This window comes from Budorcas taxicolor, chromosome 8 (assembly GCF_023091745.1).
Source record: "Budorcas taxicolor isolate Tak-1 chromosome 8, Takin1.1, whole genome shotgun sequence".
Lineage (NCBI taxonomy): Eukaryota > Metazoa > Chordata > Mammalia > Artiodactyla > Bovidae > Budorcas > Budorcas taxicolor.
In genome coordinates this window covers 65,417,822-65,657,821 of record NC_068917.1, presented here as the reverse complement: position 1 = coordinate 65,657,821, position 240,000 = coordinate 65,417,822, and the positions used below count along the sequence as shown (strand labels likewise).

The 240,000-nt window shown below is 42.7% G+C and overlaps 4 protein-coding genes across 9 annotated transcripts; 1 reads left to right on the top strand and 3 right to left on the bottom strand.

Annotated features, from left to right (window-relative positions):
* Window positions 1–2,835: 2,835 nt before the first annotated feature.
* Window positions 2,836–39,077, bottom strand: NCBP1 (nuclear cap binding protein subunit 1). Its single transcript, XM_052644772.1, has 23 exons — window positions 38,928–39,077; window positions 30,935–31,023; window positions 30,285–30,385; window positions 28,357–28,513; window positions 26,220–26,327; window positions 25,747–25,868; window positions 24,802–24,871; window positions 24,117–24,332; window positions 21,271–21,368; window positions 20,466–20,529; window positions 18,784–18,894; window positions 18,003–18,067; window positions 16,431–16,493; window positions 16,129–16,203; window positions 14,140–14,243; window positions 11,875–11,997; window positions 10,845–10,947; window positions 9,944–10,037; window positions 9,029–9,132; window positions 7,278–7,392; window positions 5,904–6,032; window positions 5,024–5,137; window positions 2,836–3,330 (listed from the first exon to the last, which is right to left on the bottom strand). Exons 1-23 carry the CDS (start codon window positions 38,959–38,961, stop codon window positions 3,217–3,219), a joined length of 2,373 nt encoding a protein of 790 aa, XP_052500732.1. The 5' UTR covers window positions 38,962–39,077; the 3' UTR covers window positions 2,836–3,216.
* A 238-nt stretch (window positions 39,078–39,315) lies between these two features.
* Window positions 39,316–67,444, top strand: TSTD2 (thiosulfate sulfurtransferase like domain containing 2). Of its 3 annotated transcripts, none has more exons than XM_052645158.1 (10): window positions 39,316–39,450; window positions 44,711–44,922; window positions 49,082–49,395; window positions 51,448–51,568; window positions 56,954–57,079; window positions 57,911–58,016; window positions 61,541–61,659; window positions 62,142–62,300; window positions 62,841–62,979; window positions 64,750–67,444. In XM_052645158.1, the coding sequence occupies exons 2-10, from the start codon at window positions 44,755–44,757 to the stop codon at window positions 65,037–65,039; spliced, it is 1,542 nt and encodes a 513-aa protein (XP_052501118.1). In that variant the 5' UTR covers window positions 39,316–39,450; window positions 44,711–44,754; the 3' UTR covers window positions 65,040–67,444. The 3 variants fall into 3 exon arrangements, with proteins under 3 accessions (XP_052501118.1, XP_052501117.1, XP_052501119.1); XM_052645157.1 differs by having other exon boundaries at window positions 39,344–39,575; XM_052645159.1 differs by lacking the exons at window positions 39,316–39,450; window positions 44,711–44,922 and adding an exon at window positions 44,930–45,052.
* On the bottom strand, window positions 66,282–155,317 carry TMOD1 (tropomodulin 1). 4 transcript variants are annotated; one of them, XM_052645162.1, is made up of 10 exons: window positions 155,246–155,317; window positions 133,983–134,129; window positions 114,525–114,681; window positions 105,996–106,115; window positions 97,480–97,569; window positions 96,421–96,551; window positions 94,670–94,777; window positions 88,633–88,776; window positions 74,704–74,848; window positions 66,282–67,893 (listed from the first exon to the last, which is right to left on the bottom strand). In XM_052645162.1, exons 2-10 carry the CDS (start codon window positions 134,100–134,102, stop codon window positions 67,829–67,831), a joined length of 1,080 nt encoding a protein of 359 aa, XP_052501122.1. In that variant the 5' UTR covers window positions 134,103–134,129; window positions 155,246–155,317; the 3' UTR covers window positions 66,282–67,828. The 4 variants fall into 4 exon arrangements, with proteins under 4 accessions (XP_052501122.1, XP_052501121.1, XP_052501120.1 ...); XM_052645161.1 differs by having other exon boundaries at window positions 133,983–134,126; window positions 155,246–155,315; XM_052645160.1 differs by lacking the exon at window positions 155,246–155,317 and adding an exon at window positions 134,541–134,556 and having other exon boundaries at window positions 133,983–134,126.
* An 8,016-nt stretch (window positions 155,318–163,333) lies between these two features.
* TDRD7 (tudor domain containing 7) lies at window positions 163,334–239,560 on the bottom strand. The gene is made up of 16 exons (XM_052645053.1): window positions 239,354–239,560; window positions 236,443–236,584; window positions 235,310–235,523; window positions 219,109–219,182; window positions 216,661–216,878; window positions 202,287–202,873; window positions 195,502–195,688; window positions 191,424–191,535; window positions 190,020–190,222; window positions 187,742–187,876; window positions 185,767–185,853; window positions 175,609–175,743; window positions 173,122–173,232; window positions 170,195–170,697; window positions 165,784–165,944; window positions 163,334–163,743 (listed from the first exon to the last, which is right to left on the bottom strand). Exons 1-16 carry the CDS (start codon window positions 239,558–239,560, stop codon window positions 163,523–163,525), a joined length of 3,297 nt encoding a protein of 1,098 aa, XP_052501013.1. The 3' UTR covers window positions 163,334–163,522.
* Window positions 239,561–240,000: the final 440 nt, after the last annotated feature.

The window sequence follows — 240,000 nt, the reverse complement described above, 5'->3', positions numbered from 1 at the left end:
AACTGAGAAATAAGCGACCAAGCCAAACCCTCGATTGAGGTAGAAGGAAGAGCTTTTAGCAGTAAAGGCAAAAGCTGGCCGAGCTGGATTCATATCCCAGGAACCAACAGGGATGGTGGTAGACTGCTGCACCCCAGACCCTAGGCCAGGTCTTCTAGACCATGTCTGTCTCTAAGGGTATGAGGGAGCTTTGCTGGGACAAGTTTTCTGTATCCTTAGGGTTTATGATAGATCTTAGGATCAATGTCTGGATATGCCTTTTCAAATCGGGGTAAAATAGAAAAACAGCTCAACTGTTTGTTGATCAAAGGTAATAACTTGTTAACATTCACTGTGCATTTTCTGTATGTCATGCAAACACTATGCAAAGTGCCTTACAGGTATTCTCATGTAATCCTGGGAGGGAAAACAGCCTGCTTCTGTGTTTATGTAGCACTTCTAAAGGAATGGTAACCTACAACCTGACATCACCCCAGACATTTGGATCAAGTTTAAATAGTCAAATATTACCCTATCTTGTCAAAAGGATTACAGGGTACTTACCTGGTAAGAGCAATTGATCCCAAGTGCTTGATTAACAGGGTGCATGCATTCTTTTTTTTTTTTTTTTTTGATAAAAACAAATTCAGGATAACTTCAAGTTGTTCTTTGACAGGACTTTTTATCTTACTGCAACAAATAGGAAGTTTTTATACATTTTCATGTTTTTCTTCAGATCAGCTCTTGGAGATTATGCTTGAAGAAGGGCAAAAGTCAAAACAAGTCAAAGCCAAAGACTTGAAACTGTCATTACTAACTGTTCTCTATATAAGTATTCAATACTGAAATGGTTAATACGTTTTTCGAATATTGATTTTTTTCATGTGCTATGCTGAATATTACAGCTCAGTAAAAATAGATTCTGAATGGGCAGCAAGACCTTCTTTGGACAAAATAAAAAGCTTCCGGCAAGTAACTAGGGGTTCAGGCTGCTGACAACTGCATTGGGAGATAAGGAACCCTTGAACCACCACATGGACATAGTTTTAGATTCCATTTACTAGCTGTGGACCTTGGGTAAGTTACTCAGTGGGCTTGTTTTTATCTATCACATAGACATAATAAATAATCTAATGACTGTCATGATTAAATATGGCAAATCTATAGCAAATGACACGTAAGTTATTAATGAGCATGTATTATCGAGACCAGTATAGCTAAGACTTGTCTAGTTGAGGTGGGCTTCCAGTCAATCACTCTTTACCTTCATCAATCTAAGACAGTTCTGGTGTCCAGATATCACTGACAGCCATATATGCTCTACTCAGGTCGCCAAGTTCTGTCCTCATCTTTCATTTTCAGATATAACTGTGAATTGTTAATAAGTCATAGAAATCACTGCTAAGTACTTTCCAGGAAAAGGAAGCAAACTTTATCTTCATTTGAACTGCTTTCTGAGTAACTCCTGTGAGCTTTAGAGTCAAGGAAAACAAAAATTATGTTTACTTGGACAAAAGCATGTTAAATGGCATCAGTGCAGTTTAAGAGCATATTGATTTATTGCAAGGTACGATGTACAGTGTGACGTGCTGTTCTTGTCTCTGTGAGCTTCATCTGTGGGGAGAGCGATTGTTGAATGTTTGTTTCTTCAGAATTCAATCTCTGGTTTGGTTTTTCCAATATACCTAGTTTGCCAGACTGGATAAGAGCAGGGTCACATTAGTGAGCAGTTGTTAGAAGCAACCATTACACGTGAAGAGAGGGTCTAAGAGGAAGGAGGTGGATCAAGTAAAAGTATAAGCAGCCACACTTTGCAATACATTATGGAGGGTTACAAAGCAGCCTAGGGTCAGAATTACCAGAGCCTTAAATGGTTACCCTTTAGCTTCTTGAGGACAGGAGCCATTTCTAACTAATTACATAGTTTGTGGGAAGGAGAACAGTATAAACAAAAGAACACTTAGCTAAGCGCTTGGCTTTTAGTTCCCTGCCAGTAACTTGCCATGCAGCTTTAATCTTGTGATTCTTTGTCTTAAATGGTATGGTGTTTTAAAATCCTAGGAATTTCCATCTACTGAGTAGACTATATTCTGTAGCCACTAAGTATATGGTAAACCAAAGAGACCCCCATATATTATGCACCATAAACTTATGATGTACTAAGTTTAAAAAAAACACCTATATTATATAAATGAACAAAGCTACTTCAGTTGTGGGATTATTGCTAAATTTTTTCAAAGGTTCAATGAAATAAAAACTAAAAATGCTAGAAATCTGGAATGTCAGATAACCCCTTGTTATTTTACAGTGTACTTTTCTTATCTTAGTTAAGCCTCAACACCATATAGGAAACAGGTTTAGGAATTAGTAGTTACTTGGACCTGATTCCACAGAAATAAAATCCAAACCTACATCTAACACTAGGTATTAGTCAGTCTAGCTACTTTTAAGTCACACTTTAACACGAAATTCACTATATGAGCTTGGACAGATCTGTCTCAGGTTTGAGATCAGATATTCTAAGATGATAATTCCAAAACTTGTCTGCATATTGCAATTACCTGGGAGCCTTAAGAACTACCAGATATGTCTGTGTTTGAAAGACTGTGGTTTAATATTAATTTAAAAATAACTTTAGAGAGTCCCAGGTGATTTATGTTCAGATTTAGGAATTGCTACTCTAGTAACTTTTTAAATAGTATCTTACAGTAATTAAAAGTATTTTGAAGAGAAAATTTCAGATGGAGGTATTTTACAAAGAAATCACTTAAGTAGACTGAGATGATAAATCATGAAATACCAAAGTTTAAAAAACATTTTTAGTTTTATTTCAGCCATGTTAGGTTACCCATGAGCTGCAAAAAGCTATGCTACTTGATAATAAATTCATCAGTTCTATATACTACTTGGTAAATAAGCTTGACCCTCTAGTGTTTCACATACCTCAAATTAGTTATCTTTTGTGCCTTAAGGAGAAAAAAATATCAGAGAAAAGTTGTATTTGTCACATATATGATACATCCTATGCATTATCACATTACTGTCATTAGGGAATATCTGCTTTTTAGGGGAAACTAAGGGTAATCAATACCATATTTCTTCACTGTCCTCTCTCTGTTTCTTTTAGAAAGTGACAGGATGCTACAAGAAAGCAAGCATTCAAACAATCAAAAATAAGACAGATTATTTTGAGATCTTTAAAAAAAAATCTTGACAGGAAAGGGAAAAAAATGACCCTTAGGCCTGCAGGGCACAGAACTGCTGGAACACAGCCAGGATGTGGGGGTCTAACTCAGCAGTGAAGAGCAGGTTCTCCAGGGTCACCATGTACTGGTGGATTGTCTGGTGATGCTGTAGACACAGAAAAGGGGGAAATGTTTAGGTTAGGAAAGGGAGTACACAAGCAATCTCCCAAACATTCCCCTAAAGCCTACCCACGTTGTGGAGTGATGCGAAAGAGCAGAGAAAAAAGCGGTTTAGCTGCTAGGAATAATAACCCTGGAAAGCCCGAATATGGAGAAAATGTAGGGGGAAACGAAAAAGAAAAAAATGATGGTCAATGATTTAAAAATTCAGTTCTGGTCTGTTTCTATGCAATTTATAATTCATGGCAGTGGCAGCACCACCTGCTACTATTCTGGATGAGTTCAGCTGGTTCTTTCCCCTAATTGAAACTGAAGTCGCTCAGTCGTGTCCGATTCTTTGTGACCTCATGGACTATAGCCTACCAGGCTCCTCAGTCCATGGAATTTTCCAGGCAGGAGTACTGGAGTGGGTTGCCATTTCCTTCTCCAGGGGACCTTCCCAACCCAGGAATTGAACCCGGGTCTCCTGCACTGCAGGCAGACGCTTTAACCTCTGAGCCACCAGGGAAGCCCTTCCCCTAATTAGGACAAAGTATATAGTATGACTTTTTAAAAGTTGCCCAGACAAGGGATGAACTATGAAGAAATTTTGGAAATCATTTCATTTTTTGGTTAGGGCATTAAGCAAAGAGATGTGTTAAGAAAAAAATATTTAACCTATTTATATTTCAGAATTACCCAGTGATCTGTTAAGTATTCCACAAAACAGGAAACCCAAACCTCACTGTTTTTTATCTTTTAAAATAGAGGTTATCTGTCTTACTGAAAATCAGTGACTTACTGAGCCTAACTGGAAAAAATTGTCAGAAAATCAAAGTTTCTTCTATATGTACATATATAAACTTTAATATACTCAGATTCCTATAGGATCAGGGTGTTGACAATAAATAAGCCTCCAACAAAAAATTTACTCTAGATTTTTCAACGAACTTTTTTCTCCCTTTAAGCCTTCTGCTTTAATTACTCTTGTCTAGAACAAACCGATAAGGATTTGCTTGGGGTGTTGGTATCTGAAGATACCACTCTACTTCAAATCTAACTTAAATCTAACAGAGTATGTGTTGCGGTCTGCTTTCTGTAAGAACCTCAGGGAACTTACTAATAGTGCCTCCAGAAGCACTGTTATCATTTGAACTTTGGATTTAAAGAGGTTCTTAAAATCTTATTACTCTTCCCTTAGCATTTTTCTATTTTGTGTCACAGCTAGGCTCTCCAACAAAGAGAATGGCAATTAGGAGTCTGAGTGATATAGAGCCAATTTTAAGCCTAAATATTCTGATGAGCAATGGTAGGAACAAATGGACACTAACTAAAGGGCTTACAGGTACCATATAACCTAACAACTTTGATGCTTTTTTAAAATGGAGAATCCCTGTGGCTGAGGATGTGCTGTGTTTAGTGGCTTGGTCGTGTCCGACTCTTTGCGACCCCACCAGGCTCCTCTGTCCATGGGATTTCTCAGGCAAGAATACTGGAGTGGGTTGCTATTTCCTTCTCCAGGGATCAAACCTGGGTCTCCTGCAATGCAGGCAGACTCTTTACTGACTGAGCCACCACTGCTTAAGTCATGTCATTTTGCAGCTCTATTACTTACAGACTGCATTCTAACTGAGCTAGGAGAGAATTCCCATGGCTGAGAACAGTGATGTTTATTATCCTAATCAAAGTTTTCCACAAACCTGTAGGAAGATCTGCTGGAGCCTCTCTATACAGTTCTTATACCATGGTGTTAACACACTGGTCCCGTCAGTCTCACAGCGTACCAAGTGCTCGGTCAGGATCATGATAAAACGCTGGAAATAGGGTACAAAGTTCCAGAGGTGTTAGTAAAAATTCTTATACTTCAGAAACAATCACACTTTTGACCAAGAGACCTCAAAGGTATTGCTTGTTTCACCCTATCTTTGTGGTGTGAAACCCTGACTGTCATGATTCAATAAACACTGAAGTGTGAAAGGCAGACCAGTGATAACATGCGTTGTTTAGTCTTTGGTCCCTAAGTTGTTTTTGACTTTTTGCAACCCCATGGACTGTAGCCCACCAGGCTCCTCTGTCAACGGGATTTCCTGGGCAAGAATACCGGAGTGGGTTGCCCTTTTCTTCTCCAGGGGATCTTCCCTTTCCAAGGGGTCAAACCCACATCTCCTGCATTGGCAGGAAGACTTCTTTACCACTGAGACACCTGGGAAGCCTGATGAGGTGAGTAGCACATCATTTTTGACAATACAAAAATAATCTAACCTTTAATATTTAGATTACTTATGCTAGTAATTTTTCTGAGACTCTGTTTTAAGGACATAATCAGAAATGTTAACACAGAAATCTTCAGGAAGGAAAGCAATCATCTAAACAGATCTACAAGTACTTAACAGCATCCCCCATTTTTTTTAAGAAGAAATATACATGGTAACAACAGAATTACCTCCAATTAGTGAACTTTTATTTCCTATGTAAATTTTTATACATTTAAGACCTTACTCATAATGATTAAAAACATTTTTTAAAACTAAAGAAATAAACTGTTTTTTTTGAACCTATCAATGTCCCAAGTCTCGATACCTGAAATATGACAAGGAAGAGATTCTTTTGTTCACTCTGAGCAGACTCCACTTTTTCCTGCAGTCTTTCTATTTGTTCTTCAAGAGCCCCATCTTTCCTGTCACTGCTTCTGTCATCATCATCACTTCGCTACAGAATGCCAAGGAACAAAAGGAAACAACCATTTAGAATTCCAGTGTAGTAAACCCCAACAAGCAGACCTGAGGATTTTACTGTGTCTGGTCAAATACTATCTGAAGACTTCTATTCCACAAGAAAAGAACCAAACATACAGGCAAACAAACATCCGAAGTCCTGTAAGTGCTTATCTAGGCCAGGGAAATTCAGTGGCATTTGTCCTGGGTAATGGCATTGGGCTTCCTATATAGCAGAATGACTTATGCCTTTTACAGGACAGTCCACTCAAGGAGGAAATGTATGTCACAGTCTTCATTCAAAATGAAAACAGCTTTGTAAAATGTACAGTTGATTATTGTTATTTACAATGGTGGTTTTATGAAATTGCTGTGAACTCTGAACACTGAACTGTTGCTCCTAGGAGAAATATAGGGCTAGGGTCTTGGGAACCTCTCATCACAAAACTTTAACATAAATTTGCACTACCCTCACAATAGCCACACATGACTACTGAGCACTTAAATGTGGTTAGTGTGACTAAGGAACTGAATTTTACATTGTATTCAAATTTTATTAAAGTTACATGTGGCTAGTGGTTATCATATGGACACCACATATCCAGAGAACAGAGTGGTGTGAAGTCAAGTCTCTGGAGTAGGTTCACGTATAAAATCGGGATGATGCCATTTACCTTAACAGTGTCTTAGGTTTGTGTAAGTCATCAAACCTACTTTTACCTTTTTCTGGTAAATGTGTGTAACACTGGAAAACTGTCATGAAGAACAACAGTACTATCTGCTGAATCTCAGGAATACATCCAGCTCACTGCTGCCCCAGATGGCTATAATACTAAACATATTAATAATACGAGGAGTATTTTATGGGCCCGGAAAAGACTGTCTCCTCTTGCCCTGCTCCCTCCCCACTCCCGTACCAGGGAAGGGGTGAACACCATGAGTCTTCTCTTTCCCTCTTGCATCAGAAACTTTTATAGAAACACCAGTGTCCTCCTTCCTTCTCCTTTGGGAAGGCAACAGGATGGTAAACTATGGAAAAAGTAAGCTTTGTGGCTTGCTTAACAGGTTCACCACGCAGGAAAACGGCAGAGAGCAGCAGGCACCAGTCCTTCCCCTTCCTCCATTTCTACAAACAGCTCTGCATGATTTGGTCTCAAAAAGCTCCCATCAAGGCAATGAATGTTCTCAATGATTTCTTATATTATTTTCTTTGACCATTTATAGTCGACACAAGGCTTACCCGTTTGTGTTGCCTTGCGAGTTTTTCTTTAGCCTCTTCTAGCTCTTTCTGGATCTTGAGAACGTGTTTGTTCATCTTACGAATTGTGGAGTGCAAGATTTCCCAAACAAACAATCTTAAAGTAATAAGGCATTTGGTTACTGTATGTTAAACTATACTTAAAGAAAATAAGACCTCTTAACTTTTGTAATCTACACATACTTAAGGTCTGATATAGCCTTCTATTCTTTAGGCAGAATAAGGTATATTTCTCCAGCAACATAATTTTTCTTGCACAATCAATCATGCACACGATCTAGCTCTACCCCTTAGATCCAGATGAGCTTCCTGAAGGCAATACTGGGTCCTTGTCATTTTTCTTATTTCCATCCCCTACTAGACACACATAGAATGTATGTATACATAGTCAGTGAAATGGCAAACCAGAAAAAACATCCTAGAAACAAAAATACATTTTTCTCTCTTTTGAATGTAAACACTATTTATTGTAGTTTTTTGAAATGGAAACCTAATCCGAGGCTCATTCACATGCTTTATCCTAGCACAAACTCAGCCAATTCTCTTGGAACATGAAAGAACCTCATTAGTTGATAATAGCTATCAACTGCTGGGCCTTTAGGAATGAGATACTTATGTCAACTACTTTTTTAAACTACTCAAGTACCAGGATCACCTGTAGGTGCTTTAAATGTTTACTGCATAAATATCAGTGTGTTTAAGTAGCTTCTTAACTTTTTATGTCTATAACATTATGTCTCCTAACCCCAGGATATACAGCACAGAAGAGTACTTCCTTCTACAAGTTTTAATCTGGATGATGACAGTTTAAGTGGAATATTATAAAACAAGGTCTAGAATGTTAGCAAACAGGTTAAAGGAGCAGAGTACTTTAACTCTGCATCAGTCAGCTGGTCAGAAAGGTTTTGCAGAGTTAGAGTTGCAGACGTAAACCACTAAGGATGATGGCTAACACATACTTGAGTGGTTTTCTGAGATGTTGCACATCTGAGAATATCCTTCTGTTGCTCTCATTTCTGAGTGCCAACTTGGCTGGTATGATAATCTTAGACCACACTCCTTCACCCTAAAGATTCAGCTTAGAGCCCTAAGCCAATAACAAATACAGTGAAGAGGATAAAGGTTGTGATGGATATTTATGTCTTTGCAAGTAATGGGTTTCCTATTTTGTGTCAACTCCTGTTGTCCTAGCCCTGATCAGGTATAAAGCCTGTGGACTCTGCTTCATGTATAAGAACCAAACTTAACGAAAAGTCTTTTTCCTTTAGGGGGAATGAGTCGAGAGAGAATTTTCTGTGTATTATATCTAGGATTTTTATGACTAAGGTGAGACCTCCTTCCCCCAGTGGCATTCAGGTGCCCACCACGCTTTCCTCAATCCCTCCATAATGTGTACTTCATCTACAATGGACTGCTTTCTGCCAGTTCTTAGTGTGAACTCCTGCCCTGTCTCATTGTCTAGTTGAGATCCTGACATACAGCCTGATCTCTTCGCCCAACAGTTTGGATCCTTTGTAAGCATTTCTACTTTTAAGTCCTAATTCAACTTATATGTGTGTCCCTAAGAGACACTGCAACCAGACTGGTTGTGTGTACTTCCGTTGTGCAAGAAACCCTGCCGAGTCCAGAGTGGACCACTATGATACTAGTATTAACCTGGTCTGAACCAGAATTTGGAGCTCATGTATAAGAATTCTTAGAGAATAGGAACTTTGTAAAATAACCCATTTTACCTAGTAAAGTCACGAGATAATTCTGAAGAGAAGATCCAGTTTGCTACTGCAGCACAGTCAACAATCTGCGTACGAATCATCTTATCTACTAGTACAGCAATCATCTATAGTCAGAGGAAAGAAGTTATTCAGGTAAGTCACAGTTATATGTAGGCCACAATAATCCCACTGCTACAAAAGTTAAAATAGGATGGCTGTGAACATTCAGTAGCTATGGAACTGAACAATTTGACCATTAGGTCTCAAGATTTGTTTTCCCTTCTGCTTGGCTCTGGTACTTTTTGTAAGAATATAACAACAACACAAAAACTGAGCCAAAAGAAACTCTGGATGTTAATACTTAAGACATACTGACCAGAGATTTAGTAATACATCTTTTGTTACCTGGATGTTATTGACTAGATATTTCAGTATTCATTTATATAATAAACTGCTGGCCACAAGCGTTAGTTAGTGCAAAAATATCCTGGTTAATAATGTGTCAAAGTTAATCCTAAAGTTTTATCATGAAAAATGTCTTAAATATACTCCAAAATTTATTTTAATGCCTCTTTATAACACATGGTATTAAAACAGTACAATAGTATATTGAGATTTGAGAAATCTGGGGCCTGTTTAAAAATAGAAACTGGATAGATTAAAGAACTATCTCCTACCCAATTGGAGAACCTTCCAAGAAATAAGCATTCTTACTTAAAATGTGTTGAGATATTATAATATCAAACCAAATCATAACACTTGCTCTTTAGAGAATGACTCAAGCATCATTACTTTCACAGCACTAAAATTATAGATTTAAAAACTGTTTGAAGGGCACAGCCAAATTTCAAGTTCTACAAACTAAAACAACGATATCAAGTGCCTTCTTTTTATACCTATACAATCAGCATCTCAACATATCTAATTAGTTTTTACCTGTGGATGGTTCCGCCAGACCTCAAACATGACTCTTAGAACATGTAATTTTCCTTCATCACTTTCAGCTAGGGTTTTGAAGACTTCATGAAACCTTTTCATGGTTGGCGGGGGTGGGGGCAGAAATAGCACATATAAACTTATTGAGGATCTTAATATTTTCAAAGCTTTACAACGTTACTCAATTTCCAGTGTAGTATATACATACAGAATAACCAAACATCATTAACCATTAAGGAATATAAAAGGTATGATTAGGAATTCAGTTTGTATGGCATTTGTCTCAAAAGCTTAGAATTACAAAATACTATCAAACCAAGGACTCTAGTTTACTGTGTATTTAAGGATACATGTGGGCTAAGGAATAGTCTCCTAACACAAGTATAGTATTCTGCCTGCATCTTCTGTGGGAGCCCTGCAAGTCTCATAGACTTGGAAGTTGAGATGGGGTGAGGAGTCTAGTTTCTCTGCCTGACTGGGAAGAATACCTGGATGTTCTTTCTTCATTTAGACTGTATGATGAGTTAAAAAGTTCTGTCTTTAGATGTCAACCTTTGGGTGGCTCCCAAAAATGCAGCTGGCTCTCAATTCTGCTCACCTTCTTTTTAGGAAGATCCTTGGACAAGGTGGTAACTTTTTGACTGTCCTATGGACCCAGGTTTTTGTTTCTCTACAGGTTTATGTGAAAAAATATACACTTTATATATAGGTGCAAACCACAGACAGGAGCCACAGGATGGGGATTTTAGCTACCACAAACCAAAACCCATTGTATCAAATTATATGATACTATTAAGATCTTTATATTCAATAATCTTAAGGTAGAAACTGCTACACCCTGGTATTCACCCAGCAAAGTTTTAAACCCTCAAGAGAGCATGTGTGTTCTGGTTGTACTTACTTTGCAAGAGCACTGAAGGAGTGGCTGAACGACTTGGCTGCTAAGTGTAGCAAAGTCTGTACAAAGACCTCAATTTTCAGTGGGTTAAAGCTGAATCCTTCATCTGAGCAACAGTCCACAGTAAAGAGAGTTAGGAAGATTAAGTATAGCAATTCTTTGGTCCCTAACCTGTATTGCTAAACACATGGCACACTCATATCCAAATACTAAGTCCCACATTCAAGCAATGTCTCAAGAGTACTAACAGACAATAAAAGACCCTCACTGATTAACTGCATATACTCAAAATATAAAACTAAGCATGACCTTAATTCTGAAGTTTTTTGGGATTGTTTCCCGAATTCTTCTATATGATCCATTTCTTTTTACAAATACCACATAGATTTCTTTGTTCTTATCTCTCTACATGGTGGCAAGATAAATAGTAAAAGAGAAAAATACAGTAAGCCCTTTACACTTTAGGTCCATGTCCTAAGATGTCTGACAATGTCTAAATTTAACATTCTGAATTATACTTTCTAAATATATTCTAACATAATACAAATTTCTTAGAAAAATCTAAACAAAATCTGAGTAATAATTAAACATTATTAATATTTCAAGTCATTTTTCTCTGCACATCATTATGTACAGATCTAACAAAATTTTCCTCCTAAATGGTTACCCCGTTGTCCCAGTAGACTTTATCTGTTTCACTAATTTGTCTTTTTTTGTTTGAGTTATTGTAGTTTCCAAGATGTTTTAACAGATGACAAAGCAAGTCCCTCTCATGCCTTTTCGTCTTATCTTTTGTTGATGATAAACTTACAATTCAATTTGGAGAGAACATCCAACTTTATAATACACCAAGTCTTCCTGTGCATGAACCTCTCTAAAGTGAAAGCAGGCAATGCTTAAGGGAACAGATACCTGTGTTCTGGGGAATAACTGACAGGCTGTCAGGCTAAACAAATATACTGTATGAGAGTTATGTTTCTACTTAAACCTGGCCCATACATAGTTCCATTCAACAAATATTTAATTCCCTTACCATCATCATCATCCTGATTAGGATTAGGGACGTCTTTGAGAATGCTGAAGATTTCATCATTGGTTGCTTTACTTTTAAAGGCAACAGCTAAACAGAGGGCAACCGAATGTCCAGGAAGAGAGTCTAAGCACAGAATGCAAAGAGTTAAATAACTGAAAAACTTTTTAAAAATTACTTTCTTTAACAACAGAGTACTCTCTATCCTAAGGTCAATATTTATTCTGTATAAAGATAATCACATATGAAAGTTTCATTCAATATGTCAATGGCTTTTCACCTAAAATAAGGCATAATAGGTTTCCTGTCTCAACACTTCCTTAAGAACATGGAGATAATTGAAATTCAGAGTGTGAGGCAGGTATGGATCTTCCTCAGGAAACACAGCTGCAACTCTCCTTTGATGGTCTCAAATCCCTAGGCCTCTAAGCTGAAAGGCTGAGAATCAATGTATTTCTCTTTCATTTTGGTCAATGATCCTCCTTTTCCCTAATACAGTGGAAACTAAGTTTGGGTTTGAACAAGGTGCAGGCTGCCAACTTAAGACAGACTCTTTGCTTTTCTCTTCTGCTGAATCCACATTCGTGAATCTACATAAGCCAGATGCTTGTGTGCTGTGACTCCACATGGTTACTGTTGGTTAGTATCTGTCAGGTCCTTACTGTATACAATCTGTGCTAATACATGTTGTACGGCATCACCAGAGCAACTGGAAATCTACTTTTAATGTAAGGTAGACAAAGGTAGCAAAAAAGGCAATTCTGACACAGAATATGAGTTACTAAGCACTTGTAATGAATAAAGTCAGTTCCAACAATTCACACGTGCTCTGTACTTTTCTTGAAAGTGGGAGAGAAAGGGAAGAAAAATCCTCCACCATCGACAAGTCTACATTTTAGATAAGGAACCAAGATACTCACATAAAAAGTAGCCAGAGAGTAGCACGAAACTGGCTTGCTAAAGGTTAAGAAAATATTTACCAGAGTGGAGCTTGGGCTAGATCCTGAAGAGAGCACAGGAATCAGAGAACAGAAAGGGATAATGGTACAAACAAAGGTAAAACCAAGAATAAGAAGCATGGAAAAAACAAAGTGGGCTTCGCTGGAGTGGAAATGACAAATCGTCAAGTAGAAACAACAGTTTAGGTGAGCCTTAAACGCTAGGCTGGAGGCTGAGTTATTTCTGTGGGGAAAAAAGAAAGCTCAGTGTTCAACAGAAGTCTGAACTCTTTGATATCAAAGACTGTATCTTATGGTTCTCTGAGCCAGTACAAAGCAGAAATCAAAATGTGGCACTTCTAAGTACCACATCAAGCTCTGCTTTTTGCAGAAAACACAGTGATCAAGAACAAGGCTGCTCAGTATTTAAGTCTGGGCTTTACCTCTTTGAAGCCATTCCTTCACTGTAAAACTGGTGTTAAAAACATACCTATTTCTCAAGAGTTGTTTTAAGGAATAAGTGACACAGTAACATAGGAAATGGAATACGCAGCACTGGAACCGAGTTTTGTTTCAAGGAAAACAGGTGTAGTCTGAAGTGCAGGTGGAGAAGCAGGGGTGCAATATGAGAAAGCAAGGGAGAGGAGTGAGTTTTAAGATACAAAGAACTGCTACACAACATGAAGTGGAAGGCTCACAGAGGAGCTGAGTACAGTGCCATGGAAAAAGACTAACTTGGGAACTCCACACCTACCTCTACCACTGCTTACCGGTGCACAACCTTCCCCTCCAGTAAGTGTAAAGCACAATATGGCATATCAAATTAAACAGTCCCTTTGATTTACAGTGCAAATCTCAGAAGTGGCGTGACCAAAAAGTAAGAAAAGTATGTTTAAGAATTTACTTCTAGACTAGAGGCACACTGCAGGTAAAACATAGCCTCTATGTGCACCTACATTCCCATGCCTGTACTGTGAGCAGATAATAAATCGATTCATGTAATCAGAATTGCCATGACAAACATATACTTTCATTTTAGAAAGTTCTGGCTATAAATTCATCTTGCTATACTTAACAACACTTAAAATGTCATGAATAAAACATTATAAACAATATTAAAAACAGTTACAAGACAGTAATAACTAAGGAAATCACAGTAAATGTTTAAAATTATGACAGGGCAAATAAAACAACAGAGGCTGGTGAGAAATCACCTTTCAAACAGAGAAAATATAAACCCAAGAAGAGAAATAATTCACTTTCTCCACCTTAGATAATTGACTTAATATTTGCATTAGTACCTTTGAAAAACAGAGGATTCATTACTTACTGCTACTTTCATCTCCATACTTGTAAATGCAGGTTGGGTTTGCAGGACATAGAGCTGAGAAGGTAGGAGGGACAAAATCTAATATACGCTGATGGTAAGACAACCTACAATATAAATAAAAGCCTCAGAAAATACCATTCATCAGTTTCATTCTTTGGTAATATCCCACTTTACTCAGAAGATCAACACCCTGCACTCAGCTGACAACCAAGAAGTAAAGGGGCAACAAGTCGTTTTAACTCCTGTCTGGGCCAGCACACCAGAACTCACGTCTTCTTCAGAACTTTCTGGTTTGTACTGAGATGTGGGCCAGTGGGTCCACAAGCCTGATGGCCAAGGATGTGAGGTGGTGATGGCAGGGTGGGATGAGGTGAAGGAAACAGTTTGTATGGTTGGGAGATTGGTTATATTGTAATAGATAAATACTTATCAAGACAGTGGGAGACAAGTTTCTTAATGTCTGCCAAGGTATTCAGAAATCATGGCAAAGGGGAAGGCTAGGAAGAAAAATGATATGTTGGGTTGGAACTGGAAAGATACACACATCTAGGTGGATATAAAAACAGATTTATGTATGTATGGGTATATGTGTGCATGAAGATATTCACTATGCTTGTCCATCTAGAGGGCGGAAAACCAGTAACACCCTATAGCAATAAACACATCAAGTGTCCAGACCTTGCTACTTAAATACCATGCTCCACTAAAAGAAACTCCGCCTCTTTGAATGAATAGATGATTCCAGGAAGGGGGCAAGGAAACATAAGAAGAGCCCAGAACATTTGTGCCAGAAATAAGAAAATGCTCAATGAATGGAGGGAGAACATTAAAGAAAGGAAAAAAAGACACAGCAGGCACAAAGGACTCCCAGTGGACAAATCAGGGGCAATTTAAGCATCAAATTAGTAATGACAGTAATGAATTATAATCCACTGAATGAAATAGTCTCTACTGATATACAAACATAGGAATTAATAAACAGGTAAAAAAGGAAAGCTCTTTCTTACAGTAGAAAGCAAACTAATAAATGTAGAAAGAATAACAGAAAAAGGGAATCATCACCTGAGGATCATCATAGTGGTGGCAAATAAAAGTACGAGTTGCAGTGGAGATCTGATGTAAGACGGGAGTGTTACCTCAGGATATTTCCCACAAAATATTAATCAACTACAAAGGGAAAAATGGGGAGTTTCAGGTTGAGAAGCCTGACGTGGCCATATAATTAAGATTAACATCTTTAGTGGTGGACAATGCGAGACTTGAGTCATGAGGATGCACCAAGGCGACACAACAAAGTAAGGCCCGCATTCTTTAAAACTGACAATGATGTGAACGAGAAAGAATAGCAGTTCAAGGTGAAGGAATCAGAAGAAAATGACAATTAAATGCTATACATGCTCCTGGATAGAATTCCGGACCAGAAAGGAAAAAAATACTGTTGGGATGGTTGGCAAAATTTCAGCAGCATCTGTGGATTGTATAGTGGTATTACTGTATCAGCTCAGATCCTGATCTGGAGGGCTGTGTGCTGGTCATGGAGAAGTTTTTTTTTGTTTGGGGGAAACATACCACCGACTATTAAAGGATGATCAGACATCATATCTGCAACTTGTTTTCAAAAAGTTCAGAAAAAGATCAATATAAAGGGTAGATATTATACAGAGAGGGAAAAAGGACTAGACATTAGAACAAATGCAGTAAAATGTTAACTAGGGGATCTAGATGAACATGATACAGAGTACTATTGTAGCAACTTTCCTAAAATTTGAAATTATTTCAAAGTATATTTGACAAAAATGAACTTTTTGACTTAATTCACATAGAATCCAGACGGCATGGCTGCCCTAATTTCTCAGCCTAAATCTGAAAGGGAAGAAAGATAGGTACTTGGACTTTAAAAATGATATTCTGGACATACATTCAGAGAAGGGAAACCTCCCCCACAGAAATGAGACCACCTAAGCTAAGGAGAAGACACAAAGAACTTACCTCATACATTTTTCTAGAACTTCTCTTACAAACTTTGGTTTGGGACTTTCTGGATCTTGAGTAAGACAATCTGACCTAATGACAAAATACAGTTTTACAAGTTCTTACACATAATCTGCACCTATATCTACCTTGTATTAAGCTGCAAATAGTTCCCTTCTACCTAGATTATTTCATTTATATATATATATATAAAACTAAATCTTTCAGATCACAAAAAAGATGGCTTTTATATTATAGTTTTAAATATTACTTTTTAAAATGGTAAATTGTAGAGAAAAGACAGAGATAACACTACTTACCAATCCTCCCAGCTCCAACGGAATTGGAAGTTACTTAGATGATGGGAAAACCAATTAATAAACCTACACGAAGGGTGGGGGATGGAAAAGGATGAATGGTTGCAGTTTATAATAGGAATTCACATAATTCTTCAGACAAAGACGACCCTATTTTCACCCTACCTACAGCTGTTACTTTCTCCTGCCACCTACCCTCTGTGCAAATCCTGAAACTCATCTATCTCAAAAAAATAACAGTCCCCATCTCACTCCTCCTAACAGTGCTATCCTTTTCAAGAGAGTAACAGATACGACTCAAGTGCCTGTTTTATATCAAGAACCTTATATATGTTTATATTATATAATTTCTCACAGTAACTGCTGTGGGATGTATTATTCCATTTAACTGACAGTGAAACAGAGCTGTGAGGTGCAAAAAAAGGTCAAAAACATTTCATAAATGCAAGAGCCAAAGCGCAGGCTTTCATTATCATACCAGGCCCTTTTTACCACAAACAACAAAACGTACCATCAAAGCCCCTTTTTCTCTTAAAGACACCCCTGATCTAACTAGACAAGGATCACTTTAGTATACTATATAATACTGTAAAATTTGTAAGAGCCCAGTAAATACTTGCTGAATGAATGGCATAGTTGGAATGCCCAGAGCAACCGGCAGTTTATTAATTAGACTGGGAAAAACCTCAGCAGACACCTTAAAGCATATCCCTTATGTCCCTATAATTTCAATCATTAAAACTACTCAAGATAATAGGTCAACAAACAGGGTAGCCTTTTCTGATAGTTTTCAAATATTGCATTTCAACAATGGACATGACAGATTATGGAAAATATGCACTATCTGTTCTGAGCTAATCTGGGAAAGTGACAGAGTAAGAGAGCATGTTAGCTAACAGAGGCAGGAAGATTTCACCCAAAAGACAATAGTGGGCATGCCAATCAACACAGCTGTAAAAATCCAATATGGTCTTTTGTATAAACCAAGTCTTGAAGTTGTAGTTATAGAGAAGTTAATTATTTTAGAAACAGACACTATCTATAAACAAATACATAATATATAAACATAATAAATATACGCGATTAGACTCTGCTTCTACATATGAATTAGCATAAAGTCTATTTTAAAAGCTTACCTACCTAATTACAAAGGGAAAGTGTAACCATACCAAAGCACCAAACAAATAAGCAATGAAATTAAAGAAAACTTCAGCATGGGTATCATTTCACATTGAAAATTAAGACTAGAAAGTGAAATGCTATATTACAACAAGTATGAGCTTTATTATATATAGGATTATTTGGAGGAGGCAAGAAAGAAAAACCAACTTGGAAATTCTTAAAAGGGCAAAAATTTTTCTGATCAAATACTTTTATAAAGTACAGGGAGTAGAAGCTGCTAACACTATAGAAATAAGGCAGGGACTTCCCTGGTAGTACAGTGGCTAAGACTCCACGCTCCCAATTAGGGGACGTGGGTTCGATTCTTGGTCAGGGAGCTGCATCTCACATGCAGCAGCTAAAACCCACTGCAGCCAAATATTAAAAAAAAAAAAGGAGGGGGCAATACTATACCTGTCTACACATGTAGTATTCATCGTGTCCAAACGCATATATAACATTTCAGTTGCCTGTGCAAGCTGTGAATTTCAGGATAAGGAAACTATACTCTCTTTGAAAATAAAGCTGTAATAGAAAAAACGAATAACATTTCCTAGAAGTCCATGAAATGGCTAGTAATTCTTTTCAAGTAACTGCTCTTTGAGGTATCAATGATATACAATAACACCTGACCTGTATACACCTGTGAAATCAAGATAATAAACATTTACATCACCTCCAAAATTGCTACATTCTCCTTATAATCCATCCTCCCTTCTTCCCATTTATGCCCCCAAGCAAATCTGGGTCTGTTGTCACTACATTATTTGCATTTTCTAGGATTCTGTGTACATGGGATCATATACTATGAATTCATATTTGTTTGGCATCTTTTATTCAACATATATTTTGCAATTCACTCATGTTGATGCCTGCATTGAAAATCTGTTCTTTTTTTTTTCAACCTGAGTAGTATTCCATTGTATAATTGTAACAAAATTTGCTTATCCACTCATGTATTGATGGATATTTGGACAGTTTCCAGTTTGGGGTTGTTACACATAAAGTTATTAACGTTAATACTCTTAGTCAACAAAGAGCAGAGTGGCTGACTGTATGGTATATGTGATTTTTAACTTTTAAAGAAATGCCAAACTGTTTTCATGAAGTGATTTAAACCCACCCAGCAGAAATATTTAATAATCTTGTAAAGCCAGGCCAAACAGAGGACGTTTAAAAACAAAGGAAAGGATACAACTTGGGGTAGAGAGCCAGGCTGAAGTTTGCACAGTTCAATGAGAAGTGTTGTGTACATCACATCGATATGAGGCGGTGCTGGAAGCTGAAACAGCTCTGCAAAGATCACCTACAAGGGAATCACAAGTCAGCACTCAATTCAACAGCGATCCATGCACTTCTATTTAGAAAGACCTCAGTGTTCTAAATTTTGTGATATTCGTAATTTTGAAAAGTAACTTTTTAACCTTAAAAACTATGCTCTCTAAAACACAAAGACCTATGATTGAATACCATAATGAAGATTTCTTATCTCTGTAACTCAATCAATAAGAATATGCAAAAATTAATGCTTAGCTGATATTTCCAGAGAATTAAATTTCAACTTTGAAAGTATCAGAGTTAGTTCAGGGAGGTAGTTTACTAGGGACTCATAGAGCCATCAGAATTTCAGCTCTATAAGAAATAAAAGCCCTTTGTAGGCTCTGAGGATGGGATCAGAAGATAGTTAAGTCATTCTACACAGTTACTACCTTTTTGGTAGTCCCAGACATTTTGGCCATGCTCTCGTTCAGAGACTTGTTTTCATCCTCCATATATAATTTGTGGGCCACATACCTAGACTTCTAAAGCCTAGTTTGCATTCCTCCTCCTCACTCCCATCTCCCACACTTTTGTATGAATTTCTAAACATTTTGCAGATTTTAAAATGTGACTTACGTTTTGCACTTCAATTGACATGTCAATGAGTGAAATCCAGTAGCCTAAGCATGCTCTCAAGTTTTGTAAAGACAGAACAGATGCACTGTCTATCTATAGCGCACAGATGCACTACACCACTGTTCACACTGGTAGAGTATGAATAAAAAGTGAATTAAAGAAGACACTGTAATTATGTTCACACTGAGGGTTTTAACATAAAGGAATAATATAATTGACAGTTTGACTCATGTATCAAGTAAAAATACTGTTTTTGGGGAAATAAATTTCTATAAGGTGTTCAACTGTATGAGTTAATATGGAATCAAAAGCATTATCTATTCTTTTCACTTCCAAAACAATTGGCTCTTTTGATTTCTAAGAATAAATAAGGATTCGTATTTCCCTACCCTTGTGATACAGGAAATAATATACTAGTCCAGAGTATGCTAGTAGTAAGAAACCAGATAAACACAGTTAAAAAATGGGTTATCTGCCTAAAGATTATTATAATGTATTTAAGCCGCTTATACATATGTTCCCTGGAGAAGGAAATAGCAACCCACTCCAGTATTCTTGCTTGGAAAATTCCATGCACAGAGGAGGCCGGGAAGGCTATTGTCCATGGGGTCACTAAGAGTTGGACACAACTGAGCACAGACATGCACACGCACACACACATCTGTTAAGTGGCCAATGTACTGCTAGAGTTAGAGGTAACTTACAGTATCCATGATAACTATCCATGAATGAAGACATACTAAATAAATAAATTATAGGCAACTCAAAATTTTGTTTCATTACTGGGCTTAACCTTCTCTTTTCTCTTGACTAACATGGTTAACAGAGCTCCAAAACTGAAAGCAATTTCCTCTTTTCTCTGTTAATTTTCATTATCTGACAAGCAGCAAGAACAATAACAAAAGGCCAAAAGCAGATTGCACTTTACAGTCAACAGAAAGATTCTGAGACTTTGAAACAAGCTCCATCTGGAATGCATACCTCAACTATGTGGTAGTTCAAGGGGATCTTGTTCTTCCCAGGATAACTCACTAGCTGTGCAGCACTATAAAAAGTGTAATTTAAGTTCAGTGAGTATACACAGATATATGAAAAACCAAATAAGCAGTTTCAAAAACAGTGTGTGTAGACATAAAGGAAATATTTTCTGAAATGTTCTAGATTTCAGTTACTTCATCTAACTACAGCACAAATTATTTTTTCTACCCTAAGGGAAACTCTTTAATGTATATCCAAAACTCCTTGAAAGATCAGAAAGAATGTAAATAATAGTAAGGAAGTACATTCAGATCTACTAACTTAAATAGTTTTATATGGTAGACTATCCCCAAAATGCTATATTCCTTTCCATCTTAAAATCCAAACTAAAACTTTCCAAGGTTTTAGAAAACATTAAAAATAAACTTTTCCAAAGCTTGATGTCTAACTGCTAGGAAACAGAGCAAAACCATTAGTATTCATTTATTCCTGCAACATTCATCCCCAAAATAGCTTGTCACTCAAATTAATTTATCCAGAACATATGGAAAATATCCACATAAAAGAGCAGGCATCATATGCATAACATTATAAAGCACTACAGTACTATACAGCATCCAGAAAAGTACTATTTGAAGCTGAAGTGCTGCCAGAAAGCAAGTCAAGTGTTTTCGAAATTGGTCGTAGTGAGCCGGAAACCAGGAATAGGAAGACTTTCTTACTCTTAACATATATTTTGCTCTTTCTAAATCATCAAGATTACTACTTTTTTGCCACACTAGTAAAAGTACCATGAAAAGCATCTTACCAAGTCTTCCTTTCCTTCCAATGGGACTTAATGATGCAGTGAAGATTCTCTTCTATTACAAATCTTTCCACTGAATGACTCCCTGGCATTACAGGACCCTGGAATCAAAACGACAGCTATATACTACAGGGCCAGACAAAATAGTTTTCATTTCTTTAACAAAATATATGAGAGCTTATTATGTTCCAATACTTTTTATATTGGATGCTGAGAATAAAAGTTCACAAGCGTGAAAGCTCTGTATTTCAACAAATTTTACTTCTGTGTTCACCTACCTACAAGAGAACTAGAACATCAGTTATAGTTTTCTTCTTCTACCTGACACCACTGTCTCTGCCCACCTCAAGCCTTAAATGATTAACTAAATCACTAACTTAAATGCAAACTAAATAATTTTTTGTATATTGTTAGTCCTTGATTTATTTTTTTACACAATGAGACTGGATTACTTCCATAAAAAACATGGAGAGGGGGCTTCCATGGTGGCTTGATGGTAAAGAATCCACCTGCCAATGCATGGGACATGCGTTCGAGCCCCGATTCAGGAAGATCACACGTGCCGCAGAGCAACTAAGACCACAACTACTGTTGTGCACCACAACTACTGAGCCCAGGCACTAGAGCCCAGGGGCGGCGACTACTGAGTCTATGTGCTGCAGCCACTGAACCCTGCACGCCCTGGAATCTGTGTTCCGCAGCAAGAGAAGCCACTGCAATGCGAAGCCCAAGCACTGCAGCAGAGGGGCCCCCACTTACCGCAACTAGAGAAAAGCTTGCACAGCAACAAGATTAAGCACAGGCAAAAATAAAATAAATTAAAAATAGAACTGGAAAAAAAACAAACACATGGAGGGGGGAAATTTTATTTAAAACACTATGTAGACATAAAAAAATCACATATATGTTGAAAGATATCCACACTGTGTTGTTTTTTTTTTTTAAAAAAAAAACACACACATGGAGGGGGGGAAATTTTATTTAAAACACTATGTAGATATAAAAAAATCATATATATGTTGAAAGATATCCACACTGTGTTGTTTTTAAAAAGGTTAAAGAACACTATCTACGTATTGTTTAATTTTTAAAAATATGCATAGCAAACAGGTTCAATGCGTTTATTTTTATTTCCTTTTTTAGTGACCACTGTAGACTTTTAATGGTGACTTTTACTTTACAATTTCTAATCAAAAAAGAAAAACAAAATTTTTTTTGAAAGACCAGAACTAAACAACCAAATCCTCTTAAGATATCTTGTATATTTATGCTCTTCTGGCAAAGGATGATGGGCACATCACAGAGGCAATACCAATTACAAACAGTACAGGAGAGGCAGATTTTGACGTCCTAATGTTCCCTTTGCACAAATAAATACCTAATCACAAAGATTCTAATAGTCTTATTGTAAAGTAGACTTCCAATTACATACACCTAATTAGACCATTACATAAAGTTGACTAAAAGCATTTTATTATATATGGAATACTGCAAGTGGGTAGCAAGTTGATAACTCTGTATTTATAACCGATTACCCTGGGTTGGGAAGATCCCCTGGAAATGGCAATCCACTCCAGTATTCTTGCCTGAAGAATTCCATGGACAGATGAGCCTGGCAGGGCTACAGTCCATGGGGTTGCAAAGAGTCAGACATGACTTGAGCAACTAACTAACCCATTACCCAACAACTATTAACTCTAAGATAGAATATACATACACTAAAATTTCACTGATCAAAAGCAACTTTCCATAGAGTAGAAGAGAGAAGGCGGGTGAAGAAAACTCAAATTTGACCTTAGGTGGTAATACGGGTTCTTACGCCAGCGGTTCTCAACCAGGGGCAATTTTGCCCCTAAGGGAACATCTGGCAATCTCTGGAGACATTTTTGGTTGTCACAACTGACACGCTACTGGCACCTAGAAGGCAGAGGCCAGGGAGAATTCTAGGCATCATACAATTCATAAGACCTAAGGATTCCACAGCCCCAAAGATCAATTGTGCTGAGGTTGAGGAACTCTGCTCTATGCTGACTGGAACGTACAAGCAACAGGTGTGACAGAGAGCCTTGTGGGCTACAGTCCACGAGGTTACGAAGAGTCAGGCACGACTACACCACCACTACCACATGGCACTTTAGTTAGGCGAGTTTCTATTCAGCACCAATCCAGTGATCACTATGCTTGCTGCTGCTTGGGTGTTAAAGTTAACACAGTCATTTAAACACAAAGGCATAAAGTAAAGCATAGTTAAAATGTAAATTTTTATACTAAATGTTATTATCAAAAGTATACATTTTTTAATCTGCTAAAGGATAAAGGCTATCAACAACTTGACCTCATAATAAAAAATACATATATTTAAGAACTATAAAGTCAGCTTATACTTATCTTTGGGATTTTTAAACACTACTGAGCACTTACCATGTGTCATATATCATTCTGTATACCTTATGTGTGTATATTAACAATTTAATCCTCATTACAACTTTGTGAGCTATACACTAATTATTATTCTATTTAGGAAACTAAGGTAAATAACTCACTCAAGATCGCACAGCTGGGATATGCCTAAATCGGGATTAAAACCCAAACCAACCTGGCTCTTGAACCTATACTTTTTGATTGTACACCACACTGTCTCTTCACTTATACAAGCTAAATATGATTTCTTACATAATGAGGTGATTCCATTCACTGAATTAGACATTAACCTCACTGCCACTGACCCTCTCAGACAACAAATGACTCAAAATTGAAATGTCCTGCAGGCATAATTCTAACAAGATGAAACCGTAAGTACAACATAACACAGGCCCTTTGAAAGAAACCTTTGCTGACCATGCACATACCTCAGGATCATCTGTGTAATCAAACATTCTGAAGATGACCCTTGGCATTGGGTACACCGAGTCTTCTGTGTGAGGAGGTGGTGTGAATGGAGGCAGGTTGTGCTGCAGTGCTTCACACAGGATGCTGTCAAAGGCAAGATAAGGTCTTAGGATGTGCCGCTCCTGCCAGCGATCCTTTTTCAATTTCTGAATCTGGGCCCAGAGGCAATCTAAATACTAAAGACAGATTAATTTTTAACAATTAATAGATATTTGGAGGCTAGGTGAAATAACATTTTGACTAGACAAAACCAAAAATCTACTACTTTCTAAAATATAGGGTACAAAAGCAAGCTAACTTACTAAACACATTACAAAAGAATAGTGCTATGTTTCTGTACACGTTTTAATTACTTTACAAAGTCTGTCTGGGGCTGTTGTATCTTTTTTTTTCAAATTGGGCATTTAAGTAAAAAATTCATCAACTCTATGATATCTGGAATCCCACAGAATAGGGAATGTTCTAAGGACATTCTAATATTTATTAAAAATACACTATATGCCTAGGGCTATGAGGAGCTGAACCCCTGATATGAAGTGTGAAAACATAGCTATGGTATACAAATGGGATGATTGAGTATGTCAGAGATTAAGAATCTACTCTGACTGTGCTTGTATCTATCACAAGAGACTAAAGTCAATTTACCTCTTCTTGCGGATGTGGTTTCTCTGCGGTCCATACTTGTAACATGGGTACATGAGTCTTTTGGCGTCTTCTAAAAGTTAAAACGAAAACCTACATTTAGGTTTTTAAAAACATGAAAAGATGTTCAGTTGCTTTCATAATTAAGAAAATGCAAATTACAGGAGTGAAACATTTTAACCTGTCAAATTGTCAGATGGCAGAATCGTTGATAATGTATTGTACTGCCAAAATGTAGGCAAATACAGTTTTGAAAACACTGCTTGCAGAAGGCTAACTGATAAATAATCAATCACTTTAGAAGAGATCAAGACACTTCAACCTAGTAATGCCATTTCTAAAAATTCACATAACCCACAAACACATTTGCACATGTACACAAAGACATACGTACAAAGATATTCACTGAAACGCAATTTAAAATAGCCAAAGACTTGCAATAGGCTCAATGTCTACCAACAGGAAACAAATTAAAGAAATTATGGTACATTAAATGAGTCAAATACTATACAGCTGTTAAAAGAATGAGGTAGAGCTAAATATTTTACACAACAAATCCAAACTGTATTAAGGGGGGAAAAGGAAGTGTGCATAGAAGAACAATCTGTATACTGGAGCATCACTTGTATAAAAGGAGAGAAGGATATATTCAAATGTTAGAACATTCACACTCTTATTTTCATTCTTCTTTTGCAAACATGTATATATTATTAAATATAAAACTACAACTTTTGAAAAATATAAAACATTTAAAAAATACTGAAGGTAGCTTAGTGTAATAAGAAAGCAAATTTTTATCTTTAGACTTCTTCAGCTTTATTTGTAACTATGTAGATATTAACAATATCCAAAGAGGTACCTATTAATAGAAAACCAAACTTAAAACAGAATTCCCTGGGCAAAACCTTAAGGGGACACAAAACCATTACCATGCTGCTGTGCCCTTACTTAAGATAGCTTTCAGTGCTGGCAAAGATTCGGTCCATCTCTGCATCTTTCTTTTCATACAACTCCTTTCCAACCCAGGGCAAGGACGACAGAAACGCATACACGTACCAATCCCGTCGCACCTGAAGAAGTTTTTAAAAGGTGCCTTTAAGATAGGTGCTAGTGAAGTTTCATTCACATCATATTTATTCCTGAATGAAATCCTATGGACACTATTTATAGGGCTAATGAAGACGTCGGCTCATTCAGAGCATTTTCAGATATATTAATCTTATTAGGCAGAATCATTTAACTAATATACATATGTCATGAGGATCGACCATTATGCCAGTTGGCTTAACTTTCAGATATTGGGAATTTAAAATGTAATATCTATTAATCTGTTTTTTTTTTTTTTTTTTTTCGCTAAAGGGCTATTAGTGAAAAACTCCTCATACCATATGAATGAAATCCAGCACAAGGGGTTTTCTTACCTGAGGCACATCTTCTTCCTGAGTTACACTTACAAAATTTTCAAACATAGCAACCATTGATGGGGCAGCAATGACATGACAGTTCACAAGATCAGACAGAAAACGGACCTATTGGGGAAAGCAATTTCTATTTAGTCTAAATGTCCTTTATAATATTTATAAAACAAGCATTTTTCCCAAGGACCAAATCTAAGCCACTACCTGTTTTTTAAGAAACTTGTAAATTAAGAATGGTGTTTTAGACATTTAAAGGCTTGGAAAAAAACAAAATAATACTTTGATTCATACAAATTATATGAAATTAAATTTCAGTGTCCACAAATCAATTATTACACAGCCATGCTCATCTGTTTACATGTAGTCTTTGGCTGCTTTTGTGCTCCAACAGCAGAGCTGAGGAGTTGTTAAAGAGACTATATGAAGGACAGGAATCTGCATGTACAGCTTTACATTTATACTAGCCTAGGAAGTCAAAGTGAAAGTCGCTCAGTTGTGTCTGACTCTTAGCAACCCCATGGACTATACAGTCTATGGAATTCTTTAGGCCAGAATACTAGAGTGGGTAACCTTTCCCTTCTCCAGGGCATCTTCCCAACCCAGGGATAGAACCCAGGTCTCCCATATTGCAGGCAGATTCTTTACCAGCTGAGCTACAAGGGAAGTCTACTACACTAGAACCTAAACTGTAATATTTTAGCTACTGCAACCAATAATTTTTGTTTGGTTGAGAAAAATTTTCACTGGACCACAGAAATGGAAACAAACAGAAATTTATTGGGTGTCCTTTGTGTGCCACTGCTAAGCACTATTAAAGTCTCTGTCAAACAGGAGCTCATAGACTAGTGGGACGTGCACAATCTTGACCCAAAAGGATGACTCCTATACTAGAAGATAAAGAAAAAGTGCTCTAGAAACAGGGATAAAGGGAGTAAGGGAAAACATCATAAAGTAGGTAACAATCAAACTAGGTCATGAAGAATCAGTAAAGTATCCTCAACTGGAGAGGCTTCTAAACAGAGAGGTTCAAACACAAGGTGTGTTCAGGGACCCACAAGTAATTCTGACAGAGCTGGGAATATATGGAAGGCAAAGAGAAACAGACAGGGGCAACCATGATGGGTCAAGCTAATGAAGTCTGAACTTAATCTTATAGCCTAATCAGTGTCCAACTCTTTTGACTGTATACTCAGGAGAAAAGAATTTGATCACGTACCTTCAACACGCGTATATGTTTATTCCTAATATAGAGACCCACTGTCTACACATATTAATAAGGCTGTCAGTCTAAACGTTACATGTTAATAAGGCTTAAATCCATTTCCATTTAGGAAGGCATGAACTATACTAGAGGCCCTGGAGACAGAGAAGGGACAAATTGGAGAGAAATTTATGAGGTAGAACTGACAGGGCTTGGGGACTGCTTAGAGTATGGCAAAGGGAAGACAAAAATCAATGTTCAGGTTTTTGGGTAGCTATCCAGTAAATACCAGCCACTTGTGTGGGTTGGGGTGAGAACTGAGAAAAGGAGGTATGAATAATGTATTAATTTAGGGATAAACGTTCAGGCAAGTTTCCTTACGGCTATCTAGGAAGCATCTGGAACACAGGTCTGGAGCTCAGGAGAAACGCTGAAGCAGGAGTTAAAACTATAGTGGGGAGGGGGAGGGTCATCAAAATAAAGGTAGTTTACAAAGCTATGAGAATGCAAATGCTTTAAATGAGAATATTTGAAAAAAAGTGAAGTGAGGACAGAATTCTGAGAAACACAGAAATTTAAAAGGGGCAGAGGAAGCTGACCCAGAAAAAGGAGCCTGAGAAATAAAACACAGGTGGCAGCAGGAGGTTGTGAAGAAAGTGGTACAGCAGAAACCAAGAGCTAAGAAGTGTAAAGCATCATTTATTATAAGGAGGTCAATCTGGATTTAAAGTTAAAAGAAGCCGTATCATTGGATTTGGTAATGAGCTCTGTATCTTTAAGAAGAATGGTTTCAAGAGGGCAGCTGTTATGGTGAGTGGAGAACTGTATTTCAAGAGAAAAGATAAATTATTTGGTTGCAGCTCACCTCTCTCCTCCATTCCGACACTAAGTTTATAATATACCAGAAACCTCCCAAAAGTCAAAAGGCCAAAAACTTACCAAATATACAGCTTCATTAAAATTGTTTGATTTCAATGATTCTTTCAGTTGGCGAATCATGGCTTCTACAAATTCTCCACCGAAGTTGTAATTCCTGGCATTCAGTAGTCCAACTAATGTTGTATAAATGGTCAACTTCTCAGGTAAAAGACGTGCACTAATTTCAGAAGCCAGTACAACAAGAAGATCCAAACACAACAGCATTAAGTTGCTGAATTTTATACTATATAATTTTTTAATCATTTTATTAACTTTAGAAAAGCATTACATTTAACTATTATTTTTAAAACTACTTCAAAAAAGGCATAAATATTGAGGAGAGTTGTAGACAGAGCTACCTCAATTTTTTCACTTTGATTCTATCAGTTAATCCTAGAGTTAAAAGAAAATAAAACGCTCTAACTGTGAAGTCATCAAATTAAAATAGATAAAACTCTAGACTAGCTTTTCTTCCAATATGCTTAGTGGAACTGAATAGCAGATTTACAGAAAATGGTTTCTGTGGTAAAATACCTAAGAATTGTTGAATGAAACAAATTTTTTTTAATACAGAATCATTAAGGGGGAGACAGAGCAATCAACATTCTAAACTCAGCTGACCAAATGTCATGGGATCAGAATTCCACTTTGAGAAACACTATTCTAGTTCCTTAGAAAAACTTCAGAACTAATGCCAGTTCCTATTAAACTGTTGAATTTTTAACACAATACTCTAATAGAGTAAGATTTCTTCACATCTCAATTTGCTTACTCAAGTGTGTTAATTTTCATTAAAATTATTTGAAAAGTAGAGGATCACAGTAATAAATTTTTGAAAAAAAGCAAATGCTGATCCCTAATTTAGGCAGCCTTTAGCAATTAGCTCAAAAAGAAAAGCGAATGGGAACTCATGATCATTCAGATTCTCTTAAATTTTTTGCATTTTCCCAAGGTTCCTAGCAGTGTTAGGGACAATTCAGGCCATCTCAAAGTCATGGCTTCCAGAGTTTAAACATGAATCTACTCCATTCCCATAAATGTTTTCAGAACAGAAAGAATCTATGGATAACTATAGCCAAGTTATTTTTCTTAGTAGTTTCCTAGTGTGAGGACATGTCTTCCTGAATATTAATCGGATTCCTTCAAAAAACTGTATCTGAATTTATTTATACTTTATGAGAAGTTAAAAATCGACCTATAGTTTCAATCTGTGGGTATACTTGTAAATTTAAAAACTGAGTTGTAGGCAATTTAAGACAAAAACATTGTTTTAAAATAACTGAAATAACAACGAAGTCACTTTCACAATGAAGACTCTTTTATCCAGAAATCATAGCCACTTCTCTGCAAAGCATACAGTTTAGAGTAATCAATGTCTACTTGAGTGGTAAGAAGTCTGGATTGCTAATTCCACTGTTGGGAGAGACCATTTCATGATCTCACATGAGACTTTCCCACACTAATGTCCTTACAAATTAAGTGCTGATACTCATTCTAGCTAACCTAACTCAGAGAAAGATTATGCCTATTATGTCACAGCTCCAAAAGCATCTTCCAAAAGCCTTCTAGAAGGGCTAGTACTTGAGTGACTGACTAGTTCTCAAATTTGTTTGATATTACTGATTACAAATATAAATTAAACTCTATTATATACATTTAATTGTATGTGCTTAAAAGAAGATTGCTAAATGTGAAGTTGTCTGCTTTCTCAATTAAAAAGCAGTCAACTCAAATGAGTCTAAGGATTCAAGAAACAAAAAAAATGCTCAATTTTCATGCTATTTATCTCTAAGAGTTCACCAAACGGCCAAAGATCATTTCATCTGACAAATTCCCCATGGAATGAAACCAGATGATATGGAACATAAACACATCTTCCGAACATTCCCAAGCATTTAAGAGTAGATAATACATTATCACCTGGATTCATAAATCTTTTGTATACATACACTGTACAAAGAAGCCTTAAGATCTTGCTCTTGTAATTAGGAAGATCAGCTTCCAAAACACCAGCCAAGCCTTCTAGGTTGCTCTCCAAAGAGCAGGCACTCTGTAGAGGATAGGACAGCATATTAAATATCTGTCAGGTACCCAGCAATTAGTGCATTAAAATTTTCCAGGTGATGATAAAAAAATTACACATAAGGCACTCTGACAGTTTAGTATAAAAAATTCAGGTTGTTATTATTCTTTAGAAAACCCTGTAAAGAAAACAAATGAAATTTAAAAAGCAGCCTAACAAGTATTAGAAGTGGGAGGACATCCCAGGCTCTGCCTACTGATATTTTGTAACGAATTCACTCATTATATGACTGGGCAAACTACCTCAAGTATCCAAATGGTCTTCATTTGCAAATTGAGCAGACTGCTTTCTAAGGTCTCCTCTAAGACTTAAATTCTATGAAAATTACTAAAAACATTTAACTCTTAACTATCTGCGTTCCAAAGCTTTTAATATGCACCTACTTTGGGATGTAGATGCATGGCCATACAAAATTTGACCACAAGTTAGACCATCAGGTTTTCAGATGCAGAATTAATCAAGCACAGTCAATTAACACTCCAAGCCCATCACAACCTGTACCTATTTTGATCATACCTTTTCTCCTACTTTGCATATTAAAGATTCCAAGTGATCTTCAGTTTCATTTGCATCAGAGGTCTTTCTCCTTTTGTGAGGCTGTCCCCCTGTTTCAAGAATGTAAAAAAGTGAACATTACAGGATAAATCTGTTACCAAAAACTTTAACTTTTTAATGCTATAATCTCTTTCCTACCTGAAGCCCTGCTGTTTACACACAGCAGAAGTGCTTAGTAACTCAGACAAGGCCAGATACAATCAATAAACAAGGCTAGACACAACCAACAGTCTCTACACCCTGGGGCATCATAACTCCAAGAGGCATTATTTAAGTTCTGTGAGACTACTGTCCCCACAGAACTATGCAATGCAGCAGCCCTGTCCACTTCTTGGATAGAGGTGCCCGTATCATGCTAGTCACTAGCAGTGAGAAAACTCCCTATAACATTCATGTATGGCTGTTCCCATTCTTAAAGGGCTTGAGTTGTTTAATCATCCTCAGTCATTCGTTCCTAAAACCTGTCAGTGTCAGTAGTACTCATTATTCTAATAATGAAAATTATGTAAACTGATGAAATATGGGTATAAAAACCAAGCTGAACATTTGCAAAGACTTGATGAGGGGGTAAGCTTTTGTTTAAAACCATAAGAAGAAGAAACTTCAAATGATGGGAAAGGAAGCATAAAATATTAGGACTAGTTTTACAAAAGTTTCTGAACTCTTAAGTCTTCAGTGAACAGTTTTGGTTCTATAGACCATAGAGGCACTAGGGTCTGGTTTATCCCAAACAAAGAGAATTACAATCGGCAGACACACTCAAAGAAATGTCCTGAGCATGATATCGAATAATTGGTGAGGAAGAAGGTACATGATTGTCATCCTTAAGTACTGGACGATCAATCATTTAGTCTTGGTGTTAGTGATCTCTTACCATTTTGTCTAAAACCTCAAACTCTTACCTCACATCCTTTTGTAGAATAACATAAGGCTGAAAAAATTTCAAAGACTAGTGTTAAACATGAAAGATGATGCTGTTGCTACACACAGTGCTGGCCACTCTCCCAATATAATTCAATTTTCACTTCCACCAATTAAATTATTAGGACAACAAGCAAGCAATAATCTGTAACTCTACCAGGGATCAGTATTAATAATGAAAATCTGCAGATATAGGGTCACCCAGGACCAAGTTATATTTTTAATCTCCAGACTTGTACAGCCAGAGGAACTGAACCATTTTTAGAGTTTACAACTACTTACTTGCCACTGGAACATCTGACAGTGAAAAAAAACCCCAATGATTTCCATAAAACACAGCACCTGGCTATTATAACATGGAGTGTTAAAAGCTTTTCCAATGTCTGACATGATCTTCAGGTACCTACCACCTGAACACAAGCTGATTAAAAGAAGCAAAAGGCAAAGGAGAAAAGGAAAGATATATCTGTCTGAATGCAGTGTTCAAAAGAATAGCAAGTAGAGAGAAGAAAGCCTTCCAAAGTGATCAATGCAAAGAAACAGAGGAAAACAATAGAATGGCAAAGACTAGAGATCTCTTCAAGAAAATTAGAGATGCCAAGGGAACATTTCATGCAAAAATGGGCACAAAAAAGGACAGAAACGGTATGGATGTAACAGAAGTAGAAGATATTAAGAAGAGGTGGCAAGAATACACAGAACTATACAAAAAAGATCTTAATGGCCCAGATAACCACCATGGTGTGATCACTCACCTGAAGCCAGACATCCTGGAATGCAAAGTCAAGTGGGCCTTAGGAAGCATCACTACAAACAAAGCTAGTGGAAGTGATGAAATTCCAGCTGAGTTATTTCAAATCCTAAAAGATGATGGTGTGAAAGTGCTGCACTCAATATGCCAGCAAATTTGGAAAACTCAGCAGTGGCCACAGGACTGGAAAAGGTCAGTTTTCATTCCAATTCCAAAGAAAGGCAATGCCAAAGAATGTTTAAACTACTGCACAATTGCACTCATCTCACATGCTAGCAAAATAATGCTCCAAGCTAGTCTTCAACAGTACGTGAACCAAGAACTTCCAGAAGTTCAAGCTAGATTTAGAAAAGGCAGAGGAACCAGAGATCAAATTGCCAACATTCGTTGAGTCATAGAAAAAGCAAGCGAATTCTAGAAAAACATCTACTTCTGCTTTATTGACTTTGGGTGGATCACAACAAACTGTGGAAAATTCTTAAAGAGATGGGAATACCAGATCACCTTACCTGCCTCCTGAGAAATCTGTATGCAGGTCAGGAAGCAACAGTTAGAACTGGACTGGAACAACAGACTGGTTCCAAATTGCAAAAAGAGTATGTCAAGGCTGTATACTGTCACCCTGCTCACTTAACTTATATGCAGAGTACATCATGCAAAATGCCAGGCTGAATGAAGCACAAGCTGGAATCAATATTGCCAGGATTAATATCAATAATTTCAGATACACAGATGACACCACCCTTATGCCAGAAAGCAAAAAAGAACTAAAGAGCCTCTTGATGAAAGTGAAAGAGGAGACTGAAAAAGTTGGCTTAAAGCTCAACATTCAGAAAACTAAGATCACGGCATCTGATCCCATCATCTCATGGCAAATACATGGGGAAACAACGGAAACAGTGAGAGACTTTATTTTCTTGGGCTCCAAAATCACTGCAGATGGTGACTGCAGCCATGAAATCAAAAGACACTTGCTCCTTGGAAGAAAAGCTATGACAAACCTAGACAGCATATTAAAAAGCAGGGACATTACTTTGACAACAAAGGTCCATCTAGTCAAAGTTATGGTTTTTCCAGTAGTCACGTCTGGATGTGAGAGTCGGACTATAAAGCTGAGCGCTGAAGAATTGATGCTTTTGAACTGTGGTGTTGGAGAAGACTCTTGAGAGTCCCTTGGACTGCAAGGAGATTCAACCAGTCCATCCTAAAGGAAATCAGTCCTGAATATTCGTTGGAAGATTGATGTTGAAGCTGAAACCCCAGTACTTTGGCCACTTGATGTGAAGAACTGACTCATCAGAAAAGACACTGATGCTGGGAAAGATTGAAGGCAGGAGGAAAAGGGAAAGACAGAGGATGAGATGGCTGGATGGCATCACTGACTCAATGGATATGAGTTTGAGCAAGCTCCAAGAGTTGGTGATGGACAGAGAAGCCTGGCATGCTGCGTTCCATGGGGTCGCAGAGAGTCGGACAGGACTGAGTGACTGAACTGAACTGATTACCATCTAAATGGAATCAGTGTTATAAAAGGCGACAGGGCGAAACACTGTGTGCTTTGACTCCCCAACCCCTCACTGATCATTAGGATCTAGTTTAAGTAATCACCGAGTATAGTTTAGAAGGGATAAAGAGAAAAAAAAAAAAAAAAAGCATGCAACATAACTGTTGCAACATATTCCTGAAGATAACTGTGTAAAGATGTGGACATGTGCAGTATCACGGTATCAGTGACCCTGAGTCTCTAGTATACATCAAGCTGAAGGCACAGAATCTGCATAAAGGTTCCACCACCCAAAGAGCCAAACCCGACACAAAAGGACTTCTATTTTCAGAATTCATTCACTGAAAAAAATTGCATATTTGAAGGAACATTTACATAAGCTATCAGCCAGGACATTAAAATAGCCGTATCCAAGAGCAATGGTTCTCAACTAGGTTGGATTTTGTCCCCCAGGAGCCACCTGGCAATCTCTGGAGACATTTTTAGCTGTCACATGGGGGGAGTGCTACTGGCCTCCAGTGGGCAGAGGCCAGGGATTCTACTAAACATACCACAGTTCAGAGAACTCCCACCAACAAAGAATAATCCAGCGCAAAATGGCAGCAGTGCTGATGTCGAGTAACTGTGTTCTAGGAAGCAGAATATACTAAATGTTCTTCAGAATCAGATTCCAGTAAGGTTAGGAGAAGGCAGATGCTAAAAAATGACTGAATCAGAACAGGTTTTTTTTTCCCCCCCTTTTAAACCTTAACCATTGTTCATTTCTTTCTGGCCCATCTACTTTGCTAACTCACATCCCACCTCCACACCATCTCTAAATTAACCATCCAGCTGGCCTGTTTTCAAATCAGTTTAGAATCATACCCCAGGCTTTAAAGCAGCCTCCTAGGCACTCTTGTAAGACTGAACAGAAGAAGATACTGCCGTGGGGAGAGAAGGCAGGATTAATGAAGAAAAACTAGAAAATACAAGTATTCAGTCCTATCTCTGAACTGCAACTCATCTTTCCTCTCTTCTTCCCACTTTTAGTATGTTTGGAGAATAAGAGGCAGAAAGTGTTAAGAAGTAGAAGATGCCTGACTCTCAACTGATACTGGAGAGACTATAAGGGGGAGGGGGACTTAACAGACACCATGTGAACTCACACACAGTAATAGGATACTGAACTCAAGAGAACGTGGGCAAGATCACAGGCAAGGAGAATAAAAACTTAATGAATAAAATTTGTGGAATCAGCTGAATATTTTCACCTATCCTCAAGAAAATATACCTAAGGTAGTTCACAAAAGAAGAACAGATTTTATATTAACAAGTACCTAAGTAGAAGTTTTACAATGGAAATTAAAATTACACATTAGCACTTCATTCTGACACCCTTGGTTAGTATAGGAGAAGGAATTCTCTATTAAAACCCATCAGAAAAAATCTTAATAAGCCAAATAATTTTCCCCCCTGTAAGGTGATCCCAATTCTATATGGATACATTATACTACATTATTTTATATCCTTATTTAGAATTTACATGCATTACAAAAAATTTTAGACCCACAAAGTGGAAACAAAAACCAACTAATGTGAAAGAGAAAGTAAAAAAAAACCAACAAGAGAAAAGGGAAAAGTAAAGGTATAAAAGTCACTTCTGAAACAAACTATACTCTTCCTCAGAGTAACAAACCCCTGCACTTCTATTTATTTTTTCTATGGTTAAGTATCAATTAAAAAAAAGAGTTACATTCTAAAAGGTAAGGATCTAATACTAAGTAGCTTAAAAGGGACTAACATGGGGTTTTGGGCCAAGGTTATGGACAATATAAATACTGAGTTACAAGAATAAAACAATACATTGAACAGCTACTGTATGCATATCCAGAATAATTGAAAAGCTTCAGATATTCTTAAAAAGAGTCTAAGGAAGGAGTCAGTTTTAGCACTGGACCAGTATCCACACACATTTATTTCCATTTTCATTGTCTATAAATCTATCCCCAGGTGAGCTTCATGGGTATAGCCTTGGATCCTGGACTCTGAAGTCTCAACAGATACAGTTTTAAGTTGTATCTGTGAGCTGATCCTCCCTTACCTCTCTGACCTCATCTCCTACAACTCTCCCCCTTTCTCACTCTACTACAGCAACACTGGCCTTCTTGCTGTTTGAAGATGACAGGACTATTCTAGCCTTAAGGCCTTGGCATTCAAGGTTCCCTTTGCTTAGACTACTGCTTTCCCCACTTTTTAATTAATCAAATGTAAATACACCCTCACCTCCTGCAGGTTTTTGATCAGATGCCATTCTCAGTGAGGCCTTCACTGACAAACCAATACAAAACAGCAACTCCTCCCTGACAAGAGCCCTACCCTCTTTAACTGGTTTTATTTTTCTCCACCATACTTAACACCATATGATACACTATATTTACTTGATTGTTCTCTGCCTGTATAAGTGAGACTGCACCTTCTATCAGCAACTGCTGTACTGCCAGGAGTTAGAACTGTGCCTGGCACTGTTAAATATTTGTTGAATAAATTATTGTGTCTAGTCAAGCACACACAGAGTCATGGAAGTCAGGGACTGGTAAGAGCTGACAAAAATCCAGAAATGCTTAGATGCATCTATTTAACACAACAGTAATTTGGCCTACTTTAAAATAGCCTTCTGTAATACTTAAGTTTTCAAAATTTCTGGTTTAAAAAAAATTTAGTAGGCATTTAACCAAAAGAAAGTTATCTAAAATATGTGACTCAGATCACCATTTAGAATAAACCCTAGCTGATGATTACCCAAATTGTGGCAATTTACGAAAGCTCCAGACTTGGGGTAGTATCTAAGAGGGGTTATAAACTGCCCTTCAACTACTAAATTATTTATAGTAAATGCTGCTTAATTAACTCCTTATTTTGTTTTGTCTTTATTTATTCTGAGATTTCTGCACCAAATGGACAGTGATTTAGCTGCCAGAAGCTAACTCCTAAGAACGTTATACCAGCATCCCAATAACCAAAGCAAAAGTTGTTTTTCTACAAATTTACATCCAATCCTCCAGGATGCCCCTTGGAAAGATTTTCTCTCCCTTTAGGGATACCCTAGAAAGGAGATGATGAAAGAGTAGAGAAAACATGAGAAGAACAAAGACAATGGGAAGAACTTTAAAAGACCCAAGTTCTCCAAATCCCAAGCGATGACTTCCAGGAGATTAAGTTAACAAATCAGATACAAAGAACACGAAAACTATTTTCTGTGCCCTGTATGTACATTATGTTGTGTTTAATAAAAATCAAAGATACAGCATAGGAATACCTGTGTAATGTAACTCTCGACTTGCTTTCACTGGTATCTGGGCACTGCTAATGCTGTCTCCATGTTAATTACACTAAAACTGTAGACCTCAGGTGTGAGGTGAGCAGGCTGGGGTAGAATATCCTCCCAAGCCAAGCTCTAGGAGAAATCTGATACACTATTAAAACTAAGTGGGGGACATCCCTGGTGGTCCAGTGATTAAGACTGAGTGCTTCCTCTGCAGGGGGCATAGGTTCAACCCCTAACCCTAAGATCCTTATACCACGGCCAAAAAAAGAGAAAGCAACAAAACCCAAACCAACAAACCAAACAAAAAACCTTAAATTAGTGGGATTCTGCTCCTACCCCTAAGTTACCCCAACATTCAAGGAGAGAAAAATGTCAGTGGAGAAAATTAATTCAATTTTTTTTGTTCTGTACTTTTTCTTAAGAGTCACCATCTGCCAATGATTATCAGCTCTTAAGCATTATCAGGTGATAAAATACACATCTTCATGAGCAATTAGTTACATGTGTTACCTCTCACAAAACCAAAAGGTCTGTATCATTATTTCCAAGTTACAGAGTAAGGTTTAAAGAGGTAATATAACCCAGGCAAGATCACAAAGTAAACAGCAGGGTCTGGCTTTGAAAAGTCCTCTGATTCCAAAGTCTGGCCTCTTAACCACCAAACTACACTCTTCTCGAAGAACAATACCCTAAACTATTAGTAACAATAACTGTTAGGTTTTCTGTTTGTTGGATGTGTGTTCTTGACTGATTTTTCAAGATAAATATCTTTTCTATTTTTAGCTAGCAAAATTATTCTTGGTTTTTATTACGATGGCAACTCCATGATCCCCATGAGCGCAACCATCCAAATGGTTGATCGAAATCTCTAGGAGCTCTCCAGTTAGTCTTCCGACACTCTTTATTACACGAGGGAAATATGCTTACAGTCAGCTCAAAATGTAACACAACAATCTACGTACATCTCTTTCTTAAGAGACCTCTTGGGTGTGGATAAGACACCGATTTCTTTCCCTATCGCTTGGAAGAAGGCAAGACGACGGATGACGGGTACAGGAGAAAACTCAGATCGGGATTCAGCAGATCTCTCATCTTTTGAGAGTCCTTTTTAAGTGCAATTTGAGGGTCAAAACGAGACACTGGGTTGAATGGGTCCCTAAGAAGCGGAGGCACAGACACAGGTGTAATTCCCTGCTCGGCGATGCTAAGAGCCAAATTTTGAAGAGTTCCTAGGGACCGGGGTCCACCAGGCCTCCCCGTGGCCAACGACTGAGGAACTGGGACCGGGGGAAGCAGGGGCTTTCCCAAAGTTGCCCGGCCGCACTCCCGCCGTGCCACCCCCCTTCTCTACGCGGCTCCCTGAACGCTCCCAGAAGAAGGGCTTCCCGTCCCTTCTCTCGAGACCCGAACACCAGGGAAGCCAAACCTCCGCCCACCCGAGCGCGGCCTCGGCGGCCGGGCTCAGGGCACTCACCATCGTTCTCGTCGCTGTGCCGCCGCCGCGACATGCCGCACGCTGGGGCTCCGCGGAGCTGAGACACCGGTCACGAAGCGCGGCAGGAACCGTCAGGCCGCCGGCCGGCGGGAGGACAGCGGCGATGCGCGCGGAGTGGCCGGCGCGCAGGCGCTGTCGGTCGCGGCGGCTCCCGGAAGCACAAGGCAGGATGGCTGGATGGCTCCGCGAGCTCGGATCCAGCAGAGCCGGCTCTGGAAGCTCACCAGGCCGGTGGCTTCTGTCCAGCACGCAGCGACCCTCTCGGGTTACCTCCGCCTCTTGGCTGCTTCCTTCGCCCGCCTTCGCTGAAAGCCCTTCCGGGGCCACGCGGAGAGCACCGCCTCTTCCGCCAGGCCGAACCCCGCAGGCCGCGAGCCACGCCCGGAGGCGGGTCGTCTAGGAGGGACCCTCTAGTCCTCACCTCCACTTCAGCCCCTCTCTCGGGGCCTCCGCGGGGTTTTCCCGGCGGCCCTTTCGCCAACGGCCTAACTTCCGGAGCGAGGTGCGGTACGGCGTTCCTTCCTAAATACAGAAGGGGGCTGGGAGTGCGAGGGCTGCGAGCGGTGGCAATTGCTAGGCGGAGACTGCTCGGTGAAGAGAGATCTGAGAAAGGATCAGGACGGGCGGGTACGTGCTCATCTTTCTCCCACTTCCCGGCCTTTGCCGGCTGGGGAAAGCTGGGTGGAGAGATTAGGCCAAGCCCGGTGCGCGGGGTGAGGCCGGGGTGCGAGGCGGCTCCAGCGTCCCGGGGACAGAAGGACCCTCCGAAGCGTGAGCCAGCTACTCCAGGGTTACTCTCTGGCCGTCATCTGATCTCTCGATCCTCTGACTTGTGGTTTAGGAAAGAACGAGTGATTGCTTTAGTAACGTTTTCAATACTTATCGTGTACCTCCATACGTGTATTTGAATATCCCTCGCTCTGACATCTCTGGTGAGCGCTACAGCTGCGTATCTAACTGCCTGGTCCTTAGCCATATGAAATTTTCACATCTCTGAAATGGAACTTTTGCTTCACTCTCCTGGCCTAATCTGTTCTTCCTTCAGTTCAGTCGCTCAGTCGTGTCTGACTCTGCGATCCCATGAATCGCAGCACGTCAGGCCTCCCTGTCCATTACCAACTCCCGGAGTTTACTTAAACTCATGTCCATCGAGTCTGTGATGCCATCCAGCCATCTCATCCTCTGTCGTCCCCTTCTCCTCCTGCCCCCAATCTCTCCCAGCATCAGGGTCTTTCCAACGAGTCAACTCTTCGCATGAGGTGGCCAAAGTATTGGAGTTTCAGCTTTAGCATCAGTCCTTCCAATGAACACCCAGGACTGATCTCCTTTAGGATGGACTGGTTGGATCTTCTTGCAGTCCAAGGGACTCTCAAGAGTCTTCTCCAACACCACAGTTCAAAAGCATCAATTCTTCAGCGCTCAGCTTTCTTCACAGTCCAACTCTCACATCCATACATGACTACTGGAAAACCATAGCCTTGACTAGATGGACCTTTGTTGGCAAAGTAATGTCTCTGCTTTTGAATATGTTATCTAGGTTGGTCATAAGTTTCCTTCCAAGGAGTATGCTGTTGTTCCGTGTCCAGTTCTGTTTAAATTTCATGGCTGCAATCACCATCTGCAGTGATTCTGGAGCCCCCCAAAGTAAAGTCTGTCACTGTTTCCACTGTTTCCCCATCTATTTCCCATGAAGTGATGGGACCAGATGCCATGATCTTCGTTTTCTGAATGTTGAGCTTTAAGCCAACTTTTTCACTCTCCTCTTTCACTTTCATCAAGAGGTTCTTTAGTTCATCTTCACTTTCTGCCATAATGGTGGTGTCATCTGCATATCTGAGGTTATTGATATTTCTCCCGGCAATCTTGATTCCAGCTTGTGTTTCTTCCAGCCCAGCGTTTCTCATGATGTACTCTGCATATAAGTTAAATAAGCAGGGTGACAATATACAGCCTTGACATACTCCTTTTCCTATTTGGAAGCAGTCTGTTGTTCCATATCCAGTTCAAACTGTTGCTTCCTGACCTGCATATAGGTTTCTCAAGAGGCAGGTCAGGTGGGCTGGTATTCCCATCTCTTTCAGAATTTTCCACAGTTTATTGTGATCCACACAGTCAAAGGCTTTGGCATAGTTAATAAAGCAGAAGTAGATGTTTTTCTGGAACTCTTGCTTTTTCGATGATCCAGCAGATGTTGGCAATTTGATCTCTGGTTCCTCTGCCTTTTCTAAAACCAGCTTGAACATCTGGAAGTTCACGGTTCATGCACTGCTGAAGCCTGGCTTGGAGAATTTTGAGCATTACTAGTGTGTGAGATGAGTGCAATTGTGTGGTAGTTTGAGCATTCTTTGGCATTGCTTTTCTTTGGGATTGGAATGAAAACTGACCTTTTCCAGTCCTGTGGCCACTGCTGAGTTTTCCAAACTTGCTGGCATATTGAGTGCAGCACTTTCACACCATCATCTTTTAGGATTTGAAACAGCTCAACTGGAATTCCATCACCTCCACTCGCTTTGTTCGTAGTGATGCTTTCTAAGGCCCACTTGACTTCACATTCCAGGATGTCTGGCTCTAGGTGAGTGATCACACCATTGTGATTATCTGGGTTGTGAAGCTCTTTTTTGTACAGTTCTTCTGTGTATTCTTGCCACCTCTTCTTAATATCTTCTGCTTCTGTTACCATATCGTTTCTGTCCTTTATCGAGCCCATCTTTGCATGAAATGTTCCCTTGGTATCTCTAATTTTCTTGAAGAGATCTCTAGTCTTTCCCATTCTGTTGTTTTCCTCTATTTCTTTGCATTGATCGCTGAGGAAGGCTTTCTTATCTGTCCTTGCTATTCTTTGGAACTCTGCATTCAGATGCTTTTATCTTTCCTTTTCTCCTTTGCTTTTCGCTTCTCTTCTTTTCATAGCTATTTGTAAGGCCTCCTCACACAGCCATTTTGCTTTTTTGCATTTCTTTTCCATGGGGATGGTCTTGATCCCTGTCTCCTGTACAATGTCACAAACCTCTGTCCATAGTTCATCAGGCACTCTGTCTATCAGATCTAGTCCCTTAAATCTATTTCTCACTTCCACTGTATAATCATAAAGGATTTAAGTCATACCTGAATGTTCTTCCTTCAGTCTTACCTATTTCAGTAAATAGCACCATCCATTCTACTGCTTAATGCAAAAACATGGATAGGAGTCATTCTTAGGTCCTTTTCCTAAAGAACAATCTACCGGGAAACCCTGCTGGCTCTACCTTCAGAACAGATCAGAATCAGATCACGTTACTCCTTTGTTTACAGCTGTCCAATGACTTTCTATTGTAAACTCCATAACTTCTTCTACAGTGTTTTACTCTCATCACTGTTTTCCAACCACTCTGACTTCCTGCACCTGCAGTAAGTCAAGCCGGTTACCACCTGAGGAATTTATACTATTTCCTTTGCCTGAAGAATCTGCTCCTAAATCTGCATGGATGGCTCCTTGTCTCAGTTCAAACATCGGGCCCTTAGTGAAGTCTTCCCTGGCCACCCAATCACTCTTACTTCGTTCGACAAATATATTATATATGTCATGTGCCAGGCAGTTTTCTGGATGCAGAGGTGAACAAAAGAAAACTCCTGCTTTCGTAGTGATGATGACTCATTCAGGAACCAGCAAACAGTGCAATCAGGTAGTGAGTAAAAGCTGGAGAAGATGAGATTAGGGAGGTGGTAGATGGGGCTTTGTAAGGACCTTGGACTTTATCCTGGTACATTTAGAAGCTTTTGGAGGGCGATCTGACTTATTTTTTAATCGTTTCCTCTGAGACTTCCTTGTTGATCCAGTGGTTAAGAATCCACCTGCCATTGAGGGGACACAGGTTCCATCACTGATCCGGGAAGATACCATATGCCACGTGGGGCAACTAAATCCTGTGTAAGTTTACTGAGCTCTGAGATCTAGAGCCCGGCCAGCCACAACTACTGAAGCCTGGGGGCTTAGAGCCTATGCTCCACAATAAGAGAAGCCACCACAAGGAGAAGCCCCTGCACCACAGCTAGAGAAAGTCTGCGTCCAGCAACAAAGACCTAGCACAGCTAAAAGTAAAATAAATAAAAATTTTTAAAAGTTACCTCTGTGGCTTCTACAGGAACAGGGAAGTCGGGCAACTGTAGTAATTCAGTCAAATGATGGCTTGAAGGAGGCTGGTAGTGAAGGTGCATTGTGGTCTGATGTGATTGTATTTCAAAAGCAGAGTTGATAAGCTTTTCAGTCATCTGAAAAAATAAGGAAATGAGAATCCCAAAGTTTTTGTCTGAGTAACAGGAAGAATAGAATTGTTGTTTACTGAGGTAAGGAAGACTGAGGAGGAGCAAGAATTTGGCTTTTAACAGTTGCATTTGAACAGCTTCCTAGCCCTCACCACAGTCCTGCAGGGTAGATACTGTCATCCCCATTTTACGCTTTTGGGAACTAGAACTCAGAGAAGGTAAATATCCTGCCCAGGTTCACTTACTTGCACCCAGCTGCACCACAGTCCAAAGCCCATACTTTCCCTAGTCTGTCTTGTTATTCTTAACACTTATCACTTGTAACATTTGCTTTACAAAAGAATGCATCGTGTTGGTGTACCGTTTTCCTTTTGACAAGATTTGGCCATGGTAGCAGTTTGTATATTTCTTTTGGCTCATTTCTTTGAGCTTCCCTGGTAGCCCAGCTGGTAAAGAATCCGCCTGCAATGCGGGAGACCTGGGTTCCATCCCTGGGTTGGGAAGATCCCCTGAAGAAGGGAATGGCTACCCATTCCAGTATTCTGGCCTGGAGAATTCCATGGACTGTATGGTCCATGGGGTCGCAGAGTCAGACATGTCTGAGTGATACAAAGTGTAAGTTTGGCTCATTAAAATGAGGCTCTCTAGATAGTTATCTCTTCTAAGGAAGGGAATTTGACCAGCTCAAAAATTAGGGGACAAAAAAGAAAAGTATTTATAATTAAAGGTACTGCTGCTGCTAAGTCACTTCAGTCATGTCCGACCTTGTGCGACCCCATAGATGGCAGCCCACCAGGCTCTGCCGTCCCTAGGATTCTCCAGCCAAGAACACTGGAGTGGGTTGCCATTTCCTTCTCCAGTGCATGAAAGTGAAAAGTGAAAGTGAAGTCGCTCAGTCGTGTCTGACTCTTCACCACCCCATGGACTGTAGCCTACCAGGCTCCTCTGTCCATGGGATTTTCCAGGCAAGAGTACTGGAGTGGGTTGCCATTGCCTTCTCTGAATTAAAGGTACTAACACACAGCTTGGTTGATTTTGGTTGCACCTGATACTTTTTTTTTTTGGTGTGTTTTCCCCTAAATGTTGGCATGGCTTACCCTCTAATTCAGGTTTCTGCTGAAATGCTTCTGCCTCAGAAAGACCTGGACTACCCTCTGAGTTCTAAAGAGTCCTTCCATCACTCTTGTCTCCTTACCTTGCTTATTTGTCTTCAGAGCCCTTTCTACCATCTGACTTTTTTTAAAAAAAGCAGTTTGATTCATTTGTTTCCCTCCTCTCTCTCCCCACTGGAAAGTAAGCTCTAAGAAAGAAGAGACCTTCTCTGTTTCTTTCACTACTTCATCTTCAGGGCTTAGAACAGTGCAGGGCATAGAGCTGGTGCTAAATAAATATTTCTTAGATGGACAAGTAAATGAATGGATAGCTTGGGCTACTGGGCCATGCTCATTTGGATGACTGATTTACTTCAAGTAGTAATCAAAGATTTGGATGTTGTTGTTTTTCCCTTGCTTACTTCCTAGGTGATAGCAGAAAGGAACCTACCCCACGGCTGGAGCCAAACCAGATGCCTTCTTCCACTTCACCAGACCAAGGAGATGATGACCTGGGGGCCTGTGTTTTAAGGTTTTCAGACCTGGATTTGAAAGACACAAGTCTTATCAATCCCAGTAGCAGTCTCAAAGCAGAGTTAGATGTCAGTACCAAGAAGAAATACTCATTTGCAAAGAAAAAGGTAAAATTGCTGTTGATGTTTCAGGATCATGTAGGTACAGTTAATGCAGATATGTCCAGAAGTAACTCATCGAGGTTGTCCTCCAGGGAGTGGAGCGCTGGTGGGACACCAGGCTGCTGCCACACTCACGGTAAGTTCTAGTCAGGTCTGGCCACATTTGGCACTTGTGACATTTGCTTTACAAGAGAAAGACTGCATCATGGTGGGTACTGTGTCCAGTGATTAACCAGTTCTTAGTTAATCTTAGTTTAGTGCCAAGCGAAGGAGGATCATAGGAAGGTATGGCTCAGAAACACCTAATTTATGGTGGAGTACTTGACAGATTCTAGATAGATGGGTTCGATTCCTTTTCCCACCTGGGGTTATGGGAAGAGTCCCAGGAGCCTCAGTCATAGGAGAACAGACAGGTGTCAGGGCAGCTGCTGTCTCAGACCCCGGGTCCGGCCCAGCTGGCGGGGCTCGGTTGGCGGGGAGAAGGAACAGAGTGGCTTGGAATGCTGCAGGCCACCAAGAATTGGCTTACAGTGTGGTAGATGGATGCTGCTCCTCTGGGCCTTGACTAAACCCTTCTCCTCGTGCTGAAGCTCAAAGGAAAATGACTTGACTGAAGAAATATAGTTGAGACTTAGTTTTCTTACCTCCTTCCTTGAAAATGAAACCCAAAGGATACAGACGTTTTGCTGCTGTTGTTATTTTGCAATAATTTCAAACCTAGAGAAAAGCTGCCAGAATTCTACAGACAGTCCCTTTGGCCCAGCAGCCCCATTCGTGTCTCATCAGTGGCCTCAAATGGCTTTTATAGATCCACTCTGAGGTCACGTGTTTAGCTGTTATGTCTCAAAAGTCTTCAATCTGGACCACTGTTTCATTTTTTTTCCCTGAAATCATGACCGTGACTTTTTAGACGGTGATAGTAACGTGTAGGACATCTCTCATGATTTTTCACTCGTTTCTTTGTGATTAGATTCAAGTTATGGTTTTTGTTAACAAGACTGCCTCACAGGAGACACTGTGTTCATCTGGCTGCATTCTGTCAGGCAGTCACAGTGCCAATTTGTCCTGTTACTGGCGATGTTAACCTTGGGTACCCAATTAAGGAAGTGCCTTGTCAGATTTCTTTGCTTTAAAATTATTCTTTTTTCCCTTTTAGTTATTCAGTATTTGAGGGAAAATAGTATGAGACTATGTAAATAGCCTATTTCACAATGAACTTTCATCTACTAGTTTTAGATCCATTGGTGTTTCTTTGCTTCAGTTGACTATTACTGTGATGATTTCCAAATGGTGACTTTCTGATTGCTTCATTCCTTCTATATTTCTTACTTGGCAGTCTTCTGTAAGGAAGAGCTTTCTTTGCTCCCAATTTATTTGTATCAGTATGTACTCAAGAATTCCATTTTATTCAGTGGGCAATAATCCATTATCATCATTTTTTATTTTGATTCTCAGATCATCTCAGATTTGGCTGGGATTCTGGCTAGTATCTGTGTCTTTTTGACTTGCCCCCATCATTCTTTGAGCATTTCCTTACTTTCTGATTTAACAAGATGTTTCAGGGTCATATTGTTCTTTCTCTGTCTCATCCCTGGAGTCAGACATTTCTTCAAGGAACACTAGTGGAAAACCAAAACCAAGGGGCTAGATAAACTCCCTTCTACTAAGGTTCTGCTTCTCTCAGGACGTCTGGTGGACAGAGCTAAGAATAGATGGTGGATAGAGCTAAGAATCTATCTAGATGAAAAACACATACATTTCTAAATATCATACTTTTATATTTACTTTCATATCAGTATAAACCAGATGAGTTCATACTCACAGAACCTTCAGTTCTGTTCCCATATCACCAGGTTTATTCTCTCCCCTTATGTTTATAACTTCCCTATATGATGAAGTTTGATGGCAAACCTAGCTCTCTTTAGTCCCAGTATGTATACTTAATTGCTTATTCCCCTGTACGCAGTAAGTCTCCCCACTCTGCCAAGCTGCCTCCTCCATCAGGGCCTGCCTTCCCCACACAGGCCTCACCCGCTCTTAGCTACCTTCCTAGCTCTGGCCTACCTCTCTCTCCTGAGCAGACCCCGCATGGGCCCTGACTGCTGCTGAATCCTCAATGCCTTGTTCAGAAGGCCCTAAAAGACCAGTGGCAGGCCACATTCACACTGGGCCTCCCACCTCACTCAGGCCTGCCTGAAGACTTTTGATGAGGGAAGAAGGGAGGAAAGAGGAAAAAAAAATTCAGATTATATACTGCATTTTTTAAGGATCATGACTTCTTGAGGCCTCAATGATGCTAATGAGGCTTTGGATGCAATACCTTACATTTGTATATAAACTAATAGTCATAGTAATTATTGATGTACAGTAATTGCCAGCTGAAATAATTGTGTAGTACTCAGGCTGTTCCTTGTAAAAAGTATTCTTCTTTCCTTCTAAGTGTTTCCTTCATAGTACCCTCAGTTAGAGAACAAGATTTGAAGTTCTAAGTATAATACAAAGAAGCAGTCAAGTTGACATACTGCTCTTTTTTTTTTTTGGCTTAGACAGAACGATCAACTGCACGAGAGGCTAAAAAGTGCCCTCCAGTGTAATTTCAGACTACCCCATCCTGCTTCAGTCTGGGACAATCCAGATATGGTTGTGTACAGATTGAGGAAGATCTAAAATGATGCTCCATATCTATAATTATTATTCTTCAGAGTGCCCAATTTTGGATGCTTTACAGTAGTCTTCAGATGCATTGAGAAAATTGTTTAAATATTACATTAATATAAATTCTTATTTATATATTTTAAACAATTTTAAACTATATATATAAGCACTATGTGTGTATGTGTGTATGTATATGTATATATGTAAAAATATTAATACCTTTCTAGAAACCAAGAGGGAAAATATCTTGAAAGACTGATAATCATAGATGCCATAAACCATACCATAATGTATAAACTTCAATTTTGACATCAAAAAACACCATAAACAAAGTTGAAAAACAAATGACAAGCAGAGAAACAAATTTGAATAACTATGATCAATAAAAGGTCAGTAAAACTACTTACAAATCAGTAAGATAAATGCCACGGTAGAAAAATAGGCAACAGGTGTGAATAGGCAAACTAGAACATAGAATCATTATGAAAAATATTCAACCTTGCTGCTAATCAAAGATTGGAAAATAAAAACAGGGTATTTGGTTTTTATTTGGGTCAAAATTGAAAATACTGACTACAAAAAATTTAATACTGATAAAACGCTGTGAATAAAATGGAATCCTCATGCACTGCTGCTGAATGTATAAATTGGTAATGATTTTTCAGGTAGTCATTACTTAATCACAGTTTAAAATGTATGCTTCTTCACCTCCAAAATTTTCTTCTAAATATTTATTCTAAGTAGATGGTTAAAGAAGTATACAAAGATTTATGCTGACATGCTCCTTCACTATTGCTTACAATTGCAAATATTGGAAACCAAAAAAGCTCATTCATTTAGAATTAGTTAAAAGAATTATGGTACATTTATAATTTTCTCTTCTGTTTAATTTTTTTTAACAATTTGCCTAAATCCTCTTTATAATAACAATAAAGTTATCTTCCAAAAACCAGATCAAAATATTTGGTACATTTCTTTCCATGCTTTTCAATATATTTAAAAAAATTTTATTTATTTGGCTGCACTGGGTCTTAGTTGGGACATGCGGGATTTTCACTGTGGCTTGTGGCTCTAGAGCACACAGGCTCAGTGGGCTCAGTTGTCCCATGGCCCATGGGACCTTAGTACCTGGACCAAGGATCAGACCAGGGTTCCCTACACTGGAAGGTGGCTTCTCAGCCACTGGATCACCAGGAAGTCCCTCAATGTACTTTTTTATGTAATTGAGATTACATGATATAAGGAAATTTTATTCAATTTTTTCCATTTAACATTATACCATAAATATTTTCCCATGTAGTTTGAAACTAGCTGCTTAATATTCCATAGTAAGTATATTCCATAATTTCTTTGACCATTTCCTTTTTGGAAGAAGTTCAATCTCAGGAAGTTCTGCAGAATTGTAGGACCTAAAGCTAGAAACCCCTATGGAAAAAATTTCACTGAGACTTTCATTCTAACCTAAAACCTAAGGTTATTTACTAGTGACATATTTGAAATGTAATTGCAGGCATTTGCCCTTTTCGTTAAAACTAAAGAAGTTCCAGCACCTCCTTGTGAATGTAAAGAAAAATGGTGGAAATGCTGTCAGCAACTATTTACAGACCCAACCAGCATCCACAGACACGTGGCAACACAACATGCTGATGAGATTTGCCATGAGACTGCTTCTGTTTTAAGGCAGCTGGCTGTGACATCAAGCACCTCCAAGAGTCTTGAGTCTGCAGACAAAAGGAACCCTTTCAAAGAGGACCTTACCCGTAACCAAGAAGTGTCTACTTGGCTCCCTGATATAAGCTGCTTTAACCCTGATGAGCTGATAAGGTAAGAATTTCATTCTGTACCTTTTGTTTCATTGAAAAATGTTTTTCTAGTTGGAATGAGATACCACCTGTCCACTAAAATGGCAGATCCTTAAGGCACAGAATTTCTCTACTGCCTAAGCTAGGCCGATAAACATGTTCTGTGTGTCATAGAAGACCACAGCCTATGCAGTAGCGTATACCCACGCAGCTGGCAGTGCACTCTAGGTATCTGGGAAGCCATCCTATGTCTTTACTTCTCTCGGGAGAGGTAAAGAACAGAAAATGGTATTTCCAAAGAGAAGTCGGAAGGCCCAGAGATGTTCATGATTAGAAAGTGTCAGCTTAGAAAGGGGTTTTTATTACCAGATGTGGTTTTCTGAGCTGAATATGTTTTAGAAAGTAAATTAACTTTTAGAACTAAGGCATAGGGTTAGAAGTTTAGATCTGCCTTTGAAAACCTCACCGCATCATAATATTATGTTAATTGTAGAGGACAGATTTCTGACTTTAAGGAATTCCTAAACTATTCAGGGAATAGAAAATGCCCACATTTGATACACTTTTGTCACTGGTCTTAATACCAGTTCCTTTTGCTTATCAGAAAGAAGGGAAAGAAAGAGAACTGAACTTGGAGTTAGACTTGAGCTAGTCACTAAATTCTTCATACCTTTACATCTGTACCTCTGAAACTGGAAATAATGCCTGCTCTGCCTGCCTCACAGAAGTGCTCTAAGAATTATATAAAATGATGATGGTAAGAGCTCACATGAACTGTAAAGTGCTATACAAATGTGGTCTCTTCATTTCTATATGGACCTGCTTTTTAGAAAAACAAAGAAAAAGGATACACAAAACATTTAGCAGATGGTATAAGACAAGCTATGCAGTTATCACTTAAAATTGTGTGGCTCAGACGATATAGGAATTTAGAGAGAGGAAAACAGATACACTAATAGACAAGCAGGTGTTAGAGGAGACTGGGCCCTGAAACAAGAGGGCATTGATGAGAGAGTCACAGAGTTCAGAGCTGGGTGGGGCCTGAATTACCATCTATGACCGCATTCTCTAAAATTTCTCTACAGCACTAGCTCTGGAGGGTGCTCTCAGGTATTGAAAAGAGGTGCTAAAGACAATTAAATTGGGGAGACATTAGGTTAAACTGTTTGTTTTTTACAGAGCTTCCCAGAGCCTTCAATATATGAGGGGCTTTCACTGTGACTTTCAAAGAGGGAGATACTGTCTGCAGGATTTCTCAGACAGGTGATTTCATGGAACAGCTTCAGAGCATACTTTGAGAAAGCAGTTTATGTCACTCCTCTGGTTTTACAGTTGAAGAAATCAAGGCTCAGGGATAAGACACCCACGCAGGGCCCATGAGTGAGTGAGTGAGCAAAGTCGCTCAGTCGTGTCCGACTCTTTGCGACCCCATGGACTGTAGCCCACCAGGCTCCTCCGTCCATGGAATTCTCCAGGCAAGAATACTGGAGTGGGTTGCCATTTCCTTCTCCATGGCTAGTTAGTTAAAGGCAGCACCGTGCAGTGGGAAGAGTGTGGATTCTAGTGTCAGAAGACTAGTGTTCCGTCCTGACTGTCACTTTGCATCTATTTCATGCCGGATGAACTGGGCTCAGTTCACTGAGCTATAAAATGGTGATGATAATAACCTGTCTCATGGGTAAGAGGATTACATGAAAAAATTAAAGTGAAACCATTTTGTACAGAGAGATTCAAAACAGATACTGCCTTTTCTTAGAGGATAAACCAGAATGGACTCAAATTTAAAAAGGAGTTATTAATACCTGTTTCATGGATATGATGATTAAACAAGGAAATCAAAGTAAGCTCACTTTTTAGAAAGGAAGGAGTTTGGTGCAGGTATTGTCTTCTTTAGAGCAAATACTGACCAGAGTTGCTTCTCAACCCAGCAGAAAAATGATAGTTAGGAGCCAGGGCTGGCACGAGTCGCTCCAGTAGGCCTTCCCTCTTGACTGTGCCTGAATCTGCTTTATGAATTGCAGCCTCTTCATGCTAGTGACTCATTTGCTCTTTCCGTATGGTTTTCTTTTTATAGTGGCCAGGGCAACGATGAAGGAGAGGTGCTACTTTATTACTGCTACTGTGACCTGAAGGATCCCGACTGGGTCTGTGCCTGGCAAACAGCTCTGTGTCAGCACCTGCACCTCACGGGCAAGGTAACACTTTCTCCCTTATCACTTATCCTTCACAGGGCTTATCGCCTCCACCTTGGTTTGCTTGTTACAAAAAGGATTCACCAGTTGGGTTCTTAGAAATTAGCAAAATCCTGCTAAGCATTTAAAAAGAATACTAAATAGCTATTAACATGATGTTTTCTGTTGGTGGGAATATAAGTTGGTACAGCCACTGTGGAAAACAGTGTAGAGAGTCTTCATAAAACTAGAAATAGAATTACCATACGATCTAGCAGTCCCGTTCCTTACAATAATATATATCCAGACAAAACTAATCCAAAAGATACATGCAGCCTTGCATTCATAGCAGCACTATTCACAATAGCCATCAACAGATGAATGGATAAAGATGTGGCACACACACATATACATATACTGAGATACTACTCAGACATTAGAAAAGAATGAAATGACGCTATTTGCACCAACATGGATACAACTAGAAATTATTACAGTCAGTGAAGTCAGACAAATACTGTGTGATATCACTTATATGTGGAATATAAAATATGATATAAATGAACCTATCTATGAAACAGACTCATGGACATAGAGAACACTTGTGGTTGCCAAGGGGGAAGAGGTTGGGGGAGGGATGGAGTGAGAGGTTGGGGTTAGCAGATGTAAGGTATTATGCATGGAATGGATAAATAACCAAGTCCTACAGTATAGCACAGAGAACTACAGTCAGTATCCTATGATAAACCATAATGGAAAAGAATATTAAATATATATATATATAACTGAATCACTCTGCTGTACAGTAGAAACTGGTACAACATTGTAAATCAACTACACTTCAGTTAAAAAGAAAATGGTGTTTTATAAGACTATATAAAGGCATAGACCAAGGATTAGCAAACTTCAGAGCCACATACACATAGTAAATACTTCAGACTTTGCACAGAACTACTCAACCTTGGCACTTTAATATGAAAACAACCATAGACAATATGTAAAAGAATGGGTATGGTCAGGGGTTTCCCTGCTGGCTCAGTAAAGAATCTGCCTACAGTGTGGGAGACCGGGGTTCGCTCTCTGGATTGGGAAGATAACTGGAGAAGGAAATGGCAGCCCACTCCAGCGTTCTTGCCTAGAGAATCCCATGGACAGAAGAGCCTGGTGGGCTACAGTCCACGGGGCCACAAAGAGTCGGACGTGACTGAGTGACTGAGCACAGCACATGTTCCAGTGAAACTATGTAAAAGTGGGCATTATATTCTGATTCTTTGCCTGATAGCTCAGTTCATAAAGAATCTGCCTGAAGGATTGACCCTGGTTTGATTCCTGGGTTGGGAAGATTCCCCTGGAGAAGGGAAAGGCTACCCACTCCAGTATTCTGGCCTGAAGAATTCCATGGACATACAGGTGTGATACCAAGTTGCTTCTTAATTTTCCTAGAACATGTCAGTCCTTTACCATTTTATGGTTTTGTTTCCTTTCTCTCTTGAATTCAAGAGGACAGGAGCTTTGTCCTAACCAACTGATGTACTGTCAGTGCTAGAAGGGCTTCGAATATAGCAGACAGTAAATATTTGGAGAAGGTTGAATGAAAAATGAATGTTTGGAACGAAACCACAAGCATGTGTATAAAAAGATGACAGGTAGTAAATATCAAAATGTTGGTCATGATTATCTCTACATGATAGGATTATGGATTAAAAAAAACTTTGATAATTACATATATATATTTTCCCTCTGGTTATGACACTAACCTTTCCTACACTTGTCCCAGGGTTTTATTCCCTGAGGCAATCACTGGATCGGTGACATTTTTCACACCCATGTTTTCTTGCAGATAGTGACTGAAAGTTGCATTTACTTCATCAGTTCATCACCAAGTCCTGACATTTCTGCCTCTAACATATCCTTTGATCCTCCGTTTCCACCTCCTTAGACCTAGCCCCACCCTCTCTTACCTCATTCATTTCAGTAGCTTCCGGACTACTCTCCATTCTTCCATCTTTGCCCCCATTTAATCATTTTCTACACAGCAGCCAGAATGATCTTAAAAAGTAAATGAAATCCTCTCCCTCCCTCCTCACAATCTTTCAGTGTCTGTGCAGTGTATTTAGAGTAAAACCCAGATCCTTAACGTGCTCTTAAGTTTCCTGCATACTTTGGCCCCCTTCCACCTTTTCTACTTATCTGATGCCATTCTTTACTCATTGCTGCTGCTGCTGCTAAGTCGCTTCAGTCATATCTGACTCTCTGCAACCCCACAGACGGCAGCCCACCAGGCTCCTCCGTCCCTGGGATTCTTCAGGCAAGCAGACAGGAGTGGGTTGCCATTTCCTTCTCCCTTTACTCATTACACTCCAGCAAAATAGCCTTTCAGTTTCTTGGAGCCCACACATTTTTTTTGGTGCCTTTGGTCCTTTTTACAAGAAAACTTTCTTCAAGGAACTTTCCCACACCCACTCATTTCTCCTAATTTTTACTCAGTCTCCACTTCTCAGTTTTAATGACACTTCGTCAAAGACATCTTTCCAGACCTTTAATCTAATTCACTTTTCCAGATATACTATTTCACTGCATCTTGTAGTTATTTTTCATAGCACTTGTCAGTTTGTGACTTTTATCTTAATATCTGTGACCTTCCTTAGTTTGTAAGTTCCCAAAGGGCAAAAACTATGTATTTTTTACTCACTATGTCTGCAATTCCTGGCAAAATTGCTGGTGCATTGTGAAAAAAAAAAAAAAGAACATTTGTGGCTTATATACATATATCATCATCTATCTTTAGAGAACACCTTGAAAGATGGAACGGAAACCTGAGTGCACAAACAGGCAATCAATCTCTGTAGTTTGGGGCAAGGTGAACTGGCAGTGAGGGTCTCTGTCCACAAGGTGGCAGCACCTGCCTGGCTCTTAGGTTTAAATTCTAAGGCTTCAGAGACACATGCCAAGTTCTCAAGTTTCGTGTTGGTAGGAGATTTGGAAGAATGTTGGCATTTGTAGGGAAAGGGGAGAACTTGAAAATTCTAGAATTATGGAAAGAAGCTTCTGACCCTTTGCTATATACTTCTTACTGCCTCAAGAAATTTGAGCAGATGCGTTAGCGGCTTTAGAAAGGAAAATTAGAAGAGATGGACCCCAAAAGATCTGGTATTGAATCCCACATCTACCACCTCCCAACTCTGCCCCTGGGTAAATTACTTGATTTCTCTTAAATTACTTGATTTCTCTAAGCTTCTGTTTCCTTTCCTGTCAAGTGGGAATTATATCTACCTTTCAGGATTATAATATAAAGACAGGAACTTTATAATATAAAGGTGCTCATTAAATGCTAACTGTTGCTCTTCATCTCTGAGATATAAGGCTTTCCTCACCTCGCAGCTACTTTGAAGGTTTCATTTGAGGAATCCTTCAACAGGAGTTGAAAGTCTAATGCATGGGTTTTAGAGGTTGACCATCCTCAGTATTCAGGGAGTGCACATACTTATATTTTATTTGGGTTCTGGGATTAAAATAACATAGGAAAGAGTCTTCTGGCTTACCCAAAAGACAGTTACACAGAAGCCCGTACCTCTTCATCATATTTGCCCCTGTCAAAGACAGTTTTGGGGTAGATTTCTGGTTAATGCTGGCTGAGCCCTATTTTTCTATGTTGTCCCTTAAAAAAATGAATTGGTAATAGGCGCAGTAGCCTGTACAGCAGAGATGGCACATGCTTCCTGCTTCCCTGTCAGCCCAGGTCAGGCTCACGAGACTGCCTCGCTCTCAAGGAGCCTGGATGTGACTCAGAATCATGCAGCTTTGGAGAGCTACTGCTAGTGAGGCCCTGGCTTGTGAAATGAATCCCATTTCTATCCATGCTCTAAAGAATTGAGCCAAGTGAGACAACAAACAAGTACCTTCTCTAGGCCCTAATGAAAGGGGAGCCTTTAAAAGTTTTCAAATTCTAATGCACGGGTAGGTATCATTGTTATAATTATTATATAAGTAACAATGTAATAACATAGAACTTTGCTCTAAGTTACTTCTCTTTCCAGAGAATACCATGATAGACAGTGTTACATTTTAGAAGGCTGTGCTATGCTAGGTCACTTCAGCCATGTCCAACTCTGTGACCCCGTAGATGGCAGCCCACGAGGCTCCCCTGTCCCTGGAATTCTCCAGGCAAGAACACTGGAGTGGGTTGCCATTTCCTTCTCCAATACATGAAAGTGAAAGGGAAGTCGCTCAGTCGTGTCCAACCCTCAGCGACCCCATGGACTGCAGCCTACCAGGCTCCTCCGTCCATGGGATTTTCCAGGCAAGAGTACTGGAGTGGGGTGCCATTGCTAGCTCTTCTAAAGATGATCCATCTTTAAACTTATCAGAAGGGTTTTGTGGTACCAGACAAGGAACTTTGCAGGCCCCCCAGAGCATTGCCTCTTACGGTATGGGCCTTAATCCAGGCTTTAATGTCCCCCAACCAGTGAAGCATTTCAGAGAACAGAGGGTTTGAGAAGCCAGAAAGCCTCAGGTTTGGATTCTCATTTGCTCAGCAAATACATATCAAATGTCTATTGTGGGCAGGTACTACTCTAGACACTGAGATGCAACAAAGAACAAAACAGACACAAGCTCCTCCCAGTAGGTGGGTTTGCAGTGGTGGGCTTACCTGCCCCCCCGCCCCCCACCCCACCAACCATGCAGAGGGTGCTCGTGTGCATTCCCGGCCCTCAGATGTGCTCTGTGCTTTAGGACTTGAGGAATATCTCCTCAGCAGTTTTTCATTATTGGTTCTTCTTCATCTCTCTTATCAAGATGAAGAAATTGAGGTTCAGAAAAGAGAATTTTCTCAGGGCCACTCGGCAAGTTTAGTGGCAAAGCTGCATCCTGATTCTAGATCTGCTGCCCTGAATTTAGGTTAAGCCTTGGCCACTGGAACATCATAGCAAATGGGGCTTTCCAGTTGTTTTATCCATTTTATTCTCTGGTTCAGCATATGTTAACTGAGCACCTCAGCTGAGCTACGGGCAGTGCCATCTCAGAAAACTGCAGGCATCTTTCTGTGGCAACACTCTGGTGTCCGTAGCAGTGTTTCTGCTTTTCCTGTTAAGTTCACCAATACACATGAACCTGTTCTGCCCAGCAGAAATCCGAACTGAGCTACAAATAAGCGCTTCCCCGGTGGCTCAGTGGTAAATAGTCTGCCTACCAACGCAGTCGGACACGACTGAGCGACTGAACTGAACTGAACCAACGCAGGAGATGCAAGTTCGATCCCAGGGTTGGGACGATCCCCTGGAGGAGGGCTTGGCAACCCACTCCAGTATTCTTGCCTGGGAAATCCCATGGAGTCAGACACAACTTGCCAACCAAAACAAAGAGAAACACGGACGGCTGCATTCCCCTTTTCACTGTATTGTGTCTCAGGTTCGAATTGCTACGGAAGGAATCAATGGGACTGTTGGTGGAAGCAGACTGGCCACCAGACTGTATGTCAGTGCCATGCTTTCCTGCCCTCTGTTTAAGGATTACCTGTGTAAGGATGATTTTAAGGTAAGAGAGATTGAAAATAAAATGGACTGAGAGCCATTTGCTTCTGCTTTAGTGCCTCTTCCCACTCCAGGCTATGAAGAAGACCGCCATAAAGAAGTAAGCCGTGCTGGACAGAATACCACTTCCCCTCTAGGTCTTGAGGCAGCTCAGTAGAAAGAGTATGCTCCTTCCATCTTCCAAGTTGCCACCACGTGATCATGGGCCTTTTTATATAGAGTAAGGACGTTACAGCTTACACACACTGAACTCAAACTTAGCCGTATTTGCTCACTTGAGAGACCACCTGTTTCAGGGGATCACTGCGTGTTTAGTAAACCTGGTGGGATCAGATCAGCACTCGCACCACAGCGGGAATGAAGCTGTTGCTCTCTGAAGGAGAGGCTTTATGTCAGAGTGACTTTATGCTTTAGTGTCATGGGTTACAGAGGTGGTGGGAAATACCTTGCTAGTAAGTGTTAGTGTTGGTGATGATGATATGAAAAGAAAAGGTTGTGACTCCTGAACAAAAGCTTGGATGCAATCTTACATATACAAACTGCTCGGTGGTGTTTCAGTTTTATAGTCAAATACTTACTGCTATAGAAACACCGTTTCAATTTGACATTTCTACACATGGTAGATACGCAGTAAAGAAGTGCCAAATATAAGGTTACATCTGTTGTGTAATAATAGGGTAGCTGAAGTATTAAGAAACCTCAAATTAGGAACAGCTCTTTCAGTGGGAGAAGGGAGTTAGAGCATAGAATGTTACAGATAATTCAACTTAATAAATATCTTATACCTGGAGATGGGAAAGAAAGACTGTAATCTGTTTTGTTTCTCATTGGCTAGACCAGCAAAGGAGGAGCTTGCTGTTTTCCAGAATTGCGTGTTGGTGTGTTTGAAGAAATTGTGCCTATGGGGATCAGTCCCAATAAGATCTCCTATAAGAAGCCTGGTATGCTTGCTTTAAGAAACATTTTCTTTTTCTTCATAGGGACAAATCTTAATATAGGGACAAACCTTAATACAGAGACAAATGTGAAAGCTAGACATTCTGATCAGCAAGGGTTGTAATGAATTCTCTCTTCAGAGTAGCTGTGGGGTAGCTGACACTTGCATTATTCAGTGCTCAAGTTGGCTCTTCTCTTTGGTGCTCTGGTGTTTGGAGACCCACTGCTTAGAATGGCCTGGCTTAGTTATTCTCTTGGTGATGGTTTAGAAAGAAGTTGTTTTCTCTTTCCAAAGATACCAATTTGGGAAGAGTATAATTATTACTTGTAAATAGTTCATCAAATGGATAAGACATACAGACTTTTTGCTACAGAGAGCTAGCAGCTTTCAACACTAAAGCAGTTTGTTTGCAAGTGCTATAGAATGTTCTCTCCCGCCTCACTCATGGGTACCATAGGTGGTTGAAAGACATTTGTTTGGCTGAGGTTTTGGTTTTGTTTTAATTTTTACTATGAAAAATTTCAAACATTTTAAAAAGTAGAAAAAATATTACAGTGAACGCTCATGTTCCTATCCCGCAGCTTCAACAATTACAGATTCAAGGCCAACTTTCATCAGCCCCCACTCCCTTCCCCCAACCTAGATTATTTAGAAGAGAATCCTGATGTCATATCATTTCATTCCTATTTTAGTAGATCCTGCTAAAAAAATAAAGGATTTTTTAAAAATAAATAATTATAAAACCATCATATCCAAAACATTTTAATAGTAATTACTTAATATTATTGAATATCCAGCCAGGGCTTAAAATTCCTAGTTATCTCATAATTTTTAAAGTTTGTTTCTATCTGGATTCAAGTAAGGTCTTCTCATTGTGACTGAGCCTTTTAAGTCCCTTTTAACCTAGAGCCTCCATCTTTTATTTTCCCATGCAGTGTATTTTTTGAAGGAATTAGAAAATTTTGCTTGTAGTATTTCCCACAGTCAGGATAATCCTGACTGCATCTCTATGTAATGTTCCTCTGTCTTTCCTGTGAATTCTAGTCACATTTATGGTAGTGCTGTCTAACAGGAATATTATGTGAGCCACGATGGAATTTTACATTTCCAGTAGCCACATGTTAAAAAGTAAAAGGAAACAAGTGAAATTAATTTCAGTAATACCCTTTATTTAATGCAGTGTAGCCAAAATATTATTTCAACTTGTATCCAGTGTAAAACATTATTAATAAGATATTTTAGGGGCTTCCCTGGTGGCTCAGTGGTAAAGAATCTGCCTGCCAATGCAGGAGACACAAGTGTCCCACCTGGCTGCAGAGCAACTAAGCCCGTGTGCCACAACTATTGAGCCTATGCTCCAGAGCCAGGGAACTGCAGCTGCTGAGCCCACGTGCTGCAATGACTGAAGCCGGCGTGCCCTAGAGCCTGTGCTCTGGAGCAACAGAAATCACAAGAAGCCTGCACGCCGCACCTAGAGAGTAGCCACTGCTCACCACAGCTAGAACAAAGCCCACGCGGCAACACAGACCAGCACTGCCAAAAAGAAATACAAACTGTAACAACAAAGAGAGATGGTACTTTTTTCTTTTGTGGTATACTAAGTCCTTGAAATTCTGCACGTGTCACCCTTATTACGGAGAAGGCAATGGCACCCCACTCCAGTACTCTTGCCTGGAAAATCCCATGGACGGAGGAGCCTGGTAGGCTACAGTCCATGGGGTCTCGAAGAGTCAGACACGACTGAGCGACTTCTCTTTCACTTTTCACTTTCATGCACTGGAGAAGGAAATGGCAACCCACTCCAGTGTTCTTGCCTGGAGAATCCCAGAGATGGGGAAGCCTGGTGGGCTGCCGTCTATGGGGTCACACACAGTCCGACACAACTGAAGCGACTCAGCAGCAGCAGCAGCAGCACCCTTATTACAGCACATCTCAAACCACATTTCCAGTGCCCGTTAGCCACATGTTGGCTAGTGGCTACCATATTAGACAGCTCACATCTAGAGGCTTGATCAGATTCAGGTTTGATTACCATTTTTCTTTTCTTTCCTTTTTCCCCCAAGTCTACTTCATAGGTAGTATTGTCTCCTTTCATCAGGAAACAGGTCTGGCTGGCTCTATGTTCATTTTTCAATATGTAAATATTTAAAAAGGATAAGAGTTAAACCAGAGGGAAATGGGAGTAAGATACAAGCATCTGGGGAAGGAGACACATGTATGAGGACAGAAGGCCCCAAAGGGCCGTGTCTGCTTAGTGTCCTCACCTTGGCAGGAGGACCTCGTTGGCACTAAAGGACCTCGCCGTGGAGGTGAGGGGAGAATGGGCTCCAGGTAGTGCTGTGCGGCCTTCATTTGAGCTGCGTTGTTTGAAAGCACTTCTTCTAAGCAGGTCTATGTGAGTCACTGTCTGATCAGGCCTCCACAGGGCCAGGACAGTAGCCACAGTAACAGCAGCAGCAGGAACGGGTTGGGTTCCCTGCAGCTCCCTGTAAGGGGAAGGCTCAGCAGATTTCCATGCTTGTCATCATAGTTTTGAACCTCCCTTTCCACCCCACTGTTTTGGTGACTGTGTAATTATGTGCCAATCACATATAAAATCCGGCCTTGTTACATTTTTCCCTGCAGTCCTCAGATGGGCAGGCAGGAATCTAGCTCTGGGTCTCTAACCCCATCTGGTGCCCAGCAGCTTCACGGGGCTGTCGGGATCCATCATGAGTGGTAACTGACGCACCAGAGCCCCCACCCATGAGGTGTGGTTGCTCCCCTGCCAGATTCACCAAAAGTTCTTCACAAGCTACTGAGATGTCTGGACCCCTAAAGGTTTGGGAATATTTCTCCCCTGGAGCGTAGAGAAGGCAAAAGGCCCCAGCAGACAGGTTCTTTGCTTTTCGTCTCCTTGTGTTTTACTTCATCTCCTTTCTCTCCTTCTTCTGGCCTTTCATCTTTTCTCTCTTGCTTCTTTCTCAGATTTCATTCCTGCTGTCAACCCCTTTTCTCCTTTACTCACGCACACAAACTTAGACACATTCTTCTCTGTTATATTTTTTAGAGACTTATTCAAACTTTGTTCCATAACCATATGCTCACACCTGCCTGAGGTTCTTAACCTTGGACTTGATGTTGGTATAGAACAGTTTCTAAAGCCTATAGTCAAGCATATACATGTCCAGGCCCCTCCATATACAGGAACAATTGAACACTGGCCGTAACATGGACCAGCAAACCCATATGGCAGTTTACATCTCTACAGTCTGGCTTTTATCATTGGGTTAGGCCAAGTATGAGAATGCAGAATTCTTTGGCTAATTATTTCTAAACTGCCAGGTCTCTACAGCACTCATCTTAGGAGGGAGAATGAGGACATGGAATTACTAAATTCTGTCATTATGCTGATCAGATAGCATTATTTTCAGACATAATTCTAACTATGAAGAGGAAATGTTTAGGTGGGGAGGAACAAATGGAAATCATTGGGCTGGGCCCTGTGTGATTTGGTTTTATTTTAACCAATTTTTTGTTTGGTTTTAGGAATCCATTTATCCCCAGGTGAATTTCATAAAGAAGTAGAAAAGTTTCTGTCTCAGGCAAATCAAGAAGAAAGTGATACTATCCTATTGGACTGCAGAAACTTCTATGAAAGCAAAATAGTAAGTAAGAAAACCACAACTGAGTTCCTGCAGCACAGCATGTTTCTGAAGGGGACACTGTGTGCCCACCTGTGGCCTAGTCAGTGGCTCTCCTCCCGCTGCTAGCAGAGAAAACCCGAGCCTTTGAACCCAGAATCTGGTGAGAAAGGCTAAGAAAATACGGATTAAAGACATCTTGCACAAAATGAACTGTCTCCTATATGCCTACCCCTAGACACATGTCAGGATCTTGTCAAGTTTGCCTTGGGCAACCTCTCCGGTTCCCCAAGGTCTCTGAATGGGTAACACACAGCCCACCCAGCCTTGTTTCTAAGTTTTAGCTCTTGAAGTTTGAAAGGTCAGAGTATGGGATGAAAACGGCAGCGAGCAAGTGCTTCCTTGCCAAGGCAGGGCTGAGGAGTGGTGGTTGACACAGAAAGAATCTTTGTTCTTACCAGGTATGTTTTTCTGATAATTTTATTTCTGCTCCTCCTATATTGTAGGGACGATTCCAGGGCTGCTTAGCCCCAGACATCAGGAAATTTAGTTATTTCCCTAGCTACGTTGATGAAAATCTAGAACTTTTCAAAGAGAAGCGGGTGCTGATGTATTGCACTGGGGGCATCCGTTGTGAGCGGGGTTCAGCCTACCTGAAAACCAAGGTGAGTTTGCAACCTTAGGGCACTGCAGGCATGGAGGCGAAGGAAGCTCCCACCCCCAGCCAGCAGGATTTATTGTCCCCTTGTATGGTTCCAGCATAGAGTTTCTAAGTATAAAGTCTGAAGTTCTTAAATCTCAAGATGTGAAAAGCACTCATCAGTCTTAGAGACTCATCAAGTACAAAAGGGAAAGATTAATTGACATCTCCCTTTTCCTAATCCTTTTGCTTGGTCCTGAGAAGAGCAAATTCAGTAACATTACATGTCCCAACAGGTGTCTACCTATATTTAGGGAGCCACAAAAATAGTTGGGCTTCCCAAGATCTCAAGAGTGAAGGCCCTGACTGCTGTCCTCAGCCATCCCCCTAGCGGGCAAGGTCTGGCCAGTTGGTTCCTCGCCCCCCTTGGTCAGCAGTTCTTCCGTGTCCCACAAGGGAACCAGGACCCCCATTCTGGCATTCCTACCACATGTCGCTTCTCTGTGGAGCTTCCTACTGGTCTCTGCTAGTCTCCTCAGATTTCCTCTTGTGTTTCCACACACAGGGAGTGTGCAAGGAAGTGTTCCAGCTCAAGGGTGGCATCCACAAGTACCTGGAAGAGTTTCCTGATGGTTTTTACAAAGGGAAGTTGTTTGTTTTCGATGAGCGTTATGCCTTATCCTTCAACAATGACATAGTGTCAGGTAGGTCAGCACTGGCTCAGAACCGTAACTCCTGAGCAGGCACACCCTCTGATTAACCTTCTGGAAGGCAGGCCAGTACTGATTACGTGACGAATAAAGCAAGGGAAAAGGACTGCCCAGCACCACCATTTCCCACCAGAGCTGGGGATGCAGTGGTGAAGCAGGCAGAACCCTGACCGTTAGGAGGCCTGGGCTAGGATCTGACTCTGTTGATTACTAGTTGAACAAGTCCTTTAAAATGGGAATAACCTCACTCACTCTGTCCACTTGCTAAGAGTTGAACCAATAGGCTAAATCTAGGGTCTTAACCTGGAGTTGGTAATATTGTACTAAAGGGGCCTATGAATTTGGACTGGAAAATAATTTCATCTTTGGTTTCATAACCCCTCACTAAATATAGCACTTCAATTATGAATGTAAGAAGCAAATCAGGTGTATTGGATGTACTTGTGACTTTGTCATCAATAGAAATCACAGTATTTTCATTATTACAGCTGCTGTGAATATTTCAAAATAGCATTTACGTGCATCATTGCTTCAAAATGGAATTAGGCCCATCACTAAATCTTATTATTTTATGTGTTAAATACCATACTGTATCCCAGACTTTGAAGAATATTGTTATTTTGTATTTCTGTATAGTTGGTTTCCTTTGTGATCTTATGTATTTTATTTTCTGCATTCATAGCACAAATAAAAAAGCCCCTAGTTAGATGGTGTGTGGACACATGTGTTATGCATGTTTAGAGTGGTGGGTGGGGCATTCCAGGGTGGGAGCTGAGCCCAGGGCCAGAGGCAGAGTGGCTGCAGGAAGCCTGTGGTGAGACTGTAGTTTGGAGTCCACAATGACATGTGGTACCAGATGAAAGCAGTCAGGAGGAGGAAGATGAAATGAATCTTTAAGCAAATAGATCTTCATTCTGGATGCCACTGTTCTGAATGGAAAAGGTCATAAGCAGACAACCCTAGTGACTGTCAGAATTTTTTAGAGCTTCTTTGACCAGAGACTGAGATTGAATTAATACCTGGATAATAAGATGGGAGTTTGATTTCCTCTCCCCTTTCTTCTTGATCTTTTTATTCATTTTAATGGTCTTATTTTGTCTCTCTTATTGGAAGCAACTTCAGATCTCTAATGGCGCTAGAGGGAGAAAAAAGGGGGGAGAGAGGGCCCAAAGGTAGCTTAGATAAGGTGGGTAAGGAGACTTGAAGAATGATGTTATCAGTGGTAATAGGAAGTCAGCAGGGAAAAGGGGCTGAGAAAGTAGATACCTGAGCTTTAGGACTTGTGTGGCTGAGTGTGCCCTGGCAAGAGCAGATCCACAGGCCTGGGGAGACGGGTGTGGACTGCAGAATTTCGATGTGCAGTCACCTGTATTCAGGCACGTTGTGTCTTGGTGCAAAAGGGAATGGTGTTCAGGAAAAAAGCCAACACAGGCTGTTGGCCAGCTTGGGGCTAGTTAATGAAACAGAAAAACGTTACTGCCTGTTTTCTAAATGGGGAAAAGAAAAATGGGTCCATGAATGCTAGAATCAAAAGACAAATCCCAGACAACCTAACCCAAAAAAGTGGGGATGGGTGGGGGAACCTTGCTGGTTAGAAGACAAGAGATTTACACTGTTTAGAAACCTTCCCCAGGCCCGAAAGGATACATTAGATGCTGATGAGCAAAGGGCTAGGTTTGGGAACTGGAGAAGTGCCTGTCTACATGGTGTGTGTACACGCATGTATGCTTGTGTTCTTATGACAAGGCTTTTCTTTCTTCCCAGAATGCTCCTACTGTGGGGTCCCATGGGACCACTACAAACTCTGCTGCACTCCCCAGTGCCGCCAGCTCGTCCTGACCTGCCCTGCCTGCCAAGAACGAGGATTCACAGCCTGTTGTGCCACGTGTCAAGACAAAGGGAACAGACAGGCTGCAAGCCCAGCCCAGAGCAGCTTTAAAGAGGAATGTGAGTGTACAGCCCGACGGCCACGTGTACCGAGGGAGCTCTCACAGCGGGGGCCTCTCGCAGCAGGGGCCTCTTCCCTCGAGCCCGGGGCCCAGGCTGGATGTTGATGGGAGCGGCCCCTCTGTGCTCCCCCAGGCCTTCACACAGCTGGGTCTGGGGCCGCCACGTATTGGAGAACATTAGGGCTGCACTAACAAAGACACAGGGACCTTCAGAGCTGCCAGAGCCACCATGGTCAGCTAGTCACCATGTTGGCACCTGTCCTCCACAAGAGAGGGAAGAGGAATTTGGGTGCTGACCTCTTACCAGAGACATTCTGGCTCAGAAGGTGCTAGAGCACAGAAAAAGGTGAACTTTGTGGGATCCCAAAGTTCCTAAGGCAGAGAGCCTTGAACCTGGTGACCTGACCTGCCCCTTCTGCACAGGGCTGGCGGTAGTCATTTTATCAGCACACCTGTCTGTCCTGATGGCAAAAATGAAAGCTGTGTCACCCTGGAAGTGGACTTCTCAGAACCTGGTCTCTTAGGTCGATCCACCATCCACCCCTACCCTCCTCTTTTCCCTGCTAGCCTCAGAGCACTGGACTAGGAACTGCCAACTGCAGCACGTGGCCCACCTCTTTCTGTAAATAAAGTTTTATTGGACTAGCCACAGCCATTCACTTACATATGATCTTTGACAGAATTAAGCATTTACAAGAAAGACATGGCCTGCAAAGCCTACAGTGTTTACAGGTGTACCTCGGAGATGCAGATTCAGTTCCAAACCACCACATCAAAATGAGTTACATGAACTCTTTAGTTTCTTATTATATATAAAAGGTATGCTTACATTATGCTGTAGACTATTAAGTGTACAATAGCATCGTGTCTAAAGAAACAATGTGTATCACCTAATTAAAATTCTGTATTGCTAAAAAATGCTGTCATCTGACAATGTGGGGTTGTCACAAACCTTTAATTTGTAAAAAAAACATAGTAAAGCAAGATATGCCTGAACTATCTGGCCCTTTACAGAAAAAAAAAAAACCTTGCCACCTCTAGTCTAGACGAACAGCTCATCTGGTGGAGAGGAGACAGTCTTAAAGATATGGCCATCTTCACTTTTTATGGATTTGAGAGATTTCTCTGTAATAGTTTCTGCTTCTCTCAGCATCCACACTAGCTCTTAAGCATCTTTGAGAGTACCACATTATGAGCTCGATGACACTGACATCTGGGTGGCAGTTTTTAGGTAAACACCTCAGAACATAAGACATCCTGCGTGAGGTTACTGAGCACTGCTGTGGTGGTTTCCCAGCCTCTGGCCAACACGTCAGGCACAAGACCCAAGAAACACATGCACAGCCATCCATAGACCAACAGATTTAATAGTATATTGCAGTTTCCAGTGATGCAGAATACAGCTGCAATTGTGTTTCAAGGAGAAGCCGAGTGGGGCTGGCTGTCCCTGCAGCACGGAGCCACTCCTGGGCCCATCTGCAGTCTCAGCAGACACTCTTCCACGGTGGTGAGCCCTGGCTCCATCTCTGGTTACCCTGTACTGTCCACATCATTACAGTTCAGTGTGCAAGACTTTTTTCATCAAAAGCCTCTCTGCTCAGTGCTCCTCAGCTTGGTCTATGTTCGTCTGCTCTTTGGCCTGTCCTTTGTTCTAAGATTTGCTGAATCACTCATGAAAATAACTCCCCAAGCAACAGAAATACTAGTTTAACTGGCACTGTGGTATATTAAAAGGCACAAGGGCAGTGTGGCTTAACATTTTTGCTGGATCCCAGGAGATGCATGTGATGTTAAAAAGGGATCTGGCTGAGATGCCAAAATTACATTTTCAGAATTCACCATCTTGGGTGGTTTGGCCAGGTTTCCTAATTCTCAAATATCTAGATTTTCTTCACCATTGCCCTTGAGAGGCTTCACTGACAGGCGAGATCAGCGGTGACTTGTCTAATAAGTGATGTGATGGTGCCTGAAGTCTGTAAGCATAAGCCATGATGGACTGGAAATGCATCTCAATAGTGATTCACCTCACGTAAGGCACTGGCCTACTACTGACTGTGCAATTATGAGTGTTTTCAAGTATTTGGCCATAGGTTTTCACATCCATTGTAAGGCTGGCGTTCGGTAAGGAAACAATTCTTCTGACTCCAGTACTGTAAATAAATCCCAGATGTTGATAAAGAACACCCAGGGAAATGCTTGTTGCCTGGAATTGGTTTTTGTTTTTTCAAAAAGGATGATTTTTAAAATGAATTTTCATTACTGGCTTTTTCTATCATTCCCTGGTAACCAGCAAAAGGATCATTCTTTGATTGCTGGCAAAGCTCTGTGGGCTTGTCTTTCTTGAGGTTAAAAAAAAAAAAAAAAAAAAACTGTTCTTGATCCAGAAATCAATTTAGCAACTTTAATCTTGAGGTTCTTAAAATTTAAAGGAGGATTAATAAAGAATTGATGATCTGTTTGTTAAAGAGCTAAGATAAAATTTGTAATAAAATATTTTATAATGCTTTTCAACCATGTGGAAGAGGGTGCTGTTTGTTCATGTTACACATTTTAAATAGACCGGAAACACCACATACCAAGGTCACTGAAACTGGACTTCTGGGGTTAAGTCACTGCTGCTCTAACATCGTTTTCAGTAAGATCTGCCGGTTCAGGGGCTTCTTAGTTTTTAAATAATAAACAGACTGAATTTCTGTGACTAAAGAAAAACTTCACATTAACCAAAGTTTATAAAATTTTCAGCTACAACCACTAGCTAACCTAAAACCTTAGTGCATGAAGAACTGAACCACAACAGGGTTTGTGCTGGCATTCTGCCTTCTGGTTCCCACCGCAGAGCACAGCTTATCAGTAGAACACGTCCAGTTCAAAGGCGTGGTCGGCGCCTGCACACACTAGACGCCGCTCCGGCACTTGGGAATGATGGGCCCGGTCAGGTCTGCCAGCCTCCTCTTCCTCACTGGAAAGGAATGGAGATGAGACGTGAGCAGCTGTCCCTGGGCCCCAGAACCACCACCGTGGCTTGGAAAGCGCCGGGAAGCTTCTTGACAACTTTGCTGAGCACACTCTGAAGTCTGTTTTTAAAGGACAGCTTGTGAGCCTTTACTGAGAGGAGGGCCTGTAGTGGTGTAGATTCGTTCAAAAAGTACTTGTGAAGCGCTGGCCACACAAGTGTAAGACCCGCTTTATCCAACTCTACTGTCATCCTTTGTATACAGAGGCCCCATGGTTGAAGATCCTTACTCCAGGTCAGATAGAGGTTAAGTTCAGTCCATCTTAATGAAATCTTAACCTGCTGGTAAGGTTTCCCTCGGCCCTTCCTCAGAGTTCTTGGCCTGCCTGTGTAAACAACAGCATCTGCCCTGAAGATTACTCTGCATTATCTGTATCCCCTTATGGTTAACCTTGACATTTTCCCAGAGGCAAGACAATATCAAGTCCAAACACTGTTCACATAGCAAGGGAGTTAAACGTCGCAAAGAGGAAAGCATTAGCCAGGGGGTTGCAGGCGGAGTCACTAGCTTATGAGATGGCGGTGATGGTGGGGGCCAGGGGGAAGGGTCCCCTTTGTTGTAATAAGGGAGAGTGTTTGAAACAAAACAGTGTCTGCAGATGAAAACCAAGCAGCAAGTCACATCAGCTACAAGAGAAAGGCAGGTCAAAGGCTGTAGAGCCAGTGGGTGGCAGTCAAGGGGGCTGCAGGTATGGCAGAGACAGGATGCTATTGTGAGAGGGAAAAAGTTTGTCTACACAGACACCTTCTAGTTCCCGAGCGAAACAAATTTAGATCTCAGATGGATCCTTACAAGCTGTAACAAGAACCGAATCGGCCTGTGTGTGACACTGAGCGTATAAAGCAGAACCACCCAGGAAGGTGTGTTACTCTGGTTGTGGCTAGGAGCTGGTGGGGAGACACACAGTTTGCCCCATCTGGGGCCTAGAGTTTAGCTTTTGCCTGGGCTGCTCCTCTCCCCTGCACCTCCCTGGAAAGAGCAATGAACGCAAATCGGCGGGCTGTCTCCCGGAGAGAAGACAGTGTGTCTGGCCAGATTCCTGGAGACCATCAGAATGTGTAACAGCTTGGGGGGAGATGTGGGGGGAACAACCACCAAAGCCCAAAGAGCAGAAGAGGTTTGCCCAGAGTGATGAGAGGGTTTACACAAACCAGGCTTGGCAGCATCTCCACGTTAGGTGAGTAAGCATTACACCCCATTTACACTCAGCCCCTCACTGGAGCCCCTCCAACAATTCCAGAGTGTCAGTGTAGTCACCACTGCCATGCCATGGATGAGGGAATTATGGCAGGGAACAAAACAACAGAGCTGGCACCAGACGGAACCAAGGCTGTGACTCATCTTAAGCCTCAGTCCAGCGCCTCCCTCGGTACAATCAGGCCCTGTCTATGCAGGCTGTACACATACACGTCTCATCTGGGTCTCACAAGGGGACAGCTCCCTTCCCCTGGAGAAGAGAAGGGAGCCAGGGTTCCTGAGGGCAAGGTAGCAGAGCCGGGACTAGAACCTGAGGCCCCAGTCCGTGGCTTGAGGTAAGAAAGGAACCCCATGGGGTCTCCCCCAACATGCCCTCAGTAAGTATGCTGGGCTGCATCTGCACAGGGTTCCCCAGGCACTGGCTTCTACAGGAACTGGATGCGGAGAAAAGAAAGGCACCACTTTGGTATTATTTTCCCCCATATTAATAATGAAGAAACTTGAGGCCAAGAGAGGAAAAGTATCTTGCCTCAAGTCATAGTGAATAAAAGACACAACTGGGAGCAGATGCCAGGTCTTCCTTCAAATCAACCTGCTTTTTCCTTCCATTAAAGCAGACTCCTCTACATTGCTTATCATTACAACTGCCAGAGACTCCTTCACTGTCAGAGCCTTCCAGCATCTCAAGTCATCGGGACCAATCCCCATCAGCATTTTACACTCCCTCCACCACTTGCCAAGCTTTATACCTCCATCATGCCTTTGGGGCATGTCTTATATACATTTATACGCAGAAGCAATGACAAGAGTGCTGTGATGTGTCAAGCACAAGGATCAGAAATAAAGATTAACAGGGGACTAAGATAAATCTACAAGAAATTAGATAAAATATTACAAGTACGCTGGTAGAGCTCATCAAGTATGAGAGGCCCAGTGAACAAAGTGGTCAGATCTTCCAAGGATGGTGGGTAAGTTGTCCATTGAATCTTAAACAATAAAGGGGTAGATGGTGGGAACGTGCAGGGAGCATTAGGAGTAATAGTTCCCCAAAGGGCAGCTTTTGCCTAGGTCACTGGGAGACACTCAGCCTTCCTGGACTGGTTGATACCAATATGGCAAGGCGATGGCTTATTGGGGTGTCAGGAGATGAATCTGGCAGGGCCTCACCTGGAGTGGAGGCGGACAGCACAGGTTCTGGGGCCAGAACGACTACCAGATCCAGTCCCACTTCTGCCCACTGACAGCAGGTAACTTTACTACTTCTGTAGGCCCCATCTCCTTACCGTAGGATGGGGATGACAACAGTACTTGCCTCACCTGGTTTTTGGGAATGTTACACGAGTTAGTAAGATTGAAGGGTTTAGGGCAGTGTTTGGCACACAGTAATGGCCATGTAAGTATCAGCTATGATTGCAAAGGGACCTGTAAGCCACGTCAAGGGGTTTAACCTGAGAGCAGCGGGAACATAAGAAGGGTTCTAAGCAGAGTGGTGGGATAAGCTTTGGGATGAGCACTGTGAGAGATGCCGGCCCTAGAGGAGCTGCAGGGGCCCGAGGACACCACAGAATGCTGGGTATGGGTGATGAGGGCTGGACCAGGGCCCAAGAGACATGGATGGTGAGGAGGTGGCTGGCCAGGTTGGGGAAGCACAGACAGAGGGGCCGATTTCTGGCTTTAAATGGTGAGGAAAGTAGTGCTCTTTCCCGAGATGATGAAACTGATTTGGGAGGTACGAGTGTGTGCTGTCTTGGGTGCCTGTTGGGTCTACCTTGAGGAAACAGTAGAGGAGTGACTTTCCCAGAAACGGATGTTTTCTGCTTTCAAACATGTTACTCTCTCCCCACCCCACCCCCTCCAAAAACATACAACTGTCTTAACCTGGAGGCTGCAATTCAGATTTCATTAAGGGATGAGAGCGTCAGTGGCAGAGTTACAGGACCCTGAGCAGCAGCCTGGCTGTCAGCTATAAACAGTGCGGAGACAGGAGTCGTCTGAGGTACCACCTTGGGAAAGCAGAGTCGGGGATCCTTGGCTCCTTCCTGACGCCTTGCTCTCTCCCATGGAACACTGCTAAGAGCCCAGGGCGGGAAGGACCAAAGACATGCCAGTCAGGATGGGTCCTGGGCAGGCTGCTTGTCTGCAGAGCCACTGGCTGACCCGTGGGCTTGAGGACTACATGTCTCCCGAGGAGCCCACCTGCCTTGCAGGCAAGCAAAGCCTAGGCCCTGCAGACCTGGCCCATGGCCAGGAGCCAGCTCAGAGGTTGGTCGGAGAGAGAAGGAAGCCACAGAGGCCTGTTCCCTTCCATCTAGAGCTTGCTCCCTGCCACCGAACTGCAGCAGCAGACGAGTCACAACCGCTGTGGCTGGGCTCTAATGACAAACGGGTTTAGCTGGGAAACGCAAAAGCCTGTTGGCTTCATCAGAGCATCAGGAGCAGGATGAAAAAAACATGTTGCAAAGAGAGTCAGAATTTCTTTTAGAGAAGGACACTGATGCACCATCAGAATTGGAAGTGTTTCTTTCACAAAAAGTTAGCAGACAGGCACAATTTGCTCTTAAAGTTAAAATTCCTACTTCACCAACTGGTACTCTGTTGTGTGCAGTCACTTAGATCATTCTGCTCTAATTCCTTCTGTGGGAAAACCCAACGGAACCGCTGCACAGGTCTCGGGGGGAACCCACTTTAATACCCTGTCATTCCCGCCTAGGAAACTGCCACTGTCCCACTACCCACCTGATTTCCTCACCAAAGTCCTGAGCTCAGCACTAAAGGCCTTTGGCTCACAGCCTCCCATACCTACCCCTCAGCCCCATTCCCGTGAACAACCCATGTGCCTGGTCATCGTCCCTGCCTTTGCCCATGCTGTTCCCTCTGCTTGCAAGGCCCTTCCCTTCCTTCTCTGTGGCCTCCTGCTTCTCCTCTTACAGTTCCTCCCTCCTTTCAGAACCTCCTGTCTCTCCTATCCTGCATACTGGGTCCTATCACCCTGCCTTTGCCAGCAACCCCACCAGGAACTCCTGCCAACCTCCCTCTTCTTCACAAGGCTGACTCAAGCCCACCCCCACCAGGAGGCATGGCTTAAACTGGCCTCTGTCCTCACAAATTATTTGCTTGTTTTGTCTGCATACAGTTTGTAGGCCTTCCTGAATCTAGGGATCTGACTTTGAGTCTTTTTCTCCACTAAGAGGTTGTAAAGGTTTTTGAGTCAGGGAACTGGCTTTCTACTACCGTTTATGTCACCTCGCACAGCCCTGGGCACCCAAAAGGTGCTAACAAAGTACTCACTGTAACTAAGGTGTGACACTGTAACTAAAAAAGGTGTGACTTGACCGAGCCACTGCCTAGAAGTGCAGTCCCACCCAGGCCTCAGTTCCTCCGGAAGAGGACGGAAGGAGGAGCCTGAAGTCCCGTCCAGCAATGGCACGCAAGGCTCCTGCCATGACCTCACCAAGTCCCTGGTGATAGGAACTGGGCCTGGATTTTGGAACACAGACTCTCAGGACATAGTGTCCTCAAGGGCCATTTCCTCTAGCCTTCAGCTGATACCGGGGACCCCCTACAGCACTCCTGACTCATCTGGAAACTTTTAATCCTAGAAAGAAGTCCTCCAAGCCATCTTGCCACTGGAAGACCAAAGCTCAATTAGCCCTGAGACAGGCACTGAGGAACACATAAGACGTTTAATCTGAGATTTAAAAAAAAAAAAAAAAAAAAAAGTGAGGTTCCTGCATATCAGAATAGAACTCAAGGCTTTTTAGTGCTGGCTCTGCAGCCAGATCACAACTGAGCCAACAGAGTCTACGTTATGGGCCGTCCTCAACAATTCAGTGTAGCTATCACTGAGAAGGGGGGTGACAGAGGAGGAGATAGTTGAATCGACTCAATGGACATGAGTTTGAGCAAACTCCAGGAGATAGTGAAGGACATGGAAGCCTGGCATGCTGCAGTCCATGGGGTCGCAAAGGGTCAGACACAACTAAACAATTTAACAATAACCTCTGTTACACCATGATAATTATAATTCTTAGTGGTTTGTGTTTGCTCATGTTTTATTGCAAATAAGGACACTTCACAAACCAGGACACTTAGTGTGGGTTTTTGTTTGATGGACTTTTCTAGATCTGCAGCTCTAGAAAAAAGTAACAGCTGGGGTAAGAAATGAATAAATAGCTTCTTAAGAACATGAACCTATCACCTTCAACACCCAGTGCACTATAGGTCTTTGACAAATGTTTGTTGAATTGAGTAGCTCTGTGGCTATCTAAGCACAGGTTCTGTGAGTACCTGCCTCGTGCATACACACCTACACACTCACCCCCATTCTTCTAGGCCTTTCGTGTATTAACCTAGCTTCGGATTCATCACCAGGAAGTGACACACCTGAACTCTGAGATGTGCATTAGTGTTAAGCTCCTTGCACTTTACTGAGTGTCAGAAACAAAAACTAAACAGAAAGAAACACATTTAGAGCAGGTTCAAATTTGATGAAAAACTCACTGAACACATCATCCTTTAAAAACAGTTAGCTCATAATTCAATCTCAGAAAGCAGCTTTCTTCTTTTTAAAAAATTCATTGTTTCCTTCTAAGAATAGTATAACTTGCTTTGTCTTCCTCCTGCCTTTGAGTCTAGGTAACTAGTTGAATATAATGATAAATTACGTTAACAGGCCCACTCCTTTTCTTGTTTTTTCTTTTCTCCCCCCTCTTATTTTCCTATAGCCTCATCAAACATACTCCTCTTTGGACACTGTCAAGTTCTTCAAGCAGGCAGCAGGAAAACACAGGAGAAACAACTACCCACAGAGCTTGAGAACAATTAGCATCTGGAACTAAGTGGGTGATTGGTCTTTCTTTTTGCTCAACTGACTTGTATTTCTATTCAGTATTTACTAAGAAAGAGTATGACATTTTCTTTTTATTTTTTTTAGTAAAAAATACAAACTATGCCTGTAACTGAGATAAAATGAATGTAACCTGTTATACTTTACTATGAAGTCAACATTTTCAACCTTTACTTTAAAAGCAATATGAAATCGCCCAGGCTTCAGGTGTGGGTAGTAAGGCTGTTTGCTTGCTTTGGGATCTGGGGCTTGGGCCAGACTGTATGATTTGGAGAGGATTCTGGGCTTGGACACGACTGAGCAACTGAACTGAACTGAACTGAACTGGGCTCCAAAAAAGGTATCAGAAGAGGAAGAGACTCAGTGTTGGCTTTGTGCCGCCTACGTTTCACTCACTAGGCTAACAGGCTGGGGGTGCGCTCTGGGCCCAGTCCTGTGCTGAGCTGAGCTACCTTTGGGGAGGAGGGCCTGGCCTCGGCGTCTGCAGGCAGGGCTCTGGCAGTCTGGGGAAGGTTCGGGGGGGGGGGGGGGGGGGGGGGGAAGCAAGACGCAAACACCGAAAACAAGAGTATGGGATTAGTACGAAAACCGAGAGTCAGGCCCAGGAAGAGGCCTGCCTTGGGCAAAGCAACAGTGGAGTTTTCCCTGCCATATCTCCTCCGACCGGTACGAAGAATGACAGGCGGCGGCTAGGGGGCTTAGGTCCACTCACCAAGGTCGTTGTTGTTCATCATGGCATTGGACGCTCGCAGCCGGGGTCCCTGCTGGGTGAAGTGGTAGCCGAATTTGAGGAGCGTAGCATTTTTTTCCAACATGCTCACAATCTCCATTTCCACTTTGTTGCCCAGAGGCTGGCTCTTTGATTTAAAAAAGAAAGAAAAAACAGTCACTTCTTGCTCACTTGTGCGGCACCTAAATCTTCTCTACCCGCAGAAACCCTCAGAGCTGGGCTGCGATTTTAGTACCTCCCTGCCCGAGCCCACTCCAAGAGCAGGACAACCGGAAGCCGGAAGTGTAGAGAAGTTGAAAGGTCAGGCAGCCAGGAGCCAATGAGCTGGGATTCAAGCCTAGTGTTGCTGAAGGCCAAGAAGAGATCTTTCCGCTGCCCCACAGCAGCCTTCTTGGACTATCTGAGCAGGAAGGACTTTCATATCGTTTAGTCTCAAGGAGATTTAAAAATCCCACAACCCAGGCTATCCCTCATACTAATTAAATCACTGGCTGCGGTACTCGGTACTCGGTACTTGGGTGTCCATGGTTTTTAAAACTCCCCAGGTGATTTCAAGGCAAAGTCAGGTTGGCTAACCAACCCTAGAGACTTGTAAATCTCTTCAATTTACAAATGAAGAAACAGGCCCAGGGAGGGAAGAGGATTTGTCTAAGGTCACACAAAAGTTTGGGAGTGCTGCAGTTAGCTTCCTAGAGCCTCACTCTGATAATGCTAGTTCTCCAACCCCAGATCCATAGTGATCATCCGACAAAGATAGGAAAACATGACGATACACAGTGTTGGGAAGGATACGATGTGGATATCCATCCTTCTTGTTTATAATAGTGGGAATAAAAGGGAAACAAACATTCATCAAGAGGCAGTTTCTCAAATAAAAGATGGTTAAGCTTTACAGTAGAACATGGGCAGCTGTACAGTAACAATGTGACTGTTTGGGCCCAAGCCTGGAAAGATGCTGTGACACAATATTGAATAGACGAAGCCTAGTGACAAGATGGATTGTACTTATTACGTAAAGTTAACTATATTTCCCACACATATACATATGCCAAAGTATGGTGATAAGCTTACTTAAAGAGATCTCTTTTCAAGAAGAGTTTTTGTTTTCTTTTTGTATTGAGTTTTCTGTTACCATGTATAATAAGATATTAAAGAGTAAACATAATCTTAAAAAGGTTTAAAAAGACACAGAAGGAAAGCTAACATAGTATTATTTAATGATTAAAGACATTCCCCCTCAAAACAAGAAGAAACCAAAAAATGTCCACTTTCACCAACATTGTCTGGAGGACAATTAAGTAAGAAAAAGAAAGAAAAGTCGCCATATAGAGAAGGAAGAAGCAAAACTATTTCTATTTGCAGGTGACAGAGTACTGTATCTAGAAAAGCCTAAGGAATCCACAAAAAGCAATTATTAGAGCTGATCACCACGTTCAGCAAGCTATTCAAAACCCATCTGTGTTTCTACACACCAGCAATGAACCACCACCTCAAAGTGAAATTAAGGCAATAATTTCATTTACAATAACATTAAAACACTTAGGAATAAATTCAATAAAGAAACAAAGACTTGCATGCTGAAAACTATAAAAGAGCATTGTACATTAAGGAGAACCTGAATAAATGTAAAAACATCCTATATCCATGGATCAGAAGACTTAATACAGCTAAGAGGGCAATACTCCCAAACTGACCTAGAGAAGCAGCAAACACACACAGAAGTGCCACCATGACTCCTCACGGCTGATAACTGCTGCCATTTATTGAGAGTTTACTATGTTCCCAATGCCCTGTGCCCAACCTGTAGGGTCTCAGTTCATTCAATAACCATACTGGATAAGCCCTGCCTTCTCTGCAGCCTGGCACTCAGGCCCTGCACAGTTCTGTCCTCACCTTCCTTGAAAGTGAAAGTGAAGTCGCTCAGTCGTGTCCGACTCTTTGCGACCCCGTGGACTGTAGCCTACCAGGGTCCTCTGTCCATGAGATTCTCCAGGCAAGAATACTGGAGTGGGTTGCCATTTCCTTCTCCAGGGGATCTTCCTGACCCAGGGATCGAACCTGGGTCTCCTGCATTGGAGTCAGACGCTTTAACCTCTGAGCCACCAGGGAAGCCCTTCGCTTTCCTTTCCTCTCTCAGTCTGTCCTCAGGCTGGTTACCCCAGGGGTGGAGAGTCTGGGACCTGATGCCTGGGTCTCCTGCATTGGAGTCAGACGCTTTAACCTCTGAGCCACCAGGGAAGCCCTTCGCTTTCCTTTCCTCTCTCAGTCTGTCCTCAGGCTGGTTACCCCAGGGGTGGAGAGTCTGGGACCTGATGCCTGATGCAGGCAGAGGTCCATTCTAAAGGTTCGTGTGTCCTCTTGCCTCCATGTGGAATGCTCCTACCCTCCCTCACCCTCCTGGTGATGTGTCGTAGTGCTTTAATTTGTTGTTGTTCAGTTGCTCATATGTGTCTGACTCTTTGCGACCCCATAGACTGCAGCACACCAGGCTTCCCTGTCCTTCACCATCTCCCAGAGTTTGCTCAAACTCATTTCCATTGAGTCGGTGATGCCATCCAACTATCTCATCCTCTGTCATCCCCTTTTCCTCCTGCCTTCTTTTTTCCCAGCATCAATGTTTTAATAGCTACCGGAAATGCCCCCCTCCCTGATGAGGCCTTCCTGATCTTTACCTCGGGAAACCATCTTTCCCTACTTGACACTCAAGCGTTGTTATGTCCCTCTCTACTCCCAGCCCAGTCAATCTGCATTATTGGGTCACCTGCCTTCATAACTGTCTCTCCCACTAGACCTGTGTTGTTCAGTAGAGCAGTCACCAGCTGCATGGGGCTCTTTAAATCTTTTTTTTAATGACATAACATCAGTTTCAGACATACAGTATAATGATTTGATATTTATATACACTGTGAAATGATTACTACACTAAGTCTAGTTAACATCCATCCCCATACATAGTTACATACATAGTTTCTTATTATGAGAACTTTTAAGATTTAGTCTTGGGAGTTCCCTAGTGGCCCAGTGATTAGGATTCTGGATTTTCACTGCTATGGCCCAGGTTCAGTCCCTGATTAGGACACTGAGATCCCACAAACCACACAACCAAAAAAAAAAAGGACTATCTTAGAAACCTTAAAACATGCAATATAATATTATTAACTATAATCATCATACATTACACCTCCATGCATTACTTTTTAAAAATTAATTTATTTATTTTACTTTACAATACTGTATTGGTTTTGCCATACATTGACTTGAATCTACCATGGGTGTACATGTGTTCCTCCGTCCTGAACCCCCCTCCCACCTTATTAATGGAAGTTTGTACCTTTTGACATCTTTCACCCATTTCACCCACCCCTTACCCGCTGCCTCTAGCAACCACCAATCTGTTCTCTGTTATCTTTTTTTTTTCTTAGATTCCACAGATGAGAGGATATGGTATCTATATTTCTCTGAATTCACTTCACACAATATCCTCTAGGTCCATCCACACTGTCACTAATGGCAAAAATTCATTCTTTTTATGACTAAATAATATCCTATTGGATATACCACATTTACTTTATCTATTCACCCAACAATGCACACGTTGGTTGTTTCCATGTTTTGGCTATTGTAAATACTGGTGTAGTGAATAGGGACACATATCTTTTCAAATTAGTGTTTTCATTTTCTTTGGATAAACACCCAGAAGTGAAATTGCTGGATTGTATGATGGTTCTACTTTTAATTTTTTGAGGAACAGCCATACTATTTTCCATAGTGGCTGCACCAATTGTAATTGCCATCAATGGTGCCCAAGGGTTCCCTTTCTCCATATCCTCTCCAAAACTTGTTAATTCTTATCTTTTTGATAATAGCCATTCTAACAGGTGTGAGGTGATAGCTCATTGTGGTTTGATTTGTATTTCCCTGATGATTAGTGATTTTGTGCAACTCTTTATGTACCTGTTGGTCATCTGTATGTCTTCCATGGGAAACTATCCAGATTCTCTGCTCGTTTTTTATTTAAAAAAATTTTAAATAAACTTTATATGGAATCTAAAAACATACAAATGAATATATATAGTAAAATAGAAAACAAACTAGTGGTTACCAGAGGGGATAGAGAAGTGGGGAGTGGCAGTATATAGATAGGGGATTAAGAGCTACAAACCACCGCATATAAAATAGATAAGCAACAAGGACATCTTGTAGAGCATAGGGAATTATAGACATTATCTTGTAATAACTTATAATGGGATATAATCTGTAAAAATTCTGAATCACAGTACATCTGAAACTATAATATTGTAAAGCAACTATACTTCAACTAAAAGTTAAATAAAATTTAAAATTCAGTTCTAGTCTCAGAGTCCCTGGAGAAAGGAAGGGCTTGAGAAAGGTAGTAAGTAGAAAGCTTCTTAAGATGTATGCACATTTTCTATTTAATGCACATTTCTATTTCAAGTGTGCAAGAGCCACTGGCTAGTGGTTGCCATATTGGTGCAGATATAGAACACTTCCATCAACAAAAAATTCTGTTGGATGGTTGCTAACCTAGACTGTGAGCCCTTAGAGAGCACATAGTACCCTGTGTCTCTAGGGCAAGGTCAAGGCATTGAACTGAATGGAAAAAATAGGAACATGATCAATGCACAGGAACTTGGGGAGGTTGAGAAGATACATCAGCCCAATATCCAAAAGGATAAGTGTGGAACTGCAGTTGAGACTCTTGATAGAGAACTCCTCCCAGGTATCCTGAGTTTACTGGAGCTTGTGTGGGTTCAGACAGAGCCGGAATTGCAGACTAGGGCAGGCAGAGGGAGGATAGTAAGATTCCACCAGCCCCTCTGGCAAGGCTTCTGATAGTGCTGGGAAGAGCTCCGGCCTGTCCTCGAAGGACCCAGCACAGTCCTGGGCTCTGGCCGGCTTGGTCTGGCAGATGATACAGACTGTCTGAGACCCCAGTAAGGAACTGGCATGTCCCCCGCCCACCCCACTAAGCAGGAAGCCTGGTCTCTCCTTGCTGTCACTTGTCAGGCAAGCTCTGCTAGAAAGCAGGATGGACTAGTCTTTAAAGCACCAGTGTCCCAAGTGGAGGGACTGCCAATGACTGCAGGGGCCGCTTCGGCAAAGCTGACACGTCGTGCTGCCTGGTTGAGAGCACGAAGCACTCAGATGCAAACTGCCCCTTTCGACTGCCCCACCTTCCCTGGGAGATCGGCAGGGCAGGCAAGAATAGGCAACCCTGGACTCGGGGATGAGTAAACTGAGCCTGTGTGTATATGGAAGCCAGGCTGTGCTTTCTCTACTTAAATGAGAGCCAAGGCTAGAGCTGAAGCTGGAGCTGGAAGGACTTCAGAGGATGCTCCAGCATCACCTTCTCCGACAGCCCTGGAATACATGCAGACATGTCAGGTGTGTGCCAGAGGGTACATTAGATAATCACAGCCTGTCTGCCTGGAGTGTTAATCTCTGACCCAAACCACATTTTTACATTAAAATAGAAAATGTGCATACACCTTAAGAAGGTTCCTACTTACTACCTTCTCAAGCCCTTCATTTCTCCAGGGACTCTGAGACTAGAAGAATGTCAATCACTTCATAGATGAGAGAGGGGGCCTTGTGGACAGAGTCAGGACTAAGACTCTGGTCTCTTATTATCTAGTGATCATTATGTCCTAGGCATGGCATAAGCACTTTACATAAGCTAAGTCAATTTCTCTTCCCTGTAAACCAATGGAATATGTAGTATTCTTATAACTTTCATCTTACAAACAAGAGACAAGATAAGCAGAGATATTAAGAAATTTCCCTCCAATCACAAAGCTAGTCAGTTGCAGAAAGGATTTGCACGGTTTACCCCAGAGCCTGGCTAGTTCCCACTTCAGTTGAGTGCCTCCGAAAGAGCTCATAAGGTCGACTTGGCTTGGCGTGCAGATTGCCATCTAACCATCAAGAGTGGCTGGCGAGGTAGTGGACTGCTTGTCCCTGGAGGTGTGTGAAGAGATGGCAGACTGCATCCCATCAGGGTCTCCTAGATGTTGCTGGGGGAGGCTTAGGCTCCGTGACCTTTAAGGCCTCCAGAGCCTGCACTGAGTCTATCACTAGCTTGCTTGGGATGGCATAACAAATTAAGAGGTGACCTTGACAGCGTGTATAAGACACTTAGGAGCCTCTTGTGGGGAGACTGAAGTGGAGCAGCGGACTCTGGCAGTAAGGCCAGGGAGAGGGCATCGGGAAGAACTCTTGCCCCACTTCAGACATGCTTGAAAACGTGTGAGTAAATATAATCTCATTATTAACAATTCTAATGATACTAAAGCAGATGAAGTAAGTTAAAAGTCTCCCTTCACATCATTTATCCTCATTCCTACCCACTTTCCACAGAAGAAACCACCATGGCCAACAGGATGTGTTCCTATGGATTTTTTTTTTTCTATGCAATATGTAACAAAAATATACAGATTTTTCTTATTTTTCATTTTTTCCCTTAATGGATTCATACTGTACTTGTTGTTCTGTAACTTATCTTTTTCATTTAATGTTTTCTGGAATCTTTCCAGGTCAGCACATGGAGAACTACCTCATCCCTTCTAACTGCTTCATGGGATGCCCTAGTAGAGACAGATCATTTCATTTGCTTCCAGTTTTCCCTGTCATACACAATGCAGGAGTGGGCTTTGCTGGAGAGGGAGGAGTATTCTTCAGGCTGGATGTGGAGATATAGTATCGGTGGGTTAAAACGATAGGCATATTTTGAATTAAGTGTGTGACTGCCCTGCCCAAAGGACACAAACACTGATGTGCCCTTCAGGGCTATATGACACCTCTTGCTCCCTCAGCCTTTACTCTGACCATGTATTATCAATCTGAGGAGAAGATGATCAGATTCACTACTTAATAAAACAACCATCCAACAACTCAGGTGCAACTGAGCTGTGACCTGGAGCTGGACAGAGGTGCCATGGACACCGAGAAGCTCACTTGATACATTCCATGGGGCTGGTTATGGCCTTTTCTTTAATCCAGAAAATATGGACAACTGAGAACACTTGAAGAAACAACGGAAAGGAGCCTTGGGAATTATCTAATCCAACTTCAGAGTCCCAAATCCTGGCTGATATTAACATTCCCTTCTTTATTACAGCTGCCAGATTGTTTTGTTCCACTTACACACCCCCCTGGGGATGGGAGTACACCACTCTTTGAGTTGCCTGCTCCATCCTTGGGTTGCTCCGCTGGTTAGAAAGGCCCTTCTGGTCAAACTGCAGCAATGAAAAAGGATAGAAATGATTCTCACTCTGCCAATTAAAACATGCCTGCAGGACTGCCCTGGTGGTCCAGTGGTTAAGAATTAGCCCACCAATGCAGGGGACATGGGTTTGATCCCTGGTCTGGGAAGATCCCCCATGCTGCAGAGCAACGAAGCCCATGCACTGCAACTACTGAGCCAGGGCTCTCTAAAGCCCGTGCTCCACAGTAAGAGAAGACACCGCAATGAGAAGCCCACACACCACAATGAAGAGTAGCCCGAGTGCAGCAACAAAGACCCAATGCAGCCAGAAAAAAAAGGCTGCAAGGTCTTTGACACTCCTCCCTTCAAAAGGTAGAGCCTAATTCCTCTCCCCTTGAGGGTGGCTTTGCTTAATGACTCATTTCTAACAGACAGAACATGGCAGAAGTGACTGTGTAACCTCCAAGGTTGGCTCATAAAAGGCATTTTTGGCTTGGCTTTCTTCTTTCTCTGCCTTGGATCGCTAGCTCAGGGAGAAGTTAGCTGCCATACCATGGGGACACTCAAGCAGCCCTATGGAGAGGTCCACATGGCAAGTAGCTGAGGCTGCCTGCCAACAGCTATGGAAGAAGCCACTTGGAAGCAGTTCCTCCAGCATTGGTCAAGCCTTGACTGTAATCTCATTAGAGATTGGGCTAAATCTATGCAGTCAAATTGCTTCTGGATTCCTGACTCAGAAATTCTGAGCTAAATGCGTGTTCATGTTGTTTTAAGTGGCTAAGTTTTTTGGGGGAAGGGAGCATACTTTGTTACACAGCTGTAGATAACTGATAGACTCACAGGCAATGTTGACCAAAAAAAGCCAGACACAGAAAGATTCCATTTATATGAAGTTTAAGAACAGGCAAAACTCGTCTCTGATGACAGGAATTAAAATATTCATGCATTTGCAGGGTGCTGATTGGCAAAGGGGCCTGAGGGAGTCTGCTGGGGTGCTGAAGTGTTCCGCATCTTGAACTTGGTGGTAATCACACAGCTACACATAAATTCGTAAATCCACTGAGTTGTCTACTCAAGACGCATTTGCTTCAGTATATAAAAGTTAACTTCAGTAAAAAATAAACTCAAGTAGGAAAGGAAGAGAGGGAATAAGAGAGGAAAATAAAGTGGTTAAAAGTTGTTCCTTGCATAAGCTAGAATCTTTCGGATGTCGGTCCTCCCCACTCAACCCTTCCACCACTAACTGGGCCTAATTAACAATAGAAACATTTCCCCCCTTGATTGAGAAAAGACTATATGTCAGGTATATGAGGCATAGCCCTATTAGGCAAGTAGGAGTATTATTCCCATTTTACATGTAAGGAAACTGAGGCATGGATACAATAAGTGACTTCCCCCCATTACACAGAAAGAACATGACACAGCTGGGGCTTAGCCAGGACTCGATCCCTTGCTTGACTTCAAATGTCAGAGATTTGAAGCCAGGGGGCCCCTGGGCCAGCCTGTCTCCTGCCTAGCTTTTCCAAACACAGCCTGCAGTGGGGCCCTGACATGGTGTGAGGTGGTCACTGTCACAGATCTTTATTCTGGTTTATTCCAATCTGCATAGGAAAACGGTTTTCTCTATCACTTCCACTGACTTCATCTCATCTCTCCCTTAGAGTCAGGGCAGTAAAAGAACATAATTGACATTTAGAGGAAGGGACAGTGACACACGCCTGTCCTCTCAAGGAGGCTGAATACTTCCAGACTGAATTACTTCAATACAAAATGAGACTACAGACTCAAAAACTATGCACAGACAGAGAGCTGCTGCTTAGAAGCTAAAACTATAAGGAACAAAACAAAACATAGTTGGTCTTGCTCTCTTACTTTTCAAGAGTGTGTTTTCCTTATATCTTGCAAAACCAAAAGCTATATTCAGCCTCATTTAAAAAGCTGCCCTGAGTGTGGAATCTAAAATTAATGGGTGTCACCATGTGTGAAAACCTTCAGGATCCTATTCTAGCATAGCTTTGGTTTTCTAAATTTATTTCCACTAGGAAAACAATCCAATCTGGAAAAACAAGAAAACATGATCCACTTCCTTTAGCTTTTTTTCAAAATATTAAGCATACTCTCGCTGTCAAATATTGGAATGAAATGTGAGACACCCAGCGAAATCCCCCTAGACTTTGCACATGTCTTCATGTGGAGAGGGAGCCTATTTTCAGGCCTGTCTCTGCTGAGGGGCAGGGAGAGTGTCCCATGCCCAAGTGTCCTGGGAAGGGCCTGCTGGAGGGAGCTCTGTGGGAGAGGGGAGTGGATCAAGAAGGGTGAAGAGCTGCCGCTTGGGACATGGTTGGCTTGGGATGGATGGGCCTGCAGGTACCCCATGTGTCCTGCCTGCCTCCTGCATGCTGGAAGAGGGTTTCTCCTGTCTGTTCATTAACGCAGCCTGTTTGGAAGCTGGGTGCTTCAGTTCTAGCCCGGTTCTGAGCCTAACCTGATTCGTGACATTGGGCATGTCCCATCCCTGCTCAAATCCTCGGTTTCCCCATCTGCAAAAGGGGGGCTGGACTAGGCATGTCTCAGCGCCCTCAGCTGCAGCCAGCCCCCTGCACCTCCTGCTGCCCCAGAGTGACTCCAGGCAGCAAGAGCATGGAAGTAAAAGAGAGCCTGGCTGAGTCAACAAGCAGCCTCAGAGTCCTATCCTGAGTCTGTGTTCTGAACCAGCCTGCAAGGCTCTGTGTCACCCTGGGCAGAAGTCCCCGAGTCCCTCTCCTTGGCCGTATAAGGAGAAGGGAGGACTCTGACACAGGTTACAGGCACAGGGCTGAGGAGAAAGCTGTGGCCTCTGGGGACCTCGGTGACTAACAAGAACGAGGAATAAATCCAGTGCCACTCATCACCTCCTCTTGGCCACACTCCCCCAGAGCCCACACCTCCTGGGGCACTGAGAGAGGCATGGGTGGCCTTCCCCTAGCCCGAGCAAGCAGAGCCCCCTTCTCGAGTCCCGTTTCAGCCCTGCACGTCCCCCGCCAGGTCTCAGTCCAGTCTCTAGACTCAGGCTCCCAGGAGTACCTCCTCACGGCCCCCCTGCATGTGGGTGGTCAAAACCCCCTCTGGTCTCCAAGCCCTGATGCCCTCTTCCTGCCCCCAACCCTCTCCCATCCAGCTGGGAACCGTCTTTGCAGAGCATGACTGATGGGTGCTGATGACAGCCCACAGGCCACTTCCCCTCGAACTACCCACTCCCAGCCCTTCGGGCTCCCCGCAGCTCCCTTTCTGGCTTTCCTCAGGCGGTCCCATTAGTCGATTCTGAACTGACTCTACAGCTGTCCTCTCTCCTCCTCTTTGTTCATGTGGTTCCCTACACTGGGGATGCCATGGCCTCCACTTTATCCTCTGACATACTGTCCACCCTAGGGTTTATCTCAAATTCCACCTCCTCCAAGAAGCCCTCCCTGATGCCTGCTCCTGACTGAAAATTTTCCCCACGGTACCCCACTGTGTGTGGCTTGCTAGAGCACCTGGCTGGATGATCAACTGCACACTTGTCTGTCATCTCATCCAGTGTGGAATCTCAAGAGAACAGAGCCAGTATTCACACACAGAGGCCAGCACAGCCCTGGGTACAGCAGGCACTTACTAAACCCTGAGATAAAACAAAGGGAGACACTCCTAGGTTGGGGTGGGAGCAGGTGGTGACCAGTGCTCTGGCCTGGCACCAAGGGAAAGGGACAGCTGAGAAGAACCAAGACCTGCACAAAACTACAGTAGATTCAAGAACCCAGACAGGCACAGTTCATGGACTTCAGAGTCACATAGACCTGGATTCTAACCTTGCCTCTCTTACTTCCTATATGACCTCAGGCAGGTTACATAGCCTGCCTGGGCCTCAGTTTCTTCATCTACAATAGTAGGGTAGGCTGTGACATCCACCCAGAGAGTCTTTGCCAGCATTAAATGAGATAATGGATACATGGTACCTGCTCAGTACATTAACTCTTAGAATAATGTGTGAACTCCCTAGGTCACCTTCAGAGTAAATATAAAAGTGAACAACTTCATAGTATTCACCTCTTAGCTCCTAAGTAGAAATTCTTATTATCCCCATTTTACAAATGAGGCGACTGAGGCTCAGGGAAGTGGATGTCCTTGCACGGATATTTAGCTGGGGTGAGGGTGATGGTCGGCTTGGGCCCTGTCTCCGGCGGGGAAGCACTGGGAGGGGAAGTGGGCAGCTTGCTCCCTGTAAGCTGCCACCACAATGACCTGAAGCGAATGCTCTGGGTCATCTTTGGCCGACATTCTGCCCCAGGAATCAGGTTTCAGCTGACGCTGCGTAGATCCTGACTCCCTGCCCGGGTAGGCCTGGTGTCACATGAGTAGCCAATCCCAGGGCTTGGCCTAAGGCTACTGTCAGGCATGTTACATGCCTTTGTTCCATCTGATCTGCCCCCTCTGCCTGCAATAGAGCACGGTCAGCAATGGAAGAAAGGATGGAAGCAATGGGGGCTGGGAATGGGTGCTACAGCAGCAGGCTATTGGCATGTGAGGGATGGAAAGAATTTAATGCAGCAAATTCACATGACACGGCTGCTGCAGGCTCATATGGCCTCTCTTTATGAATTAGAGAAAAGTGCCTTCTTTGGATGAATAAAGTCCTGTACAAAGTTTTAAATAGTAGATTATGAGTTGGGTTTTGTCCCGTCTCCTCATTAGACAGTGAACAACATATACAACCATCCAGGGCAGGCCTGTTTATCAAGTGCCACTGCAGGACCAAGTTCTGAACTGGGTATTGGGATATGGAGATGACTTAGACACAGCCCCCGCTTCTGAGAAGCTCACAAGAAAGCCAAAGTGCTAGGAGAACCAGGAAAGGAGCTCTTAAACTCTCTCCGTGGGGAGGCTCAGAGGCCCTGTGGCAGGCTGAAGGGAGAAAGCAGTTAAATGCTGGCTCTTGTGGGGGGTGGGGGGGGGGGGCGGGGGGAAACAAAGGTTGGATTTGTAGTGTTTGCCAATATCCACGGTGTAAATACTCTCACTAGGAGCAACTTCAAGGTACCAGTGTGCCATCACTCAAGTGGAGTTGGGAAGGGACATATACAGTTAGCTCCAGCAAGGTGGTTCAGGCTGGCTCTAGGACCAGTGGGAGAAGGAGCGACTGCAGCCCAATCAGAGGGAAGAGGAGGATTTCTCTAGGCAGAGAAGGGGTCAGGGCAGGGGAGGACGTTCCTGGGGAGAGAAAAGTATAGCTCTAAGTCATGGAGCCATGAAAGCAAGTAGGGAGCAAACTGTGAAGAGTTGTGAAGGTTTAAGATTGGGAGAAGCGTTAGTCGCTCAGTCATGTCTGAACTGTAGTTCACTGAGCTCCTCTGTCCATGGAATTCTCCAGGCTAGAATACTGGAATGGGTAGCCATTCTGTTCACCAGGGGATCTTCCCAACCCAGGGATCGAACCTGGGTATCTCACATTGCAGGCAGATTTTTACCATCTGAGCCACCAGGGAAGGCACCGCCAAAGTCTTCTGGAAGCTGGTGATGCTTAACCTCTTGACGCAGGTTACCTGCCTATATGAGTCATTAAGCTGTGGATTTAACTTCTATGCACTTTTCTATATATTTGTAGTATTTTTTTAATGAGGATAAAAAGTGGAGATAATCTTATTCAGGGACAACCACTGTATACAGTTTTGTTCTATTTCATCCAATCTTTTTCCTATACACACATTTATATGACCATTCAGCAAACATTTTCATGTAGGGGAAAAAAGCAGGTTCTCTATCAAACCATAAAGAAGAAAGCATTTTAGCACTAGAAGCAACATGCTGTACCGGAAAAGAGTGGGCTTCAGGGTCAGAGACCTGCATTCAAATCCTGCTTCTGAAAGTGCTCACTTGGCAGCCCTGAGAAAGCTGCTAGCCTTCAGCTTCTCTGGGCCGTTTTCTTTTCTGAAATCTGAGACTGATAACACTCACATCCTGCAGGGCAGTTGGGAAGATCAGAGATGATGTGTATAAGATGCACAGCACATGGCCTGGCCCACAGAGAACGCTCAACACGTGCAACAGACATGATACTGTTATTAGTATCATCTTAGAAAGTTAGAACTGAAATGGTTGCCCTGAAAATAAATGACTGAACTATGGAAGTTATAGAGAAATGATAACCCTGTAAGGAAAAAGGCAAACTAGAATTTGCCCAGGGAATAACCTTGATGGTATTCAAAAGCCCACTGAGTGGTGTGGGTGGGGTGATGGGTAAAAATGGTGTTGTTTTGCCTAGTGAAGAAGGCTCCAGCGGTTTATAAGATCTGTGCATCAGATATACCCTATATGCAGCAGAGAACAGAATTAAGCTCAACAAATAGGACTTATAAGGGAGCTGACTTCTACTGGATATAAGGAAGGATATTCTCACTAAAAATGAAAGGGGTGATCTCCATAAAGAGTGAGCCTCCCCTCATTAGGGGTACCCAAGCAGAAGCTGGTGGAGCACTTGGTGGGAATGATGAAGAAGGAACTGTGAGCATGTAGGGGGTATGGACTGGATGACCTTGGAGGGCTCTTTAAAGCTGGGCTCTGGAGCTTTCATAAGCAGCAGCATCTGCTCTGTCCAGTCCCTACAGCAGCAAATGAAAAAATGGAGAACTGCAAGCATCAAGTGAGGGACACAAGGAGGCCCTTGCCCATCTCACCTGGTTATCGATCTTCAGTTCCACCAGAGAAGTGTTGTATGGAAGTGCTTCCACTAAACGCAGGATCCCAGCTCCAGAAATGAAGTTGGATTCCACGTTCAGCGTCTTCAGCACCTTGTTCACCTTGAGCATCTCGGCAAGGGCCTTGGACCATAGGAGTAAAGGTAGGGTACCGTGAATTACCTGATCAAGGCTGGAACCCCTGTGGGTAGAACCTAAAATATTGAGGGAGCGTTGCTGGGAGTGAGAGTCCTTCACACACAGTCAGGGGCCAGCAAGAAGATCTCCTCAACTTCCTTCACCAAGCACCATTCTGTGTCTCTCCTCTCCTCTGGCTTGCTGTGGCTCCAGACCCCAGCTGGAGAGTTTCAGCTCCTTAACCTGCATCCAAACCTTCTATTACCTGGTTCCTCCGCCCTGATCAGCCTCAACTCCAGCTGCCCCTCTTGGTGGTGCTACCCTCAGTTCTCCCAGCACCCAGCACTCTCCCTCTACTCTGCCTTTCCTCATCCTTCCCTATCACCTGGAATGCCCTTCCCTTCTGCTTCACTTGTCCAAACGCTGTCCATCCTTCCAGGCCATTCTCAATGCCCCTTTCTCTAAGAGTCTTTCCCTAGCTTGCTGTACCTGCCCTCTTGAACCTCACAGACTTTATCCATAACCTCCCTCATGGAACTTGTGTTCCTGTGTTTAGAGTCGTTTTTATAGAGGTTTTGTCTCCTCCATTAGCCTATATACTCTTGGTGGGCTGTTGGTGCACCTCATTCACCCCAAGGGAGCCTCCCACCCACACAGTGCTCAGCACACAATAGGTCCTCAGTCACTGGACTAGTGGAGTCCCAAGTTCCCTATATTGCTTTCAACTTGTCTTTTCTGTGACCCTGTTGGAATTCTATGGAGTTGTCATTCTCTTTGAACAGCAGAGAGGGGAGCCTGGGAAGCCATCCCATTGGGCAAGTGACCAGGGCAAATTGGAAGACAGAAGCTCAGGTGGCCCCAGCACGTTGGAGGACTTCAGCCAGGGGGTGTAGATGACAATCAGAGCCTCTGGAGGAAATGAAGTAATTAGCAGGTGGTGGAAACGATGTGTCATGGAGGAAAGGAGACACCAGCAGCTGATGAGCCAGGATGTAAGATCAGTGGGTCCTGGTTGTCTGAAATGACGATCTGGTCCAGGAATGCCCTTCCCACTGGCCCTGCCTGCTGAAGCCTTTGCAAGGCTCAGCTCCTGGGATGCCTTCAGAGCCCCAATCCTCAGCTCCCCTGCTTTCGTGTACTCCAGGATGACATGTCAGCGTCCTCTCCAACCCTGCGTAGGTTGGACCCTCCTGAGGGGATGGACCCAGTCTGTGCCCACCCACAACATCCCTCTTGCTCCCCAGGAAAGGTGTGGCCTGATAATCAAAATACTTGACAGCTAGTATGTAAGTATAGCAGGCTGATCCAGGTAGACATACTAGTGACTGAGCTGGCCCTATAGGCAGTGTCATACCAGGTGTCAACTCCGTCTGCCGGACCAGAGTAAAGAAATGGGCAGAAGAGCTGGGGCAGGCAGTGCGGACACTAATGGAGCTCTGGTAGCTTGTCACCAATTGTCCCAGAAGTATTTTCATCTTCAACAATGGGTATCCCGGTGTGAAGGGTATGACATCAGCTGTTGACCTGGCACAGGATCAATTCCCCGTAAATATTTGTGGAGCCGAGCTGACTGCCAGCACAGACGAGCTTGGTTTCTGAGCCAGCGACAGCAGTGGACAGAGCATGTGACTGCCAGCTGTGTCTCTGTGGGCACACTCAGGATCCGCTGGAGATATCCTGAGGTCAGAGAACATCTAACCAGAGGTTCTCCACTGGCAGCAGTGAGAGACTATGAGCCATTTCCGTCATTTCAAAAACAACCAAGGAAATGTCCTATGCATCTTAGAAATGAGAAAATAACTGATTGCCATGAATGGACCTCAAAGTAAGGAAAGCCATCAGGATGAAGAAGGATAGTATGGGCTCAATTATCCAAGAAGACATTCTCATTCTTAATGAGAATGTGCCTAATAACAGAGCATCAAACTATATGAGGCAAAAACTAATAGAATTGCAAAGAGAGAGAGAGAGATGAATCCACTATCATATCTGGAGACTTCCATACACCTCTGTGGATATGGACACCTCTAGCAGGTCAAAGACAAGGAAAGATATAACTGAACACAACACCACCATCAATCAACTAGATATAATTGCCATCTATAGACTATTTCATCCAACAATAGCAGAATACACATTCTTCTCATGCACATTGGAACATTCACCAAAACAGACCACATTCTGGGCCACAAAACACACTATAACAAATTTTAAAGAACAGAAATCATACAATGTCTGCTCTCAGACCATAATGGAATCAAACTAGAAATTCAATCACAAAAAGATAAGTAGAAAACTCCCCTAATACATGGAGATTAAGTAACACACTTCTAAATAACACATGGATCAAAGAAGAAATCTCAACATAAACTAAAAAGTATTTTGAATTATGACTAAGCGGGATATTCCATCACATCAACAAGCTAAAAGAGAAAAAACAGTCATTTCAATAGATGCAAAACAAGCATTTGACAAAATCCAACATCCATGCATGATAAAGTCTCAGTAAGCTCGGAACAGAGAGCAATTCCCTCAAATTGATAAAGATTATCTACAAAAAAACCCCCTTACAGTTAACTTCATACTTAGTGGTAAGAAATTTGAAACTATTTCTAAGATAAGGTACAAGGCAAATATACCCCCTCTCAGCCCTCTTTTTCAACATTGTAACAGAAGTTCTGTCCAATGCACTAAGGCAAGAAAAGGAAATTAAAAGCATATAAACTGGGAAGATGAAATAAAACTGTCTTTGTTTGCAAAGATGAGATGGTTGGATGGCATCACCAATTCGATGGATGTGAATTTGAGCAGGCTTCAGGAGTTGGTGATGGATGGGGAAGCCTGGTGTGCTGTAGTCTATGGGGTTGCAAAGAGTCGGACACAACTGAGCAACTGAACTGCACTTGTTTGCAAATAACATTATTGGTTACACAGAAAATACAAAATAACTGACAAAGAAAACTCCTGGAACTAATAAGCAATTATAGCAAGGTTGTAGGATACGGTTAATAAAGAAAAGTCAGCTGCTTTCCCATAGATAGCAATGAACAAGTGGAATTTAAAATTTAAAGTACAATACCATTTTTGTTATTACCCCAAACAATGAAATACTTAGGTATAAAGCTTACAAAATATGTACAAGATCTATATGAGCTAAACTACAAAATTCTGTTGTATGAAATTAAAGAAGAACTAAATAAATGGAGATATATTCCATGTACAAGAAACCTCAATATTGTCAAGATATCAGTTCTTTCCATTTTGATATAGATTCAATGTAATCCCGGTTGAAATTCCAGCAAGTTATTTTGTGGATATCAACAAAACTGATTGCTACTAAATGTTTACTTGCCATGGCTGGTAGGCTAATTCATGTACCTTTTAACCTGCTATGAGTTCTGTAATAATCATATTGTACTGTTATTCTTTATCTGTCTACTTTGGACCATTACATTCATGAAAGTGGGAGCTGTGACTATCTTGGTCACAGTTGTATTTTCAGAGCCTAATTCAGTGCTGGACATAAACACTCCATAAATATGCCTTGAATATTTAAAAAAAAGGAGTTGATGGCTACTTTATAATAAATACAATTTAATCTAATCAGAGATCAAATTTCCAACATCCTTTGGATCTTAGAAAAAGCAAGAGAATTCCAGAAAAACATCTTCTGCTTTACTGATTGCGCTAAAGCCTTTGACTGTATGGATCACAACAAACTGTGGAAAATTCTTCAAGAGATGGGAATACCAGACCACCTTACCTGCCTCCCGAGAAGTCTGTATGCAGGTCAAGAAGCAACAGATAGAACCAGACATGGGACAACTGAAAGTTCTAAATTAGGAAAGGAGATCATCAAGGCTGCATATTGTCACCCTGCTTAGTTAACTTATATGTAGAGTACATCATGAGAAACGCTGGGCTGGATGAAGCACAAACTGGAAACAAGATTACAGGGAGAAATATCAATAACCTCAGATATGCAGATGACACCATTCTTATGGCAGAAAGTGAAGAAGAACTAAAGAGCTCTTGATGAAAGTGAAAGAGGAGAGTGAAAAAGCTGGCTTAAAACTCAACATTCAAGAAATGAAGATCATGGCATCCAGTCCCATCAGTTCAGTTCAGTTCAGTCGCTCAGTCATGTCCGACTCTTTGCAACCCCATGAACCACAGCACACCAGGCCTCCCGGTCCATCACCAACTCCAGGAGTTCACCCAAACCCATGTCAATTGAGTCGGTGATGCCATCCAACCATCTCATCCTCTGTCATCCCCTTCTCCTCCTGCCCTCAATCTTTCCCAGCATCAGGGTCTTTTCCAATGAGTCAGGTTTTTGTATCAGGTGGCCAAAGTACTGGAGTTTCAGCTTCAGCATCAGTCCTTCCAATGAACACCCAGGATTGATCTCCTTTAGGATGGACTGGTTGGATCTCCTTGTAGTCCAAGGGACTCTCAAGAGTCTTCTCCAACACCCCAGTTCAAAAGCATCAATTCTTCAGCGCTCAACCTTCTTTATAGTCCAACTCCCACATCCATACATGACTACTGGAAACACCATAGCCCTGACTAGATGGACCTTTGTCGGCAAAGTGATGTCTCTGCTTTTTAATATGTTGTCTAGGTTGGTCATAACTTTCCTTCCAAGGAGTAAATGTCTTTTAATTTCATGGCTGCAATCACCATATGCAGTGATTTTGGAACCCAGAAAAATAAAGTCAGCCACTGTTTTCACTGTTTCCAGTCCCATCACATCATGGCAAATAGATAGGGAAACAGTGGAAACAGTGACAGGCTCCAACTGCAGATGGTGACTGCAACCATGAAATTAAAAGACACTTGCTCCTTGGAAGAAAAGCTATGACCAACCTAGACAGCATATTAAAAAGCAGAGACATTACTTTGCTGACAAAGATCCTTCTAGTCAAAGCTATGGTTTCTCCAGTGGTCATGTGTGGATGTGAGAATTGGACTATAAAGAAAGCTGAGTGCAGAAGAATTGATGCTTTTGAACTGTGGTGTTGGAGAAGACTCTTGAGAGTCCCTTGGACAGCAAGGAGATCAAACCAGTCAATCCTAAAGGAAATCAGTCCTGAATATTTATTGGAAAGACTGATGCTGAAGTTTAAACTCCAATATGTTGGCCATCTGATATGAAGAACTGACTGAATGGAAAAGACCCTGATGCTGGGAAAGATTGAAGGCAGGAAGAGAAGGGGACGACAGAGGATGAGATAGTTGGATGGCATCACCGACTTGATGGACATGAGTTTGAGCAGGCTCTGGGAGTTGGTGATGAACAGAGAAGCTTTGCGTGCTGCAGTCCAAGGAGTCACAAAGAGTCAGACATGACTGAGCAACTGAAATGAACTGAACTGAATCTAATCTGAATTATTTTTAAGACACAGGAAAGATCAAATAAAATTGAACACTGGAAACCACCAATGAAGACAATAGTTTTAGATATGGAGAAACTGAGGACCAGGGAGAGGCAGGCCCTTGTCTACACACTGAGTGGAGACAGAGATCCAACTTTAAGGTCCATGTGACTTGCATTTAAACCTCAACTCCACTTCTCACTTGCTGTGAAACTTTGGATAAAGCAAGTTGTCTGAGCTCCCTCTACCCTACGTTCTTCATCTGTAAAGTGGGGAGCCCGGCACTTCTGGGATCTGGGATGATTGTGGAGATTAACTAGGATAATGTACAGATGGTGCCTGGCTAATGGCTGTTCTGTCCACACTCCCTCCTGGCTCCTAGCCCTGTGTCTTTCACCACATCACAGCTCACCACAAGGGTCCTTCATCAGTGGCACATGGCCAGTCCTGAGGTCACAAATGTCAACTATCCTGTTTCTATGCCTCCCACTCTCAACGCAACAGAACAGAAAGGTACATACAAATGCCACAGGGTCATTGCTCCGTGTTCCCACGATGCTGAACTTCTTCACATACGAGTTCTCTTTGAGGGCTTCTGCATATGCCTTGAGAGTGGGTATGGGGATATTCTGCAGAGAGAAAGCCAAGCAGTGACCAGCAGTCCTGCCAGGGGCAGGCAAGGCAAAGAGATGGTGCAGAAATTCTCACACAACTGATGCAACCTGATGCCCAGCATGTCCCTGACCAAAATGCTGAATGGGCAAAGGGTTCCTGCTTTGCCCTAGATGGCTGAGATTTGGAGAGAACTTTCTGGTAAACAGATTGAGAAAGTCCTCCCTGAACATTTCAGATAGCACCTGAAGTTTTCTCTTTGTACATGCAGAGACCGAAGGAGCAGGAAAACATCAAGGCAAAGGTGCAGGAGAGTGTTGTGCCGAGAGCTCAGGCCTGTGGGTGTGTGCAACAGGCAATGTTGCTGACTTGCTGTGTGACTCTAGGGGAGTCTCTGCCCCTCTCTGAGTTTGTTTCCGTAAACTAAGGTGGGGCATTGCCCTAGACAATCTTTAAGAGACATCTGTCCCAAAGGGTCTCAGCCCTAGTACACATTGGAGGTGCTAGGGAACTTTCATAAAATGCTGATGCTCAGGCCTGCCCTGGACCAATAAAATCAGAATCTCTGTGGGGAGAGGGACTGGGCATTGGCATTTATTATTTTGTTAATCTCAAGTGAATACCACTGACCTAGTCCAACTGCCTCACATGCAGAGGAGAAATGGGCGAGCCCTTGCCTGAGGCCCCACGGTGAAGGCACAGGGCCGTGGCCAGGTCCCCCCATCCCACACTTCTCTGAGCCCATAGACGTGGCCAGGGTGCACAGTTCTGAATTGTGCCAGTGTCTCCCACGGCACACATGGCAGATAGTGGAGGCACCCGAATGGATCTCGCATTTCAGAGCGTCACTTTAGCCCCCATGGGAGCAAAGCGCAGGGAGGCCAGGTGGAGGAGACACGGCAGTTGCAGGTTTCCAATCTGATTATGCCAGGAGGCTGGCAGCCACTTAAAAGAAAGCGGAGAAGAAAGGAACAGGGAGCGGGGAAGTGAGGGGCCCACTTCTTAGCTTACATCCACCCCCTCTGAGAACTAATCTCTCTGGCTCCCGGGCTGAGCAGGTGAGCAGGCAGCTGGGCCTGCTTCTGCATTCCTCCCAGAGCCTGTCCACCCGTCCCCACTCTGCCTGGTGGTCACACAGGCAGGGTCCAAAGAGATGTGGGCCAACAGCCTAGAGCATGACTTTGGACGCTGGGCCAATGGTTCCCATCTAGGGTTGCAGAATGAGGCTGAATACGTGCATGAGATGCAGGTTCAGGGTTAGGCCCCTCCCCAGGCTTGGGTTACCCCATGAACCCGGTGGGCACCAGGCTTTTCCAGCCTTGAGATCCCTGTAGCCATATGTGTCTGACTCATGATTTATCTCTGAGAAACTCTCAGTGTTGTGGATAAGGTGGTGTGTTTCCAGAGTTGAAGCTGGGTTGGCTGTGGTGAACACCTGGGTCTGATGTCAGGCCCCAAAGGAAACCGAGATGATGGGCTGTGCTGGTTTATACTGTCCTCCTTCCCCAAAGTTTTGCCTCTATTCCTGACCCAGAAGCACCCAGAGTCCAAGCAGGACACTGCTGTCTGTGTGCAGTCTGGTCTGGGCTGTCTGGTTCTGAGTGGACTCGGCTTCCCCCACATTCCTACAACGGGGGAAGTAGAGTGAAGGGGGCCTCACCCGGATGTTGTTGAGGTTGACCTCTTCAAGTTTCGGGTCATTGTTCTTTATCCTCTCCAGTGTTTCTTCCACGTCAGTGGCATTTGGTTCTTCGTCAGGCACAGGCTTGTACTGTGTAGGTTTGATCACACCTAGAGTGACCGACAACAGGGAGATGGCTCACAGAGATGGGGCGTCATTTCCCCTCAACACAGGACATCAGAAGGAAGTGGCGGTCGAGCTCAGGGACATGGAAGGCTGGGCCTCTCGGGGGCTACTGAGGGGAGGGTAGGAGGAGGATGTTGAGGGATTGGGCCAGGAGTCTGGGCCCTACTCGGATAATGCCTCTGCCAACTTGCAAGAACTAGGGGAATTCACTAAACTGTCTGAAGCTCGGTGTCCTCACGGTACAGTATGAACAGTCATTCTAACCAGTGGGTTCCTGTGAGGATAAAATGAAGACTGGATGGGAAATAAACATGTAGGCCTTCCAGAGGAAAGGGTAATTGTGCTTTGGGCGCCTTTATTTCTCTTTGTGGCCAAACTGCCAGCTTGGAACAATGTAGTGGAGCAATTCAGACAATGCAATGTTGGCACAGGAAAGGACAAGACTTGTGGAGCAAGAGAGGCACCCAGAGACAGACCCGTGTGGACACATGGACATTTATGATCCGGGTGGAGCCCCAAGCCAGAGGCGAGAGGACGGACTTCGCAAGGAGTGGTGCTGGGACAATGGAATATTGATATACGAGAGTGAAAGCTTGATCTCATTTCACACCGCACACAAACATGAACTCCAGGAGGATTACGAAGTGGAGTATAAGAAGTAAATCTCTAAAACTTACAGAAGAAAATAAAGGAGGATGTTCTGACAATATTGGGATGGGGAAGGCCTTTGTAATCAAGTCACAAGGATCCCAGGAGAGTAAAAAGAAGAGGTGGGCAGTGTTAGCTAGTAGAACTTGAAATCTTCTGCAATGAGATTGCAGAGAGTGAGAGGAGGTAGGTAGCAAGACTCTGCAGGAGCCCTCACTTCCGAGATGCCCTCGCAGTGGGGCAGGGAGCGGGGCCAGTACTCACTGTTGAGTCCCTCCTTGTTCACGATGGAGCTGCTGCCCAAGGCCTGGTAGTACTGCTGGTTGCTCATGAGCGTGTGCATGCCGAGGATAGCTGCGGGGACACAAGGGCCCGTGACGCGCCTCTCAGACAGACAGCTTCCCAGGCACAGACATTCCATGCCCCAGAAAGTTTTGCTCACAGAAATGGCAAGAAACACTTTGGTTTTATTCTTGCCTCTATTGATGTGACTGTCCAATCTCTATCCCCAGCCTAGGTGTCTCTAGTTCCTGGCCTCAGATTCCTAGGTGGCCCCCTGACCTGTCCAACCCAACTTGGCCAAAACAGAACTCCTCTTTCTCATCTTCTTATCCTGGCTGTCCCCTGGGGTGGAACCTCAGTCACATGGCACCCTTCCCCCCAAATCCTCACCCTCCTGTACAGGATCCCTCATTTGTCCCATCTCCCACTCCGTCACCTCTGTCCTGGTTGGGGCCCTATCAGTTCTCGCCAGTGATTCCAGCTGTGGATTCACTGGTAGTGCTGGCTCCGGTCTCTTCTGACCCTCCCCCAGCAGCATACAGCACAGAGCAGTCAGAAAGATCTCTCTGGAAATGCAAGCCTGACCGTACCCTTCTCCTGATCAGTCATTCTTTCATCCATTCATTTGTTCGGCATTTACTGAGTGCCAGCATCATGTGTCCGGCTCCAGGCTGGGGTGGGGTGGGGGTGGGGATAGCGAGGAATAAGAGAGACAGGGCCTCTGCCATGTAGCCTACAATCTGCAGGGAACTAGAGACTAAGCAAGTCACAACAGAAAACATAAGTGCAGAGTATGCTGAGTGTTGTAAAGAGAAAGTTCAATGTGTTCTGGGAGAAGAGGACAGAGGGATGGGAGCGATGAGATGTTGGCAAAGTGAAAAGAAGGTAGAATATTTTGGACAGAGGGATGGTGGGTAGGAAGCCACAGGCCAGGGAAAGAGGGGGAAACTGAAGATGGATGGAGGTGAAGCTGGACCTGTGGCAGAGGGCACCATGCCCTCACCAGCTGCTTCTGTGGGGCTAGAGAGCACACCGTCCAGGAGTGACCCTCAATCACTGTGCACCCGAATCACTGGGAATCTTTTGAAACTCCTGATGCCCAGACTACCCCAGACCAAGGAAACCACAATCCCCAGGGCTGGGGCCAAGCATCTGCCTTTTTAAAAGCTCCGCATAATAACACAGCATTGTAAATCAATCAAAACTATACTCCAATAAAAATGTAAAAAGCTCTCCAGGTTTCAGTGGGCAGCCAAAGTTGAGAACACTGCCTGACGTCATCCCCCTGAATCTTTACAACAATGCTTTGGAGTAGATTTGATTCAAATAGGCCAGGTCACACCCTACAGGGCCTTCTAGGTCAAGATAAGAAGTTTAGATATCTTTTTCTAGGTGTGGCCTGAACTGGGAGTGAGATGGTCTGACTCAGGTACCTGTTACTCAGGCTGAATGTGGAGCATTGACCACAGAGGGCAGGGACAGGCTTGTGGGACTGTGAGGCTGGTGCAGTGTTCACTTGGGAGGATGACGTCTTGTGACCCCAAAGCCTGGCTTCACCCATCCTCCCTGGGCTGGCTCTGCTTCAGCAGCCTTTTCCCTCGCCCAGACCTTTCTGTTCTGGCAACACCAGTGGCCACTGCTCAGTGGCTGCTCCTGCTTCTGCCAACGCCACCCATTTGCTGGCGAGCCTCTTTCCATCTACACTACCCACCGCTGAAATGCAGCTCACCCCCGCACTGGAGAGTTTTGAGATTTAGCAAATAAAATTACAGGATACCCAGTTAAGCTGTAATTTCAGATAAACAATTAATAATGTTCTGTTATGAGTGTGCCCCATTCAGCATTTGAGAACTTTTTCTATGAGAAACTTGTTTATCTTAAATTCAAATCCAACTGAACATCCAGTATCTGATCTAACAACTCTTCCTCCCCATCCTTTAAGTCTGGAATAATGCTTCCTTTCCGGAAGTCCTCCTGGATTCCTCCTTCCCTCCAGCTCTCTCACAGCATCTGGTGTCCCTGTCAGAGTCATAGTCAACAGAGTTAGCGCTATCTGGGTATATGTGTTCCTCCCCTACTGGACTGTGGGCTTCCAGAGATCAGGGAAGAGTATTCTCTGTCTTGGACCTCTTTCAGAAGATGATATTTGGTAAACATTTGTTCATTAAAAAGAAAAAAAAACTCCCCCGGCCATTTCATTAGATGCAATTTCTAGTTAAAGAGACAACATGGGAAGCTTTAGTGAAGAGTCAAGAGACCCAAGTTCCAGTCCTGACTCTGCCCCTGATGCTGCTGTGTCCTTGGATAAGTCCACTCCCCTTTCTGGGTTTCAGATTCTCCTGTACAATGAGGGGTACGACTGGACCACTGGTTCTCAATCATGGCTACACATACAAATGACCCAGGAACTTTACAACAACACCAGTGGTCCTCCTGGACAAACTGATCTAATCCCTGGAGATGTATTTTTAATCTCCGTGGATGATTTCTGATGCTCAGTGGGAGCTAAGAACCACAAGACAAGATGATCTGAAAGTCCCTTCTGTTTCTCACATTCTATGAGTCTTCTCTGCTAAAATTAGACCTGCCTGCTCATCGTTAAGAACTGGTAAGGAGAGAAGCTTCTGCACTGTTTTGAGCTCTGTGGGCCTTAATTTAGGCTGCATCTCCGTGGGCAGAGGGAGCTGAGGCTTGATTCAGCAGCAGGTGCATCAGATCACCTGGAGTCACCTTCTGGGGTGGGCTCTTCCAGCTCCACCCAGACAGCGGCTCTGATGGTGGTTCTGAGCTGCTTCTGGGTTTTAGGGTTGGAAAAACAGTTTGCAAAGGTTGCTGGGAATCATAGGAAAGATGTAACCTCAGAAGGCTTCTCTTGCTTAGAGTGTATAGAGTGGTGGGAAAATGGAAAATGCATTTTGTGCTTGAATGATAGCTCTTCACAGTGGTCCAGAAAGAGGCGGCCGAGGCAGGAAGGTTGCAGGGAAGGGCTGGGGGACAGAGGAAGGAGACCTGGACCCTGGACTGAGCCTTGGCACTAATTTGCTGAGTAACCCTGTCCAGATGACTTCCACTTTTTGCGTCTCAGTGTATTCACCTCTAAAATGGATCATGTCTGAGGGATGATCTCATACCTTCTCATGGGTCTTAATAGCCACATGACAATTTCTCACCGTCTCACGGTGTTTGATTTTTATGAGCAGCATCCAGGACAGGTACTGTCAACCCCCATTTTCCTAGCAGGCTCAAGAGGGTAATGGTTGGTCAAAGACCATTTGGTGAAGACCCTCCTGGCTTCTAAGCTAATGTCCTCACCCATACCTCCACATACCAGGTCACCAACTGGTCTAAAGTTCTAAAATTTCCCCTCGACCTCAGAATTCTAAAGACAGACGACACATATTCTAGGAGGTAATGTATATCAATAGCAGCCATAAGAAGAAATAAAACAACTTTGCAGTTCAGAGGAGATTAATGTTCCAAGAAGGTGAGAGGGAGGAGGATTGGAGGGGGAGGGGCCAAGTAAAATCTCCACCACTGAGCAGACTGCCCGGTGGCTCCGAAGCCGGTATTCCCTTCTCCAGACCCGAGGACCAAACCATGACTTTCTCCTCGCTTGGTTTTGCACACTCCATGTCACCAGGAGCGAGTGACAGAAAAACAGCACATCAGCATTGCCTGCTGCTTCATTCTTTGTAGATACGGGCAGGGCTGAATTTAGCACAGGGGAATGTGATTTCTTACCAAAAAAAAGAGCCTAGATCTCCCTCAAAACTCAAAAAGGCCTATTTTTGAACTCTGAAAAAGAACATCGAGTTCTCTTTCTTCACTCTGCCTTGGCAGGGTTCACTCAGTTGGTGATTTGACTCAGGACACAGAGAGACAGCGGCACACATCCTTGGCTCCCCCAGCTGCCAAGTGCGCAGGCTGACTCGGGCAGAAGGCCGGAAGGTATTTCCTGCATCCTAGGAGCAGGTGAAGGAAGCTGGCTCCGGCCCAGGACCTCAGAGCAGTTGAACCAACTACTTCTGAATAAGCCACACCCTGACCCTTGTAGTGTCGGGGGAGAAGAGATGCCTAAGGACTTCAAAGTACAGCAGAAGCTGGGTGGTCTGACTAAGACTGCCTCTGATCGTCCTAGGAGCTGGGGGCACCAACTGCCCTGGGGTGGCCTGGGGGTTCTGAAGGGTAAGTTTGCTGCTAAGTCACTTTAGTCGTGTCCGACTCTGTGCGATCCCATAGATAGCAGCCCACCAAGCTCCGCCGACCCTGGGATTCTCCTGGCAAGAGTACTGGAGTGGGTTGCCATTTCCTTCTCCAATGCATGAAAGTGAAAAGTGAAAGTCAAGTCACTCAGTTGTGTCCAACTCTTAGCGACACCATGGACTGCAGCCTACCAGGCTCCTCCGCCCATGGGATTTTCCAGGCAAGAGTACTGGAGTGGGGTGCCATTGCCCTACCCTCAATTCCTTCTTGGGTCCTGCCCTGCCTGAAAGTTCCCCAAAGGTGAGTCAAGGTCATGCCCCTGACTGGGGAGGGGAGGCAGTGATCATGCACTTGCTTGCAGCTGACTCCCAGTGGCCTCGGCGCTACAACTCAAGGCCACGTGCCACAAGTCAGCACGGTCGGGGGCCAGCACATTGCTCATCACCTATGATGACACCGCATGTTGATATTTGTATGTCTCTGTTCTGTCCTCTTCACCACATCCTGGGGCCCCCAGGTCAGGGACTGGATCTGATTCATCCCAGCAGTATACGCTGACTCGTGAGTGAATGCACAGATGAGAAAACAAAGAGTGAGTGAGAGTTCACAGGTCTGGCTCATGTGACACACCTACTGGGTGTCCCCTTACACGTTCCTGTCACAGCCAGGTATCAAGCCTGCCGCACGTGCACCTGTAGAGCAACGGCTCAGAGGGGCTGCCTCATCCCCAGCTCAGAGCCTCTTTCCCACTGGGACCCATCTCCTGGCCTAGCTCACCTCTGCTCTTCCTCCTTTCGGTTCAGCTTTGGTCCCCACCTCATCTTATGGCCCCACCACCTGACGAGTCTTCTCCTGCACTCGGCCCTTTCTCCCTAGGACACTTTCTCCCACCTGTCCCTGCATGTTGGCCTCGGGATTTATTAAACTTCAGCTCTGCACAGGCAGGAACCAGGCTGCTTTCTTATGGTTAGTCCACTGCAATTGGAAGCTTAGTTAACAGAAATGCTCTGCCCGAGAATGGAGTTGCAGGGCGCAGAGAGGACCTGCAGACCCTGTGCCCAGCACGCCCTCCTCTTCGTTCCCTAATGCATCATCCACTTGGGGCTCCAGCTACCACCAGCAACACCCCTAGCACTCCAACAAGATGCCCCACCTCCAGCGACTCTTAAATTGATTCCTGGCTGGGCAGCTCTCCTTGGTCCTTGCAGGCACCCAGCTCTCTTTTCTGGAGCCTCAGACCAAAAGCCCACACTCATCTCATCATCTCAGCCTCTAGTCCTCTGATCCAGCTCTAGGAGGAGCTGGTCTTTCAGAAACACATCTCAGACACAGGCTACCTTGGCCTTTGGCCTCACCTGGGGCCTGTCCCCTCCATCCCCTCAGCCTCCCAACACCACCACCTCTCTACCCAAACCCTGGCTTTCATCTGGCCTCTCCCAACACTCCCCAGCCCAGGCCTCAATGCTTTAGTGTGACATCTAGAGCCTTTCCTAATTCCTATCCTCGCCCCGGCCAACTCTGAGATTCAGCCATGCACCCTTCTCCCCACTCTGTGTCCACCTCCCTACCCTGGAAGGCTTTATCCAGGCTGTACTGGGTGGTGATTTGTGAGCAGACCCTAGAACCAAGCTGCCAGAGTTCAAACCCATGGGCAAGGATAACCTCACTATGCTGACTTTCTCTATCTGTAAAATGGGGCCTTCAATAAAACTCACTTCATAGGATCACTGTGGTCAGTAAATGCAGCAAGGTGTGGAAAGCAACGCCCACAGCAGCGAGGACATAGTTAGTGGTCAACGAATGTTCCACACCTTCTTCCATGGCCACCTTTCAAAGATAGCTGACATGCACCAATAGGCGTCCAAGGCTAGCCAGTTAACGCTGGTGTCGCCCTGCAGCTCCCGCTCTCCTTTCTGGGCATTGGAAGTGTGTGGCATCATGAACAGATACTAGTAATCAGCCATGCCAGCAAAAAGAAAGAGGAATAGTTTCAAGAAATCAAGACAGAAACTTAGCATGATATTGCAGTTCTATTTTGGCATAGGAACTGCTGGTTCTGACAGTGGAGTCATTTGATAATACCTCTGAACTGCCTAATGAGGAGCATGACGTCACAAGGGTGATCAGAGGAGAAGGACCAGGACAAAAACAGTGGCTGGGGTGAGCCAGTGTGGAGATGCTGGATAACTGTGCCCCCCACCCACTGCCCAGGTGCACAGATGAACTGGAATGCAAGCAAACTCTGAGTTGGGAAGACAGTTTGGTCCTAATACCGGAGCCTAATGTGGGATCTAATGTGACAGGTATGGGTTTTGATGAGCAAAGCAGTTGAGTATCCTGACCTAAGTGCTGCATTTCCAGGGTCACACCCTCACTGCTGTGTACTTCATAGTGAAAGTGAACACCTTTCTCTCTCAGCCCTGACACCCTTCAAGCCACTGCCCTTTGCCTTTTCCCAAATGTTCCGCCTCCCCAGGAAAGGCTATCTGGGTTGAGGGTCTACACATTGGCTCCCCTTGTTCACTCCTCAGGTTGCTGCAACCTGGCTCTGGTTCCCCGTCCCCCTCTCCCCTAAGAATGTCATCATACTGGTACACAACACGCACAAAAAGCTGGAGGATGCGAAAAGCGTAAGACACTGCAGCCACCTGAGTCCCCTGGCAATAGCAGCCTCACTGGCCTCTGGCATTGCCTCTGAGTCTCCCGGCAGGCCCTGAACACTCATACTTTCTTGCTAGCTCTTGTATTAGGCTCTGCCCATCTTGATTTGGCCTTGGGTTCCCAGCCCATTCGTGGTATCCATGGTGGTTACCTTCATCCTATTTCCACTCTTCTCCCAAAGACTTCTCCCCCAGCCAGGGCCCTAGCCTCCAGAGCCGCAGACCCCACTCCCACCAGACCGTCCACCCTAGAGCTTGCCGATACTAATGACACCCACCTCCCTATCTCCAGTGTGGACCCTGGAAGAACTCAAGGACTTTCATATACACCTGCCCCCCTGTGGGTGGCCATTGGCCTTATTTCCTGTATACTTGTCCCTCTCTCACTGTTACGGCTGAATTTCGTCCCTCCAAAATTAAATTGATTATGTCCTGCTTTGTCCCTCTACTATGTTGAATAAGGTAATTTCTAGCCCCTTAGAATTTGTAACTGTTTTCAGAGATAAGGTCTCTAAAGAAGTGATTAAATGACAATGAGGCTGTTAAGGTGGGCCCTAATGCAATCTGCCTGGTGTATTTACGAGAAGGAGATTAGGACACACAAAGGGACCCCAGGGGACACATGCACAGACTGACAGAGAGAGACGGTGATCTGCAAGCGCGGGAGAAAGGGCTCAGAGGGAACCAACCCTGTGGACACCTTGGTCTTGGACAGCTAACCTCCAGAACTATTGAAAAAACACAGTTCTGTTGTTTAAGTCATTAGCCTGTGGTATCTTGTTAGGGCAGTCTGGGCAGACTAGGGCACCCACCTTCACTAACAACACCAACTTAGTCTCTGGAGAAGTGGGCTCCTCCCCTGAACTCACAGTTGACCCCGTCTTTCCTCTCCCCTTCCCACTTGCCTTGAGTCTCTCTCTATCCCATCCACCCTCCTGTCATCATCTGGGTGAGGGTTAGTAGCCCCCCGAGACTGCTGAATTAAAAGACCGGCTACCCCACTGGGCCAGGGAGCACAGCATGACGGTGGGCACGCTACAGCCAGAGCCTGACCCCCGTGACAAAGGGATACCAACAAGTGGGGCAGGGACTGACAGCCATAAGGCGACAAAAGCAGGTGGTGAAGGGCTCTGGATGCCAGGCCACCTTCTGGAGTTTTCGGGGCTGTTTGTGAAGATCACATGGAAACACACATGAAGATGGAGGGTGCTGTATGAATATGAGATATGGGGTGATAGGCTCCAAGTCCAGCTCTCTGAACTGTGCAAAGTGGTAAAATCAGATGACCTGTTCCAGGCATCTGTGAGCCCCCTGGACCGGAGATGCCGGCAGCCCTCTGTCTCCTCCCTTCTCGTCTTTCTTCCCAGGAGGCCTGGGCAGGGTTTGATGCAATGGCTGGTGAAGGGCTTAGGCTGCCTCTCACATTCCTCTGGGATGGGCTCCGAGGTGGAAAGGGTTTGGGTGTTTTTATCTCTATTTCACTTATTTCGGTTCTTGATAATAGGTTTCCATCTCCTCTAGTCCTTTTTAGAAACAGAGAGGGTATTTACGTTGAAATACATCACTCAAGGCTCCCCTGCTGATGCAGGTCAAATGCTTTAGAGGACATGGGGAAGCGTCAGGAATGCCTTCTACCTGCGATGTCACAGAGTTCCGCATCCGAGGCATTTGCCAGGGCCTCCTCCAGCTCTGGCTCCAGTGTCACACTTTCCAGCACGGGGTCCATCGGCTTCTGCTTGGGGACCCAGACCTTTCCTGAAAACACATGAGATGCCAGTTACACGGAGCGCCACTGCACTGGGGCAGCCTCTGGCGGTAACCCCAGGTGGGCCGTCCAGAGTCCTGTGGATCCCTCCATGCCAAGATATCCTGAAAACTTCTCTCTCTGGGGGCCCAGTGCCAAACTGGCTCAGAGAAAGGGAATCAGAGATCTCCAACAAAGCACCCCTTATGTTTAAAAAGAAGAACTTTAGAACTTGGTCAGAGGAGACTGCTCACTATTGAAAACACTGGTCATTAATTTTAATAATCAGTAAGTAGAAAAAAAATGCAAAAGAAAAATATAATCGAATGCCAGGGTCTGGAACGCTCTAAACAAGGGTTCTTGTACGAGAGAAAAACTTAGAAACATTTCTAAAACAAATACATGCACTCAGATTAGTAAAAGAGGAATAGGGAGAAACCTGGGACACTATATTTTTAAAGTGTCAGACTCATAACTGAATGAGAGAGCAAAGAGGCACACACGGGGATGGTTGGCGGCTGCAGAGTGCACCAAGATGGCCTTTTGAAGAAATTATGGGGCATCCACACAATGGCGATCCCACAAAAGGATGACAGAGAGCTCTACTCACTAAGAAAGGAAAATGCCCAAGACAACATGTGTGAAAAAGTGAGAGGTTAACAGCCAGGAAGGCCAGGGGTCTCCAAATGGAGGAAATTGGCTGCTAGTCTCTTAAAATTCTCTGTTGCTATGATGACACCTGGTTCCACCCGAACTTAACTTTTCTCAAACCTTGAGCTAACCAATGCATTTTTCTTCTGGAAATGTTTTCCTTAAGCTATGTTAATGAAAACTATGTATTTGCTTTGGAATTTGCCTTTCTTCAAAATGGTTCCACCAAAGACTAACTTTTGGCTGACAATGGCTCAAAAAACCAGTATTCATATCAATTGTTTTATGGCTGGGGGATGACACACCTCGTGCCCTCCTATCTCAAAAATGAACATTGTGGGAGAGGGGCCTGGTGAAACTCCGTCAGCCTTGAGGTGTCTTTCTTATCTGATTAATAACTTTCTAACAGACATAAAACACCTTGCTAAAACTGGCAGGGGGCACTCTCTGTCCCCCTTCTGATGTCTATGTCAGAAGGTTTCTCTGTCCCTTTACATACTTTAATAAAACCCTGCTACACAAAATTTCTTGAGAGATCAAGCCTGGTCCCTGGTCCCGAAGCTAAATCTTCTTCTTCGGAGATCAATAATCCAACACCGTTCACTGTAAGCTATCAAAAGCAAGCTTACAGAATAGCATAAATTATTTAATTATGGTTATAAAAAACTGCATGTGTGCATGCTAAGTTGCTCAGTTGTGTCTGACTCTGTGTGACCTTATGTACCCACCAGGCTCCTCTGTCCATGGGATTCTGCATGCAAGAATACTGCAGTGGGTTGCCATGCAATCCTCAAGAGGATCTTCCCGACCCAGGGATTGAACCCACGGCTCTTATGTCTCCTGCATTGGCAGGCAGGTTCTTTACCACTAGTGCCACCTGGGAAGCCTGAAAAATTGCATACACACACACACACACACACACACACACACATATATCTTTATTCATGCAACATGTTTATTGAGTTGCAATCAACCCTGAATATTCATTGGAAGGACTGATGCTGAAGCTGAAGCTCCAACACTTTGGCCACCAGATGTGAAGAGCTGATTCACTGGAAAAACTCTGATGCTGGGAAAGACTGAGGGCAAGAGGAGAAGGGGGAGACAGAGGATGAGATGGTTGGATGGCATCACTGACTCAACGGACATGAGTTTGAGCAAACTCCGGGAGATAGTGAAGGACAGGGAAGCCTGGCATGCTGCAGTTCACGGGCTTGCAAAGAGTCAGACACAACTTAGTGACTGAACTACAATTAACAGTTTATTGAGTCCTTCCTATGTTCTAGGTACCTTTCTTGGCACTAGGTGGACAGCAGGGAACAGTTTACAGTTTAGTGAAAGAGGACAGGTAATAAGCAAACATGTAAAGATATCAGATAGCACTAAGCATCACAAAGGAAAATAAAGCCAAGCAAAAGATTAGGAAGTTCCAGGCTGGGGTGTGGGTGAGGTGGACTCTGCTCTTTGGGATAGGGTGTTTCAGGGAAGATGATCTGTGAGCTGGAATCCGACAGAGTGGGGAAATGAGACCCTCAGATCAGTGATAAGACGAGGATGCCCACTTTCACTGCTCCTACCCAACTGTGTACATAAAGTTCTAGTCAAACTGAATGGACAAGAAATAAATGGTATCCAGACTGGAAAGGCAATGACACCCCACTCCAGTACTCTTGCCTGGAATATCCCATGGATGGAGGAGCGTGGTAGGCTACAGTCCACGGGGTCGCTAAGAGTCAGACACGACTGAGCGACTTCACTTTGACTTTTCACTTTTATGCACTGGAGAAGGAAATGGCAACCCACTCCAGTGTTCTTGCCTGGAGAATCCCAGGGATGGGGTAGCCTGGTGGGCTGCCATCTATGGGGTCGCACAGAGTCAGACACGACTGAAGCGACTTAGCAGACTGGAAAGGAAAAAGTAAACTTATCTCTGTTCTCAGATGATATGATCTTATATGTAGAAAACCCTAAAGATTCCACACACAAAAAAACAGGGTACAAGATTAACATACAAAACTAAGCTGTGTTTCTATACACCAGCAATGAAAAATCTTAAAGGGAAATTAGAAAAATAATTTCATCTACAATAGCATCCTAAAGAACAAAATACTTAGGAATAAATTTAACCAAAGAGGTGAAAGATTTGTACAATCTACTGCATTGGCAGGCAGAGTCTTTTATTGAGCTACTTGGAAAGCCCACAAAACATTGCTGAAAAAAGTTTAAAAAGACCTAAACAAGCAAAAAGCAATCCCAATTTTAAAGATTGGAAGGCAATATTAAAATGGTAATACTGCCCAAAACAACCCACAGCTTCAAAGCCATCTTTATCAAAATCTCAATGGTCTTTTTTTTTTTTTGCAGAAATAGAAAAGCCAAACCTCAAATTCATATGATTGTAAGGGACTCCAATCAGTCCAAAAATCTTGATAAAAACAAAGTTGGAGGATTCAGACTTCCTGATTTCAGAACTTACTATAAGATTAAGCAATGTGGCTCTAACATAAGACCAGACATACAACACAATGAGGTAGAACTGAGAGTCCAGAAATAAACCCATACATTTTAAGCAAACTGACTTTTGATGAACTTGTCAAATCCATTAAATGGGGAAAAATAGTTTCTTCAAGAAATGGTTCTGGGACAACTGGATATCTATAGGCAAAAAGATAAAGCTGGATCTCTATCTCACAACATACACAAAAACCCAACTGGAAACAGATCAATGACTGAAGTATAATAGTTAAAACTATAAAATTCTTAGAAGAGCACATAAACATAAATCTTCATGACCTTAGATCTGGCAAAGTATTCCTAGATATGACAAAAAAGAATAAGCAACTAAAGAAAAATTGATCAATTGAATTTAAAATTTAAAACCTTTGTGCATCAAAGGGCATCATCAAGAAAGTAGAAAGACAACATATAGAAGAAGAAAAAATATTCAAAAATCATGTACTTTTAGTATTCGGAATATATAAAGAACTTTAACAACTCAACTACCAAAAGAAAAACAACCTATTTAAAAATGAGCAAAGGGCTTATAGACATTTCTCCAAAGAGGATATACAATTGCCTCTCGGTATCTGAGGGGGATTGGGTGCTTGCGTCACATATAAAATGGCATAATATTTGCATATACACACATCCTTCTGTATACTTTAAATCATCTCTAGATTATTTATACCTACTACAATGTAAATACAATGTAAATAGTTGCAAGCATGAGACAAATTCAAGTTTTGCTTTTTTAAAATTTGTGGAATTAAAAACAATATTTCTGATTCATGGTTGGTTGAATCCATGATACAGAACCTACAGATATGGAGGGTCAGTTGTACAGATGGGCAGCAAGCACATGACAAGATGCTCAACAACATTGGTCATTAGGGAAATGCAAATCAGAATTAGAATGAGAGACCTTCTCACAATCGTGATAATGACTACAACAAAAATCAAAAGTTAAAATGGAAACTAACAAGTGTTGGCAAGGATGTGGAGAAACTGACCCTCATATATTGCTGGTGGGAATGAAACGGTGCCGTTGCTTTGGAAAATAGTTTGGTACTTCTTCAAAAAATTAAACGTAGAATTACATATGATCTAGCAATTTCACTCCTAGATATATACCCCAAAGAACTGAAAACAGTTATTCAAGCAAATACTTATACAGGAATGCTCATAGAAGCACTAATCACAGTAGCCAAAAACTACCAAAATGTTTATCAATGGATAAATGGACAGACTGTGGAATATCATTCAGTAATAAAAGGGAATGAATGAGTCTTGAAAACAATATTCTAAGTGAAAGAAGCCAGACACACAAAGTCACATATTTTATGATATAATTTAGGGGAGATATCCAGAATAGGTAAATCTATAGAAACAGATTGGTGATTGCCAGGGGTAGGGGACAGGGGACATGGAGAATAACTGCTTATTGGGTACAGGGTTTTATTTTGGATGAAAATGTTTTAGATCTAGATAGAGATGGTAGTCACACAACATTGTGTATATACTAAATGCTACTAAATTGTTCACTTTAAAATAGTTAATGTTATGTGAATTTAATAATTTAATAAAAAAGAAAAAACTGCTCACTTTGGCTATTGACTGAGAATAACCTGAAACGGGGCCAGGATGGAAGCCAAGAGATGGTTGATGATTAGGAGTCTCCTGCAAAAGTCTAGATGACAGATGATAGTGACTTGGACCACAGATGAAGAGGGATGGGAAGTGCAAAGAGAAATGTCCACAAGGATATTCACTAAAATAGGACCAGGGGACCATCTCTCAGTGGAAAGAATTACTTCTTTATTACTTAAAATGTTTATAGCAAAGATCAGTTACCTATATCAGCAGAACAGGCAAAAAATCATCTGGGAGAAGATGTATAATAACTTTCACCAGAGATGGATCTGGGAAAGGGCAAAAAGGGTGAAAAAGAAAACAAACTGTGAAAACAGCTGATGCAGTGACTAGGATGAACATTCAGTAAATATTTAAGACTTTAGTTTATTACACTACTGTAGCAGGTGCCTCCATAGAGGTGGTGACTCAGATATCACAAGACTCAGACTTCTTCCCTTCCTTCATCTTACTAGTTGGGATATGGCTATGATGACTGGAGTTTCAGCAGCCAAAAGAACCATGAGGACAAAGATGTATTGCAAGGATGGCAGAATGAAAAACTGGAAAAGCTCTTGATTCCTAACCCCAAGAAAGATGTCTTACCAACCTTGGAATGCCTAACCCTGCAGCTCTACTAAGTAAAAGAAAACTAAATATTCATCTTCAGTTTCTTTCATTTTACTTGTTTCTCTAGCACATGGAGCCAAATCTGCATAATGAAAATAACCTGCTTGGAACTTTGTTCTGATTCCCCCACTTGAATGAAAGTGAAGGAAAATCCAAATTCCTCAAGATTTTGCACCAGTTTATGGCCCCTACTACATCCTGCCAGATCTTGTAGTGACTGATGTGCGATTTCCCCTCAGCCTAGGCTCCCTCTAGGCCCGGTGTGGGGCAGGTGCTCAGCAGGGCTGGGCTGAATGGCCCTGAGACTGCCTTTTACAGCTGGAATGTCTCCTTCCACACTCTCTCTGTTGAGACCCGCACTTATTCAATATACATGGACTCCAACAATCATCATGTAAATATTTTATGATGACGATGATGCTGGTGGCGATGATGTTAGTGATGATAAACCTTTTAGGCTTGTCATTATTGTAAAAATAGAATAAATTATAGCTACCCTCCTTGGGTCAGCCTGGCCTTTGATGAAGGCACTCAGGCTCTGGGAGTCTGGAGAGCTGTTCCCGGCTCAGGGCCAGGTCAGCATTCTGCGAAGGGGCAGCAAGATTGGTTGGTGTGCAGCCCAGATTCCCTCCCCATCCCCCATCTCATCTCCAGCTCCTCCCCTGGGAGGGGGAGGGCTACACAAGGGAGCAGATGGCAGCAATGACTCACCAAATGTCCACCCAGGCCTGTTCTTGACTCTCACAGCCTTGCTTTCCCCAGTTTTCAGATGTGTAGGTGGGCTAATGGGAGTTTTAAGACCCCTCGAAATCCAGAGATTTTTTAAAATCTTTACCTGCTGCACCTGAAATCACTCTTCAAGGCACAAGTACCTTGCTTAAAACAAGCTTGCACCTATACTCTCAGCCAGGCACACCTGGGCTTTATGGTCCAGGCTCCCTTCCCCTGCCTCCCACTCCAGGATGCCTCAGATCACACAATTTTTCCAAAGCTCTGTGATCCAGATGTCTCCTGGGCTTCCCTGACCTTCCAAGTTTTTGGTAAAATCTGGACTGAGCTCCAACTGCAAGCACTGGGTGGCTTGACATCCTCCCTGCAATGTCCACCCCTCCCTGCTCTTTCATTTTATTATTTATCAGGCAGTTACTCTGTGTACTGGACTGTGCTAACACAGCAGGGCATGCCTGCTCAGTTGCTCTGTTGACATAGGGACAAAGCCACAGACAGGGACCCTTGGCTCACCATGCTGACATCCTTAGGGGGATGACAATGGAAGAGGCAAAAAATAAAGAATTACCCAATTAATTAATTAGAATTAATGCTTTCATTCAACAGCTATTTACTGGGTGCCTACAATGTGCTAGGGTTTGTGAGGTACAGGAATATAACAATGAACTAGACAGATGTGGTACTAGTACCCATGGAGCTTCTATTCTAAGGAAAAAGTCTACAAGGTCCATTATGCATGTAGTCAATTTGAACGCATTACTTTTCACTTTCATGCATTGGAGAAGGAAATGGCAACCCACTCCAGTGTTCTTGCCTGGAGAATTCCAGGAACAGAGGAGCCTAGTGGGCTGCCGTCTATGGGGTCGCACAGAGTTGGACACAACTGAAGTGACTTAGCAGCAGCAGCAGCATTCATTCAGCACCTCTCTCTTGAGCCCTGCTGGGTGCTGCGGGAACTGTGTGAGCAAAAGTATCTGAGTGCCTGCCTCATGGAGCTTACAGGCCGGTGTGAATAAATTGTTCTGAAGAACACACAAAGGCTTCTGAGATGGAGACTAACTGAGGGGGAGTTGAATGGATGGAATGTGCTAACCAGTAGGGACAGGAAAGGCTTTCCTGAAAGAGGAGACAGTACAGTTGAGACCAAGAGGGTAATAATAGCTGATACTGATATTGCATTCATGATGGGCCAGGTGCTGTGCTAAGTGCTTTATATATATATATATATAAACTCAATCTTTAGAACACCCTCAGGAGGCTGGTAATGATATTCTTTTCATCACCCCCATTTCACAAATGAGGGAACGGAGGCACAGCAGGTTTAAAAATGTACTTGAGGGAATTCCCTGGCAGTCCAGTGGTTAAGACTCTGAGCTTCCACCACAGGGGGTGCAGGTTCCATCCCTGGTAGGGGACTAATAATATCCCACAAGCCTTGCAGTGCGGCCAACAAACAAATGTACTCAAGTTCACACAGCTAGTAAGGGGTAGTGCCAAGATTGCAGCCAGAGTAGACCCAGCTCCAGTTTATGCTTCTAACCACCACATCTCTTACAGAAGAGGGGAGCCAGCCCTGAAGAAAGCATGGAGCCAGACAGAGGACCTGCATTCCAGGCAGAAGGCATCTGTGCAAAGGTCCTAAGGTGGACAAAAGCTGGGAGTGTCTGGGGAACAGAAAGAGGCCTGTGGGGGCAGCAGGGCAGTGAGCAAGGATGAGCACGATCCCAGAGGACAGGAGGAGGGTTTGGAGTGTAGGCGAAGTTCTGGAAGGGCTGGGTAGTCGGGGTGCCTCTCTGTTCCCCGATTCTGGATGGTGTGCCTTAGGCTGGGGCAGAGAGTCACGGGGGACAGATGAAGGAAGGGGAGCTGCAGCTGCCAGAGAGAGGGGCTGTGGGGAAAGAGCAGGGACAGTTAGGGTAGGGAGAGGGTATCTCTTGTTTCTTGTTGGAGGGCACAGACTTTGTCTGGGCCTCATGTCCTGATATCATTTTAATAGTTCCTTCTTTCCCTTTCAACTGTATCAGGTTTGGATGAAGAGTAATCAGGACACCCTAGTTAGAGGGGACTTAGGGGGAAGTGTTTCGGGCCTGGTTGAGCCCCAAACTTTGCTAAATCTACCTCACACATTGATGCTTTTGGAGCTGGGCTGTAACTTTGGGCCAGGCAGGGATGAAGGCAAGGCGGCCCAGTCACATCTGGCCCAACACAGGGCCTGGCTTACAGCTGGCACTCAGTGATGCATGGAGGGGTGACGTACTCAAAAGCACAACATTGTCCAGTACCTCGCTTCTCCCCTGTGTAGGGGACCAGATCTTCTCGGTCCTTAAACTCCTTTGCTTGCTTTTCCAAGTGATCCAAGAGCTCCTCCCTTCTAAAGGGGCCTGTGGGCGCCTTGGTGGTCTGATCCTTCTGCCTCAGGCCCGCGGGCAGCAGTGCATTCTACAGTGGTGGTTGCGGGGCGGGTGCAGAGAGAGAGAGAAAGGGAGAGAAAGAGAGAGAGCGGTCAGCTGCCGAAGACTCGCATTTCTCCAGAAATTCCTCACTGAACCACGGGAGCGCCATCTAAGTTGTTCATTCACAGGTAAGGAAACTAACACCCTGGGAGGGGCAGGGACTCGCCGAGGTCATGGAGAGACACATGAGGTCACGGCAGACAGGGGCCGAGCTCGGCTAGGACTCAGGTCTCTTAACCAAACCCGTTCCCAGTCTGGAACATTTTATAAAGGCATGAGGGTGAGGGTCAGCTGACCAGGGGCCAGGCACAGCAGGGGGCTGCCAGAGCATCTGCTGAGGGGGAAATAGGACGACATTAGGGTTTGAATGCATGAGGGTATTTCCAGCCGCTATGTAGAAAGTAGCTGGGGAGAGAAGCAGCCTGGAGGGGGCAGAATGAGTTAGGGCCTTGGATGCAGAATCAGGGAGGAAGAGGCAGGCCCCCCAAAACAAGCAGAGAAAGCTGGGCAGGACGGCAGGAAGGGCCAGGCAGGCTGTCAGGCTGCAGGCCCCAGTTGGCCCTACCCGCTGCTTCCTACCCTCCTGACCGTCGTGCTCATGCACGCTGGCTGTTAAATATTTTGAACGTTGCCCTTGGAGATGGGTCTCTCAAGAAAGATATCGTCAACCAATCCCCGTGATTTCTTCTTCAAACATGGGCAGGCTTCTAGGTGTGGGCTCACTACGAAAGCAGGCTCCTAATCAGGGTGGATTTGAATCACACAGGTTTCACTTTAACTCAGTAATGCAGAGATCCAAAGACACTCCTGGCTGGAAAGGATGCTCAGAGATCAGCAGCCACTGCACACGCACTCCCTTCAGGAGGAAACTGAGGCCAAGGGCAGAGAAAGGCTTGCGCAAATCTAAAACTCAAATCAGGCTCCTTCTGCAGACTTGAGGGAAGAGGGAAATCTTCTGGTCAGATCAGTGCTCTCCCCCGCCCCCGTTCATTCAGGGAGGTCGGGAGGATCCCACGAAGGGTGATGTGAGCAGAGTCTCACCTCACTTCTTGCTGCACTCCCACACTGGATAAATCAGAGAGCCATTCAGTGTCCCATCTCTGTACCATTCAGTAAGAACATGCATCTCTTCAGTCACCCACTCACACTCCAAATCCTTTCCTAAATGCCCCCTCTGAGAGGAGAATGCTGTCCGGTACATGAAGAGAGCTCTGGGCCTGGCACATGGGGGGATAAAGCTTGGGAGGCAAATACTACTGTTTGGCTGCAGTCTGATATTTTTTTTACAGGATAGTTTACCACTGTGCCATTTCCATAAGAGCAGTGGGTGCGAGATCAGGACACTGAGTGTGAACCCAACTCTGGGTTGAACAGGGCCTGGTACAGACATCAGTATCAGTATATACCAGGGCTCAGAGAGTGGGGTGGTGTCCACGCAAATGGACTTAGGCCACAAGTCAGGAGGGACACCTGGGAATTGGAGAGGACATTATGAAAGAATGGCCAGTAGGCAGAAAACTGAGCCTTGATTGGTTTGTGGGTGATCGCCAAGAATGTAAGTGGTGCCACAGATGCCCCAGTTTTCCCTGAGCAGCAGTCCTTAGACACTTTCCATGTGATGATGGTCCATGGATGAGCCATGTCCCAGGTGAGATAAGACTTCCTGTGGCTACCTGTGTGTGTCCACTCAGAGTAACTACATCTACTATAGCTCAGCTGAGGGGACAGCCTACCTGCCCTGCAAACGTCCATCTGTGATTACCCGTGATGAGCAACCAAATTCTTTGTGACATGCTGGCACCTCACAGTTGACCCCACCCCAGGCGTAAGCCCTCACTTGGAGTAACGATATCTTCAGCACTGTGATCTTGGGCAAGTCAACTGACCTCTTGGTTCCTCCATTTCCACAGCTGTAAAACATGAATGATAGCCACTCTCTCAGAACTGTTGAGAGCACTCAATCAGATAACGCAGAAGAGTGCTTAGTGCTTAGCACACAGCGCCTGACACGGTGAGCGCACAAATTACCGCTGATTATTGTTGCTGCTCTGTGATCAGATAAAATACATTTTCCCAGATATGTAGGCTGGACAGGGGATGTGTTATCCAAATATGTCTTAGAATTCAAAAAATGAATATATGCAAATATAAAATGAATTAAGCATGTGAAGCAAGTGGTTCCCAATGATCCCCACAAGGGAAGACCTGACAGATTCCTGTTACCATGAAGGATTTTGATGGTAGTGAGGTGCTGGGGTGCATTCCAGCCTCCGAAAGGATCAGTTTTGTGGTGGTAAAAACCCACGAGGTTGTAACTGAGGGGAAAGGGGTTTGCAAACTTATATCTCTCTTTGAATATATCTGATAGAGGCCAGTGATTTGAAGTCGAGTTTTTTCAAAATTTTGGTTTTTGGTATCTACACGAGATAATGGATGTTCGCTAAACTTGTGGTCATTGTTTCATGATGTATGTAAGTCAAGTCATTATGCTGTACACCTTAAACTTCTATACTGCTGTATATCAATTATATCTCAATAAAACTGGGATGGGAAAAGTAGGGTTTTCAACCTCGGCACAGGAGAGATTTGGGGCTGGATGGTTCCTTGTCAGGGGAGCCGTTCTGTGCATCCTTGCTGTTTAGCAGCATCTCTGTCCTCTGCCTAACATGCCGCTAGCACGTCTCCAGGTTGTGATAACCAAAATATCTCCACACATCCCCAGATGTCCCCTGTGGGGGGCAAAGTCACCCCTGATTAAGAACCACTGTGTTAAACCTGAAACCCATATCATTACAATACGGGAGTAAAGATGCTTTTCATGTGTTTTAAAAATATTACTTATGTGCCATGTTAAAATGTAGTTTTATTTATCTTCATTGAAAGCAGTTGATTTTTAAAAAACAAAAACGTAACAGGCTTTTTCTAACAATTCTCTGCTTATTGAATCTTTAAAGTAAATACTGGGAGCATTATCCTTGTTAGGAGTTTATTTTCATTCCATTAAATGGTACATTTAGTGAAATATAACATGATTTTCAACTAAAACCATAGCCAGTTGCATATTTTTAAACTCTTGATTATTTATCATTTTAACTTGTTTTCAAAAACAGCATATGATAGAAAAAATAGCATGTGAATTCACCTGATATACAAAAATTAACTCAAAATAAATCAAAGACCTAAATGTAAGAGCTAAAACTATAAAACTTTTGAAAGAAAACAGGCATAAATCTCTGTGACCTGGATTAAGCAATGGTTTCTTAGATATGATTCTGAAACAAAAAGCAACAAAAGAAAAAATAAATTTGACTTCACCAAAATTGAACATGTTTGTGCTTCAAAGGAAACTAAGAAGTAAAAAGACAATCCACTGTTTGGTAGAAAGTTATTACAAATCATATATCTGAGAATGATCTAGTATGCAGAATACATAAAGACCTCAACTTAAAATATAAGACAAACAACAGAATTTAAAAGTGGGCAACAGATTTGAATAGACATTTCTTCAAAGAAGATATAAAAAATAAGCACATGAAAAGCTTCTCAACATCATTAACAAGAAAACACAAATCAAACCCAGAATGAGCTATTACACTTCACACCCTTTTGCCCATAAAAAAGATGGGTAAAACAAGTGTTGGTGAGACTGTGAAGACATTGAAACATCCATACACTGTGGTCCAGTTCACTCAGTCGTGTCCGACTCTTTGTGACCCCATGAATCGCAGCACGCCAGGCCTCCCTGTCCATCACCAACTCCTGGAGTTCACTCAAATTCATGTCTATCAAGTTGGTGATGCCATCCAGCCATCTCATCCTCTGTTGTCCCCTTCTCCTCCTGCCCGAATCCCTCCCAGCATCAGAGTCTTTTCCAATGAGTCAACTCTTCGCATGAGGTGGCCAGAGTATTGGAGTTTCAGCTTTAGCATCAGTCCTTCCAATGAAGGGAAATGTAAAAAGTGTATCCCCTTTGGAAAACAGTCTGGTAGTTTCTCAACAGATTAAAAACAGAGTTATCGTTATGAGATAGCAATTCCACTTCTAGGTAAACCCAAGAGAAATAAAAGAATATGTTCACACAAAAACTTATACATGAATGTTCATAGTAACCTTAGTTATAATAGCCCCAAAGTAGAAACAACTCAAATCTCTATCAATGATGAGTGGATAAAGAAAATGTGGTATATCCCTACAACAGAATACTGTTTTGCAATAAAGAGAAATGAAGTACTGGTGCATGCTACATCACAGGTGAAACCTTGAAAACATCATACTTAGTGAAAGAAGCCAGTAGTAACAAAGGACTACATGGTGTCTGACTCCACTAATATGCACTGTCCAGAATATCAAATCTATAGAGACAGACAGTAGATTAATGGTTGCCTAGAGAGCAGGAAGTAAAGTGAATGTTGTTCAGTCATGTCCAACTCTTTGCAACCCTATGAACTATACAGTCCATAGTATTCTCCAGGCTAGAATACTAGAGTGGGTAGCCTTTTCCTTCTCCAGGGATGGAACCCAGGTCTCCCACACTGCAGGCGGATTCTTTACCAGCTGAGCCACAAGAGAAGCTCAAGAATACTGGAGTGGGTAGCCTATCCATTCTCTAGCAGATCTTCCCGATCCAGGGATCAAACCTGCATTGCAAGGGTCTCCTGCATTGCAAGCGGATTCTTTACCACCTGAGCTATCAAGGAAGCCCCAGAGCTGAGGAGGACGGTGAAAAATGCAAAATGACAGCTATCAGGAACAGGATTCTTTCTGAGGTGATGCTAAGTCACTTCGTCATGTCCAACTCTGTGCGACCCCATAAACGGCAGCCCACCAGGCTCCCCCATCCCTAGGATTCTCCAGGCAAGAACACTGGAGTGGGTTGCCATTTCCTTCTCCAATGCATGAAAGTGAAAAATCAAAGTGAAGTCGCTCAGTCGTGTCCAACTCCCAGCGACCCCATGAACTGCAGCCTACCAGGCTCCTCCGTCCATGGGATTTGCCAGGCAAGAGTACTGGAATGGGTTGATGAAAATGTTCTAAAATTGACTATGGTGATTGTTGTATATCTCTGTGAATATACTAAGAAACACTGAATTGTATACTGTAAATGAGTGAATTTCATGGCATGAGAATTATATCTCAAAAAAGGTGGTTTTTTTAAATGTTACTGAAGGAAAAATCACAAAAATGGCCAATGCAATACATTAAGTGCCCATAGAATGCTAAGAACACAGGCTCTTTGTGTGTCAGTGGCCAAAAATGATGCTGAGACTGGGCAGGCTAGAGCTGGCCAGATTTAACGTGGCGTTTTGTTTTAAAGAGTGAGGAGCCACATTATGTAAACTAGTCATGGAGGCGTTATATGGGTTAGAAAATATTGCCTTAGATCTCTTATAACTATTAGAACCTAAAACTGACTCTCAGACCCAGGCATTTAATTGGTAAAGAAAGTTTCCACAACATTTTGTCATCCCCTTTAACCAGGAGAATATTTGCTGAACATGTTTGTGTAGAAATGTATCTTTTCTTAAATTCCTTCCTCATTTCACAAACACTTATAGGGTGAGTATTACAAAGCCAGGTAGTGTGCTAAGACACAGGGCCAGGGCCCGACCAGGGACTCCGTAATCTGGAGTAACTGAGTAAACAGGGAAAGCAGGCTAAAAGGAGAGAAAAGTCTCAATTACAGCATGTATGCAAAACAATGAATTATTTTAGCTTTTAAGGTTAATCAAGATGCTAAAGTGGGGTCCACTTTACTGAATAGCAAAGAATAGTTGATAACTAGCCTCTACATTGCTGTAAAAGTCATATGCATCCATGGTGCCTGCGGGTAAGTGGAAGCATCTAACCTTTAAGGCACTTAAGTCTCGTTTTCCTAATCTTAACGTCTGCACAGCGTAAACTTGCTGGGCATGTGCTTTCTTTACAGTTAGTGCAAAGGGAGGCAGCCGTCTGCTTCTCCAGGACAGATGTCACTTCTGCATGAGGGAATCCGTATCTACACGCACACATCACACGTACACACATCTTCACTCCGAAGACCAGTGGATTAGGGTGAGATTGGCTTTGGGAGATAGCGTTGGGGTATACGACTCTGAGCATGCCTGCAAGGTCCTTACTTAAAATTAGAAATTTACTCATGTGAGGAGGGCAGTGGGTAATGTATGGGTGATGTCTCTGTTATCTCCAAACAGGAAAGTTGGTGGTGTTGTTTTGTTTTGTTCTTTTAATTTGGCCAAGCCATGTGGCATGTGGGATCTTAGCTCCTGGACCAAGGGTCAAACCTGCATCCCTTGAATTGAAAGCAGAGCGTCTTAACCACTGGACTGCCAGGGCAGTCCCTAGTGCTGGTTTTAAGGAGGAAGAATTTCTAGGTACTCTTTGATCTTAGCCAAAATATAAAATTATAGCTGTTAGACACTTGGGAGCGAGGAGGACTGTGGCACACTGGAGATTTCAATGCCTCCACATTACCCAGCTCTAGCTAAGAATTGCTGTGGGTGGTGTTATTAGATCTGCTGATCTTTATGTGAAAGCTCTTGATTTTTAAATATTGACACATGGTCCAAATATTTTAAAAACAATGTTCAGACCAAATAAAACACAGCTGGAGGCCAGTCTTAGCCCACAGGTTGCCATTTTGCCATGTCTGATCTGAGTTCCTATGAGACTGAAATTCCAGACAGAGGAAGTTAAGATACTCATTCATTTATCCCTCAAATGTTTGCTGAATATCTTGCTCATTTCAGGCTCTGGGCTAGAGGAAGAAAGAGGCAGATACATCTTTTTTTTTTTTTAATCCAGAGGTTTAAAAAATTGTTTTTAATAATCATAAGAGGTAAAACTAAGCAATCTCTTCCTGTACTTTCCTAGTTGTAGTTTTTTTAATGGCAATTTTCTTTTAAATGTTGTAAATTTAAAAGCTGGATGTACAGCTTGATAGGTTAGTATCTTTATTTAGTTTTCTCACCCAAGCTCTGGAATCCAGCTGCCCAAAGGATGATGGAAACTTTGACAAATCCTCAACTGCACTGTTAGGAGCTCTAACACCCTGTGAACAGGTGCAGTAAAGGCCAAATATTAAGTATCCGCACAATTATCACTGCTATAGATAGTTGGGGCTACATGAGGAGCCATCTCGGCTACAGCCACTGCAGGTTGGTTAGCAGAGTACATGTGCACCATGCATACACACACAGGCAACACATATGCGCATGCATCCACACACGCACACACACTCAATGTGTTAAAAGGATCTCAGGTTGGCAGCTCAGAGCTGCAAAGCCTGGAAGAGAGCCCCTGAGCCAACTCTCTCATCTCCAGTTGGGTAAACTGAGGCATGGGAAACTGAAGTCACTTGCCCAAAGTCACACACCTCGTTAGTCACACATCCAGGAAGGCTGAGCTGATATATAGGTGACATGTACATAACTAGTATCTCAAGGATCAGTATGGCTGTCTTCAGACTGGTGGTTTAGCATATATACGTCTTTCAACCTGATTCTTCACAGCGTATCTCATGACACAAGGCAGGGCCAAACCTGTCCCTCCTGGTGTTCTCCTTATCCTCCTTTTCTGCCTCACGTTCAAGGAAGATGTTCCATTTCCCTGCTGTTGGGGGACACTGGGCATCCTGAGACAATGAATGAGTGATCACACTCCACAGGGGCTCTCAGATGGGGAGACACACACAAGTGTGAGCAGCTTCCTTCACCTGGGGCTTCCTGCAGGAGGTGGTTCCTGAGCTGAATGAGTCCCAAGGCACAGGCAGGAAACAGCCAGGTGAAGAGGAGAGAGAAGAGGGAGGTTGCCAAGGGACAGAAAGCACAGCACAGAGGCTTGGCAGAATGAGAGCGCCTGACTTGTCAGGGGAAGGAGCCTGAGGCTACAGGGTTCAGAATCATCTTTGTCCCGCAGGCACCAGCCTAGTTCAAGCCATGGTATTTACTGCTGAGAGCATCAGGGTAGCCTCAGGCTGGCTTATGTACCTGACCGGGCTGGCTTGTGTACCATACCCACTTGTGTAGCTGACCAGCTCACTCCCCAACACAGTCACAGATAATCAGCACCTCCACTAACCCACAGAATCATTATCAAATTCATCAGCCTGGCATGGAGAGCTTTTTCCTGATGTGACCTCAATGAACTCCAGCCTCCCCATCTTCTCGCTTTAAGTATTCCATGTTCCAGCCACTCCAGGCTGCTCCGCATTCCGCAGCCTCGCCCCACACCATCACCCTGCCAGGGCATCACTCAAGCTATGCCCTCTGCCTGGAATTCCACCCCTCCTCCCCCACTGCATTCATCCCTCAAAGCCCTTCTCTCGGGCACCGTGTCCAGCCTTTGCAGTGCTCCCCACACCGATCTGGTGATTCTCTTTCCAACCACCCGGAGGCATCTTGCCAGTTCTTATATAATGCTCCTTCTAATTTGTCTTGGAGCACATTTATGCCATATCCCTCTCCCCAAAGAGACTAAATGCCCCTCGAAGGCCAGCTGAGATATATCCTAGTCTTCTCTGAATCCCCAATCCCAAGTAATAGGTGCTAATGTGTTTTGAATTGTCCAGAATCACACAGCACTGATGCTCCAGCAGGGAAAAGATGGTATTTCTTAGATGCCCTTCAGGTCAGCATCACACCTGCTACCCTGAGATGTTTGCTGGTCTACCCAACTGCTGCCCCATGCAGCTCTGGGGAAGGGGAAACATTATGAAAGGTGCTAGAGTTGGGGTGCCCACCATGGGGCCAGAATTTACTGATGGAGATTTTGGGAAATGCCAAACTAGAGAGTAAGACCTTTGTAATGTTTCCTTCAGGGATCTGGATTGGTTAAATTCCTATCAGCTCCTCCATCTTCCCCTCAGAACTTTCGGCAGAGCAGAACATCAGGCCATAAAACTGGCAAACTCACAGTGACAGACTTCAAATAGTCCCCAATATCATGTCTCCCCTCTCCAGTAATAAAAGCACTCCATGCTTGGCTGCACAATGGCCACCACGGTAAAAGACTACATTTCCCAGGCTCCCTTGTGGCTAGGTTGAGTCACAGTATGAGAATGTCCAGTGGCAATTTCCAGTAACTTTCCTTAAAAGATACTTGAAAAATGGCTTTTTTTCCTTTTCTCCCCACCTCCCACCCTTTCCCTCTATTCTAATGTCTGGATTGCAGTGATTATGGCCACCACTTTGGACCATGAGAATGGGGGCTACACCTTAGCAATGGAAGGAAGATGAGCTGAATGATCCTTGGGACTCTGGGAAGTCTGGGGAGCTAAGCTCTGTATCTGGCCTAGACTTCCCACCTCTGGACTTACTTGAGAGATGAATAAAACACTGCTTGGTGGTGGTTTAGTCTCTTAAGTCGTGCCCAACTCTTGCAAGCCCATGGGTTGTAGCCTACCAGGCTCCTCTGTCCATAGGATTTTCCAGGCAAGAATACTGGAGTGGGTTGCCATTTCCTTCTCCAGGGGATATTCCAGACCCAGGGATCAAATCCAGGTCTCCTGCAATGCAAGCAAATTCTTTACTGACTGAACTACCACTGCTTCAATTATGTTATTTTGAATCTCTATTACTTATAGACAAACTGCATTCTAACTGACAACCTGGGTTCTCATCCCAGGCCTTTGAGGCCACACACAGGGCACTGGTGCTCTTGGACCTTGAATCCCCTTTCTGTAAAATGGTCAAAAATCATCTTTTGAAACTTCAGAATAAAGGTTTGAACTCTATATTAGAAGCAGATTATGGCAATCAGTTTTGTCACCACAGGGCATAACTGTTCACTTCCATTCAACTGAAAAGACACTGCATTATGGGGAAGCCCTGTGAGCGCAGCAGCATCTGACTGTGCAGACTGTGCGCTGCACAGCTCCAAGGGCACTATATGTTCTCTGGTTTGTATGAACAGTGGTTCCTGGAGCTACGTGGTGCACAACTTGCACAACTGTACCTGGCTGCCCTGTGTCTGTGGTGGTACAATGCGGCTCTAAATTGCAAAAACCCTAGATTCCAGTGGGCAAGTCATATATGCATGTTCAATAAACATGTATTAAGCACCTATTATGTTCCAGACACTGGGCTAGGTACTTTTCCATCTGTCATGTGAACAGTCAAAATTGGAAACTGGGAGGTCTAAAGTCCAATCAAATGCCAAAACTTGGTTGCTTTTGTCTGTATATTTGAATGAGCTGGCCAACACTTTCAGATAGGACACTTGCACATAAAAATTCAGATGTCCAGCCTTTCTTGCAAACTTAGATGATGGGACCGTACTGGAGAGCATCTGGTGGAGTGGAATAGCAGGTGCCCTCTAGCCAAACGCAAACTCTCCCATCTGCCTCAGTCCCCACCACTCCCTACTGTCTCTGACACAGAGGTCAACAAACAGTTAACAGTCATTGGCTCTGTTGTTGCTTTTATTCCTTGAGGGTGAAGTGGTAAATGAAAACTTCCTTACGTCCATCTCTCTTTTCAAGAGCAGAAAAGTAAGAAACGACCCAAGATGGCCATGTGCCTCAAGAAAACTGGCCCAGCTTCCTTCCTTCATTATATTACCTACCTGATGTTGTGGGGGCTTGTCTGCTGCCTCTTGAGTAGAAAGTGAGGGAGAGAGAGAGATGGGGAAGAAACTGGGGGAGTGGGAAGGCAGGGTTAAAACTTTACCATGACTTTTCTTTAAGGGTAATCTGAATCAAATTAAGCAACATTTTTATATATGTTAAATTTGGATAATGGGAACACAGGCATATTCTGTACCCTACTATATGTTTAACATATTTCCTATTAAAAACATCAAAATGAAAAGGGAAATGGCTCAGTGGGGCCCTCTTTGGTGGGGCAGGTGCTTCACTGGGAGCTTAGAGGGGGAGGGTGAGGAAGGGTTCCCAAGGGAGGGGTGGAGAGGTTGGGCCTTGAGAAATGGGAGGATTCTGACTTGAGAATAAAGGGTTCAAGATCCAAGAAGTCACTCAGAAGCAGAAGCGAGGAGAAGGGGATTCTGGAGGCCTACCTGGAGGAAGGTGGCGGGGTGCAGAGCAGGGTGGGGAGGTGGTCAGGGTGCCAGAAGACCGAGGGTGGGCTGGGGACACACCGACACCTGGCCTCACTCGCCCTGACCCCGCCAGGCCCACCCTTGGCTCCGTGCACGGCCGGCAGTGTTTCTAAGGATGTGTGCCTATTTTTAGAGCAGAGATTTATTTCTTTCCATTTCAACTGTTTACTTCTGTCCTGGGCTTGTGAATCTGCCGGCTTGTGTTACAAGGGAGAACCACAGCCCTGTGGACCAGACATGGCTGCTTCCTGCATGGCCAAGAGTGTCTTCTGGTTTATGGGATAGGATGCGGGCCACAAATAGGGAGGGTTTATGATTTTGTGGACTGTGGTTGGAAGTCATGCAGTGTGATCAGAAGTCCCAGGATTCTGTCCCGGTGCAGTGGCTGATTTGCAGTGTGACCCTGAATAAGTCCCTTCCCTTCCCTGGGTTTCAGGCTGCTGTTGTTATATTGATTTCTCATCACCAAAGTGGCGATAATACTCCTAACCTCAGGAGTAATGATTCGATGAGATACAGAAAGCACCAGGTGAATGACATGTGTGCAGGAGAAACTCGGTAAACCAGGGTTTCTTTTACCCGTGCTGTGTTTGTACAGGCAGGGATTGAGGTGGGGCTTAGATCATCTCTAAGGGTCCCTCTAATTCTGAGATCCTACAGTTCTAGAGGTTTTCTCCTCCATCATTTCTCCCTGCAATTCATGGTCCCAGAATTCTTAACACATTATGGGCTGGGGGAGGCAGGTCTGTCGCCTACCGGCTATGTGATTTCGGGCATCCGTTTCCTTTTCTTAGGGTGGTTTTAACCCCAACCTGCAAAGATCAATCCCACAGAATCCTCATGGAGATTTTATGAGACAAGGCCCATAAAACACAGGTCAGCACCTGACACGTAAGATGATCTCAACAGAGAATCGTTGTAGTGTTAAAATTATTGTTGCTGGCACGGGCCTGTTGTTTTCTACTGTTGTTTTTATAATGTGTCACAGATTCCCAACTGCAGACTTCAGAATCAATTTGAAGGATTCAATTTCTTTATAAGTCTGGGATTATCTCTGCCTTCTTTCATGCAAATATTTTGATCCTCTTACTGAGACACTAAAAAATATTACTCCTTTTCCTCAAAGCCTCATTAACAAGTAACATGTATAGTTAAATTTTTTAGGCTGGTAGTTTTTGTTTTTTTTCTTTAAGATTTGTATTTATGTGAAAATAATGTAACAACTTCAAAAGAAACTGAATTAGAAAAAATGATTTGCTGGTAATTCCCAACTTTGTTCTCCAATTTGCCTTCCAGGCTCATCCCACATGCCTTCACTGGAGGTGGTAGTTAACAGCACAGGCTACTGTGTCTGACTGTCTGGGCTGGAGTCCCAATTCCTGGGCAAGCTACTTCATTGCTCTAAGCCTCAGTTTCCCCATCTTTAAAATGGGTGTGTGTGTGTTAGTCATTCAGTTGTGTCCAACTCTTTGCAACCCCATGGACTGTAGCCTGTCAGGCTCCTCTGTCCATGGAATTTCCCAGCAAGAATACTGGAGTGAGTTGCCATTTCCTCCTCCAGGGACCTTCCTGACCCAGGGATTGAACCTATATTGCAGGCAGTTTCTTTACTGCGTGAGCCACCAGGAAAATGGGGCTGATAACCAAAACTTTCGGAAGACTAAAGAAGATAATCCATGCAGGGCTCTGTCATAGTAAATGTTGACTATCTATTGATGCTCTAAGAACTCATACACTGTACCCTGACAGGTCATGGTGTGACCTGTCATTCTCAAACATCGCTATACATTGCCCATTTTCCCCACCGTCTGGTACGGCCGAGCAGCTGGCTCAGCTTCAGAGCGGCATCCACTTAACTCCACAGAGACAAGAAAGGGCAGGTCCTCTTGGGGAATCAGTCAACAGCGGATACTTTTAGCACATGGAGCATTCCTCTCCCGTGGGAGTCCAAGTGCAACAATCTCATGATAAGCTCGAGTTTTTCCAGGCCGCAGACTAAGAAAGTTTTGAGGACTTCTTCTTTTTTTTTTTTTTTTTTACTGTGCACAAGTTTGGAATCTTCTGCTGCAAACAAAGCAGCTTTCCAATTCTCCGTACTCTACTGTGTCACATGACACTGAGGCTTAACAATTGCATCACTGCAAACCTAACCCCCTCCAACACTACCTGTTAACTGAATTCAGGTCATAAGACTGTGAAGACTGTGCATAAAATCAGAGATGCTTAGAGCTGGAGGAGGTGTCAGAGGGCATCTAGGCCAACTGTGTCCATTTTGCAGACTGGGAAACTGAGATCCAGAGAGGGAAAAGCACTTGCCTAAGTTGGGAACAGAGTCAGGATTAAGGATCTCTGCATCTCAGGTTGTCTCTAGGAGGAAAAGGGGACAGTCTTTCATACAGTACCCTCCCCAGCTATAAAGCCAGAGCACATGCATGGCTCAAGCTCTCTTCCTGAGGACTCCAGTGAAGCCTTTTAGTGTCAGGGCTAAGAGTGGACTCAGAGCTGTGTCATGGTTCTGCCACCGCCTCACTGCAGTTTCTTGGACAAGTTACTTGACCTCTCAGTTTTCTCATCTGCAAAATGGGATGACAACAATGCCTGTACCGCAGGATTAAGATGACAGTTGAATGAATTAATATTTTCAAAATGCAAGAACAGTGTCTGCATATAAAAAGTGCCCTCTAAGCGCTTGTTGAACTAAAATTAAAACAGGAGGGGTAGAGCATATAAGAGAGAGGACAGTGGGCCCAGACGTGTGACCAGTGCAAGTTCCCTCCTCTCTCTGGGCTCGGGTTCTGCTCTGTGAGTTGGAGGGCTAGACACCCGCTGGTCTCTGCGTCCCCTCCAGGCCAGTGGCCCGGAGGCCTCTTGTGGTCTGCATACCTTTGGCCTCTCCCTGTGCTGTGATTTCAGAACATGGGAGGAGGTCAGGTGAAACTCAAGCTGGAATGTCTGTGCTCTCAGCAGGAATGGAGCCCCACGAGACCTTTTCAAAGCTCCCCTCCTGACTTGCAAATCAGGTAATAGAGGCACCTCAGTGAAGGGCCAGTTGTGAGGTGGAGACAAAAACCCCAGTGGTCTTGGTTATCTCCTATCCTTGCTCTGATTTCTCTTCTCTTTTTCTTGAACTTAGAGAGAAAGCGGTCTTTGAAAATGTCCACTTGAAACCACAATGGTATGAGGATCCCAGGTCTCGGATTGCCAACCCTACTCCAAAATTCAAGTGTATTTGAACCTTCCTCCTGCCAGAGGGGGAGGTGGCACACTTTGGGGCCTGCTTGAAACCTGAGTCTCCACGCCCTGGTCCTGTGATACGGGGCGAGACAGTCAGCTCTCTGTGCCCCAGGCTCTCTATCCCGCCTGTGTTCACAGGCATACCTTCCTGTTAACCACCTGCAAGAAGGGCTCAGGTGTGTAAGGGCACAGAGGCCCTGGGAATTTGCTTCTGGGGCCAGATACTTTGATATTAGGAGTGGGGCCATTTGCCAGTTTGGAAAATGGAGCTCCAAGCTGAGGCTCAAACAGTTCTCAGGGGCTCTACTCTGAGAGGGTTCCTCTATCTGCCTAGTCCAAGGTCTGATGTCTGGCTCTGAACCTTGTCATCATGCATCCAATATGCAGCCACAGCCTAATCCTAACTCATTTCCATCCAGGGACTCAGGGCAACTCCAACAGCCTGGAAAGCCAGAGGCAGAAGGCTTTGGGGGCTTCTTGGGGAATCTGTGCTTCACCCTGGGAGCAGCAAAGATTCTTCAAGATGATGGAAGGGTTGCAGAGAAGGGCAGGGCCCTTGCTTATCTTTAGGGAAGATCTCTGTCAGCAAACCCATCCACTCTCTGTCCTCGGAACTCCCTGGGCTGCTGAGAGAAGTCCACAGTCTTTAGCCTGCCTTACACCTCCCTCTCCCCCCATGTCTAGCCCCCTTCCAGGCTCAGCTAGCCCTCCACCGGAACCCCACCTACACTCCCCACCAGCAGCTGCTCTCTGTGCCTGAGCCTCTGCTTGTGGCCTTCACTCAACATACAATTGTTTTTATTCATGGCTTAGAAGAATCCAGGGCCCAGTTTCAGTATCACCTGCTCTGTAAAGCCTCCTACCGAAAGGATTCACCCTTTCCCTGAGCTCCTTGTGTGCTCCCACTTGGGGTGTGGCTTATTGCGCCCGCTCCCCTCTGGACTGAGCACCTGAGGTCAACTCCAGTGGCCTCGCTTCGGGGACCATCTCCTCCTGGTTGGGTGTAGGTGTGGGCAAGGGGTTGTGGGCAGAGGATACATTCCTGGAGGGGTTTGTCACTCTGTGGGGCCTAAAACCCAGGACCCCTAGACAAGGATTCTGGGTTATCTTAAAGAAGACGTTTAATCAAATCTGGAGGTAGGACCAGTTTATAAGCTCATGGAAACTTAGTCCTGAATGGGGCCAATGAGGCTCCATCATTCCATGGACTGGGACAATAAGGTCTGAAGGACAGCAACTGGCTCAAGGTGATGTGAATGTGAGAGACACAGCCAGGGTTGCCCCTGGAACATCTAACCTCTTGTCTTGCATCTTCTCTGCTAACCTACACTCCCTGTACACGAGCTGTGGTTACTGGAGGGTTAGTGAAATGGTACAATAGTATTTACTGTATGGATCACTGTTAAACTAGGCTTGAAGAGTGACAGTGTTTTTAAAAAAGACATGAAATATCCCATTTTTAATAAAAATATATCAAATGGAAAATTTACTTAATTCAGTAATATTCATTCTGTACCTTCTCTGAACTGGTCATCGGCCAGGGTGCCAAGGATATACAGATACAACGACAGTATAGCAGGCCACCTCGGAGTCCCTCCCTTGGTTCTGTCACAGCTCTGTGGTGACTGGCCAAACCACGGATGTGGCCAGTGAGCTTCCTGTCTTGGGATGCCATAACCTGGCTGCAGAGGCAAATTCTGAGCTTAAACACATTTATATGTACTACTTATGAAACGCAAAGATAAAGACATCAAACCAGTGGAAGCAGATCTTTGTATATTAGTTGTTTAGTTGTGTCTGACTCTCTGCGACCCCATGGACTACAGCCTGCCAGGCTCCTCTAGCCGTGGAATACTCCAGGCAAGAATATCAGAGTGGGTTGCCATGCCCTTCTCCAGGTTATCTTCCCAAACCAGGGTCGAAGCCATGTCTCCCACACTGCATGCAGATTCTTAACCATCTGAGCCACCAGGGAAGCCCTTTACTTCTCAGTTAAGTCATTCCATGACAGACATTCCCTACTGTCCTGAAGCAGCTGGCTTGACGGAATGGTGGATAGGGCTTTTGAAAACTCAGTTCCCGTGCGGCCAGGTGGTGAAACCCTGCAGGGCTGGGGCAAGGGTCGCTCTGAGTCTGAACATGCTCTGATTCAGTGTCCAGTATGTGGTGCTGCTTCTCCATGACCAGGACTCCCGGGTCCAGGAGTCAAGGGTTGGCACAGGGATCCAGAAATTGCCAACATCCTCTGGATCATGGAAAAAGCAAGAGAATTTCAGAAAAACATCTACTTCTGCTTCACTGACTACACCAAAGACTTCGACTGTGTGGATCACAACAAACTGGAAAATTCTTAGAGATGGGAATACCAGACCACTTTACCTGCCTCCTAAGAAACCTGTATGCAGGTCAAGAAACAACAGTCAGAACCAGACGTGGAACAATGGACTGGTTCCAAACTGGGAAAGGAGTACATCAAGGCTGTATATTGTCACCCTGTTTATTTAACTTCTATGCAGAGTACATCATGCGAAATGCCAAGATGGATGAAGCACAAGTTGGGAGAAATATCAATAACCTCAGATATGTAGATGACACCACCCTTATGGCAGAAAGTGAAGAAGAACTAAAGAACCTCTTGATGAATGTGAAAGAGAAGAGTGAAAAAGCTGGCTTAAAACTCAACATTCAAAAAATGAAGATCATGGCATCTGGTCCCATCACTTCATGGCAAATAGATGAGGAAACAATGGAAACAGTGACAGACTATTTTCTTGGGCTCCAAAATCACTGAAGATGGTGACTATAGCCATGAAATTAAAAGATGCTTGTTCCTGGGAAGAAAAGCTATGACAAACCTAGACAGCATATTAAAAAGCAGAGACATTATTTTGCCAACAAAGGTCCATCTAGTTAAAGCTATGGCTTTTCCAGTAGTCATGTATGGATGTGACAGTTGGACCATAAAAAAGGCTGAACGCTGAAGAATTGGTGCTTTTTAACTGTGGTGTTGGAGAAGACTCTTGAGAGTACCTTGGACTGCAAGAAGATCATCCTAATTATTCATCAGAAGGACTGATGCTGAAGCTGAAGCTCCGATACTTTGGCCACCTGATGTGAAGAGCCAACTCATTTGAAAAGACCCTGATGCTGGGAAAGATTGAAGGCAGGAGGAGAAGGGGATGACAGAGGATGAGATGGTTGGATGGCATCATTGATTCAATGGACATGAGTTTGAGCAAGCTCCAGGAGGTGGTGAAGCACAGGGAAGCCTGGCATGCTGTAGCTCATGGGGTCGCAAAGAGTCAGACATGACTGAGACTAAAAAAACAACGACCCACTCACTATCACAACTGGTACCCCTAGTGACCCACTGGCAAAAGTTTTGCTTCCTGTTCCTGTGACCTTATGCTCTGCTGGCCTCAAGGTCTTAGTTCCAAAGAGAGGAATACTTCTACTAGGAGACACAGCAATGATTCCATTGGATTGGAAGTTAAAACTGCCACCTTGGGGGCTTCTTATGCCTCTGAATGAATAGGCAGAAAGGGAATTTCTGTACTGGCTGGGATGATGTGTGTTGATTACCGAGGGGAAAATTAGGCTGCTGCTCCAGAAGGGTGGTAAAGAAGGGCATCCCCCTGAAATACAAGGGATTCCTTGTATTCCTATAGGGCTTTCTCAGTATTACAAGGCCCAGGAATTAAAGTCAATGGAAAACTATAATAACTCAATCCAGGCAGGACTACTAATGGTCCAGGCCCTTCAGGAGTAGATTCATTCCATCAGGCAAAGACTCACAGCCAGCTAAGGTGCTTGCTGAAGGCAAAGGGAGCAGAGAATGGGTAGCAGAAGAAGGCAGTTATAAATACCAGCCATGACCATGTGACCAGTTAGACAAACGAGGACAATATTGTTATGAGTATTTCCTCTGTATTTTTATGAACATGTTTGTGTATGTGTGAGTCTATGTATGTGTGTATGCATTAAGTAAATATCTTTGTTTTCTTCCCTCTATTATTCTCTCAATATGTAACAAAGAATGTACTGATTTTATATGGTGGCATTTAAGTATTGTTAATTTTATATCATAGTATTAAGTTTCAGGCTATCAAGGAGAAAAGTAAACATTACTCAAGGACTTTACTTCTTCTTCTGGCAGGTACCCAGGATAGTTGTATCACATTAGGCAGAATTATGACCTTATTATTGTCCTATATGGAGATAAGTATGGTTTAAAAAGATGTGTATGGGTGCCAAGTGGACCACAAGTGGACATGTGATGATTAATTTTATGCATCAACTTGACAGGGTCACAGACTGCCCAAACATTTAGCTAAGCATTATTCTGAATATGTCTGTGAAGGTATTTCTAGATGACATTAACATCTGAATTGGTAGACTGAGTAAAGCAGATGGCCCTCCCTAAGGTGGGTGGGCCCCATCCAATCAGTTGAAGGTCTGAATACATATACAACAAAAAGGCTGAAACTCCTACCAGTAAGAGGGAATTTCTTTCTGCCTGACCTTTTTGAGTTGGGTAATTGCTTTTGTTCTGTTTTCTTGCCTTTGGACTTGATCTGAAACACTGGCTCTTCCTGGGTCTTGAGCCTGCTAGCTATTGGACTGAAACTATACCATCAGCTCTCCTGGTTCTCAGGCCTTTGCACTCAGGCTAGAACAACACTTTCAGTTGTCCTGGGTCTCCAGGTCGCCAACTGCAGATCCTGGAACTTGTCAGCCTCAATCATCATGGAAGCCAATTACTTACAACAATAAATTTCTTTATATCTAAATCTATATATCTATACTATTTGTTCTTTTGGAGAATCATGACTAGCACAACACACACACACGCACACACACCCCCCCACAAAGGCGAGACCACTCTAGGGCTATTGCCACAGAAGGAAAGGCGAAATGGTGCCCCAGGCAGTCAGCCTGCCCCTCCCCCAGGCGGCAAGAGTCACCGTTTGTGACAATGTGTCCCCTTCGGTGCCTACTCACATCAGGGTCCAGCTCATCCAGCTCGTTTTCCAGGGTCCTTAACTCCTCTTCTGTTAGGGCTCCAAGGATTTCATCTTCATCCAGGTCGCGGTATTTCTCTAGTTCTCGTCTGTACGACATTGTGAAAGAGCTTTCTGTGCTGACCTACTGGAAAGAGAAAAACCTTAGAAAGATTCTTCTTGGATTCATTCTCAGAGCAAGTAGATGCTTGTCACTCACAAGGAGGCCTGGGCATGTTTTATGAATTGTCAGGCTAATAATTACTATAATGGAATCCTGAATTAAGTTGGATTAATTCTCTAATAAACTGTGCAAGGTTAAAGTCCTGAGGGCATGCGGCTCAACAATATGTAATTGTTGTAATTGGCAAGGCCATTAGTTACAAGTAATAGATGATTATAAATGGCCTATGAGTGCCTGAAAACTGTTTCATTCTTCAAGTAGTTCAAATATTTTCTGTACAACTCTCTACCCCATATATCCTTATGGAAAACATGCTGGACATTCTGCCAAGGCCTATCTTAAAAGCAGGGTGAACATCAGTGGTCCATTGAGCACCTGCTGTATGCAGGCTCTTCTACAACATCTCATTCAATCCTCGTGAAGAACAGCTGACGCTAATAGCTAACTTTTTTAAAAAAAATTTTAATTGGTAATAGGGAGAAGACTCTTGAGAGTCCCTTGGATGGCAAGGAGATCCAACCAGTCCATTCTGAAGGAGATCAGCCCTGGGATTTCTTTGGAAGGAATGATGCTAAAGCTGAAACTTGAGTGCTTTGGCCACCTCATGCAAAGAGTTGACTCATTGGAAAAGACTCTGATGCTGGGAGGGATTGGGGGCAGGAGGAGAAGGGGATGACAGAGGATGAAATGGCTGGATGGCATCACTGACTCGATGGACGTGAGTCTGAGTGAACTCCAGGAGTTGGTGATGGACAGGGAGGCCTGGCGTGCTGTGATTCATGGGGTCACAGAGTCGGACACGACTGAGTGACTGAACTGAACTGAACTGAATAGCTAACTTATACTACCGTACACCAAGCTGTGATTAAGTGATTCCCAAGGACATCCTATTAATAATTTAACCTCTGTGGCAGGCATTCATTCCCACCTTGTAGATGAGGATGTTGAGTTTAGAGAGGTTGCTGCTGCTGTTGCTAAGTCGCTTCAGTCGTGTCCGACTCTGTGCGACCCCATAGACGGCAGCCCACCAGGCTCCTCCGTCCCTGGGATTCTCCAGGCAAGAACACTGGAGTGGGTTGCCATTTCCTTCTCCAATGCATGAAAGTGAAGAGTGAAAGTGAAGTCACTCAGTCGTGTCCGACTCGTAGCGACCCCATGGACTGCAGCCTACCAGGCTCCTCTGCCCATGGGGTTTTCCAGGCAAGAGCACTGGAGTGGGGTGCCATTGCCTTCGCCTTAGAGAGGTTGAGGGACTCACCAATCACACTACCGAGAGGCAGAGGAATCACCATTTGAACCAGATCTGCTATGTTCCAAGCCTGCACTGTTCTAGCCACTGCACCCACACCTTTTCACAGAATCCCCTAACTTCATGGCCAGAAGGAGACCTCCTTGTCCAGAGCTTTCATTTCACCTCTGAGGGAGCTGGCTCAGAGAGGAAGTGACTAACGGGAGGGAGGGGGTCTGGGAAAAGGGGGTCCAAGTCTGCCACTCGCCAGCTGTCCTCCTTGCTAGAGACGCCTACTGCTCATTCCCCATGGCACAGAGGTACCTGACACCCGTGTCTGGATCCCGTCTCTGCTACTTCCATAACTAGGACACTTTCACACTTGAGAACTCATTCAGTCCTGGTCCCACACCCTGTAAATTGAGTCTTTTAACTAAAACCATTTTGTCAACAAAGAAACTGAGGGATGGCTTAGGCCTTGACTCAGAATCCCTGTCACCGGACCCCAGTGCTTCCATTGTACCACACCGCCTCTCACCTAACATTGAATTGTGTCCCCTCCAAGTTCTTCTGTTGAAATTCTAACCTCCCCACCTCAGTAACCCAATACCATGATCCAAGTAAGAATGTGACAGTACTTGGAAAGAGGGGTGTTGCAGATGTAATTAAAGTTCAGTGAGGTCATGCCAGAGAAGGGTGGGCCCCTAACTCAATAGGACTGGTGTCCTTATGAAAAAGGGAAATGGAAACAGACAGGCACACAGGAAGAGCATCACGTGAAGATGAAGGCAGAAACGGAGGTGATGCTTCTACAAGCGGAGGAATACCAAAGATTCCAGCAAGCCACTAGAACCTGGGGAGAAGCCTGGAACAGACCCTCAGCCCTTGGAAGGAACCAATCCTGCCAACACCTTGATCTTGGATGTCTGGCCTCTGGAACTTTAAGACAATAAATCTCTGCTTTTTAAATCAGTCAGTGTGCGGTACTTTATTATGGCAACCATAGCAACTAATACAATCAGCATCACCTTTCTTGCAGCAGTTTGTGGTTTCAGACCCCAGTGCAAACAAATACAAACAAAACCCATGGCTCATCTGTGAAATGATTGATGGAATTTTCCAGAGTAGAGAAAAACAAAACCTAGGAAAAGAACCAACTTATCAATCAAAAAGCTGGGAGTAATTGTTGATCTAAAACAAAGTAATTAAAAATAAACAAAAACCAAAGTTGACTCAGCTACCAGAAGCAGGCTCCATTTCAGGAAGAAAGCAGAGATCCATGCTATTAGTGCAAGTCTGTGCCTGTGTGGGGCTATTTGTAGGAGAAGCCCGTGTGTGTGACAGCTGGCTTGATAAGAAAGGCCTTGATTCCCAAATACAGAAAAGGCCAGTGCTATCCCTTTTTCTAAGCATGGCTCAGCTTGACCTGATGTCTTCCTCTGACCAGACCCCAAGACTGCAGTGTTCAGACTATAAATGGGCCCCCCCACCCCTTGATTCATTTTTATTTGTTTCCAAAGAAAGCACAAGCAACCGACAATGGTATAGATGATAAAGAAAAACAACCCTTCCTGAAGGCTCTCAGAGAATGGCCTAATTTGGATTTTCCTGAGTAGGGAGCCAGGAGAGGCCCTGTGATTTCCATCTCGGGGCCAAGAGGACCCTAGTGGAGGGCTCAGATGCTTCCCGACCATCACAGAGACATCTCCAAACTAGCCTCTCTCAGGTGGGCTGCAAAACACATTTCTGGTGCTCAGACAGATCCTGGGTTGTACACAGTTGCACGGGACTCTGGACTCCCCCTGACTTCTCAAAACTGTCGGTGTGCTTGCTACGACAGAGGTCCGTCACCACGATGGTGAGGCTGCAAGCAGAGCTACCCTGACCTCTGGGCCAGGAAACTACATCTCTGAGAAACCTTTCCTGGAATTGGAACCTCACGGAACAAAGTTTGGGAAACACAGCCTTGGATTCACCTCTGGGTCACATGAGGGACAAGAAGGGACTGGGGGAGAGGACCAGCTGAGACAGGTTTGGGACCCTGGGAGCTGCCCATGCTTGACTCCTTAGCCAGTTGACTCATTTTCCTAGATGCTTTGCACTAAAATCCTTAGAAAAAGTCATGGATGGACCCTGGAGAAGGGACAAACTGGGACAAGGGAACAGACAGGGGAGAGAGGAATCCATGTCAAAGCAGACGGGGGAGAAAGGAGCTGGGAAGAGGCGAGAAGACATGTAGGTGGCAACTAGGGGCCTGCTAAAGGAGGGGTGGGGCTGGCTGGCAGGCACCTTCAGAGATGCCCTCCTGAGGGCTGCAGTCTTTAAAGTTCCTGGAGAAGTCTCCATCTTAGCGCACACAGGAAAATTACTGTCCCACTTACACACTCCGAGGTGCCAATGAATTTAAAAATCATATTTCAAAGGATGTAAAAGGCCCTTTCTAATGTCAAGTGTCCTGTGAACAGAGTGACAAGGTATTTCATTAAATAAGCTGAGAGGAATGGCGAACTCCTAAGGTAAACTATGAAGCTGTCGGCTTCAAGCCACACTCATCCACTTGGCTCCCAGGGGTGGTTTCTCTAAAGTGAGATTCTTCTCCTGTGTTCAGTGACGTGTGGAAACTGGAGGTCAGAGAGACACAGGGCGGGAGGGAGGTGAAAACACCATGTTAACAAGAGCCCACTGAAAGCTCGGCTTTAAATGATGGCTTGGAAGAGAGGGTATTTTATAGCTGTTAGTAAAAGCCTCTGTTTCCTACTAAAAGAGGTGTCACAGATGGACACAGTCTGAGATTCACAGGACTTTGGCCAGACTGCCAGCTGAGGAGGTAACTCGCTGGGGTGGCCCTCGATAAATCCCTCCTCTCCCCTAGGCCTCTGTTTGCTCATCTGTAAAGTGAGTATAAATGGACCAGGAAGTTCTGTTTGCAACCTAGCCCCCAGGGGTGGTGTTTACCCTGTGCTCAGGGGAGACCTCAGGTTCCAAGAAGTTTCTCCAGACCCCTGCAAGGGGGTTAAGTGGGAAAGACTAAGCAAGGGTGCTTCCCCAGTACTGCCTGATTTATTGGGGGTTCCATAGAAGATTGCTCTTGACAACAGGATTCACCTACTAAAATAAAAGGTTGATATCCGCTGGACTGAGTTTCTTCATCTGCACAGTGAGGGGATCACAGTACTCAAGCTCTGAGTCAGGGCAGCCCCTGGAGTACCCATAGGCGCTGTGATGATGAGCCTGCAGCAAGCAGGTAAGGGGCAAAAGCCTGGGGCTGGGGCATGGTTAGCATGAGCACTGCACCTATCAGACACATTATTACGAGGCTCCCATAGCTACTGCCACTGCTGGGGCTGCTCCCTTCCCCCGCTGCATCCCCTATACTCTCGTCAGACTGCCATGCCCTCAGGTAAGGAGCTGTGTCTTATCCTTATGGTCCTGGTGCCCAGCCCTGCACCTGGGGATGGTGTTAGTTGGGCACGAGTACATCTGGGCTTTGATCTAGTGTCTTGGGAACTTGGAGCAAGTCCCTCTCTTCTTGGGTCCTCTGCTTCCCCATCTTTAAAGTGGAAAGATCTCGGAGGGCTGGGAACCCGAGAGGAGAGGGATGGACAGGAAGGGGTGATGCTGCTGCCTGCCTTACAGATGGGCTCCTGAGCGAGAGCTGGTGAGAAAAAGAAAAGGACAGTTCGACCAATTTAAAACACATTTAAAACCGTTAGTCTTCCAAACCCTGTGTATTTTTACATGAATGGCATGTCTGGCCTCCCAGCTTCTCAATGGCAGGAACGTTAAGCTGCTGCTAAATATGCAAAAAAGAGAATTTACCACCTGTGCCAGGGAGTAAAAGTAGGCAGGGTGGGCAGTAAAAATGAGTGGGTCAAGCACTGAGGCCATCCCTCAGGAAGCTTCAGGAGTGGGGGCTCGGGAAGCAGTCCCTGGAGTACCAACAGATCTTTCCCAGGAGGCGGACACAGTCACATCTGCTGATGGCTCCTCCAGCATCTGCCCCGGGGGACACTTGGTCAGGAGGTGCCGGAGCCGCATCTTGATTTACAGACCACACTTCCCCGAGGTCGGGAAGAGCTGAGTCACAAGTTTAAATGAATATTTTCCAGTTATACCATCTTGTTATTTCAGCCACAGGAAAGGGAGGTGGATTTACAAAAACAAAGCTGATTTCTCACAGCCTCTCCCCTCTGTTTTTGTCTCGTCTTCTCTTTGGGAAGACATTTTGGCCACACGGGATTTACGCCCGTCATCCCTGCGCCTCTCCCTGCCATTGGGTCCCCTGTCCCTCCCGCGAGAGCAGTCTCCCCACTGCCCTCCTCCCCAGGGCACCTCTGGGGGCAGCAATGCTTTACACCACATGACCCCCCACCTCCCCTGATGACTGGACAGAGTAGATGCTGGGTTCAAGGACAGCTGATTCATTGGCTAGTCAATGACCTTATGTGGTGGCTTGGATTAAAAAAAAAAAAAAGAGTTGGATGAATGCGCTCCTTCATTTCCTGGCATTTTGTACTGGTTCCTGAGACTGCTCTAACAAATGGAGGGGCCTCAACAGAAGAAATTCACTGTTTCTCAGCTTAGGAGCTGGAAGTCCAGAATCTAGGTGTGGTGGGGTTGGTTCCTTCTAGAAGCTCTGAGGGAGAATCTAGTGAGTTGAGAGATGGGCAACATGGTGTCCCCAGAAGAGTCCCATCCCTGCTCCTTGGGCCTGGATGGCTGCTGCTCATGCTGGATTCCCATCAGACCCTCATCCCACCACCATCCGTACGAGGCCCAGCCCCTCCTCATGCTCCCTCGCTGCACTCAGGCTGAGTCCCTGCTCCTTGCAGCCTAACAAGTACATGACTGTCTCCATCTGCCTCCTTCCTTTCTCCCCACTCCTTCTCAGGCTCCCTGATGACAGGTTCTTCTTGGCCTGCCTGTTCTCCTGGCTACTGCCCTCTGCTTACATCTCACACCCTCCCTGGGAGCTATCTCTGAGGTGGGGGGTCAGTGTCCAGTGATAAGCTGATGGCCTTCCCATGGTCTCTCCAGCCTGGGCTCTGCTGGGCACATCTCCTGGAGCCCCTCTGGCTCCATGAGCTCAGCCCTGAGTGTGGCCACCTTCCCACCACCACCACCTCACCCTGCTGCCATCAGCCACCCAGGCCAGACACCTGGGGGCCAGCCCTAAACCCTCCCCTCGCCTCCCCAAGCTCTGGTAGGTCCCCACACCTGTCAATCCTCTCTCTCATGGACTCTTTTGAATGTTACAGCTTTTGTTGTTGCTGTCGTTTGATTGTGGTAAAATGCATAACACAAAATTAATTTAACCATTTTAAGCGTACAGTTAGTTCTATAGGATTAAATACATTCACACTGTTGTACAACCGTCACCACCACCCGTCTCCAGAACGTTTTCATCTTCCCCGATGGAACCTGTCCCCCTTGAAGCCCTAAGCCCCTCCCCTCCCCAGCCTCTGAAGCCCCCATTTTGCTCTCGGCCTCTGCCCATCTGACTACTCTAAGAGACTCCTCCGAGCGGAATCGCGCACTCGTCCTTTGGTGACCGACTCGCCTCTCTCCATCCTTCTGCGCGTCTGTTGCTCCTCTCCCTCGTCATGGCGCCTGTTTTGCATCCGTGTTATCAGTTCTCCTACCTTCTGTCCACATGTCCCTCAGCCTCCAAACGGTGCTTGTGAAAGTCAGTTCTGACGCTGGTCCTGAGTTGAAGCCTCCTTGAACAGTCCCCATTATGACAGATGCAGGGCCAGCTCCCCAGCCCCCGCGGCGGGCGCTGCGCCGCCCCAGCTTCCAATCCCCACAAGGCCCTCCCCTTCCAGCTGCACCCACCACCCCTGCCTGAGCACCCTGACATTCTGGGTCCGCTCAGCCTGGATGCCCTCTCTCCACCTCCGTACTGGAGAGCTGAGGCCTCCTGCTGTGCTTCCATGCCCCGTGGAGGAGACCTTGGCCCCCATACCCTCCAGCCCCCAGGCTGGACTGGGCGGGCGTGGCGCCCCACCTGACCAGCATCTTGTGCACAGGTCAGACCGCAGACGCCGTTATTGCAGGTCAGTCAGGGATACAGACGTCTGGAGCTGGGGAACACCTGAATTCTAGCCCAGGCCAGTGACTACAAAGGGAAGAAAGTCAACTTGACTGGATGGGGTGGGGGTAGGCTGTGGAAGAGGTAGACAAGTGGGTATTGGAAGGCTGCGGCAGGGCTTGCCTTCCTCAATGTCTACATTTTGGAACAGCGTCATAAAACATGAGGCAACAATTACAGCAAAACAATTCCAAAGTGCAGATTAACTTTGCAGATCCACACAACAAAACCAAAACACCACTCTGTCTGCAGTCTCATGTCCCCTTGCAAGGCAGGACACGCGCGGCTCGGTGTGCGTGTGTGTGCTGTCACCTGTGATTGGGTCCAGAGGGACAGGGAGAGGGAGAGGGAGAGTGCTAGGCCGAGAGCGCCGCATCTCCTGCGTGATAGCCTGACTGCTCGCCTCGCCCTGAGGAGGGACTCTCCCAGCCAGGGCTGGCTACAGAATCCACCGAGTCCAGCGCAAAACAGGACTGTGGCGTCCTGAGTTCAGACAGGGAAAAACTGCCGTTAAAAGTACCGAGACATGAAGTTTTCCCTTCCTCTCATGGTCTCTGTCCTGATCTATCACACTGTCCTTAACACTTATGATTGGATATCGTGATGTACACAGGTGCCTGGGTGCTGTGACTCAGTGCATGCAGGCCAAGCCCTCTGGCTGCCAGCTTCCCTCCCCTGGCCCAGGTGGGACACACACGCTCTGCCCTGGTAGGGCACCCACCAGTCGGGCCAGGGATCTCCCCTTCCAGTGGGGCCACTGTCCAATATGCAGAGATGGGTGATCCCCATGGTACCCCAGCTTCTGCACCAGGACACTAAATGCCTGGATCCAGGGATGACAAAAAGGCTGTCTTGCAGAGCTGCCAGCTGAATGCACCCGGGGCAAGAGCCCCGCTAGCAGCTGGGTGGGGGTGGGGAGGGGAGGCTGTGTGGATCTGGGGGCGTCAGGAGGCCAGGCAGCTGGAGTCTAAGAACCCGTCCCTAGGAAGCAGATAGGCAGCAGGAGACGGGACCTCATGTGAGCTCAGACTCAAAGCCCCGGTGTGTGCTCCATTGTCCACAGGGCTTCACTTAAAAATATACATCCAAAAGTAAAATAAAGAATTTCAAGAAAATGACTGCTGAGCACAGGGTACTTCTGAGAGCAGGGGTCCATACAGCTGTACAAACTGCAATCCGTTCCTAGCCCTATTCCCAGGACACCTCGCTCCCCCAAGGCCCCAGGGCTAGACTCAGTCTTGGCTCACCTAGGAGGGTCCTTTCCTTCCTGAGTATCTTCCAACTGATTGGAATCTCCAGTCCCTGGAGTCTACAGGAAGTTAGAGACATTGCACAGTGACAGAAGGACATTGGGATAGGATCAGGGGCCTTGCCTACCAGTCCTGACTGTGGCTGAGGGCTTGCTGTGTGGCCTCAAGTACGTTGCTATACCTCTCTGGATCTGTTTCCACAACCTAATTCACTGTTTACTGAGCACCCACTTTGTGCAGGGCATAGAGGGCTTTCTTGGGAGACACAGAAGTTAATAGGAGAGTTCCGATCCTCAGGAAGCTTACAATTAAGTCGGGAGGATAAGACCCATATAGAAATTCCTGAAGTGGTATCACACACATCCTCTCTTCACCCGCCACCCTCAGCAGGAGGCTGAGCTAATGATAGGTGAAAGCATGGACTAGGGGTCACGCAGTCCTGGGCTGCCCTGCCTCTAACTGGCTGGGCAGACTCGGGCATGGCACTCAGTGCCTCTGAGCTTCATGGATTCATTTGTATGGTGAGGGCACAAACTGATTTCTTTCTTCTTTCTCAGTCCCACAGAGCTCCAGCCCAATAAGCCTACCCAACAAGTGTTAGAAGGATGGTCATGGCTGGGCAATCATGAGGAAGGTTTGGGGCTTCTCCAGAGACTGTCCATTCAACATAAATCAATGTGGGACCCCAGAGCCACGGTGTGACCTCAGTTGCGTTAGTAAAGTTACGGTGGGCAAAGTAAGCACATGATGGTCTTTCTCAGCTTCAGGCTGGAGCTCAGCTCTGGGCCCCAACTCTTGCACTGGGGGTGTGCGATTTCTTTCTTTTTTAATAAGGCATTGGCTATATACAGTCAAGTGGGCAAGTCTTAGGAGCACAGCTCCCTGAATCTTCCCATATGCATACACCTATGACAACACCACTCATGAAGATACAGACCATTTCTAGCCCAACAGAAGGCTTTCTCATCCCCATCCCAGTTCATCACCCTCAAAGGTAACTAGCATTTGAACTTTTAACACCATCTAATAAGCTGGCTTTGACTATTTTCAAACATCATATAAAAGGGCACATACATTGGTTATGTTCTTGTGTCTGGCTCCTTTCACTCAACATTATATCTGAGATTCATTCATGCTGTGTGTTAGAGCGGCAGGTCATTCTTTTTTCATTGGTGTGTAGTATTCCATTACCTGACTCATATAATTTATTTACTCTACTGTCAATGGACATTTATGTTATTTCCAATATTTGGTAATTATAAGTAGTGCTATGAATGTCTTTTGGTAGAAATAGTCACTTATTTCTGAGTATGTACCTGGAGTAGAGTTTCTGGATCACAGCATAGGCATATGCTTAGTTTCAGGAGATACTGTCAAACAGTTTCCCAAAGTAATTGTATAATTTTACATCCCCACCAGCAGCGTTTGAAAAACCCAGTTGCTCCACATTCTTGCCAACTCTTGGTATCGTCAGTAAGTTTCCATTTTAGCCATTACAGGGGTAGGCGGCTGTGTCTCATTGTGCATTTCCCCGATGACGAAGGATGTCAGCTGAGCACGTTTCATATGATTCTTGGCCACATGGGTGACCACTCCTATGAAGTGGGCCTTTTCTCTTGAGTATTTCTAGCTAAGTCCAGAGAAGGGGGGCAGGGTGTCATATGAAGAACAGCTGAAGGACAGAGGGAACATGGTCACACTCAGCAAACTTCTAATGGACTGACCTGCGGAGGAAGGAACAAAAGTGGTCTATGGATCTCAGCACTCAGGAGACAGAGATTTAAAACTGAGGTGACCGGGGCATGGATTTCTGATCAGCACAAGAAACTGTCTAAAAATAAAAAATGCCCGAGGAGGAGCTGGGCTGATTCAGGAGGTGGTGAGCGCTTGTTATGCCAGGCATGTGAGCAGAGAGCCTAGAGCCCTAAACGCAGTTTTCCAGGGAGGGCTGACATCTTGACTGATGGCGGGTTTGGGGAATTGACAAGATGAGATTATAAGGCCCCTCAAGACCTGGTTCTGTTATGAAAGATATGTTTGGGGCCACTGAGTAGAGAACATAGGGACTCAGAGATGATCAGTTCTCTTTGAAAGACTTGTTTTCTGGTTTGTTTGCCTTATTCTCCCTGGCTGATCTCATTCTCTTACTCACAAGGGGCCTTCTGAAAAAAAGCAGGGCAACAAAACACAGCATTTGACTCCATCACTCTCTGCAGTGGCTATGAGCCAGATCCCAGTTCACATGGAGCCTCAAAGGTCCAAACGTCAAAGTGGTCAACAGGTTTAAATCAGAAAAGTGCGTGTATGTGTGTGTGCACCATTCGTTCTGCACCTCCTGAGGTCATCACTGTGTCTGAGTCACCGCATGAGTCATTGTAAGCAACAGTGTTTCAGGAAAAGATGCAGAACCCACTGCCCTGTCCCAGCTGGCCGGTCCACCTGCCCTGCAAATCCTGCCATACTCCACACTGTAGTTCCTTCCTCCTACCTCTCTGAAACTGCCCTGCTTCAGGCCACCACAATCTCTCACCAGCCTCGTGCCCTAACCCTAACCCATGACGTCTTTCTCCATATCAGCTGAAAGGGTACTAGCAAGCTAAATAGCTAACACCAAGGGAAGGGGCCATCAGGGTTCTGCCATCAGAAGCATCATGTTATTGTACCCCATCTACCTTAAGCCTGAAAGCTACTTGAAGAAACATCCTTGTCTCCCATGGTCCATCACAGAGTCCTGCCTCTCTCAGGGGCTGAAATCAGGTTTGTTGAATAAGTGAATGAATGGATGCCTGGCATTATCACTGGCATTGGCAGCCATAAAACAAAAGCCTTGGTGGAATTAAAAGTTGGCTTGTAGAAAAGCTTGCGAACTCACTATTACTCTCACTCTCCATTTCACACCTATGAACCTTGTCACCTTGCCTTACAGCAGCAGTTAACAGACGTACAGCTTTATGAAGCACATTTTTGTATTTTCTAAAAAGTCAAGATGAAAAAGTAGCATGGGGAATGCCAAAAGGCAAGCTGTGGGGGGAAATACTTATTATACATTGAATAAGGGCTAACTTTTTTAATAGACAAGAGTTCCTAAATTGTAAAAAAAATAGCCCAGCAAAAATATGGGAAGAGGGAAAAAACAGGCAATTCACATAAAAAGAAACAGAAATGGCTAATAAACCTATGAGCAGAGAATGAAATCCACCCATAATAAGAGAAAAGTAAATCGAGAAATGAGACATCAGTTTTCCTCTATCAGATCAACAAAGATAAGAAGTGCCTTGAATGTTGGGTGATGGGTAGATGGATGGAGGAAAGAATGGGGAGAGCGGAGGAAAGAAAAAGGGAAGGCTGGAGAAAGGGAGGGATGGAGACACTGATGCATAAATGGCTCCAGGGAAACAGGGAAGGAAGACACAAATTCTGGTTGAAAGAAAGACAAATAAGGAAGACTTCATAATTTGGGACCATTTGAGTTATATCTAAAGGATGAGTTAGATTTAGTGAGAATGCCTGGTGTTCACAAGATGTGGAGATCAACATTCTCACACAGAATAGAAGGATGCTTTGGTACATTGTCTCTCAGCATGGATTAAGCCACATCTACCCAAATGCATACATGCTTTAACACAGCAATTCCACTTCTAGGAATTTATTCTGCTAGTGTAATCACTGAATTGTACAAAGATATACATACAAATTATCTGGTTATTATCTGAAAGTGTCAGTCACTCAGCTGTGTCTGACTCTTTGTGACCTCATGGACTGTAGCTTGCCAGGCTTCTCTGTCCATGGGGATTCTCCAGGCAAGAATACTGGGGTGGGTTGCCTTTCACTTCTCCAGAGGATCTTCCTGACCCAGAGAGTGAACCCGGGTCTCCTGTATTGCAGGCCAATTCTTCACCATGTGAGGCAGAGAATAATCAGAATAACCGGAGAATCTGGTTATTATCTATATTATCCCCAAATTGGAAACCACATAAAAATTCATCAATAGGGCAAATGAATTATAGTGCAGATGTACAATAGGATGCTACTAACACCATCCTTGAGGCTACCATTGCCTATTATGTCAAGGTACCTTCTAATTACAAGCATTATTCTATATGTACCACAAGCTTGGCACAGTGCCAAACCCTTTATGTGGATTATCTCATGCAATCCTAATTAAGTCTGTGAAGTAGGTACTTTTTAACTCCCATTTTCGTTGAAGAAATGGAAAAGCAGTAATCTGACTGCAGCAGTTTCCTGGGGCTGCCATAACAAATAACCACAAACTGGATGGCTTTGAACTCCAGAAATTCACCCTGCTGCAGTTCAGAAGGCCAGAAACTGGAAATTGAGACATGGGCAGGGTTGGCTCCCTCCGGAGGCTCCCAGGGAGACTCTGCTCCATGCTCCTCTAGCGTCTGGTGATGACCAGCAACCTTGGGCATTCCCTAGCTTGTACCTGCATCCCTCCAGTTTCTGCCTCCGTGGTCACACAGCCTTCTTCCCTGGGTCAGTCCACTCTATGTCTCATAAAGACCCCAGTCATTGCAGTTAGGGCCCTCCCCAACCCAGCATGACCTCATCTTAACTCATTACATATGCAAAGGCTCTATTTCCGAAGAAGGTCACCTTCTGAGGTTCTGGATTGACATGACTTTTCAGGGGACAGTACCTAACCTACTAAAGTGGCCTAGGTAACAAGGCTCGTAAGTAGCAGAGCCAGGACTTGAATCCAGACAGGCAACCTGTACTCATCACCACTGCTCCACGCCACCTTCTCCTAAGAGCACATACTCTCATTAGAGTACTCAAATACTCTCATGTGCTCTCATAAGAGCACATACTTTTCTAATATGAATAATGTTCCAGATGCTGGCTTAAGCATTTTACCTATAATAACTGAGTCCCCACAACAACCCCACTTCAATCATGTGTGAACTGAGATCCCCACAGTAACCCTACATTATAGATAGGGAAACTGAGGCACACGGGGTTAACAGTTACCCGAGTTTACACAGCCAGTAACTGACAGAACTTAGATTTGAATCCAGGAAGGTATGTTTATAACCACTATGCAAAACTACCTCCCAAGACTCAGAACCAGGGCTAAGAAAACATTTCTTTCTCCTGAAGGACTGGTGTTTTTCAATCAGACATGACGTAGCCCCTAATTCATCTCTTCTCCCTTTCCCCTTTGGCCATCATGATTTATCTCAGAGCTGATTGGAATGTCCATCTTCAGCTAGGACATGAAGTAACTCCTCTCCTTACTCTGTGCTGTGCATTGTGAAAGGCCTTCAGAGTGACCCATGCATCCACAGAAACGACATGCAAACTGTTGCGTGCATGGGTATATTCATTTTTCTGGAGCAAGGGTTCATGACTCCCACCAGATTCTCAGAGTTTCATGATCCTAATTTTCAAGTTTTCTGCCATCTCTCCCTCTTCTCTCCCTTTCTTCTGTTTTTACCAATTATGTGGCTGCTGTGGGTTTACTTTAAGCAATCTCATAGCCTTTTAATGGTGTAAGTGAAATGCAATAGAAAAACCATAAACAAATGTACTCAATGCTGCCATTCATTCTGACTTTTTAAGTTTTCTTGGATTTGCGAGGAGGAATTCCGCCTTCCTGGCTCCTCTCTTTCTTGTCTTTTAATGGTTCTGAGGCAGGAGTCGGGTTCCCACCCCTGCATGGGCCAGGTGCTCACGCTGGATTCATGGATAGCAAACGTGTAAGCGATGTGCACTGAGAAAACCCAATCAGACACAGGAGCCTGGAGTTCTGGCACTCAGGGGGGAATCTAGGTTGACCAGGAACTAGGCAGCTTGACATAAAAGTCATTTCTGAATCTAAATTTCTCTGAAGAGGAAAGGAGAAGGCAGGAAGATAGAAGGTGGAAATAACCCACAGCTGCAAATCTGACCCTTCCAGCAGCCTGCCATTCCTGGGGCTTTTTCCCTGCCAGTGTGCTCAGGACACGTGACCCCACCATGTGCCCCAGCCACCTGGCCACAAGGCCCTTCCCCAATCCCCTGCCCCCTTGCTAGTCTCCGCCCCCTGAACATCGAATTACCCGGGCTTCCCACATGCCCCACTGCATACCACACGCCCTGGCCTTGTCATGCCCCTCACGCCCTCTATGTGACAAAAACAAAACCAACCAACCAAACAAAACAGAAAGAGCCCTGGATTTTTGATTCGGATCAAAGTTTAAATTAATTCATTTGTAGATTTTAATAAAAGCACTCTCTTAATGCAATGGCCCATCAAGTTGGACCATACAGAAAGCTGATGCCTTTGACCCAAGAATTGATGCCTTTGAATTGTGGTGTTTGAGAAGATGCTTGAGAGTCCCTTGGACAGCAAGGAGGTCAAACCAGTCAATCCTAAAGGAAATCAGTCCTGAATATTCATTGGAAGGACTGATGCTGAAGTGCCAATACTTTAGCCACCAGATGCAAAGGGCTGACTCATTGGAAAAGACCCTGATGCTGAGAAAGATTGAGGGCAGGAGAAGAGGGCATCAGAGAATGAGATGGTTGAATAGTATCACCGAATCAATGGACAAGGGTTTGAACGAACTCTGGAAGATTGTGAAAGACAGGGAGGTCTGGCATGCTGCAGTCCATGGGGTTGCAAAGAGTCTGACACAACTTAGCAACCAAACAACAAAAAAATGCAATCACCAAGGGAAAACTGAGAGAAGTCATGGGCACCTTGGTGCCCAAGGTTTCATGGTCAGAGTATGCAGGACGACCCTCACATTATGAAACGTGCATTAGTCCTTATTAGGAATCATTAAGCTTATTATTTAAGAAGCTTATTAGAAACTTAGAGTCTCAGGCCCTCTCCTGGGCCTACTGAGGCAGAATCTGCATTAACAACATCCTAAGTGTCAGACTTTATTTTTTGGGGCTCCAAAATCACTGCTGATGGTGACTGCAGCCATGAAATTAAAAGACGCTTACTCCTTGGAAGAAAAGTTATGACCAACCTAGATAGCATATTCAAAAGTAGAGACATTACTTTGCCAACAAAGGTCCGTCTAGTCAAGGCTATGGTTTTTCCTGTGGTCATGTATGGATGTGAGAGTTGGACTGTGAAGAAGGCTGAGCGCCAAAGAATTGATGCTTTTGAACTGTGGTGTTAGAGAAGACTCTTGAGATTCCCTTAGACTGCAAGGAGATCCAAGCAGTCCATTCTGAAGGAGATCAGCCCTGGGATTTCTTTGGAAGGAATGGTGCTAAAGCTGAAACTCCAGTACTTTGCCCACCTCATGCAAAGAGTTGACTCATTGGAAAAGACTCTGATGCTGGGAGGGATTGGGGGCAGGAGGAAAAGGGGACGACAGAGGATGAGATGGCTGGATGGCATCACTGACTCAGTGGACATGAGTCTGAGTGGACTCCGGGAGTTGGTGATGGACAGGGAGGCCTGGTGTGCTGCAATTCATGGGGTTGCAAAGAGTCGGACACGACTGAGCGACTGAACTGAAGAGATTCTAATGCTAGAGACGCACTAGTGCAGAACATAAGGACCCCGATTTCTCAAGTTTACTAAACCCTGGAGAGCAGTTGGGTTTTCTCCAGGGAGAGCACACCCCCACTGGATTACCTGGAATGATTCCTATTGGGGTTCACTGGGCTATCGACAAAAAGGGGTCATTATACCAGCCCTTCCTCCCTTTCCAGGATTACTGTGAGTTTCCAGTGAGATCATGGGTTCATTCCATTTATTGTGAGAAGGCTGAAAGAGGTTGCAGGGTTGGTGGGGAGCAGAACAGGTGCGGTTTCTGCCCTCAGGGAGCCGACATGGTGGTGGGATGGGGAAACACGTAGCTGCAGTTGTGTAATCGTCACGGTTACACAGGACTTTCATTTGCTTATTCTTTTACATATTCACTCATTCAGTGATCTGCCATCGATTAAAACATAAAACACTCGCACTCTGCCCAGGGTTGAGCTCTGAGTTCGACACTGGGGAAGCAGAAAAAAATGAGCCGTAAACTCTTGCCTTCAAGGACCTATCAATCTGGTCAGAGATAAGGATGGAAGTAGCTGATTACACTTAGAACTCACCATAGCTGTGGCTGTGGGAGCACAGGTGAAGCAACAAGTTTGCTGGGAAAGATTGTGGGCAAGAGGAGACGGGGGTGGCAGAGGGTGAAACAGCTGGACGGCATCACTGACTCAATGGACATGAGTTTAAGCAAACTCTGGGAGATGGTGAAGGACAGGGAAACCTAGCTTGCTGGAGTTCATGGGATGGCAAAGAGTGAGAAGCGACTTAGCGAATGAACAGCCCAAGTTTGCCATGCAGATAAGGAAGAGGACAGCATTCCATGCAGAAGGAACAGCAGGGGCAAAGGCAGCAAGTCACATATGTTTGCACCATGACCAGAAGGTGCAGAGAACTGGGAGGAGTGTCAGGAGATGGCTTTGGAGTAGCAGCTTGGAGTCAGATCTTTGATAGTCCTGGTGATCAATGCCAAGGAATCTGGCAGGAAGTGGGGAGTCCCTAAATGGAGAGGAATAACACTGTATAAGCTACGTTTTATTAATACAAAGATCTTTTCACAACAGCATGAGAAGAAAACACTGGGGCAGAAAGACTCTTGAGAGGCTCTGATGTTCGCTCAGGGGAGAGATGGCAAAGTATTCGACTGGGGTAGTGATTATGGGGACAGACGTGAAGAGAAGAGATACTAAGTAAGGTAGACTGACAGGACTGTTGACCAAATGAATGGGGTGGTGACAGGTAGGGAGGTTTCTGGCTCAGAGCCTGGGCGAACGACGTTACTGTTAACCAAGAGGTGGGAACACAGGAAGACTGGGTGCTGAGCCTGAGTCAGGCCTGTTGGGTGTGCAGTGCGTTTGGGACACCCTCTGGCTTTGTCCAATGGCTGGAGTCACAGATGCCTAGAGGTGAGAAGAATGGTCCAGGCTGGGCACATGAATTTGGGAGTGTGAGTGTTGAGTGGGTGGTAGGAGCCCTGGGAGTGAATAGGACAGGAGGAGGGTATGGGGTGAAAAGGAGCAAGGTGGAGAGTGGCACTAAGATCCAAGAGAAGGCAGAGATGAGCCCAGGACGGCTGAGTGAGGCTCAAGGCCCTTCTGCTCATCACCCACTAGAAGCATCTCCCGGAAGTGGACCTCTCTAGAAGCCCCAGAGTGAGTCAGGGGCCAGGGCTGGGGCCCTGAGAAGAGCCAAGACAGAGACAGATCTGTTTTTCTCCAAGAGGAGAACAAAAGGATGTAAGAAAAGGAGAAACGAAAGAAATGCTTGAGCTTGTTTAGTTTCTCAGATGAGAAATGATCTGGATCCAGCACATCCTAACATTGAAGAAAAACTCCCAGGCTGTCCTAGGTTGACTTCAGTGAGCTCACTCTTTCCTATTGTTAAAAGCAGAGCGTATGGTCTTATTGTGCTTAATCAAAGGAGGGTTTTACACAACAAAACAAGAAACGGGAAATGGTTCCCCAATCCTGCCATGTGATTCATGTTATTCCATACAGACCATTTGTGGCTTTAAACTGGTAATAGCTCCTAGTGGCCAAATAATTGATCACTTGGTGTTCTGGCTTTAAGCAAAAAGTGAAATGGCCTCTTTAGAAATGTTGGCAGCCTGGCTGGCCCATTAGTACGACCGAAAAATCAAAACATTGCCTGGAAAAGGCCATTACGACTGGGCTCAGCAGGAGTCATCAATAGATGATGTCATTTCAGAAATAAGCCAGCCAAGGTCACAAGGCCTCTGGCAGCATCAAACGACCCTTCATGGCCCATCACCACCCCCCTTCACAGATACTAAAGTCTCCCAAGGGGACACCAGGTTTTGAGCCAGGACTGGCTTCATTTTACCCTTTCTTCGCTCAGCCCGAATCTAGAGGAATGCTATGTTTGAGAGCCTGTGACATTCAGCAGGTGGTGAAGGAAGGCCCTCAGCCTCCCATGCACAGTCCCTCAGACGCTCTCCTCTTCCTCTTCCCCTCTCCGGGGTCTGTGGTCTGGCTCAGCCTCTTCTCACACTCCTCAGCCTGGAAACCCCCCCTTGTCAGCTCCTACTGCCTTCTCCTCCAAGCTTTTAGAAGATCTGTGGGCTCTGTCTCCACACCCTCAGCTCCCATTAGAATCTTCCTCCTCTCACCAGCATTAACAGCATCGCAGGTACCAAGCACAGGACCAGGGGCTTTCCCTGCATCATCCCCCAGACACCAATCCCCACAGAAACTCATGTGAAATGGATGCTGTTATTGTCCCCATTGTATGGAGAAGGAAATGGGCTCAGACAGATTGGGCCACTGGCTTCAGTAAAGCAGTGGCAGATCCCATTTTTGAACCCTCAGCAATGCCCTGGCCAAAGTCACCCTCGATGCCTGCCAGTCATGGTGGCCCTTTCCCAGCCCTCATCCTGTCTCTCTGCACCAACTGGCACTGCCAATCTCTCTCCTCCCTTGGCTCTTGGGAGTCAGTTTCGCCTTGCTCTTTCCTTCCTCTTCACAGAGTGGGTTCCCCTGAATTTTATCCCTGGCACTTCACTTTTCTCATGAGAGAAAATCTTCCAGGGAAACTCTGAATCCAGTGGAGACATCATGCCCACTTGCTCAAGGTCACTCTAAGTCAGTGGCAGGCAGGGTGTCCTAACATCCAGGTCAGCCTGTTACTCACAGCTGCCACTACCTACTCCTAGTTGTGCTTTTTGCTGAGCAGCAGGAAGCAGCCCAACCCCAGAGAAGGGAGAAAGTGTGAGACCCTGATAAGGTGGGGCAGAGGCTATTTTTAGACAACACAGGCTTTCCACTTAAACTCAGGAGTCAACATCTTCTAAATGGTGGATCTGCAAGGCTGGTTCATTACATGGAATTAACACATCAGAGTGACAGCACTCTTTGCTCTCACTCTCTGCCTACTTGATGTGTTGCTGCAAGGGAGGAGAACCTTACTATTTGTCTCCATTTCGTCTTCATTCTATCTGTGAGGCTTTAAGATGGCTTTAGAAAAAAAAAAAAAAAGATCCAAAGTAAAGGAGAAACAAAAATGAAACTTCCAGATGAGGGTGCTGTTGTCTGAGTAAGAGAAAGTCCTAAACAATAGCAGACCAAGGAAGGGGGAGCATTGGTGGGGTGCTCGCGGATCCCCAAGGCCTGCCTGAGAAGCAAGCGTGAGAAAAGAGTGAGAAAGGCTGGTGGAGACTGCCTGGCACGCCCAGTAGTGTGTGACCTTGAGCAGGGGGCCCTGCGTCCCTTCCCCAGAAACAAAATGGGAGGTTTCCAGGTGCCCCCGCGGAGCGCCTAGAAGCTGGGTTAGGGTCTGGTTTTGTGATTCCGACAAGGAAAAGCTTAGGCCAGGTCATCTCCAAGGGTCTGAGAGGGCCAAGGTCAAGGCTAGGAGAGATGGGGAGGGGGAGGAGGTGTGTGTAGGGCTCCGAGGCAGCATCATAAGCTTCATACAGATGTGAAAACAGAGGGCAGAGAGCAGCGGGACTGGAGCCTCTAGCCCTGCCCAGTTCACTGGGCCTATAGCTGTTTGACTCACAAGCTCCTTTGCGAAGGTGATGGCTGCCACCCAGCAGAGATGCCCATAATTACCGTGGAGCGTGCTTCCTGGGTGCATATGGCCCAGGCTTTCCGAGGGTCCTACTAGGTCTAGTCTATGACCCGAGTCAGAGGGAGCGGCAGAGTCGCTGCTCTCTGCAGCCCCTCCGGATGTGCGCGTCTGTGCCCCCCAGGGTCCCAGGCCTGGAGCTGGTGAACAGGTGGGGGGAGAACCGGCGGTCAAGAGCGCGCCCTACTGCTTTCGGCCCAGCCACCAGCTCCAGCGCGGAGCCAAACCCTGCCCCCACAAATGGGGAAATCGAGGCCCAGAGAGGGAGGAGGCTTATCAAGTCCACCCAGTGGGTTGACGATACCCGGGGCGGGGGTGGGGGGACTTCTGCCTTCAGGCTCTCCCCCTCTTCTTTCCGCCTCCGAGCGAAAGGCGAGTTACCGTGGGGCTTTAAACCTTGTCTTTTCCCGCAGTTTGGGAAACTTTTCCTGCCGCAACCAGGAGCAGCGCGAGCCCAAGTATCAAGTCCACCTGAGCGCGTAGGCGCCCCACTCCCACCTGCACAGCCTCGGTAGCCGGACCCGGGCTGCGCCTGAGTGCCGGCTCGGCTGCACCTGTACCCTCTGAGCGCCCGGGGCGCCGCGCGCTGGCCCCGCCATGACCCCAGTCCTCCGGAGCTCCCAGGTCCTTCTCCCATTTATAGATGCGGCGCCAGGGTCCAGAGAGAAGGGCGCCCTAGCCGGGGCCACGCGCGCCGAGTGGAGGGGACGCGAGCGCCCAGGTCCGGACCCAGACACCCGGCTCCCCAGCCCCAGAGGCAACCCCAGGCGGCGGCTATTTATAGAGGGAGCCACGCTCAGTCCCTCTTGGCGGCTGCGGCGGCGACAGCTGAATATTTTGCCCAGATATGGCTGGGGCTCCGGCGCGGGGGCAGGGAACCCCGTGAGCACGAGGGGGACCCCTGGCCAGTAGGACGCTTACCGAGCCGTGGAGCCGCGGGGGCCGGCGGACGGGCGCGGGCGGCGGTTGGGCGAGCGCAGGCGGCCGGCGGACGGGCGCGGGCGAGCGGAGCGCGGGGCTGGACGAGCTCCCGGGCGGCCGCGAGCGGGCGGGCGCTGTGGGCTCCGGGGGTAGGAGCCAGGGGCGGGCCCGGCTCTGCGTTGTCACCGCGCCCCGCCCCACCCGCCCAGCTCTCCCTCCTTAGCTCTCCCTCCACTCGGGGGCGCCGGGGCGCAGCGCACAGTCCCCCGCCGGGTAGGGACGTCCGCTGGGGAAGCGCGGGGCAAGGGCTCCAGCCGCCCGGAAGATGGGCTTCTTGACCAAGTGGGTGCACGTCACCTCCTGTCTTCGTCTCGGTTTCCCTACTTGTACCAGGTAGTTGTCTACTAAAAGCTGGGCGGATTTCACTTCTGCTGGGTCTAAGACCTAAGAATCGGTAGGTCCTCGGATGAAGCAAAGCCAGCCAAGCGGTTGCCACACCTTTACCTGCTTTAATTGAAGCAACGACCCATCCCCGTCTCATCAGTAACCCAGCTGAGTCTTGTTTGAGCCCAGGCTTTAGTCACGAACAATTTGTGAACACCTAGTTCCATCAGAGGCACATGGTTAAAATAACAACCACCTAAAAAAGCCCCACCTGTTCTTTCTTCCAGTTTTTTTGAGATGTAATTGACATACAGCACTGTATCTTTAAGGTGTACAGCATAATGGTTTGATTTATAAACATAATAAATTTATTATCACGAGTTTAGTGAACATCCATCATCTCACATAGATATACAACAAAAAATTTTTTCTTGTAATGAGAAATCAGGATTTACTCTTAAAAAGTTTCATGTGTTAAGTATATTTATCCTGTACATTTTATCCTTAGTACATATCTTACAACTGGAAGTTTGTACCTTTTGACTGCTCATCCAAGCCCTGCTCCCAAAACAAAAAATGTGATCTTTTTTTCCTAGAGTTTGTTTTTGATGTATAATTGACCTACAACATGTTAATTCCTTTTGGACAACATAGTGGTTAGATATTTCTATATATTTCAAACTGATCACAAGTCCAGTGATAATGTCACCATACAAAGACATTACATAGTTACTGACTAAATTCCCCACGTTGTACATTTCATACTTTGCTAATTTATTTTGCAGCTGGAAGCTTATACTTCTTAATCTCCCTCATCTATTTCTCTCCTCCCTCTATCCTGCACCTCTCTGGCAACCACCTGTTTGTTCTGTTTATAACTCTGTTCCTGTTTTATATTTGTTCATTTGTTTCGCTTTTTTAGATTTCACATTCAAGTGAAATCAATAAAATATTTGTCTCAGTTATTTTGCTTAGCACAATACCCTCTAAATCCATTCATGTTGTTGCAAACGGTAAGATTTCATTCTTTTTAATGGCTGAGTAATGTTCTATTGTGTGTATGCGTATATATATATATACACCACGTCTTCTTTATCCATTCATCTATTGATGGGCACTTAGGTTGCTTCTGTATCTTGGCTAGGGGTGCATGTATCTTTTCAAATTAGCGTTTTTGTTTTCTTTGTATAAATCCCGAGGGAATTTGCTGGATTGTTTGGTAGTTCTTTTAATTTTTTTGAGGAACCTCTACCATTTTCCATAGTAGTTGCATCAATTTACATTGCTACTAACACTGTACTCGGCTTCCCTTTTCTCCACATCCTCAACAACTTATTTCTTGTCTTTTTGAAAATAACCATTCTGACATGTGTAAGAGCTCATTGAGGTTTTGATTTGTATTTTGCTGATTAGTAATGTTGAACATCTTTTTATATGCTTATTGGTCATCTATATGTCTTCTTTGGAAAAACACTTATTCAGATTTTCTGCCCATTTTTAAAATTGGATTAAAAAATTGTTCATTGTATGAGTTCTTTGTATATTTTGGGTTTAGTTCAGTTCAGTCGCTCAGTCGTGTCTGACTCTGTGACCCCATGAACCGCAGAACACCAGGCCTCCATCACCAACTCCCAGAGTTTATCCAAACTCATGTCCATTGAGTCGGTGATGCCATCTAACCATCTCATCCTCTGTCATCCCCTTCTCCTCCTGCCTTCAATCTTTCTCAACATCAGGGTCTTTTCAAAAGAGTCAGCTCTTCGCATCAGATGGCCAAAACATTGGAGTTTCAGCTTCAACATCAGTCCTTCCAATGAACACCCAGGACTGATTTCCTTTAGGAAGGACTGGTTGGATCTCCTTGCAGTACAAGGGACTCTCAAAAGTCTTCTCCAACACCACAGTTCAAAAGCATCAATTCTTCAGCACTCAGCTTTCTTTATAGTCCAACTCTCACATCCATACATGACTACTGGAAAAACCATAGCCTTGACTAGATGGACCTTTGTTGGCCAAGTAATGTCTCTGCTTTTTAATATGCTGTCTAGGTTGGTCATCACTTTTCTTCCAAGGAGTAAACGTCTTTTAATTTCATGGCTGCAATCACCATCTGCAGTGATTTTGGAGCCCAAAAATAAAGTCAGCCACTGTTTCCCCATCTATTTGCAGTGAAGTGATGGGATCAGATGCCATGATCTTCGTTTTCTGAATGCTGAGCTTTAAGCCAACTTTTTTCACTCTCTTCTTTCACTTTCCATCAAGAGGCTTTTTAGTTCCTCTTCGCTTTCTGCCATAAAGGTGGAGTCATCTGCATATCTGAGGTTATTGATATTTCTCCCGGCAAACTTGATTCCAGCTTGTGCTTCCTCCAGCCTATCATTTCTCATGATGTACTCTGCATATAAGTTAAATAAGCAGGGTGACAATATACAGCCTTGACGTACTCCTTTTCCTGTTTGGAACCAGTCTGTTGTTCCATGTCCAGTTCTAACTGTTGCTTCCTGACCTGCATATAGGTTTCTCAAGAGGCAGGTCAGGTGGGCTGGTATTCCCATCTCTTTCAGAATTTTCCACAGTTTATTGTGATCCACACAGTCAAAGGCTTTGGCATAGTCAATGAAGCAGAAATAGATGTTTTTCTGGAACTCTCTTGCTTTTTTGATGATCCATTGGATGTTGGCAATTTGAACTCTGGTTCCTCTGCCTTTTTTAAAACCAGCTTGAACATCTGGAAGTTCATACTTCACGTATTGCTGAAGCCTGGCTTGGAGAATTTTGAGCATTACTTTACTAGCGTGTGAGATGAGTGCAACTGTGCAGTAGTTTGAGCATTCTTTGGCATTGCCTTCCTTTGGGATTGGAATGAAAGCTGACCTTTTCCAGTCCTGTGGCTACTGCTGAGTTTTCCAAATTTGCTGGCATATTGAGTGCAGCACTTTCACAGCATCATCCTTTAGGATTTGAAATAGCTGAACTGGAATTCCATCACCTCCACTTTGTTTGTAGTGATGCTTCCTAAGGCCCACTTGACTTCACATTCCAGGATGTCTGGCTCTAGGTGTGTGATCACACCATCCTGATTATCTGGGTCATGAAGATCTTTTTTGTACAGTTCTTCTGTGTATTCTTGCCACCTCGTCTTAATATCTTCTGCTTCTGTTAGGTCCATACCATTTCTGTCCTTTATAGAGCCCATCTTTGCATGAAATGTTCCCTTGGTATCTCTTTCTTAAAGAGATCTCTAGTCTTTCCTATTCTATTGCTTTCCTCTATTTCTTTGCACTGATTGCTGAGGAAGGCTTTCTTATCTGTCCTTGCTATTCTTTGGAACTGTGCATTCAAATGGGTATATCTTTCCTTTCCTCTTTGCTTTTCGCTTCTCTTTTTTTCACAGCTATTTGTAACGCCTCCTCAACCCATAATTGCCTATATCATTTGCAAATATTTTCTCCCATTCAGTAAGTGGCCTTTTGTTTTGTTGATGAATTTCCTTTACTGGGAAAAAACTTTTTAGTTTGATGCTGGAATCAAGATTGCCGGAAGAAATATCAATAACCTCAGATATGCAGATGACACCACCCTTATGGCAGAAAGTGAAGAGGAACTAAAAAGCCTCTTGATGAAAGTGAGAGTGAAAAAGTTGGCTTAAAGCTCAACATTCAAAAAATGAAGATTGTGACATCTGGTCCCGTCACTTCATGGGAAATAGATGGGGAAACAGTTTGAGCTCCAAAGTCACTGCTGATGGTGACTGCAGCCATGAAATTAAAACACGCTTACTCCTTGGAAGAAAAGTCATGACCAACCTAGACAGCATGTTGAAAAGCAGAGACATTACTTTGCCAACAAAGGTCCGTCTAGTCAAGGCTATGGTTTTTCCAGTGCTCATGTATGGATGTGAGAGTTGGGACTGTGAAGAAGGCTGAGCGCTGAAGAATTGATGCTTTTGAACTGTGGTGTTGGAGAAGACTCTTGAGAGTCCCTTGCACTGCAAGATCAGACCTGGGATTTCTTTGGAAGGAATGATTTAAAGCTGAAACTCCAGTACTTTGCCCACCTCATGCGAAGAGCTGACTCATTGGAAAAGACCCTGATGCTGGGAGGAATTGGGGGCAGGAGGAGAAGGGGACGACAGAGGATGAGATGGCTGGATGGCATCACTGACTCGATGGACGTGAGTCTGAGTGAACTCTGGGAGTTTGTGATGGACAGGGAGGCTTGGCGTGCTGCGATTCATGGGGTTGCAAGGAGTCGGACACGACTGAGCGACTGAACTGAGTCCCATTTGTTTGTTTTTACTTTTGTGTTCAAAAGCCTTACCTTCTTAAAAGCCAAATGTGTTTTCCAGAACAAACCATTTAACAAGAAACTTAAAAGTGTTTTAATTTTAAACATGGCTCATAAAAAGGAGTTTGTGTAGATGGAATGTATCTTTGGATTATCATAGCAAAGTTTCTGCTGGGGTAGAGCCTGTTAATATAAACTTTTTAATATTGGTGTACAGATCACTAATGAGAAACACCTTTGAACACTCTTGCTTCCACGAAATGTATTCCTACTTTGCAAAACCCTCAAGGCTATAAGAAAATACTCTTGTCAAGGGGCACATACCCTATATTTTTAAACAATGCAATGCTTTAATATTTCAGATTTAAAATTTTAAATCCTTTTGTTGTGGAATCAAACATTTGAGAAAAGGGCATACAATGTAAGTGTGCTGGTTCAAATTTTTATTTTTCTTGGCTGCACTGGGTCTTTGTTGCTTCACGCAGGCTTTCTCTAGTTGCAGTGGGCAGGGGCAACTCTAGTTGGGGTGTGTGGGCTTCTCCTTGCATGGTTTCTCTTGTTGTGGTGCACAGGCTCTACAGTGGGCAGGCTTCAGTAGTTGCGGCACACGGGTTTAGTTGCCCCATGGCATGTGGGATCTTTCCAGACCAGGGATCACACCCATTTCCCCTGCATTGGCAGGTGGATTCCTAACCACAGACCACAAAGAAAGTCCAAAATTTTTATCATTCAAACACCTGTTGCAGGCAACACTGCCAGCAAAAGTCAACCTGTGCTTTTCTGGGTCACAACGCCCTCCTAAAGTTCCCACTTTTCTCTACTCGTGTGGTAATCACTCCCTTACTTGCCTCTTTCCCCCCCAGTTTATATTCATTTGCTCAACTCTGTGTTTTAACATTAATCCGTGTTGGTTCACATGACTGTAGTTTGTTTACTCTCATTGCTGCAGAGGTTTCCACTGGATGAATATATCAGTTTTTAAAAAGATCCATTTTACTATTAATGGACATGTAGGTTATTTCTGGGTTTTAGATATTACAGATGTTTAGCTGTGAACTTTCTTTACCAGCATCTTCCTGCACAAGTGCACACATCTTCAACACACTTGGAATTAACAGAAATAGAAAGATTTTCCCCATTCTGGCACTTGAGCAGTGGTATCTCATTGAGGTTTGAATTTGCATTTCCCTGTGTCCTATGGGTTGAGCATCTTTCAAGTTTACGGCCCAGCTGGAGTTCCTCTTTTGTGAAGTGTTTGTTCAGATGTATTGCCCATTTTGCTTCTGGATAATGTACTGAATATATGTAATCTATTTTTCTTGTGTGTATGTGTATGTATATATCCTCTAATCTGTGCTTTGCTTTTTCACCTTCATAATAATGTGTTCAATGCACAGATGTTCTTCATTTTAATGTTGTCTAGTACAGCTGACCCTTGAACCACACAGGTTTGACCGTGCAAGTCCATACACAGATGGACTTTCTTCAACAGAAAATACTAGAGTACTACTGCACCATCTCTGGACAGTTGACCCTGAAGATGTGGAACCACAGACATGGAGGAACCACATATATGAGGACGTCCAACTGTGAAGTTACACAGGAATTTCCCAGAGCAGGGAGGGTTGGCACCAGTAAACGCCCTCGCCTCAGCATGTTCAAGGGTCAACCTTTTCCTTTATTGTTTCCACTTTGTGCATCCAGTTTAAGGTATCCCTTCTGCTCCTGGATTATAAAGGTAGCTTCCTGTGTTATCTTCCTACAGTAGCCTTTCACTGTCAGGCTTTCAGTCTACCTGGAATTGACTTCTGAATATGGTATGAGGTAGCAGGCAAGTCTCATTTGTCTGTCAAACTGTTTCAGCACTAGATTAACTTTTCAGTTATATCAACAATTAATTGTTTTATTTTTAAAAGTAACAGAAACATTCCTAAAGTTAGTAAAGTAGTAGAAACCACCTATTTCTTACCTGTAGACAATTTGAAGATACTTGTGGGTTTTTCTTTGGTTGTTGTTAGGGAAAGAAACCATTATTTTAAAAAAAGTTTATACTACTTTATTTTACTTATTTATGTATTTGAATGTTTTTATTTTATCATAGTGATTATTTAAATCACTGGGATAATCATTCCTGAATTTTGAATCACTTTAATTATAAATGCTAAATGTAAATTTTAAAAAGCTAGAAAGATAATTTCAACACATTTTACATGAAAAATTTAAAACATCTGGTACTTTCTTTCTGTTCTTACCTCCTCAATGGTCACAAATAAAAATAAGCAAACGAATTTAAGAATTTTTATCTCTGGCCCTGAAATCCACTCTATATTTCTAATTATTTATGCATATCTTCACACAGAGGTCAACTAGCCTAAACTCAGTATATGTTCAAAATAAAAATTTTAAGCTTCCCAGTCAAACTGAGCTCACCATCCTAGAATTCACAAGAGCCACTTGGGTGCATCTTTTCCTAACTCACATTGTTACCTGGAACTCAACAACTGTAGGAATATTTATAACATGGGGGTCATCAGATACTACAAATCAAGGCTCACTGGCCCCATCCCCCACACATACCCACTAGAACCAGTTGTCAAATATTTACCAGGATATGACTGGACAGATGACTAAGATACCTCCTTCCCTCCCTCCCTCCCTCAAGGTGCTCACAATCTATTTGGAGTGATTGGTGCAGACAACTATTGATATGGAAGCTCAGGGAGGTCTGGGCACTATGAGAGGCAGAGTTGGAAGTACAATGCAGTAGGAGGGGAATCGGGAGTGGAACCAGATAAGCCTGGGAAGTCAGGGAGGATACCGACAGACAAGAATGGTGGAGACAAAATGAGTTGCAGGCTGAGGGAAGACAGCAGCAGTGGTCTGGAGGGGAGGAAGACTTATTTTAGAACATCAGCAGTTCTGGATGAGCATGCTTGGGGTTTGGGAACCAGAAGAAGGTTCAGTGTGACTGGTGCAGGGAGAAGCAGTGGATAGTGAGGTTGGGCAGGGAGATGGTAGAAGGCCTGGGTTCTTGGTCCACACTCTCTGGGCAATGAGAAGTTACTCGAGATTTGGGGTGGTCTGGGGTGAGGGATGTGCTGGTTTGCCTGGGCTGTTCCTCCAGCAGCACCACTAGTAGCAATGCTGATGTGCTGAAGACTTGGGAGAGACTTCACATGGTGTGGTGACCACCTGCTTTGGGACCCACCACCAGACTAGGGCAGGGTTAAACCATGAAATTCTCAAGCTAACTGGAGAACTGAGCACAACAAGGAAGAATACATGAACAGGAAAGGGAAAGGGGCCTTTAAGATCAGAAAGCCGAGAAATTACAAGATAATCAGTTTTTGTATTGATAAACATTTTAATTCTAATATTATAGTAGTAATTCAAGTGCAATTCTCTTTGAAAGTCAACTCCATTAAGACAAAACTTGTTAAATATCTTTCATCAAACATAAGCTTAAAATAAAAAATAAGCATATTCTTTTCAACTTCCCACAGCAGTCAAAGCCATGTAGCAGAGGTAATTTTTTTTTAAAAGCCTACTACATTTTTGTTATTGCTAAAAAATCTGAATTAGTTGTCAAGGTCTCAGAATCAGTGATTAATTGACCTTTGAAAGCTCTACCAGATACTCTGACATAAAATCATGAATCCAGATATCGGTGTCCGGCAACGATGTGTCCACTAAATAGACCACTACTTTCCGGTCCCAAGGGTTAGTGTTTTCTATAACTGTCTGCACCAGTGCCACCAGAGGTTTCTTCTCCACATGATTTCGAAACACCATCGAAGCCTCCTCAGACCACTGGTTACACTTCACTCCTAAGAGAAAGACAAGGATTCGAAGATCAATGAAGGGTCAAACGAGCCTTTCTTTGATCTGTTATAATGGAAAACTATTTAGTCAGTTGCAAAGTAGCTTTAGCATACCAGGTTAGACTTGCCTAACTGAAAACAGAGATGCCAAGCAATCTCAAAATAGTCTTGCTTACAGTTTTTCTATTCCGAATGGGGTTACTCCTATAAACCTTCAATTACAGACACAAATTTCATTTGAATGTTATAAATGAAGTTATAATAAAGACTGCCCATTTTCCTTAAGTATATGTAGATAACAGATTGATGATGAGAAAAATATATCAATGACATTTCTCTTAGTCACATATTTTTTTCTGATGAACCAGATAGAGTTAAAAAAAAAAAAGAAGAATCAATACACTTCCAGTGTTTAAAGTCACATACATCATCATGGTAAAAGCACTGGAATGAAAGTCTAGAGATTCAGTTACTATTCCTAGCCCTTCCTCTATGCAATGATATGATCTTAGGGAAACCAGCTAATCCTTCAGGCCTCAGTTTACTTCTCACAAAATAAAGTGGTTGGACCAGATGAATTTAAAATCTCATGCATATCTATTAATAAATCCTCATGACTTTTAAACTTGAGAGCTCAAGTTAGAGAATTCTGAATTAGGTTTTAAAACAAAACTGAGACTAGAATTATGTATTTTTCAAGAAATACTATTAAGCCAACAAAAATTAAGTTCACTTATGCTAGATTAGATAAACTATAAATTATGCCCCATAGTGATGAAGGTATGGGAGTTTCATATATAATTTTAAAGACCTATCAGTGAGTGGGCTAACCTCTTGGATTATATTAAGAACTTCTGATGAGGGAAGCCTAGAATAGTCTGTAAATCATTGCTTCAGTGATGGTAACAGAGCCTAAACCTCCCAGCATGGTTCGAATTCAGTGACAAGAAGTGGCTGTAGAGTCCCCTGCACAAGCAGCACCAGTGACTGTGACCACAAAGCTGGGGGTGGGGATGACGGTGCCATGCACCCCTCACTCACAGAGACACGCTCACTGGAAGGTTTGACTGTCATGTTTAACAACAGGTGTTGACAGCAAAACCTGAACATTAGAAAGCGAAAATGAAAAATGCAACCATTAGTTATTTAGAACTTTGAGTTCAGAGCAGATCAATGGTAGCCACGCCATGCATAAGATGCCAGTTTTGGTTCGCATCTGCCCACCATGAGAGTTTCGTTTGAAGTCTAGGAGGAGACAAAGAAACTGGCAAATAAGACCGTCTCTGTCTATCTATCCCTATCTCTTTCATAAAAGCTGTCAATAAGAATTTATATACACAATTGCTCTCATTTCTGAGATCAAGTTAGTTCTGCCTACTAAGCATATGGGGCGAGTCGGGGGCAAAGAGTGAGGGTGGCACATGTGGTCGTCACTCCCCCCACTCCCAGCGCAGCAGGACACACAGCCCAGATGCTTGGAGATGTCGGCACCCCTCAGCCCTCTTGACCTCTAGACCCTCTGCTAATGCTGCCAGCTGTCTGGGTACAGCTTCAGCTAGGCACCCATGTTAACTGCTGGTAGAGGGCACATGGAGGGGCCACCGACGCTTGCACTGCTTTCATAGAAGATAAAACGAATCTCATCAGACACTATCATAAAGAAGTACCACTCTATGCCTATTAGTTTAGCTCCTCAGATTTTATGAGAGTCAATGGGCTGGTGTGCATGTGCTAAAATCACACACTTCTGTGCTGTTAGCTGCAATGCAAATATTGGCCATGAAAACGGTCATATTCTACAAGCCAGGAATGTTTCATAATTCTGAAAGTCCATTTTGTAAATGCATTATAATTTATGTAATAAATTATGAAATATTAATCATGCAATGTTCTCCTCCTGTTGGTTGTTTCATTGTTTCCATTTGTTTACTTTGGCTAGTATATGTAGCTGTGGGCTTTTTCTTAACTCTACAGTAAAAGCATAAACAACCCAAATGTTCAACAATCCACTGGAAAACAATGATGTTCAGACTCCCCAGAACTTACCTGCTAATTGAGCAGTGACTGCTTGGAACGGCAGCTTGCGGAACATGTCTGCCAGGGGCTGCACTTTTCTCATGTTGACTAATTCATGTTTGCCGTAGTCCAGCTCGTACACGGACACCAGTCCATTGGTCAGGATTCCTTTTAAAAGCACCCTGTGCCACCTAGATGTGCATTGGATTAAAAGAGAAGAAAAACAAAGTCAACACTTGCTTTAAGGGCAACATTTTTTTTATAAAAAGAAAAATAAATATAAATGTTGTTCATCAAAATATAAAACTGTATTGTTATAGAAGTTTTTAGGAGACTGCTTCTTCTTTTTCCAGAGGTTACTATTCTCTGTTTTGCCACTGGCTCATTTGATGGAATTTGTTCACTCAATACCCTTTTACAAGCCTCATGGAGCTGATAAAGGAGAACCACCTCTAAGCAGGAGGAAAACAGTGGCATGGAGGACAACCAGGACAAGGCTAATGGATCCCTTCACTCCGATGGGGAGACAGGAGATGGCCACACGTTTGGAACAAGGTCCATGTGTGGTGGGCTTTCCAGGTGGCTCAGTGGTAGAGAACCCACCTGCCAGTACAGGAGACACTGGAGATGCGGGTTCAATCCCTGGATGGGGAAGATCCCCTGGAGGAGGAAATGGCAACCCACTCCAGTATTCTTGCTTGAAATATCCCATGCACAGACGAGTCTGGTGGGCTACAGTTCATAGGTTGCAAAGAGTCGGACGCAACTTAGTGATGCAATGTGTGAAAGATAGAAAGAGGAAAGCAAGAAAGAGGAAAGCAAGCCAGGGCTAGCTGAGGACACGCAGGAGGAAAAAAACAAAAACATAGAAGACTGCAGAACAGGGTGGAGCAGTGAGGTGGCTACTGTGCAGCTGGAAAGTGGAGTGTGGAGGAATGGAAGAGACAGTCAGACTGGGAAGCCAGGCTGGGAAAAGAGGACAAGAAGTTTTGAACATTGATTGATCATTTTAATTTTGCCAAGTAAGGAATTACAAACCCGAGATAACATGAAACACAAAATTTAATCCCCCTAAAATAAAGAACCTATAAAGGATAGGAAAGCACAGAGTGTGTGGGGGCAGGGGGAGGGAGGAAGAAGAGTATGATTTCAGACCTCAAGTTCAAGATGTGAGAAAGAAATTCACATGAATATACGTTCCTCCTCTGGACCTCATCTCAATCAAAATGAGAAAAACCTAGACTTCAAAGTTTAGGTATGAAGGATCATTCTAAAGTCCTATGTCTTGATTACATGATTAAAGAATATTATTATACTAAGAAAAGGATGACTGTCGATAATGTCTAAAACGTAAGTGTCTCTGCTCCTGAAAGGTGTGGGTCAGGCTCTGCATTGGGCAGCAGACCCAGCCACTCCCGAAACAAGATCATCAGCCACAAGCCCAGTGGAACAGCAGCCTCATCACTGCAACACACGCTGGGCAGGGGCTGGCTGCAGCAGCCGATTCTCCAGCCAGAGCACACTGGGCGAAAACAGGTACAGGAACCCACACACAGATGCTGTAGCATGAACGCCAGAAGAAAGCTACACAGACTGACTTCAAACATTCTATGTGATTGAGTTTCTGGGACGAACTCCAGAAGCCTTCAGATAAGCCCAAAGTGCAGCAAGCAATAATCCATGAACCACAGAGACAATAGGGACACAAAAAAGTATCATAAAAAGTACATGAGCTTTGGGGGCCAAACAGACCTGAGCTGGTGTCCCATCTGGGCCATTTTCCCATCATGTCACTCTAGGCTCTTCATCTAACCTCTCTGTGCCTCAGTCACCTCATGCGTAATGTTTAGTTTTAATTTACTTGAAGAAATAATACATTTTAAGTACCTAACACATTCATTTGGCATATAACAGGCACTTGGCAAATGGTAGCCATTATCATAAGTATTATTCAAATGAAGATAAGCTGTGCAAATAAGACTTAGATTAATCTGAAGAGAAATTTCCATTTGTGGAAATGCCAGTTTGGTGCAGGCTGCTGATTTGTGTAAGTATAAAAGGAGATAAAAACATTTGGCTTCCACCAATATCACTGTCTTTAAGCTGTACCAGGCAAATAACTGACAGTGGTCTGTGCTTTCAGTCTATAAAAAGAGGTACAGAGCAGTGAGGAGAGAACCATCAGAAAAACCTACATATTGCATTTCTATTTAGCTTTCAACTTTCAAAACTAACAGCTTAAATAAGGCTTCAGTTTTGACTACATTACCAATTTTAGTACAAGGCTGCATGTGGATCACCTGGAGAGTTTACTTAAAACAGATTCTGGGGTTCCACTGTCAAGAGATTCTGACTCAGCAGTCCAGGGGCGAGGAAGGGGAGCCTGCATTTTTAATAAGTTGTCTAGGTTATTCCTATATTGTGGTAACTGTGGAAACCACTGTAATCGAAAGTATACATGAAATTCCTAAGTCTTAACTTGCCAGAGCTGAGAGCAAAATTTAATAAATAGTCCTGGGTTGTAAGCAAGATAGAAGCTCTAAGCACTTTAAATGGATTCAGTTTGTAAAGTTTCAAAAAATATTAGACAATCTCTTCGTACAGATAAGGCATCCCTTGGTTATCTAAGACAAGTTAACTGATCTAACCCAAGAGTCCTGACTCAGCAGAGCTGTCAGACCCAAGGAGGTGTCGGGGTGGAGTCAGAAGTCCTGAATACAGTCTCCAGTGTTTGGGTTTTCTTCACAGGACCCTTCGCTCCAGTGGGACCTACTCACCACTAGTCACCATTAATCTGCTCCTCAGATAAGAGTTAGCATCAGTTTAGCTTTAACTGTGACTAAACTATCCAACAGCAATTCTGAAGGGTAAATTTATACTATGTTCCTGTATTGAAACCCATTTATGCTTATGACTGTAAATAACATGACATGGTAAAAATATTTTTTTAAAGATGAAAAGCTGTGACATATAACTTGAACGCTCTTCAGAATGATACTATTATACTTTTCAATTTTGAGTTAAAATTTTTTTTCCTCCCACAAAAATTACAAAATTCTATAAATGCCTATGGTTAAGGTATTTATTGTAAGAATGAATGAAAGTACTTTCTAGAAAAAATAAGCAGTTGATCTTTTTTAAACTGAGTTTAGGGGTATGTGCCTGTGTGTATGCTGGGTCAAGAAGGGTAGGGGGAGAGACAGTTCTTTGTGTGGATCCAAATGTGCAAACATGAGAAAACAGACTGAAAGTATTAAACAAAGCCTCACTGTCCAATGGCTAAGAAAGAAAGTGAAGTTGCTCAGTCATGTCCAACTCTATGTGACCCCATGGACTGTAGCCTACCAGGGTCCTCTGTCCATGGGATTTTCTAAGCAAGGATACTGGGATGGGTTCCCATTTCCTTCTCCAGGGGATCTTTCCGACCCAGGGACTGAACCTGGGTCTCCCACTTTGTAGGTAGACCCTTTACCATCTGAGCCACCAGGGAAATACAACGGCTAAAGAGCAGTGAAATATGCATTGCTGTCTGTACCTTATAAAGGTGGCAAAAGCTCTCTAGGAAGCAACCAACTGCCTATATCAAAAATCCTGTAATCTTTAAACAAGGGATTTCTCGTCTAGGAATCTATCCCATAAATAATCAGAGAGTTGAACAAAGATTTCAGTTCAACATTATTTACAACAGTGAAAAGTCTGGGAGGAAAAAAAACCTATAAAAAAGAAAATGGTAAGTAAATTGTGATTTCTCTTTAAGATAGAATATTTAGCCATTAAAAATGTTTATGAAGAAATGGTATCACATGAAAAACGGTTCACAGAATTATATTAAAATGAAAAAAGTAGGTATGAAATTACATATAGTAATATACTGATTGTAGAAATACGTATATTGAAAAAACCTAGAAGAAATACATAAGTAGTTTAACAGGAGTTATGGTGGTTGGCTGATCTTGTTTTCTTATACTTTTTCGGATTTTCTAACTTTTCTCCAGTAAATATCTTATTTTTAAAATTTAAAAGTCATCCAAAAAAACATTATTTCCTAAATAGTAAATATAAATACTAAATATTTTTTCTCACAGGAAAGTAGAAAAAATATTTAAAACTTCACTTCTGATATAATTAGGTTTTAACAGGAACATGATCATTCAATTTTCAGCTAAACAACATCATTTTAAATATTAGAAAATCACATAATTCACTGGTCTTGTTTCACATTCAGAATACCCATTTGTGTAGTTCCAAATGGCACTCCAGTATGCTTGCCTGGAAAATCCCATGGAGTGAGGAGCCGGGTGGGCTGCAGTCCACGGGATCCCAAAGAGTCGGGCATGAATGGGGAACTAACACAAGTCCCCCTGCAGGGATTAAGGACTCTTGGTATCATTCTACAGATTTTTCTTAGGAGGAGAATAGAAGGCTCTGTCTAAGGACCTACTTATTTTCCACTTTGGCAGCATACACTTGGTCTTTCTCCACTGCCACGTGGCGCTCCTCAGACACACTGTAATAAAGAATCATCTCTTCCATCAGAACTTCCAGCTTGTGTATCTCCTGCCATGGCTGGATGACAAAGTAGCCGGGGTGACAGGCCACAGGCACATACACATCCATGTGTTCTCCTGGCTTGGATAAGTGGACAGGAGGTGGCAGTTCCTTTGTAAAGAAAGAGCTGGGGTGGTTGACCACAGACTTCTTGAGGACATCCGTCAGGCTCTTTCTGAAATTCTCTCCAGTGTTGCCCAAAATGGGGGTGTTTGCACTTTTGGTGTTGGGGGAGCTGGCTCCACTGGATATGGCACTCAGAAACACATCCTTCTGATGTTTCCATAAGTCTGCGTTTGTAATCTGGCGATTGATACTGCGGTGAGGATCGGGGAAGTTCTTGGGGGTGAATAAATAAATATGTGCTATACCTCTGGTTTCATCCATTTTTGTAACCTTTGGAAAACACAAAACACCAATTTAAGAAATCCAAGTTCATGCTGGATTCCTAGAGGTCATTATGTTAACTTTAAATATTAAAAAACAGCACTCTGCAAAAAACCCAACTTGCTAAAAATCAGTTTATTTAAGGTCAGATGAGTTGTCTATCACAGCTGGAGCAAAGAATAAGCTTGTAGGTCCAAGCAGTCTAGAAACAAGCAGCACCTTGTAGAAATGGAAAATTTACTAACCTCTAAAAACTGAAAATACCTAAGACTTACTAAAGGTCTGAGTCCAATTACCATGACTAATTTTTTAAAATTAGTGATATGTTAAAACACTCCAAGTAGAAAGAATATCATGGTGAATCCCCATGTGTTCATCATCCAACTTCAACAATAAAAACAACACAAATAGCAAAACATCCTATAAGCATTCTGCTTAGTGCTGGTGTACCCTCAGACAGGGAGGGGAAGGAAAAAGCTTTGCCTTTCACCATATCTTTTGGGACCCTGGGTCCAAATTCCTTATTTGGTCCTAATATCTGTTCTCACCCCTCTTCCTCTTCCCTAGTTACATAAGAGGAGAGGGGCCTTGGGAGAAAAAGAGGAAGAAAGCTCCATTGAATAGGCCAAAATTAGTTGCCATTTTGCACCTTTAGCCCAGGAGACCTCCGACGACCTGTCTACATTCTTCTGTTGGCAGTGGGAGAGTCTGTACAGAAGCCCCACACGCTGGTAACTGGGACTAGGCTGCTGTGTGCCCCCGAGGGCTGGGTGTCTGTTAATTCTTCTCACCAGCTCCTCTGGTTTATCTTAGGAACAACAAAAATGAGATACTTCTATCTTTTATCAAGCTGGGCTAAGAAATGAAAGGCAGGAACACAGACATGAAGACAAGGAAACACCAACATGGCAATCCTTCTAAAGTCATTTACTTTAAAAGTTTTCCTTGTAGCAAGAGGAGTCAATTTAAATTCATCTTTTGGAGGGTTAATGAAGTACTGTTAATTCATTTTGATATTAATGGTACACAAACACTATTTCAACCATCAACCTCTAAAAACATTTTTATTGACCAATACCCTGGCTTTAGGAGCTGAAAATGTAGCTGAGAAAACAATATTCATGTGGCAACTGAAGAATACAAAACGGTGCATAACTGTGTGACTGTCTATGATAAGCCCTAGAGGAGAATGAAAACAGGAAAATCAGTGTGGGCTAGAACAACTGAAATCTCATGAAGAGATTTCTCAAGGACATTTCACTGTTAACTCTTACATGCTTGTATAAAATTATAACACTATTTACATTAGTTAAAATAGAGAAATACTATCTTACATTTTTTTTTTTAATGTTATATTTCTATTCTTGGAAATATGAACAGTGTTTTTGATATAAAGATTGAAGAGTATGAAAAAGAAACACATTAGTGAAAGAAAGAAAGCAGTTTATATAAGTTTAATGGCACCCCACTCCAGTACTCTTGCCTGGAAAATCCCATGGATAGAGGAGCCTGGTAGGCTGCAGTCCATGGGGTCGCCAAGAGTCGGACACGACTGAGCGACTTGACTTTCACTTTTCACTTTCATGCATTGGAGAAGGAAATGGCAACCCACTCCAGTATTCTTGCCTAGAGAATCCCAGGGATGGGGGAGCCTGGTGGGCTGCCGTCTATGGGGTCGCACAGAGTCGGACACGACTGAAGCGACTTAGCAGCAGCAGCAGGAAAGAGACAAAAAACCAAGATTATAAGCAAAATTTGTTTATAATTCATTTTACTTTAGGAAAAAAAAGACACACAGAACTTACTTAAATGGCCTTTAAAGAAACATTTATCAAGAAATATATGGTCCAGGGCTTCTCTAGTGGTCCCGTGATTAAGAATCCACCTTGTAATGCAAGGGACATCAGTTCAATCCCTGGTCTGGGAAGATCCCATGTGCTGTAGAGCAACTACGTTCACGTGCTTCAACTGCTGAACCACTGCACTAGAGTCCTCGCTCTGCAACAAGAAAGTAGCCCCTGCTCTCCACAACTACAGAAAAGCTCATGCAGCATGAAGACCCAACACAGCCAAAAAAATAAACATAAGTAAATAAATCTTAACGAAAAAAGAGAGAGATTGTGGTCCTTTGTTGGGTACTTAATTCCTTATCATGGAGCAAATTGAAGAGCTGAAAACTATCTGCTACTTTATTAATAATCAAAAAATTATATAAAAGGTTTAAACATGATACTGCAGATACAGGATAAATTCTTAAATAAAAATTAAACCATGAAATGTCTCATAGCTACACATGTAATCAATCTCCTAACTATAAAAGTGTGTCAGATGTGAAAGCATCAATTTACAGAAAGATAAAATTCTTTCACAAAAACCAAATGAGTCCTTTTGGCTGACAAGCTCCCGTTTATCAAGACCACTAAGATAACTAACCTTAATGCTACAGTCTGAGCAATTCAAAACAGAATCTCTTAGCCAAAGCACAGCATCAGGGGTCCACATGCCAATAGATTGTGGAAGATCTGCTAAACAGCACTTGATAGCCTGAAAATAAAACACAATGGAAAAGAGGGCACACCATCTTAAAATAGGTACTTGAGAGTAATGTCAATATTATTTTCATACAAGTCAAATGTTACCAAGACAGAAAGCAAGCAACAGCTAATAGTGACAATCACAGCTCTTGGGCTGGAGCGTCTGTGTTCCTATTTATATTACTACCATTATCTTTATTCCTATGAGCCAGGGTTATAAAGGCACGGTACGGACTTCTCACCTTACAATACAATACTATAATACTGGCCGGCTAGTGTTGCCATCTGATTTCACAGATGGTGAAACAGACTCAGACATACTAACCTGTGTAAGTAAGGTCACAAGGTCATGAAAACAAGATTAGGACTTATATTGAAATCCTTCCGCTAAGTCCAACTTAAAAAAAAAAAATGAAGTGTCATTTGGAGCAAATCTGACTCACTGTTGAACTCTTTGTGGAGATTTACTGCTGAATAAAGCATTTCTAGAGTACCCCAGGCACTCGTGCTCACTTTTTTGAAGGAGGGCTTCCCTTGTGGCTCAGCTGGTAGAGAATCCACCTGCAATGTGGGAGACCTAGGTTCTATCCCTGGGTTGGGAAGATTCCCCTGAGGAAGGGAAAGGCTACCCACTCCAGTATTCCGGCCTGGAGAATTCCATGGCCTATAGCCCATAGGGTCGCAAAGAGTCGGACAAGACTGAGCCACTTTCACTTTTGAACGAGGTTGTTACGAGAATTAAGAAGGCTAAGAAAAACTGAAACCTGTCGATACCTAAAAGCCTCATTTTCCCTGATGCTTTCTAGCTCCCACCATCATTGCACAAGCTTCTGGAGAATGTCTACCTCAGGTAGGAAAAGATAACCCCAGGGACTCCCTCCAGTCTCATGGGAGCCTTTGAATTGATGGAGGCAATTTTGTGAAGGAGATCAAATTTACTTCCAGGATTCTTACATTCCTCCTTTCCTTTCTGAGCCCCACGCTCACTGTCACACCTTTCTTCACCCTTGAGGGCCCCCAGTCTCCCACTGTGCCCCTTGGATGAGGCTCCTTTTTGTGTGGGGTGGTCACTGAGAGCAGACGCTACCTAGTAGGCATGAGGGAGTGAGGCAGGCTGGCTGGGGCCTGGGCACTGGAGAGCTTGCACCCTCCCCTACAGAGAACAGCACTCCCAAACTCCCTTAGAGTGCTGTCCTATAAAAGGGACTGCTCAGTAGAGTCACATTTTCTTGTTTCAGAAGATAGAAGCAAACGACTAACTCACATTTTAAAACACTATACGAGCCAACAGCTCAGATCCAATATTCATGGATCAGCCTTGGCCAAAGGCCATCCGTTTGCTACTCTCAACCTCTTAGGGAGATGCTATTAGCCAGAGGCTTGGCCTAGCTGGTTATAAAGGTTCTCCCAACTTCACAATTATCAAACAACAAATCCAGTAAGGTTAATAGAAAAACTTATAGTGGCTTTTATCAAGAAGGTACACTTTGCATAACCTTCAGACACTCAGAAGCAGTAGGACAGATCCCCCTTCCCCTCCAGCCCTGGGAACCTTTTCTAGGTAAGGCTGGCCCCGGATGGGTGTTCTAACAAGGGGTACAGAGGTCAGAGGTGTTCAAACTTCTTATCATCTGGATTTCTATCAAGAGAGGAATAATAGACTACAGTTAATCTTTTCACTGTAATCTATGGAAGTGAAGTGAAGGTCGCTCGGTAATGTCCGACCCTTTGCGACCCTGTGGACTATACGGTCAGCGGAATTCTCCAGGCCAGAATACTTCTCCAGGGAATCTTCCCAACCCAGGGATAAAACCCAGGTCTCCTGCATTGCAGGTGGATTCTTTACCAGCAGAGCCACAAGGGAAGCCCAAGAATACTGGAGTGAGTAGCCTATCCCTTCTCCAGTGGATCTTCCCAACCCAGGAATCGAACCAGGGTCTCCCGCATTGCAGGTGGAATCTTTATCAACTGAGCTATCAGGCAAGCCCCCGAAATCTATGTGGAAAAGGTTAAATATAAACATATCCAAGACAGGTTACTTAATTAAGAACTCTGGAAGTAAATATTGACATATAATATCCTGAAACTGTGTAGAAGCCAGCACAGTCATCTAATTATTAAAATAGAATCTCTAACTGGACAATATAGCCTGATGACTCAACATGCTTGAAAGAACATTTATCAAACAACATTCTCTAAGTCTGACTGGCGGCCTTGTCTAAGCAAAATTTTACATCTGAAATCCAGTTGGCCACTCCACATTTGGATTATTTCCAGTTTTGCTGTAAGCTCAATCATTATCAAAACCTGAGAGAGCATCTCACAATGTGATTATGAATGCGTTCAAATTCCCTCCAGTTAGTCTCCCAGGCTGTACATACAGTACCTGAGGTGGCACTGAGATCATTTCTTGGAGAAACCGAGGGGGGATTTCCCTGAGCTCAGACACTTTCACAGACATCACAGTGCCAGCGTCCAGGAACTGAACGTCAAGGGCCCGGCTGCTGTGCACATTTGTGATCTGTGGAGAGACAAGTGTTGGCTGATTTATTAGCATATCCAACAGGCCAAAATGGTTCTGTTCAATTTCATTCCATACAACTCTAAAATGCATTATAAAAAACAACAAAGACTATATGCTGGTTAAATTTTCTCTTATTTTAAAATGTACTTGTTTCCCAAATAGATATTCTTTTACAGTAGAATTGACATCTTGCTGTTAATTCATAAATATAGTAATAATTACTATGTTTGCAATTCTAGGACACCAAAGATTATAAAACAATTTGGTATATCATTATATGATGTTGAGTATAAGATGCAGTTCTCCAAAATATTAGCACATGAGGGACAGAAAAACTACTGTGTCTCAGTAATTAGGAAATTAATAGAATTCAGAGACAGAATTTCACTTGTAGTAGGTAAATACTATATATTTTTAAAACATATTTTGCTATTTTGTAGCCTAGTCTGAAAGCCCAATGATAATTTGTATCATTTGGCATAACTAAAAATTGGAACCAAGAAAGTCAGGTCTCCCACATTGCAGGTGGATTCTTTACTATCTAGCCACTAGGGAAGTCCCAGAATACTGCAGTGAGTAGCCTATCCTTTCTCCAGGGGATCTTCCCCATCCAGGAACTGAACCAAGGTCTCCTACATTGCAGATGGGTTCTTTACCAGCTGAGCTACCAGGGAAGCCCAAGAATACTAGAGTGGGTTGCCATGTCCTCCTCCAGGGGATCTTCCCAACCCAGGGATCAAACCCAGGTCTCTCTCATTGCAGGCAGATTCTTTACCATCTGAGCCAACAGGGAAGCCCAAGAATACTGAATAATTACCAACCTGTGGTCAAATGGCAACATCACAATATGAGATTCTGGATGTATCTTTAAATGCCCAGTTTCCCCTAAAGTGAAGTCACTCAGTCGTGTCTGACTCTTTGTGACCCCATGGACTGTAGCCTACCAGGCTTGTCCATCCACGGGATTTTCCAGGCAAGAATGCTGGAGTGGGGTTGCCATTTCCTTCTCCAGGAGATCTTCCCGGTCCAGGGATTGAACTCGGGTCTCCCGTGTTGTAGGCAGACACTTTACTGTCTGAGCCACCAGGGAAGCCCAATTTCCCCTAAGACGCCCCTAAAATACCACTGTGGTATTTGCCATTGTTAAATATTTGTGTGTGTTTGTGCTTAGTTGCTCAGCTGTCCAACTCTTTACGATTCTTGGGACTGGAGCCCACCAGGCTCCTCAGTCCATGGGATTCTCTAGGCAAGAATACTGGAGTAGGTTGTCATGCCCATCTCCAGGGGATCTTCCTGAACCAGGGATTGAAACTGTGTCTGCTGTGTCTCTTGCATTGCAGGTGGATTCTTTACCTGCTGAAAGGCTTTCTCTTCACCATCAGAAAAGCCTGGTAAATACTTACATTGGCCAAATACAACCCCACTGGGGTGGTTATCTGGGCTATGATTTCACATCTACAACCGCACTAACTGCTACCCAAGTGTGGTGGTGGTGCTTTCAATACGATGACTGTCAAGAACTGGGTCACTCTCAGCTTGAAGTCAGATTCACCAAAAGTGAAGCCTTTTTCTACTGCCCCAGGTAATGCCTGATTAATAGCATAAATTTCTAAACCTCTTAAGATATGATAAACACAAACAGTCCCATGGAACAATATTTTTAAATCTATTCATTTATTCATGCTCACATACCAAATGGATGCTTGCCATATCCAGGCATAACTGGGCTACAGAGATATACCACCCCTTCTCAAAAAGCTCCTAGTGCTGTGAGAGAGGAGACAAATACATGCCATACGATACTGTACTAAGGGTGATAATGAAGATATGCATGGGGTATTATGAGAACACACAGGGTGGTTAACTGACCCAGCAGGAGGTAGGTATTAGATCTAGCTTTCAGGAGGAAGGAAAGCCTAGAATTGGTACTTCTTTCACCAAAATTTACTTTTCTTATTTTAGCAAAATGCATACACTACAGAACATTTAGATACTTGAATGATATCAAAATCACTCTTCATCTACTATAGGTTACAGTTATCTGTCTAGTCTTTTATCTATGATTCACAATAATTAGATTTACAAAAATTACAACATGTTTATAGATACTATTTCATAGTTGACAGCCTTCCACACAATGTCTCATAAAAATATTTCATGTCATTTGTCTTCTATGTAATTTTACCTAAGTCTATCCATTGTGACTTATCTAACAAATCACTTTGGATAATTTAAGTTGTGTAAATTTTTGTCACTTTAAGAAATAATCACATTTATTAGTCATGTGTATTTCCTTTTTCACAAACTGAAGTTTTATAAATTTCACAAATTTATGTCCTTTCAGAGCTGGACCTTAAATGATGAATGGGAGTAAACCAGATTGATTGGTAGGAGTCTAGTTAGAGGATAATTGTGACATTTCAAATAGAGGGGAGAGGATGGGCAAAGGCACACACATATTTCTCACATGTAGTGACTACAAGCATTGTGGTTATATTAGAGCATCAAGTGAGAGGCCAGCCAAGGCAAGAGGTGAGGCTGGGAGACAGGCAAACGGAAGGTCAGCAGAGCCAGACATGTCTTCAAGAACTGAGACTTTACCCTGCAGATTAGAAGCCAATGTCACGCCTTAAGTAGAAGAATGAGGTGGTCAACTTTATAAAATTGCTAATGAGGGCTTTGGGATCTGATAGATTTGGTTTTGGGCTTCCCTGGTGGCTCAGACAGTTACATGTCAATCACCCTGCTTATTAGCTGAGTTACTTTCCTCATCAGTACAAACAGGGATAATAGGGTTTTGCAAACATTAAATGAGATCAGTCATGTTTAACAAACAACAAGTAGTCCTGTGGAAACAGTAAATCTCATCATAAACTGGATGTGTTACTATTTGCATTTTGGGTTGCTCAATCTTAGTGGTACAGAGCTTGACTTGAGGAAGACAACGGTGAAGGCAGAGGAAAACAGTTGGCGTGGTACTGCAGTGATCTGGGCAAGAATTGACAAAGATGTAAAATCAGCAGCATTTGGTGATAAGTTACACTGCGGGGCTGAGGAAGATGTAGGATTCAAAGATAACTCTTAAGAAACAGCCTGAATGGCTGCACAAAGGGAGGTACCACTAAAACAGAGACATGGGAAAAAGGTAACGATGGGGAGAAAGTATTTTGGTTTCAGACACAGAGAACTTAAAGTCTGTGAAATGAACAATTAGGCTGGCTTTTTGCTTAAATCTACAGTTCACCAGGGGCTGGAAAATGAATTTGGAAGTCATTAGGGCTGAAATGGTACCTGAAACTACGAGACAGGATTACCCAGAAGGATAAAGAGGCCAAGAAGACTGATAAGCCAAGACAGGACTTGGGGGCACTGACAGTGACATTTCAGAAGTGGGGATGGAGGGAGGTTTTGGGTGAAAAATAAGAGAAAGAATCATTAGACTATCACAAGGAAGATTAGCATTTGATAATATGGTACTTTAGTGAGAAGAGAATTTCAAGTTTCACCACTATTTGATGCAAAGAGGTTTGGAAAGATAAGACCTGGAAGATACTAATTTGACTGCATAATAAAGATGCTTTTACAAGAACAGGCTCTCTGATGGAGTGTGGGCAGAAGTCAAGTGTCAGTGATTGAAGATTGACTGGAAGATGGTGCAGAGTGAAGGCTGATCACTTCTACAGGGAAATGGGGAGTAATGGCCTCTGCATTGAATAAAGTTGGCTGGATGTATGGAGTAAGTTCAGAATATGTATGTGCTAAAGTTAGACAAGTTGAAATGTCAAGAGCAAATACATCACTTAAACACAGGATCTGCTTTTCATTAATCATCTTTCTTTCCCTAACTTTCTATGCGTCATTAAGAGAATGAATACCTCTGCTACCTGAAAGGTAAATAATCACAATTTGATAGCAATAAAAATAATACTAGATATTTATCTAAAGTATTTGAGCATGCAATGAGAAAGTATTTGAGCATGCAATGAGAAAGTATTTGTCAAAAAGGTATAACCTGATTATCAGTTCAGTTGCTCAGTCGTGTCCAACTCTTTGAGACCCCATGAATCAGCACGCCAGGCCTCCCTGTCCATCACCAACTCCTGGAGTTTACTCAAACTCATGTCCATCAAGTCGGTGATGCCATCCAGCCATTTCATCCTCTGTCGTCCCCTTCTCCTCCTGCCTTCAATGCCTTCCAGCATCAGGGTCTTTACCAATGAGTCAACTCTTCGCATGAGGTGGGCAAAGTACTGGAGTTTCAGCTTTAGCATCATTCCTTCCAAAGAACACCCAGGACTGATCTCCTTTAGAATGGACTGGTTGGATCTCCTTGCAGTCCAAGGGACTCTCAAGAGTCTTCTCCAACACCACAGTTCAAAAGCATCAATTCTTAAGTGCTCAGCTTTCCTCACAGTCCAACTCTCACATCCATACATGACCACTGGAAAAACCATAGCCTTGACTAGAGGGACCTTTGTTGGCAAAATAATGTCTCTGCTTTTCAATACGCTATCTAGGTTGGTCATAACTTTCCTTCCAAGGAGTAAATGTCTTTTAATTTCATGGTTGCAGTCACCATCTGCAGTGATTTTGGAGCCCCCAGAAATAAAAGTCTGACACTGTTTCTACTGTTTCCCCATCTATTTCCCATGAAGTGATGGGACCAGATGCCATGATCTTCGTTTTCTGAACGTTGAGCTTTAAGCCAACTTTTTCACTCTCCTCTTTCACTTTCATCATGAGGCTTTTCAGTTCCTCTTCACTTTCTGCCATAAGGGTGGTGTCATATGCATATCTGAGGTTATTGATATTTCTCCTGGCAATCTTGATTCCAGCTTGTGCTTCTTCCAGCCCAGCATTTCTCATGATGTACTCTGCATATAAGTTAAATAAGCAGGGTGACAATATACAGCCTTGACGTACTCCTTTTCCTATTTGGAACCAGTCTGTTGTTCCATGTCCAGTTCTAACTGACATGGAGAAACTAAAGTTGAGAGATATTTTACAAAATATTGCTATTCTTCAAAAGGCCACAAACAACAATGACTGAGCAACTGTCAGGTTAGAGGAAACTAAGATAGGACAACTAAATACAACTTGGAGGACCAGAAAAAGGACATTTGGAGGACAATGTGGGAACGTCAGTATGTTCTGCAGATTAGTTAATAATATTGTATCAGTGTTAATTTCCTGGTTTTGATAATGGTTATACAAGATGTTATCAATTGGCGATGGTGGGTAAAAGGTAAAGGTATATGGGAACTCTGAAATATTTTTGCAACTTTTTAAGTCTGAAATTATTTCAAAATAAAAGGCTTAAAAATTAAGCATTTATGCATTTATATATTATACACTAGACAGCACAGAGCCTTAAAATTCAAATAATGTTGTGTTCTTTTTAACAAGTCATGCTTTGAAGTTTATAGCTAAGCACATAACTTTTAGTCATATACCCAGATCTCGACTTTCTAAGACACATTCACATTAATGACAATAATTATTTCAAAACTGATGCTTTTATTGAAGTGGTCATGATTAAGATTTACTAAAAGGGAAAATCAGTACAATTAAGTTATCAAAATGTTGCTATGTTGTATTAAAACTCGATAAAGCAATGATTCTTACCTTCTTAGGGTTGGTTTCTTTCAGAATCTTATGAAAATTACGAATACTTTCCCTCCAAAATACATCATGCACATATACACACACACACACACCCAATATGGATATGATTATGGTAGATGGATTCAGGCACTCCCTGTAAGTAGAGGTCTTTGCACCTAGGTTAAGAACCACTATAACAAAGGAAAGGCAGGAAAAATGAAATTGAGCCCAGATTTGCAATTTAGTAACTGGGAAAACTAGGTATCAAAAAAAAAAAAAAAAAAAAAAGCAGCAGCAGCTGAAAAGAAAGAAACAGCAACCACAAAAATCCAAAACCTGCCTCTGAAAAACAAAGAAATATATGATAAAATATAACAAATCCCTTAAAATTTTTGATGAAGTAGCCTGCATTTTCATATTCTGCTCACTATCCAGTGTATTGTTTACTCTTAGTAATTTTGAAAATGAGAGGGTTTTACCTGCACTTCATATTGAACCTTGAAGTGCTTAAAAGTACTTGAAGCAAAAAAAATTAAGGTGGCAGTTTTTTGGGATCTTGTTTAGAAAAAGCTATAAATGAAAAATTGAAGCTACCAAACTGTGCCTTCCTAAATAGCATTGTAAAAGCATTTTAACATCAGTTTACAGATACAAACTATATTGAAGCCAGAATCTGATTCTTTTGCAATTTTTTTTCCGTTTAAGATTTGGTTTTGATTTCGTTTCAAACAAACATATTGACAGACTTCGACAGTAAGCTGAGAAAACAAAAAGCTGAGAAACAGAAAGTGTAATATGACGTCCTCATGCCCATGAGCAAAACATACAAGTCCTGTATTATTAATAACACTACAGCTAGCTATATTGAACTCTGGTCACAAAAATTCTATATACTTGTTAAACATCCACATCCTGATTCTTCAGAATTAGTGTTTGCTGACTAGACAATGATCACACGGGCTTTTCAGAATATTAGAATATTTAGTAGTATTTTGAAGTGCCACACACTCTGGTCAAACCTCTAGCCTACAGCCACGTTCATACAGTTAGTCCAAAGTTATGCTGCCACTGTAGTGTCCCACTCTGACCCCCATGGACGGTAGCCCACCAGGCTCCTCTGTCCATGGAATTTTCCAGGCACAAACACTGGATTGGATTGCCATTTCCTTTTCCAGGGTGTTTTCCTGGCCCAGGGATTAAACCTGCATCTCCTTCATTGGCAGGTGGATTCTTTACCACTGTGCCACCTGGGAAGCCCAAAGTTAGGGAACACTAAGAAAACTGTGGCTCAGACAGTAAAGCGTCTGCCTACAATGCGGGAGACGCGGTTTCAATCCCTGGGTGGGGAAGATCCCCTGGAGAAGGAAATGGCACCCCACTCCAGTACTCTTGCCTGGAAAATCCCATGGACGGAGAAGCCTGGTAGGCTACAGTCCATGGGGTCGCAAAGAGTCGGACACAACTGAGCGACTTCACTTTCACTTAAAATTCATAACTGAGCTTGCAAGAAAAATAAAACAATTATTAGGCACTGGAACAGTATGTGAAAACTGAAACCCAAGCAATCTTAGGCAAGGGGGAGGGAGGGCATGAGACTCCCCCAAGAAGTCAGAACTTTCAAAGGGCTACAACATTAAGGGAGGGTGACTGGAGAGCAACTCCCTACACCCAGAAATCCAACTCCTATATATGCACCCTGTGAGATGTGCATGGGAAGTTTCAGGGTAGCACTGCTTATAATAAAAAATTTGATACAAGCTAAATATCACTGTCAGGTGAAGGGAGTGATAATGTTGGCATATTCATACACTGTTATATCATACAGCAGGGAAAACAGATTACATCACAAACATAAGGAATGAAAAGGCATGTTTCAGAAGAATCAATACATTTTCAGTTCAGTTCAGTTCAGTCGCTCAGTCATGTCCAACTCTTTGCAACCCCATGAACCGCAGCACACCAGGCCTCCCTGTCCATCACCAACTCCCAGAGTTCACCCAAACTCATGTCCATCGAGTCAATGATGCCATCCAACCATCTCATCCTCTGTTGTCCCCTTCTCCTCCTGCCCTCAATCTTTTCCAGCATCAGGGTCTTTTCAAATGAGTCAGCTCTTCACATGAGGCAGCCAAAGTATTGGAATTTCAGCTTCAATATCAGACCTTTCAATGAACACCCAGGACTGATCTCCTTTAAGATGGATGGGTTGGATCTCCTTGCAGTCCAAGGGACTCTCAAGGGTCTTCTCCAAGACCACAGTTCAAAAGCATCAATTCTTTGGTGCTCAGCTTTCTTCACGGTCCAACTCTCACATCCATACATGTCCACTGCAAAAACCACAGCCTTGACTAGATGGACCTTTCTTGGCATAGTAATGTCTCTGCTTTTTAATATGCTGTCTACGTTGCTCATAACTTTCCTTCCAAGGAGTAAGCGTCTTTTATTTCATGGCTGCAATCACCATCTGCAGTGATTTCAGAGCCCCCCCAAAAAAGGTCTCACACTGTTTCCACTGTTTCCCCATCTATTTCCCATGAAGTGATGGGACCAGATGCCATGATCTTCGTTTTCTGAATGTTGAGCTTTAAGCCAACTTTTTCACTCTCCTCTTTCACTTTCATCAAGAGGCTTTTCAGTTCCTCTTCACTTTCTGCCATAAGGGTGGTATCATATGCCTATCTGAGGTTATTGATATTCTGGCAATCTTGATTCCAGCTTGTGCTTCTTCTAGCCCAGCGTTTCTCATGATGTACTCTGCATATAAGTTAAATCAGCAGGGTGACAATATACAGCCTTGACGTACTCCTCTTCCTATTTGGAACCAGTCTGTTGTTCTATGTCCAGTTCTAACTGTTGCTTCCTGACCTGCGTACAGGTTTCCCAAGAGGCAGGTCAGGTGGTCTGGTATGCCCATCTCTTTCAGAATTTTCCACAGTTTATTGTGATCCACACAGTCAAAGGCTTTGACATAGTCAATAAAACAGCAATAGATGTTTTTCTGGAACTCTCTTGCTTTTTTGATGATCCATCGGATGTTGGCAATTTGATCTCTGGTTCCTCTGCCTTTTCTAAAACCAGCTTGAACATCTGGAAGTTCATGTTTCACGTACTGCTGAAGCTTGGCTTGGAGAATTTTGAGCATTACTTTACTAGCGTGTGAGATGAGTGCAACTGTGTGGCAGTTTGAGCATTCTTTGGCATTGCCTTTCTTTGGGACTGGAATGAAAGCTGACCTTTTCCAGTCCGGTGGCTGCTGCCGCGTTTTCCATATTTGCTGGCATGTTGAGTGCAGCACGTTCACAGAATCATCTTTCAGGATTTGAAATAGCTCAACTGGAATTCCATTGCTTCCACTAGCTTTGTTCGTAGTGATGCTTCCTAAAGCCCACTTGACTTCACATTCCAGGATGTCTGGCTCTAGGTATGTGATCACACCATCGTGATTATCTGGGTCATGAAGCTCCTTTTTTTGTACAGTTCTTCTGTGTATTTTTGCCACCTCTTCTTAATATGTTCTGCTTCTGTTAGGTCCCCACCATTTCTGTCCTTTATCGAGCCCATCATTGCATGAAATGTTTCCTTGGTACATCTAATTTTCTTGAAGAGATCTCTAGTCTTTCCCATTCTATTGTTTTCCTCTATTTCTTTGCACTGATCACCGAGGAAGGCTTTCTTACCTCTCCTTGCTATTCTTTGGAACTCTGCATTCAAATGGCTATGTCTTTCCTTTTCTCCTTTGCTTTTCACTTCTCTTCTTTTCACAGCTATTTGTAAGGCCTCCTCAGACAGCCACTGTGCTTTTTTGCATTTCTTTTGTTTTTTGTAAAATACATTTTACGATTTATATAAATTTTTAAAACATTCATTCAGTTATACTTTATTCACGTTTTTACTATAAGTATTACTTTAAGTATTTATGTTTTTACTTTAAGTATTACTGTAAGTATGAGGGTGTCAGAGGAGGAGATGGCTGGATGGCATCACCGATGCAATAGACATGAACTTGGGCAAACTTCGGGAGATACTGAGGGACAGGGAGGCTGGCATGCTGCAGTCCATGGGTTTGCAAGGAGTCAGATATGACTGGGCAACTGAACGACTTTATACATACTATTCATTTCTGTATTTTGATTATTTCTATTTTTAAATATACAGATAGTAAAAGTGTGTTTGTATAGACACAAATATAGTAAAAGTATAAAGCAGTGAAGAGGAATGAGAAATACCAAATTCAGCTGGTATCTCCAGGGGAGGAAGTAAAAAACAAGGGCTGCCGACAGGCAGGGTCAACTGTAATAGTCATGTTTCATTACTTAAACTGGTGATTTTTTTTTTAAACAAACAAACAAAAATGTTGTTTGTGCATGTGAAATATTTAATCTTAAATTTAAAAAATAGTCAAGTGACTAATTTTACCTCTACTCGTAGCCATTTTCCTTTGCAGTGGAAGAGGCAGACTTTCCCACAGAAGGGTAATGAAACGAAGTACTCAGAAGTCATGTGCTGCAAAACACAAACACATGACACACTCATTACTCACAGCAAAGAACACGTTGCCACATGCCTGCTGTGGTGCAGGTCGACTGCTTCCCTGTCCATGATCAGACTTCCAGTGAGGCCTGCACTGCAGCGGACACAGCATGCGTACTGGGCTTGCAGGGCTTCGGTCTTTTTTCTCCTGTGCTTGTTGGTGGCAGCCGTCTACTCTTTCCTTTAGGGTGAATGTTTCTATTCTCCTTCCTTGCACATGGATCATAAATCAGCCCTGTTAACATGTCTAAAAATGATAGCATAGAGGTCAGGATGATTCATCAAGGCTCTGGCACCATTAGTTAAATACAGAGGAGGAGGATGAATCTGATAAAAAGAACAGCCTGGATGAGAGGGAGGTGGTTAGGTTAACTGTCTATTAGGCCTCCTCTTCTCTTCTGTTAACATTCAGATTCAAAGAAAAGATTTAATTCCAAAACAAAAGAAATGTTATCAATACAAATGTGGCTATCAGTGCCAGTTCAGTATCTTCATCCTCCTCCTCTCTGTAGCTTGAAGCTGGGGACCTGCCATTGCTTCTTTCCTTCAGGGTAAATGTTTCTACTCTCCCCAAAGGCAATATCTCCCTCCACTTGAGTTCCCAGGGCACTAAGAACTATCAAGGGTGCTTTTCATCACTATAGATAATAAGCATATACATGTAAATGAATAACTATAGTCCACCCTCTGGGTGTCTCAGATTTCTCTAGGATAGATTAGCAAATCAAACTTAAGTAATGCTCTTGAGATACCTCCAAGATATCTGCAATGGAGAAAGAGGTAAAGTTACAGATCTAACGTCTTGATTCTAGGCTGTAGTCTGAACACAAGTTTATTCCGATTCAGCAAATATTTTGGAATACTGATTTTATGTAAGACACTAGATAACATACTACAGTACCTAAATGAATTAGGTACTTACCAGAACCTGGGGAGGCTCAGTCTCTGCCCTCAGGAAGCCTACACTCTAGTAAAGCAAACAAACGTCCAAACAGCTGAAACAATCCTGCGTACAAGTGCTGTGAGGCCCTTGAGGTGCTCTGTAGGTTACAGAGAAGCGTTCACTTCTAGGGTAAGGGGGTCATAGTTGAAGGGGCACAGGAGTTTAGTCATTTGGAAACCACAGCATATTGTGGATTACGACCACAATGTCCTAATGGAGGTAAGGAAATTCCTTTAGGAACTTAAAAGAAAACCTCCACAGATCTTGATTCAGAGAAAATGATACTAGAATTAAAGGGTAAACTGAGAGTGAAAGTGAAAGTAGCTCAGTCATGTATGACTCTTTGCGACCCCATGGACTATACAGTCCATGGAATTCTCTAGGCCAGAATACTGGAGCAGATAGCCTTTCCCTTCTCCAGGGGATCTTCCCAACCCAGGGATCGAACCCAGGTCTCCTGCATTATAGGTGGTAAGAGATTATTAATAAGTATAACTGTAGAACCACATTTACCAGGGTACAGGTTTTCTCAGGGACCATGAAGAGCTTGGGGAATGATGCCTTGTAAGTTTTATTCTCCCTGTAAATTCCATGGTTCTGTCTTTGTCCAGGCAGAGGAGCCAGCTGCACAAGACGACAGTCACAGGCAGCTGCACTCTAGGCTCCTCAACTGCACCTTGACCCATCATTGAGCACTTTCTATAAGCCAGGCCCTGTGGATACTCACTATTATTATCCTCATTCTACCCTGCAGAAAGCATGGAGGGGTTCTGTTTCAAATTCTGAAGTCTGGGGATCTTACATTTTTAGAGATTCTATCTTAAACTGTTCAAAACTTACTGCAAGAATACAATTTAGTGACGCCTCTTGTTTGCAATGCTAGGACTCATCTTGGAAATAGATGCTGCTCAGCCATACCTTACAGTGGAAGTATTCCTCTATCTTATGCAGAAGGTCGTTGAGCTTGTTCAGACCCTTACAAGGCACTTGGCAGTAGAGTGTGCCATCGGAGCAAATGTTAGTCACTCTGACATTAGTGTACATGGCATCAACCTGGAACAAAGGACACACCAAGGATGCTTGAGGACAGTGCAGCTCTTACCTGCCTAAGGGGATAGACCTAGTTCACTGAAAGTCTCTGCATTTTGCAATTTTCGAAGCAAGCCGGAAGACAGATAGGATAGAATGAAATTCATAATGCAAATGTGAAAAACTAGTTTGGCTATCTCTCTTTCAAAAGGAGTATCTGCTCTCAGTTGTATCAGGCACAGAGTAGACATTCTGCATATATTATATTATTGCCACTTTCCCCTAATAGGCTAAGAATATCTTTAACTCTGGTTTATCTTCTCCCCATTAATTTTGTTGTTGTTCAGCTGCTAAGTCATATCTGACTCTCTGTGACCCCATGCACTGCAGCATGCTAAGCTTCCCTGTACTTCACCATCTCCTGGAGTTTGGTCAAACTCATGTCCACTGAGTTAATGATGCCATCCAACTATCTCATCCCCTGTAATCCCCTTCTCCTCCTGCCCACAATCTTTCCTAGCATCAGGGTCTTTTCCAATGAGTTAGCTCTTTGCAGCAGGTGGCCAAAGTACTGGAGTTTCAGCATCAGTCCTTCCAGTGAATATTCAGAGTTGATTTCCTTTATGATTGATTGGTCTGAACTCCTTACTGTCCAAGGGACTCTTGAGAGTCTTCTCTGGCACCACAATTCAAAAGCATCAGTTCTTTGGCACTCAGCCTTATTTGGGCCTCCCTTGTGGCTCAGCTGGTAAAGAATCTGCCTGCAATGTGGAAGACCTGGGTTTGATCCCTAAGTTGGGAAGATCCCCTGGAGAAGGGAAAGGTTACCCACTCCAGTATTCTGGCCCAGAGAATTCCATGGACTGTATACTCCATGGGGTTGCAAAGAGTCAGACATGACTGAACGATTTTCACTTTCAGTTTCAGCTTTCTTTATGGTCCAACTCTCACATCTGTACATGATTACTGGAAAATACCACAGCTTTGACTATACAGAGCTTTGTCAGCAAAGCGATGTCTGTTTTTCAACACACTGTCTAAGGTTTGAGACTACCCTTGTGGCTCAGACGGTAAAGTATCTGCCTGCAATGAGGGAGACCCAGGTTCAATCTCTAGGTCAGGAAGATCCCTGGAGAAAGGAATGGCAACCCACTCCAGTATTCTTGCCTGGAGAACCGCGTGGACAGAGGAGCCTGGCAGGCTACAGTCCTTGAGGTCGCACAGAGTCAGACATGACTGAGCAACTAACACTAGGTTTGTCATGGCTTTTCTTCCATGGAGCAAGCATCTTTTAATTTTGTGGCTACAGACGCCATTTGCAGTGATTTTGGAGCTCAGGAAAATAATGTCTGTCACTGTTTTCACTTTCCCCCCATCTATTTGCCATGGAAAGGACCGGATGCCAAGATCTTAGCCCCATTAATTTAGAAAAAGAATTATTATATAAATATTTTTGCAATATTAACAGAAGTGAAAACAAACAACTCTCAAAAGATCAATCCCATTATTAGTCTACTTTCTAATCCTTGCCAATGGCCCACGTGAATTTTAGTAACTTTAAAAAAACAGAAAAGGTTTAATTTTAGCCACTTTTAGTCAAATCATAATATGAAGTATGAAGGCAATTCACTGTTGTTCTATTGATAATTATTAAAACAATATTTTTCCAATGTTGTTATGAAGTTTCTAAAATAATCATTTTTAACACCCAATCCTATTCTTTACAGTGGCTGCTCCATAATTTATTTAAAGGTGTCCTTTTCTGCAGACATCTATGTTCTTCACATTTTAAAAATGTTAAAGCTAGCAATTCAATGAACATCTTCACTGATCTAATTTTCCCTTCTTTTGAATTATCTTCCATTATATTTGCAAAATAATTTCATATAAAATTAATATATGCTCTTTGTAGGAACTCAGAAATAAAATAAAAATCCAATTCTTAATGCTCTTTGTAGGAACTTGAAAATAAAATAAAAATCCAATTCTTAACAATTACTATTTATATTTTGGCATTTCCCCCCACTTTTAACTCCCCTCTATCTTTTTTCTCAATACATATGTATTCTGTCTCTATCTAACGTTAGCCTAAAATGTACCACATTCTATTCTGGTGAATTTATTTCCTGTGTTATGTGTGAACAGACAACAGGGGTCATGGTGGTACCTGAAGGTGAACCTCTAGTGACTTGTCACATATGGCCTTTAAGCAGGTGGCATTGATGTTGATGTCATCTTCTCCTGAGGTATCATACAGAACAACCAGTGGAATGTCAGTTTTTTCAAGTATTTCCACTGCAAAGATCTTCCCACAAGTTAAAGATTCCACCACTTTCACTAAGTCAGGATCATCACTTAGAACTTCCAACCCTGAAAAATATTGAATATTCTATTTAATTAGAAGAAACATTTTAAGAAACATTTGATTGTATTCATTCTGGCTACTTACTACAATCATGAATCTACTACAAAATTCTTAAATTTTATAGGGAAGCTTTGTTTTACAAACTTCTTTGTAGTATCCAGCCTTAGGTTTAAAAATATTCATTATAATGTGAAAGTCTTTTTGAATGATTACACTGCTGCTGCTGCTAAGCTGCTTCAGTCATGTCCGACTCTGTGTGACCCCACAGACGGCAGCCCACTAGGCTCCTCTGTCCCTGGGATTCTCCAGGCAAAAACACTGGAGTGGGTTGCCATTTCCTTCTCCAATGCATGAAAGTGAAAAGTGAAAGTGAAGTCGCTCAGTTGTGCCCGACTCTCAGCGACCCCATGGACTGCAGCCTACCAGGCTCCTCCATCTAGCTGCAGGCAATCTTACAACAAGAAGAGAAGTTGATGATCAATCTGAATTTCTACCTTAGGAGAAACAGCCTTCACTTTATATACAAGCACATATTTAAAACAAAGAGACTAATGCATATAAAAAATTAGCAACCAATTATGTCTTATAGTCACGGATTTGTAACATTCTTCCTAAAAGTATAACCTTGGTGGTTTGTTTTTTTTTTTCAGTTTCTAAGTATACACAATTATTTCTTTCACAAACATGCATTTATTGAAAATTTAGATAGCCTCCCCCCACCCTTTCTTTTCAAGTACACCATGATGGCACTGAGAATACCGAAGAATTTTCTGATTTATGAAAGAAAGATTAAATACTGCTTAATGTAATATGGGTACTAGGTGAATTTTATCATAGTCTAATTATTCTTTATTCTTAGAAAACTGTAATACTGGAGTGAGTTGCTATTTCCTTCTCCAGGAGATCTTCCCAACCCAGGAATTGAACCTGGGTCTCCTGCATTGCAGGCAGATTCTTCACCAACTGAGCTATGAGGGAAGCCCATATGTTATGTATAATGTAACAAAAAATATATAAAAACATTGTAACATTTTTATAATGATCATATACTATAGAGAGAACATTAAACATGAATTTACTTACGCTTTTCAAGAAATAACACATTTAACACCTGGAAATACTTAGTATGCTTTAGGATTTAACTACCCCAAAATACAAAGATGATACACACCAAAGTGGAGAGCTCTTATAAAAGCTTCTTTTTACCTGCGAGCTTACACTTTGTAGCTTGGAATGAGAGTGAACAGAACTTCGGGTTCAATCTGTATGCTTTGCTCTTTTCAACATTTTCACTAAAACCATAGTCAACATAGCATACCTAATGATAACAGAAACAACGTTTAGGTTCAAATAAAATTCTTTATACTTACTTCTTAAAAAAATAAAAACAAAAACTCACGATGCATTTAATTGGCTTCAGTTTACTCCTTTGCCAACAGGGAGCAGAGGGAAGACTGCTGAGCTCCGGTGCCTTCTGTTATCAGCTTGTCAGCAGCACACATATCTGATCTGCCATCCCTGGCTGCTCCACTCTTGCCCTACTATCATAATGCCTATATCACCTCCTTCTTTTCTGATTTACACCCCTCCATTACTTGTTTCTAGAGGAGGCACACACTGGGGTATTTGTCAGATTCTATACTCCCAAAGCAGCACTTATGATGGCCTGCTCTCAGCGGTTATGTTTCCAGGGACTGAGATGCTGTCTATGACAGCAATGATGTTGCAGCTGGATAACATGAAATCCTACACTGTAAAAGTAGATAATTCTGTTTTTTTCTCAGTGCTGGGAAGCTGGGTTAGGCTTTCCTCCAGCTCAGGAAAAGATCCCAAGTCTGCCGGACAGAGTTCTGTGTTTACAGAAACCTGCATGATGCTTTCTCATCACCAACACAGATCACTGAGAGCCTGGACAGTATGTTTAGTGTATTAATAAAACTTTATTTGAAAAGGACTATATAACCAAAGCCTTTTTCCTTTTGGAGAAAAATTAAATCTAGAGACCTTAAGCTTTGATTTAGAATGACACCTAGGAATAGGAGGTAAAGTGCTAAAATTTAGCATGCTTCTCTAATTAAAGCAGATGATAGTTATTACAAAAACAAGACAAAACAAGGCAGGGCAAAGGCGTGGCAAAGAAATACCAAAGAGTTTTACTTTCTGCAGTAAAATAAAGTCCACAGCTTCTGAGTACTGAGATTCTGGTATTAAGTATACAAGACAAAAACTCTCCCCCCTCAGAGAATCTAAGGAAGAAAAGCACAGAGAGACAACTAAAGTCTTTCCCTGGCCACCTGCTCACTGGGGCTATAGGGCTTACGTATTCCAGGTTGAAAAGGATCATCTGTTTGAGCTCACATCTTGACTCAGTGCTCCCTGAGGCCTCAATCCCTGGCAGGGTCCCCACACTACAGCCAGCAATTTCTCCAACCCCAAATTAGCACCTGCATTTCCTTCTCCAAAACCTTAGGATCCACACAGCTTTTGTTTCCTTTAATAGTAATCACCACCCACAACTTGGATTCTGCTCTTCCTAGGCCTAAAATGGAGACAGCGTGTTCTGAGAATAGAACATAATATGTGAAATCATGATTCCTGGGCAATTCAGAATGTAATCCCAGCAGCAAGAGACAAAAGAATACTGTTCTAAATTCTTCAAAGGGTTTCTATAGCTCTGAAGCTTTTCTTTTCTTTATTCTTTGGAATCATGATATCATGTATTTGCATGTCAGCTGTAGTTCATAAAACATTTGCCCGTGGACGTCCGGCTAGACTCTCACAGCCCTCTGCCCCTCAGCCCCGGGATTAGCACAAGCAGCCTCCCTATCCTCGCGTTGGGCCCCAGTCCATTCCTGGCTCTCTGGCTCCCTCAAGCGGTCACAGGTCTCACAGTGCCTTCTGAGTAATAACCAGCAGACACCTCTGGGATGTGGGTCTGGACCAGGTAAAACTGGCACCAACCTGAGGGGTGACCGCCAGTTCCTGTTTCTCATGTTCACCAAAATCTATGGAAATCAAGGAGGGAATGGATACTTGCTGTCAGGCACAGCAAAATTCAAGAGAAACAAGACTTGTTGAGTAGCTAGTGTTTCTCCTAGTAAGGGGTAAAATTCATCTCTGTCTGGTTCACGGGGATATGGGAACAAGATCAGGCCAGGATTGCCACAACTACTGCTGTCTTAAAGAGCTTACTATCTACAACAAACCAAGATACCCCTTTTATTCCTAACACCAGCCCACAGCTCTCAGAAGCAATGACATAGCCGGTTGCTTCCTGTTCTGTCTTCCATGGGGCACTTCCCTGTTCTGGTTCCCATGACATGGTCCTCTTGGTTTTCCTCATTCTTTGGCCATTCTCACAGTCTCCTTTGCTCCTCTCATGCCCTCCATCTAAGTGCTGAAGTGTTTCAGAGCCTGGTTCTGGGTGATTCTTCCTCTAGGTGACCTGACCTAGTCCCAGGGCTTCAAGTGGCACTTACATGCCGATGCCCCCAACCCTGGTCCTGTCTTCTCGCTGAGCTCCAGGCTCATCCAGGTGAAATCAGACAGCTATTCTCAAACCTATTAGGTCATACAAAATTTTTGATTTTCTTATATATTGATTCTTCTCCCTGACTTCCCAGTTTCAATAAACGGCATGACCATCCACCCAACTGCTCAAGTCCTGAACTCATCAGCCATCCTGAACCTTCTCCTTTCTTCTCTTCCACATCCAATGAATTAGTGTCCTGTCAGTTCTACCTCCAAACACATCTTGAGTCTGTCTTGTTATCTCTGTCTCCACTGTTTCCACCCTAATTCCGGTTGCAACTGCTGGTTACTACAACAGCCAACTAACTGGTCTTACTTTTGATCTTTGCCCTACACTACAACCTTTGCCCCACATAGGCACTGCAACAACCTTTGAAGCAAATAAACCAGATAACATCTCCCTGCTTATCCCTTCCTTCACAGTTATTTTCTATTGCAGCACCCTGGTTATTTCCTTCACTGCTTTTCACTGTCTTTTCATTTATTGTATACTTGTTTATTATCTGTCTTCTTTTACTAGCATAAAAGCTTCTCGAGGACAAGCCTTGTCAGTCTTGTCTCTTTCCCTAAGACAATGGAAAAAAAGAATGAAAAGTATAACAGGCAGATACTAGCATGATGATAGTGTCTGATTTTATAGGTAAGGAATCAGAAGTCCCAAGGTCACACAGCTAGAAGTGGCAGAATTGGGACTCAAACTCAGGTCTAAATGACTCCACAGTTTAAATTCCCAAAGCAGAGGTAAGGAAGGAAGGGAGGCCCAAGTGATTTTTGCCCTGTAGATCTCAGACTGGGGGATGATCTTGTGGAGGGTTCGCAGTGTTTATTATAAACCCTGACACACTCTTAACATATCATCAGGGTTTGTACAGTTCTTCTCTTCATGAGCAATCCCTGTGCCTTCAAGCAGCTAAGTTTTGAATTTCCTAAGGGCAGGGAAACAGTCAGGAAGTGGACTGAAGCTGAGCTAACATCTAGGACAGTCATTCCCCATCATCCAGAGGTCACTCAGGTTTCTCACTAAACACACATTAGTGACAGGGCCACATACTGACTAGGGTCCTAATCATCTGGACTGCCCACCCCCTGCAGTGTTAAGTGTTCTGAGATGTGCTAACCCTGATTTTCAAAGTTTAGACAAAACTGTGTCTTGATGAGCAAGTTCTCACTCTGGGTCTCTAAGGTGAAGGAAGGAAAAGGCAGCAGGGCAGGGGCTGGTCACCATGAACGTGGCCAAGTCTGGAAGTACTGGAGCCTCTGATGGAATAGACTAGTGAAAGAGCCCTCTGACCTTTCCGAGATGACCACAAGGGCAAGACTTGGGGCATGGTCAAGTCTTACTTGGGGTTCCCCTCAGCTGGCTGTGCAAGAAAGGAGAGAATGTCATCTCTTCCAATCTGTATGATTTCCTTCATTTCCAAGTACTGACCCTGATAAGAAGCCCATAGAGCTCTGATCAGTATTCATTAGGTAACCCTGAGGAATAGGAATGCAGGTTTGCTTGTTTTCCTGATTAATTATATCATGGGTTATGGTATTCCAATGGAAAAGAATTTTTTTCTTTGTTTAATCTAAAACTCTAAGATAATATAACTATCACTGACTTAAAAGCTGACAGGGATAATTATTATTATTTCTTTTTACATATATTATCTTTCTAACTTCTGGAGAAAACTAAATACTGTTAGAGGATACCATATTAGAAGCAATATTTTCATTTGAAAAATAATGTGTTTGTCTTCATAATGCTTGCCTTTATCTTGCCCTCTTCCATTGAAATGACCTGTGCTCGTAACCAAGCATCCTCTTCGGCATTTACAGCCAGCAGCTGGCCAACCTGCACAGTCTGGACTGGGGTGACCTTAGGATTCTTACTGTAGTACTCCTTCATCTCATCTTCCATTAATTCTTGAGCAGCAGAGTAGTCTTTGCCCACGTACCTGAATTAAAGGAAAAGAACACAGATGAAGCAAGCTGGAAGAAGGAAAGCTACAGGAATTCACTAATATTACTCTGTTTTTCTACTGTCATCTTTGGTGCCAGGCTCAGATTTGCTTACATCAACAGGGAGGAGAATGTGGATTTAGTAAACATTTATATCTTGAAAAAGGAGAATGCAATACTGTGGAATCATAAAACAAGACCAAAGTCCAACACACCACAAAGCAGAGCAAATGTTCAATAGCAACGCAGTGACCTTGCGAATGTAACAGTAAACAGTCAAGGAGTTTTTAGAGGAGGACTAGGCTGAGAGAAGACTCAAGGGAAGGGAAGAGAGAAAGCGGAAAGGAAGACACCAGAGGAGGCCAGATGAGCAGGAATCAACCTGAGATTCTGACTCAGGCTGCTAGAGATCTGTGTGGATTACTTAGAAGAGAATCTAGTTAATAGTTCTGCCTTAACTAAGGTGCATATGGACAAGTCTCAAGCACTGAAAAACCAATGAAACTTAACTTCTCCAAGAGAAAAACAAACCCTAGAAAATAAACAAAATCATGTGACAACCCCTCCCTCCAACTTACCAAACAAATCACAACAAAATGCTGAGTTCTGATACCCTTAAAGAGATGGCATGTTTTAGATAAATGCCTCTTTAAACTGTACGCTTCCTAAAGAAAAATTCTTTTTCAGGATACTCTTCTACCTCCTTCTACAATTTTCTGCTGTTGACAACTGCAATCACCTTGTTCTAGTTCACTATTTTCCCTTCTGCCATAAATAGGCTGTTGTTTCCTTGGCTTTAAGTCCTCAGAGACAATTCCAACAAAGGCCTCCTTCCAGAATGGAAAACCTGGCAAAGCAAGTGTGGCTCCTGTAACAGGAGCTATCTCAGCCATGGGATGAAGCCTTTTGAGTTTTAAGGCTATGCTATACCAGCACTAGAGTCACCTGGCCAGGGAGATGGGAGATATGCCACAAGAACAGGGCTTTCTGAACTGTTCCAGCTTCTACTTGGGGCCCAAATAGTCCTATTAGAACTTTAACAAACTATTCCTTTAGGAGTGTCTTCCTATCTTCTTGGTAACTACTAGCAGGGCAGAAAACACTAGAGTCAACCTATTTGTTACTAGCAGAAAAGAAGCTTTTAAAAGCCCCACACAGAATGGAAATAATGCCTCTTTTGGAGGCAAAGGCTGTTTTAAACCCACATATGACATGCATATTATTTACTCCATACTCTATCATTTGTTTATTGAGCTCTACAAATATTAAGGTACTGGCTGCACTCTTGGCTCTGGGGTCTCCTAGGACATCTTCACCTCTGCCCGAGTGCCCAATTCCTGGGACCTAGAGTCTCATGGGGACTCCTGGTAGCAATGCAGTCCTGGATGCTCCACTGGCAGAGGCCTAGGCTCCAGCGGTAGTTTGGTGGTTTGCCTAGCATGGGATCCTTCCAGGAAGGAGGAAGGTGGTGAGAAGCAGCATGAGCTCCACAGGCAGCTTTTGCTCTCTGTAGCCACCAGCAGAGAACGACGCTAGCTACATGCTTTGGGTGGGGTAGGGAGATAATGTTACAGCTGGTTTAATAGTGGGTGGTGGCAAGAATGAAGTCATTACCCCCAAATTATGTAGGCCAACTTAGGTGAGCCACAAATAAACGTTATACAAAATTAATTTCTGAGATTGGTGACAACAGATTCCCATACTTGGCCTAAGGGTCCCACCACAGCACCTCCGTGTAACTTTGTGAGTTATAAGCTTACCAGGTTCCAGAGTCTATTGCCTGCCTGGGTAAAGCTATGGGTACTGCTGGATCTGCTAAGTTTTCAGGGTAGCTGGGGGATACCAATAACCGAGGGCAGATATCACCTACCATGCTTGCTGGTTGCCTGCCACCCTACTTCACATAGAATGCTGACACTGGGATTCTAAGTTATACTGATAAAGCAGATTCAGGTAACCAGAGGACCCTGGACCTAATCATCCTGGAATAGATTGGAACCCTCCTACTGAAGTCTTGGAACTGATCCAGATTCCTGCCAACCCTTGGGAAGAATGTAAGAAATAACATGATTGATCAAGTCCAGTTCTGGGTGACTGGTCTCTGAAAGTGGCCCCCAGTGACTATTGGTAACACAAACCCAAGGATCCTGCCAAGGAAGCAGATTTAGATTTTTTCCTTTATAATGTCAAATGGTAAATGTTAGCAAGGTGCTCCTCAACATCCTTCCTTTACCTCAATTTATTAGTGACCCACAGTGGGAAGCCAAACCCTCAGCAAGCTCTTTCTATCCTCAGGCCATACTTCACCTTTCAAATAAAAGCTCCATACTTTTACCACCCCTATATAAAACAGACCTCAACAAAGCTTCAGCATGTTTGAGTTTTAACATTCAAAGATACTTGATTCTCACTTCTTTATCAGACAGTTTGTTCAGATAGAAGAGCTTTAATAGTTTTGCTGCAATATTTTATTAAAGAACTTGGCCACAATTCTTTGTGGCCTTTCTTTGGGTCTTCCCAGCTCAGCTATGACCCTGAGGAGGAGTAAGAGCCCATACCATAAGGGACATTTTGGTTGAAGGAGCCTGGACCCTGTTCTGCTTCAGCCTTTACCCAGTCTGTATATCCACAGCCACACCTTGCGCTGCTCCTTCTGGAGATCTACTGGTTCCTATTGTTTATCCCAAGTCAGAAAGGGCAAATTACTGTCTGTCATTTCCTATATCGTCTACATTTTCTCCAAAAGTCCACATCAAGTACCTGGAGCTGGACTGTTTTTTTTTTTTTTATAATTTCAGTAATCATTAGCCACTCAGGCAATAATTCCTTCTCCAAGGCAATGATATCAAAAGGCTCAAGGAACATACAGAATGATCTCTGTTCATTTCCAAAGTAAACCATTCAATATCACAGTATTCCAAGTCTATGCCCCAATCAGTAATACTGAAGAAGTTGAACAGTTTTATGAAGACCTACAAGACTTGCTAGAACTAACACCAAAAAAAGACGTCCTTTTCATCATAGGGGACTAGAATGAAAAAGTAGGAGGTCAAGAGTTACCTGGAGTAACAAGCAAACCTGGCCTTGGAGAACAAAATGAAGCAGGGCAAAGGGTAACAGCATTTTTCTAAGAGAATGCACTGGTCATAGCACACAACCTCTTCCAACAACACAAGAGACAATTCTACACATGGACATCACCAGATGGTCAATACCGAAATCAGACTGATTATATTCTTTGCAGCTGGATTGAGAAGCCCTATACAGTCATAAAAATAAGACCAGAAGCTGACTGTGGCTCAGATCACAAACTCCTTATTGCAAAATTCAGACTTGAATTGAGGAAAGTAGGGAAAACCACTAGACCATTCAGGTATGGCCTAAATAAAATCTCTTATGATCATACAGTGGAAGTGACAAATAGATTCAAGGGATTAGATCTAACAGATAGAGTGCCTAAAGAGGCAGGGACCAAGGTTCATAACATTATACAGGAGGCAGTGATCAAAAACATCCCCAAGAAGAAATGCAAAAAGGCAAAATGGTTGCCTGAGAAGGCCTTACAAATAGCAGAGAAAAGAGAAGAAAAAGGCAAAGGAGAAGAGATATATCCATCTGAATGCAGAGTTCCAAAGAACAGAAACGAAAGATAAGAAAGTCTGCCTAGGTGATCAATGCAGAGAAATAGAGGAAAACAATAGAATGGTAAAGCCTAGAGATCTTTCATGAAAATTAGAGATACCAAGGGAACATTTCAAGCAAAGATGGGCACAATAAAGGACAGAAATGGTATGCACTTAAAATAAGCAGAAGATATTACAAAGAGGTGGCAAGAATACCCAGAAGGACTATACAAAAAAGATCTTCATGACCCAGATAACCATGATGGTGTGATCACTCACCTAGAGCCAGACATCCTTGAGTGCGAAATCAAGTGGGCCTTAGGAAGCATCACTACGAACAAAGTTAGTGGAAGTGATGGAATTCCAGCTGAGCTATTTCAAATCCTAAAAGAGGACACTGTGAAAGTGCTGCACTCAGTATGCCAGCAAATTTGGAAAGCTCAACAGTGGCCATAGGACTGGAAAAGGTCAGTGTTCATTCCAGTCCCAAAGAAAGGCAATGCCAAAGAACATTCAAACTACTGCACAATTGCACTCATCTCAAACACAAGCAAAGTAATGCTCAAAATTCTCCAAGCTAGGTTTCTTTTTTTTTTTTTTTTCAAGCTAGGTTTCAACAGTACATGAACTGTGAACTTCCAGATGTTCAAGCTGGATTTAGAAAAGGTAAAGGAACCAGAGATCAAATTGCCAACATCCATTGGATCACAGGAAAAGCAGGAGAGTTCCAGAAGAACATCTACTTCTGCTTCATTGACTACGCTAAAGCCTTTGACTGTGTAGATCACAACAAACTGTGGAAAATTCTTAAAGAGATTGGAATACAAACCACCTCACCTGCCTCCTGAGAAAACTGTATGCAGGTCAAGAAGCAACAGTTAGAATCAGACATGGAACAATGGACTGTTTCAAATTGGGAAAGGAGTACATCAAAGCTGTATGCTGTCACCTTGCTTATTTAATTTATATGCAGAGTACATCATGTGAAATGCTGGGCTGGATAAAAAAGTGAAAGTCGCTGAGTCATGTCTGACTCTTTGCAACTGCATGGACTATACAGTCTGTGGAATTCTCCAGGCCAGAACACTCAAGTGGGTAGCCTTTCCCTTTTTCAGCAGATCTTCCCGACCCAGAAATCAAATCAGGGTCTCTCCTGCATTGCAGGCAGATTCTTCACCAACTGAGCTATGAACATAAGCTGAAATCAAGATTGCCGGGGGAAATATCAATAACCTCAGATATGCAGATGACACTATCCTTATGGCAGAAAGCGAAGAGGAACCAAAGAGCCTCTTGATGAAAGTGAAAGAAGAGAGTGAAAAAGCTGGCTTAAAACTCAACGTTCAAAAAAGATCATGGCATCCAGACCCATCACTTCATGGCAAATAGATGGGGAAACAGTGGAAACAATGGCTGACTTTATTTTCTTGGACTCCAAAATTACTGCAGATGGTGACTGAAGCCATGAAATCAAAAGACGCTTGGCTCCTTGGAAGAAAAGTTATGACCAACCTAGACAGCATATTAAAAAGTAGAAACATTACTTTGCCAACAAAGGTCCGTCTAGTCAAAGCTATGGTTTTTCCAGTAATCATGTATGGATTTGAGAGTTGGACTATAAAGAAAGCTGAGTGCCAAAGAATTGATGCTTTTGAACTGTGGTGTTGGAGAAGACTCTTGAGAGTCCCTTGGACAGCAAGGAGATCCAACCAGTCCATCCTAAAGGAAATCAGTCCCAAATACTCACTGGAAGGACTGATGCTGAAGCTGAAACTCTAATACTTTGGCCACCTGATGCGAAGAACTGACTCATTGGAAAAGATCCTGATGCTGGGAAAGACTGAAGGTGGGAGGAGAAGGGGGACAACAAAGGATGAGACGGTTGGATTATATTTTTCACTGACTCAATGGATATGAGTTTGAGCAAGCTCCGGGAGTTGGTGATGGACAGGGAACCCATTCCATGGGGCTGCAAAGAGTTGGACACAACTCAGCAACTGAACTGAACTGAGTCTACATTTTCTCCAAAGTCCACATGAAGTACCTGGAGCTGGACTGTTTGTTTACAATTTCAATAATCATTAGCCACTTAGGCAATAATTCCTTCTCCCAGGCAATACAAAAGGCTCAAGAAAGCAGAGGGCTAATCTGATATTACACTAGGAAGGTGGTGATTGGCTATTCTGACTTTTTATAAATGCTACATAATTCCAGATTAAACAGTATTTCCTACATAGTGGATGGTTGCTTTTACTATGGATTAGGTATTGCTTCTGACATATTAATATATAGTTACTATTAAGCTTTTGACATAGATTTTTTTTTTCAGTTCAGACCATATCATCATTCCAATTTTTAAAACTGTTAGAAATCTTTTCTTCTGAAATAGTTATTTTGAACATTTAACATTTATTAAGAATCATTATTGAAGAAGCCAATGGCACCGCACTCCAGTACTCTTGCCTGGAAAATCCCATGGATGGAGGAGCCTGGTAGGCTGCAGTCCATGGGGTCACTAAGAGTCAGACACGACTGAGCGACTTCACTTTCACTTTTCACTTTCATGCATTGGAGAAGGAAATGGCAACCTACTCCATTGTTCTTGCCTGGAGAATCTCAGGGACGGGGGAGCCTGGTGGGCTGCTGTCTCTGGGGTCGCACAGAGTAGGACACAACTGAAGCAACTTAGCAGCAGTAGCAGCAGCAAGAATCATTAGAACTATATTTATAACTAAAAATATATTATTCTTCCTCAACCAGCACCCATGTGAAGAAAAGCCAAGTAGCAACAGTAGTGACAGTGAAAGTGTTAGCTGCTCAGTCGTGTCTGACTCTTTGCAACCCCATGAACTGTAGCCTGCCAGGCTCCTCTGTCCATGGAATTCTCCAAGCAAGAATACTGGAGTGGGTTGCCATTTCCTTCTCCTGGAGATCTTTACCAGGATTCTAAAGAATTAGAAAATAAACTTGCCTGATAACCACTTCATTTGTGTTGCTCAGTTCAACCACCAAGACTGATGGTGATGTCTCAGTTGGAATGATTAATGGAGGAATTGCCACAGTCTCCATAAAGGTGTCTGTACTTTCAGCAATGTTTTCTTCTATCTGCAAATATTCTTGTTCAACCATAGACTTGATATCATAATTTCCACATGCTTGCTCTGCATCCTTTAGGATTTTGTCAGCGGGCGATGGAAGTTTAGCATACAGAATGGCCTTCTGGGGATTTCCAGAAATGTAGTCTATGGTGCACACGTCAGAAAGCAAGTCAAGATTTTTTAAGGCATCCTCGGGTAATTTCACTTTGTACATGTCCTCAAATGTTTTCGGGAGTGCACTGGCCCAAAGACCACTTGAGTATTTCACCAACAGCTCTGCAACTTTCTCTTTAAAGTCTCCTGGCATAACTGCAGGACACCCTTTGAGTGGTGGTATTTGTTTTGGAGCAGGTAGTGGGGATGGAGGCACTTTTTCAGCGTTCAGTTCACTTCTCAAAAGCTGCTTTCTCTTAGCTGGATAAAGAAGTAAATCCGGACCACCACTGCAAGGTTTTTCCACCTGAAATTTTTAAATAGAGCAAATTACAGATATTTTAATGGCTATATACAATGTGAAAACACATGAATGCATTTTAACTTTGAGAAAAACACTTTTCAAATTAATGAAGAGAACACAAAAGTATACATTTTACTCTTCTCAGTCACTGCCTTTACTTGTGAACATGATTGTGCACCGCATTTCAGAAAGAGGCAGGGAAATTAAATAATATGGATCTCCCTTTGAAACATCTGACTTCCAACAACCCTAGGAAACCACAGGTGCTTCTGCCTTGTACACCACATCTCACCTCATTCTCTCTGACAAATCCAAAGCAACAGCTTAGAAAATTGACAGAATATGAGGAGGCATGAAATCATGGAAAGGTATCAGGACTGTCAGGAATAAACCACTGGGAAGAAAGCCGGAAATATTCGGGCAAAAATGAAGTGCTAGCTCTCTTCTTCCTGCAATATCCTGAGAAAACCCTCAGCTTCTCATTTTGTAGAAAAAGGTCACTCTAGAGGTGAGGAACACTTTTTCCAACCACCACACTAGAAAGAACTAAAAGTGTTGCCCCTCTAATGAACAAGAATTAAAGATGCCCAGCATTTGTACATAATCCAATTTTCTTTTCACAACATTCCAGAGAGGCATGGCATGATGGCATCTCCTAATGTAAGAGGAGGAGGAGAAGAAAAACATGCATGGTACCATTTCCCCAAGTTCTAAGCCTGTCTACTTCTAGACCAGGGGTCACACACTATAGGCTATTATAGCCCAATGCAGCCAGCTACTTGTTCTTGCCTAGTCTGTGACCTAAGAATGACTTTTATACTTTTCTAAAGGTGTTTCTTTCATTTATTTCTTTATTTTGGCCTCACTGTATAGCATGCGGGATCTTAGTTCCCCAACAGGGATTGAACCCACACCCTCTGCAGTGGAAGCACAGAGTCTTACCCTCTGGATTGCTAGGGAAGTCCCTCCCTCTGTTTTTAAATTGTTGGAAAAAATGAGAAGAATTACTTTGTGACATGAAAATGAAATTCAGTGTACATCAACAAAGTTTTACTGGCACCCAGCCAGGCTCTATGTAGTGCACATGGCTGCTTTTGCACTCCAATGGCAGTCAAGTAGTTGTGCCAGACTGTGGGTGACAGTCACATAGCTCGTGGCCTGCAAAACCTAAAATACTTACTACTTGGTCCTTAACAGAAAAAGTTTCTCAACTTCTGATTAGATAGAAATTAGTATGCATAGCCCTCTGAAAATTTTCTATTTTGTCATATCCTATTCACCTATTCCTTAGCTGAAATTTAAGCCCTTAGGAGACTACCCAGACCACTAAGGTGATAATGCAAGCTTATGAGAAATACCCTCTTCTCCGAAAAGAACAGACTATTAAGGTATGCTGGGTAGGTAGCTTGTCAGTAAATAACATTGACTTCATTTACTAATTTTCTATATAATACTTAGGAAGAGAGACCATAAATACAGTTTGCCCCTGAATAACACAGGTTTGAACTTCACAGGTCCACTTACTTACATGCAGATTTCTTTCACTAAATATGCATTAGAATACTACACAATCCATAGCAATGAAGATCTAGCACAGCCAAAGATAAATAAATAAATAAATTTAAATGCATTCGATGGTGTGTGAATTGCATCTCGATTGTGAAAATTCAGGGGAAAATGCTGCCTAACACATGTGGCAAGTGTGGATATGGGGAGCGGTAAGGCCATACAAGGGTTTTCAACTGTACATAAGGTTGGTGCCCCTAACCTCCATGTTGTTCAAGGGTCAATTGTATGTATACATAAAGAAGGTATCCTCTTATTACCAGAGAAGAGCTTTAATAAGTCAAAAGATGTAAGTCAATTTAATATTAGATTCCTTTTAATCTTGCTATATTCTGGATGACACCTAAGAGGAGATCTTAAGAATGCCAATATACATGTAAAACATTAGGTTTCCCTCCTCATTCTTCTGCCCATGCATGCTTAAGATTTGGGAAAGGTACATGCCTGACAAACGTGAAGCATCAGTGAAAGCAGAAGTAATACAGTGTGTGTTCAGCATCTGCAGGTATTCCGTCATCACTGGTGGACTCCTGCTGACACTATGAGACACTCTGTGGCACTCTAGACACTCTAGATGTGTCCCTAATGTTAAGGCCAGAAACACAAATATCTGGACACTCCTCGTCTTGCTCTCAATGGTTAGCCCACCTCTCTAGAGACTCATGTTCTAACATATGGTGTCTTAAAAGGCCAATCTTCACTGTGCTTTAAGACACTTAAGGTACATGAACACAGATCGGGTATCCAGAGCAAGTCTGAAAAACATACTTTTTGAGAAAAATGCAAAAAATAAACAAGAATTCTATTTTTATGTGTTATTCACTTATCATGCAGAATCCCAGTTTGTATAATTTTAGATTTAGACATGGCAATCTCCATTATCCAAAGTCACTTGAGCCTTCTGGGTCCATCTTAAAACCCTTCTTCAGTCTTCACCTAGCAGCATCTTCTCAACTCTCTGCAACACCTTTGCTAAAGTGGATCAGTTCAGTTCAGCTGCTTAGTCATGTCTGACTCTTTGGGACCCCATGAAATGCAGCACGCCAGGCCTCCCTGTCCATCACCAACTCCCAGAGTTTACTCAAACTTGTGTCCATTGAGTTGGTGATGCCATCCAACCACCTCATCCTCTGTCATCCCCTTCTCCTCCTGCCTTCAATCTTTCCCAGCATCAGGGTCTTTTCAAATGAGTCAGTTCTTCACATCAGGTGGCCAAGGTATTGGAGTTTCAGCTTCAACATGAGTCTTTCCAATGAGTATTCAGGACTGATTTCCTTTAGGATGGACTGGTTGGATCTCCTTGCAGTGACAGACTTTATTTTCTTGGACTCCAAAATCACTGCAGATGGTGACTGAAGCCATGAAATCAAAAGACACTTGCTCCTTGGAAGAAAAGTTATGACCAACCTGGACAGCTTATTAAAAATAGAAGCATTACTTTGTCAACAAAGTTCCATCTAGTCAAGGCTATGGTTTTTCCAGTGGTCATGTATGGATGTGAGAGTTGGACTGTGAAGAAAGCTGAGTGCCAAAGAATTGATGCTTTTGAACTGTGGTATTGGAGAATACTCTTGAGAGTCCCTTGAACTGCAAAGAGATCCAACCAGTCCGTCCTAAAGGAGATCAGTCCTGGGTGTTCAATGGAAGGACTGATGCTAAAGCTGAAACTCCAAAACTTTGGCCACCTCATGCGAAGAGTTGACTCACTGGAAAAGACTCTGATGCTGGGAGGGATTGGAGGCAGGAAGAGAAGGGGACAACAGAGAATGAGATGGCTGGATGGCATCACTGACTCGATGGACATGAGTGTGAGTGAACTCTGGGAGTTGGTGATGGACAGGGAGGCCTGGCGTGCTGCGATTCATGGGGTCACGAAGAGTCAGACATGACTGAGCGACTGAACTGAACAGATGGGACTGGATGCCATGATCTTCATTTTTTTGAATGTTGAGTTTTAAGCCAGCTTTTTCACTCTCCTCTTTCACTTTCATCAAGAGGCTCTATAGTTCCTCTTTGCTTTCTGTCATAAGGGTGGTATCATCTGCATATCTGAGGTTATTGATATTTCTCCCAGCAATCTTAATTCCGGCTTGTGCTTCATCCAGCCCAGTGTTTCTCATGATGTACTCTGAATTTAAGTTAAATAAGCAGGGTGACAAATACAGCCTTGACATACTCCTTTCCCAATTTGGAACCAATCTGTTGTTCCATGTCCAGTTTTAACTGTTGCTTCTTGATCTGCATACAGACTTCCCAGGAGGCAGGTCGGGTGGTCTGGTATTCTCATCTCTTGAAGAATTTTCCACAGTTTGTTGTGATCCACACAGTCAAAGGCTTTGGCGTAGTCAATAAAGCAGAAGTAGATATTTTTCTGGAACTCTCTCGCTAGATGGAGAAGCTAGTTTCAGTGGAATATAGCCCACCTTACATATCTAAAATAGCTCTCACTAGCCCTATGACCAACTGTTGATATAGCTTCTTCTGATCCAAATGAGGATAAGAGTTCTTTAGCTTTATTATCCTTTTCTTTCCAACGAGTTAACTGGGAATATGAGATACTTCAATGTTTGTTTATTAGCCTTCCCCACTCTTAGCCCCAAAGCTTCCGTTCCCATCTGTGCTCCAGATGTAATCAGAACCTATTACCTAACAATGTACGTTGTCAAAGCTCTAAGCATGACCTCTAAACATGACCAATACCCTGAGTTCTTCCAACTAGGGCTTACTGTCTTAACAGAAGTTATGAATATTTGGTCCACTTGATGTGAATGTGTTCAGGGCAAGAGGAGAAGTCACATTTTTCTAGCCTTTATTCCAGACTAATGTTTAAAAATCACCTTTAAGTAGGAAGCTTCCAGGGCTCCATCTGGAGCATTTATATTAAGCTTTGCCAGTCAGCCCATCAAAGAGATTTTTGACCAATAAGCCTGAGTTTATCCAAAATACAAACAATAGCCAAAGAATCATCTAATCTAGAAAGTATACTTGTTTCCTCAGCAGTTTTATTTTCATTGTTTAAGGCAGATACCCGATCCTACCACTGCCAATCCCCAAAATGACTAGTTCCTTGAATTGCAGGCACTTTCCAGTTCTTACTGACTTCTTTTTGATCTCTAGAAGGTTGGTTATATGCCAAAATCCACTTTGTTGGCTAGTGATTTGGCCTCCCTAAATTTAAATTAGCATTTACTAAGGTTAAACATAGGCCTGACTTTAGGAACTGAACCTGACACTTAACTGGAGTTGATTCAGAGGTCCTTCAACATGTTAGACAAATATTCATGGATAATTTAGTGACATGGAAAATATTCCCTGTCCACATACTTCATTAGCCAATCTTTGGGGAACGGCTGAAAGGTCACTCAAAGGAAAAAAATCATGAAACTCATTATTTTTTAAAGTATATGTAATTTAAGACAAATATAATTTTTCCAACTTAAAGTCTTAAATTTTTTATACAAGTGAAAATTCGTTTTCCTCAGGAATTCCAATGTAATCACCATGTGTCCTCCAAAGCATGTGTCTTTTTTAAATTTGCTGGTCAACTGCCTTAGAAAATATACCTATTACAATACCGTCCCCAGCCTATGAGAATCTCTCCAAAGGCAAGAAACTGCTGGAATGTGGTTACAGTATGGTGTCCACTCTTCACTGTGCTTGGGTACATCTTACCAGATTTACATGCTCTATTGTCTCATTCCCCAAAACAGAATAGCTGTCTTCTGGCCTTCACAAATGACCAAGGTAAGTCAACTGCTACTTGAAACATGGCTGTTATTATTTCCTTAGTGTGATAACCAGCTGCTAAACATTCCCACTGGATCTCTCAAGAGGGTGCTTTTACAACTTCTAGTTCCTTTAGTCTACTTGATTCAGGTACATACCTGAGGAGGGGCTCAAAATGCCTCCTGTTCTATAGAAGACTCAGGATCATAATCCTGCCATTCTCCTCTTCATTTTCTTTGTTTTGGGCCCTACATTCTTTCTTTGGTTTTGGATATCCACCCCAAATATCATGAGTCCCATGATTGGGAACTGACATGATCTCCTCTGGTGATCATCAGAATATTCTAGAATCTAACATGTCTTAAACATTCTATTTCCACAAGTTCATTGTATTTATTTGATCTCTGTCTCATTTGGAATCATGACTTGAATGAGATACTTCTCTCACATCCCTCTGAGCTTCTGTAAGTTTGGAGTTGACAGATTAGGTTTGGTAGATATGAGACCCAAGGATTTAAAACATCAACTTCTTCAGGAGCTCTGCACATTCAAAAAATAAAAGCTTTCATCCTATATACCTAGAAATTATCTCTTAATACTAAGAAGTCTTCACTTCTTCCTAATTTACCTGTGCTGTAAAGTTCTTGAAGCCAAACTCCTTTGAGTCTATGAAGATTCACCTGCTAACTCTGCAGCATGGGTTGCTAAAGTAAACCTACTGTTTCAAACAAAATTAGAATTTTCTTTGGGATTCTGTAATAGAATTGGTACTGTTCAATTAAATCAAAGTTTTCAAAGCAGTTGTATGGGTCTTATTCAACCACAGCTTTGTTTCCATTGGGTAGTGGTTTCTTTGTGTTGAAGATTTTAAATTATGTTCTAAATTTTACTTTATATGGGCACCACTCAATAGAAACCTGAGACAGTATGATAAATCACTATCCAATAAATAGGAAAAAGGAGCTATTTCAAATCCTAAAAGATGATGCTGTTAAAGTGCTGCACTCAATATGTCAGCAAATTTGGAAAACTCAATGGTGGCCACAGGACTGGAAAAGGTCAGTTTTCATTCTAATCCCAAAGAAAGGCAATGCCAAAGAATATTCTAACTACCACACAATTGCACTCATCTCACACGCTAGCAAAGTAATGCTCAAAATTCTTCAAGCCAGGCTTCAACAGTCTGTAAACCGAGAACTTCCAGATGTTCAAGCTGGGTTTAGAAAAGGCAGGGGAACCAGAGATCAAATTGCCAACATCCTTTGGATCACAGAAAAAGCAAAGGAGTTCCAGAAAAACATCTACTTCTGCTTTATTGACTACGCCAAAGCCTTTGACTGTGTGGATCACAACAAACTGTGGAAAATTCTTAAAGAGACAGGAATACCAGACCAACTTACCTGCCTCCTGAGAAATCTGTATGCAGGTCAGGAAGCAACAGTTAGAACTGGACTTGTAACAACAGGTTGGTTCCAAATAGGGAAAGGAGTACATCAAGGCTGGATATTGTCACCCTGCTTATTATATGCAGAGAACATCATGTGAAATGCCAGGCTGGATGAAGCACAAGCTGGAATCAAGATTGCTGGGAGAAATATCAATAACCTCAGATATGCAGATGACACTACTCTTATGGCAGAAAGCAAAGAGGAATTAAAGAGCCTCTTGATGAAAGTGAAAGAGGAGAGTGAAAAAGTTGGCTTAAAACTCAACATTCAGAAAACTAAGATCATGGCATGAAGTCCCACCACTTCATGGCTAATAGATGGAGAAAAAATGGAAACAGTGACACACTTATTTTGCGGTGGGGGCGGCGGGCTCCAAAATCACTGTAGATGGTGACTGAAGCCATGAAATCAAAAGGCACTTACTTGCTCCTTGGAAGAAAAGCTGTGACCAAACCAGACAGCACACTAAAAAGCAGGGACATTACTTTGCCAACAAAGGTCCGTCTAGTCAAAGCTATGGTTTTTCCAATAGTCATGTATGGATGTGAGAGTTGGACTATAAACAAAGCTGAGTGCCGAAGAATTGATGCTTTTGAACTGTGGTGTTGGAGAAGACTCTTGAGAGTCCCTTGGACTGCAAGGAGATCAAACCAGTCAATTCTAAAGGAAATCAGTCCTGAATACTCATTGGAAGGACTGATGCTAAAGCTGAAACTCCAATGTTTTGGCCATCTGATGCGAAGAACTGACTCATTGGAAAAGACCCTGATGCTGGGAAAGATTGAAGTCAGGAGAAGAAGGGGATGACAGAGGATGAGATGGTTGGATGGTATCACCGACTCAATGGATATGAGTTTGAGCAAGCTCCGGGAGTTGGTGATGGAAAGGGAACCCTGGCATGCTGCATTCCATGGGGTCGCAAAGAGTCAGACACAACTGAGCGACTGAACTCAACTGATGATAAATCACATTCACCTGGAGACCTGCCTTCCAGCATCCCAAGCATTAGCAATAGCTTGTAATTCAAAAGCAAACCAATTAAAAAATTCAATTTCAGCAGGGAGTAAAGACCCCTGGGTACCTAGCAATAACTAAAACATCAAAGAGTCCTTGACCAGAAGCCTGCACCTACGATTAGTCAGTTCACAGAAAGAAAGACTGGTTGATGACCTCCTACAGAGCTCAGGCTTTTTGTGTTAAAGCTGAGAAGTTCTGGAAGGGTTGGTCAATTGAGAAAGAGATGAGGAAATGGTCCCCAGTGAAGAAAAAACTGATAGGTTAAGATCTGAAGCCTCTAAGGGCAGTGGGTGGGGCTTATACTTCACACAGTATAATACACGGAGATGAGTTAATACCCAATTTACCATTCCAGACCACCTACATCTGCCACCCTCCCCTGCAGAGGCTCCCACTCTGCCCAGGATAGTTCAGAAAATGATAATTTTTCGTTACTTCTGTTTAAGAAAGTACAGGTGTTTGTGGTATATTCCACAGAGAGTTAATCAAAGGGAAAGGTAAAAGGTTCCTTGCAGACTACCCCATCTGTTCACAGACCATCTACCTAGAGAAACTCTTTTTGCACCACCTAGGGTGAGTAGTTTTATAGACATTATATATTTCAAGGTCAATACTCTTTCACTCTCACCCCTTTCCTACTAAGGACTTCGCACTGATGCTGACTACAATCATTTGTATTTGGATCAATTTCAAGACGTTTTCCTTTAGCATGGCCCGAGGTTCAGCACTTGTTCACACGTCTCCCCAGGAAAACTTTATCCTGGTTAAATGTGTGCAGATCTTTGGGGGATAATCTTGGGTGGCAGCTCTGGCTTTCACTGTGTATTCTAAGCCAAGCAGGTACTAGATACGCTTTTCATTAACTCTAGGGGAGAAATTCACTTCATCTAAGAGTGTCATTTTCTTTGTCCACTGCTCCTTATTTTTCAGTTTAAGCTTTGTTCTGTCCTCTTTCGTGTTACCTCTGTTTTCATTGACAGAAGCACCTTTGTAGCATTTTCTGGTAATGCCTCTGCTTTACCAGTGGGTTTTAACCTGCTTTCATTTAAGCTGGGCTGTCCCTGGAAAAAGAACAGCTGTCCTTTCCTATTCCTGCTATGTTTCTACACTGTGCTGGCAGCTGCTCTTTTATAATAAAGTTTGTGTCACTTAATTCTAACAACTCTAAGAGATGGAAGAACAGTCATACTTTAGAGCAGACTGAGGCCCTGATCTGTACGCTGAAAGTAATACCACTAAGTAATGGTCAAGGCAAAAACCAACTCCAAAGACCAAACTCTATTGTACTATTGGGCCTATGGGTAGTTTTCTGTTTCAACTTCTGGGACAGCAACATCACATTACTCCCCAAGTGTCCTATTCTGATTTCACTGCAGTGCAATTTTATCTTTCTCCTACTCAGATGGTCACTGAATTTAAATTTTAAAACTGTTCCAATGTCTTCATTGTATGTTTCTTTTCACTGATGAAAAGTCAGAAAAGATACTGGATTCCAATTCGCTATTATGGCTGTACTTTTAAGTCCTGGCTTTACTTCTCAGTGCTGCTTCTGCTGGAATGGCCGTATAGATTGTATCAATACTGTTAAGGCTGAGGATACATCACTGCTGTTTCATTTATGTTCACTTCCTTAGAATTCAAGGTGTTTTTACAGACATATCCAGGCTTTTAAAAAAGAGGCAATTCATGGGCTGACAGGTGCTTTATTTTACATAATTAATTATCATAATTAAAGTTAAGACAAATTCCTGAACATACAAAAGTATATAAGTGGCACAACTGCTATTGCCGCCTTGGATATTACAGAAATTGCAATCCAGAACTTCAGGAATTTTTAAGTCTGCGGTATTAGGAGGACTAAATGACTTAAAGCTCACTGATTTCTAACAAACAAAAAAATGACATATAAAATATAGACTAATAGTAAAACCTTTTTGTAAAAGCATGAATAATTAGCATCATTAGGTATTTTCCTCATTTATATCATTTTATGTTATTATTCACTAATGTTATGTTCTGTGATTAAGGCTTGATGTGCTTCTAGCTGAACTCAGAATGTTTCCCACTATCTTGAAGCTACCCCCAGTGCTGCTCTGCTAGGCCTTTGAGGAACCAGCAGAGAGTCTTCTCAGCTAAGTGCATCTGTTCCTGTCTGGTTCTAAAGCAGTCCCCACCCACCCCCTAGCTCTCCACATAGCTTCAGGCAAGGCACTGAAGACAGATACTCCATGTCATGCAGGAATGGAGAGGTTTCTCTCGCCACCCATGTTTCAGCAAGTGGAGGATTTCAACAAAATCTCTGGTATTCAACAATCATTGTCACAAGATTTGAAATTCTTGTGTAACAGCTACCTTCTCTGGGAAGCTTTTCTTGACTTGGCTGACTATGCTGCACCCTCCTGTTTACATGTTTCCTTAACACCCTGCATTTCTCCTTCATAATAATTTACCCTTATTTGTTCAATGCTTATTTTCCCTGTTGGGCAGGGAAAAGTTCCTTAAGTTCCAGAAGGGCAAAGCTCAGGTCTGTCTTGTTTATTGTTATTCTTAGCACCCAGGTCAGTGAGTGGCTCACAGAAGCATTTTATCTATATAATACCAGCCAAATACAATAATTAAAGAAAACATTATTAATAAGGCCACCCCTTCAGAACAGCCAGGAGGTGCTGCTATCTTTCTCCTAGGATCCAAAAGCAATTCTTAGATGCTTGGTATCCTTGGACAATGGTCTGCCATCTTGGGCTCTGAGCCTTTCCAAGACAGCTTCTGCACAAGTTCTTTAGGAACACTATGGAACTGGGTCATCATTGTTAATATGGCTTTATATTCTCTTTAGCTTTTAAAACTGTCAGTACACATTTTGCTGCTAGAGAGATCCAAAAGGTTAAAAACAACAGATTCAAAGCATACTTCTGCCTGTATCAAGATGCCATCTAAAAAACTTGTAAAGTGACTCGTAGCACAGAGCTGATCAAACCTCCATCAAGGTAAAATTTCAGAGCTGTTACTTGGTCCCTTGAGCTGATGCGACCCATTCTACACTCAAATGGAACTCCTGAAAGTGATTATCTCTGGGTGCTAGGATGATGGATGATTTTTATTTTTTTATAACTTTTTCAGTACTTTTATATGGAATATTTTATATGACTGGGAGAGAAAGCACTTTAAAAAAAAAGAAAGAAATACAGTGCACTCAGATTTCTTCTTCAGTTACACAACAAGCCACATGGAGATACATATCACTAAGTCTTTTTCACCCTAAAATTTCTGCAGTGCAGTGTGTTCTAACCTGTCTGACCTATCTGCAGTAGAATCAGCCCTGGGCATTCTATCAGTGTTCCTGCTTTCCAGCAAGGTGAAAAGCAAGAAGTCAGAAGAAAGGGAAAATAATCATGGTGTAGCTATTTAAAACTGTCTAAAATTGACCATGGTGTAACATTTTGAAACTGTTTACCAGCAGTCTGTTAAAAAAATCAGGCTACTAAAAAGACCATTTTGAAAAATACTGATAGATCTCATTAAAACTGGCAGTTTTGTCATTCTAGACACAATTCACTAATCAATTTCTCACACCTGACAACTGATAGTGATTACATCTAAACAGTCTTATTAAAATTGAGAAAAACAGCATGGAGATAAGAAAGATAACATTTTATTTCTGCTTCACGTTCTACCCGCATTGCCCAGACAGAAATAATCATGCAACAAAGATGCATTTGAGCAATCAAAAAATTAAAAATTATTTTAGCACCTGAAATTTAGTAGGAAACCACCCATTTTAGGTAAAGTTTTAACATCAAAGAGACAGGTATTCTGTTACCTGCAATCCTGGCAAAAGAAATTTTGAGGGTCTGTAGACATATAAAGTAGTAAGGATGAGAATTTCTCTCCCAAAGCCATAAATTTAGCTACACAAATACTAGTTATTATCATGCAGTTTAAAACAAACTAATCAGAAAGGTGAAGAAAGTGTTAGTCGCTCAACAGTGTACTACTCCTTGCAACCCCCATGGACTGTAGCCCACCAGGTTCCTCTGTCCATGGGATTTCCCAGACAAAAACACTGGAGTGGGTTGCCATCCCCTTCTCCAGAGGATCTTCCCAACCCCGGGATCAAACCACAGGTGTTCTGCATTGCAGGCAGACTCTTTGCTGTCTGAGCCACTAGGGAACCATCAACCAGAAATATACTACATTAAGAATCTGTGAAGTTAATTTAAAGTTCTTTTACTCCAAAGATAACTTCTTTTTGGAAACTTACTAGTGAGTTACACGTGTATCTTCACAATAAGAGGACTTAAAGTTCATTGAAAACATAAGTTCATGAGTATCTATGGATTTAAAAAATAAAAGAACCATATGCATTTCAAGAAGAAGCTCCAGGCCCTGAACCCTCAGATCGAGCAGCCTGGTGAAACCTCAAAAGTCTTCTTTAGATTATGGAAACCTGAGAGGTTCCTCAATGCTGCTCAGCCTGCATTCAGTAAGAATATTCTTCCCAGGAAAGAATAAAAATGGAATAAATCAAGCAGCAACCTTAGAAATTCCTACTACAAGAACAAACCCCATATTCAACATAAATCAGGGATAACATTCTTATGATCATTCTTGACTTTATAGGGAGGGAAACAGCCATATTTCCAGTTTGGTATTTCTTGTTTTCTCACTTCACATCGTGTATTCATCAGCATATTACATTGCCCTAAGGTGGTCTCAGAACCTAAGGCACTGCTTGGTACCTGCAGGTGTAGAGTTAATGATGTAAGAACAAGCAAGATAGATGGATGGATGGATGGATACATAACCCTTGTCTGGAAAGCACACGGGACCGGAGCAGATGTTAGTGCCCTGGAGGAAGCAGTGGTTATAAAAATACATGCTGTCTTTAGGCCAGATGCCTATAAGAGGGAGTGGCCCATACTGCGCCCAGCGTTGGGGACCAAAATGCATATTAAGTTGAAGAAATGAAAGCCCTGTGTCAAATAATAATTGTCATGCATATTTAATTCTATAAGCTTAGAAGCACCAAGTAAAGCTAATGCTACTATTTAGAAGTTATTTTGTTGAATATAGTCTATGTAAATAGCATTAAGAAATATCGAGGGACTTCTTTGGTGGTCCAGTGTTTGGGAATTTGCCTGTCAATACAGGGGAAAATGGGTTTGATCCCTGCCCTGGGAAGATTCCACTGCTGGGGGGTAAGCACATGTACCACAACTACTGAGCCCAGGCGCCTAGAGCCCGTGCTCCCAACAAGAGAAGCCATAGCAATGAGAAGCCTGTGCACTGCAACTAGAGAGTAGACCCCAATCGCCACAGCTAGAGAAAAGCCTGCGGACAGCATCGAAGACCCAGTGCAGCCAAAAGTAACTAATTATACTAAAAAAGAAATATCTAAAGATTAGTTATTTACCTTTAGGAAGCTAGTTTTCTCTCTCTGGCTGAACTAAGATTTCTGATAAACTACTCTGATCCATCATTTTATTATAACAGACTCTAAAGTAGGAACAGGCATGAAAATTGATGTTAGCTCACTTTTCAAATTTTTTCTTCAATGGAGTTTTTAAAAATTTTAAATCTGAATTCTGTATTAATTTTTTAAAGGTATTCTATAAATAATAAGCCAAAATAACTAAAATCTGTTCAGCTGAATGTCTTTAAAAATGCTCAGGAACAAGCATATAAAATTTGAGGTCAACAAAAAATGTTCTATTACCAGTTAAGTTCAAATTATTAAAATGACAAAGCCATCAGTATCTACTGGTAACAGTTCAATACTAAATGGTGTATATATATATATATGATCATATATTAAATACACAGCAATTACAACACACACAGCTCTCAGCCTAGACATATTTCTCCTATAAATAAGAACTCATATGTGTTAATTTTAGTGATAAAAGATAAATGAAGCAATATTATGTAAAGTGCTTCGTGCTCCCCAAATAAAAGATGATACGACTAGTAACTCAAAATCTGAAAGTGGGGCAGGGAGGAGGCATCAAGAGGGAAGAATAAGAAGAAACGTACCGTGCAAATATGAGGCCAGTGTTCAAATTGTTGTAAAATTCCTTGATTTAGTTCTTCTTTATATAATTCTTTGTAAAAATGTGGAAGCTTAGATATCCAAATGCCATTGCTATGCTTGTTTAGTATTTCCTTTATGCGGTTTTGAACCTCATCCATTTTATAAGTGTAAGAGGCAGGAGGCGTGACATTTGGTTTTTCAACAGCCTGATTTAAATTATCTTTAAATTAAAAAAATGATAGAATTAACCAGAATGCTTAACATTTCAGATTATCCCTATTATCTAGTATTTGTGTCTTTAGGCTTTGTTGTACTTCAGGCTTGTGGGGGTTAAGGGACTTCAAAGGGAACAGGATTAGGAGAGCAGGACCATAACAACTTCATTCTAAGTTTTAATCCTGAAATAATAAGGAAGGTCAACGGCCACTCAGAGAGGGAACCTAGCCCCTTTATGTTGCAAGGATATGTCACAGTTTAATTTAAACATCAGGATGATGTTTGCTTCATAAAGAATAATGAAACTATTTAACCAATTATTTTCTAATTGCAACCAAGAAAGGTTAAATTTTAGACAATAATAGTATATATGTAATGCTAAATTTAAAGCTGTATTTTACAAAGCATAAGGATAATGCCTTAGTAGTAAGATCAAAGAAACACTTTATAAAAAATAAACAACTCTCCAGGTTTTAAGACATGATCAATTTGCCCTTTGTTAGTAAGAAAAATAATTTGGCACTAAGCAAAAGTTCAAAGTTTATGAACATAAATAAAAGATCTGGTGTCCACAGATAACTATTAATGATTTGTTTTTATTTCCCCAAAATAAGTCATTTATTTTTTATAAGTGAATATTACAGAGCTTTGGCTAGCTCTCTTACATTTATTTTTTGTTTAAAACTTAGAATACCTGAGTTAATATCTTAATTTAAGTGTCCACAATAGCTGACATTTCTGGAAGAATTATGAAATTCATTCCAAACCTTTTTAAAATTTTACTGGGATATAGACCAGAGTATATAAAAAATTACCATCTATAAACAAAATATGTTCATATTTTAATCATACAGTATTTCTGCTGGGATTCAACAATTTTTACTTTATCTTATTTTAAAAATTGGCTTGTAGAGACACTTAGGCTGGTTTGGGGATGCTGGCCTCTGAGGATGCTAGGAAACAGAAGGGAGAGCCATCCCTTGAGGATGGCTGGATGCTGACTCTGCCTTACCCACCAGAGGGCATGAGAACTGCCCTTTGCTGAGACTTAGCTTGGCTCAGCCAATAGGAGGGGCCAGGGTTTCCACATCTGTTTCCTATTAAAGGCACAGTTAATTTATAAAGTTCTTCCCAAATAATGTATATAAAAGAACCAGGAAGAAGGAAAAGATGAGTTTCTTGGAACTGGCCAGTCCCTCCCTTAACGAGAGAATCATCAGTTGGCATGTAGTTGGAGGCTGCAAATGCACCTGCTCCATGGGGCTACTGGAGTTATTTAAGTTCTGTGCCTTTTGTTCAACAAATCAAGGAAGTAATCTAGGCTGCCAGCAATTAGAAGAGGTTATGTGCAAGAGGTTATTCACCAAGCCCCTGGGTGAATCGTAATCCTTCTGAAACAAGTCCTCTTGGTTCTGCAGAAAAAGCTTATTCTATTTAAAGGATTTACAACCTCTAAAGGGTATGTGGCTTTACCGAGTGGTCATTTTTCAGAAAATGCATATGTAAATATAATTGATAGAGACAAAAATCAACTGTTCCATCAATTTTCATGAGAAATGCTCGAGATATATTCCTATGGAAAAAATGATTTCAACTCAGTAAGAATCACATGTAAAGCAGCAAATCATTTAAAACTACATAAATTTCATGCAGTATAAGTACTAATTCTGAAAACCATGTATTCCTCCAGTGGGTCTAAGAGCAAGGGACTTATACTTCGGTTGGAGAAGACAAGTGTATGCACTTCTGATCTTCAGATTCTTCAACTTTATTATGTCTTCTATTGTCCTTTTGGATTGTATATATTTATATTCATATTTAGATGCTTACAGTCATTGCACACAGTTTAGGAGCCCAGTTTTCACACAGTGTTAAGTATGTGAAAGTATTTTATGAGTATCTGAAACTATTTTTTGAGTTGACGTCCCCTATTTATGTGCTTTACATCGTACTCTCTAATGAGTGAAAATGACAAGGGACACAAGGATCTCTGTAGGTAACAAGCGGAAGTGACAGAACAGGTCTGGTATGAGGAAAGCCTCAAGTCAGAATAACAATGACACCCTTAGAGGTATTACTTTGTCTTTAGATCACTACAATTCGTAACTTAAAGAAATCAGAAAAGAGAGGTGGAGAGACATATTACAAGTGGGAGAAGGTGAGAACACTCTTCTTAGGGTTCTGAGGCTCCAGAAGCCATAATGTATCACAAAAATAATGTTTAGAAAACATACCACTCATTTCCTTAGTACAGGCTCTTGAGAGATGCATCTGAAAACGTGGTGGAAGGGATGCCTTTGGGCTAAACCTAAGGTATAAAACAAAGGTAAATTAAAATTCAATTGGCAAAGTCAGTACCAAGTTTCAAACACTATACTTTTCATTTAAAGTTTCTGCGGCATTGAGCAGCAAAATAAGTCACTAAAGTATTTCAAAAGGCGAAAATTAAAATGATACCTTGTATCAGCTTTCATATTCACTGAAGGAAAGTATATTAAAGGCTGAATTTAAACTAGTAATTTAAAAGGACTTGGAAGTCACATTTCCCCAATGGCTCAGTGGGTAAAGAATCCACCTGCAATGCAGGAGATGCAGGAGACACGGGTTCAATCCCTGGGTCCAGAAGATAACCTGGAGAAGGAAATGACAACCTACTGCTGTATTCTTGCCTGGAAAATTGCACAGACAGAGGAGCCTGGTGGGCTACAGTTCATGGGGTTACAAGGAGTCAGACACAACTGAGCACACAAATGCATTAAGAAACTAGCAATACAAAATGAAGAAAACTATGCAAAGGATAAACAGTTGAACATAAAGAATATTTCTGAATGTAACTAAAAAATCAAAGACTTGCATTACCAGATACTGAAATGTGTTATACAGGTACAACATAGTTGGACAAGATAAGTAAGACAGTAGAGAGCTTATAAATACTTAACTTACATTATATTAATATCTCAGCACAAGATAAAAGTGGCATTTCAAACCAGAGGGGGGATGCTCAATTCACGACTTAGGAAAGAAAGGTAGATTTCCCACCTCATACCCTCACCAAAATAATTCTTGTGTGAATTGTATTGGAAATAAGTGGAAAATTTTGCTAAATGTAAGGACGAAGAAATACCACCCCCTACCCACAAACAGAAATAATTTGTGTTCATGTCTGCCTGTCTCACTGGATTCCAAATGTCTATTACTTGTGTTTCTAGTGCCTAGGGCACTAATTATTTGTGTTTCTAGGTTCTAATTACTTGTGTTTCTAGTGCCTAAGGCAGTGCTTGGTACATGCAAGAAGGAGTGAATGCTGTAAGAAGGAACAGGATGATTGAATGAATAAAAGACTTCCCAGCAGTGGGTATGGGGCTAGAGGTGATTGTCACACAGTATACCTATTTCACAATTTTTCAACAGTATGGAATATTCTAAAAATTAGATCAATTCTCTGAAATGAAGCACATCGGAGGCGGTCCCAAGATGGTGGAGGAACAGGACGGGGAGACCACTTTCTCCCCCACAAATTCATCAAAAGATCATCTGAATGTTGAGCAACTTCCACAAAACAACTTCTGAACACTGGCAGAGGACACCAGGCACCCAAAAATGCAGCCCAATCTCTTTAAAGCAGGTAGGACAAAATATGGAGAAGGCAATGGCACCCCACTCCAGTACTCTTGCCTGGAAAATCCCATGAACAGAGGAGCCTGGTGGGCTGCAGTCCATGGGGTCGCTAAGAGTCGGACACGACTGAGCGCCTTCACTTTCACTTTTCACTTTCATGCACTGGAGAAGGAAATGGCAACTTATGCAGAACTGGCAGGGAGACAGCAATCCTTTCCCTTGATTCAGAACCCTAAGAAATGTAAACTGGAATCTTTGCCTGCTTTGAGTCAGCTGTGAGGACTTGAGCAGGAAGCAGGGGGTTATGAGCGAAGAATGAAAGAAAGCACAGCAAGGATATGGTAGGGGCTGCTTTGGTTCAAGCCTTGGTGGGTCTAATGCACAGGAAAGAAAACAGTTAACACAGCAAAAGAAAAATAGTCAAGGAAAACCACAGGGGCACATGAAAAACAAACACAATAAGGTAACAGAGGTCCAACCAGTTTTATAACAGTAAGTATAAAAGACTTATTACTTTGTTTCTTAAAAGACAAATATTTAGGCTGTCCCCTCCCTAAAACGGAGAAGGCAATGGCACCCCACTCCAGTACTCTTGCCTGGATAATCCTGTGGGTGGAGGAGCCTGGCAGGCTGCAGTCCATGGGGTCGCTGAGAGTCGGACATGACTGAGCGACTTCACTTTCATGCACTGAAGAAGGAAATGGCAACCCACTCCAGTGTTCTTGCCTGGAGAATCCCAGGGACAGAGGAGCCTGGTGGGCTTCCATCTATGGGGTCGCACAGAGTCGGACACGACTGACGTGACTTAGCAACAGCAGCAGCAGCTCCCCAAAAAAGCCACATTTAAACATATGCCATTTATTAAAGACACACTATTATCCCACTAATATTTAAGGACCTAGTATTACATGCCAGGCACTGTGTCAGAGCGTAATGATCAACGATGCACAAGAGAAAGATAACATTAGTCTCATGGACTACACATATAGTTGAGAAAACTGACTATGGCAAGCAGCTAGTAAATGGCCTCCCAATGCTTCCTGCCTCTGGTACCACAGCCTTGTGTACTGCCCTCCTTTTGAGTAACTTGCTTCTAATCAATAGGATACTTTAAGGTTGAGGGGATTATACATAATTAGATTACGAAGATTCTAATTTCCACTTTGCTAGCATAATCTCTATTTGCTGGCTCTGATGAAGCGAATGGCCACATTAGGGAGGCCTACAAAGCACGAAATTGAAGTTGGTCTTTGGCCAGCCAGATGAAACTAAGGCAAAACTCAAAAGGAATAGACTGTACCAACAACCATGTAAGTGAACCTGGAACGGGATTTGTCTCAGCTGACCCCTGACAGTGTGATTGCAGTTGCACGAGAAACTCTGAACAGGAAACCTAGCTGAGTAGTTCTTAGATTTCTAGTCCACAGAAGCTATGGGATAATAAGCATGTGCTGTAAACTGCTAAATTTCTGGTCATCTGTTACATAATAGATAATTAATGCACTGACTGAATATATATATAAGAACAAAGTCTACTAAGTGCTGTAATAGGGGCAGCAGGTGTAATAAAAGCACATGACAAAAAGCAACAAGCCAAATTAGGAGGTACAGAGAGGAGCAGGTAAAAAGTAAAGGTGATGAACATTTATTATAAACTTATAATAACCTGAGTAGTCTGGCACTGTGAAAGAAGAGATAGGTATAGTCAATGATTCTGAATGGAAAGCCCAGAAATTGAATCATATACTTATAACAATTTAGTATTGATACAGACAGAATTTCAAACCATCAGGAAAAGAAAGTATTATGTCATAATTGATATTAGGACATCATAACAAGAAAGATTCCTACTCTCACACAATTTCAATGTACAGGCTCAGTTGTGTCTAGTCCTTTGTAACTCCATGACTGTAGCCCCCTAGGCTCCTCTGTCCATGGGATTTTCCAGGCAAGAATACTGGAATAAGTGGCCATTTCCTCTTCCAGGGGATCGTCTCAACCCAGGGATCGAACCAGCGTCTCCTGCATTACAGGTGGATTCTTGATCCACTGAGTCATCTCTCACACTATACAACAAAATAAATTCTAGGTGAATTAAAGGTTTAAATGCAAAAAATAAAACCATCAAAATTCTAAAAGTAAACAGAAGACATACTACATAAATTAGGGGTAGAAATGCTTTTCTAAGCATAACACCTAAAGGCAAAAGTCATAAAGGAAGAGATTAATAGATGTAACTAGAAAAATTCAAAGTTTTTGTATACCCAAAATATATAATTAAATAAACAAGGGAGGGGCTTTCCTGATGGCTCTCAGTAGTATAGAGTTCGCCTGCCAGTGCAGAAGACACAGGTTCAATCCCTGATCCGGGAAGATCCCACACACTGTGGAGCAAATAAGTTCGTGTGCCACAACTACTGAGCCTGTATTCTAGAGCCTGGGAGCTGCAACCACTGAGCCTACAGGCCGTAATTACTGAACTCACACGCCACAACTACTGAGGCTTGAGTGCCCTAGAGCCTGTGTTCCTCAGCAAGAGAAGCCACTGCAATGAGAAACCTGTGCACTGCAACGAGAGCAACTCCACTCGTGAAACTAGAAAGAAGCCTGCACAGCAATGCAGACCCAGCACAGCCTTAATAAATAAATAGATAAAATTAAAGAAATAAACTGAGGAAACATTGTCAACATATTACAGGAGGAGAAGGTCAACATCGTAACTTATAAATCACTTTTACAAATTAGAAAGAAAAAACAACAAATGATGAAACATGTAAGTTATAAAAGATCCCTAAATGGGCTAATATAAAAACATAACTTCCTTAAGAATCAAAATCAAAACCATAGAAATTAAAACATAGGTACATTTTTTTTTCACCTTTTAGAACACCAAATAAAAAACTGATGCCCAGTGTTGGCAAGTGCACAAGTAAACTATCATTCCCATCTGTTTCTGGAAAACTCTATCTGGTATTATTGTTTAGAGTACAAATTAATACAGCATTAGTGTGTATACCCTCTTACCCAGAGAGTCTATTTCTACTAATTTATTCTAAATAACTAGTTGTAAATACAGGCATGGATTATTCTACATATATGTTCATTGTAGAATTGCAATACTGAAAATCATTTATATTTAACAATAAAGGACTAGACTATGGACTAGCCTGACACTAAAAATGATACTGTAGATCTGTATTTAAGAACAGAAAATGTTAATATACTGTCTTTTAAAACAGGTTAAAAAACAGTAATATACATCTTGACCCAATTTGTATTTTTAAAACTTATATAAATAATATAGAAAGATATTTTTTAATGTTTACATTTATGTTTAGATTAGAGGTGATTTCTCTTTTACTTGCTTATACTTTGCAAAATTTCCATACGATACACATTAATACTTCTGTAGTCACAACAAAACAATAAATGTATTTTAGAAAATGTTTCCTATAATTATTTAGTATATGACTTTTAAAACCTACAAGATTTGAGAAACATATATTCATTTACTTTAGCTTAATACTTGCAAAATACCTTTTCAAAATACCTTCCCTCTTGCATTGCCACATCCTTCCCCTTTCTCCAACCCTTGATCTTGGCAATCACTTCTCTGTTCTTTATCTCTAAAACTTTGTCATTTCAAGGATGTTATATAGAGTCATACAGTACGTAACTTTTTGAGATTGCTTTCAACTCAGCACAATTCCCTTGAGATCCACTGATGTTGCATATGTCCATAGTTCATCCCTTTATAATGTTGAGAGGTATATTCAGTAGTGCGGATATATTCAGTTTGTTGAATCTTTCAACTTCTCAAGGACACCTGGGTTGTTTCTAGTTTGGGTCTATTGTGAATAAAGTTACTATGGACACCTGTGTACAGGTTTTTGTGTAAACCGAAGTTTTCATATCTCTGGGATAAATGTCTAGGAGTGAAATTTCTGTTTAGCTTTCTTTTTTTTTTTTTAAGGAAACTATCTTCCAACTTATCCTCTATCTAACTTCTAACTTATCCTCAACTATCCTCTAACATGTCTGTCTGTACAATTTAATATTCCCCAAAACAATGCTATGAGTGATCCATTTTCTCTGTATGCTTGCCAGATTCAGTGTTATATTTTTAAATTGAAGTATATTTGATTTGTAACTGTATTACTTTCAGGTATACAGAATGGTGATTTGATATTTTTGCAGATAATACTCCATTGTAAGTTATTACAAGATAATGGCTAATAAGATAATTCCCTGTGCTAAACAATGTTTTTCTAGGACTTTAATAGTTTCAGGTCTTACATTTAGGTCTTTAAACCATTTTTTAGTTTACTTTTGTATACAGTGTGAGAGAATGCTCTAATATCTTATTTTACATGTAGTCATCCAGTTTTCCCAGCAACAACTTGTTAAAGAGACAATCTTTTCTCCATTGTATATAGTTGCCTCCTTTGTCATAGGTTAATTGATCACAGGTGTCTGGGTTTATTTCTGGCCTCTTTGTTCTGTAACATTGATCTGTGTCTGTTTTTGTGTCAGTAGCATGCTGCTTTCATTACTGTAGCTTTGTAGTATTGTCTGAAGTCTAGGAGGGTTATACTCCAGCTTTGTTCTTTTTTTTCTCAAGATTGCTTCTGCAATTCAAAGTCTTTTATGGTTCAATATGAATTTTAAGATTATTTGTTCTAGTTCTGTGAAAAATGTTCTGGGTATTTTGATAAGGATTGCTTTAAATCTGTAGATTGCTTTGGGCAGTACAGCTAGTTTAACAATATTAATTCTTCAAATCTAAGAGCACTTTGTCCATCGTTGTATCATCTTTGACTTTCATCATCAATGTTTTACAGTTTTCAGAGTATATGTATTTCACCTCCTTAGCTAGGTTTATTCCTATTTTATTTTTTGATGTCTTTATAAATGCTATTGCTTTCTTATTCTCTGAAATTCCATTATTAGCATATAGAAATACAACAGATATCTGTCTATTAATTTTGTACCCTGCAACCTTGCTGAATTTTCATTTATTATTTCTAATAGTTTTGGGGTGGAGACTTTTGGTTTTTTTCTATAAAGTATCATGTTATCTGCAAGAAGTGACAGTTTTACTTCTTCCCTTCCAATTTGGATACCTTCTACTTCTTTTTCTTTTCTGTGGTGGCTAGGACTTCCAATATTATGTTAAACAGAAGTGGAAAGAGCAGGCATTCTTCTCTTGTTCTTGAATTTACTGGGAAGGGTAATCATACCACTGAGTATGATTTTGGCTGTGGATTTGTCATAAATAGTCTTTATTATGCTGAGATAAGTTCCCTCCACACCCACTTTGATGACAGCTTTTAATCCTGAGTAGATATGGAATTTTATCAAATGTTTTTTCTGTGTCTATTGTGATGATCATGTGATTCTGAGCCTTCCATTTGTTAATGTGGTGTATCACATTGATTGATCTGCAAATGTTGAACCATCTCTATGACTCCGGAATAAATCCAACTTGATCATGGTATAAGACCCTTTTTACATATAGTCAGATTTGGCTTGCTAATATTTTGTTGTAGATTTTTGCATTTATATTCATCAAAGATATTGGTCTGTGATTTTCTTTCTTTCTCGCATCTCTGTCTGGTTTGGGTATTGAGATAATGGTAGCCCATGGAATGAATGTGGGAATGTCAATTTTTTGGAATAGCTTGAGAAGAACAGATATTAGTTCTTATTCATATGTTTGGTAGGACTCCCCTGTAAAGCCATCTGGTCCTGGACTTTACTTCCAGCTTTTCTATTACAAATTCAATTTCACTTCCAGCAACCAGCCTCTTCAAACTGTCTTTTCTGTTTGTTTGTTTCAGTCTTGGCTGTTTGTATGTTTCTAGAAATTTGTCCATCTCTTCTGGTTTAGTTGCTAAGTGGCATCCAACTTTTGCGACCTCAGGGACTGTAGCCTGCCAGGCTCCTCTGTCCATGGGATTCTCCAGGCAAGAATACCAGAGTGGGTTGCCATTTCCTTCTCCAGGGGATCTTCCTAACCCAGGAATTGAACCCAGGTCTCCTGCATTGCAGGCAGATTCTTTACTACTGAGCTATGAGGGAAGTCCATCTCTTCTAGATTGTCCAAGTCATGGGCACATAACTGTTTATAATATTCTCTATGATTACTTTCTATCTCTGCAGTATCAGTTGTTATTTCTCCTCTTCAATACTTACTTGGGTCCTCTTTTCTTCTTGGTGAGCCTGGCTAAAAGTTTATCAATCTTTAAATCTTTTTAAAAGACCAGCTCTTGGTCTCATTGATTTTTTCTATTGTTTTTATGATCTCTATTTTATTTCTTCTCTGATCTTTATTATTTCATTTTTCTGCTGACTTTGGACTTTGTTTGCTCTTCTTTTTCTAATTCTTTTAGGCAATAGGTTAGGTTTTTAAGGTTTTCTTTAATTGTTTCTTGTGAAAATTCTTAGTTCAGTTCAGTCACTCAGTCAGGTCCAACTCTTTGTGAACCCGTGAACTGCAGCATGCCAGGCTTCCCTGTCCATCACCAACTCCCAGAGTTTACTCAAACTCCTGTCCATTGAGTTGGTGATATATCGATATAGACATCAAGTCTCTATCACTATAAACTTCCCCCTCAGAACAGTTTTTGATGCATCCCCACTTTGGAAAGTTCTATTTCCATTTTCATTTGTCTCGAGATATTTTCTGATTTCCTCTGATTTTGCTACTGACCATTTTTTTTTTAGTAGCATGCTGTTTACTTGCCACATGTTTGTTCTTTTCCCATTTTTCTTTCTGTAGTTGACTTCTAGTTTCACACCACTGTGCTCAGAAAAAATGCTTGATATAATTACTTCCTCTTAAATTTGTTGAAGTTTGTTTTGTGACCAAGTATATGATATATCCTGGAGAATGTCCTGTGTGCACTTGAAAAGAATGTGTATTCTGCTGCTTTTGGATTTAATGTCCTATACATATCTATTAAATGAAAAGATGTTTGCCCTTTGGAAGGAAAACTATGACAAACCTAGATGGCATATTAAAAAGGAGAGACATCACTTTGCCAACAAAGGTCCACATAGTCAAAGCTATGGTTTTTCCAGTTGTTAGGTATGTGAGATTGGACCATAAAGAAGGCTAAGCACTGAAGAATCGATGGTTTCAAATTGTGCTGCGGGAGAAAACTCTTGAGAGTCCCTTGGAGAGCAAGGAGATCAAACCAAATCTTTATCCTAAAGAAAATCAACCTTGAATATTCACTGGCAGGCCTGTTGTTGAAGTTGAATACTTTGAAGTTGAATTCAATACTTTGGCCACCTGATGTGAACAGCTGACTCACTGGAAAAGACCCCGATGCTGGAAAAGACTGAAGGCAAAAGGAGAAAAGGGCAGCAGAGGATGAGATGGTTAGATAGAATCACTAACTCAATAGACATGAATCTGAGCAAACTCAGGGAGACAGTGGAGGAGACAGAAGCCTGGCATGTTACAGTCCATGGGATTGCACAAAGGTGGACACAATTTAGCAACTGAACAACAAGGTTCATTTGGTCTGCTATGTTAAGACCTCTGTTACCTTACTGATTTTGTCTGGATGACCTGTCCATTGATGTCAGTGGGTATTAAGGTCCCCTATTATTCCTGTATCACTATTTTTTATTTCAGCCATTCTGATAGGTGTGTCTCAATATAGGTTTTTTTTAACACAGTATCTTATTACTCTCTTATGTCATCTGAAATTAACAGCCTGTTCACACAAAATCCAAGAACACTCAAATAATAAAGCAAATATGATCATATATTAAAGATTGGACTTCAAACATCATAGCCAATGATGTCACAGTTGCCTACAATCTCACCAACATAAAACCACATTCACATCTCAGTGGTCACCACACCATTCAGTAGAGTTTCCTTAACTGGGAGCGGTTTGAAGCTACTTGTTTGAGCACTATTGATATTTTTTCCCCAGCTCTGAATAGCTGTGAGGAATTCAGCAGAGTTGGAGGAACCTGACCAATGTTGGCACAGTGCCAAAATGTGGCCAATTGAGGCTTTGAGTAAGCAACAGCAGTGCTGGGACCTTCTCTGTGAGATTATGTACAAACTGGGTGATGGTTCTAGGATGGAAAGCTCATGACCCCAGCTGGCCAGCTGAATCTCAATGTAGCTTTAATTTACACTTCCTTAATAGCAAATGAAGCTGAACATCTTTTCATGTATTTTTATATTTAAAGTAATTACTGTTATTTTAGGGCTTATGCCTGTACTTTCTGAAGTTCCAAGCCATTTTAGATTATTTCTGTTCTGTTGAGACAACTTCCTTTAGACCCTCTTTAGGAGGAAGTCAGCTAATGACAAATTCTCCTAGTTTTCTTTCATCTGAGAATATCTTCTTCATTTCCTTTTCATTTCTGGAGGATATATAATTTTGATTGACAAGTTTTTTCCTTCACCACTAAAAATGTGCCATTTCTTGCCTTTATGATTTCTCCATAACTGTGAATGAAGAACCACCATCATTAAAACTGGTATTCACCTATGAGTGATGTATCGTTTCTCTCTGGCTAGTTCTAAGATTTTTTCTTTGTCTTTAGTTTTCATAAGTTTCAGTATTGGTGTGGGATTCTTTGAATTCATCCTACCTGGGATTTCCTAAGCAAAGGAGAAAAGGAAAGATATAAGCATCTCAATACAGAGTTCCAAAGAAGAGCAAGGAGAGATAAGAAAGCCTTCCTCAACGATCAATGCAAAGAAATAGAGGAAAACAACAGAATGGGAAAGACTAGAGATCTCTTCAAGAAAATTAGAGATACCAAGGGAACGTTTCATGGAAAGATGGGCACGATAAAGGACAGAAATGGTATGGGACCTAACAGAAGCAGAAGACATTAAGAAGAGGTGGCAAAAATACACAGAACTGTACAAAAAAGATCTTCACGACCCAGATAATCAGGATGGTGTGATCACTCACCTAGAGCCAGACATCCTGGAATGTGAAGTCAAGTGGGCCTTCGAAAGCATCACTATGAACAAAGCTAGTGGAGGTGATGGAATTCCAGATGAGCTATTTCAATTCCTGAAAGATGATGCTGTGAAAGTGCTGCACTCAATATGCCAGCATATTTGGAAAACTCAACAGTGGCCACAGGACTGGTAAAGGTCAGTTTTCATTCCAATCCCAAAGAAAGGCAAAGCCAAAGAATGCTCAAACTACCATACAACTGCACTCATCTTACACGCCAGTAAAGTAATGCTCAAATTCTCCAAGCCAGGCTTCAGCAGTACATGAACCGTGAACTTCCAGATGTTCAAGCTGGTTTTAGAAAAGGCAGAGGAACCAGAGATCAAATTGCAAACATCTGCTGGATCATTGAAAAAGTAAGAGAGTTCCAGAAAAAACATCTGCTTTATTGACTATGCCAAAGCCTTTGACTGTGTGGATCATAATAAAACTGTGGAAAATTCTGAAACATATGGGAATACCAGCCCACCTGACCTGCCTCTTGAGAAATCTGTATGCAGGTCAGGAAGCAACAGTTAGAACCGGACATGGAACAACAGACTGGTTCCAAATAGGAAAAGGAGTACGTCAAGGCTGGATATATTCACCCAGCTTATTTAACTTATATGTAGAGTACATCATGAGATATGCTGGGTTGGAAGAAGCACAAGCTGGAATCAAGATTGCCAGGAGAAATATCAATAACCTCAAATATGCAGATGACACCACCCTTATGGCAGAAAGTGAAGAGGAACTGAAAAGCCTCTTGATGAAAGTCGAAGTGGAGAGTGAAAAAGTTGGCTTAAAGCTCAACATTTAGAAAACGAAGATCATGGCATCCGGTCCCATCACTTCATGGGAAATAGATGGGGAAACAGTGGAAACAGTGTCAGACTTTATTTTTGGGGGCTCCAAAATCACTGCAGATGGTGACTGCAACCATGAAATTAAAAGACGCTTACTCTTTGGAAGGAAAGTTATGACCAAACTAGATAGCATATTGAAAAGCAGAGACATTACTTTGCCAAGAAAGGTCCATCTAGTCAAGGCTATGGTTTTTCCAGTGGTTACGTATGGATGTGTAAGAGTTGGACTGTGAAGAAAGCTGAGTGCCGAAGAATTGATGCTTTTGAACTGTGGTGTTGGAGAAGACTCTTGAGAGTCCCCTGGACTGCGAGAGACCCAACCAGTCCATTCTAAAGGAGATCAGCACTGGGTGTTCTTTGGAAGGAATGATGCTAAAGCTGAAACTCCAGTACTTTGGCCACCTCATGCGAAGAGCTGACTCATTAGAAAAGACCCTGATGCTGGGAGGGGTTGGGGGCAGGAGGAGAAGGGGACGACTGAGGATGAGATGGCTGGATGGCATCACTGACTCAATGGACGTGAGTTTGAGTGAACTCCAGGAGTTGGTGATGGACAGGGAGGCCTGGTGTGCTGCAATTCATGGGGTCGCAAAGAGTCGGACACGACTGAGTGACTGGACTGAACCGAAGCATCCTGAACCTGCAGATTAATGTCCTTAGCCAATTTGAGACGTTTCAGCCATTATGCCTTCAAATACACCTTCAATCTCACTCTTTGTTTTGAGGATCTGATAATACAAATATTAGAACTTTTCTTATTCTCCCTACAGGTCCCTAAGACGCTGCTAGATTTCCCCCTCCCCTGCCCCCCGAGAGAACTCTCAGTCTCAACTAGTTATTTTGTTTTCTTTTGTTTAAGTCTATTTACTCTGTTGTCCAGACTGGGTAATTTTTACTGTTCAAGTTCTTTGATTCTGTTCTTCAAGTTCTTTGATTCTGTTCTCTGTCATATTCATTCTGCTATTGAGCTCATACACTGCATTTTAATTTTGGTCATTTTATTCAGTTCTTTTTTTTCCTCTTTTTTATTTTTTAAATTATGAAAGTATGATAACACATTTACAGGAGACTTGGAAAATACAGAACAAAGTTATATATAATTCCACTATATATTACAATTATTTTTAAGTAGATAAATTAAGATTTTTAGTTGGAGTTTTAATATCAAACTCTCAAAAATTAATAGAAGGAATATACAGAAAAGTAGGGGCTTCCCTTGTGGCTCAGTGGTAAAAGAATCTGCCTGCCAAAGCAAAAGACACAGGTTTCCTTCCCTGGTCTGGGAAGATTTCATATGCCGTGGAACAACTAAGCCCGTGTGCCACAACTACTGAATCTGTGCTCTAGAGCCCATGAGCAGCAACTACTGAGTCCATATACTGCAACTAATGAAGCCTAGAGCCCATGCTCCACAACAAGAGAAGTTTCTACAATGAAAAGCCTGCAAACCACAACTATAGAGTAGCCCCTGTTCTCTGAAACTAGAGAAAAAGCCTGCACAGCAATGAAGACCCTGCACAACCAAAATTAAATAAAATTATTAGATAATATTATATATTAGATGTATTTAATTTTTATTAATAAAATTATTAAATAAAATTATTTTTTAAAATATACAGAAAAGTAGGAATATAGTAGACTTGAAAAGCACCATGAACATTTGGTTCTTTTTTGTATGTTCTCTTTCTTTGGTGAATTTCCTATTTTTTTTTCCAAACAGATTTGCAATTGCAAATTAAAGCATTTTTACAACACCTGCTTTAAAATCATTGTCAGATAATTCCATCATCTGATTCAAGATAATGTTGGTGTCGATTGTTTTTTCTCATTTAAGTTGTCATTTCCCTGGTTCTTTGTATAATGACTGACTTTTTTCATTGTAACCTGCATATCTGAATACATGTTAGGAGACTCTGGATCCCATTTAAATATCTAATTTTAGCAGGCAGTTATTCCAATTCCAAAGAAAGGCAATGCCAAAGAATGCTCAGAATTGCACTCATCTCACAAGCTAGTAAAGTAATGCTCAAAATTCTCCAAGCCAGGCTTCAGCAGTACGTGAACCGTGAACTTCCAGATGTTCAAGCTGGTTTTAGAAAAGGCAGAGGAACCAGAGATCAAATTGCCAACAACTGCTGGATCATCAAAAAAGTAAGAGAGTTCCAGAAAAACATCTATTGCTGCTTTATTGACTATGTCAAAGCCTTTGACTGTGTGGATCACAATAAACTGTGGAAAATTCTGAAAGGGATGGGAATACCAGACCGCCTGACCTGCCTCTTGAGAAACCTATATGCAGGTCAGGAAGCAACAGTTAGAACTGGACATGGAACAACAGACTGGTTCCAAATAGGAAAAGGAGTACGTCAAGGCTGGATATTTTCACCCAGCTTATTTAACTTATATGTAGAGTACATCATGAGAAACGCTGGGCTGGAAGAAGCACAAGCTGGAATCAAGATTGCCAGGAGAAATATCAATAATCTCAAATATGCAGATACCACCACCCTTATGGCAGAAAGTGAAGAGGAACTGAAAAGCCTCTCGATGAAATTCAAAGTGGAGAGTGAAAAAGTTGGCTTAAAGCTCAACATTCAGAAAACGAATATCATGGCATCTGGTCCCATCACTTCATGGGAAATAGATGGGGAAACAGTAGAAACAGTGTCAGACTTTATTTTTGGGGGCTCAAAAATCACTGCAGATGGTGACTGCAGCCATGAAATTAAAAGATGCTTACTCTTTGGAAGGAAAGTTATGACCAACCTAGACAGCATATTCAAAAGCAGAGATATTACTTTGCCAACAAAGGTCCGTCTAGTCAAGGCTATGGTTTTTCCAGTGGTTATGTATGGATGTGAGAATTGGACTGTGAAGAAGGCTGAGCGCCGAAGAATTGATTCTTTTGAACTGTGGTGTTGGAGAAGACTCTTGAGAGTCCCTTGGACTGCAAGGAGATCCAACCAGTCCATTCTAAAGGAGATCAGCACTGGGTGTTCTTTGGAAGGAATGATGCTAAAGCTGAAACTCCAGTACTTTGGCCACCTCATGCAAAGAGTTGACTCATTAGAAAAGAATCTGATGCTGGGAGGGGTTGGGGGCAGGAGGAGAAGGGGACAACAGAGGATGAGATGGCTGAATGGCATCACCGACTTGATGGACGTGAGTTTGAGTGAAGCCCGGGTTTGGTGATGGACAGGGAGGCCTGGCGTGCTGCAATTCATGGGGTCGCAAAGAGTCGGACATGACTGAGTAACTGAACTGAACTGAATTCTGTTTAAGTTTATCATACACCTCCTGGCCCACTTTTGTAGGCTGCGGTTCCTATAATAATTTAGTTTTCAGAGGCCTTATTGCACTATTCTGGTCTGGTACACTCACCTACTGCTGATGGAGCTCCTGTTTACTGCTGGAGTTTTCGTTTGATTTCTGCAGGTGCTGCCCATGAAAGCGGAATACACTTCCCTAGGCCTAGTGCTGCTAGGTGGGAGGGTGGGAAAATGATATGCAGCAGGTCAGACAGCACTACCTTGGGCCCTCTCTAAGGGCTTTTTGGTATGGCAAGGTCCTCTACTCAATCACTGCTGGTGCCACCTGCAGGAATGGAAGGCTCTTATCTAGGCCATACAGTGCCACTAGATGAGAAGCAGGATACCAGACCATGGGGTGGAGAGTGCTCCTCTGGGCCCACAATCCAGGATGCCTGGTTTTGCTGTCATCTTATAAATTCAATTCAAAATCTTGAAATTTAGGACTAGAACCAGCAGAGACAATGGTACCTTAGTCACCAAAGTCACCAACTGTGCTTTGGGTTAAGATTCAAATTTTAATTATATATTTTCTAGACTTCATAAAAAATTTATAACTAATCATAAACACCATTAAATATATACCATTATGAAAAATATTTAAAGGTTGCTTTATTAAAACATACTAAAATATAAAAAACTAGTACCCTTTTGCCTACTTAAAAATATTCTTTCTTTCTAAATATTCTAGTGTGGGGGGAGCACTTAGGCTGAGGGAAACTATCTTTTATACAAAATGGAATCTTTGAGCACTGATTTAAAGGAAAATGATACAAAAAAATTTGTTTTGTATAGGTACAAATACGATGGAAGAATGTGACACTGACTCATCTATACCAGGAAATGGCAAGCTTTTGATGTGACGGGTCTAACAGTATATATTTTAGGCTTTGCAGGCCATACTGTCTATGCACAACTACTGAACTCTGCAGTTGTGTAAAAGCAACCATAGAGAATATATAAACAAAGGAATGTAGCTGTGTTCCAATATAACTATTTATAAAAACAGTCAGTGGGCCAGATTTGGTCCATATATTGTAGTTTGCTCACCTGAATTATCTCATGAAACCATAAAATTCAGAGCCAGAAAGGAAGTTTGAGATCACTGAGTTAACATTTTTATTGGGCAAATGAGGATACCACAGCCCCAGTAGATGAAATAATTTCAGTTATTTCACCTGGCCAATGAATGGCAGCATCCAAACAAAAACTTTAAGGATGTGGTATTACTTCCAGTTCAGTATTCTGATGCATGGATGTGTAATGTTACTGTATTATGGATATGATTATTGGAACACAGTAGAGCATACAAATCAATGAGATTTTATTTAAAACTTACAAAATTAATTGGAAGAAAGATCTTCAGCCAAACTAAATTATGCTGAAGTAGAATCTCAGAACAATTTGTGAGATCTTCTAAAATGAACATTACAAGCAGAGGCGACTAACAATGCACAACAAATACAAAATGGAGATATTCAGAAAATGATGTTTAGGCAGCCAGGAAAAGTGGAGTAACTAGTAATGATGCATTTCTCTACTCATACGTGTACATTACACAAAACAAAGTATTTCCTTCTTCACCTGAACACACATGTTTAAGACGTATTATCCTAGGTTCACCACACTTCTCCTTTTAGCCAGAAAAAGCCCAAATACCTGTTGTTGGCAGACATGGTCACATGACTCTGCACTGGAACATCTTTGAATACTTCATTTCCAATAGTTGTTTGTAAAGTGTAAGGCAGCATTTCAGCATCAGATTTAACTCCAAGAGGGTTTCCTTTGTTTCTTAATAGTGTTGAATTAGGTTTTTTGCTGACAGAAAAATCTGAAGAAAATCCTGGTTGTCTGAGGGTTGCTTTTGGTTTTCCTATGAAGTCAGGCATACATAATGGAATCAATTAGCTTTTCAAAACCCTGGTTTCAAAATGTCACTCCCTTACCCAGATGTTTTCTGTTGGTCTCTGTGCTCAGAACAGTTTGTAAGAATATGAGGAGGTGGCCATTAGAGGGTTGGTCAGCAGGGGAAGAGCAGATTGGCGTGTAGTTAGCAGATGAGCTTCTTCAAAATGTGGCTTCATCTGCTAGGCAAGCCTGTTACTTTTCTTCCACTCACCAACTAACTTGGTGGCAGTCACCTCACATTCTTGCAAATGCAGCACACTCAGCAGTATCTTAGTCCTCCCATTGCTTCTCCACCAATTTGGATTCTTCCAACCGTTAGGGGTCTGGTTTCAAGTCTCCTCCTTGCCATGAAGCTCTCCACTGCCATTCTCACAAGGATTGCTCTCTTGCCTAGAACGCTCATTGTGGTATTCGGCATCTACTCTTTTATACTATCATTAAACTGTGTCTTGAGAATTTAATTTTAGAAATGATTATTTTATAAGTTCCTTGAGAAAAATGATCAGTAAATACAGGCTGAGTTGCCTATATCTTTATGACTATATAATTCATGTTTTTCTAAAAAGAGAGGACTTTTAGTAAAAGATATGATTTCCTAAATAAGACATGAACTCAGTTGGTTCATCCAACATTCTATATGAGGCTTTCCCCTCAAATAAAGAGCAAAACCACACTTTGCCATTGTAAGTTATGCTGAGTTACTTCACTTAATAAGTCATGCTTATGTTCACTTAAATTCAAATGGAAGTACTACCTTCAGGATTTCTCCCTTGACAAATGAATGTTAACAAACATACGTGTTTATCATAAATACAAGCAATATTTTCATATGACAATGTATTCATAAACAGGCTTTACAATTTTAGCATGTGAAAAGATCTTACCTTCTAGAAAAAATGGCATGGTTTTCTTTACTCTCATCTGACAATTAACTTGCCGACCAGTTTTCCTTTTAGAACTCCTCTGTCGAGCCACAAGCTGAGCAATTCTTGCAGTTTCTGTGCAGGCCATGGCATAGCAAGTTATCTGATTATCACAGGTAAGGGAAAGGAGAAACATTTCTCAGATTCACTCGTAACCAGAGGCTGACTTTTCAAAGTGTATCTTTGTGAGTTTACATGTCCCAAATCAAGCTGTGTGCAAATATTCATGTCTCTTTCTTTCATAATGTTAGAGCTAAATTATATTTTCTGCAAGAGAAACCAAGCATAGTCCAGCACACTGAATAATCATTTTTCCTTAAACTGAAAAGTTCACTTATTTCTTAAACATGTTTTTATTAAGCATCTAAAATGTGCTAGGTATATAGGCTTAACAAATGAACCCAAAGAAACCTGTGATTTGTATACATTATCTCATATACTCTGTGAGATTTATTTTATTTCCATTTTATACATGGGAAAACAGAGGATCAGGAAAGTTAAGCAAACTTCTCAAAGTTAAGCAAACTTCCCATGCAGTGAGGCTATCTCTCTGAATCCAAAGTACATACTTGTAACTGCTATTTGTACTATCTCCAAGAGACCACTAAATTCTAGTCTTGCCAATGAAATGGATTACCTGAGTAACTTGGGGCAAATCAGTTTACTTCAAAACCCCCGGTATTATCAGCTACAAAACAGGGAATAGCTTAGATCTGAGGTTTTCAAACTATTCAGTGGAGTCATAGGATTCCATGGAGGTGCCTCATGGGTGTGAGGGCAAGACAGGGCAAGCAAAGGCCCTGGAGCCTCTGGCATCTACTTAAAATACAGTAGCTCAGCTTTTTATATTAAAAAAACAAAGATAGGATATACAGGATATTTGAAAAAGGATTTGAAAACAGAATGTAGACTGCTGAGGTTAGACAGTCTCTAGAGCCCCATCTAGTGGGGCTTTAATTTTAATTTTAAATTGAAATCAAGACAGGAAAGCAATGAGGTTTTACACCACAGCCAAAACATGCTCATAATCTTTGGTCCAGTATTTCTATTCCTGAAAATATAAGAATACAATTCAAAAGAAGAAAAATTACATACCCAAATATGTACATTAGGGGTTATTTTAATAGTCAAAACCTGGAAACATTAAAAATGTCCCCTAAAGAAGAAGAGTTGAGTAATTTATAGCACAGTAACTATATGAAGCACTACTAAATTACTAACTCATTCAGACATTTGATCATTTATACATTCAACACATATTTATTAAGCACCAAAAGTCAGGGGCAAAAAAAACCAAAACAAAAACCAATCCCTTATCCATAAGAAACTGATGAAGGAAAGAGAGGCAAAGAGACTAAACAGAAAACGTTATGTCAAGTGTTATACTGAATGTATTATAAGAGGCCAAGCAGACAGAAAGGGGGGCTTAAATCTTTCTGGGAGAAGCAGGGACATTGAAGAAAGTTTTACTATTAATATACTATTTGATTAATTTATACTTTCTCCTTGTATAAACTGTATTACAGATTAGGCGAACCTTTGCTGTGTGCTGTGCTGTGTTTGGTCGCTTCTGTCATGTTCAACTCTTTGTGACCCCATGGACTGTAGCCTCCCAAGCTCCTCTGTCCATGGGATTCTCCAGGCAACAATACTAGAGTGGGTTGCCATGCCTTCCTCCAGAGGATCTTCCCAACCCAGGGATCAAATCCAGGTCTCCTGCATTGCAGATGAACTGTTTACTGTCTGAGCCACCAAGAAAGGCCACTCTCCTAACCCTGGGCCCCTTTTCTCCTCTACCCAATGCCTCTCTGACTCACCCCCACACCAGAGGAACAACTATTCTAATTTTTTGTGAGAAATACCCCAGACCTGCGCTACATATTTACATATGAAACATACCTCCAAAATATACTGATTTGGGTAGGGTAGACACCTTTCTGTCTTGGGTGGTAGTTTGTCCAATCTTTCATACTGTATATTGGACAGACAACAAGAAGCAAACACTACTGAGTCATAGGGGATATGTAATAAAAAAATTTACTTGCTACCACTCAATTGCCCATATTACATATAAAACATGATTCCAGAGGAACTAGAAGATTTAAAATTGTAGGATAATCACTATTACTAAAGTAAAGGTGAGAACAGGCTAGGGACAGAAGGGCCTAAAGACAGGGAGAACAGTAGGGAAGGCCCTGTAATAACCAAAAGTGCTGAATGATCAAGTAGAGGCTTGACTAGGATCAAGACAGTAGGAACAGATAGGGGTCAGGTCAGATTATCAGAATTTTAAAGTATCTATTGGCTTCAGTAATCAGGAGGTCACTAGTGACCTAGGCCAAACAGCTGTGGCAGGCCTATAATGAGTGGTATGATATTTAGGCAGTTAAGGTCTCTAATACAGTTATTTATTACTCACTGAGACTGAGTAAGCTTGAAATTTTTTAACTTAATATGGTTAAAATCCTATTTTTATAACAAAGAATTTGAGGGTAAAACAAAAGACATGAGAATCTAGGCTGTGCTTTGGATGCAATTCTCTATCACTACTAACTTTGGCTTCCCTGATAGCTCAGTTGGTAAAGAATTTGCCTGCAATGCAGGAGATCCCGGTTCAATTCCTGGGCTGGGAAGATCTGCTGGAGAAGGGACAGGCGACTCACTCCAGTACTCTGGCCTGGAGAATTCTATGGACTGTATAGTCCATGGGGGTCGCAAAGAGTTGGACACGAGTCTTTCACTTCATTTCACTTCTTCACTAATCTTGGCTAGTGCTTTTCACTTTGACTTCCATCCTAATTATGAGACTGGAAGTACCAGACAGGCAATTAAGAATTGGCTTGCCTCTTCTGAAACACAGTTACCTTCTTACCTCTCCAGACCTACTAGTCTCTATCCTGACAACTGCTGGCACACTTCTCAGATAGGCTTCTAGCGTAGGATAGCCCAATTGCTTGAAAGGGATCCAGTCTCCAGTTAGGGATCTGTACTCTCCTTGGAGCCGGGGTAATGCTATTCCATTCTTATGAGACTGCAGAACAGCCCGTAGCATTTTTGAAACCAGATCTGCTTCCAGCATCTTCACCTACGAGAACATGGTAAAAGGTTACTATAATGATGCATTAGGCTGTGAATTCAAATATATTTTCAGAGTTTTCACTTGTTTGTATATTTCATAAACTGCTACTGAATACTTTATGTGCTATTACAATACAGGGAAATAACTGTTATGGTAGAGAAAAGCATGGAATACTATGAAAAAACAAGGGAAGTCAGAAAAGCATAAGGACTAGCCTGGGGAAAGGAAGATATCAGGGAATGTTTCCCAGATGAGAGGAGGTCTGATGGAGTTCTAAAGGACAAGGTGCAATCAGTCAGGCAAGGAAGAAAAGGATGTGTGGAGGCTGGGGTCAGGGATGGGGAAAGGTATCAGCCCCAAGTAGAGGGAAGAGAAAATTCAAAAGGCACACAGGTGAGAGAGAAGCACATGGTTGGTTCTGAGAACTCTAGGCAGTTGAG

Bases quoted from the DNA above. Each gene is read 5' to 3' on its own strand.
- NCBP1 (XM_052644772.1), bottom strand. From the start codon at position 38,961: ATGTCGCGGCGGCGGCACAGCGACGAGAACGATG. The intron at 16,494-18,002 runs GTATAGTATTGC...CCCTTCGTGTAG, and splicing joins AATACTACATGTGTAGACAG to GTTTATTAATTGGTTTTCCC. The intron at 11,998-14,139 runs GTAAGTAATGAA...TTCTGTGCTTAG, and splicing joins GTATGGAGATGAAAGTAGCA to ACTCTCTTCCTGGACATTCG.
- TMOD1 (XM_052645162.1), bottom strand. From the start codon at position 134,102: ATGTCGTACAGACGAGAACTAGAGAAATACCGCGACCTGGATGAAGAT. The intron at 96,552-97,479 runs GTGAGTACTGGC...CGGTCACTCTAG, and splicing joins GAACAAGGAGGGACTCAACA to GTGTGATCAAACCTACACAG. The intron at 88,777-94,669 runs GTATGTACCTTT...CTATGGTCCAAG, and splicing joins GCAATGACCCTGTGGCATTT to GCCCTTGCCGAGATGCTCAA.
- TDRD7 (XM_052645053.1), bottom strand. From the start codon at position 239,560: ATGCTGGAAGCAGATCTGGTTTCAAAAATGCTACGGGCTGTTCTGCAG. The intron at 236,585-239,353 runs GTAAGAAGGTAA...TGTGATAATCAG, and splicing joins AGACTAGTAGGTCTGGAGAG to ATAACTTGCTATGCCATGGC. The intron at 190,223-191,423 runs GTAAAAAGAAGC...AATATTTTTCAG, and splicing joins TACAAAGTGTAAGCTCGCAG to GGTTGGAAGTTCTAAGTGAT.
- TSTD2 (XM_052645158.1), top strand. From the start codon at position 44,755: ATGCCTTCTTCCACTTCACCAGACCAAGGAGATGATGACCTGGGGGCC. The intron at 49,396-51,447 runs GTAAGAATTTCA...TTCTTTTTATAG, and splicing joins AACCCTGATGAGCTGATAAG to TGGCCAGGGCAACGATGAAG. The intron at 57,080-57,910 runs GTAAGAGAGATT...CTCATTGGCTAG, and splicing joins TGTGTAAGGATGATTTTAAG to ACCAGCAAAGGAGGAGCTTG.